Here is a 263,406-nt window from a genome sequence, read left to right as displayed (position 1 = left end):
GAATGCACTGGTGCACAACAGCTGCTTCATACAAGATACAAGTCCTGCAGTCCAAGTGGCTGATCGAAATGAATATTTAACAGAAAACAACACGTTCAAAGAGAGAATACATAACCAAAGGTCGTTACCTTAACTGAAGACTATTACAGTTAATAAACTTAAAAAGCAATGAGCTTGCTGCATATTTGATGGTAGAATTATCAAGTTGTTACATGTGCATTTAAAAAAAAAAGTGTTTGTAATGCATGGTATAATTCTCACCTTGCAGAAAGCATTTAAATTTTACATCCTTCGCTCAGGTTAATGTTCACTCGTTTTAATGAATATCAGACCCTTTCAATGAACAAAAATGGATTCCCACAAAACAAGCCACTTGCCCATAGGCTAGCCTTGGTCAGAATACAGTTGTAAAGCGTTAGTGTGTTCAGAACTTTAGTAGCCTGCAGAGTTTGATGATTGTTGCTATTTGCATGTGGATACAACATATACACAAAATACATGCCTGTACAAGTATGAAGAAAAAGCTCTGATTTTTTTTTTTAAGTAAAGGAAAATGAAATCAGCATTGTTTATACATTGTTTTAACTTGAAGTCTTTTCTGTGTAAGCACCATGTCTACCTGTCTTTCTGTCTGTCTAGCCACCTGACTTCATATCTCTGATCTGTAAAGGATACTGCAGATCAGAGATATTAGCAGCAGATGCCCAGCTGCTCACCCATCAGAAAGACTTCAGCTCTCCTGCAGACAGTGCAGTATGTGTTTGAATGATCCTGTATTCTTTTTGGCTCAGGCAGCACTTTCTTTATGACTCAGGTATGTGAAATTCTTGAATGCAGCCCTCAGCAATGCCCTTCTTCTTCTTCTTCTTCTTCTTCTTCTTCTTCTTCTTCTTCTTCTTCTTCTTCTTCTTCTTCTCCTCCTTTAAAGTGCCATTACATCATCCCTGAACCCCCGTCACATCCTAGCACCCCCACATCCACCCATGGGGACATTGTAGTTCCTGACAGGTGTTTTATTTTACAATAAAGAACTGTTTCCTATCCTCCCTAGTTTCCAATCTTTTCTTTTCTTGAACGAGGTTAGAAAATGTAACCCCTCAGGAATTTTAGATTTATTGTGCAGGATATTGCAAAATGCTTTAAGTCCAGGAGTACTGGACACCATTCAGTTTTAACACATTCTGGAACAAATTAACTGGAAAAAAAATGCTAACGTTATCAAAACTGGTAAGATTTTTAACGCTAACAATATCTGAATATCTGATATATTTCTTATGTATTTTAATATCTATTTTTTGATTTCATGGATTGCCAGCTATTACATATAAGTCAATGATTTTTCTGCAGTAAAGCAGAAGATTAAAAATGTTTTTGAAAATGTTGATTTCACCGTGACGGATAAGCACTAAACATCTCTGGTTCAGACTGCTGAAAAGCAGCAGTCCTGTGTGTTTGCTAGCTAGGAGTGTGGTATTCTGGGAAGCTGTCCATCTGGCCCCAACCTCCAAGGCTTCAGGAGTGTGGAAAACTGGAACGTTTCAATCCCAGCTCTGGGCTTTCCCCCCCAAGGTTCAGAGCACGGAGAGTGGAACGACCTCCTGAAGCATTTAAACTCCTTTTCAAGATGAACAGGTTTATATAGCAAGCCCAGAAATAGAGACTTGGCAGCATGATCATTTTAAACCATGAACATGACACATTGCTGGAAAATACCCATCCGCTGATTCTGTTGTGCTTCATAACTTCCTACATGATGCTGTAGCTATGAAATTCTTACTGCAGAACTTCTTGATACATTCCATTGCAACCCCTTGCTCAAGATGGTAATGATTTCTTCTTGTGTGGATTCCTGTAGAAACGCTCTACTGGGAGCAGGTTTGTCTGACCAGCACCATTGGGCTATTACAGTGGTTGTGGGCACACAACACACAGCACACATTGGACAGACTGAGCTAATCAGATGGCATCCTGAGCACATTTTGGAGAGTGAAACAACATATTTGTAAAGGGCATTGTAGATATGGGAGGTCTGCATTTCAATAGCCATTAGACCCTGGCAGCATAGTTATGGCGGGGGTCTGATTGGATACCACATAATGATCCGGTAAGATGCAGCCATGAATCCAGTCACTTCTGCTTTGTTATTAATCTGTGCCCTGAAGGGGAATCACACCAGGAGGTGTTTTTTTATTACAGATTTTTTCTTCTCAGCAGTGCTGTTTAAACAGATGTGTGCGATTGTTATGAATGACGTCTTCCATCTTGTTTGTTTTAATATCCTGATTAAAAGCTCATTTGAGAACTGATGATGAAGAATGTCTGGGCCTCCCAGGTGCCTCCATCTCTTCCCCCTTCAATTAGCACGGAAGCCCCACCATTAGCACGTCTCCTCCCTCTGTCATCACAGGTAACCACAGCATTCTTCATGGTTTCTGTCTGAAGCCTTCAGAGCCAATGACCTTCTCTTGAGGACACATGGCAGGAAGTCAAAATTATTTGTGTACACTTATATGCAGTTAATTGTACTGTATACGCGTGTGTGGGGGAGGTTTGTATCTGTAAGTCTGTTTGTGTTTATAGACAGACAAATCTTTCACTAGTTCATTTCATCTTCACCCCACTTACAGCGCTGCTTCAGAAAAGAAAACACAATATGAAACAGACAACCATGACAGGAAACAAGGTTCTCACCATGAAGATAGCTGACAGCAGAGAACTACATTCCTTTATCTGTTTGTTTTATTTCTATTGCGATAACGCCCCATACAGAGGGCACTTTCTTAAGAGAACATAAGTACTAAACTCGGCAGAAAATATTTCCTCAAATCAGATGTTTTAGTGGAGGTTCTGGATATGTACGCCAACACCACCTGCTGAACACTTAACACATTGCAGGGCAATGAAATTCATAAAAAGATGTAGTAGTGACACCTGAACAGCATTAATGGGTGCATTGTAAGCAGATGCTATTTAAAAAACAAACAAAGCTAAGCATTTGTCTTTCTCTGATGTTGACTAGCAGTAGTTTCTATCATGTTGCTTCCAGTGGTTTCTCACGCAGAGTGGGTTTAGAGTCCTCGCAGTGCAGTGGAAAGCTCATCTGGTTGCTGTGTGGCGTCTGTTGACAGGGTTCTATGTGCGGTTTGACAGATAAAAGATGGTTTCTCATTCCTGTTGGTTTCTTTCCTGTTTTGACCAGCAAAGATCTGATCTCATTCATTCCTTTTCCCTCCTGCTGGTACCATTATTTTTCACACTGTTGGGTCAGTTTGCACAAAGACATACAGCGCGTACCTGAAATCATTACTTTACTTATTTTAGAAATGCAGTTTTTTGTTCTGGTATGTAAAGTATAACCTCCCCCCATGGCGACTGGTATTAAAACTCAAGGGCAGTCTTTCCTTCCTCACATTTTTGGTGTAATTGTATACAGGACCAACATCAGTCTGTCTATTGATTTAATAAGACAGTTTAAAATCTCCAGGGCTTCTTATTTTCAAACAATTTACAATACAAGTGAGATCCAATATATTCAAGTGTTCACCTTTTACGACTTTTTTTATTTAAAAAAAAAAAAAAAAAAACATAGTGCGGTACACTGGCAAGACAACCATCAAGCAGACATAAGAACTGACATTTTCAGGAAAAGGAAAAAGTGTCTAAGGTCTACTGAGTTGTATGTTTAAAGTACCGCAAGGGCTTCTGTAAAAAAGGAGAGGTGGTTTAAAAAAATTAAATAATAATGTTAAAAATATATAAGACAATGACGTCACTGCCTGGAATGAAATGGCACACAAAGAGTTGAAATCAATTAAAACAGCTGATACACCTTTCTGCTGTGGCCCTTTACTTTCAAACACTTTAACCTTAATAAAACCTACATGTGACTGTTAATATCAGTTCACCATCTCCCTTTCCCGCTGAGCTGCATGATAAGGCTGGCTCTTGGTTCTGTCGCGGAGGTGCTTGCTTTCCTTTACCAAAATGCAGTGAGGTCAGCGGGCACCCACTGGGGCACATGGTTCACCATATTGTTCGCTATTCACTTGGATACAAAAACAACAGGCTTGTAACCCTGGCCTATCTAGCTGCCTTAGTAAGCACAGGACACCTGTGCTGGCTGATTAAACGCATGGTATTTCATTGTCAGGGGTGAGGCTAGTTCTGCAGCACTAATACCCAGCATTAGTGCCATTGTGCCACGGCAGCACAAAACTTGCTGAGCTCAGGCCAGTGCCGCTATGGTGGCACTAAAGATCGAAATCGAAGTGTTGTCTTTTGCACTACAGAAACACAATGAGGAAAAAGGGAACCTCTCTTTCTGATTTGCTTTCAGAGTTATAACCGAACTTGTTAAAGACACTTATCTCCTCCTCACATTCTGTGCTTATCTGTGGTGATTTTAAACAAACCCAGTGTTCAATAACTCAGGTCCTGGAGTTCTGCACTGTACACAGTGCCACCCCTTGGCCAGATCTAGTAATCGCAGTAATCTTTGAATGAGATTCTGGGTTGGCACACAGTGCCCCACGCTGAAAAGTTAACCTATATTTAAAAATAATAATAATTGATATTATATTTGATGACCCAGAATCTATTTTAATATTCCCAAAATCCCAGATCTGATTCTTTTTTTAGACATTCCCACAACTGTCATGAGGGTCTTTATGTCAGAAATGACCTCGAAATCCATGTCTGCATTTTTCTGCTTCAAATAGGACATTCTATTCTCCGCTTTTAGCTACAAAATAATATCTCCCACAAATTCCTTTGAAACACAAGAGACAATTTTACTATATCGTGAAGCCAGATATTTTTTCAGTCACGCACTTTTACAATTCTTAAGTTTATTAACTATATTGCTAGTTGCATATTTTCATTAGTGGTTAGTTATAGTAATCTTTTTTTTATAAACTAATAAAAACACTAGATATAACTGTTCTGCAAACATCAGATCAGAACGGGGGTACCTTTGTTCTAAGACACTTTTAAAGACGTTGCTACAGTAATCAGGTTTTAGTCATTTTTTTCCCTCCTGCTCAGTCAGTCCGATTAATAGTATCTGGAGGGCTGAGATTCAAGCTGAGGAATGTAAACAGGGTCGAAGGAAACCATCATTTAGAGAGAGAGCGACATAATCTCGCTCTGCCTTGTCAAAACAACCCTCCCAGCAGCCCAGACAACAACACACATACACACGCACACAGCAACTGCAACGCCTCTCCTGCTCTGAAAGAACCAGCTATAGAGACCCTTGTTATCATTATATTAGTATAGATGAACTATCCCTTCTCCTTACCAACAACTAAACGCCCATGGAAAGTAACTTCACAAAGTCTGTTTCTTTAGATTAACTGTCTTACGAACGCTAATACTAAATAATCAGACCAACCAAGAACCAAAGCCAAATTCAGCTCGGTTTCTGTTTTGATCTCAAATATTATTATTATTATTATTTATTTCTTAGCAGACGCCCTTATCCAGGGCGACTTACACTTGTTACAAGATATCACATTATTTTTACATACAATTACATTATTTTTTATTTATTTTTTTTACACATTATTTTTACATACAATTACCCATTTATACAGTTGTGTTTTTACTGGAGCAATCTAGGTAAAGTACCTTGCTCAAGGGTACAGCAGCAGTGTCCCCGATCAGGGATTGAACCAACGACCCTCCGGTCAAGAGTCCAGAGCTCTAACCACTACTCCACACTGCTGCCCCATCTGTTAAATCAAACCCATTTGGAAGACCCTGAAGTAAACATTGTGGATGAGACATTGCAGGTTGCTGGTGCAGACAGTTTATTTATTAAACTTTGCTGAAGAGGAAGTAAGGATTTGTGTGGGTGATATACTGTATCTCTCCGGATCTTGTTAATTTATTTAAACTGCAAGCCTTCACTGAGATTAAGTGCATAATAATTTACAAGACAAAATGATAGCCTCTGTATGTATCGACTCATCTTCCAAGACAGAATATGAAACAAGCATAAGGATTCGCACAGCACTCAAGATAACATTTATTACACCTTATATTTTCTATATAGGAGTGCTATATAGAAAATAGTTGTGTTGTGTGATACGCTGCTGTCACGGATTCTGTCCTGTCCTCCGTCGGTAGATGAGATGAGGTTAAAAGCTCTAAAACCACGAATGCAGATGAGCTTTTTTGCATTGTGGTTAAGACACCTGCTTGCAGTGCGAGAAGTCGCCAGTTCACTCACAGACTCCACCCGGTTACATTAACTAATACTTCAAATCGATTAGATTAGCTCTCAATGGACATATTTGTACTGGTCCCCATTTTTAGGTGCATTTTATCATTTCTCCAAAGATGATTTAAAACTGTGACCTGCCAGTCATGAAACACCTTAGATTTTCCCCTTTCATTGGTGATTAGGAGTGACAGTGGAAATCATCAAAAGAATGCATTCTCCAAAGGAGAAAGAACACAGCGAAATGAAAGCCTTGGTGTGATTACTATGCAGCCGGCTAGTTTGTTGCATAGTCTTGAAGGCTTACATCTGCTTCTGAAATCTTCATGGTCCTGTTTCCGGTTGCTGTCGCTGTGTTTGTAACTTGTCTTGTTTTAATCAGACTTGCACAGCTGAGTCCCATTAAACGTCCCTGTATTGGGGTACCCAAGCAGCTCCGAACTTCTTGGAGTGCTTTGATTTTCCACTGGATGGATTCAAGTTTTTTGGATGGACTTTTTTTTTTTGGAAAATGGAAAGACTGCCTTAAAACTGCTGTTTGTTTTAAAAAAAAAATATATATATATATATATCCTTCAAAGCTTTTGATAATGTTCCTTGAATATATTGTTTCTGTTTTACATTTACTTGAAATACAACAGTGGTTCAAGTGCAGTAGATTGTTTAAAGTAACCTGTGGGCCATCCAGCCAAGACCTCCAACTCTGCATGACGGAGATTTCTGATCACCCTCATTGTTTTTATTCCTTTGAGTAACCCAGCACACACACACACAGAGTAGTGCTTTTACCGAATAGTATTATGCATAGACAAGAATTATAAATAGTCTGGTTATTATCATACTTGTAACTGAATGTGCACAACGATACTGCTGATGTTTCCCAGGGATGTCTAAACATTTAGCTACATGCTTATCCCTGACCTCTAGTGACAAGAATACATGCATACGAGACACCGTACCTCTTATAAAAGTTTACCTTAGTGAAAGCATAGCTACGTGTAATAAGTGAAACCATGGTAAAGCATGGGTAAGCATCGTAAATGATAGCAAGGTATAGCAAAGAAAATGAATAAACATAGAAATCAAGGCAAACTATGGCAAATGCATAGTATAGCCATTGGGAAAAAAGCTGCAATAAAATTTATAAGGAACATGTACAGTTTAGTGGAGTTGATTTTTACAAGATGGATAACTTTCATTAGATTGTAAATCGATAATGTCGACAGCTGGGTCTATAGTCATAGACCTCAGTGAGACCATCAAGAAAAATAAGTTAAAAAAAAAGAAATAAAAAAGGGGGCTAGTAATGAGCCTGGGCCCAGTTAGAAAACAAGTTATCCTTGAAGCAGGTTAGATCCATGGGCTTATACAGTACGTGATGGACTGGTTTTTATGCTTTACTAGGATCAAGATCCAGCCTGTTCCATTTCAATGCCAAGAAGTGCTTTACAACATTCCTGTTTTAATATGCAATAAAGGAACTATGACTATCATATTTTCCAAATGTTTTTTTTTTTTTATTAAAATAATAAAACCATCAATTTCACATGCATTAAAATAATAGTCATAGCACAGAGGCCACCACTGCAGTTGCCAGCAAAGAGACAGTTTGACGGATGATTTGCTCATTGTATCAGTGAGTCAGGTTTTGGTCACTGGGGAGTTATGGACCTTCCCTCTAATAACTGCTCTTGTGACATGCCTGGGGTGTTGTGGAATTAGTGCCGTGCCCAGGAACAGTCAGGAACCACTGTTGTCCGCAAAGCTGTTCTTCATAGACCTTAGCGCCATACTGTGGGGGATATTTTTTCTATTAAAAATGGCATATCCATATGGGTCGCTCATAGTTTACTAACTAGAAGATGATTTAAATGGTTTTCAGAACTGCCCTCATCAAGGGATAGTTGGGTTGGATTTGTTTTAATATGAGGAGGCAGTGCGGTCTCATTAGAGCCAGAGGTTTGGTGGCAGGACACCTTTGATCTGAATCCCAGCTCAGCCGCTCGTCTCTTTCTTGCCTCCTGGTGCCGCGGTCCCACCCAGCTATAAAACTGGGTAAAGGGAGGACCGTGCCGGAAACCATATGTTCCATTTCATTTCTGATATCCTCTTTTTAACTCATGTTTAAAACTGTAAGACTAACACAAGTCAAGTGCTTGATCACTTTAAACAGCCCTGTTTTTGTTTTCACCATAGTTCAAATAGATGACATTCCTTTCAAAACCACAGTAATGTAACTCTTTTTGGACAGTCAAATGCGGATGCTTTCATTTTCATGTTAAAACTAGTACTGCAAGAACCCCATTAAATAAATAATACAAGTTCATGCAGGAACAACATGAAATCGTTCATTACGCTGCCTATATGCTTACTCGTTATTTTATGAATATAACCTGCATTACATGCATCAAGTAGATATTTACTGCATTTGCTAGAAATGGAAGCGATTGTTTTAAACTTGCTGAGTAAAAACTAAAAAGACTTATCACTTACATTGTAAGGATATAAGGATATAAAGCTCCAAAATGTTTATATATATATATATATATATATATATATATATATATATATATATATATATATAAACTATGCTAATGGTACAAGTTGGTTGTGTACCACTAATAATACACAATCAACCTGTGACCATTAAAATACCAGAACTGGATTAGTACATCAGGAATCTGCTTCCAGTAGTTACAGCTTGAAATGTACATGTTTCATGCTATTGCAGGGGCTCTAGTTAAAATATTTGCACGCACACACAATCAAAGAGGTTCCGGAGCTCTTTGACGGCTAACATTTCATTTAGAACAACCTGTGTGCTTCAATTCCTCCATGTGTTCCCAGTTAGCTGCTGAAAGCTTTGATTCATCACCGACAGATTCAGAACCTTTCTGGAAAGGGAGAGGCTGGGTTTAGGCAGTGCGTCAGCTCCCTTTAACATTGCCGGCTTCAATATTTCTCCTTCAAAGACTCTTGACATGCAACGCTTCACCTTTTCTCTTGTCCAATCCATAAATCAGATGAAGAAAGGCTCTTGTTTCTGTCTTTCAAAACAAGAGGGCTCTGGTCTGTGCTAGATTAACTGTATTGTTCACATTCAAATGGCTTTCCCTTTTCTTTCAGGTTTGAATTAGCTGTTTGTGGAGTTAATGTTAGGTTATTGGCTTTTGTAGCTGTCTGATATTTTGAGTCTTTACTTTGCAGACTTAAATACATGCTTATGTCGATTGATTGACAATATCTGTGGGTGATTAATTGGCACCAGAATACCAAGACACTGCCCATCAGATTATCATTATTATTTTTATTTTGCCACAAGACTATATTGAACCATAAAAATAAAATATAACTAACACTACTTCACAATTTACCTGAAGTTGTGCATCCAATTCTGGATTGCTGTCCTAAGTACATGTATTAAATACTGTAATAAAACAGAAGAGTCTGTTCTTTATCAGTTCTTTGAAGTCTATCCAGGATACTACTCAATATTGATTTAGAAAGGTATTAGCATCTCTCTACAACTATAAATACCTGAAGCGAAAATGCGAACATATCCTTAACCATTGACATTTTAACCTTTCCAAAAGAAACTAGTGATATCATGGAAACGATGGCTTTGACTAACAAGATCAACCCTATGCATTTCAGTCTCATTATCCTGACATAGATTCTGTCCCAGACGAGACACTATTTCCCTTGGCCTGGGTCCTAACCTTCTCATGTAGTGTTAATGACAGTGAAAGTCTGCACAAGTATTGTCTTACAGAGAACCCAAGCCATACCTCTCATATCCAGAAAAATCTTTCAGTTGCCGTTTATTCCAAGAAGATGCTATTGTATCCTGTTCCATTTCAGTGGTACTCAATCTTTGTTTCAGAGTTCTTCTTCAGTGTCAGGGCACAGCTATCCTTATTGGGATGGAGGGTTTGTAAGGTAACTGTAGCTTGTCATGTAAAAGCAGGTTGGCTGGCTTATGGGCCGAGTGACGGTTGTTTGATCCTTATGGCTCTCTCCTCTTCATAGTTTGAGATCTGGGACTTGAGTCTTGTTGAAGGACTTAAGTTTGTTCCAATAAGGATTTTCACTGTAGCACCAGCCAGCCCTCGTTGATAGGCTTTTGGAAATGCTCCTGTTCTCTTTTAGAAACAAGGACCTTGTTTCATCAATCGTGGGTCGGTTTTGACTTTGAGGTTTGTTTGCTTTCTGTAACCAAATTCCAGCAGTATTTTCTCTGAGACTAACTTACCTTGTGCCAGGTGAACTGGAGACCCATGCTGACAGGCAGAGAGCCACAGTCTTCAGATGATGGCTCTGATCAAGTTGTCAGAACTGCTCTGCAATTATGCCATATTGAATTTCACATCTTCTGTAATGCACAGTTAATTTATTTGTATATAATAGAAAAAAATGCATTAAAAAGGCATGTCATTTCTTGCCATACAAATAAAAATACAACCATGGAAATAAAATGTAAACCCTGAACCCTCAACATCATACAAGTCTTAAGAGAGCTAAGTTTAATTTTGCTTTGCCATCACTGACTTAGTTGGGTTTAGTGATAAGATTGGAGAATGGAACCAAGGTTTCCTGACATTGACTCCATGCCCATAACTCACCAAAAAACCCTTTCTGCGCCTGGTAAAAAGGAATATTTAAATAAATTAATTAAACTGTAATGAACCTAAAATAACGCTTCTTTAGGCATCTGGATGTGTTGGTTTAAATTAAATTTAAATAAATGGATTTCAAATTCCCTAAAAACTGAGTAGATTGGATTTGATATCTTTAACAGGAAGCCTCATATTGGAAACAATTTTTTTTTTTAAATTTTATTGAAAAAAGCAAAGTCTAGTGGAAGCTGCTGCCAGGACAGATTGAAATAGTCTCCCTTCTTACAGAACCTGGTGAGAGCCAAGCAGACACAGCTACAGCCCGTAAAAGCATGGGAAAAGTGTAGCAAAGCACAGTGAAGCACAGCCATTATATAACACAGAGAAGCACGGTATGGTAAAACATGGTAGTATGGTAAACTGCAACACCACTGTGGGAGAAGGCTACAGTCTAAACTGTGTCAAATCAGTGTTACAATAGCCATGGGTTTCAGACAGCTGCAGATGCCAACAGCAGTGCTTCTTCTTATGTGCTAGCTAGCCGTGGTAGTTTAGTAAACTAGTTCACAGATTAGAGTTCTGCTTTTTGGTGTCCATTCTGTGGCCATTGAAATGAAACCCTTGCTCACTGCAGTACATTATATAAGGCAGAACAACATAGCTGCTTTATTATTATTATTATTATTATTATTATTATTATTATTATTATTAGTAGTAGTAGTAGTAGTAGTAGTAGTAGTAGTAGTAGTAGTAGTAGTAGTAGTGGTAGTAGTTGTAGTTGTATAACACTTCACCTAGTGCAATGTACTGCAGCAAGCAAGCAGCACTTTTGCTGATATTGTGTGAGCCTCTTTCAGTTGCAGCTTTTTTCACAGTACAGTGCTATGTTTTGAGGGCTAGTGTTGTGCATTCTTACAGTGCGTGGCTACACAGTCCACAGTATTTCCTTCTGCTCTAATGGGACCCCCTCCCTGGTCCCTGTGGATAAGGGGTGCTGTGTTGGTTTTGTCCGGTCTCTCTGTGTTGCGGTGCTCATTAGCGCAGGCAGGGCCCAGCTTGGCAGTGCAGCTGGGTTTCCACAATGCCCAGTCCTGTTCCACCGCCCCACGCTGGCAGCACCCGCTGTTATTACAGATGTGAGGAGAGAGAGCAGGGTTTATGTGTTTTACCAACTGTACACTGGCATTGGCTTTCTGTTTAATGGTCTTGGGTCTGTGTCAGGCTGTTCAAAGTTTTTATTGAGGAGGTAGTTTTGGTTTTCTTCTAGATATCCTTCAAGTTAAGCAGCTAATAAAGAAATGCACTCTTGAAATGCACTGGTTACCCAAGACTGTTAAATTGAGAAGCTATGTACCATGTTGCTTTAACCTTGCTTTAACCTGTGGTACAGGATAATTCAGTTAGGAGGTAAGGCAACACTCATGGAAAGTGGTGGTAATTTGAATAAACACAGTGTTGATAAGGGGTTTGTGGAATTGTTCCCCATTCACTGTTATGTGTGTAAGCTTCTGTTCTCCTCAAGGCTTCTCTTCAGACTAATTGAACTGTTATTTGAACAGGACCCTTAAGGTCATGCAGTAATTGGCTCCACTGGTATTTGCACCTGAATCTACTGACTGCCACTTCCTGCATTCATCTATAACTTTTAAGCTACACTGTTTTTCATTTGAATTGCACTCTGGATTTCAAAACCAAGAAGATACATCAGTAAATTCAGTTTGGTATGTTAAAAATCTGACTGTAACAGACTCCTTGGTTCACTATTTTATTATATCATATGGATACACTGCAACCATTAATTTTACTATTGACTTTGGATTAGCTCCAGAAAGACTCTTAGTTACCAATGATGGACTTGCCTGCACCTTTTGTTTGTTTAACATTTAAACTGCATGGAACTGTAGGCGAAAGAGCCAAAAAAACACAGAACTACATTGTAAGGAAGGGTATGTACAATATTTTATGAATAATTGCTTTAAGAAAAGTTCAGAATCTGGCTATTGAAATGACTGTGAGCTGGCACTCCAGTGTAAAAGGCAAAACTATTAAAGCAATAGCCAGCAGAACTTCTAAGACGTCTGCTCGTTCTTGTCTTGGTTCTCGTCTACCAGTCGTGTTGTCATCCCAAAACAATGCTGGTAACAATTCCTGGCAGCATCCCATAGTTCCATCCATTTCTCAAACAGATCTCAACCAACAATCCATTCCCTGGGATTTTCAGCAGCTCCTGACCAGCTGGTGTGTTGAGAAAATGAATACTGATTTCTGGAGTTTACTGTCAGTGTATTTACTGCTTAATCAGCTCTTCTGTGGCTGTATAATCTAAATGTAAATATGCTTAACACTCTTTTCCAGCTGACAAAAACACCCACATTGCATTCCCAGCCTCTCTCCCTACCCAGGTACACATCTTGTTTAGCTTGTGAGAGGTGCAGGCAGTCGGCACATCAGATTGATATTGTCAGGTGTGAATAATATTGTGGAGCAGATTGGTAGACTGTGTGCAGACTCCAGTTGAAAGTATAGGCAGGTTTGGAAACCTTAGCAAGTGTAAGGGCTCCAATAAAGTGCTGAGAACATATTGAAAATATCCAGATGTATAAACAGATGTGACACCCAACCAGAGCGAGCATTTAGAAGTACTGTCATAGAAAGGGACTGATTTATAAGCTTTTGAGCCTCTGCAGTGATTGTACCATGGCTGTTTGCTGTTTGCAATAAACTCAACTAGAACAAAAACATGTCAGGTGCAGCTAGGTTGATTAATAGATTCACATGACTTAAAATAAATTGGTGCCCAACTTCATACTGGAGAAAAAGATTTGAAACACACAAAGTCGAGAAGAACAAAAACTTGAAAATGTCCCTGCTAAATCCCTTTGAACTTGTTGCGCAGCTTGCTGACAATTCATACATATAAATAAAGAAATAAATACATTAATAAAAGAATAAATTCATACATTTTAATATGTTGATAATGCAATTGGACTTTATAGCAGGAACATGACAGTCCTTTTTAAACAGGATGATAAAGACAGGGTGGCTCAACAGGGTGCGGAAACAGATGCCGGAGCTTGAAGTTTCCAGAGAGTTACATCATCGTGCAGTCCTGCCAGCAGAACAGTGACAGTCACGTCACTATGCCCCTGGATTCCAGCACAGTCCTCGTGGGTCTGGCATGGATAACTGCCCCTTGGCTAACACAACATCCAGCCACCCTTAATCAGTGTAAAGGGCAAAGAAAATTGGATTTATTAATGCAATCATGCATTTTGAAGATTAAAGCAACGTTGTTTAAAAGTCAGCATTTATCTGGATCATCAGAAATGTTCAGAGAAAAAAAAAGAGAAAGACAAAAAAAATAACGCAATAGCATTAGATTGTGGGTCTGAACCCTGTACCAAGTTTGCTCAGTTCTGTAACTGCTTGACTGTCTTTATAATGGGTAGCAAGTCTTAAATGGTTCAAGGAAAGCCTCCATGTCAGACATTGAGTTGCATGCTGTAATATTTGCTGGAGACAGAACACTGAAATAGGGGTTACTGTGTGGAACCTTATGTTTTATCGGTCATACACCATGATTGGGGAATGACCAAATAACTTCCATCTGGACCATGATGTTACAAAGTACAACCTTTACAAATTAGTCCATACTTGCTGTGCGTGCGCAAATCAGCATTCAGTACAAAATGTTACGGATAACTTTGATCCCAGCTAGATGAAAAACACAGGGACACCACTTGGGACCATGATGCCAGATGCTTTTGTTTCTCTGCATCAATAGCATTAACAAGCAGTCACAAGGGACAAACCTCATGGCTGTTATTTGAGTAATCATTCCTATCGCTATTTGTAGAGTTGAAGACAGAGCCTGGAAACTGTGGCCTTAGAGAGACTTTCCCTCGTGATTAATTGGGGCAACTTTTTGTAAGTCAATCATGCCATATTGTATCAACCACGTTTTGACCTATTCATAACTCCTTTGTAACACAGTTTCACAGATATTATTAAAAGCACCAGTGTCACATTACCACCCGCACACCACGCTCTCTACTAGTTACCAGAACTGAAGATCAATCTGTCTCTCAAACATGACACCCGGTACTTTATAAACATAACACATATGGTATTGCATTAGCTCTTTCTCCTCTTTGATGTCTTCTGGTATTTCCTGAAAATGCAACCATTAACTAGTTGTTACTACAGTCGACAGAAAACGTTTCTTGAAGGTTCTTTATGTTGCGTCGTCTTTGAAGCTGCAAGTCGATCTTCCTCGTGTGGTAAGAATCATCCCACAAAGGGGGGCTTAAATAATTAAATTACATACACGAGCCCTCACGCACTCAAGTGGGACAATCCACAGTTTGAATTTCTGCTATCAAAAGAAACAAATACAAATACAAAATAAATACCAAGTCTTGGGTTGTGGGGAGAACATGCATTGCTGTTTTATTTAATGAAAACGAACTGTAAACGAGCTGCAGCTATTGTGATACACATCGTTTTAATGAGGAGGCTGGGAGGAAATCCCACTGAGTGACGAATGCTGTGTTCCAGCAGTGCAAAACCATCCTTCCAGTCTTTAGTTCCTGTCCTTCGCTCTGCTGGTCACTGTTAATGCCTAATTAGTTTAATAGGTGCTGGTTCAGCGTAACTGCTGATCGGGGAATTCTTACAGCCAACCCTTAGCATCCTCTAAAAAGTATTAAAAAAAAAAAAAAAAGCAACGGAATGTGTCAGGATTTCCACTCAGGGATCTGGACAGCGATGGCATAGCTTACAGAAGTACAAATTCACCTGGTGAATGTAGCCCCTGCGTTCTCAAATGACAAAAACACCTGTTGTGAAAGTGCAGAGTGCTGTCGTTGAACTCCGCGAGGTGAGATTTGGAAGTGCTGAACCGTGGAATAAACATGAATAATCACAGCATGTATCATAAGTGTTCAGTATACAAGCTTATTGTTCGATTAAAGTTGAATTAATAATGTTTTTTTTTTTTTTAAGTTTTTATCAGTTATAATTGTAACTGCAAAACTTTAAGCTTCAATAGAAGTTAATATAATTTCTGAGTTCATATTGTGGGTACAGGTATTTTTATTTATTTTATTAAAAAATGATCTGAATGTGCTTTTAATCATCTTCTATTTGTGCCTCTGCTCTGAGTCTGAAAAAAATGACATTACATTATTTAAACCTCCAGTAGTCCAGTTGCCTTTTTCTCTTCTCAAGTTTCGGACACACTACTGTACTGGACTCAGACTTCAGAAGATTCAGCAGGAGCAGGAACAGGGATCAGAATAATTAGAAATCAGCAGAGCCAGACTTTCACGATAAACACAAACTCACCGAGGTGCCCCATGGCTCTTTAATGAGATGTGTATTCAGACTGGCTGTGTCACGTCGTAAGATTTTAGAGAAAGTAAACATCACTAAACACATAACACTGAACGTTATGAAGGCCACAATTCATCCCCAGCCTGTTAAACAGAGTTTTGAAAGCAAAGCTAAATATTTCCAAAGCCCGAACCCCAAGGATTTGCAAACCAGAGGAACATAAAACAGGTCCTGCGTTTAGGAGCCCCAAGGAATCGCAAAGCACTTTTTTTCAAAGAGTTTAAAGGCCCTCCCAAATCCTGTAATACTGTAATATTCTGTCCAGAAACATACCGTTAATAACAAAACATTGACATTATCACTTTTCATTGGACAGAATATGCCGCAGACATTGCAATTAAAACCACCAAAGGGCTAGATGGAGCTCTGGGTCCTACATTATCCAAGACCTAAACATATTCCTATCCAGGTTAGTAAGCTATATTATATGATACACATATATATTCTAATAGTTTTTGTACACAGAATGGCAGAACTAAAGTTTTAAAAAATTTTATTTTGAAGCCTTGAGGGTAAAAAAAAAAAAAGCAATGGTTATACTAATGATCAATATTTTTTCTGGTAACAATATTTTATTTTGCTGCCTGGTGTCACAGAACTAATTATAGCTTGTGCTGAGGTAAGGCAATGCAGTTTTGGCTGTGAGATTTTTTTCCCCTCGTAAATAATGTTGATTGTAATAAAAAGAACAGTAGCTGGAATGATGGACTGGAGAGGGCTATGTATGATTCTCATAAAAATGTACAGCCAGGTAATTTTAATGTATGTAGCTTCACGCTTGGATCACATCCATACAGAAAAAGATTAAGCTGCTTTTAAAAGGTCAGCTTCTTTTGCTTTTTGTTTTTGTGTCAAGAGACAATTCGATAGCCTATACTGGGGTTACATTATGACTCGATGTACACTCAGACAGTTTGGAACAGTTTGGGGCTTTTCAGCTCACACCCCAAATCTTTTTACAATGTGAAAAGGAGCCATAACATCATGGAAGTAATGCTTAAGCAGACACACAGCATAATATTTCGGGGAGGGCTGTTTCTCTTGTTTTGTTATAGAAAATAACTCATACTATGTCCCTTTCGCCACACACATGGTTTACAGCACTCAGATACCTTTGGGGAACAGTATTTTAGTTGGGACTGCTCCGACTGTAGAATTTCTTCCCTCGGCCGTAACAACGATTTCATCGGATCCTACCCAGTTTATTTCCCTTATTCCTGTACATCCCTTTACAGGCTGGCTACACTTTTATTACTCTAGTAACACAAAGAGTTCCCTCATAGTGGTCAAGGTCCACGGCACACCTCAGGTCATTGTAACTTCAGTCATCCATCGTCAGGTAATTGAACAGTTTGGGAGTGCTCCCTCATCACGGTGCATTGAGAACACACTCTCCATGGAATTCCTGCGCTAGCTAAGAGCTCCCGAACACTTGTGAAAACATTCAGTCCATTGAGAGGCACAGGGGAGCCGTATATCATCGTGCTGTCGCTGTTTCAAACATGCCATGGGAGGAATGCGCTAAAGTGGGCTACTTAATGAGGGAGGCATCAGGAGGGTCAGAGTATTAATAACAGTCCTGGGTAGCCAGTGGTTTGCTAAGTCGACCCCCACTAAGCATGTACAGCAAACAAACGTTTTGTCTAATGCCTTCATCAGTGCCATGGTTTTCATTTATATCCCTGACATGAATACCTGTGTGCAGTGTATATAGGACTCCTAGAGATAGACTGTTGCTGCGCTAGAATTCTTAACCCATGTAACCCTACCCATTGCGTGGCTGGGAACCCATTGCGTGGCTTCTCAATAACCTGATTCTAATACTGCCAGACTTGCCCTCATACTATACATCCTGCTCTCACTAACCACTCATTGCTACCTTTCCTTGGGGAAGGAGAACCCAAGATGCTTATGAAAACTGACCCTAATAAGACAATAAATCAGCTTGCCAAATAGGACTCTGTGCGCCTTGGCAGGGAGCATGTGGGTAGCTCTTTAGCTTCACCATTAACCCCTTACAGTTATTTACAATTCACACTACATGAGATTGTTCATTTCTTCCAATCACTCGTCCCATAGACCCATGTAGCACCTGTGTGTCCAGATTTAACAGAATTACAGCAAACACAAGATTGCAATCTATATCTACTCACTTTGTATACCCCATTTAAGCTGTAAAGATACAGGGATTCTCTGACGTGTATACAGAATTACCATATTGATAGGGCCATGCTTTATGAGCAGGGACTGGGTGTAGTGACTTTCATATGAAACAGCTCCTATAACGTCTGGACAATCCTGATTTCCCACCAAATTCCTAGAGTTCTCCAATACATGGAAACAAAATCGGACATTTTTCCAGGGAATTGCATCTCTCTCGTTCTCTCGCTCAGGGGTTTGTCCTTCACTAAGCTGCAGAGAAGCTGTAACCCTTATTTCAGACAAGTCTATTGTTTCACCTCTGCTGCTGCAATATGATCTGATGTGCAGACTGTCAGTGTGTTTGAGGGAGCCGCTTTGATTCATAGGCAGAGCACTGTGCATGGACGTCAAACAGAAGGTCAAATCAAATGATACATTTGTATACTTGGTACATGTGTTCAGAAGTAGAGAATATGATGGAAAGGTGTTTATTTTATATTCAAACTGGTTATGGTCTATTGAGTGTGTTTATAGTTTGGGTTGAGTTTTCCCGGTCACAGTGGTATTCACAGCAGTAATAAAACAGATTATTAAAGCCTTTCCACAAAGATTTCCAAGCAAATTTCTTAAATGCACATTAACAAAATCATAAGGTTTTTTTATGATTAAATTGTTTTATTGATTTTCTTTTTTTTTTACAACAAAAGAACCACAGGTTATGAATGAAGCATAATACATTGATTTGTGTCCATTTGAAAAGAAAAGTTTAAAAAAGCAATAGTAATTAAGAAGTAATAAAAAACGAATATTATTATATTTTCACAAAGAGGAACATCCTCACCCCTACATACACACTGTTAAGCATGTGCACATATACGCCTGTACTCATGCACATCATGTAGAAAACTTTTAAAAAGTATCAGAGTCTTAAATCTACTTCCCTGAGAAATTCCAGACGTCAATCATTAAAGTTGTTAAAGAATACAAGTTTATGTTTTTCAAGTATCGTAAGGATTTTTTTTATTATTCTTTCTTTTAATTAAAAAATCTACAGCCGCACTAACTAAAAAGAAGAAATGATTTGCGACAACCAAGTTCTTTCCAATTTCTGCCTTTCTGTAGATGAAAAAATAAATCAATAGATCAAATCTGACACTAAACACATGGTAAGAATGATTAAAATACGGCATTAATATGAGAACACAGGATTTGAGACGTATTAGTGGTCATTATGTCGTATTCTTGGATTCCCAGAGAAAACAGAGCTATTCAAGCATTGCCACAAAGCTGGCCTGTGCCAGCGTATGAGGTTACTGCAAATGCCAGTCAGGCTGCTTCTTTATTCTAAGCTTATACCCGCCAACAAGCACACTGTTTTCTACCATGTCAAACCATGTCAAACCCATTGTGCTCACCCAGATGCTAATTCCGAGCTGACTAATGAGCTTAAAGCATGGTCCTCCAGACCAGAAGAATGCTGCTTTCTCCTTTTTGCTATCCAATTTTGAAATGCCCCAATCTGAATGCAGTGTTACTGCTGCAGCTAAGTTGCAAATCAGGTCATGAGATCAATCTGCCTCAAGCCAATCAACTGTATTCTACCACCAAATCTAGACGATTTTCCTCTCAAACCCATGGGAACACAAGGGCCAATGCAAAATTCTATTGATGGCTGCTACCATTCATGATCATTCTTCTCCAGGTTTAATATGTGCAATTACCTGGATGGATATTTAATAGGATCAAAAACATAAAAATGTAGGACTTGGACTGCAATGTCTTTCTTAAAGTAACTCCAGACCAAAGAAAAATCCATTTAACGGGTAATTTATTGCACAACATAGCTAAATAATGACAGCCTTTAAGGGGCATATGATAACCTTTCTCATGAGGGAAACATTATTCAATTGGAATTACTCTGCCACAATGTATAATAATTGAAATCCCTAATATGAGGTTCCAAATATTTTTAAGCATATCTTAACCATAATTGGCATAGCGTTGTCCTGAACGTTCTTATTGCCAATTTAAAAAGATGTCAGGAACCCTTTAAAGCTGGAGCCCCCTGCCTCAGCTCCACCCTGACAATACAGTGTTTTGGGCTGCCCCCGTGACAGATTAAATCCCTGTTGGATGCATTTATTTTGCAAGAAGGAGGGCAGGGTTTCAGTTTAATGACCTACTTTATTCTGTGTACTGGCAACAACATTTCAAAAAGTCTTTGGCAGCAACCCGCTCTTCTTATTCTGGGCTCCAAATATGTTGAGCTCTGCAACTTGTGCAGTATTTATACTTCTCATTAATTAGCAAACAGTGGTCCAGCAAGAACAGGAAAGACTGAGAGCAATAGAGAGACAGACAGCTAGAACAAATACCTGCAGAGAAGGAATGTAATGTATCCTTCTCTTAAAGGTGGCGTTTTGTTTAATAACTTTTGATAATCTACAAAAGCTATGTGCAAAAAAACATGTTCTTTTTTCGTGGAATGAAACACTGCGATAAAGCAAGTTATATTTATAAAACGTACATCCGGCTTTGCTAAATCAAAGACGTCTGGCGTTCAATAAACATTTAATGAACACCAACCCAGTCTTGATGGATTACACAGAGCTTGATATTCAGATCTAATCGAGACTGTTTTGGGGTTCTACAGATTATGGCATGTAACCTGGTCACTTACACCACTCCTTGTTTGCAGCTTTGTACAGAATGTATCATGTGCTGTAATGTATGCGATTTGCAAAGTGTATTTGTGAAACAGGAAAGGAGTGAGGCTGGAGCATTTGTGAAACAAGAGTGGAAAAGCATCATTGCTGTGAGGGAAGCATGCATGAACTGCAGACCACACTGTCAACACAAGCAAATCAAGGACAATCACAAAGCCATATCAAGGAAGCTTTCCGTGCCGGCTTGACAAGAGAAACCCCACTGAACAGCACAGAGCCAGCAGAACGACTGGCAGCAAGCAGCCTTCGATCACAATGTGCTCACTGAACACTCCAGGGAAACTGTCCTTTTCTCTCAACCGCACTGCAGAAACCCCGCTTTCAAAGTGGTCCGTTTTATTTTGTTTGTTTGCCAGAAAATGATATTAAACAATGAAATGAAAAATTAAGAATTTGAATATGATATAAAGACTTTGGGATGGATGCCAAACCAGATGTTAAATAAAGTAAATACACGGATAAGGCATGTAGTGAGAACCATGAACATACAGACGTGTCGCCTTGTGTTCTTACTGCAGACCACAGTACAAGTGAAAGGCTTTTGAATGACTCTGTTTCTGTCCAGATATCACCTAGTCTGTTTGTTTTTCAGTGCTGGTATCCAATAAGTATCGGATTCACACAAGCTTGCTTTAAATACAATAAGGTGATGAGATACAGCACCCTTCCAAATGTGTCCTTTGAGTTTCTCATAATGATAATGATTTAATATTGAATTGGGAGCTTCACCGACCCGGTAGGTCACATGGAAATATTGTGTTGGTTTGTGATATTTATCAGAAAAGAGGGCAAAAATCTGACCTTTCAGCTGTTGTTATTTGAAGACTGGGAATTTATCAGTTTTATTTATTTCTTTATCATCCAAAGCTTCAAAAAGCTCAATCAGCATACTATTGGTGCCTTCTTCAGTCTGCTGATTAAGTACTGTATATGTGGCTATTGTTAATAAATGTTTGTGAGAGTGATAGCCCCTGCCTGTAGGACCTATGTGAGAACAGCATCCATCATCATTATTCAAACATAGTATTAAGTAACACAGTGTCTCTGCTTCAGTGCACATGGTATTATTCTACATTTCAAGAACTGACCCAACTTTAGTAGCCTGGAGCAATGGCTAAGCCGGACTCCTCTGTGTATAACATGAGACAGGCTAATTCAAACAGGTCTGGTTGCGGGGTCACTTCTAGAAAGAGCTGTGTTTGGCTCATTCCCGGGGAAGGTGCCGGCGCAGTGGTGTCGGATAGCCATCCCATGTGTGAAACTGTTTTCTTTTTGGAGGTATGTGCTTCTGACTGTTTGGGAGTGCAGTGGGAGAGAGTCCCGTTTGTTCCCCATTAGTGGGACTCTTGCACAGGCAGGAGCCACTGTCATGTGGGTCCCATTAACCACTACCAGGCAGGCAGGCTTCCTCTGCTTCTCATCTCTGTCACCTCATTCATCCTTCTCTCAACCACGCAGTCGGGTTGCAGAACCTCAATCAAAACAGCGGTCCCTCCAATTCAAGAACTACTGGAGGTTTTAGAAACAGTTAGCTTCAGACTTCTTGTTTACTTCTCTGTAATTGTGATGCAGCATGCTTGTTTGGCTTTGATTTCAAGCAAGAGCAATCCGCTCCGATTGGGACGATGGTGGAATGTGTCTAGTTAAATATTTCCTCAGCAGCAGGAAATGAAATCACCATCAATGCGGCTGTCTGAATTTCACTCTGAGACGCGTAAGGGCAGGCAATTGAACACAGGCCTACAGTTTGTAACTAAGGAGCCCCAGCTGCTGAGACTGCCCTCCGAGCCACACAGTATGCCTGACCGGTGTTCTTGGAGGCATTGGAGGGGTGTTTATAACCCTGTCAGTGACACCAGCCTATCCGTCTATGCAGTTTGCTAAACAGTCCTCAGTCAACAACACTGTCTTTAATCATTAATGAGCTGCAGTCCCACTGAAGAATAAGAAACTATCAAAAGAAAAATAAAGCTTTGTCGCGTAGCCAATCAGGTTTCAGCCAATCACGTACAAACCACCCTGACTCAATCCAGTGTACTTAAACATCGCTTGGAAGCCAAGCACGCTCTCCGATACTCAGCTCCAGTACTTCAATTTGGCCTCACTTGTGTCTAAAACTTTCAAAAAAGAGCATTGTATAGCCTGCTAGCTTTAGAAAGCATGAGTGTGGATTCATTGTGGTAGCTGTGCTCCTGTCTGCAGCCCGAGCTTTCACCACATCAATGGAAATCAGTAGAAATTGCTGAGTATGTAGCATGTCAAAACCAGCATATCAAATTATAACTATTATCAAGTTACAGAAAAAAAAGAAACCTGGACAAGGCAGATGCTCATTCAGTTGCTGACGTTGGGAAATTGCATTATTTCCCCCATTGTAACATCACAACCTCAGAAAGAAATATATATCCTCCAAGGTCCAGATTGGAATTAACTTCTTCCTAAATGCTACCATTTGCCAGAAAGTCGGACTGCCTTTCCACAGGAGTACCCGCTGAATCCTGGATCCGCTTCCCAGCTAGTGCTGGACTAACCTGACATTTCACTTTTGGTTCCACCCTTTTTTCTGAAAGGAAAAACTACGAATCACCTTAAATAGCTTTCATTTAGGTCACATTCTAGTTTAAGGACTATAAAGCATTACCCTTAAAAAACAGGGGTTTTTTTTGTTTGTTTGTTTCTTTACAATAATTCACGACCTGTATTGCTATTTCAGTAGTTTAGGACTAAACCCACAACACAGAAATTTGAGTTTAACTAAATGTTTTATTGATGATTATGTGACGTATGGAAGAAACCATTTGGCATCTGCTTGGTTTGAGGGTCCGCCACCTGGCCGTCAGGACGAGGCAGGAGACCCCCATAATAGATTGTACCTAGAGAAGCTACTGGGGCAGAGATGGGGGATGCAAATGAATCGAACGAAAGAGAGGGGTGAGTTACATCGGTATTTATATGTTTTTGATAGGCTACAATTAGACAACAAAGTGTGGTGGGGCTTTAATTTCTAAACTTCATGAACAACACGTTTCATAAGCAGCTCCTATTGTAAATCCACAGACTAAGGTGTGACCAAGTCATGCTGTGATGTGCCAGGTGCCTGCTTGTTCAAACTCCTGGTCATTTCAATAATACACCTAAACAGTTCTGAAACCCAGGACTCGGTTCAGGGCTAGTGCGAATTTCAAGCCCTGACAACACAATCAATACATTTTGTGCTTTTGAAAGACCTTGGAACGAACGACTGGGGTGATCATAAGAACCCGCTGTAAGCTTGATCAGACTCGGTCTTCTGTGTTGTCAGATTTGCAGACAGCGTTGAATGAACTCTTTGACCAGCGTAAACATGTGGGCTTCACAAGGCTTCCTTTCCATCTGTCACTCACACGGTCTCCATCAGCCGTCACCCGCACTTCAGCACAAAACCAAAGTAACGCATTTCCTGTTTTATTTTTTTATTTTTTTTAATACATTTGACGGCTGTCAAACTCGCTCTCCTGTTCCGATTTGTGGCTGCATGAAGAAACGCTCAAAAAATAGTTACTACTGTGCATACCTCTTCACAAAAGTTATTACTGAGCATACCTCTTCACAATAGTTATTACTGTGCATACCTCTTCACAATAGTTATTACTGTGCATACCTCTTTACAATAGTTATTACTGTGCATACCTCTTTACAATAGTTATTACTGTGCATACCTCTTCACAATAGTTATTACTGTGCATACCTCTTCACAATAGTTATTACTGTGCATACCTCTTCACAATAGTTATTACTGTGCATACCTCTTCACAATAGTTATTACTGTGCATACCTCTTCACAATAGTTATTACTGTGCATACCTCTTCACAATAGTTATTACTGTGCATACCTCTTCACAATAGTTATTACTGTGCATACCTCTTCACAATAGTTATTACTGTGCATACCTCTTCACAATAGTTATTACTGTGCATACCTCTTTACAATAGTTATTACTGTGCATACCTCTTCACAATAGTTATTACTGTGCATACCTCTTCACAATAGTTATTACTGTGCATACCTCTTCACAATAGTTATTACTGTGCATACCTCTTCACAATAGTTATTACTGTGCATACCTCTTCACAATAGTTATTACTGTGCATACCTCTTCACAATAGTTATTACTGTGCATACCTCTTCACAATAGTTATTACTGTGCATACCTCTTCACATTTAGCAAGAAATCTGTCACATTCAACGTGTGGCTTTCCTTAGCTGAAGATGTGTAAATCCTCTTCATCCTGTACTTGTTGTGCTGCAGCTGCGTGTGACCCCTTAGACATTGTTCTCTTCTCCCTTGTATCAAATTTGCTGTAACATTTTATTAATGTGTTTTATTTGTTTGTATTTCGTTAAACAATTTGTGTCTATCCGGTCTGCTCCTTATCTTACCATATTCCTCTGGAATCTATTAGCAGGACACATTTGCATCACATTTTTGCTCTCCACATTTTTTCATGAAGGTCTTTTCGTATGATCTTTTTTTTTTTTTTGGCTCCAGTTTAGACAGCGGTTCTGGGTTGTGTGAAACATGATGTGGAGTCAAGTTTCTGGAGAAACCTCAGTGATCCATCACAGGGGTCGTCTAGACCTCCACCCCTCAGTCATCCAGTACCAGAGAGTTCTGGTCTTGAATATGGAGGCTAGCCAGCATTTAAATGCCTACAACTAGAATTGTACTGGACGAAGCTGACCTTAATAAAGCATGATCTTAAAACAAGCTTAAAAACACCTTGGGGACTCGAAAAGGATTCTCACAAAAAATACATTTTGTCTGCTACTTATTCTCAGATTTAAAGTAGTTTTCCATCCACATTCAAGATAGAAACTGACTGCTGCATACGCAAGAGCTAAGGGGCCAGAAAGCAAACCACTATCCAATCCACCAGTGACATATATTCAAACTGCCGGGGGTAGAATTTATATACAAGACAGAGTACAAGGAGGTTAAGTGACTTGCTCAGGGTCACAGAGTGAGTGAGGCTGAATTTGAATCATGGACCTCCTGGTTACAAGCCCTTTTCCTTAGCCACTGGACCACACAGCCAAACTATTGGTTTGAATTACCCAGGTCTGCTCATCTCTATATGCCTCCCTTTCATTGAGTGCTGTACTTCATTAACACATGATTAGGCATATCATGTTTCTGCCTGAATCAATCAACATGCAATCTTCTGAAATTTGAATTGCAGTACAAACTAAAGACATGCATGGTAAGATTGAAAGCAGTTGTGTAAACAAGGGATGGCCCGTGAGCAATCAGAGAGTGCTGTGGTTATTCCATTAATGATGGCAGAAGTTGTGACAAGTGGGACCTCAGCAAAAACTCTGCATCTCAATGCAATCCCTGACACTTCACTGACAAAGAATTGTTAATCACAAATTACCAGTCATTATATAAAGACAGACTGCTCTGATGCCCACCTGATCCCCATTGCTCCACCAGCCCAGAGCAGAGGGAGGATGATACACTCTGATTTACTGTAGCACATATCCTCAAGCCAAGGAGAACAAGAGGGATGGTTCTGAATGAGACTGAGAAGAATGTGTAACTTCAGCAGACAAGAATTGAAATAATATTCCACATTAACTTAGAAAACAGTTGTACATTGTGTATGTTACTGGAGCATGACTGGAAAAGCAGCTCGATAGAATCGTTGATTCTGCCATATGAGCATAGTGGTACGCAGTATCATTCCCAGGAGTTTTCTTTTCTTTTTCAGATTGCATTTGCAGGTCCAAATACATCGCTAAGCTTCCAAAGCTTTTTTTTTTTGTGATGGTTTGTTTCCATGCAATAACTTTATTACCAAAGCGATATCGTCTGGCATCTATTAACAGGTATGGACATCTAATGCTTTGTTCTCAGGAGTCTGAATGCTATACTAAATTGTGTTTAGGAATTTATAACATAAACGTATGGAGAATGTCTTAAGCATGAGCTTCGGAAAACAGATGTCTGCTTTCTGAGTGTTAAATAAAAAGGAAACAGAATGCAGTTCTGAACTGTAAAATGAAATGCAGTTGTTTTTGGAGTGTCCGTTTTCACCCAGGCAGCCTAAGTAAACATTCTTAGGCCCGCTCTGTGGAGGCTCAGTGAATTTATCTAGCGGTCTAGTTTCACAGAACCAGCCTTGTCTCTACAGCTGGCGGGGGGCTGGGATCCATCCATTGACCCAGCCTTCATAACTAACCCTCTTAATTAGACATCATGATGGTCTGTTTAAAAAAATAAAAAATAAAAAAAATAAAAAGATGATTAATAGTCCAGTTTTGCCTTTTCATTCAAAATGTATTACGTCATAGAAGTTGGGTCTGGATCTTTTCCACAGGGTTCGGTACAAAAAAGCATACTGAAATGTATTATTGTAAAGCCTGCTGGAACACAGCCAGCTGTTAAGACTTAAATAAATTAATAAACACATCCTAAACCAGCTTTCTAACTTCAAACCTCAGCTTTACCCTACATAGCAGAGAGAGAACAACAGTGGACACACACAGAGCTTTTTATTTCATGCAAATTCTTTATTCAGAAAAGCATCAGTAACTCAAGTAAGAGACAGTAAAGTCATTGACTGGCTGTTTGTCAGCTTGGACAATATCCAGCCAGGATGAGACCACATGCAGTACCAAATGACTTTCAGAGGCAATGCATGGGTTCTGTACTAATGGACAACAGAAGAACAAGTTGTAGGAGCCAATGGTTGAATGGTACCATATTTTGGAATTCCACTTGAGTGCATAGCAGCAAAACACCAGGTCACCCTGAGTCTACTGCCTGGCTTAGATAACATGTAATAAATCAGCATTCGTCGATCGCAACCATTCTTAATGCTGGACAGGACTGGACTCTGCCCTTTCATTCCCTGTTCTCTGCCAACAGCAGCTTTTATTTCTGTATGCAGTCATGGTGTTATTTAATTGGACCACACACTACATCTAAACTGTACACTAAAAGCTTATTTCAAAAAAGCACACCATATTTTAAAAGTATATTTTTAGTTCGGCCAAATGTTAAACTTTCTTCCAATTTGATTGAAAAATAGTTTCCTTCATTTTGTCGCTGTTTGAAAGTGTACTGCTGTTTTCTGAATGCAACTGAACTGACTCAATATTGACCTCTTTATGCCTTCCCTCAAGTTGGATAGGAACACCAATGTATACTATATGAATATTTCTAGCACCTTGCCACCCACATTCTGACAAGTTGACCGTCTGAAAAATGAACAGTTTCAAGTGGTTTATATAACGTTCTGGGTTAGACGCTAAATGAAGGCCATAAAAATACAGGCGGTGATTTGGAAAAGCCTGATTTCTGTTACGTTGGGGTTAGGTCTCCAAAGTAAGTTTTTCCATGTAAATCTAGGTCAGGTCTTATATTTCAGTGTTTTTTCATCTTCCTTTTATGTACCCTTGGTAAACCGTAGCCACACCCTTGTTAAAAAAATGTCCATAAGATTAATTGCGTATGAAAAGGATGGCCTATTCCACTAACTGGAGTGCTAGTGTGCTGTATATCACTTGCAATATTTCATCTCCTGTCTTTTCTAACTTTCTGGGGAATCGTTATAATATCAGTCCTTTTATAATCAGTTCACCCATTGTGTATTGCCCAAGCATGCAGATTGAGTGAAGCTCAGATGTTTCAACGCTCTCACTGCCTCTTGTTAAATGGGCCCACATCTCTCAGGATTCCAATCCTCTTTCCCAGGAATCTAGGTCAGATTTGTGTTTATTAGGCAGTCCACATTTCTGAATAAAAAAAATAAACACACATCAATATGGAAAACATTTGCTGTTAACATGTAATTAAACTTACACAACAAGCCTTTAAAAACTGTAATGAATTAAAAGTTAAATTTAAATCAGATGCTAGAACTGGAAGTAAAAAAAAAAGGATAAAAAAGCAAAACCGACATATAAATGGATGCTAGAAATCAATGCCAGATTAATCTTTTATCACACAAAAGGCAGAGAATGCTTCTGACAGATGGAATGCATCGTTCAAGTTTCAAACCAGATTAAAAACAATACCAAACAATACAGCCAATACCAAATTAGAACTGTCTGAATCATAAAAAAGAGTTTTACAACGACCCGCAGCATGTGCAAAATGACATAAGAAAAGGATGCGCATGTTGTAGCATCATGAAAATGGGGCTGGCGAAAACGGGTGTGAATCTGCTGTTCACACTAAAACAAGAAGGAAGTGTTGGTCGGGCGGTGGGAATGTCACAGTACATACAGTAGGTAAGATAACACACCACAACATGCAGCCCCCCAGGGTTATGAAGATCACAAAACTACACGCCTCTCGACTGGAGCGTTTCAGACAAAGATAACTGTCTGCCTTGCTAGATATAAACATGAGATAATTCGGAGCTAACCCATGCCTCAGGGGGACTGAGATTTTCTGATAGCTTTTAAGTGGAAGAATAAATTAAATAAATAAAATGAGCGTCATGTTTTTTTGTTTTTTTTTGGTTGAATGTACCCAGATAAGGAAGTACACTTAACAAAGATCTGTTTTTTATTTCTGTATTCCATTATTCACAGCAGTTACATTTTTTTAACGAATGTAATCTCCTAAAAAAGTGATCACAGGAAGCTAAAAATGTAATACTTCAAGTACTGTTACTCTGTTAGATACTGAGCATCATGAGCATTGCAAAGGTGGCAGATGCGAAGAGCAGTGCAACACAGGAAAAGCACACTGGTGGAGCTCATCCTGGTCTAAGACTGCATTGTACAGTGTTCTCAAACATCGTAACCCTAGTGAACATCAGTGATATCTGCAGAAACAACCACATTCCCTAAGATTATACCGCCACCTGGTGGATGAAAATGTGAACTGCACTATGGATACTGTTGATATTCTGCAGTTTAAAATTTCAGAACAGCTGTACAGCTTTACAGTGCCATCTCATGGTTGTCAGTTTGTACTACAGTCTTACTTCTACAAACACAGTGGCTCATGCAGTCATACACAGTATAATACAGATACAAAGTATATATAATAACTGCTGTTCCCTTTCAAATAAATCAGACCAAAAAATAAAGTGTCCACATTTTCATATTTATTGATGCTCAGTTTATTTCATAGCAGAATATCAGCGTGACAAATAAAATGTTAACTAAAGTTATGAATTAATAAAAGGATTTTACATCAAGCTATTAGATGCCATTTCAACACAAAGCAGAAAGCTGGTGTTGTATACAGGTTACCATGACATACATGAATAGAGTGTATGGATGGGAAAAAAAAAAGGCTTCAAACCTGTGCTATCACAATTTTCCTTGTATTTATATTTACAGGTTTCCTGTTGTCTGGAATGAAGACTAGGACAACGAAAAAAAAAAAAACACTAGGAAAAGGAATTCCAGGAAACATGATAAAAGCAATGTTTTAAATGTAATATAAGGGTTGTGTACACATGCAGACAAGGTCTTTAACACTATACTGAATAAATAATTGTGGATAAGCATGCTGTAGATTTGCAGATCCTAAAACCTTAAGCTGTAACAAAGTGGTCCCCTTAAAACAGACACAGAAGTGTTAAGGGTGCTCCACCAGTACATTAGCAGAACGGGTAGAGCCGTCAGTCAAGGGCAATGAAGTACTGTAACAGCAGTGAGCTTGACAATCTCATGCTGTGCCCGAGGAGTCCTGAAGTTCTAGCGATCTGCCACTGCTCTTAGTGTTGCCTGCAGAGCTTTAGAAATTCATTTGGAAGTATCTGAATGTTATTTAAAAGGGCGCGGTGGGGGGGTAAAGATATTAAGATATTTGCAAAATCTTGGTTCATTTTTTCAAGGGCCAACATAGTACTTTACCAAAAACCTGAAAAGGAGGCGATTTGTTTCTATTGCCCCCCACCCGATTACAAAACTGCTGAAACAAGAAAGGCAGAGCGTCCAAAAACCAGCATTACTACCGACTGCTACATCTCAAATGCTGTCTTTTACAGTTTACTAAAAGATATCAATATACTATCGGACAATAGTATGTCTGAGAAAATGAAGGGTTAAAAGAAAACAATATATTGCCCCTTGCTGTTTACTCCATGCATCCACCATGCCAGCCACTAAAATACCCAGAGGGCAGACACTTAGGTTACCAGCAACCACAATGCAAGTACGGTATTTATATCTAGCCACAGAAAACATGTATTCTGGTTCCTGGGCAGACTTTGGCAATAAATTAAAAATATAAATTGCTTTTTAACCTAACCACCACATTCCATATGATCCTTTTTACAACGGTTCTATTTAAATTTTGCTTGCTGTTTTCAAACAAGAATTGAAGACTATGGGTACTTATTAAAGCTACATATTGTATTGCTTACAGTTCAACCTGTTTTATATGCAAACCATAAAAATCGCCTTTAAAAATAAACCACTTAAAAAAGCACCTCCCCAGAATTAGATAATTATGTGTTACCCTTTCTGTGTATTACTAAGTTTTAAGAAGCTTCATTAAGTAGTCATTATTTGTACATGTTGCCTGTGCATGAGTTCAATGCAACACACAAATTGTTTATATAAACAAAACCAGGTTTTGCCCTGTAACAAAGTGCATTCAGTTTGGTAGCCTTACTAACAATGCACTGCACTAGAGTTACACAGACATCAGAACTTTCATGCCCAACACAGACACTAAAATTAGCTCTGCAAAGTGTAGAATAAAAATCAGGGCTAAACTGTGAAGTATCAGAAATGACTCTGCAACTGTAATCCTATTGACTGTGTCCAATTACTTCAATATCACCAAGCTAAATGTCCAACGATATAAAATGTCAGACAATCTACAGATCAACTTGCAAATACAACCACCAACAGGTTTTCCTACAGTTGTTTTGGATAGTGTTTCACTGCTTTGAATAGAGGCTAGCTTACATTAAGAGACTGTGCAGTCTTTTTGTTACTGCAGTTTATTTTAAGGGTTATGAAGTGAAAATGCTTCTCTGAGGTCCTGGCTAGACCCCTGCTCCCAGCCCATTGTGAACAACCTCCAGTCTGCCTCTCGATGTCCCAGTTCAAGGTGCCAGTGGCCCCAGGCTCAGCTCCACATGGTGGGTCAGCCAGATGGGCTCGTTTCCCTGCTCCCCCTCTTCAGAGGGACGGATGGGCACCGCCAGGTTCCTGAAGTCATGTCGCATTTTAAAGGACAGGGTCACCTCTCCCTCCTCGCACTGCGGGGTCACCTTGATGAAAATGCCGATTTTGTTGGACTTCCTAAAGGCAACGACACTGGGAAGAGAAAGAACTGAAGGTGAATAAAAGCGTCTCTATTTCATACAAGATACAGTCCCTAGGTAAACACCTCACTTTAGGACTTTAAACACTGTTCTGAAGTTAAAAGTAGCCCTGTATTATGAGTTTCATTGTACTGTGGTTGCTTTTTACCTGTGCCTTCCTCTGGTATTTAAAATCACTATAAACTTGTGGTTTCATATTCAAGGCTGCTACTACTAAATAAACAGAATGCAAACACGGCTTATACAACTTTAAATAAAATAGCCAAAAGGCCACTGGATCTCTCTCACTCAAAATCTTTTAAAGTGTCTCAATTTGTATTACTAGGTATCCAAGAGGAAAACAAGGATAGTCACAAAATGCAATTTCCAGCAGAAGCCCTTACTCTGGGTCATCTTGGAAGTCTTGTGGTTCTGCCAGCTCATCATATTCTGCTGCAGCATCCTTACCAGCCAAGAGCAGCTCTTTAGGAGACACTGCAACCTGCAGGACAGGGCAGAAGTGGGCAATGAAACAGGGTAAAGGGGCACATATCAGTGGATTTAGTTCAGGGCATGCCATTTGAATAATGAATAGAGACTGATCTAAATTTAACAGGAGTAAAGAGCCCATCACAAAAGCAAGAGCTTCACAGGAGAGGAGTTTGGTCATCAAAGCGAGCAATGTGTTTCATGCATTTTTTTACGATCAAGCAATAAAATATGACCCCAGAGATCTGCTCATGCCATGTACAAAACATGTGCCAATGCATTTAATATATCAGTGTTTAAATAGTCTGCAGACTTTGTGGATAAAGGCTTGGTAAACACTTTTGCTCTCGTACCGTAGCAGTGCTGTTCAGATCATCCTGGTCTCCCTCCTCACATGGGCGCAAGGTCACATGCGTGATGTTCTCGACAGGGTTGGTCAAAGTCAGGAGAACCTGGCTCTCCTGTAGTGCACACAGGGAAATAAAGTAAGTGACCTGCAGTAAACCTCTTTAGCTACCACTCAGAATTGCATTTGTCTGAATATTTACCTTTATCTTTAATTTGTAAAACAATGGAAAAAAAAAAAAATCTACTATCCACTTAATAGCAAAAATAAAAAAACAAGCAAGAAAAAAAAAAGGAAACTTTACCTTCAAGTATCGCAGATTTGGAATAGACATGATTCTCACCTCAGGGATATAATTCCTTGTTAAAAAAAAAAAAAAAAAAAAACTGACTGATTTATTGCATCCTGACTGTTTTACAATGAGATGCCTACAGTTTGTTTCTGGGAGAGTATGGATGAAATGGTTTAGTTTCAAACAGCTCTGCACATTTCCTTCCTAACTTTGTATTACAATGAACAAAGTGATGACATATTTAAAAATAACTTAAAATGTTATTTGCTGAACACTGCATTTGGACGGAAAGGTTTGAAGGTCCTCCCTTGAAAAGTGTCTGCTCACAGGTCTAGTTTCTGTGAATGAAAAGGCAGTGGTGCTAAATGAGGTGGACAGCAAACCCTCCTATCAAGCTGAAAGGACAGTGAAAGCATGATAAGATCTGGATTCCATGTGCTGCACTTCAGGAAGAGGTACTTACAAAGCCACCAGCTGGATTTTGAATTTAATGGAAGTTGGGTTAAATTCCGGTTTACTCAAGTTGTGCTCGCATTTCTGGAATAAAAATTAATAAAATGAACACCTGACCTTGCATTATTTTTGGTCACTGGGTTACCGTTATTATATACGGCATATGTAGAATAAATAACATGAATTGTCAGCTTTATAGTTCACAGTCCTATTTAGTATGGGGTATATCGTTTTGTTGTGAGGTTACTATTAATGATGAATGTACTGTACGTTTTCTTTTAACTAACTGCAACACTAGGCCTAACTGTTTTTAAAGGCCAGGTTGAAAGAGGCTTGAACAGACATCAGCACACTGTGAACTAAGCCAGTCCTTACCCTGCAGCGCAGGGAACGCTTGATCAGTAGGTGCTTGTGTCTCGGGTACAGCTGGGAGGCACCGATTGGCTGGAAATCTGGCTGCAGAAGGCGCTGCCGGAGCGTGGTGACTGGTGAACAAAAGAGTATTTACTGAAGCATTTCAGCTCGTAGCTTGTTTTCTGTGTTTGCAGCCCAGCCATCACATGAGACTGAAGTCTCTAAATCTTAAAATCAAGATTCATTGGGAGGTGGTACAAAGAGAAAGGAACATTGTGTGATACACTGTTGCATATCTACCTCATGCAATACAATAAGATTCAATCACATTGCATGCTAAGATTCCCAAAAAACTGCAACTGATCTGACCACCTTCTAGAATAAATTACCTTCTGGCAGGTTAATGGGTCGTGTGTAGTAGTCCTCAGGTAAGGGCTCCACCTCCTCAAGTGCCTGTACTGGTTCAATCTTTATCTCCTTCTGATCCTCGCCCTCTTTCAGTCTATCAGGTAGGAAGAAGAAAATCATTAGAAATTAAAAGAGCATTCCTCACCATTTCTTTGACAAATAGCTGCAAAATTGTACTTACGAAAGTCCTGCAAGACCGCTTATAGGTGCTCCAGACCTCTGACGCTGAAGTCTTGTTCCCAGACCATATTTTTCCTTTAAATAAAATAGAGTTCAGTAAATCTTTTTTTTTTTTTTTTTTTACGAGTTTATACAAATGTGTTTCAAATACTTGAAATTCTTGCTTTATAAAGTGCGCCTATTTTCGACTGGAGGATCAAATCCAACTCAGTTTTTAAATATGTTAAGATTTTACTGGCTGCATTTACAACAAGCTAGCAACCACATGTGCGCAGATCATTACTACAGAAGCCAAAGTAGATACAAAAAAGATATGCATATTTAAAAAAATAACAATAATAAATCAGCATTAAGTGCTTAAATCAACTTGCAAGCAAATACCAAAGACAAATGTAAATCCCAAATGTCACCTTAGTAAATAAACAGAATCTTCCATGAAACCTTGACAAAAAATGCTGTGAAAACCATTTTGCTTTCAAAAACAGTATCTTTGCATTGCAAAAACAGTTTGTATTGTCAGCTGCTAGATGCTGGAAGTAGTTCATAAAACCTACATGTTTACTGTTTACAAAAGGGCAAGATTATGTTTTTTAAGTAAATTATGCATCACAGTTCAGTAAGTGATCCCACACACAAGGGAAAAAAAAGTTAAAGGAAGAACACACCTTTAGCCAAGCCAAACATTGCTTGGCAATTAAATTTGTGAAAAGTAACTCACCACCACATGAATTGTGTGTTGCTGGGGATTAAAACCAAAATAGCAGCGTGCATTAGCAAAGAGAAGGGAGGGAGGGAGAGAGAGAGAGAGAAAATCAACAAGGTGAAACGTAACTAAGTAAACTTAAGTGGGTGAAGTGCACTGCAGCAGTAACAGCAAGGGATATTTTCCTATATGTTACAGGAATTGGGGACGCAATAAATACAATTAAAAAAAAAAAAAAAACATATCTTCCAGGGAAAGCAAGACTTGAACATTCTCAACATTCCCCTAGGCAAGTGCAGTGCTAAGTGTGAGTAAGAACAGGCAGTGCTGCAGCTGGCAACAAAAGCGCAGTTTGAACTGTTGCAGCCCTAACAAACATTGTGGATGTACCACAGCATGTTCGAGCAGGTTTGTTTTTACAAATTTGCCGACGGATTCTTCAGAATTCCAAAGACATTGTACACTTATCGTCCACCCTTGCGTGATGAAGACAGAGAAAGAGGCTCACCGAATACGCCAGTGGCATGTAGGTGCGACGCCGCGCAAGCTTCTTGCGGTCCCGCTCCACCTTCTCTCTCTGAGCAAGCTGCTGGTAATACTCTATCAGCTTGTTAATCTGGAGGGGCAAATCAGAAACTCACAATAACCGACATCTTTAACACTTCCCTTCTCATTGGTGGCTCTTCAGGTTTCTTGATGGAAGCTCATTTCTAGTGATTTATAATGACATCAACATACCCCTTTCTACGTGCACAAAGTAATATGCAGAAAAGGCCAAGTGATAAACTCCCACCTAAATGTTTGGTTTTACTCACCCGTTGGGTGTGAGGGTTCTCAGGCTCCTGCCAACCTCCACTGGCTGAAACACAAAGACATTCGAAAAGCTGCTTTAGTTTAGTTGTCCCCTTTTAAAAATCAGATCACCGAGGCATGGGACATGGTGTCCTAAACAGGTCTCACTGTTGAGTAAAATCTCCTTGAAGCTTTGTGTTTCCCCAAAAAGCATAACACAACCGGAGAACAGCTGATCCCATCAAAGTACATAAACTATATAACCTCTAATCAAAGAGACTACGATAAGACTTGCTCATTCAAAGGTGTACCTACTGGAACTACACACTTCTCCAAAGTGTATGGTAGTCTCATGTTAAATCGGGTGTTCAGGTGATCACAGAAGGTTTCCTGCCGACAATGCCCACAGTACCAGATCAGCGACATTGTAAAAAGCTCTGGCTGACTGTAAAACACGTACCCACGGATTTGTCTGCCATCCCAACATCGCGCGAGGTCCAGCGGCAGAAGCCACAGGCCAGGTAGTAGGCTTTCTTCATGGTGGTCTGGGCAGGGTCATCAGGGAGGGGTGAAGGGATGTTGGTGGCACGTGTGGACAAGGTGTGCATGCAGCATGGGCAGTCGAAGCAGTTAGCACACCTGGGACAAACACACAGACTTCAGCAACAAGGTACTACACCAAGAAGAGATATCCAACAGTACAGATAATGCTGTTGCTAGTACACACAATATTGTGTGGGAATAGCACATTTAAAGGAACTGGATAAGATATACTACACTTAATAGCCTGAGACAGACAACCCACTTGTCTATTACACTATTACTGATGTACTTTTTAGACATCAAAATAGTATAAAAACATCAACACACATCTCAATACAAAATTCAGCATGACACCATACTTAATACTTTTAGAGGTGTCGTGAGTCAGCATTTACACATTCAGAAAACACTGGCCCTAGAGATGCATGCAATAGGACCTTTATGTCTGCAGTCTCAATTACTGTGATGTACATTGTCTGACCTGTTCTTTTTCAGCTTGGCCTCAGCTGATGGCATATTTTCTAAGCAGCTTGGACAGTAATGGGAATCGACCTAAAATAAAATTTTATAAAATACATACATTTCAAGCCATGTTCAACACTACGTGTAAGTATATTACGATATTTTCAGGCAAGGTGGTCAAAACTAACATATTCCAAAGATTGTTTAATACATTTATCCAAGAGCCATTTTTATTTTCACGTAAAAACAAATGAGACGATGATGCAGGCACCCGGGCACACAGGGTGTGGAGTATTTTTCTTAAACAAAACCTATGTCATTTCATTTTCAAGATGTAAACATTTTTGATACAACGTTGTAAACTTTGCACTGCAGTATAATTTAACGTACAGGGTGTTTTTGTTTTTTGGTTTTAAAAATTAATTTTCCAAGTTGTCTTTGTAATTATCAAGGTTTCTCTTGTGTTGGTCCAACCCACCACCACTTGCCTGTAAACCAATCAGAACGCTACACGGCCAACAGACTTAACCTGTAGCCAATTGCAAGTCTCCAACTCTGACAGAAACAACAAGTAACCAGTAACAAACTGTATCATAAATTTGACAACCGTGCACAGTAGCCAATCACATGAAACTAAAGGCGGACCGACAGAATTAGGTTAGATCCGTCTAATCTATCACAAACGGCCTGGTACTGTCCAGTAACGATGTTAGTGTTTATTTGTATTTATGTGTTAGGTATTATTTTGTTACCTCGTGGGAGACGCATTCCAGGGAGCGGAGCTCGCTGCAGTAACGGCAATAGTAAAGCTGCGACAACGGAGAGCGGATCTTTTTCTCCCCGCTAACGAGATATAGCACTCGGTCAGCCTGCAACAGAGACGCCATCGCTGGAACTGTCCTCTCCCTCCGCCCAAAACCCTAACATGTGACCTGAGACCAGACACGTAGTGTGGTGGCTTCATCATGTGACCCATAAAAAACGCAGCCGCGAGGGATTTGTAGTTTTCTGGGATTTGTAGTTTCTCTACAAATTAAAATTCTGTAAAATACAATAAAAACAAATCTGGCAATGTGTGTGTTTTGTATTGGCAGGGGGGCTACAGTACGTTGTTGTACTACAATATTTGGTTGTTTAGATGTAGTGAGGTTTAAATAATGCAAATATAACTAAATGGTTTATAAACCTCAATTTGTGCACCTCTTGCATTTGACACACATATTTAATACAAACACTGCATATATTTGTGTGTGTGTGTGTGTGTGTGTGTAGGTGCAGTTTATATACTTGTAATTGCTAAAACCAAAGTCATTGTATTTTATCTTGCTCTTGTATAAAAGTACTGTGATTCTTGAAATGTATTTTTGTTTACGACTGTAAGTCGCCCTGGATAGGGGAGGAGAGGGGAGGAGGGGAGGGGAGGGGAGGGGAGGAGAGGGGAGGGGAGGAGGGGAGGGGAGGGGAGGGGAGGAGGGGAGGGGAGGGGAGGAGGGGAGGGGAGGGGAGGGGAGGGAGGGAGGGGAGGGAGGAGAGAGAGGGGAGGGAGGAGAGAGAGGGAGGGGAGGGGAGGGGAGGGGAGGGGAGGGAGGAGATTGCTCACTCAGGAATAATACGATAATGCTGTGTGTTTGTAAGCTGAGTGCGTACTGCTGGTGCCTCGACTCATCAACTACTTCGCGTTTTAATCTTACCAACATCTGTTTTTTTGTTGTATTTTGGTTTTTTTTTTAAGGATGAAGGTTTAATCAGAGTAATCTTTATTGCGTAAATCGACAAAACTCAAAAAGTGCCTTCTTTAAATTGTTGCCGAGGATCGAGGATTAAACCTTTCTTCGTTGACGGGTCTGGAGGTTCCCCGAGTCTGTTGACAGTAGCAGAAGTTGGAGCTCACACTTTAGTGAGGTAATAACTTAACGAAACCGATATTGCTCTGGTGTTGTTGTGTGTGTGTTCCTGTTGTATGGATACAAGCACCAAAAACTACATTTGGCACCAGCTTGCCAAGTTTTGTCAGTAAACATTGATCCTTATGTGACTGCCATAAAAACATGTTAAATGCTTAGCAGCAACTATATTTAACCAAACATATCGTTGGTATAAATACTATATGAGTTATTTGCGTTGTCAAAATGAATTGAATTTGGTGTTTACGTAGTATATGAAATACGAGTAAAAACAATATATATTCATCTGGGTTTTAATGTGATATGTATCACTAACTAACGAACTAACTATCTAACTATCTAACTAACTAACACACACACAAACTGTCTGAACAACTGTATCCTATGCCTCGTTAGTATTACAGATGGTTTTCATTTCCTTATTATATAAAGCTGTCTTTCGCAACGAGCGGCGATTCATGTTTGAAACGTTACGGCAATTGATGACACGGTGCTACGAGCGCATTACATAGAAGTTTGGTATTTGGACGACTTAAACGTAGTACACATTTAAGCAAACGTTTATTTAATCCTTTAGGAATGTAACCTTTGTAGAACAGCGTGTTGTAAACATTATGCATCGGTGTTTACAATAACTGCGGTGCTTTCCCAGTGTGCATGCTTTCAAAATCTAGTCGTGTCAAATAAATCCTACATTACTTCTAATTCTCTTTTTGACGACAAGTATTGACGTACAAGATCAGTTCTTATGATAAACGCTCACAGTAATGCAGGGTTTTTTAATGCATGTGATAAACCAGAATATGCAATTACAAAGTTGTGCGTTTTCATAAGACATGTGTTTCACAGTACCGGTATGCAATTAGCAGGAATATAGGCAGTGCGGTTAAGTGACTCCAGGTTCTGTGTGCTACTTAAAGATGTTTCCATAGCATAATGTTTACATTTGACAGTGAGGCAGCAGCCATTTGTAGTCTTTCCAACTCATCCAGGGAAAGGTGGGCAAATCCAAGAAAATACTGGTGCGGGATGAAGGGGCGAGGAATAATACAAAGAGCCAGAACATGGCTCTGATTGCGCCTGATTAAAAACAGATGTCGTGTGCAAATAGTATCTAAAACGGGGTTTTATTGCAAGTCCATGGATCTGTACAAAGTGTATTCAGTATGTGTTGGAACAAAGCCTTGAACTGTTCGACCCGTTTAGGTGGGTATGTCCTTGGAATAGAGGCATCCTGCCTGGGGTTTATATCTTTACCTTTCAATAAACAGAGACAGGAAATGGGGATTTGAGGCTAGATTTACTGTGCTCAAATTAAAGCAAAAATTGCTTCACTCCCCACTCCCAAGCGAAAACAAAACAAAACTCGGAGGTACATATAAGCCCTGAAAAGAACATTGCGGCCTGCTTATTATTTCTAGTTATGGTATGTCAATACAGTAGATTTTATTACACTTAAAAAAAAAAAAAAAAAAAAAAACTTGGAGCAAGTAAACCTGGTAAACATATGGTCTTTTATTTAACCAACGAAAGCTTTGCTGTTTAAAGGGCATACCTTTTTTTTCCAGAGCAACCAAAAGACAAAACTTATACAGGCAATCCTTTTATAAGCACGGGACAGGTTGACACTGAACAGCCAGTGGCCTGGTTTTTATAAATGAAGTTTATTCAATGTCCAGACAGCTCAGTTAAAGCAGCCCTTGGATTGTGGGGTAAAGCACAGGCGTGCTTGCACTGCCTCGGAAGGTAACTTTGTTAATTGTTTTGAATTGTCGCTTTATTTAGTGCAAAGTAAGGCACTATGAATGAAGTGCTTCTATTCTTTCAGGGGCAGTAGTCTTTTGCACTCATACATAAATGTTCTGTATATATTGCAAGTTTCTTAGAACTGGACTCTCTCTTCCCTTTGAATAACGCCTTGCCAGAATTAGATAGGTATGTAGATACACTGTTGCTGTGGATACATGCTGTGGTTCAAAATGCATGCAAGCCCAGGCTGAGCCAGCTGTTTTGATTTTACCTTTTCATTTCAGCTGAAAGCCTAATTAGTTTGAACAGAGAACTAAGATAAATGCATTTTTATTTGGATTTTTAAAAACTTTTATCACACAGCAGTACTTCCCTCTCTGGAACGCACTTTTACTGCGGTTGTTGCAAATTACTTTTAACTTACACATTCCATATGGGATGCTTGGCATGAGAAGGTAATATGAGAACAAGGCGACAGTCTGCCTGCCTGTAATCTGTTTTCTAGCCTGCCAGGTGGTTGTAATTGAGGAATAATGGAAAATTCAGAGGGCAGAGCACAGACAGTAAATAGGCTATGCGGTCCACACTGCAGCGTTCCAGTAAACATGTGAATTTGAGATTAGAAATGCCGTTATGCCTTTTCCGCTTGAACCCAGAAAGAGCATTTCATGCTGAGCCAAAGATTAGATTAGTAATGTATTAGCCAATGGCTGTCACCTGATTTGATGTTTAATATTTTATAAATGTAGCTGCTGTAAAATCTGTTCTGGATTTTTAGAGTGACGGTAACAACCTGTTTCCCCTTTTCGTCCTGTTTTAATGATTTGCTGCAGTCGGCAATGCTCAGTGTTTCTCCTCTCACCTGTCACTTGTCCGCACAATGGCATCGTGATGCAGCTGCTGAAATTGCGGTTCTGGCAGGTTAGGTCTTGCAGACAGATCACTCTGACACAAACCTGACGCAGATTGGAGATGAGATCAGTGCCTGGGAGAGTTCTTCTCTGAATAATGTAATGCCTTTTATAAATCCACACTGCGCACCATGCACGCCGCTCTGTGTATTTGTGTGTCATTGTGAAACTATCAGTACATGCTGAGTGTGTGAGTGTGTAGTTTCCCTGTTGCTCGTGGTTTTACCAGTAGATATATAATCTGTTTTGTCATCGTAAATTCACTTTTCGTAAAACAGTTGGTTGACCTGCTATTCACTGACTCATACTGCACAGCATCGGGTATTGTAACTGCAGTCACAAAACATTTAAAGGAGCAGTTCAATTGTTATCGTGCTGTGCAGTTTGTTGTCATTTATTTTAGCATTAATCATTTTATTCATCCTTCAGAACTGATCCCTTTGCATTCATAACGGATTAATGGGGTATCAGAAGCGGAGCAAAAGAGTGAGAAAACATACATATATACAAGCACACACCTAAACATGTGTTAATTACAATCGTCAATAGGCCTGTTCTATTAGCCTAACCATTTCCCCTGCGACTCAATGATTTAGAGCAATGGAACACACTTGCGGCTTTCCACGCTCTCCACACTTCCTAAATAAGGTAGAGATCAACGAGTGTTGAAACCAATTGATTGCCATTCACAATCGCGTTTTTTAAGACGTGACGGTTGCCCACTGTTTTTAAGTAGTGCGCACAGGATAGTTCAGCCAATTCCATACCAGGACCAATTAAAGACCTGGTTGATGCTAGGCTCTGGACTGTTAATTCAGAGCATGGCTGGAACGTGGTCCTGTTGTGAAATGGACTGAATGAGCCACAGGTGAGGACCTCTGCAGCTGTGAGTATCCTTGCCTGCTGATTCTCAACAGATTTGTACAGCTGGGGGCTAAAAGTCCATCTGATATACACAGTCTGTTTAGTTTTAGTTTTTCTCCCCAAACAGAAGAGGATTTAGCCAACCCACAGCATCCTTACTCATTTAGGCTTGTGTAGTCAAAAACCTGACTCATCTGAACACTGTATTGTAAATGTATACAGCATAATCTCCTGTGTCATGACAGTTTTTCCATGGAAGCCGCAAAGGAAACCACACAGACTAGTTGAGTAAAGAAAGAATGCTTTTATACTTTGAGTAACCATGTTGTAAATCCTCTAGTGTATACTGGTACAATGAAACGCCCTTGTCATGGAATATCTGAAAGTGAATTGGTGTTACTGTGCTGGTTTACTGTATTGCTGGTTGTCTGAAAGGGTCTGGATCATTGATCATCCCTCACTAGAATGTCTCTCTTTGTTTCAAAGGTCTCGACAGGAGTGTGTCTTTGAAAGCCTAGGAGATGGCTGATCTGACAACCGCAGCGCCCCACCTTCCACACATCCTGGAAGTCTGGGCCATTGTCCTGGTCATTCTGGCAACCATCGTCATAATGACGTCTCTCTTGGTTTGCCCAGCGATGTCTGTCATAATCTACAGGGTACGGACTGGCCCAACCAGGAATGAGATTGTGTGACACGCCACAGCATGAGGACTGCTCCACGAAAGAAGGAGGAGGGGGGGTTGGATGATAACACAGTATACCGCATCAGAGCTGATCCGCTGAATCCAGAACGAGGTTGTGTGACAACGCATCCCTGTGAATGGACTCTCCCAGTCACCACATTGTGAACTGGGACTATGGCTAATCCAACGGCATTGAATCTACCCTAGTCGTTTATTTGATTTTGTTATATTCCCAGCGTGTACACCTTGCTGTCCTGGACTGAGATGTGATATTACACAATGCAAGGACCAATTCAACCTGGAACCAGACTTGAACAGAACAGTACCGAATACAGAGAAGGGATGGTGCGGTACTGTGGATTGATCCAGCCCCAGGGGACAGTATTGAACAGTGTAAGAATGACAGACACACACTGACAAAAACAGACAAAGCTGAAGGAAGCATAAATCATAACTCATAAAGCTGTGAATTAATATCAAATGTGTATTTAAAGACAAAATCTCATGTTCAATAAGCAGCAGCTGCTGCCCCATGTATTCTTTACAATCCAGTCTTTGCCCAGGTCAAGCCCACTAACATGTGTTAAACTGACAGTGTAAGTGAGGAAGCTTGTTTGTTCTTATGGATCGGTAAAATACTATAAAGCTCTGTCCCAGGAAGTCATGTGATTTTGGCCGTAATTATCCCCATTACAATGCATAATAATTCCTCTGGCTTCATAATAAAGGGCTAAAAAGTTGATGTAATAACATTGTAGCTGCTGTGTAGTTCTTGTAGCTGTAAAATACCGTCAGTGAAAAGAGGGAGCAACGGTTATGTTAAGTTTATTGTCCGGGCACACGCTATGTGCTAATAAGAGATCTCGCTCTCAGTATGTGTAGTAAATAAGTCAGGCTTACTGGCAACTACAGCTCTAAACAGGAAGCATGCGTTGTGTGACGTTATAAAAACAGACCCTAAAAAAACACAAACTCAAGTTCCTCCTCCCACAAAGGGCCTTGACGGCGTTTCTAATTTGGGAGTAGAAAACCACAGTCCCAGTGTCTCAGGATTACAGTTCGCAGAACCCAGGCCACAGGGAAAAGAACACTGTGCCAGTTCCAAAATCAATTTTCAATTCTAATTCCATTTCCAATTCTCTTTTAATCAGTTCCAACATATTCTGTTAAAATGTGCTTCTCACAGTGGCAACAAATTACTTCAATTGAAGTCACTCTTAGTCAGTTAAATTCAAATGAAAGCAATTGCAACAATTATTACGTCTCTAAAATGCCAATTCCAATTCCTTTGAAGGAACTGGAATTGGTTTTAAAAAGGCATTGGAAATGGAATTGATAAAAAGGAATTGTATATGGATAATTTATGTGTCCATCCCCTGGGGTTTTATGTTTCTCAAATATGCACTTAACTTGATGAGGCAATTTCTCACTGACGTGTAGCATCGCCTGGAAAAGCCACACCTAGTTTGAAGTTAGATTTCTAATAAAACCTGTAAAGCACGGTATCCCTTCCCAAACCCCAGTGCAAAAGCACACTGTTGGTTTTGTTACTATGGTGACACAGTGTATCTACTAATTAAGGCTTGTTTTGTGTTGCGCAAAAACATCTGGAATATAGAAGCCTGAATCTTTTTCTGTCTTTAATTCTAATTTGGGGTGTTATTCTTTTGTTTAGAGATTGTCTTAAAAGTATAACAGTGGACATAGTGACAGGATTGGCAGTATAATTGAGAAAGCATGCACTGTCCTGAAAAATGAAGCTAAGAATTCCCTGAGGGGAGGGGAGCTAGCTGCAGCTAAGGCAGCTTCCAATTGCCTGTGCCTGGAGTCAACTTGGAAGTTAAAATGTCTCTCAAGAGATTACTAAAAACCTTGTTGATACCAGGCTGCCAGGTTATTTCACTGCATATTGCATATTGATTTTTATATCAAACCACAAGCAACGTGCCAAGGCAATGGGAAATAATTGAGTGTTCGGCACTAACCGCAACACGACACCGAGAAGCCTGTCTGTGTTTGACGTGCCTGAGCTGCAGGCTCCATTACTCATTCCTGAGGCAGCGGGTTGATTTGGAGTTCATTCCAGAGCCCGGGAATCAGTTCCTGTGAGGCATAGGGGACAAACAGGGCTAGAGGACAGAACAAGACTGTCAGCAATGAAGCAAGACTGGGGTGCCCCAGCCTGGAGGGAGCAGCCTTGATGCTAAGACAGTGTTTCAGCAGCACACACCCCATTTGTGTCAAACCTCTTTTATTCAGATTTGCACATTTTGTGCTTGTTAATGGTGGAAGGGTGTTAAGAAAGAAAGAAATACTAGTCAGACAGCAATGTCTTGGTTGAAGTTGCAAATGGTTGGTGAATAATTAGGCGTTGAGATGAGAGTCTTATCACGATGCACTCTGTGAGCCTGAGAAACTCGCTTTCTGTTCAGTCCTTGGAGAGCTCAAGGGTCTTATCGGGCCCTTTGCTGTAATTCTGTTAATTTGTAACACAAGACTGATGTCACCAGATACTCATAGTAAGGGCTTTCTTATCACTGTTCTACTTTCCCACTCCATCCTCTGCTGGGTCATTTCCTGTTGACCTCACCCGTGGTTAGAACTTGCTGTTCCCAAATAAGAGTCTCAGTGACTGGCCAAAAAAAAAGAAAGTGATAAATATAGTATGAAGTCCTTTAATTTAATATACAGGGCTGGAATAAGAACATAAGAAAGTTTACAAACCAGAGGAGGCCATTTGGCCCATCTTGCTTGTTTGGTTGTAAGTAGCTTAGTGATCCCAGAATCTCATCAAGCAGCCTCATTTTTTTTTTTTTTTTTTTAAATAAATTTAGTCGTTGCCAATTATTCTTATTATTTTCTCCCAATTTAGAATGGCCAATTATTTTTTAAGCTCAACTCACTGCTACCACCCCTGCGCTGACTCGGGAGGGCAAAGACAAACACACACTGTCCTCCGAAGCGTGTGTCGTCAGCCAACCGCTTTTTTTCACACTGCGGACTCACCATGCAGCCACCCAAGAGCTACAGCGTAGGAGGACAACACAGCTCTCGGGCAGTTTACAGGCAAGCCTGCAGGCGCCCGGCCAGACTACAGGGGTCGCTGGTGCACGGTGAGCCGAGGACACCCTGGCCGCCCTAACCCTCCCTCCCCCCGGCGGCGCTCTGCCAATTGTGCGCCGCCCCCTGGGAGTTCCCGTCCACGGTCGGCTGTGGAATAGCCTGGACTCGAACTCGTGACGTCCAGACTATAGAGCGCATCCTGCACTCCACGTGGAGCGCCTTTACTGGATGCGCCACTCGAGAGCCCCCATCAAGCAGCTTCTTGAAGGATCCCAGGGTGTCAGCTTCAACAACATTACTGGGGAGTTGGTTCCACACTCCCACAATTCTCTGTAAAAAAGTGCCTCCTATTTTCTGTTCTGAAAGCCCCTTTATCTAATCTCCATGTGTGACCCCTGGTCCTTGTTTCTTTTTTTGAAAAAGTCCCTTAGGTCGACATTGTCAATACCTTACACATTAAATTTATGAAGTATTGTACAAGTGTTAGACAGTGCAGCTGTTTCCTTGTCCACTAGGTGGTGATCCAAGCATGGTTTATAAAATCCTTCTGCCCTGACCGAGTGTTGGCCATGCTCTGACTTTTGGTTAAAACGCCATTTACTAAATTTAGCTCTCAGATTATGCTAATGAAAATGTATGACAACGTGCTTGCTGTGGTGTATTTATTATGTAGCTAACTCACTGCAATTTAAACTTGTTTTTACTGAAAAATAAACAGTATGTAAATCATAAGAGCTGTCTGTGTTACATGCTGTCAAATCAGAACTTCACCAACACTGAGCATGCCAGCTGCAGCATGCTATTCCCTATATTACAACTGTACACAATTAAAGTTGCGGTCACCAATTCAATACACAACACTTGCAAAATATTTAAAATTATAAACATGCTGAGTTCATTGCAGTCATCAGCTGCACTGATTAACCATTCAGCAGAATGAGGCAACAAACAAGTTAGTACAGACACAACAAACCAGGCTGTAATGGGGCAGGTCTCGGTTTACAGCAGCAGTTTAAGGGTGCACATAGTTACTGGTCCACCTGGTGGTCCACCTGTTGGAAACACTGGTGCTTGAGAGGAAAAGGTTGAAAAGCACAGGTCTAAGCTGATTTCGCAATGAAACAGAGTATTGCGTGTCAGGCCGGATTTACCAATCTTGCTGTATTTTCTATTTCTTTTTTTAGTTTAAAGAAGATTTTTGTATAATAAGGTGTACTGCATCAGTAAGGAATTTGATAGGCCCAAGACAAGTTTTAAATATTGACACTGGGAAAAATAAGTGGAGCTCAATTGCCTTCTACACTCTTGCGTGCGTGTGCTGGAAAGGAAACAAACATCAGAAGATCCTTTTCCTCAGCCAAAAGTAAAATATCATGAACTGTAACAAAAATGACATCTCTGCTGGCTGTAGTACTTTTACAGGAAGGCATGGGAATACTTCAAGCTATAGAAAAATGTTATCATTTTTTTTAATGAATTGTATTTCTTCTAAAACTACAGATTATAGGTCAGTCATGTGATGTTCATTTTTTGTAAAGGGCTGAACGATTCTTGGTAATTCCTGCTGGAGTACATCTCCAAAAGTGACAGCTGCTGACACATATTCTTGGCAAGTGTGTGTGTGTAGGCTAGTTATAAAACAATTTACAGGAAAAGAAAAGTTTGAAATCAGCAAGTGCAACCCCAGGCAGCCCTGTCCATCCTGCCCCCCTGCCCCAGTCCCGTTCTTGAGGAGTCAGTGCTGGCTGCGGCCTGACCTGCTTTGTGATGGAAGTGGCCTGTCAGTATCTGTGTTTATCTGGGGCTTGCTACTGAGTGAGACTGATAAGAGAGCCAGGGACGAGGTCATCCTCAAGTACGTTTCATTTATTCAGTATTCAAAAAAACAACCTCCATGCCCAAGCTTTCTGAAGAGTCCTAATCTTAGAGCTCTGAAGTACGTATCTGTGTCTCAGCCAGCAGAGCTGAGCTGCCTGTCTGACAGGAGAGTGATCTTTTAACACCAACACAAGAAAAACAGCACATGGTCTGGATCAAACAGTGCAGCGCACAGGGATGGCAAAACTCACACTGAAAGCTTTTAGCTGTGAGTTAAAGGTTATGCACTCGATTCTACAAATACCGAAGCAGTACCTGGATCAATTATGATACCTGACGACAACCAGCCCACACAAATGTTGTGTGTCATGAATGTTCCAAAGTCTATTGTTAGGTGCCGTAGTGATTTTCTGAGGTGTAGAAGGGAAATGAACGAGATTAAAAGGGGTAGACATGGTCTGTCTGTTATTTATTTTTTTATTTGTATGTTTTGTGTCTGTCTGTGCAGCCTGGCTCTGCTCAGCGTAAGCAGAGTTAATGCAAGGGTGTCTACAATTCTGTCCTGTTTACTCAGTTGTGATTGGTTGAATGAGAGCCATGTGTGGTTTCCTGCCATTGTGAGGGAAGGTGTCAGTGAGGGATCGACAGACAGCAAGCTATAAAACATACTGAAACCCAGAGCCAGCCTCAGATCCTCCAGAGCTGGGGGGAGAGAGCATAGAGTCTCGCTGCAATGAGGGGGTGCACCAGCCGCTGGATCCTACCCCTGCTGCTTTTAGGTTTCCTACAGCCTCACCCTGGGACTGGAGACCTGCAGGTAAGGGCTTCATAGGTCTTACAGATAGATAGATAGATAGATAGATAGAGACATAGTGTTTTTTTTAAGAAATCTCAATCTATGCCACTGTAACAGTCAGAATCTGTGTGGTGTCGGCTTTATTTGGAGCATTGTGCTAAGTGTGTGTGAGAGTGTGTGTGTGTGTATGAGAGAGTGTATACGTGGTATAGTGTGTGTGCGTGTGTGTGTGTGTATGAGAGAGTGTATATGTGGTATAGTGTGCGTGTGTGTGTGTGTGAGAGAATATACGTGGTATAGTGTGCGTGTGTGTGTGTGGGTGTGTATGAGAGAGTGTATACGTGGTATAGTGTGCGTGTTTGTGTGTGTATGAGAGAGTGTATACGTGGTATAGTGTGTGTGTGTGTGTGTGTGAGAGAGAGACTATACATGGTATAGTGTTCGTGTGTGTGTGTGTGAGAGAGTGTATACGTGGTATAGTGTGAGTGTGTGTGTGTGTGTGTGTGAGAGAGTGTATACGTGGTATAGTGTGCGTGTGTGTGTGTGTCTGTGTCTGTGTCTGTGTGTGTGTGTGTGAGAGAGAGTGTATACGTGGTATAGTGTGTGTGTGTGTGTGGGTGTGTGTGTGCTGAGTGACTGTTCATAGAGAAAAATGTGTTTATTTATCGATGAACTTTAGCATTTTCAGTCAACAGGACAAAACACTTACATAACATGCATCCTGTATCAATGTCATTGAACTATTGGCTTAAACACACTGTGACACACAGGCATGTGTACCAAATCAGTGCTAAGATCTTTAAATACATTTACAAACAATTAATACAGCACATGTCCGCCATGCATAAGCTGTGTATTTAGTGCCCTTTACTATGATTCACTTCTCTAAAGTAACAGTTAAACACAGATGCACGCATTACTGAGATCTGATCAATTACCCATTACCCACAGCATATATACATCCCCCCGCCCGCTATTTTAAAGTCACTTTGTTAATATTTTTATTTCTGTGAATGCAAAGCAGCCAAACAGAACTTCAGCATGGGCATTTCCAATCAGCTGTTGAGTTTTAGGATCTAAAATACTGTTTAATGGATCAATGCACCCTCAGTGATCATGCCAATATCAGACAGCAATTCACGAACACTTGCTGTATTTTATGTAAAACAAAGGAAATTACAGCATCATCACTATAAATCTGACTTCAGTCATGAACGAGCGAGGCTGTGTTTATGATGAGCGGACTCTCTTAGTTACAAGAATATCCAGCCATCTCACGCGGGTGAGTTTTATGTGTCAAAAAAATCTGCAGCTCCTGGTAACCAGCTGGGGTGCCATAGAAACGGAACAATAAACCTAGGAAAAGTCACAGTGCCCTCAGAACACACTAATAGGCTTCAGCTTGTTTTAAGAAGTGCAGCTACATTAGATTGAAAATCAAAACAGAGTGGGTAATAGACTCCCCGAGGCCCTGAGAAAATAGAAAATAGATTCAAATCTGTACCCTCCCACACCTTCCCATGTCTTTTGAAGGCTTCCTGCAACAGCTCGACAGACGGCACTATCTATGATTATGGCGCCCTCACGCTGGATGGGAGTCGATACGTCTCGTTCAAAGAGTATGCAGGGAAGAACGTCCTCTTTGTCAATGTGGCAACCTACTGAGGACTCACCCTGCAGTACCTGGGTAAGAAGGGGGGGGGGGGGGGCGACTGTTTTTTTTTTTTTTTTGTTTAGTCAAGAATCAAAACTGGCACTGGCACTATATTTGTGAAATTTAAAACAAGGAATTTGGTGAATAGAACATGTTTTGATACGCTTACACAAGCTAGTTATTGTTCAGTTACATTGGCTAACAATACCATTGTGCAGGTGCTCCAGGGGTCTGTTAATTCCCTATAGAAGCTGAACAGATCTGAGATAACTGTGCTGAAGCTTAAGCTTAATAGATTTGTATTCTGCAGAGGCACATAGCCAGCTTCAGCACCCCCTAAGTCTTTGCTTAGGAGAGCAGTGGTCAATCCTCCCTGACATAATACAGCATGTATCTCGACATGTAAGCTGTCTGATTCTCTCTCCCACTCGGAGGACACAAACTAACCCTGAGTGATGCTTGATTTCTGTGGCCTCCTGTGTTTTTATTTAAAGATGCCCTTTCTCTTTCTTATCGGCAGAACTGAATGCACTACACGAGGAGCTGAGACCCTATGGTTTCGTCATCCTGGGGTTCCCCTCACACCAGTTTGGGTTGCAGGAGCCTGGGGATAAGAATGAAATTCTGCCCACTCTGAAGTGAGTATTAGAGCAGTTCCAGAAATGCAGATCTTGGCATGCGGAGTCCTAGTTCAAACAGTATGAAACTCATGAATTCTCTTCATATTACCTTTAGGTACGTCCGTCCAGGGGGTGGATTTGTTCCAAATTTCCAGCTTTTTCAAAAGGGGTATATAAACGGGCAGCATGAACAGAAAGTCTACACCTTCCTGAAGGTAAGGCACACATCCCTTATCAGCTGAGATGCTGCAGTTATCTACATAGCTTATAGGGGTAGTAATCAGAGAGGCAATGCATTGACCGAAGAATCAGCTCCATGTCTCGACTACTAAACACAAGCCAGACTAGATCATTTCATAAGACGGTATCACACTAGTCCATTCCATACAATGCCATTCTGTCATGGCTACCAGTACACAACACATTTATTGGCTATGCACCTTAATTGCAGTAAGCCTGCTTGGCACTCTCTACTCCTCCCTTGCTACTATAGTACAGCGATTATTTTCAGGGTCGATATTTTGCTGCGAGATCCCAGAGGATGAACCACACAGATAGATTGGCACTTCACTTTAGAAAGACCCGGGGTACGGTTCATTGGGGCAGTTTGGTTTGTGTTCAAACTCTCATACCTCTATACCGCACCCCTGCTCTTTTGTTCTTATAGAACAGCTGTCCTCCGGTTGGCGACAGCTTTGGTAATCCAACGAACCGGCTGTTCTGGGAGCCGCTGAGGGTGAACGATGTCAAGTGGAACTTCGAGAAGTTTCTGGTGGGTCCGGACGGAAAGCCGGTGAAGCGCTGGTACCCCCGAGTGAACGTGTCTGCTGTGAGGAAGGACATCCTTGAGTACCTGCGCAGTCAGGCCTCACAGAGGAGGCAAAGGCCACAGCTGCCTGTACTGGAACCCTGGATCAAATAAGCTTCAAACAAACACACTAAACACAATGGCACACTTTCCTTTTAAACCGTTCGTGCTTCTTTATTTTTGACCCTGAATAGAATCCATTCCCCACTAGCGAAAGGCAAAATTGAAGTATAAAAAAAAATAAAAATAAAAATAAAGTAAAATGCCTCAGATCTTATGGGTATGGGTAAATGATTATACACAATTTATCAGATCACTGTTCCTATAACCCACTCTCATTAAAACAGGTTATATGATTTCAGTATTGAAATGAGAGGCATGCCTGCTTACAGGTTTTTAGAAAGGGAGTACCAAATCTAGAACAGAGAAGTACTTTGCAGAGGCAGAGTACAAGCAGAAAGGAGAGCAATATGAACAAACTTTAGATGCAAAGCAAGAGGGTTGAAAATAATAAGAGTGGGCTGTATTCACAAAGACCAGGCAGTGCAATGGAATCCTACTCTGTTATACTTTAACTATATAGAGACAAAGAAATTAAAAAATATTAATATATATATATATTTTTTTGTTGTTGCTTACTGGCTTATGTATTGCTGGAGGCCTCAGCTAGGGGGTGCTGTGTGAAAGGGTGCGTGTCAGTGAAGGTAAGGCCCGAAAGCAGTGACCCTGTGGGGCCTGTCCCGAGACTCTGGGGGGTCAGGAGAGTTCTTTAGTGCATTCAGGCTCTCCTAGTATTCCCACAGAGCCACGCAACCTTTCCTAGAAGCTGCACCTCTAAAGCTGTGGCAGTACGGTTTTTATTAAGGCCCACTTTAATAAAGCATTAGAGTTGGATCTTTGTGTTTTGTTTTGTTTTCACTCACTTTAAAATAAAGAAGTTAAATGCCAGGGCTGATGCATTGTTTTCATGTGCATTCAACTTTTTTTGTTTGTTTTTTCTGTGGATTTTGGTGCAGGGAGTAAGAACGCTTGCCTTAAAGAACATTCATGCACTTGCAACATTCGCCACCAGGTGGAGGTGTGAGCAACACAGAAAATCCTCTCAGAAACCAGTTGCAATACGTAACCTGTGTTCTATGCAAAAAGCTATTTAAAAGTTTTAAACATGACTTGTGTCCTACGAAAAAAAGTCAACAACAAAGAAAACAGGGGAAGTTATGTCAACATTATTTTACAAATGCACCAATTGTTCCATAATATTATTATTAGTACTGTATACTGTATGCATTTTAGTCACTGCGTGCATCACTGTACCGCGTTAAGCTTCCTATCTATGTATCTATTTTATAATGCGTATCTGTTTCTTCAAAGTTTTGGCAGGGCAACTTCTCGAACTCCATGGAGTTCACACAAACCGTTAAAAAAAAAAAAAAAAAATCGAGACAGAAAGGGATGTGGTGAACGGATCAGTATAAACCCTTGATGAAAATTGAAATGTTGATGAAAACACAAGGCTTTTTTTTCCAGTTCAATGCATTTATCTCTGTGAGTCTAGAATTGAATAAACAGCCAGTAAGACCAGATCAGACTGCCACTCTGCACGTATTACATGTTACAGTGATGATGCATGTCTTCAGGGATTTGAACTCTTTAGTGACCTATAGTCGGGTAGAGCACTTTATTTATCAGGATGTTCCTCATCGTCCAAAACAATTAATGAATTTGCCAACACCTGAAACATTATAGATTTATTATAGGAGCAAGATACAGGAAACAGTATTAGCCAACATTAATCTGATGTTTTTGGAACAGCCCTATACTGCCAGACGTAGCAAGCTACATGAAATGCTGTTTGGATTAAATCAAAGGGTGTACTGGAAAGAGGCAAAGCTCCACTTGTGCCCAGCACAGCATGTATGCAACATGTCAAAGCTAGTGAAGAAGACACAGCCTCCAAGCATGATGGGAAACACCTTTTGGGCATCATAGGGTTACATCAGGGTTTAATTCCCAAATAAATAGAGATTATTTTCACAAGCTTACACGGTATACTATTCCCCCTTAACATAAATTGTTGTAGAAATTGAAAGTTGAAGTAAAACTACTCACAACTTCTACTGGGAAATACCCCAGATACAGTAAGTCATTAGTTTAATATATTTTCGATACCAAATTTCAAAACTGTGTAGGGCCAGGTTCAATTATCTTTAGCTGGGGAAAAAGCATTTCATGAAAATATAACATGTTACAGCAGTGCAAATGTGGAACAATTTTAATTTCGATTTGTTTAACACACAATCGACGATCAATCAAAATTACCATTGATGCTCATGCTCTCTTGTTAGGCTAGGATTTGTACAAGACGCTTTTCCCAGCTCAGAGTAAACTGGGACCTTAGTCAAGTCGTTATTAACGTTCTTCACCTTACCGCTAAAGGCAAGTAAAGATTTGTCAGAGATGAAATGGGGCAATGCACAGCACGTTACTATTCAAGTCTGTGTTTACAATATTGCATTGAAACCACAACTTTAAATACAAAAAGATGGTCATTATTTTAGATTAAAAAAAAAAAAGAAAACACACACACACACACATACACAACAGGATATACATTTTCTTAAATCTATACATTATAATCATAGGTTTAAAAAAAAAAAAAAACTTGCACAATGCAGTTTACAAAATATAAGCACAGATTATTTATCGAAATACAGGAATATATTTTTAAATCAAAACCAGTATTATTATTATTATTATTTATTTAACTATAGTTAATATTGCCCATAACTGCAGCACACGTTTCCATTTGCAGAGATGAAGAGTCACTTAGTGCTTTCCAGGGGCATTATTCTGTCGCTCACTCTTCCCTAAGCCAGGTGATTTAGGACCTGCAAAAAATAAACCAACAAGCATGTCAGTGACAAGACATTAAATAACAAAAGAGCAACATATGTAGATTACCATGGGCATGCAGACAGACGAGGAGAGACCTCCCACTTTACTACTTTACTATATAGCAGGCATTAATATACAGTACTCCAGAACGTCACCACATCACCTGCAAATCTAATTTGAAATCAATCCGCCTAAGTACTGGCTTTTTCATTTTGAAGTGCTGTATTTTTAAACTTAGCTAACATTTATTGGACAGTACTAAACAATTGGTCTAAATTCATTTTTTTTATCAACCAAAACCAATCAATCAATACTTTGCACTGACTAAAGCAACCAATCCTGTACCAATCACAGCCTGTCAGCTCGACTAGAGCTCAGACACAGCATCTTTCAGCAACAACAAACTGAGACACAAGCAAGAATCGTTACAAGTTCAAGGTAAATGTAGGTTTCAAAGTGTTTTGTTTTAGTTTTTTTTTTAAAGAAAATAATGAGAAAAAATCATTAGCGCCCTCACCTTCGGCTCGGGACGCATAACTCAAATCGTGGTCAGATCAACTAACACACGGTACAGCCTTCATCAACCCACACTACGGCTTAAATATATATATATATTATATATATATATATATATATATATATATATATATATATATTAGGGCTGTCAATTAATCTCAGCTAACTACTGCGTTTAACGTACATTAAATCGCACTCCTCTGTCTTGTGCCTCTTAGCATACTGTCATTTATTTCCTGCGGCACCATTTTAATAATCTCGAGTGCATGCCAGGATTGAAGGAGTGGAGTCATCGTTTGAATATATAATTAGTCACGGGACTGCATTATGTAGCAGAGCACTCAAACTGAAAGACTTCTGAATAGGAAGTTTATTTAAAAAAAAAAAAAAACGTTCTGACTGTTCACTGGATAGATGTATCTACTGTCAAAGTGAGTTCCCGTATCACAGCCATACATCTAGTCTGCTGTACCACCTGAGTGCCACTAAACATGCTTTCACTTCTCAAAATACACTTTCTAGTAGTTCTGATGCTACAGACCACAACAATACAACAACAAATGAAACCTGTCAGTTTCGACAGAGCACTCTTTTAGAAATTCAACATCGCTGCAAACCCATGAATCAAGCTGAGTACAATACTATAACCAGCATGTTGCAAAGTCAATAGCTACTGACGCAGACCTGTTAACACTGCAGCTTTGTTTTATTTCAATAACCACATTTATTTTAAACTATGTTATTTACAATTACGAAGGATATAACAGTTACTCTGTGAATGTTTTGTTTTATTTAAGCAATTTCAAGTTATTAATAAAAAGAGAAGTTGAAATTATTATTATTTAAACAGCACTGAAAAACATCAGTTTATGAGTAAAGGAAACTGATCATTGTAAATGCAGTAAGGCGAGTAATCAACTGACTCCATTGTGATTTAGCAGTTGGGTCAAACAATTTAACAACAAATGCTGGATTGTAAATAAATATAAAGCTATAAAGAGGGACTAACAAATAGGATCCAGATAATAATACTACTAGCATCAGTAATAAAACACACAAATGAGATGGATGCAGTAATTGTATCAAAATGTGCGATCTAAACCAAGATTAAGGTTCATTTTTGTAATCTCAATATTAATTGCTTGACAGCCCTAATATATGATTTTTTGGTGGGGATGTATATATATATATATATATATATATATAGACACCTATGTATATATGTATGTATGTATGTATGTATGTATGTATGTATGTATGTATTTAAAAAATAAATAATAAATACTAAAAGAAATATTACTATCAGCTATCCTTCCAATCAGAATGTTTCCATATACTGGTATAAAATTAAACTATATTATATTGGGAAGCAAGGGTTTTCTCCAAACTCATGCAAACCCAAGCACTTTGTCTCAACCCACTGTGAAACCGTCCCCCTGGCATTAGTAACACAGACCTGAAAGACACTAACTCAGCGCCCACATCATACCAGCACTGTGCTATCCTGTTCTGGCTGCTGCTGCTGCTTCTAGACTTGTATTAAGTGTGAGTTGTGCTGATCCCTTCTGTGTTTCCATTACAATTCCTCAGATGCACCCCCCAATCATATTTAACACCCACCCTGTCAAAAGACAAGTGGGCTTTAGCACCAATGTTTTAGTATTCTGCTTGGAACCTGCGTCCATTCAAGTTCTCATTTGAAAAGCCATACACAGTACTTGGGTTACTTGGGCCGTGTCACTTATGGGAAGTGGTAGTGTTTAAAGGGGTGCCGGGAGATGGAAAGCTGAACAGTGGAACCTGCCTGTGTTCTCTGGGGGAGGCCATGCTTTGTCTCCGTGGGCTCTGGGACTGTGTGGCTGAGGGAACGGTGCTGGCCAGGCAAACTCCATCTGAGAGAGACAACAAAAAGGGACAAGACAAGTTGTGAGCGACTCCTAGAAGAATGGATTTGTGCTGAGAGGCAAACCACAAGAAGGAAGCTATTCCTAGAAACCACTGCGCCTCCTAGCAAAGGCAGCAGTGCCATCAAACAGAATTAATAAAAACACATTTAAAAACACTGCTGTCAAAGTTACTCAGTAAGTCCCCCCCGTGTACTTGTTTATCACCACTAGTGTAGAGTTTACTACAGAATCCCACAAACGGGGAAATCAAAAAGAAAATCTACCCTAAACCCAAGCTCGGGAATACTCACTGGCTGGAACTGCTGGAAGTCTCTGGCGGGCTCAGAAGGTGCTGTCCTGGGTGGATAGTGAATAGGCCAGTCCTCGTAGCCCTGGTGCGCAGGATGGTGTATGGGCTGGACGAAGGGGTTTGGGTATGGGGGGCCAGCAGGAAGGTTAACCGCCCCAGACGTGTGGTCTGAAGCACGTCTCTCATGTTGACCCTAAAAAAAAAAAAGCGGCACCGATCTTCACCAACCAGAGCTCACGCACACACACAAAAATGTAAAAATAAAAGACACATCCAAGTGTAAGTCTGTTTGGCTGTGCTGGGACCGCACTCTTGTAACCAGTTTTCTGAGCCATAATCATACTGTGCATGTGATGTGAAGTACTGATAGAACATCTGTATGCGTATGACAAACCGCAACATAAAGCAGCCAGCAAGCACTTTTGGAGGATAACAAAACATGCATATCTCAAACAACCACTAAACTGTTGAAGTTTAAAAGTTTGGGGAACATATATTTTTTTAATTACCTCACAGAGGCCACAAGCATATCGTAATTAAATAATTACCGTGTCATTACACAAACTAGTCACTAGAGGGCATGGCAAAGAAAAAAAGATAGCTTCATCTTAATTCTTGTGCTTGTTTGTGCACAGCCCTGGGCTTGTTTGTGCACAGCCCTCTATATCTACATCTACATCTACATCTACATCTATATCGATAGATAGACATTCTAAAATGAAACTTTGCAGCAATTACTGTTTTAACAAGAAGTATTATCTTTTAACTAGAACAGGTTTGTCCCCCTAGTTTCTTTGGAGTCCTGTGAGTGCATCCTCAGTACCTGTTTGAGGTGCCTGTGTAGTCTCTCCAGCTTGTCCCTCTCTGCTTTCTCTCTCTGACAGTCGCTCTGAGCCTGGCGCAGCTGAGACACACACAGGAAGAGACAGGAGGAAAGAAAGAGCAACTTTACAAAAGCAAGAAATCACCGGAAAAAAACATTTAAAAAAAACACACACAGAGACAAAAACAAATGGCAAAGCAGACACAAAAGGAGAGTATTCTCAAGAAGAATCAATAGAGAGGGGTTTAGGATCATGTCATTTGCTTTGGAGATTGGAGAGCATTATTTAATGTTTTTAATTTACACTACTAGTAGCTGCAGCGCTGCTGCAATGCTAGAACGCTTTTGGAAATATCTTATGATGCACATTTTCCTCCGCTCAATGAGCAATGCAGAACAATGCCCTAGCCACGTCTCCTCTCAAGTGGAGAAGCGCTCCTCTGGACACCCAGCCGTGCGTGCCTTCCCTCTGGACACCCAGCCGTGTGCCTCCCCTCTGGACACCCAGCCGCCTGCCTCCCCTCTGGACACCCAGCCGCCTGCCTCCCCTCTAACCCCGTTGCTGGTGATGTGAAGACGTGACAGGCCTGCTTTAAAGATGCTTTGTATGAAATCCACACAGTTGTTGAAGAGGATTCCCCGGCTCCCTGCTCACCTGGTTGTTCAGCACCGTCACTTGGCCCTGCAGCCTCTCCAGTTTCTGACGCAGCTCCTCCTTCTCCTCGTTCATACGCTCTCTGTCACTCCTCTCTTTCTGGAAGTCCTCTTCAAAGATTTTCACCTTTAGAATGGGACACAAGTACTTAATACAAGAGCCACAGGCTGGGGCATGGCTTAGCGGTCAGGGTCGGAATATCCTAAATATTTTGAGCTGCTGTTGGAAGTGTCTCATGGGCAACATATACATATGGCATTAACTCACAAAATGTATTTAGTCTTGTTTGAATACCACTAGTATAAATTTCAAATTGGTCAACCCATAGTATTGTTGTCTGATTTAAAGAACTAGATTATTTTGCCTTACCTCACACTTACTAAAAATAAGAAATACATAGTGTAACAAGACAGGGAGCGGGGTAATATCCCCCCTGCCAGAAACGTATATTTGTTTATTTGTTTAATCATTGTTTAATTAGTATTTATTGTTTAATTATCACCTGCACCTGGCTATTATTGTAAATTAGAGCCAGGTGCAGGGTATTCTAGAGAGCAAGCAGTCTGCTTGAGGCTACTGCTGTGTGAAGGAGCCTGATTGATAAGTGTGCTCAATGGTACTATGTAAAACTGTGTGTTTTTGTTGTGTGTTTATTTTAACAGAAAAGCAGCTTAGCTGTCCTGTTGTATAGTTAGGTTCCTGTAACGTGTGTAGTAAGCACTCCAAAAAGAGTTAGGTTTTGTTTTTGTTTTCTTTCTTTTGTTTATTAAAAATAGCACATAAGCCCTTTGAAAATTCAAGTTCTGTGTCTGGATCTGCTTTTAATGGGGCAAACGAAGCGCAGAGACTGAGCCCGGTTTACAATAGATACTGGAGGCCTGTGCACACCTGTTCTTTCAGCACTGCAATCTGGGTGAGCAGTTCCTGCCGTCTCAGGTTCATTCCGTCATCGCCATGGTTACCAAACAGGGGGGCCTGGGGAGCTGTGGCTGAATGCAGCTTCAGAGCTTCTTCCAGGGCCTGCATTCAGAACAACACAAGAAAGAGCTTACAGGTTAGAATTAGACAGCTTGCATTCTTAGCACTGGAATCTAAATGCTCAAACAGTCCCCTGTCTGCTCTGTATTAGTGAAGCTGTGCTTACCCTGTTCAGACGATGGATCTCTTTCTCCTGGTACTCCCTCTGTTTGGATAGTGGAACCAGCTGGTCTTGCATGTATTTAGTCTTTTGTTTCAGTTCTGTCACCTCCGTCTTCAGCCTTTCTTTATCTGCCTGAAACAAAAAACAACATGACATTTAATATCTTTAACATTCCCCTCCTCTACCTCTGCTTAATTCAGGTTACCTTTGTATTTTCTCCATAGCTTATCTGCCATTATGACAGTAAACGAGACAGAAAAGAATACAATATTAAAAAAAACAAAAAAAAACACACCTGCCAAACGACACCTTTACGCAGACAGAATTAAACACGAACACCCACTCGTGAAAAAGACACAAGCTGGTATGTCCACACCTTAACTTCTAGTTCTACCCCTTATCATGCAAGTAATGGTCTGTAGAAAATCCTGGGCAGGCTATGTGCACAGCTGCTGAAAATGCAGACTGTGGGAGGGTAATTCCACTTCACAAAGCCAAAGCATTCTGCTTGCCAAAGATCAGCGCAGTGCAGGTTTGGGAAAGTACAATGAAAACTGTGGATTGTTCCAAGATGTTGGAGACCAGGGAACATTTTCAGAACATGAAGCGCTTATTCTGAAGACCCCTAGACAAAAAGTAACTAAACATATAGGCTGCACAGCGGCCCCCCCATGTTGCTCACCGAGCAAAAACACAACCTCGTTAAGTGCAGGTGCAGTGATGAGAGCGTGGTTTAAATCCAGGAAGCGCTGCCTTGGCCTTTGCATTAGTGCATGTGTGTCTGTGTCTGTGTCTGTGTGCTTAGCCTTTACCTCTTCATTCTCAATCTTGGATTTGGCCAGTAAAAGCTTGCGGTCATAATCTCGCTGCCTCTGCTCCCTCTCAGCCTCCAGCTCAGCCACTGCCTTCTGGGAATCTGCCAGTCTTTTTCTGAGTTCAGTGATCTGGAGAAGAAATAAATCACAGAAAAGGCATCAGAAAAAAAAAAAAAATGCAAAAGTGTCTGAAACCCACTGCTTTAAAAAATATGGTATATTAGGATGTCAGGTGCTGGGCTTTTGTTTTGTTTTTTTCTGTTGGGAACAAACAACACTTTAAGCCTTTAAAAAAAAAAAAAAAAAAATTAAGGTATGTGCTACAAAAGTAATGACGCGGCTCTGAACACATTCAGCTCTGTGGTTAGACCCTGCTGCAGTTTTCGGAAATTAACACTAGAGAGGAAACATTTGTGCCACGTAGCTGTGTCAACTCTGGCCAGCCCCAGGTGTACCACACAGGAAGACAGCGGGCATATGAGAGTTTAGGGGAATTCTATTCCGGCTGCTGCAGAGCCCTGTGGCGACCTCAATCTCACATCTTTCTATCAATTTCCTCCGCTTGCAACAGGGGTTACTCACGTCACAGGTGACCTTAGACTAGAACAAGCTGAAAGGTAGGTTCCCGCCCTTTCAGATATATTATAGGTCAACAGCTCTGACATCAACACCAGCACTGCTTAGCTTCTCTTATATATAAATAGATTTAAATGAGAGGGCATCAAAAGTCTGCAAGTACCTCCACTGTTTGTTTTCAAACACTTTCCCAAAGTGTAAGCACTAAGATCAAAGACAGTTGTGACTAATTTACTGTAGTAAGCAAGAAAGCAAGTGTGCGTCTCCATTTGTATTCCACACCTCAGCCCTGCAAGAACAAACTACTTTTATTTGTTTTATATACACACATGTAAATCTCGTCTTACCTTCTGTTCATACTGTTGCTTCATTGATCTGAAGTGCTGATCCCATTGCTTGTTCACGTCTACCAGCTGCAGCAACAAAAAACAAATTAAAAAACATGCACTAACATGTCCAGTTCCCATGAACCTCATTCCAACACTCAGTTCCCAATGGTGCCAATACTGTAAGCCCATAGAACTCACTCTTGCAGCCCACTGCAGTGAACCTGTGAAGGTGAATTTATTCATTTAAAAAGGACCAGGTCATGGACTGGATGAACTACAGGCGAGCTACTGTACACTTTTTTAAATAATCAAAGCAGATTTACTGGCTTTACAGTAAAGGGTGAATCAAGCAGAAGGCTACGCAATGCATTGTAACTGTAGTAACATTTAGGGATCCCACAGAATCCATAATAAACCCCCTCTCTCTCTTACCTCCCCTCGCTGCTGTTCCAGTGCTCTAATCTTCTTCTCATACACCTCTACATCTCGGCTCTTGGGCTGAGCTTTCTGCACTGCTTTGTCGCTCTGAAAGAAACAAACAACCTAATAAATACAAAAGGAAATAAAGTAGACAAAATCAGCTCTCGCTTGCGTAATTTGTGGGGAAGATGATTATATCACTCAGCAGTGAGAAGGGAACTGAGGGGGGGGGGGCTCCACTGCAAACTGCTTGCACAGTTTACCCTTTAACTCTATCCAAACCTGATCCCTTTATAGTCTGTAGAAAACAGGGCTGAAAAAAACAAACAGAGCCTAATCTACACAACTGAAGAAACTACCATGAGAAAATGAAAGTGCATTTGTTTTCATTGCCTCCTTCAAAAGGAATGCCCCGCACTGCACAGCACAGACATGCAGCTTTACAAGATGAATCTGGGTAGGACTTCACTGGGAAATAACCCTACCGATGCTGTCTCTACACTGAAACAATAAGGATGTGAGAGTCTTCAGGACTGCTCCACATTAGCAGAGTGCATTCTCAGCACCGCCCTTCAGTAAGGAGGGGGTGATTCATAGAGTCATTCAAGAAAGTCTAGAGGAGGTCCCCAATGCATAGATGGGATTTTATAGACTAACCCTTATGCATCAGAGGGTGTTTTTATATTGTAGTATAATTATATGCAAAGGGTATTTCATACAGATGTCACTAATACAAGAATATCTATCATACAGTATCATACATTGTACTACATTAAATAATTATCAATTAAAAAGGCTTTTCTTTTCAGAACCACCTTTTGTTTTTAAATATATATATATATATGTACTTGACCACCAGGTGGTGCTTTGGATGCAAAAGGTGAAGACACTTGAGCCACTAATATAGTAGAGACCAGACAGAATGAATGTACCTGTTGAGTGACGGCTGCTTCCATCCTCGTCCCCACTAGTTCCTGTTTCCCCAGAAGCTCAAGGTTGGTTCCACATCGAGGTCCTTCTTTGTTTTCTCCCCTGCTGGTCACTAGCTTTTTGAGCTCCTGGTTCTCCCGTCTGGGAAGCAGGACAATCAAACCATGAGTGAAACTGGCAAGGGCTCAGCACACATAAAAACACCTACCATCCCAGCGTGCACAACTCTCTGTGGGTGTGTGATGCTGCAGGGATATCCTGCTGGAAAGACCCTGATTCCAACTCATTTACTAAGTTCCAAAACTCCCCCCAAAGCCCTGAACTGCATTTACTCAGAGACGCCAGACCTTGCAGTCTGGTTGGAATCAAACGTTTGATCTACATCATTTATTAAGAATGATATTTTTACAGCTACAGCAGGTTCACCAATGACCAGTGTGTTGAATGGGTATACGTGTGACACAGAGTAGGAGGTGTTGAGAATTGCACAATTGATGATACTCTCTTTATAAAAGTTTCCCATAGTAAAAACACAGCAAAGTGTAACAAAGCATGGTAAAGCATAGGGAAGCATTGTAAAGCACATAGAGCTTTTTTATAAACATGGCAAACCAGGGTAAGCTATGGGCAGCAGTGTGGAGTAGTGGTTAGGGCTCTGGACTCTTGACCGGAGGGTTGTGGGTTCAATCCCCAGTGGGGGACACTGCTGTTGTACCCTTGAGCAAGGTACTTTACCTAGATTGCTCCAGTAAAAACCCAACTGTATAAATGGGTAACTGTATGTAAAAATAATGTGATATCTGTATAATGTGAAATAATGTATAATGTGATATCTTGTAACAATTGTAAGTCGCCCTGGATAAGGGCGTCTGCTAAGAAATAAATAATAATAATAATAATAAAGTAAATGCATAATATAACCATGCGGCAAACTTGGGAAAAGTGCAAAAACACTGTGATACAATAAATTTTTTCTAAGGGCCAACATGAGTATATGGTCTAAACAGACCTGAAAGTTAAAAACAAAAAGTGTCTTATCCCTGTAAACTGCCGTAAAAAATGTTTTAATATTGCAAGTGCCTTTAAATCGGCTATTCAACTTAAATGAAGGAGCATTTCCAACGCATCTTAATAAGGGAATGTGGAAAATCCAGCCAAAGGTATGTAATCATTTTGAAAAAAGAAGTGAAAGTAAAGAAACGCAAACTACGCAAATCAGAGCTCGTTCGCTATAATGAAACAAGAAGAGGCGCAAACACCCAAGTGTTATATCAGTAAAAATAAGACAACATGAAATGCTGGTCCAAGTGTGCGTGTAGTAGATATAACAAACAACAGCATGTAGTGCATGTTGCATAGTTAGGATAGTTTTACCCATGTAAAGTGTAGGTCACGGTAACTAAGCCAGGGAGCTGTAACTAGAATTTAACTGTTTAAATTATGGCTGGACAAAAATGATACACTAACATTTTATTGAAATATATTTACGCCCTTAAACCATATGGGTATTGTGTGGATCCTGATTAGTCTTTAAAAAAACAAAGCCGCAACATTCGTCTCGCCCTGCATGCAAATAACCTTATCTTCGGGGAACAGGGAACTAACTTGCTGAAGTTCAACATAACCTTTTGCGTTAATGACTGCCAGGCTTTGCAATTGTCAATTTAACATCTATTTTGGGAATAAAATAAATATTGGCTATATAATTTACTTCTATAAAAAAAACACACAGCAAATGTAAATACAAAAAGGGAAACTGGAAACTTTAACCACCTGGCCTCTTCTGCTGCATATACTGTTGCTGTCCACGGCCCAGTTCAATCTATGCCAGGTCTGTACTAAAACTAGCTAGGAATATATCAAACAACCCCCAACCTGAGCTGGTCCAGGTCCTGGTTCCCGTACTGCACATCAGCGTCCACCTTCTTGCAGAGATCTTCATTTTCTAAACGCAGCTGCTCACACAGCGTCTGCAAGGTTAAGGAGGAACGCTTCAGATGCAAAACACCAGACTCACAGTTGATGCAACTGTCAGGATGTGTCAACAGGCCAGTGAGTGGTATCTAGCAGTCCTGAGAGCTGTTTAGGTTCTGTCTTATGCACTGGATTCTTTGTAAAAGGTTAAGCTCAGCTTACGCAGGTTTTAAAAACAGCAAATCCAATGTGTATATTTACCTTTTTATTCTAAAAAAAAAAAAAAAAAAAAAAAAACCTGAAAAAGACTGGTTATGCCATCATAACCTACACTAACATTCCAATTATGTACTTCATATCAGTTTGACCAAGGTGCATCATTTCTGACCTGCAGAATGGCTGTTTTCTGTTCGTTCTTCTGCACCTTGACGGACAGTCTGTTGAACTCGAGCGCCATGCGCCCCAGGTGAGAGAACAGCTGGTTCTTATTGGACTCCTCTGCAAAGACACTCAGAGAGCTCTCTAGCCTCTGCAGTTGAGTGGCCAGGTCTGCATCCTCCTGAGGGACCGGAGGCTTCTGATCCTGGGGAGAGAAAAGCAGAACGTCAAGGAACAGTAAAGCTATCCCTTCTGATCAGCTCAATGATCAGATCAACACAAAGCCCACTCTGTCACATGGTAGTCAAAACAGAGGGATTCCTGTGTAGCAAGTGCATTTGCACGCCAGTCCAGAATTTATTCAGTAACATCTGAACAGAGCTCACTCATTAGTAAGAACCCCCACACAGTGGCACCTTCCAGTATCAGGATTAAAAGGATAAAAAACAATTAAACTAGAAATCTGTAACAGGACTGTTATCCATATTCAGCCACAATATAAACTAAAGATCCCCGAGCTAAAGAGAGCAGCAGCTCACCAAGTGCATTGTAACTTTAATAAGATCTTCTGTTTAGCTACAGTTGTCAGAAAAAAAATGTACACAGAGTATTTAGAATGCTTCATTTGTAGAAGCAGCCGCACCTGATCAATAATAGTAATCCAACTGCTACTACGACTACGAATAATAACTCAAAAGTGAAAAAAAAACAAAAACTTTAAAACATCCATCTCTCCATTCTTTACTAAAGACATAAGCAAGCTTGGAGCTGTCCAAACTGATCATGTCTTCAATACAGTATAGTTCACTTTTAGTGAATCCACTGCTAAAACTGAAAGCAGGAAAATATACTTAAAAGGTAACCTTGTGGATGTTGAAATGACATTCCTGGCATGCATAGTATGCAGAAACAATCAGGGCTTCTGTTGGCTTTCAACCAGTTTCCCCTGAAGTCATTCCCGCTGAAGCGCCCGCTCTCACTGACTCACTAAACTTTGCACGACTTCAGCTCTTATTTTGGGGAATTTCCCCCGGCCCACCACCATGCTGTGTCACGTATCACACATGCTGAGTCATCGAAAGAACAATTTCAAATAATGAGAAAAACCTACAGAAACCGCTGTGATGAACCTGTACCCGTGACCGAGAACCAACATCCTCTCTGAGCTGCTCCCATGGGGTTTCAAGCTTTTCATGAACTCGAGTACGGCAATAAAGAATACTTGATACAGAAAGGGATACCGTATAAATACAACTATGAAAGGAAATGACTTGTACCTTCTGAATGGTGTAAAAATACCGTAAATTAATGAACATTTGCATACAAGTTCCCCAATACCTCCGGACATTTACCAAACTGAAATGCTGTGATGTTTACAACTACTCTGCGTTTACTGCTGCATCATAAAACAATTCATATATGCCTTTGGGATGTACAGAGCAAATGTCAAACATTTTCTCAAGCAAATTAATGTTTAACTAGACTTGTAAACTAACCCTCACTCACATCTCCTCTACCGTCCAGTATAAAAGGAGTCTTTATGTTTTGAGCTCACACAAAAGGTAGGCTTACAAGAATAGAAAAACAAAGCATCCCTTAAGACTTCCATTAAAGAACAGTATTCAGGGTGAACTACAGTAATGTGTTAATTAGACACACTATTTTGTAAAGGCCACTTACAATGAGGGCTCACAGGGAAAGCTGGAGCTCCCATTGCCTACAAGTTTGAGACATTCCCAGTTTTCCTGAGAGTCTCGGTTGTACATGACCTGTACAAAAGGTGCATGTTCTGTCCAATTAGGTTCACTCTAAAAGCTAGAACGGCTAGCAACCAGTGTCTTAAATACCTTATCGAGTATACCCTGCAATGGAAGTGAGTAAGCACAGTCTTCTTCAAAACATTTATAATCTCTTCAAGGTGAAGTTAAATAGGTTCAGACTTGAAGAGGCTAATAGGCTTCAGAAAGCTCAGGCAGAGCTCTATATGAATTCTGAAAGTACACAGCTGTGCACAGCTGATTCGAGGTGGGTCTGAAACAGGGAGTGTTGAGGCAGAAAGCAGAAACTCTGAAAGGGATTGGAGCGCTTGGTATTACAACACAACATTTAAACTTGCCAAGCATTGCGATGTTTGGGCGTGTGCTTTTATGAAAGCTTGGGAGTTGTTTTAACAAAGCGTTCCTCTAAACCAGTGAAAAGGACCCACCCACTGGCTATTAACAGATCTATGAGCAAAATCACTTGTGAGCGCACAGTGGCGTCACTTGTCATGTTAGGCGAACACGCATCTAGTTAATTTATTCATCGGACATCTCAAAAACAGAATTAGACAGTAGTTTTTAGTCTAGTTTGAGGAACACCAGTCGTATGCTTTTTACTAGGAGGGGAACATCTTTACTATACTTTCTGAAGGCGTTTGCAGTAAACGGTTACGTCAGTCAAACCCACCAATACCTGCTGTTCATTATCCCAGCTGAGCGTTACTTCATTTCAGGATTACAGTTTAAAAAGTGAACCCATTTCGAAACCCACAATATGTGACTCACAGGCAAACACTTCCCAAATGACATGGTGGTTTAGTTTAATAGTTTGTTGGCTGGTTGGTTTGTTTTGTGTGTGCTTTTAAGAGACATACACTGTAGAACTGCTGACACCAGCTTCCCTTGTGATGACACCATGGCAATGCCATAACATCACAAGCCACCTGTGAACTCTGCATTGTGATCAGTGCCAGGTAACGTAATAAAAGGGTTCCTTGTGACTTTGTTCCGTGCTGCAGGCTCACAGTCAGCCTTTAAAGTTTTGATTATGACACCGGGGACCTGATTTTCCACTGTGCTCTGATGAAGAGTATGACTTATTTAATTTAGTAAAGTAAGTAAAGTAAAATCGCAGTTCCAGTTGTAATGAAACCTCTTTCGTATTTTAATTTCACTATTAAAAGTAACTTAATGCAGTTTAACAAGGGAGGGGAGAGTTGAAAAGACAACACTTCATAGATCATAACAGACTTCAGACCCTCTTTTGATTTGATTTGATTTGATTAACACATGACCAATGATGACTCAGAATGAAGAAAACCTATCTACATACTTTGTTGGTTTTGCTAAATTGTATTTTTCTGAAACCATTTTCCCCAGCTTTAATCTTCATTGAATTAAAAAAAAAAGCCAGCTTTACATAGCTTTGTTAAAACAGGATCCAATGTAACAAATCTCTTTTACAATACGGAAAAGCACTGCGTTACGAAAGATTACAAATGTTGCAATCTTCTAATCCCTGCACGCTGAAAACACTACAGCTGGATAACTGGCACTTACTTCTTTCTCGCCTTCATCTGAACTACTCCGTTCATCTAGGTTTACAACTTCAAACTCAGAGGAGCCTCCCTGAAATCAGAATAAAACAACTCAAATTAAGGAAGGTAAAAAAACAAAACAATGAACTGCTGTGTCCTCTATAAATGATCAAAATGAATTGGTGAGCAGCAGTAAATGAAGAGATGCACTCACACTAGAAAGGGGTCTCGGTACAGTGCTGGGTGGATGCTGTGGAGCTTCTTTCCCTCCAGTGTGGGGTTTTTCAGAAAGTCCATGACTCCTTTCTTCATCTGGAAGTAAAACCAAAAACCAACGCTACTTAGTAAAACCACAGGCCATGCTTCTTATTATAATAATAATAATAATAATAATAATAATAATAATAATAATAATAATAAATGCAAAAACAGAAAAGAGCAAATCTCTTACAGCTATTAACATTTATAGTTTACATTGCTTTAAAATGCCAACATAGATACCAGCCCTGCAGGAAACACGAAAGCCTGAATGATCTTAGAATGCTTGTGAAAGCCTGAATGATCTCAGAATGCTTGTGAAAGCCTGAATGATCTCAGAATGTGTGCCCTTGCTGCTGCTGCTGCTGCTGCTGTTCAGGTACCTTGAATTCCAGCCTGCAATGGAAGCTGAGTGCTCGGGGATGAAGATGTGAAGCTGGAGGACCTCAAGACCTCATTGTCCCGCACTAGAGCTTCCACTCTCTGGCGCAGTTTAGACGCCTCGGTCTGGGACTCTTCCAACAGGTCTCCTGGAAGTAAGAGAGAAAAGCATAAGCGACAACAAGGACCTCAACTGATCGTTAGTGTCCTTCCAGTTCACACTGACATTCCACTGAATGGCTTCAGTCTGCCTTTTTAGGAACATATGGGATGAGCCTACAACACATAACAAGGAAGCAGCACATTTCAAAATGCATACAGTCAGTTTGCAGGGACATGTATTCCAAACCACGCAGGTAAGCAATGTGCTTTGACCAAGCTGTAAATGCAGTCTTAAATAATGACAGTAGTTAATGTAGCCATGGTAATCTGTAATCACTCCATTGGCTGCGTTAGCTGCTGTGAAACATTGGAATTGCCCATCTTGGGGTTGGCTGCACTGACTCATAAGTTTTGTATTGCAAATTGCCTAAACGGTTTTCAATGTTACCCAATCCAGAAAGTACAGAATGATAATGCTAATAGAATCATTTAGGTGAACATGAAACAGTGAGTGAATGATGCAGTGAAGCACTCAAGTGCTGTGGTACCTAGGCTCTTGAGGCCCTTCATCCTCTCCCTCAGGCCCGCGTTCTCTTTCAGCAGTTCCTGGTAAGTCAAATCGTTTGCCCCATCGTTCATCCGCGGGTTACTCCCACCAGGGTCGTAAATCCGATAGGGTCCTCTCCCTTCCATTGATTCTTCTTTAAACGCATTTACACATCATACAGACGGAAAGCTGACTACAAGGAAGAAAGAGAGGGACAGAATTGTAAAACACCACCCAAACTGGCTATATATGTATATCCATGACTTTACAGTATATAAATGTTTGTAATTTATCGTAGACCCTGATGTACATTTGCAATATACTGTATGCCTTGATATGGATGCGATATACAGTAGCCATCTGAAATGTCTTAGAAACCAGACGGCTTGCATGGGATACTTTGGGTTTCGCAAGATACAAACTGATATTCACCCCACTCTGGGTGGATATCAGCGTGCATCGCACCACACTCTGTACTATTAGATTTTTTCATTAATTTAGAGAATCACAATCAGTTACAGCAGCAGCACAGTCAAAACAGTCAAACATACATTGATGAAATCATACAGCTGAACAGGTTATCTGCTTTTCAAACTCTTCATTCCGAGGGGCAATCAAATCTAAGCAAACGTTTCTGAACAAAATCAGGAAAATCATGTCATTTACTTTGTGTCTCACTGAGCGTATCCTAGAACAACCATGTCTAGAATACAGTGTTAGACAATGCTCACAATTGCGGTACAACCCCAGAACTGAGATTGTATCTAGTTCTGAGGGAAAGCAAGTCAAGCAAGTGTGTGAGTGTGTAGGAGCATGCAAGTGTGCATGGGCAACCTCTCATGAACTGCAGAGGTGTGCTTTTATGCCCCTGAAAACAGTTTGCTCTACAATGGAAACACTGATGTCTGTGGATAGCAAGCATAAGTTTTATGCAACCCTGCAAACTATGCAAACAATCAGACTTACAAAAATATTCTGAGTGGGTGTTAAACCGTACTGTAGGCGTAGTAACTCATAACAAATGTTATGTAGAGCAGACCAGTTCATCTGCAGAGATGCATTTACGCAGTTAGCTACCGAAACAGAACAATCTACCTACCTACTGTACCTAGCTACCTGTCCTCTATAAACATTTGGATACATTACTAGTAAACAACATTTAAATAGTCATACCGGCCATTCTTGTCGCACTGCTTCGCAACGTGCTCAGAAGAATATATATATATATTTTTTTTTTCCAAGATTTTGTTTGATCACCTAATTCACACTGTGAATGTCAACTTATCAACAGTGGAATGAAAATGTTAAAATATACATACCACACTTCACAAAACATTTCAGTGCCATTCAACATAAAAAAACAAAACCTCACAGCACTAGAATAAATATTTTGTTATAATGAAAATGTAGGATGCTCTTGCTGTGCTCTTTTGAAAACACAACCACAAAAAAGTAATCTAACAATTTAACACTATACAATAAACCTTGGTATTGGATAAGCACAGACGCCAACACGTGCCCTTTTACAAACTGCTGTTCACATGTTTTTTCGATTTAAGTAAGCTTTCAATGCAATTCTCGTTACTCAGTCAGTTTTACCGTATTTCCTGCTGTTAAGTGTGAACCATTCCGAGCTCCTCAGCTCTCAAAACTCTGTCCAGTGTAGTGACTGAACGGGTCTTCATTTCAATGAGATTTTATGGAGGGAGGCAGCCAGGCAGGTTGCAGGGACTCCCCTCTTTCACATTTCCAGTAAACTGAAACTGAAACTAAACACTGCAAGCCTCCGTAAGAGACCATGGTTACACCATCACTCTGTGTAACACAACCTGCAGTGGTAGAAGCAGCTCAGGCATGTTTATTCATTATGAACTTTCCCTAAATTACTGCATTATCAGTCTCCCTGAAACATGAGAGAGACAGACTCATGTGTGCATCTGGCTTTCAGTACAAAAAAACCTGAAAATCTTTATAAAGAGAGAATTTTATAGTGCTACTACAGAGGTGGTATGGTCATCATTGACCTTCGCTCTCTTTTAGCTACCACTTCATTGCTACAGGTATTTCAGATACAGTTGAATGAAAAATGCAATGACTGCACCCAACTCTACAGGATAGGTACAGTAAACATCCCATGGAAATAAATATTCTGTAAACACATTAAAGTCCATAAATTGTGACCAGTTTCCATTAGTTCATGATTTAAAATTCGAGTGACAGCAGATGGAAATTCTAAGAATAATCCATTCTAACAAGTCTCACTTTTTGCCCTCTTGGAAACTTTTTAGTGCTTGAAGCTCAACGAGTATGAGCAGGCATCAAAACATCACGTTTATGGGGAAAGTGCAGACACTTTAAGAGGCTGTACGGAGACCACGCATGCTTTTATGGCAGGTAAACAGCAATTAACCTCACAGAATGACTTCTGATATCGACAACATGTTATCGTAACAAATGCAGTCTCAAGTCCAAAATCTGTATTCAGGAACTTAATGTAGATGACTTCCAAATCGGTTATTTTTGTAAACCGCTAGTTTACAATAAAAAGAAATCTAACAGGTCAGCTCAATTTCAATAATTTGAATGTTATTTCATTATTTGCTATTTGAACCCGAGTCTTCCCTTGTGATGACACCACGGCAGTGCCATGACATCACAAGCCACCTGTCAACTCTGCATCGTGATCAGTGGCAGGGTATGTAACAAAAGTGACTTTGTTCTGTTCTACAGTCTCACAATCAGATTTGGGACCCAATTTTCCACATTGCTCTATTGAGGAGTATGACATGCCAATAAATAATATCCTTGGCTTATATCGCCACATTTGGACTAGCGGTTATGTGCTGTAGATTATTATTATTATTATTATTATTTATTTCTTAGCAGACGCCCTTATCCAGGGCGACTTACAATTGTTACAAGATATCACATTATACATTATTTCACATTATACAGATATCACATTATTTTTACATACAATTACCCATTTATACAGTTGGGTTTTTACTGGAGCAATCTAGGTAAAGTACCTTGCTCAAGGGTACAACAGCAGTGTCCCCCACTGGGGATTGAACCCACGACCCTCCAGTCAAGAGTCCAGAGCCCTAACCACTACTCCACACTGCTGCATATAGATACATATAGAAGTGTGACACACACAGGTATGGTGCTCCTAGACTATATTTTTCTTATTTTTTCACAGCAGCATTACAGTTACCAAATTATACAATAACATTAGTCCTGACCCATCTAGTGCTCTGTCCTTGTCTGACGGATATCCCTATCCTCAACTCTTCAACCCATTAGTACAGTACTTACTACACTGTTCAGTGGGCCCGCCACACAGTAGCATATATTAATGACTTTTCCAGTGAAATTGTTCTGTTAAAAAAAATAAAATAAAAAAAAATGCACATGTGAAACTACCAGGGATTTTTCTGGGGGGCTGCAAAGAACATGAGTAAATGGAAAAGTACTTCTAATTCTGAGTTTGAATTGAAATTGACAATGTATGTACATTTTCCTTTCTCCTGGTCATAGCAGTAACAGGAATCCACCGATTCACTGAGAAATCTACTGCATGGTTCTTTGTAATTTGGAGGACGGAGAACAGACACATCTGAAGCCGTTTAAAAGGGTGTTGAAAGATAAAGAGTGGCTGGGTCAAAAAAAAAAAAAAAAACATTTTTGCTTGCTCTTATTTGTCTACAGTACACCTGGTCCTGGGGCTACAAACGTGGTCCTATCACTCAGGGTCTCTCTTTTGGTACCTCTACAGGTAGCTTCCAGAGTGTGTGTTTTCATGCCAACCTTCGGTAGTCGATTACCATATCAAGGCTTGTCTGAAGCTCTTTATACGGTTGACACTTTTCCTCAGACAGAGTCTTTCATTTCCACCATGCTGTACAGGATAACCTGGATTCGAACACTCCCATTCCCACTTTAGCATCTCGGTACATTTAAATACAAATTTAAACTCATTTGAATTCCCCTGCTTTTGTCCTTGTTGTTTCGTAGCTTGAGAAACAGGTTTTCCTACAAGATTGTATCTCTAGAATTAATTTTTGGACCTGGGGGTAGGTAACAAGGGTCCACACATCAGAGAACGGCAGAGCATTTTGAATAATGTGGTTTCCTAGTACAGAGTTCTGTCATTTAAATACGATTTCCCATTTGCCATGATTTAATCAATGAAGCCCCCAATTAAACTGTAGTCTAAGGGGGGGGGGGGGGGTATGGGTTGCCAGTCCGTAGGCGTCTGAGTAGGGAGCTCCAAAAGACCCCCTCCCCCCTACTGTACCTCAAAGGTCGGGGGTAGCACAGAGGGGCACAGAGGGAGGCGTAGAGCAAAGCAATGGAAACACTCAGCACTCAGAGAGCATTATTTGTAATGCTGAACCTGTCACATACTGCAAGGTATACTTAAATGCAGATTGCTGTTGCCCAATACACCTTCTAGTGCCTGGTTCTTTGCAGAATGAATGGATGTTACAGTATCTACCAGTGTACCTTTGTCTGATCAGTCCTGGACCGATTACTGACAGATGCTTTTCTAACAGATCAAAGAGAGGTAAAAAACTAATTATAATAATAACCACTTGCCAGTGACATGTTCACATTGGATGTGTGGTAAATGTTAAGAATCCACCTTATCAGACAGCCCTGATATAATAACAAGCAGCCTCTGCATTGCCTCTGTTTCCCTCAGGCTTGTTTAGCTTTGTTCAGTGCAGTTACAGACTAAACAACACACAACTGCACGGTACTGGGAAAAAAAACACAGCTGCTTTAGCTACAGACAAGCACTATGCCTCGGTTTAAAAAATCTGTACCGACTTTTTAGTATGGAAACAACAGGAAGTAGGTTACGTAAATATAATGTATCAGCCTCCGTACAGTTACATTCAACACTGTTAAGACACAGTAATCTATCTGTCCAAGGTTTATTTTGCAATACAACTCTCATATTTACAGCATCAACATAGGCAAACTTACTACAGCAGTTAGCCAACAGCACTTAAGAAACGGTCCGCGCAAGGATAGACTGACACCACAGTTACACAGCACTTACATGAATGTAGGAGTATCTAAAAACATCAATATCTATGGATATTACAAGCACTGTTTCCAAAACAGTGCGCTGCACTGCGCGTACACAAAACCCTACTGACAATGTAGTTTTGGAAACAGACAGCTGTATAACTGTGAAACAGAAATCCTTTTCAACAAAACATAATCGTATAACGGTATACAAAAGAACGTTTCATACCTGTCTTCTACAGTTTTTAAATCTCCCGTCCGCTTACTGCAACCGGCCTAAAAGTTGCTACTAAAACTGAATACGGAAGCGAAGTTTCAGTTGTAATATGGGAATTTCCACAACAGCTGTAAACAGATATGACTGACAGCGACGGGAGCCAATAACAATGCGAAATGAAAGGAGAGGGGGCGGTACAGGCTCATTGGTTGGACACACACTGGACAAATCCGGATCTACTTCTGGTCGTGTAACTGGTTTGTAGTGGTGTAGCTGTTCGGGTGCAGCAATGTGATGCAGAGTAACGACAACTTGCACAATGGGACATGAGGTCAGAACCAATTCATAGACCCGAAATAAACAACGTGTTTCGAAGTTAAAAACCACACACAGTGTTTTAATTATTGACAGAGCTATTGCTCTACGTTGTGGAATGAGGTTTGGTCACTTTGTTCTGTGACCGGCAACACCCGACACGAAAGACACAAAAGAATTTGAGATGCATTAGGTGAGAAAAGTTCATGTTTAACAAAGCGCTGCCGCCAAAACTGTTTTAGATGTACATACAGTAATTATACACACACACACTCCCACACAGAATTGGGGTAGTGATTAGTGATCATGTGGCTTTAGTGACAAACCATGGCAGGGGATATCCAGACTTACAGAAAGCAAAACAGACAGTTTGGCACATACATGTATATAACAATGACCGTTTTGTTGTAATACACTCAGCTGATAAAAACGATTAAACAAATGTGACCATGCACACATATCTGAGTCGCAAAAGACAGCTAAATTAAGACAATAGTTCTCACTCCTCAAACATACAGATACAAAGTAACATTCTCCACCCAGCTGCCTGGAAAGAAGGAGTGTATCAAATACATGGTGCGGGGATCCCCTACTTCTGTTTTCTATTTCCTGCCTGAAACCTACAGAAACTGCCACACTTCCTCTGTGATATCTAATTATAGCCTCGCCACACCAGACCCTGAAAGTAGTCATCCTATCAAGGAAAAGGAACCCGGCCTTAAAGGGACTGTCCTGTCTCCCGTTGACCCTCAGGATGCCTGGTAGCAAGGGTCACAAAACCACCAACTGTTCCAAACTTGAAAAATTTGACTCCTTGCAACACGTGGACAATTGGTGGCACTGTGTGCTGTGCAAAGAAAAAAAAACCATCATTTTAGAAGGAAAGGTAAAAAAAAAAGTGTACAATAGAACTATTTTCTGTTTTTCTTTTTTCATTACTTGTCAATTTGGAGCCTATTTGTAGAATTCCTATTTCAAATAGCGCGCAGAACACGTCTCAGTAACCTTTTTATTGTCAGGTTCCTGTCTAGGTTGACAGTGAAGTTCCACGGCCACTTATTTTCTGTATGCTTGTTCTACTGTGTTATTTCTGTTCTGATAATAAGACAAATCTCCAAAGCAACACAAGTCACGTATTGTGATTTTGCAATCTTGGTAAAGTACACATCCGTAGTGAATACTGCAATGGCAGATTTGAACAGTAACAGGAACAGCAACACACTAGTAGAAATGCTGTGAAATCAAAGGTGTACAGAGCATGCAGGTGTCACTCCTTTGCAGGTATTAAAACAAAAAACACGTTTTTTACATCTTGGCAGCAACAGCGACGTCTAGTGTTAACTGAAACAATTGCATGTAGGAAAAAAAAATTATAAAATGGTTCAAGGTTATTTTCTTTATTATGTGGAAATTTCCATTACATCAAAAATATATACGAACAAAAGAAAACAGAACACTATTAAAAACCAGAGTTTCAATTACATGTGTTAGTGTATGATTTTTTTTTTAATACTACTAAGAAATTAAAAGCACTACAAAGGAATCGATTTCCGTTGTTTTCGTATATTTTGAAAACGCTGTTTCCTCCGTTACCTCGCTGTTTTTTTTTTCCTTGTTCGTCAATTTATTCTATAGTTTTGTATGGGTTGCTTGTCACATTCTATCACTTCCTTTTGCCTTTGGTGATAGCATACAAAAAGCAAGGGGAAGAAAATGCCTCTTATCTTCTGTATTTGCACAACGTGTTGTGTAAGTACCTTGATCCTGCCAATGCACAGCACTATTGAGTAAAAATGACTTCACCTCCACTGAATCCACAGTATCATTTACATGCTATAACTAAACCATACACATTTAGTGAGTACAATGTTACTGCCAGGAGGAAGACGCTATATCATATCATCCAGCACCTACTACTCATAACAAGTCTGTGAACTGATTCAATCAAAACGATGGCATCGCCAGATGAGTGTCGCCATGGTGACGGCGCCGTGACCATAGTGGAACATTTTTATATTACCATACACTTTAAAACTACAACACTTGCTAAAGTAATCTGACCGTTCCCGGGTTATTATTATTATTATTATTATTATTATTATTATTATTATTATTATTATTAAATACATTGATATATGCATTTAAGTCAGGCAGATCCTGATAACATTTTGTAAAACAAATGTATGGATGAGGTGCATCATTTTAGAATGTATTGTAACTATAAACATGAACTACAGCTCCAGTAACAGTTAAATTAATCAGTACGCGGCCATTATGTGAACTTGAAGTACAAATATTTATGTTATCTTATTGCTGCTTTCAAAATAATAGTTTTCTCAAACGATTCAGAACGATAGATCCCAACATGGAGCGTCACATTTCTAACAAACAGAGCGGAGCGCTCGTTATACAGATTTTTTTTTTTTTTTTTTTTTTTTGGTTGAGGCTTTTTTAATAGGATTATCTCTGAAATAGGTTTAAAAAGAGCTTTGAAGACCACAAAGCCAGCTTCTTCAGGTGAGAATGGGAAACCAATTGAATGTTATGAGTCATGTTAGCAGCCAACACCTCCATTTTACATAGCAGGGCCATTGTGCAATGCGTTGTCGTTAATGGAAGTCATATTAATAATCATACTTATTTTCACATTGCTTCTTAAAACCATAGTTGTTTTCTCCAATTTTTCAGAGAGTACAAACCCAACAGGAAATGAAAATGTATCATATGTACACAGTAGATGTTTTCTTGTTAACTTGATTATATTATGTTAATATGTGCCTAAATACTTAGAGAAGATCTACATTTAAACTATTTTGATTTATAGGTAAAGAAGGGCGCTGTATTTTCCATGAGACATATTTCAGACATTAAAAATATATAACAGTCATACACATACAGCAGAATTGTGTATGGAACCTCAATGACTGTTATTTGTCATGTGTAATTTATATATATATATATATATATATATATATATATATATATATATATATATATATATATATATATATATATATATATATTAAATAGGTATTCTTGGAAAAAACTACTTTGTTTATTCAGAAACATTATGATTTATAGGGATATTTTTTATTTCCTATTAGAATTTTAATTAAATTAATATTCTTTTTGTGTCCTGGTAAGTTGTATTGTGTAAGGATAACAAATGTAATTCTTTATCACCAGCCATTTAATCACAACAAAACAAAGGAGTCTTAAAACACGTTTGTGTCGATAGCAATACTATTTACATTCTCAGCAGACTGTTTTTCTTAAAATACATTTTGGGTTCCACAATTCTCCAGTTTAAGAAACTGAATCACACCACCTCACTGATGAAGTTAAAATCAAGATCACCAAATGAAACTGTTCAATTGCTCAAATATGTGCTAGACCAGTTGACAACACAAAGAAAATGCTCATATTGACATATAACAATGAGTCTTGAAGCTATTTGACTAATTAGTAGAGATGTGAGTTCACTATGAAGCTTCATAATGACTTGTCCTGCATTTAATCTCAGAAATGTTCTATAATCTCACACAAAATGGATGTTACATATATCTACAGTAGGTAAGGATCTCACTTACCCTGGCTGGTGTTTGCACAGTTCCACTCACAGCTGAGATGACAGTGTTAGCTATGCAGAATGGCAGCACAGAGGGAAGCTGCACTATCTTATTCTCTGTATGAAACAGACTAGGGGGAATTCCCATGTTGTGAGAGCACAGCCCGGATATTCCAGGTTGAACCAAACTGACCTGGTGCCTTTCCAAGTCTTTGTAGCATTTACCAAAACACATGTTACGAAATTGCTTGGGAAACGTACTATTTCTATTTAAAAAACGATTAGCACTTAAAAAGAAAAACAAACTAATAATAATAAACAAAAAAAAAGAAAAGTAATCCCCTGTACAAAACTTGCTATAAAATGCAACGAATGCAAATGATTGCAGTTCAATCCTTCGCTCCTGTGTACAATTCCCTCTCGAACGGTGATAGACCTGTACATTAGTCAGCAAAAAGGGGTTTGAATACAACTCATATTGCAATTGCTATGAAGGCATTGTTTTGTATTACATTACCTAGAAACAAAATGCAGCTATCCCTGTGTTTTATTTGAATCACTGTGTTCTTATAGTATCTACTAACACACATATTCAAAGATGCTAGGGTGTTGGGATGTGTCAGTCTCTGGCTTTGCCGTAGGAAGCGGAGCTCCATTGTCTCTCACAGCTGTCTTAGTGGGATTCTGCTTCCTCCATGCCTCGAAACAGGAAGCTGAGCTGGGAGGCCTGTCACTGGGATGGATTGTTCTGAATTGAGCTGCTTTGGGGGATTTCCTAACTGCAGCAGCAGCAGCAGAAACGACATAGACTGACATAGCTGCTGCTGGATAATGTGTAAAAACCACTGGGACAGTGCAGACCGGTTGCACCAGACAATGGGGGAGACTATTCTATGTGTAGAACTGTTTTAACGTTCTGCTTCAGATGAAAGTGCTCCTCAAGAGGTATGGCGACTATACTGAGCAATAATATCTGATGGATTCAGTGGCCCTGTTGCTGATGTCGTCACACAGTGCAATTCAGGTTTCCTTCTTGTGTTTTAGCTCCAGTACACATTTGTCCTGCTCACCCCTTCTGCTTTTTAAAGGCATTCGCCTCCTCACTCTTCCTGGACTGTTCACCCACATTGTACAATCGGGTAGCTGTGACCTTTTCAGTTCGACGGAAAGCTTACATTACATCATTTGCCATGTACTCCAAAACTCAGCACAAGACATTGCATTTCCCAAGGGTGACTAATTTGGATACAAAAATAAATCTTCTATGCAAATTCCACTTACAGGAATGTGTTGCTGATAACTGGATTTTTTTGGTCAAAAAGTTGAATCTTCAAGTCCCTCAAAACAAATACCGTAAACTCTCGCTAATCCAAACCATTTAGAAGAGACCCAGCTCTGATGAGTGAGTTTTGTTATGAATAGGCCACTGATGGGAATCTGTATGTAAAGTAGAAGGCAAAGCTAGTTGATGGTACCGTGTGCATTGACCACAGCGTGAATACAAATTAGATCTCACTATATTTCATCAATATCCAAGGAAAGAGTTGACTTGGTTAGTAGTCATCTCAGTCCACACATTTTACTAACAGATAGCACAGTTTCACAATATACGATCAGGTGAGAGAAAAGGGTAATGGGAGCTTGCTGTCTACCTGGCCAAGTTTCTCCTAGGTGAAATAAATAGCAAAGACTGCTTTCCACCATTTAATAACCCCCTTTAGGGAAACGTCATCTACAGTATCGGGGGGGGGGGGGGAATCAATAAAAACCCTTCGTTTTGCACCCCTGTCATTGAATTGCAATATTGATGTTTGTTTTCTGCAACTGCTCCAGTATGAGCAGCCATTTCATTATGATAGTGTGGATTTGATCATAGGTTATTCTGGATTACCGCGTTTTGATTATCTATATATCTATCTATCTATATATATATATATATATACAGTATATATATATATATATATATATATATATATATATATATATATATATATATATATATATATCAATAGGAGATTTTGGATCTAAACAATGTGCAGCCCACGTCGCTGTGACGGTTGTTCACAAAACTCACATAAAGAAACTGAGCGGTCTTGAGTTTCTTCACTGATAATGAAAACTGCCTAGTCTGAAAAGTAGCGTGTTTGGGCTGTTCAAGTTCCTCAAAGCCGAGCAGCAGTGTCTCTACGTTTTCTTTGTTCCTCCGGAATGGAGAAGTTCAAACTGTGCTGCACACAAATACCTCAAGTGTCCAAATCTATTGTTTCATGCTCACGTGGACTCATGATAATCCCAGAACATGGGTGTGGTTCACGACTTCTCTGTTGGAGGCTTTGCTTCTCTTCATTCCATTGGCTTTCTGTATGGGTGATTCAACAACGACCTGCTTTGGATGTTTGCCAGGTACAAACGATTTCCTTTGTTAGAGCCACCAGGATCTCTGCAGTGTCCAAACAAACATAACTGCACCTGTTTTTTTTTAAAAAAAAGTAAATTCGGCTTTACATGCTACTTTTTTTTAGAGAAAACTATGTCTTTGTGCATTTTGTGGAGAAAACTATAGCTATGTGCATTGCATTTGGATTGCATTGGGAGGTTGCAAGACCTGGGACCAAGATGGGATGGCCCTGGTGCTTGCTTGTAGGACCCCCTTGATTGTGCTGCTTCCTGTTTCACAGAGCTTCTCTCCAATAACACACTGCCTTCAGTGCCAGGCAGAGCTTGGAACTTACCCAACAGTGTGTGACACCACCTTCCCTCACTTTATTACTAAATAAAGCAGACTGATGATGAAATGGATATAGGAAGATACAGTTGTATTCCACCCCAGCCCATCAAGAAAAAGAAAGCAAAACAGAAGGGAAAAAAAATCCTCTGTAGATTGATCGACTTCTAGGTGTCACCTTTGAGATGTTTTGTAATTATTAGTAGTTTGACTGGTTAATCCAGTGCAACAAATGAGACCTTTGATTCGGAGGCTACAGGCCAGCTACAGATTTCATCAAGCAAACGTTAAAAGTTTTGCCACTGCTTATTTAATTAATTTTTTTTTTTACTCACACTGTGTTGTGTAAATAAAACAATCAAACACAGTGGGGTGTAACCTCTTCTGTTGTTTTACAGTATTACGCATTTTACAGCTTGTAAAAAAAAAAAAAAAAATTCCATATGGGTGTATGCTGGGTATTTCCAGACAAGTTAAATCAATGTAATTAGGATCAATTTGCTATGAAATGCCAGCTATGTGTTTGTTATTATAGACGTATTGCAGGCAGACTGCTTGGTTATAACTCACACAGTACTGCTTTGAAGATGAAAAAGCCTGTGTTTAAATTGATCGGGAACCATAATTACAGTACACTGCAGCTTTCATATGGGCTCAGCCACTGCATGCACAAATGATATGCCATCCTCTACATTTCTAATCCAGTCCAGTAAGGTGCTTGACAAGTAGATCTTTATAAAGTGAACCGCCTAATGCCCCAATTTCCTTTGCATAAAAGGGGTGCTATACAGTGGTTACTGTAGAGATTACTGTATGCTGCTTTATCAGTGCTGTTCCACAAATGAGGAATGGCAAAATAACTTCCCAAGATGCCCAGGATTACATGTATTAATGTCATTTGTTACATAATGATCGTGACATTGTATATTACGGTGGCTGAGAAGTGCAAAGAGCCAGCAGATCTTCACAGAGATGTGTCTGCATCCAGGGGACTGAAACAGGGTGGTGACGTCTACAAAACTGCAAGTGCAGAAAAACAAAGGCAGGCACATCGTTTGAAAGCGTCTGCTGGAAGTTACGTCTCTGTAGATTTGCTACCTCTATGCATTTCTTGTATTACTCAGCTGCCACGACTGATCCTCAAACCCCTTCTCTCTTGCATAATCCTGAATATCATATCTCCCCTATATTGAAGCATGATGTAAGCTTTGGAGATTATGTTGTATTGTATGCATTAGGGTAACTGGGTGTCTTGGACTGACCAGAGATGCGTATTATAACCATATTGCTTTATAGTATTAATGCTGTTAGTTTGCAAAGACTGCCTGATTATTGGTCTGTGTGATTATTCTTGAGCAACTGTTGTCTGGGTAGATGACAATCTGTAAGCCAGTACATGAACAAAGCACTGTAGGGGTTTATTTGATCTTGTGTCCTCCTGTATAGCGTCCGCTGATTCTACTGGAGAATAAAAGAAATGCAGGAACCTGACACACCACTATAACCACACTGCCGTTGATAAGGAGGGCTACATTGAGGAGGATGCATTGAAACTTCTGGGCTTCATTTTCCACCAAAGTTATTGAAGTAGTCCTGTATAAGAAATCAACCAGTGGCAGTTACACACTGGTCAGAATTCAAGTGCATCCAGATGTCAAAAGTTAGAAAGCACTTTTGATGTTTAATTGCATATCCTGCAGTGCAATCACATTGATTATTCTGGTTTATGATAAGTACTTGCGTTGTGCGCAGAATGACCCTTACTGTATATGAGAAGTAATTTCATGATTTCATACAGTTTGAACAGCTTAGCTTTGTAGCGCTCTCACCCAATCTGGGAGAGCTGCCCTACCCTACCAACAACATATTGCAGTTGTACAGCAGGTGAAGGACTGGGTATGAATGACTATCCAATAGGACAAGATGTCATAAATGTGCTCATGACATACAGCAGGGAAAACTGATGTTCTGATTGTATGAAAGCGCAACAGCATTCTAGAATAACACAGAATATATGTCAGTTCTGTGGCCTGCAGGCCTACAAGTACTAACATGTGCATAACAGCACGCACAACAGGACGCACAAACACACGCACGCACACACACACACACGCACTGTATTCTAAAGGTAAAATACTGTACAACTCCCACACAAAAAAAAAAGTTTTTTTTTTTTTAACTTCACCATTTAGTTGAACACTTTAAAATTGCACATTATCAGTGTAGGTTTCTGTGAAATAACAGAAATGTGAAAATGTTCACAATAATCATTCATGTTGTAATACAGCCACGGGAAGCTTGTCTTTAAACTTCACAGCATTGCAGCAAAGTATAGATTTCTACCAAAAATAAGGTCTGCCTTTTTCATATGCATTTCACTTTGAGGTACAGAAAACTAGCTGGTATCTAGCACAGAGGCAGCATGAGTGTAAGGCAAGTGTTGTTTTTTGGCAAAGCACTGAAGCTAGTAAAGAGCCATAATAAGTTTATCTCGTGTATCTTTATAGATCAACATAAAAAAAGATTATTATTATTATTATTATTATTATTATTATTATTATTATTATTATTATCCTGAAAATTGTAATTTACAGATTTCCACCAAATATGTATAAACTCTAAGATGATTTTGCTACACAGCTTGTGGGTGCATCTTGCAGTTCCTTCATGGTTTACTGTAAAGTAAAGGGGAATTGGTGCACAACTCTAATGATATTCTAGGTTATCAAAGGGTTCTGCTCTCTTGGTTTTAATCCTCTCCACCGCAGAGAGTCAGCAAGGCCTTGCGATAGTCACCTGACGTATCACCCTAGAAGAAAAAAAGAGAGAAAACTGTTAAAGGCCAAGTTAAACACAATTATAAAGAGCATCCTACTTTCTATACAGCAGTCAGTCAGCTGAGGGCTGTGCATATTGTTTTTTGAAAACAGAGAGAGCTCTTTATAATTCAACCAGTATCAATCTTAGCTGAATTGTCAACACTGACCAGATACTTGGAATACAGGGAGTGCATGCAAACGAGCCCCTTAAGGGGCCAACATGTGAAAGGAAAGTCTCAAAACAGGAAACCGAACACGCTTTCCTACCATACATGGAGCTAAAAATAAAACCATCCAATCAGAAAAGAGGTTTCTGTTGGGGGAATTCCTGGACAGCTGTGCTACACTGGTCCACGTCACTGAACTACAGAGCAGCGCCTGGCCCAGTTCAGCAGCCTCTGAAGCAGCTCAAAATAGCGTCAGGGACAAACGAAATACAAAATAAGAACAAGGGTCTGTGCCACACTCCCACGGTGGCTTGGTGCTTCTATTAAAAGCAGAAGGCTGGTCACAATAATAGCCTATGCCTGCCAGCTCATACTGTTTATGAACTCATTTACTATAGCATCAAGGTAGGGCTGCTTTTGTAATGTAAACTCTAATACTAAACCCAGACAAAGGTTTCAGCTCCTGTGTTTCCTGGGAATTGGGTTTGTGGATGTTTTAGTCATTGGTCTTTATCACACAGGTCTTCAGCACAAACAAGCAAACAAACAAAAACAACCCCAATCATGCTGAAACATAAAGCGTGCAATGACTGCTGTGTTTGCAGAATGGTGACAGAAAGGGCTATGTGAAGGAAAGACACACTTATACTTTTTCACCACTGCTGATTCCCATTGCCCACTGACCAGTCCTATATGGTTGGTTACCATGTCTCTCTCACTGTAGTGTATAAAAATATAACTAACACAGAGCGCTTCGACCTTGATGCTCTCGTGCAGGGACACATCGTGCAGCTCTTTGTATTCTCGTCGGATGTTGAACAGGTCGATCTCGCTTCGGGATACCAGGACTCTGATGAGGGTGCGGTCGTCAGTGCCTAGTCCCTGAGGAGGAAGAGTGCACCTGTCAGGGCGTTACACTGCACAGCGTTACATCCAATGTGCGTCACATAAAGTATCTGAGGCTAAAACCCAACTCTGATTCCAGTAAAGAGGTCATTACCTTCATAGACTTGTAGAGTCGGTCAGCAAAGTAGGAAGGCTTGTTCTTAATGCTTCGGACTGAAAGAAGGAAATCAGAAATCATGTATATATTTTGCACCCTGGCATCACTGGTAAGCTCTTATGTGTACTTCAATCAACTGATCACTGACTAATTAGTGACAATTATCATATTAGACAATACTGTGTATATGCAGGACAGAATGTATTTCAAGTAATTGTTTCTTAATGGTTTTTACTAGGAATACATCCTTAAGAAATGAAAGTGATTGCAGCTAACACAATAATTCAATACCTTCCTTTCGCTACAATCCCTTTAATAAGACCAGTGATGCCACTTCCACATGCATAGTCATTCCATTTCTAGAGGAGAGACAGGTCCTGCTTAACAAACCCTGGTGATAAGCCTGCAAGCATGCCACTCCACTATCCCGAGCAGCCCTGCAGACAGGAACCCACCGATAGCAATGAGCGCTGTCTTCAGATCGCCGGAAATCTCCTTCCTGATGACCTGCTCCACATCCTTGTTGGTGCAAGTTACAAACTCCTGGAACACTGAGAAGAAGCACACAAACAAAGCACTGAGCACATATTTCAGAATACAGTGCAGTCGAAGAAGATCACGCCACTATAGGGTTGATAGCTTAAGTAGTATGCAGTTTTCTAATATTTAATTCCAAATATTACACCAAAAAAATATGCTAAATTTGAGGAAATGCAATGCATTTAGCTATTTATACTTGTGGTAACCTATGTCAGATGGCATCACTCTTTTGTCCCCTCATAATTACACACATTACACCCAGGTATGTCTATTAATAGATAGAGAACCTCAAGCTCCCTTAACATTTATTAAAAATCAGAAATAGTTATTAAAATCTGAATCTATGCAAAACGGTGTGCTTTTAAAGAAGTACTGTTCTCCAGCTCATAACAGTGAGATCCTACAACATTGCTTAAAGAGAGATTGTGAAGTCTCAGTCTGGGACACACACACACTCTCTGTACCTTTGCGGAGGTGGGGGTAGCTCCTGGTACACAGGATACTCAGGAACTTGGTTTCCATGGAAGTGGACTCATCGTTGACTGCATCACCCAGTTCCTAAACAAGTTACACAATACAGGGCTTTTATTGTTCTGGATGCTGCTGTCTGTATTAGTTTCGACCCTTTAACTAAGAATGAGAGACAGGAGACTGTGCTTAAGCAATATAAAACCCAAATCAAAGGTCAGACAAAAAAATGAAAATCAGAACCACAGACTGAAAAAAGAAACATAAAAACAAGCGTTTCCATCTCTAGATCTGAAATGGTTTGAGATCACGTTTTTTTTTTTTTTTTGGACTGCTTTAGACGTGAAATAACAAAACACACACAACAAACAATATTGAGAAATGCTGCTGGCACTGATTCTAAGACGTTAGTTCTTATTAAATAGCCAGCTCCCCCTTCAAGCTGTTAAATATTGAAAGTGATATTTTAAAGCCCATACTTACCAATGCTTCACTTACAATCTGATTGCACAATGAAAAACAAGAAGGAAGCATTGGTGTTGCAAACAGCTTCGCAGGCTTTTATAAAAACAGCACACATAATCTAAAGCCCAGTTTTAAAACAGGCAACCGGGATGCTTGGAAGTTATCAGCACAAGTTCAGTCTCTTCAGAAGGGATTGAGCAATACCGAGATACACAGTAACCCAGCATCGTGATTAGGAGAACAACATTGAAATCTCTTCTGTGGAAAGGGTGTGTCCGACACATTACCAGGTTCCACTGGGTGCAGAAAGATCTAAGATAAAAAAGCCATGTTTCTGGGGGGGGGGAACAACACAGAGTTTGTAGACACATGTTTTATTTTGAAATGGCAATCTAATTGCCTGTGTAATTAAGGACTGATAGGCTGCCCAGCTGTGATTACCTTGGCATCCTCCTGGGCTCTTGCAAGATCAGCGGGCCCCTCCTCTCGACTACCCTGCAACGAGAAAACATGCAGTTCAGTTCACAGGGAAGCACTGCAGCAATAATCATTCGCAGTTTCTTTTGGATGTGTTGTTACATTTAGAGTAGCATAACTACCCCTGCTGGCCATTTAGGAAAAAAGTACAGCACAGAAAACTGGTAGCATTCAATCAATGTCTTGAAACAAGAGGGCAGGTGTGAATCATTATGAAATGATTAAATAACTGAAGCCAGAGAAATGGCTTGTAAAGTATGCAAACATTCCTGGCCAGTTTCCTAATTAACTGCATATGTTGGTATTGTTATATCAGTTAGAAAGGGGGTAGCCTCTCCTTGTGAGAGCAGAGAGTAGACAGGCAGCACCTGTGATTGTGATTAGTCTTTTAATGGTGGGTAGTCAGGAGTGGGGTGAGGGGAGGTACAGGAAGGTGAGGAAGGAGGGAGGGGTAGAAAGGGTGGTACATTTTACTGTAATGGATTTTCAACCTCCCCACTTCACTGTCTGTTACTAGGATTGTTCCTCTGACTGTGAAATGCTTGTGAATGAGCCGTTGAGGCATGCGTGTACCTGCACCAGTGAGACCAGCACCCTGCAGAAGTGGCCCGAGGTGTCTGAGGTGATGGAGTCCTCCAGGTTCTTGTGGTAGGCTGGGCAGTGGGGCAGGGTAAGGAGAAGGGAAAAAAAACAATTAGGAAGGAGGACAGAGGAGCGAGGCAGACTGTAATATTGTCGAGTGTGCTGTGCAAAGGCTCCCCCTGCAGGCCTACTGTGAGATGTCAACAGAAATATATGTGCTAATTCGTGAAAACCTAGATATGGGTTCTATTTTTTTTTTTTTTACAGTGTTCTGGTTAAATTGGTAACTGTTTATTCTGGCTTTGATTATACATATATCATATGCACACATATAATGGGATCCTGTTTTGTCATATCCTTTACAAATAGAATGTCCTTCAATATTAATTTTAACATATTGCAAATCCATTTGATACACTTAAAAAAATTTACGATAGCTACACAACATTTGTAAAGGGCGTAGCAAAACAGGATTCCACTCCATCCCTCCATCCAAAGAGAAAGCATGGTAAAGCATAGGGAAGCATAGTAAAGCACAGAGAGGTACGGTCAAGCATATACAAAAAAACATGGTAACTGCATAGTATAACCATGGGAAAAGCATGGTAAAGGTGCATAGATACCATGCACAATACTGTGGTAAACGTTTCTAAGGGATCTCCCTGTGTAATCCTGCGGTTACAGTCTTTCCTACCCTCCTTGTAAGCCTCGTTCATAGCCAGGATCTCCTGGTTGTTCCTCGTAGTTAAAATCTCGATCAAGGCCTTCTCGTCTGTGCCAGCGCCCTGCAACACAGGACAAGCACATTTGAACAAAGGGTGACAGGAAAACACACCTGGACCATGGGGACCCTGGAGGTATTGATGTGTGAGGGAAGCCACAGCATAGAGGTGAGATCCCATCACAGGTACAGTATGAAATCTGATTCCATTTCACATGGAAGACAGTGGAATGAGATAAGAAACCACTGCTAGTGTTTTCAGCACTCTGTAGACTTGTTTCTCCTAGGGTAAGTGGCTGTTACTCAAGGCAGCTAGAGCAATGCTGTGATCAATGTTCTGACTCCTTGTTTCAGGCAGGCACTGCTTCTTGATCTGCACACTGTTTTATTTATGTCAAAACATCTTGCTCTCACCTCCATGGCTTTCCTCATCATTTTGGCATCAAACTGGGCCGGAGTCATCATCAGCCCCAGGATCAGCCTGCACAAACTTCCTGACAGTTCGGATTTAAGGTCAGCCATCAAGTCCTGGAAACAAATCATACACACATATATACATCTTCACGGGCATCATCTGCAGCTTAATCACCAATGGCATTTTATAATGCTACCTACCCTGCCTAGAAGGGATTTGTATTTCTGTAGAATCTCCTGTCTCTGCGCGTTGCTCCTGTGGGTGACTATGTCTATAATGGTGTCTTCGTCAGTGCCTGAAACAACAAGGAGAGTCCTTGCTCAGCAGACCGGTAATGACCTGACGCCTCTCAGGTGTTTCCGGGTAAAAGGGAACTCACCGAATCCCTTCATGGCTTTCCGCAGGGCCTGAGCGTCACTGTCTGGATTGAAGTTTGCAGCTGGCTGAACCGTTCCCTTGAGCTGTAGTGAGAGCAACAACGCGGACGCTTGGGTTAAACGCGGGCAGGATAACAAGAGAAAAGAGAAAGCAGGGAGCTGTAAGCCAGCTCAGGGTGTGACAAAGCCAAGGGGATGCAGAGAGCAGGTTCAGCTTCAAGACTTGCTTTATTTATCTGTGTTTACTGGGGATATTCAATGAGGTTTTCCTATATATGTATACATTTAGATACACAAGGTCTTGCATCGTGTTTTGAGTCACGAGTGGGTCTTAAAGGGGCGGATACAGAGCAAATCCCCACCAAGCCAAAAGGCACCCTGCCATCTTTCTTAAAAGAAGACACAGAATAAGTCTGATTCTGAATTCAAACACAAGAGCATTGAGGCACTTCAGGTAAGAAGGGAGTTAGGGAAGAAAATAAATCACGCTGCAGTGTTTAGCCAGCTAAACAAAAAAAAAACAGGCAGAGCTCAGCACGCTGTGTTAATGAAGTTAAAGGGAGCTCATTGCAAGCCAACAAGCAGTGACAGGTCACAGCAACTTCTGCTGGGGCTAGAGAAAGCAAACCTCCACGCGGGTCATGGAGCTAACTTCCCACATCTTGTAGGCTAGCTGCGCTGCTTCAGGGAAGAACTCGCCAGCAAGGCTGAAACAAAATGTGCAAACAGACAATACCTCTGAACAGGGCTAGATCCCACTGCAGATCAAAATGATAGCATGTTCTTATACCGCAAGGTCACCAACCCACCAGCTACGAACTGCAGTAACAACATGAGCAAATGCTTGAGAAATAGTTAGAGTGGCATGTTTGACCAAATTCACGGATGTTTAATGTTGGCATTTTTAAATATGTGGCTGGCTAAAACTAAATCTGGGAATGTTAGGAGTTGTAAAGCGCGTTGCTGTAGCTGTAGATTCCATTGCGTGGCTGGTCTAGATCTGAGCCTCACTATCAACAGGCTCACCCTTTCAGGGGTACAGGGGAGTAAAAGGAACTTACTCATCGTCTCCTCCGCAGAGTTTCAGCAAACTCCTCTTGTACTCTCCAGAAGTGTCGTCCTGGAAACAAACACACACGCACACAGTATTATTATATTATACTGGACTCTTTGAACTGCGTTATTATTCTTTTATTCATGGCACTTTATTAGGGCATGTGCAGTAGTTTAAAAGTTTAAACAGTAGTAAAGTGATGCCTGAACCAGGTACTGTATATAAAGACGGTCTCACTGGCATTTTTCTCCCCACGGTAACCTTTGTTAGCATTGTGATGTGAAGTTCTGTGATATTTATCTTGTTTAGCCTTATTTGGCTTCAATATGACTCCAAACTGACTAAAAATCCTCATCATAATATTCATATTAAAACTAGGGAAGGTAGGGATCAAGGTTATATTGTTACTTACCTTGATCATGTTATAAAGGGATTTCTCATAACTCAGCCGGAAGAACTCTCGGATATCAAGCATGTCGATTTCCGCACGGGAGACCATAATGCGGATCAGGGTGTTATCAGCAGTGCCCAAGCCCTGGGGGAAAGAGCAAGTGAAAATGACACACATTATATTCAAGTACAAAGAACAGCATGCAGAAACTAGACTCTCGAATTACAACTTTTCAGATTCTTTATCACTTGTTTGTCAATAATGTGTGTATTTTAGGAATCCTGTATTTTGCCCAGATTAGTATTAACAATCTGATTGGTTTATAGAATGAAACCCATATAAACCAATCACCAGAGAGACTGAGGGGGGGCTGCTTATTCAAGGTGCCTGTATCATTCACTTACATTGGGAAAGCAAAACGACATTGGTTCTCTGTTTACTGGCTGGAAAGAGCAGGTGACTCTTTCACTCCTAACCAACCTGAAGCAAGTGCGAAGGCAGCAGCACAAAGACGACACACCATTTTCAACATCTGCTTACATTTCCATTAGAATCTCACCTTCATCGATTTGAAGAGCTGCTTTGCAAAATACATGGGGACGCTCCTGATGCACTGCACTGCAACACAGAACAAAGAAACGGGTTCAAGCACTGGGGTCACAGTCTGCCCCTGATACTGCGCTACATTAAAACACTGTCCATGCCTGACATTCCTTAGGATTGCATCACAAGAGTAAGACAAAGCACTCTCACCCACTGCCAGCATCAGCTTCTCAAAGTCCCCAGACAGTTCGCCCCTGATGCTGTCTTCTATTTCCTTATTTGCAATCTTTTCGTACTTGTCAAATACTGGAAAACAAATCGTAAAAAAGGTACACTGGTGATGTTGCAAAACTTAAAAGAGTTCAGAGATTGCATTCAAGGACAGCTGCAGAATGTATAGTGTTATTTTGTTCAGAGTGTAACTGTTGAGTCTACACTGCTGTTACAGATTCTGTCCTGTCTCCTGTCTGTGACATAAGATGAGGTTAAAAGCTTTAAAACCACAAATGCAGATGAGCCCGGCTCTTTTGCACTGTGGTTAAGACGCTCGCTTGTGGTGCGCGGGGTCGCTGGTTCACTCCCAGCCTCCGCCCCGTTACGAGAGGAAACCTCCCCATTCAACCTTCTATTCTGTTGCATCAATAAGGCCAATTGCAGTGCATGCTTGCTTGTAACATTTGGACAAGTTAGACTCAGATGTCGGGAGACTGTACTCCTTTACCAGAATACAAGAAAGCCCACGTGTGTAGTTTTAATGTGATCTGTTCGGAGTCAGGCTCAAGTCTGTGAGTATGTGATGAGGTACATACCCATCTGGAGGTGAGTGACACTCCTGTTTCCCAGGATAGTTATGAACTTGGCCTCATCTGTGCCCCACTGCACCTCACCAGCATCGAACAGGTCCTGAGGGGGACAGTGAGAGGAAACTGAATATGAGGAGGAGGAGAACCATAACATTTCCCATGCACAAAACATTAGAAAAAGGGACAGATGCTCTGAGATTTAGAACGGCACGTTTCCTGAAACATCAGCTTTATAAGAAAGCTTCAGCTTCACAACTCCTCGTGAGACTCAGACCTGGGCATCCTGCTCCACGAGGTCTTCACTCACAACGTCATCCTCCTCACGAGTGCCCTGTGGAAGGATCCCACAGTTAGTGCAGCACGTGGCATCAGACCACGAAGACCACAGGTAAAGCACAGCACAGGGCATCTGTCAAACAGACACCTTCTGGAACAGGCTCTGGAGTCATATGGAAACACATCACATACCTGAAGTAAAACCACTAACATCTTCTTGAAGTGGCCGGAGGTGTCTGACACAATATCTGCCTCCAGGTCTCTACCATATGCTGTGAGCAAGAGAAATAACACATACAAGACTTGGCAATAGCTAATTACACTTTCAAGCCACTTTGAAGGAGACATTTGTTCTTAGTTAAAAATGAGCTTCTGCCAAATAACTCAATCTGGTCTTAGTCTTGACAGTCACTATTGTTCCAGACAACATTGGTAGTAAATTGATAATGCTGTATTTTCATTATCTCTGCGATTGTGGGACGATTGCTCATTAAAATATTTATCACAGCATTTGAAGATGGGATAACTATCTATACAGTCAGGTAGTCAAGTTTCTTACCATCTTTATATGCATTCACCAGGTCATGAATCTGCTTGTTGTTCCTGGAGGCCAGGATTTCAATTAGGCACTTCTCATCTGTCCCGATACCCTGGGAAAGAAGACAATCCGTTAATAAGTCCATTATTCATGAATGGCTTTTCAAGTCTTTAATTGAGCAGTGGGCAGGATGTGACTCATGCTGCTACAGGACGTAAATGAACCAGGCAACATCATGTGCTCTCATTAAACAATCAACAAGAACGTGGGGCGCATTTATAAAACACGTGGATACACCCAGCTGGCAGCCAGTGCAATGCATGGACCCATGTTGATTTTAAAGAGACCTGTCTGTCTGTTCAGCACTAGACTCACCTCGATGGCGTCTTTGATTTCTTTGGCGTCGTGATAGGCAGTCGGTCTCATCAATCCGATGATCAGGCGCTCAAACTTTCCAGTCAGTTCGTACTTTAGGTCACCAATCAGGTCCTAGAGAATGGGTGTTGAAGTGACTCAGAACCCCTGTGTTACCTCAGAGCTAGCACAATGACAGACTTTTTAAAGTTACAGTAAGAACAACTTCTGTAAGAACAACTAAATCTGACTTTGCAGATTTTATTTTACAACATCCAGAGAATAATAGAAACCATATATATATATATATATATATATATATATATATATATATATATGCTGTAATTTCACCTTATATATTCCTTTTCCCCTACCTTCCCATACTGGGATTTGTATGCTGCGCAGATCTCCTGTCTCTGAGCATTGCTTCTGGAGGTGATGAGCTCTAGAATGGTCTCCTTGTCACTGCCTGCAGTGAAACACAGGGAATCTCTGAAACCCCTTCCCTAGTTATTCACAGTGATCGTTCTGGTGCTCTGGTATTAAAGCCCAACATAGAACCTCTAGTATCACATCCAGGTGTCCACTACGCATTCGTGTGGTCTTTGATTATACCCTTATAAAAGCTGACTGCAGTAAACAGTGGTAAAAGCATAGCATAGTGTAGTAAAATCATAGTGATGGCATGGTAAAGCGCAAGCAAGCATGGGCAATGATTGGGAACAATACATGGGTAGTATAGACATGGGAAAGCATCGTTAAATGCTAAATCACTGTGCAGCTAAACCATGCTAAACGTAAAGGGTAAAGCCAGGTGAAGTTACTCTACAGTGTCACAGGCAGAGCCATGTAGATGTTAAAACTCACACTGAGTCCGAGCCACATTCCGTTTACAATTGAGCAGAGCTGCGTTTTCAAAGCACAACTAACCATACACTGATATTTATCATAAACTAAACCCAAGGCATTTGCACTCAAGTGTACGTGAATGTCTGTGCCCAGCTCAGTTACAGAAGAAGCACCAACAGTCAACTACTCAAACTCCACAGTCCTGTCTGCAGGATTATTGCAAGGCTACAGCTCTGTACTCACCGAATCCCTTCATGGCATTGTACAGCACCTCTGCATCACTGGAGGGGTTGAAGTCTGGAAACTCCACCACTGTCCCTCTGTACTTGGAACCCTGTGCAGAGGGACAGTTAATATGATCATGATCAGCAGAGGTATGGATTTCCACTGATTTATCTACAATATCACAAAATGGGCTGTTCACATTCCATACCGGATTCTAATTGCTAATAAGTTTCTACATTTTGATCATGCCAGTGAAGTTACAAACGATTTGGGCTTTTCATTCATTCCAGAATCATTTTAATGACCATTTACGAAAGTAACTGACTAGCCTTTGATTGATGTGTTATTGAATTATATAAGTGATCCTGTGCTGACTCTCTAAAGAGAGTAACACATTGGTATGTTTATGGTCTGATTTTGGTTAGACCTCCCAACCTGCACACTTATAAAGCATCTGCTGGTGCAAAAAACATGCGCCCATTTCAAGTGGATGGCCCCTGGGTCCCCCCATGATTCCTGATTCCCTTCTACCCCATTGGCCAGCCCTGCCTGTGGAAGGACAGCATGTGACAGCTGTCACCTGTCAGGCTGGACGGCTGCTGGTTTATTCAGCAGCTCCCTTGTGTCTGTGTGGGGAGGGGGGGCGGAGGTGTCCTGTTACTCACAGCTGCTCTGGGATTCTATAGGGTTCATTTAACATCACAAGCCCCCTTCATCAGGACAGCATGTAACTCATCTTCAGTTGCACATCAGTACGGAGGATAAACACAACCGTTATCCATTATGCATTGTATCTGTATTTATCAACAGCATCGGTGGACAATGGGAGCTTTAGGGTTAAGAGTGTTTGGTTTCATGGAGCTCCGGTCAAGGTGGTACATTCCCAGGAAAACAATTAAAGCACATGACAGGGGTCAGTCTGTGTCAGTTTAACAAGAGGTCCAGTATGAGCAGCCTACACACAGCATACTGTACACAGTAATCCAGTAATCTAGACCCACCTCCTCTAGAAGAAGCAGAGAATATCATGTATGTATTTTCTCATTTGCCGCTCACAGCTCGTTCTCCGTGCCCCCCCCCCCTCTCTCTCTTTTTATTTGTTTATTTAGCAGTCGCCTTTATCCAAGGCGACTTACAGAGACTAGGGTGTGTGACTAGGGTGCAGAGTCACTTACAATTACGTCTCACCTGAAAGACGGAGCACAAGGAGGTTAAGTGACTTGCTCAGGGTCACACAATGACTCTCTCTCTCTCTCTCTCTCTCTCTCTCTCTCTCTCTCTCTCTCTCTCCAGAGCCTGCCTGCTGCCCTCTCCCACACAAACACAGAGCTGCAGCCACTCCTACCATTGATTTCCTCTGAGACCACTTTGCTTTTCATTAAAGCAGACTATTGCAGAGCTGTCACTGAACTCATGTGGTCCTGATAATATATATCTGAACATCACAGGAAGTCATGTAAAAAAATCCAAATGGGGCACACCTGTTCCGACTGCTACGGACTATAAATAAATATGTCCAGTACAGCCAGTCATTGTTAATAAGTTAATAAGTTAATAAGAGGATGAAGTAAAACATTAAAATGAAAACTAAAACTGGAAAATGAAAACTAATCCTGGCGTAGGAGACGTGCAGGAGAATAGCTACAATGATGTACAATGCATGGATGTCACAGCCTGTTCACATCCACCTTACATTACACAGGTTACATGAGAAGCACACTGACGCAGTCTGTCATCAATGTGATTGCTGATTATCTTGGAAGGCAAATTATTAAAACTCTTTGTTCTACCAATACAGATAGTCTTTGCCAATCCGTGGTGCTAAAAGAAAAACTAAATCTGATGGCCCCCCACCTCACCCCCAACACAAAAAGACATCTCCAAAACCTCACCCAACACAAAAAGACATCTCCAAAACCTCACCCCAACACAAAAAGAAATTTCCAAAACCTCACCCCAACACAAAGACATCTCCAAAACCTCACCCAACACAAAAAGACATCTCTAAAACCTCACCCCAACACAAAAAGACATCTCCAAAACCTCACCCAACACAAAAAGACATCTCTAAAACCTCACCCCAACACAAAAAGACATCTCCAAAACCTCACCCAACACAAAAAGACATCTCTAAAACCTCACCCCAACACAAAAAGACATCTCCAAAACCTCACCCAACACAAAAAGACATCTCCAAAACCTCACTCCAACACAAAAAGACATCTCCAAAACCTCACCCCAACATAAAAAGACATCTCCAAAACCTCACTCCAACACAAAAAGACATCTCCAAAACCTCACCCCAACACAAAAAGACATCTCCAAAACCTCACCCAACACAAAAAGACATCTCTAAAACAAAACACTTTCTTACCTTTCCTTTAGGTGCCATGGCGTCTGGTCGATTAAGAGACAATTCCGGTCAAACAGGAATTCTGCAAATTTGAAAATGTTTCATTAAAACCAGTGAAATTGAAATGACTTGAATATGTATTCTAATGATGGGCTGTGTGTGAGCTCTCTGTTTGTTCAGCTCTTTGCTCTGCTGCAGTGGCCAGACATCTGTACTGCATCAAGGGCAGATCAAGAGAATACTGCAGCGTCTCAAAGAAGAATGCAGACGGATACAAAACTAGACAGCTTCTGCTATGTGTGGGGTCCCTTTAAACTGAGAAAACAAAGCATGATGCAAAAAGGGACTTACAGTATGCTTACTTACAGTATGCTTACTTACAGTATGTTTCTGGTATACATTCCCAATAGTATCTATACTATCTGGCACTTTAGAAGTGAAAAGGTGACATGTTACCACTGTAAACCAGTGTAGCCTGAAACATCACAGTCAGGAATCATGAGAAATATCCTTCAGTTGAGAATGATACTAAGCAAGTCTTGCTACACCCTTACCAATGGTAACAATTATCAATAAAACTACTACTACTACTACTACTACTACTACTACTACTAATAATAATAATAATGTTTCTATTGTTTTAATTAATCAGTACTATCATTAAAAGTGTAAATACTTGGAAAATGTGAATAGCAAGCATGGAATTTGAAGGCAAAGTTCTGCATAATTTCGTCATTAAAAAAAAAAAAAAAAAAAAAAAGTGAATGCAGTGTTTAGGGTTTTCCTTATGCAGCCTGTTCCTCCCAGAAAGACACGTTGCTGGAAAATCTGACTGTGGCTCATTGCCCAGTCCAGATCCAATAACAAAAAAATAATGTTTTATTAAATGTAAAATAACAGTTCATACAACTGTGCTTTTAACATACAGCACTGAATAACACAATGCAGTTTTCTACAAACGCAATCAGTTTGGAGAAGAATAAATACAGCAGCTAAATTGTCAATTCGTGACAAGCTTACAGTATGTATGGGCTGCATGCCAAACCTTTACACTTGAAGCTGCTACAGCAGTTTCAGGCCTTTTTTGGATAAAAAAAAGGTGACTTGCTCAGTATTCCTAAGCTTAGCCTTTAAAAAACAAACAGGCTTTATGCTGGGCAATTACATTTTATGACATAAACCGAGACAAATATAAATCTGAAAATGTTTTGGGGTTTTCTTCCCTAACATTTTGGACCGTATTTTCAAAGCGTTTACTGGACAGGTAAACACGCCTGCTAATTTTACAAAACTAGAACCCAACGACTAAGGGATATAATTCAACTTCTCTTAACAAAGCTCTCTCCATGTGTTTAAGTTTCTCATTTTGTAAAACTAACATGATCGTTTCTCCTTTCACAGAACAGAAGTTCATTAAAGAAGGGAGGAAACACTTTGAAAATATGACCAAGTGTTTACACAAAGCACTGCTTGACTGCTGTTGTGTGGTATACTAGCTCCAATATCCACGATATCATCGTTTTATTATATATTCCAGATGCATGTTGATCGATGGCTTCAAATGGAAATATAATGGTCTAATGTTTATTTAATATAAATATATGTTAAAAAAAAACTGATAATAATTACCAATGGGTAACTGACATAACTGATCACAAGCAAATAGGTGTATTTTGAACTCTGTAGTCCGGTTTGCAGTTAATTTAGTCTGAACTCACTGGGGTGGGCATTCTGAAGACCCTGAAGTTTTCTACAATTGCAACCTTTCAGTATCAATAATGATATACAGGTGTGTGTTTTTATTTGCATTTGTTTGATTTATTATGAAGGTTAGTGAGGTAAAAGATGAAGACTATAATGTATTTCATGGTTTTAACCACACCCTATAGAATAACTATTAGCAGACCACAGAATGGGTGGCCAATGTTGATTGGTTTCGTTTTAATCAGCTTAGTTCTTAAAAATGTAGTTTCAAAATGTAGATAATATGCAAAGAAATACAATAAAAAATAAAAATAAATAAAAACATTTAAATAATGTTCTTAACTTTGCACGTTTCATCTTATTTTATTTATATATTTTGTAATTGAGTTTATATTTTGCAACTAAAATGATCCATACTCTGCCTTTGTCAAAAGAACAGAAAGCCGCTTTGAACAGTGTTGGTACAGTGCTATTGAGGCAGGGTTTTACTGCTGCCGTTGAATGCATGCTTTCAGTTATAATACTTGGCAGCAACACGGCACACATGACAAAAGGAACACACCAATGACATGGATCTCTTCTCTATTCCCAACTAATTCATAGAAAACGAATTCATATTTGAAACTATATATGTGACTACAGTAATCAAATATTGACAGCTGCATTATTCTTTATCAGTCAGGGTAGGTAAAATGATTGACAGTTGATCATGATTTTCATTAGGATTTTCGTCGTTTGCATCTTGCCAGCCAGGCTGTACCATTACACCCGTGACGCTACAAGCACTGCAATTGCTTGGCCGATTTTTACTCGGGTTATAGGAATAAGAAGAAGAATAAGAGTCACAGAAGAATACAAAAACGTTACAGGTACTTTTGTAACTCGCTACCCATGCTGTAAAAACATGTTCTACTCCTGTACCACATGCTTCTGCAGCAATGCAGCTGAGCTTCAAGGCATCCTCAGGCTGGAAGAAATGTAACGTGTACTTACAAGGTAGAAAGCGTTCCTTCGCTTGCTCTACAAAGCGATATTTCAGCAGTCCGTACCACACAGCCGCTCCCCAGAAGATTCGAAATGTCAAGACGCCGCAGAGCAGCCCCCCAGCTGTTCTCTTTTTGGTGCGGTATGACGTAACGAGTCAGCCTTGTAGCAGTCGCGCGCAGCAGTGGGGCCCTTCGATGCCAGCGAAATGCAGACACACCAAGTTGGATAGGACTCGAGTTACAGGGAGGGGTTTTGCACAGGACAAAATTGATGCCCTCTCTAGTATGTCATTTGCTCAATGAGTAAGGACATTTAGGAACAGCAGCCAAGCCACACCCATGCACATATGATTTCCCATCAACAAACTTAAAATATAGTCTGTACCCTGCTAGGAAAAATCAGTGTTTTCTGTGTATTTTGCTACACAGACTAAAGTGTACCAAATATTTATTTTATATTTATGGTGAACTATGAATTTACAATATTAGCTACAGTGCACAGGCCATATAGTATATTGGTAAAACAACTTTTTATTGTTTAAATAGCAAGTGGTCATTTAATCAAAGTATTGTGTATGTTACTACATATTGAATACTACTGTTAATGCTTGCAAATCTTTCATTAAATAACTCTGGTATTGCAGGTTACATGCATGATGTCCATTACCTGTTTACAGCTCTTTGCCAGGTTGTATAGTAGTATATGGTAATAATATGCTTGTTTATATATAATTTCAATCACATGAATTACAGGCACTTATTATAAAGTGTTACCATAAACTGCAAAGGAACGTGGGGGTTGGGCAATCCCAGCCTGCCTGCAGGACCTGGCCCATGATGCTCCTCTGCCCCCACCCTGGTGCTCGATAATTCTGTTCTATTTCTGTCCACTCTGACAGTCGCTTCCAGTAACCTGCTCTGGAATGTGAGAGGCTGGGAGAGAGAGACAGAGGAAGTGAGAGACAGAGGGAGGGAGGGATCCTCCTGCAGGCAGGAAGCTTTTTTTTTCTTACAGCCCCCTACCCCCACCCCCAGTGCCGCCCACAGGTGGGGGGGGGGGGCAACAAATAATTTTATCTTGCGCCCGTCTGGGGAATGACCCTGGCACTGCCCACCCCCACCCCCACCCCTGAGTAAATCCAGAAATGCAACAACTGGGTTAGTCAGCATTAAGGGAAGGGGTAGACTCATTTCAGTTGACTACATCAAGCCTCCTTATTTTTAATTTGATGGTTTTATACTAAATGAACACTAACTTTTAAAATGAAAGCCTATAGTATAGAAGTTGTCTGTGGCTTACTTCTTTACATAAGATTGCCTTGATCAGTTACAGGAATGGTAGACTGTGGAGTGTGCAGCAGAATTACAAGCAGCTGGGAAGTTTGGTTTGAAGGAAACGTTTTCAGCTGTACAGACGGAGCTGCAGTGAGACTGTTGTATAAGTCGCTGGGTGTTCCACAACACTATGTAAATAAACAGGGCAGTGCATCCCAAAGTCTCTCAGTGTTTGTGAGCCATTCATGTCAGGGGGGGACACAGGGTAAAGTACACAATGTCACCGTGGGGCCAAGGTAATCAGACATAGTAAATCTATATCCATCTTCAACTCCATGTATGTTCCAGAGAAAGCTGAAAGTCCTGTCACAAGTAGGGACTGGGGGTTTACATTGGAAGAGTGATGCTGACATGCTGGAAACTCATCAGAATGATATAGAGACGATTCCTTCTGAATCACTGACAGGTGGGCTTGCTGCATGATGAGTGATGGGTCTACACAGATATAGAGACGATTCCTTCTGAATCACTGACAGGTGGGCTTGCTGCATGATGAGTGATGGGTCTACACAGCTGGAGTTTGAGTGCTGTAAAACGTGTGTTGAATAGGCCATGCTGTAGAAACAGTGCAAGGCAGGGAGATTTCACTTCTTTACACATGTGCACTAGGTCATCCAGGGGTACAGAATTTAACCAGAATGCACTGAAAGGTCTCTAATCTCCAGCGCTCCAGATGAACTAATTGAGATGAGTAAAATAAATACCAGTCCCTGTGGAAAGACCAGTCTGTTAGCACAGTGCTCAACCCTTGCCTTTTACTGAGAGGCTCTAGCCTGACCTCTAGCGAAACATTCCAGATACTGCATCTCTTCGTTCTTACAGCGCTTCACACGAACGGCTCCCTTGAGACATTCTCATTGTGCATTGAAAGACTTCTACTCGAAAAAAAAAAAATGTACACTGCAGATATACCTCTTTTCAAACCTCGATAGATAGATAGATAGATAGCTAGATAGACAGATAGATAGATAGATAGATAGAGACAGACAGATAGATAGAAAGACACCGACAGAGAGACAAACAGATCCATGTGCCTGCTGATGTTTGGAATCCTTCACTTTTATAGAGCTTGTAAAAGAGGAATGCATCGCCCCCTGCTGTAATATGAGGTCATAGCAACCTCTCACAGCACTCAGCAGAATGGGTCCGACTTACACTCACTTAGTTCCATGAGATGGATTTGTAATTTACTGAGGGGAGCAGGAGGGAAGGTTCAAAAGTAAGTAAGTGAAACCTACAGTTGTTTATTTAACAGGGATCGCTCCATTACTTTGAGGTATCCCACCACATTGTTATACTGCAGTAGCAGTGTTGTTGTTTACCAACAAATCATTTTAACTTTGCTGCTTCCCAGAACCCCAAAGATGACCCCCTTCCTGTTAAAGTTCTTTCCTGTGAATACAATTTGCTTTACGGTACACAATTGAAAACATTGAAAAAACTCTTCTGGCTGAAGCATTTGTAAATGAATTTATTAAGTTGTTTTAGCATTTCAAAATATGAAATATAAATCAGTACTCTTTCTTTTTTCAACCCATTTTCAGATGTTCAAACAAGCAGTTCTGTCTTTTCTTTCCTTTTTTCTCAGAGCCCCCCTCTTTGCTGTGCTCCCTGCTACATTATTTCCCTTGCCCTTGCAGTGTAAATGGTCACATAACAATCCCACACACAGAAACCCATGCCCTAATTAAAGAGGACTGTGAAGGAAGGGGCACATGCCGTTCACATAAGCACTTTTTTAAATACCATACTTAAATATTTTTTCCCCTTACAATTAATTATATGAGACCTGTTTGAAATAATAAGCACATTCTGGTTTGATCTGGCTGCTGCTGTGAGAGCACTTGGATGCCAACCCCAGTGAGTGGGAAGGGATTGCAATTCAAGGGGCAGGGCTAACACATATTGTACTAAACGATCCACACAACTATAGAGTAAACAGAGCTTGAACTATTTACTGCACTGAATAGAATCCTGGACTCTGGATAAAGACATCTTAATTCCAAAATCTGCTGGCTTTCCTGTAAAGGTAAAATACATATATATATATATATATATATATATATATATATATATATATATATATATATATATATATATATAGATGTAAATATATTTCTGTTCGTTATCTAATGGAATTTGATTTAATATGTTGTATTTATTTTTGCTGTGAAATATTGTCATATTGTGTTGTTAAACTGTTATTTTTATCATAATTCAACCATAACCCGAGGATGCTGAATTGGTCACTTATGCCAGGTTTTTTTTTTTTATAACCAAAACAAAAAATATGTCATCTATATTTTTCATACATAAACTTTACTGGCTTTAATATTTGGCTGCAAATGTAGTACTTTGGGTGATGCAGCATTCTATGTGTACCAAATATGTGAGTTCCTGTGGTCTCGCAAAAATGTAGCTAGAGAGAATTTTCTATCAGAATTTCATTGTCAAAAATATAAAGTGTGAGGGTGGGAAGTCGACATTACAGAACCAGTAGGAAACAGGTGTGGGTAGGAGTCCTACAGCTTACATGATGGCTCATTTGAAGAGTCCTTTCTTGCGCTGGAGATTTTACCCACAATAGAAATCCTCACCCAATATTATTATTTTATTATTTATTTCTTAGCAGACACCCTTATCCAGGGCGACTTACAATTGTTACAAGATATCACATTATTTTTACATAGAATTACCCATTTATACAGTTGGGTTTTTACTGGAGCAATCTAGGTAAAGTACCTTGCTCAAGGGTACAGTAGCAGTGTCCCCGACCTGGGATTGAACCCACAACCCTCCAGTCAAGAGTTCAGAACCCTAACCACTACTCCACACTGCTGCTCCATATGTAATATGTAAGTCAACCTGTTACCGCGGTGCCAGTAATAGAAAAGAAGACACATTGTATAATAGGTATGTTTGGATCATTCTCTCCCTTATAAAAGTTTGCACTGTGTGTTTGCAAGTTTCCCCCATGCTTTCCCCATGGTTAGAGTATGGATTTACTAGAGTTTACCCTGGTTCGCTATGTTTATTAATATGCTTTAATGAAAAGATTTCACTGCGCCTTAAAAACAATGTCCAACAGGAAATACCTAACAGGTGCATCAGTCTCCATAAGTACACAGGTAGCATGCACCAGAACAGATCCGCACACCGGGGGAAAAAAGCATACCAACGCAGAATTCAATGAAAAACAACAAGCTGTATTTATTAATGACAGACTCGAACACAATGTGCATACTGTGCAAAAAGTGCAAAGTGCAGACGTTTCGGTCAAACATTGACCATCATCAGTGCTACCCATTAATATTCAATGATTACCTATTATTTTCAGTGTGTTTTATTATACTTTGCTATGCTTTTACTATGGGAAACTTTCGTAAAGGCTGCTTTGGAGGTTTGACAAAAAGGTCTATCCAATGTAACCTACAGATATAATCTTAAAATCAATTACAACTCATTTTTATCTTTGATCAAACCTATATATATATATATATATATATATATATATATATATATATATATATATATATATATGCAGTTGCACCAAAATGCTGTTAATTAAAAGTTGTTTTCATAATAAATATCAGCTTTCACAATGTACTACGGTCTGCATCCAATAAATCTAAGCTTGTGAAATTAATCACCTTGAAATGAATTTCAAAGCCAGGCCCTCCTTGTGAAAGCGGTGCAGCCGTGCCACGTAGGGCGCCACTACGGCGAGTTTGTTGAGGCCCCCAGTGAGAAAGATTAAAGTTTCAATGAAAATCCCTCTCTGGGCAGCCTGCTACCTCACAAAGAGCGAGTGTTTGCTGGTTTACTCAGCAGCAGCTAGAGCTAAAGCGACTTTATCACCACAATTTCATATGTGTGCTCTTGTTGTTAACCCATTGCGCAGTGAGTCCAGTGTAGTGCATTGAGATCTGTGCAGTGACTGTGCAGGGGATTGTCGATAGAGCCAGGTCAGGTTCCACAAGCACACATCCCTCCTGGGATGGTCTACAGACACCAGTACCAGGTGATCACACAGACTGCTGTAGCTGACTGGAAGGGAGAGGGGTAGACAGAAGGAAGTGGAGCTGCTTGATACTGTATGGTCCCAGAGACAGCAAGGTCTTGTTAAACACCAGATATTGTTGCTTGTCTGAGTTTGGATTCTGGTCTAAGCATGATAAGTCTAAAGATGAGGGAACATGAAGCCACTTTGTGGCTTGGAAATTGGTTTCAGTAGACTAGGTTTCAAGCATGGCACTCCAGGGGAGACTTGAGGTTTGACACAGCAAAGCTGCCTAAAAGTAGGTCTCCAGGTCTCCTGGAACCAGATTTTCAAGCCTTACTTGAAAGAGGGGCTTCATGTTCCCTCAGCTAAACGGTCCTTAGAAACCTCACAGGTCAGACCATGAAAAGCAGTCATTATCTCCAATAACACACTCTTCTGTAACTGCATGCAATGGCTAAACGGTCCTGAGGAACCTCACAGGTCAGACCATGGAGAGCTGTCGTTATCTCTAATAACACACTCTTCTGTAGCTGCACGCACTGGCCTTCACCTGCTGGATAACTGAACCTGACTTTTGACTCGATTGATAACCTGTCAAAGGATGATTATCTTATAGGAAGATATATTTCTTCCAGTTCCTAAGGGGTAAAAAGAAACAAAGCACCCCATATACTTGTACAGAAAAATACAAGGTTCAATCTCTTTTTTTTTGTATGATCACGTTACTGTAATGTGCGGTCAGGACACTAAAAACGTGCTACACAATAGCCAACTCCCCTATTATCAGTCAGCATAAACCCAGTGTGGAATGCTGATAACGCAGCAATCCAGGCACTACTGAAGCAGTATTATTATCCTTGACTCTGGGTTGAGCTTTTAAATGAGTTACACTTGGAGTCTTTTCCTGAGGTTTTTGTCTTTCGGTTGCATTTTGAAATGAGATGCTCACATGTACTAAGTGAATGTACATTTACTTCTGTGTTAATGGTTACAAAGCCACTACATCATTACAATTAAATGCAGAAACTGTTCTGGACCAGTGATCTCAAAGGGCAAGGTAGGAACACACTTTGGTTAATATACATGTTAAGTTAAGTGAGATTTTAGAGTTAAGTAGGACGTTTAATGTTTGTTCTAATGTAATTTAATTTGAAGTATCAATTTTATTTATTTATTTATTTATGTATTTATTTTATAAGAAAAGCCTATTCATGGCACAATATACTGTATTGCTCTGTAGTGGAAGAACAAACTAAAAGGCTGCTAAAGTGTGCAGAGCTCTTTTTTAGTAGCATGGACTTCCTAAATGTAACAGGTCCAATGAAAAAATGTGCTGTGCTTTTCAGAGATGTTAAAGTAAACAGAACAATGCCAGAGGAAGAGGAATACTGCAGGGAGAAGATCCAGAGGAACAGAGAGTATTAAGCCTAATCAGAGAAGCTAGGGTTTGGGAGAGCAGGTAAGTCGCACAGGATTTTCTTTTCATTCTAGCAGGACCCTATTTCAGCTAGCGGTAATCAGTGGTGGGGGTGGGGGTGTTAGAGCCAGTGTCATGCAGTAGAGTGGATTCACTAAACCCCTTTCACAGGCTGAATTGGAGTTGCTGGGAAGGCGATCAATGTGACAAGCACAGTAGTAATCCTATGGGGGTCCAGGTGCAATACCACACTGATCACAGCACTGAAGATTGTAGAGGTTTTTTTTGTGTGGACTTGGACTTGGACTTACGAGCCTAGAGATGCTGTAATGGTTGTAAAATTGGGAGTTCACAATTTACATTTTCATGAAAATGATTAGGTTAGGTTTTTATTGGCACAATGGTAATTGTTATTGCTGTACATGCAAAACTGTAAAGTACTGTATATTTTGACCTGTATGTTACACATATTTGCAACATCTAGTGAAGACAAACAGCATGGTTACCTACTTTCTTTCTAGTGAATGAGGGCTTTAAATGTTGAATTTACAGCATTGCCAGGGGATGGAAGTCACTGATATTATCTTGTTAAGAAGATAAGGAACTGTAGAACGATCCAAGAACCACGAAACACGTAATCACTGGACACAATCCCACCCTTTCGCTTCTTATCAGTTTGAACAATGTCCTTCCCATTACATTGTCATTGTAACATTGTAATGCACTTGACATTGAACTCTTAGCACCGTTATCAGCAACAAACTAAAATAAAAGAAGAAAGATACTAAGATATTACACAATGCGTGCCACCTTAATCAAAACACTTCATGTCAATAAATGGCAGAACCTGATATGATGATTTTGGTGATTTGCATGAAGAGTTGCCGACTGAACATAATGTATTAACCCTTTTGCGTGCATACAGGACTGTGTTTATTAATGGTTTGTTGAACAGAATTCTACAACGGAATGCTCCATTTACAGCAAGAAAAGTTCTTGTGCATTTGACTGATTACATGAAGCAACAAACACTGACAAGACTAATCTGGTGGAAGCTCCACAGTGCTGTAAAAAATATAACATTCAAAACTATTTCAACTTCTTAGCACACGGCAAGTCCAAAACAACATCTTTGCTGCTGTTGTTGTTTTTCTGAATGCTGTAAACAAGCACAGTCAAGATCTTAGGTGATCCTTATTGCACTGATGATGATGACAGATTGGTGTGCAACTGAGAGATGCTATTTTACATTGCAGGGTGTGTCCTGCCTATAAGCAGACTCCTTCCAGGATAGAACAGCAGCACAAACTGTTTTCGTGTTATCAAGGGCCATTTCATTATCTTAAAAAACCCCCAGATTATTCCATATATTGCACAATCTGTACTACGATAACAGAAAGTCACCAACGCCGACATATCTGAATGCAAATAAAGTTGTGAACTTTGCCGAGGAGTAATATAAAGAGATTTAAATGTAGTTCTTAGTCCTGCTGACTTCACTCTCCCGGGAGCAGCTCTGAGCAGGTTTACAGGACGGTTGTGGTGAGTAGACACACAGAGCGTGAAATGAGAGGGTGATCAGCATTAGCTAAATAGTTTCATCTCTGAAAACTATTGTGTTCATGGACGCAACCACAGCAAGGTTTAGTAAGGCTCGCAGGGCCATGGCGGCTGGCTGAGCTACTTATTTTTTTACATGGCCGATCATATCTTCAATTATTGAATAATGTTAGATTTTTTTGCATGTTTTATAAATTCTTTCAAGTTGACAAATGATTCTACAAAACGTGTACTAATGTCTACTGATTGACCTTTGAATTCTGATTGAGCGTTTTGAATTCATGGATTGTTTTCCGCTTTCATGACCTTGTTATTAATGAACTTTAATACCACTTTTTTTACAGCTGTGTTTCGATGGGTTTTGAAACTGAAGTCTAATGCTTTCTCTTCCCCCCAGACCATGAAGCCTTGCAAGAAGGTGCTGTCATTCGTGCACAGTCTCTCCCGCAGGAAGCCCCTGACTGCAGACGGAGAGACCAACCTCTGCCGCTGTCTGACCACCATTGACCTGGTGGCCCTGGGGGTGGGCAGCACACTGGGAGCCGGAGTCTACGTGCTGTCAGGAGAGGTGGCGAGGGCGACTGCAGGGCCCAGCATTATCATCTGCTTTCTGGTCGCAGCCATCGCCTCCATCTTCGCCGGGTTATGCTACGCAGAGTTTGGCTCCAGAGTACCCAAGACGGGGTCGGCTTATTTGTACAGCTATGTGACTGTTGGGGAATTGTGGGCATTCATCACAGGATGGAATTTAATACTTTCTTATGTCATAGGCAAGTATGAGCTTGGCGTTAGCTATTGGTACTTATCTGAACTTCAGTAACACAGTGCAATGTCAAATTTCACAGAGTAAGGCAGTATACATTCAACATCAGCAATACTGTACAAGAAGAGAACATGGAACAGTTGACATTCCAGCACACATGTTCTGGTTGTGTAGAATGTGACATGTAGCACCTTGCATGATTGATATGCTCAGGATCCAGTAGTAGAAGAAGTTAGGAGAGCCAATTAAACTGTAAGGATCCCTTCCAGAACACTACAGGGCTTAAACCCTACATTGTCTATGTTTTTGCCTTACCCTTCCAGGAACTTCAAGCGTTGCAAGAGCGTGGAGTGGCACTTTTGATGACCTGCTTGGCAATCAGATGGCTCGTTTTCTTGTCGAACACACTGGAATGGGGTTGCCAGGTTTGGCTCCCTATCCAGACTTCTTTGCCGCTGGTCTCATCATGCTGCTAGCAGGTCAGTGACTATTCAGATTTCAGGACACACGTGACTGAAGGTTATGAAAGGCAGACCTGGTTTTCAAGGAGGAACCCCCACTGCTAGGGATACATGTGAATGGAATGCTTGTGGTCTCCACTTCCCCCACTAAGAGGAAATGTCTTTTTTTCCCTCCAAGGTCTCCTTGCATTTGGAGTGAAGGAGTCGGCGATTGTGAACAAAGTCTTCACAGTGATCAACATCCTGGTCCTAGTGTTTGTTATTATCAGTGGGTTCATCAAAGGAGATCTCAAGAACTGGCAAATTGGTGAAGACAGCCTTCTGAACGCCACAATAGAGGCCAGGTATTTACGATTCCATTACTGTAACATACACACACAGCGTCCTTCCAAAGAAAACACAAGGGTTGCCTTATCCAGAAACCTTAGCCAGGTTCACCCATCTGGGCCCTCATTTTAATGAAATCATCCAATATGATGGTGTCATCTTGGTGCTCTTTAACCCAACCCTTGAACTGCATCAGTGGTACCTACCCATGTATTTTGGAGATAATGAACTGTGTCCACCATAATGTTATTCATATTAAAATCAACATATCAAAGCAGGAAAGATTCACTGTGCAACAATTCCAGAGATGTGCTGCCTCTGTCAATTGGAACACATGACTGTCTCTGTTAGCTAAAAGCAAGGGGGCTCTCGCCCTGTGAAAATCACTCTGTATTATCTGTGTGTGTTCCAGGAACCTGTCCTCCACTGTCAATGTCACCAGTGCGTTTGGTGTGGGAGGTTTTTTCCCATATGGTTTCGAAGGTACTCTGGCTGGAGCCGCTACCTGTTTCTACGCTTTTGTCGGGTTCGACTGCATTGCCACAACAGGTAACTGTATCTGTTAAATATTTGTGAACACTGCTGTAAATAAATTCTTCAGGAATATATTGGAATTTAAAAATAAAATCCCCTAAAAAAATGGCATTCAAGCCCCCTTCATGTGCCTACGTAATGCCTATGAATCCATTTCCTTCTTGCACGATCCTTCTTTAGGGGAAGAGGTGATTAACCCCCAGAAGTCCATCCCTATTGGGATTGTCGCCTCCCTGGTAATCTGCTTCCTGGCTTACTTTGGCGTCTCGGCCTCACTGACCCTCATGCAACCGTATTACCTGCTCAGCACGAACAGCCCGCTGCCTGTAGCCTTCGACTATATCGGATGGGGTCCGGCTAAGTATGTGGTGGCTGTGGGCTCTCTCTGTGCCCTGTCCACAAGGTGAGAGCTGCTGTTGCATGCTTCCAAGTTCACAGGAGGAATCTATCTAACATGTTCAGTTCTTCCATCAAAGGCATTCATTGCATTCCCTTTGGATCAGTATGAACCCTAGACTATGTGAAAATGAGGTCCTTTATTCAGTAATAGCTTCTAAACAGCGCGGATACCTGTCTAAATGAAATACTGATGGAGACTAGCTGCTGCATCCAGATATCATTTTCTTTTTACCCGCTGTTTATTTGGATTGCACCGGAGACTTGGTTGCCATTAAGTTTCAGAGATGTTAAATGCCCCTTCGCCTAATTTTCTTGATTTATTAATCAACAGAGTATTAAGGTACCTGAGTTCTCTTTTTGAACCCGAACCCTCTGCTCGTGTTTCTCTTTCTGCTGTAGCCTGCTGGGGTCCATGTTCCCGATGCCCAGGGTTCTCTTTGCCATGGCCAGGGATGGATTACTCTTCAAAGCCTTGGCTAGAGTCAGTTTACGCCAGAGTCCAGTTATAGCAACTCTCTCATCTGGAACAGTAGCTGGTAAATGGGATTTGAGCTATGGGGACTTTCCTTATGACATGTCTATAGATATAAATCTTGTATTTGCTGAGCCAGCACTTATTGTTGGTATAATTGGTTATCTGCTTCTGCTGACAAAATCTCTCCTTTATTAGGGTTTTTGTGGGCAGATGTTGCATAATTTAAGTTTTTAACATCTACTATATTATACCACTACTACTCTAATACTACTACTAGGGTTACCATATGACTCTGTGTACACTAGGACTGTTTGGGACAGCTTAGGCTTTTCAACTCACATTGCAATGCATTCTGGTATGTTTGACCTGTCTCAGGTACCTTTCACGGCAGGACTACACTTACCAGAATGCATTGGGGTGTGAGTTGAAAAGCCCTAACTACTACTACTACTACTACTACTACCACTACTACTACCACTACTACTACTACTACTAATAATAATAATAATAATAATAATAATAATAATAATAATAATAATAATAATACTTTTCAAATGATTCCCCAGCTATCATGGCTCTCCTGTTTGACCTAAAGGCCCTGGTCGATATCATGTCCATTGGAACTCTCTTTGCATATACATTGGTGGCCATTTGTGTCCTAATCCTCAGGTGGGTATCCTGGCGCCAGTGTCTTTCGCATGTAATCATCGAAGGGGGTGTCCCTTGTGTAGCCAACATTTGGTAGGGATATTGGTGTTTTATTAAACGTAACATTGGCCTATATTAAGCCTTAAAAAAATGTCATTGCACATTCACTTTTTTATTGTAATTTTAAAAATACTAGATTATATGTAGTATGTATTTATATCGATAGGTAGATAAATACGTAAATAGATTATTTACTTCTTTTCAATTTTTAGGTACCAGCCTGATTTCAGTAAAGATGATCCAGATGATCTGAAGAAAGAAGGGGGTGGGTCCAAACTTTGGTTCTTAAACCCCCCTCCATACCCAACTCATAAGACATCCACCCTGGTGTCTTACTTGACAGTACTGATAGGTAAGTGGGCTGCTACGTTCACATCAGATGGAGTTCATCACTTCCAGCTGTTAAATGATCATCTATTAGGCGGCAGCAGAACTGTTTTTGACAGAATCTGCTATTACTGCTTTGCAGCTGTCCTAATCACTGGCCTGAGCGTGGTGCTGACAAAGGCAATAAAGTCCCTACTGGATAAGGAAGTGTGGAGCATCATCTTTGTGACCGTTGTTCTTCTGCTACTCGTCCTCTGCGTCATAATCATCTGGAGACAGCCCCAGAGCCCGGTCAAAGCCTCCTTCATGGTAAGGATGCAGTCCAGAGCAGAGTCTATTGTAGACGCCACGAAAATAATGATGTCACTTCCTTTACAGACCCCTTGCCAAAGGGTGACAAATATTATCTTCACGGGCATCCTGTCTAGACGGGCCAAATATGGGTGCAACCACCAGGCTTGTGGGCAGAAACTTCACCCCCCACTGGGCTGTTTTGATATTTCTGATAATCTCCTCTAGAGCTCTGTTTTTCCAGCTGCCTGACATGCTGCTCTGAATACCACCCTGGAACGCTTCGGTTGTGTTTTGCACATCATACACTGTTATCTTCACTGTGTCGCCCTCCCAGGTCCCCTTCCTGCCGCTGCTTCCTGTTGTGAGCGTCTTTGTGAATGTGTATCTGATGGTGCAGCTCGGAGGTGACACGTGGATTCGATATGCTGTCTGGATGGCGATAGGTAAGGGCAATGAACTTTGACACCAAAATGTCAATGATTGGAAACTTTAAATGACATTCACTTGCTTCGTGTGCTTCATCTTGTTTGTCTTGATATTGTTTGTCTTAAACTTCGTATTAGTGAACAAATCCAATGTTCTGAACACTGGAATGTTTCCTGATTGCCAGGCTTTTCCACCTCATCCCATTAAAATTTCTAGATTTAAAAAAAAAAAAAAATGTTTTAAGGTAACATGAAGCAGGAATTGGTTTGTGGCTTATCTGTTCTTTCAATAAAATTGATGATATTGAAACTTAGTAGATCATTTACCTGTGAGTGAAACTGCAATCCTTATTCCCAGTCACTCATTTGTGGGTAACATGTAGACCCAAGAAAGAAAGTCTGGTGTTGGTGCAATCGTATTAGTTTAAGGGCCTAGTGTATAGGCTAGGCCTCTAGACCATAATATTGTTTAATTGAATGCAGCTGGTTCAGCACCACTAGCTGTGTCATTACTATTAATCACTGAAAGACACTTTCTCTTACCTTATATTCTTCCAGGATTCCTCATTTATTTCGGCTATGGGATTCGTCATAGTGAGTATAGAACAAAGCTTCCCCCAGTCCAGGACCGGGTCAAGATTGACACAATCGCATTGGACGGAGACGTAATCAAACAGCATCGCTTCTGAACATGAGAGATCTGAAGGAATTGAATCAGAGGAGTCGTAATCATACAGCATCGCTTCTGAACATGAGAGATCTGAAGGAATTGAATCAGAGGAGACGTTATGAAACAGCATCGCTTCTGAACATGAGAGATCCAGAGCGAATGGAATCAGAGACAAATTAGAGACTGTCCCTTTAAAAGAAATAATGGCATTCTGCAATTGCTAAGTGCCAAGTAAAAATCTTAGCACAGGTAGAGGTAAACTAAAAACACCTTAAAGGGGAAGCAGTTGTGAGCTCTCCACATTTGTAGGCCACAGTTTAGTCCAGTATCAAGCACCCCAGCAGGCTGCGAAGGACTTGTTCCTCCTTTCAGCTTGTCTGGCCTATGGTTGCAGTGTTATATAAAACACAGCATGTATTCATATCACAGGGAATGCACAGAGCTGAGTTCAGATCACACTGGTAAACAACAAGACCTCAGTGAAGAAAATCTTTGTACCAGGCCTTTAGTACCAAGGGATATTTATAAACCTATTAAGACACTAAAATGTTTTACTAGTTATGTGTATTATATTAATTCAGAATAATGTGGGGCATTCCTACAAAAACCAAACCAAACACTGTGGTCTCTTACTTTTAAAGGCAGTATTATAAAACCAAGCATTTGTTTTTGCACAGATGGTGAATGTGGTACATTTAGAGCAGAGATGTTTTACAGCTTGTGTTAAACAACCTAGAGGGTTAGTTAACAGGACGGTGAAAATGAATGGAGGCAGAAAGACAGATTTCAATGGAATACTTGACAATCCTCAGTGTGGGACCACAGCCCATACAAACCCATGATATTCTCTTTTAAAAGACTGATACAATTAAGCATGGTACCGTTTTCAAGTATCTCAGCTAGAGCCTGGGGAGAGGTGACCCAATCTTGAACACATAATATCAGGCCGGTAGGGTACTAGCCTCTACAGAATAACACAGGAGAATCAGGTGAACTATTTGTGGATAGTTACAGTGAAAGAATAATAAACCACTTACCTGGAGAACAGAAGTGCTGCTCATACCAGCATTGCATATGCCTGTATAGCTTTTACATACTGCATTAAGTGATCTGGGTTCCATTGCAACATACTGTACTGCATTCTTCTTAATCCAGGGCATTCTAGCAGGGATTCTAAAGGCATATTTATCATTGAGATGTGATACTGTAGGTATTCTGTTGTCCTTTATGATTAATAGTGCTGCAATCAGAGGCATGCAGTGAGGCATCATGAGGTCCCAAAGACCCCACATTAAAATTGTGAACCCCATTATTAGTGCAGTTTATAACAAGCGATCTAATGCCTTAATAATAAATAATATATTAGCATATGAGATGTGTGACAGAGTGGATACAGGTGCAGGAGTGATGCAGTGCATGAATGAAGCAGACAGAGAATTGTAATCCGGTTTGGAAAAGGTTTTATTTATAATTTCCAGGTCTGGCGACCAAACAGTAATCCCCTGGCAGTACACAACAATGTGTACCGCACGTGGTATATAACAAGGGGATTGCAGTCCCAAATAATAAACAATAATATCCGCCCGCAATAATCCAGACACGGTCACCAGTCCTGGGTGCGTGCAGTAGTGCTCGTGGTGGGTCATACAAGTTTATTGTCGTGACAATGGTGAAGTGATGTTCCGGTTTAGTGCTGGAACCTTGGGGACAGCTCCGGAACTGTGTTAGCTGTCTAGTAACGTACAAGACAAGACAATTACAAACAAACAAAACACAACACTCACCATACACCTTTTGCAATACAGGTCTCTCACAGTCCTTCTCGGTTCTAGCAATTCAAACCAAATGCGAAGGAACAGATTACAGTTCTCCGTCCCCTTTTATGCTGGCACACATGACCCCTTGGTAAACGAGTGCACGGGCGGCGACCACACATTCCAAACATCCATGCAACACTATTGGTTGGAACTGTTAAATGTAAAACATGTAAAATGTAGTATATACTTAATGTAACTAATGTAATCTAACTAAATTCAAATGAAAAGTGCTCACAGTATTTGTATTCCAATCATGTAAAATTAATAATGTATCTGTGTAACTCAATATATGAATTTCGTTTTGGATGTCCTTGCTTACAGGGCATTCAATATCTGTTTCTTCTTTTGTTTAATACACTGTGTGTATTCTGGCACTGCTGCATGTGTTGCATTGTACATTACAGGGCATTACATTGAAAGCATCAACGTTCGTGCAGTTAACACATTTGACCTGAGGTGGCACTGTGTGCTATGTAAAACCGAAAACCATTAAAGTGTAAAAGAGGAATACTATCAATCACAATATTCCGTTTTTATTGACTGCCCCTAGAAACATTAGTAGCATCAGGGTTAAAAATGACAAATCCAATAATTATCTAAAGTCGTGTTTTATATGCAGAGTTAGAAAAATATACCAGCAGACTGCATACTGTTTAGATGTGAATAGCACACTTCTCTTTCAGAAATGAAAAGGTTATATTTTTATAACACTGTTAAAAGGACACAAATTCTTTAGCCAAGGAAAGCACCGGTACAGGCAAACACAAGCTCAGATTGAAATTACTTCCATGCTGAGGTTCAGGGGTGCAGACAATGTGCTCATTCACAGGTCCTTACCTCAGTCTTCTTAATCACAGCTCAGCCCAGTTAATCCAAAGGAATTCAGTGCAAAGCACAAACAGAACTGACTCAAGCAGCAGCACAGTCAAACCCTTATGCTATGGAACATATAGGGTAACGGCAACACGTTTCCAGTCACTGATTATCCATGTTACATAATGATCACAGTCACATTTTACTGTGACAGATAATGCATTGAGTCTCTATATAGAAATGCAAAACTGGTTTACTCCTACATTTTTTTTTTGTTCCTGAACAATGTGTAGTAAATAGTTTTGCGAAATGAATCTTTTTAATGACACTGACACTGTACTGTGCTGTATATCTATTGCAGCGCTGATGTGCAAAAGACTCATAGATTGCATGTGCTGTTCCGATGCACTCGACCTTGATTCTTATCTAAAGTCCTGCAATCTTAATTCACAAGCAGTGAATCACACCTACTTCATACTAGTAGACAGTGCAAACCTAGATACTATAGGTAATGTGATGCCATCGCTCAGCTGACTGAAGCAACCTCCTCTCTCTCCTCCCAGCTCGTTTCCTCTGCAATTCACAGGCTTGAATGGTCTCATTGACTGGAGCCAGAGGAATGTGGTGTTTGTGGCACGCTGCTGTGAAAATGAATTTGGTTTAAACTGGAACACAGCAAAGTGTTTGGGTTTTTCCTCTCTACCCTGTCTCCTAAAGATCTGTGGGCTGCTGTGTAGTTGTGTCATCTTTCACAGCAGTTCTAAGTTAACTTTTGAACGCAGTGATCCTCTTGAGGAGGCAAACAGTGGCAGTGAGTGAAACTAGTGTGCAGTAAACCGCTCACTCAGCCATGAGGGTCAGGCTGCTTTTCATCCTGGTGGTTGCTACAGTTTTCCTGCTGGACTTTGGTGAGTTCTGCTTGTTAACCATGCACACATATGTATGCAATGCAATTGTATTATATTGTTTTGCTTTTTGGAAGAGCAACATGCTTTGCTGCATTTAATGTTTGCTTGCTGCATAGATTTAAATAAACTTTTCAAGTTGTTTTTTCTTCAATAATTTAGGACTTTGATGTATTTGGTGCATATTGTTTAGCCAGTCGAATAAGGTAGAGGGCATTAACTTGGGACTGTAAATGGGAGCCTAAATATTGAAGGTGATGGCTGTGTGTCATTCTTTTTAAAAGCATTTAAATGTTGAGTTTCTTGGTCAGTTAAATCTTCGTTACTTCCAATTCAATTTCAGCACTCACTCACATTCTCTCAGTTTGTATTTTTCTATGGGAAGAGTATCTTTTTATCGGGGTCCTCAGAGACACTGCTGCTGGGCAGACTCAGTTTAGTTTTTCTTGGTCTGCCGTTTTCAATCAATGTCTTATTCCACAGCTCAGTGCCAGAAAAAGGAAAAAGAGGAACCAAGGCCGGCAACAGAGAAAAGGCAAAAGGAGAAAGCCAAACCGCCTGGCGCTAAAACAGCAAAGCCTGTAGTGAAGAAGACCAAAGCCACTCCCAAGCCGACCCCACCCCCAACCCCACCCCCCCCTCCTCCCCCGCCGGTCCTGACCCAGGTGCTGGAGCGGGGGAAGTTCCAGAAGGTGGGAGACTCGCTGACCGTGCAGGCGGGGGACACCCTCGAGCTGCGCTGCAAGGGCAAGCCTGTGGAGTGGGCTTTCCCAGACTACCTGGAGGAGGAGGATGAAGGCAGGCTCAGGTATCTGGAGATGCTTTCCACTCAGGCAGGGGATTTGCAAACTGTAGGTCTTAACAGGATATATATAACACTGTTTTATTCACTCTGAAGTGTATATACCTAATTTTTCTAAATGAGAAAAACAGCTCTTGGCTACACAATACGTTACATGCTGTATGATCTACTATCCTTAGTAATGCTACTAAGTAATGGTACCAGTTGCTCCACTAAGGTTCATAAGCGCCACAGCATAGTAAATGATCCTGCTTCTGTTTTTCCTGGTCAGGGTTATACAGCATCTGAAGTACAGCTCTCTGGTCCTAGTGAACTCAACCGGGGCAGACACAGGAGAGTATATCTGCTACCCAATGTACTGTGAGGACAGTGACTGCAGAAGGGAGTACGACAGAGCAGCCAAAACCTTCATCTTCTTTTCAGGTAAGGCCCTGCTGTCTTCACAGACGTACTCGTTTCAGAGATACAGGCGCGTCGCTGTGCTGTTCGCTCCCTTATCCTTGTGGCGTATCAGGGAGAGTTTGAAGGCTACAATAAATCTGTTGATATCTGAACCCATGAAAACATAGCATTTGTAAATTCTTTGACTTCAGATTATAACTGAATGTCGTTGTTTTAGGCTAGACTGACCTCTAGTGGTGCTCGGAAATGTTTCTATATCTATAGATTGATTTTATATACTGAAGCAGTTTGATGAATTGCATTGGTTTTGGGATAGCAGGAGCTAGTTTGGAGATGGGCTGACTACCGTTATATTTGGGGCTCAGACCCGCAGGAGCTGTTCGTCCCATCGGCGGAGTACTATGAGGTGGTGCAGCTGCGCACCAACAGGCCTGCCACGCTGCCGTGTCAGGTGACCTCGCCCGATGCCATGGTGACGCTGCACCGCGAGTTCCCCCCGGAGGAGGTGAAGGTGGACGGGGTGGAGATCTCCTTCAACCTGAAGAAGGGCTTCACCATCCACCGGCCCAAAGCACACCACGCCGGCTCGCTCTTCTGCATGGCCAGCTACCGGGACCTGCGCCAGATATCCACCAAGTACATGCTCATTTACGTCAACTGTAAGTCCAGCTGGAGCAGTGCAGAACATAGAATATGACACCGCCTTACATGTTCTAGCAACTTAACATATTTCAATATCTACACACAGCTTGCACTGGGCTATTTTTTTTTTTGTTTGTTTTGTTTTGCGTCATTGTGTTTTTCCATGGCTTGGTCTAAAACTCTTTATCTGCTAGATAAAACCTTAAAAGAATCCAATTGTTGAAAAGATACCTCCAAAAAAGATTGAAAGCTGGATATCATGAACAAAGCATCTAACATATCCAGTATATTTGATATTGTTTTCTTTTCTACCCCCCCCCCCCCGATTAGATCCAGTTGCTCCCCCTTCTCCTACAATCAGCGCCTCTCTGCATTCGGTTCATGCTGGTCAGAATCTGCAGGTGACCTGCACAGTGCTTGGAGAGTCGGAGGTGGTCATTGATTTCACCTGGGAGTACCCAGGACAAAAGGTAGAGCACAAACTCCCTGACGCACAATCTAATTAACGTTCTTTATGTCCTCCACCCAGGCTACTATGGTCTTGCATGTTAAATATTTTGGTGCCAGTGCAACATCTTCAGCATTTCAAAATGATCTTGACCGCTTCAAGACGGCATCGCTGCATGTATCCGTTTTTCTTTTGGTAGATCGGCAGGCCGCCCTACACCCAGGACAGCACCTGGACGTTGCGCTCGGGGGGGCAGACGCGGCAGCAGTCCGAGACAGTTCTCATGGTGGACGGGGTGAGGGCCGTGGACCAGGGCACCTACACCTGCACTGCCAGCAACCTGGCCGGCTCCACCAGCGTGTCCACCACCGTCACGGTGCTGCCGGCACGGACAGCCAGGTCCAGACACCACTGACCACAGCCTGCTGGGGAGCACTGCGATGTAGAGATGAGAGAAAGAGACAGAAGATCCTAAGATCAGGAAATAGATTTCACAGCACTGACACTGTGAGGCTCTGTCTCAGGTGCTGGCATACAGTATAAGTGACTGAACTGCCTTGAATAGTACAGGTTATTAGTTATCGACAGTGGCAGCTACAATCCCCACAATGTTACAATGCTGTTCTTCTTTCTGCTGGGATCTGTCTATTGGCCACACGTTATTAAAGCCATGAAGCTGGTTCATTTACGAATGCATTTTATTTACAAACCCAGCTAGGACTGGATCAGATGTGATGTTTTCCAACACTACCCCTTTAAATCGACTGGGTGCTAAGCATCAAACAGCCCAGTTCTCAACCCCAAGCCAGTCTGAGTTGACCTGTTATGTTAAGTTTTGTTACACAGAGAAGGACGCAAGAAGAGCAAGCAAGCTAGATTTCAAAATATATATGTAAACTTTTTTTTTTTTAAATAGACGAGAATAAAGGCATATGCTCTGTTTCCAAATCAGCCACCTAGTTTGTTTGGCGAATGACCTCTTAAAAGGAAAACAGATCCAGGTCATTTTGTTTGTGTTTCCTCATAGGTATGTGCAGCATCTTCATTAAAGCTAAACATGTATTTAAAGTGTTTTTTTTTTTTTTTTAATAAACACTTCCAGCATTCCTTTTTTATGATTCTGTTCACAATAACAGTCTCTACATAATGAAGTGTGTGGTCTCACATTGGAAAGCAGGTTTGATGCAAAGTGTAATCACAGACATACATTTTCTTAAAATTACAATTCTCACACGGTTACTACTCCCTTACACAGCCAATTAAAGCAGTGGTAATACTTTCCACACTGTGATCCTCACTCATGTCCTGGGAGGATCGAGTTCAGAACACTAAGCTCAATTGCTTTGAATTTTAACAGCACTCACCAGTGCAGTTCTGCAAGAGGTTTACTCATTCTGAAACACAACTGAAAAGGAACAACTGAAAAAACTGGTTCTGCAAAAATAAACACGTTCACCCTTTGACAATGATGTGAGGTAAATTCAAATACATACATGGAAAAAAAAAGGTCAGACAAGACCTGAGGCAGAACTCATTTAACATTACAGGTACCTTCCCATTTGAACAGGTGGCTGGTGAACAATAATAAACAAAAGATTGTAATTGCTGAGCCGATAGCAATGGCAACAGCAAGATTAGACATTTTAAAACACTATGCATTGTAAAATAGTGGCATAGATAGAAAACTTAACATGGTACAATTATGCACGCAGTGACTGATGGGGATATATATTGATCGGTTTGATTACTAAGTAAATTTCCAAATGCAACACGGCTTGTTCATAAAATCTTAAAACAGTGTCAATGTAGCTCTATTCATATTCCTTGCAAAACGTTCAGAAACGGCCTTGTTGCACCCCCAATTTCCACTGCCAATAAAACAACGACCCTCCCCAGAAAATGTCAGCAATCATAGTTAACACTCACACTCAAAGCATTCTATTACATGCATCCATTAAGTCAAATCTGTACTTTTCACAGAAGTCAGTCAATGGTGACTATTTTAAAATAAAAAAAAATAAAAAATCTAAAACTTTTGGCTCACATCACAATTTTTTTGTCCTGAAAAACTCCCTTATTCTGCGAGGTATTTGCTACACCAATCGCACCACCAAATAAAAAGCACAACACATTAATATGCATATGCACCTTTTTATCCCAAATATATCGAAAGCCCGTCCTTCGGACGAGAGGTAAAACCGAGGTACTATTGTAAGTGGTTGAAGAATAGTTCACCCCCAAGTCTCTGTAAGTCGCTTTGGATAAAAGCATCTGCTAAATGACTAAATAATAATAATAATAAAATAAAAAGTCTCATTAAATAAAAACAAATAAATTAAATCCACTCAAAAAAAAAAAATGGAATAAAAAGTGCACGTGTGCATTTGAATACCATTCACTACTAAAGATTGCCTAATGCACATGGTTCCATTGTAAGTGCTTTTCGTTTCTTGTCAGTCTTTTCTGGGAATGATGTGGATGGGAATTCCAGGGACAGGCTGGAACACAGGGTGGGAACAAAGCAGCTGTGGAGATGCATCAAAAACAAGCCATGTGGGACAACAATGAAATCCCACGACGAAAAAAAAATAGGACGGGTCTTACCAGCGTTTACCTAACCGCTCTTCCTGGAATTTAAACAGCCTGATCTGAGTGAAGAACACAAGCTATTAGAAATACAATCACATACTCCCAAGCCTGTACTGCCAGGGTCCTCCCTCCTGCCCAGCGAGACGCAGTCACAAGGTAAAGTTTCAAATAAAATCATGCCCCAATAAAAGACATAGTGGGGCTGGAACTGTGCAGCTAAAAGCAGCCTGGGCCCCTCTGTGAACACCTGTTCCGAATGGTGATGTCACCCCAGCTGTGCACTGCATTACATCACCAACAGCAGTGATTTCACACTTTATATTAGCGCTAACAGTGATCCATTCCCAGGAATGGAGACAGACATTCAAGGAGGGCCACATTCACTTAGCATTTACTCCACTCTACATCAGTTCATCATAAAAAAAGGAAACACACACTAGTTATATTACATATAAAAAGGCTTGTGTAGTAGATGTATACTGTACCGTATGCAATTAAAAAGCAAATGCCTTGCGAATCTGTCCCAGCGCTCTGTGCAACCACTGTGGGTCCTTGTTCCAAAATAAAACATAACCAAAAAAAAAACATTTGAAATAGAGGATATTCTAATTACACGGCAAAACAAAACAAACAACAAAAACACTCCAAGCATTCATGTGGAGGGGGTTGGTTTGCCTTCAGGACGGGACACAGATTGGCTAGAAAACCCGGGATATGTTCTGTTGTAAAGTGGTTAGTAGCGTGGATATTGGGAACTTCACACTGTTAATGGATGCACACCCACCTCCACTGGTTAAGAAGAGGGTACAACCAAAAACTGGAAAGACCTGTGATATGCAGCACAAACTTCTTTTTAAATAGGCTGTGGCGGACATTGCCTATTACTGTGTATGCAAATGAATATATTGTGGAAGCTTGGTTGGCAGGTGCTTCCTTTTTTAAAGACTGTACAGATTACTGATGTCTCACAAAGGGCCATTCTAGGGGCCAGGCTTTGCAGCAGGTTCCCACATCCCACTCTATCCAGCTAGAATCACGGAGGATGAAATCATCGACGAATGGCCACATGCAGTAACCCCCAAGAACAAATAAACAAGACCAGTGTGGTATAGTGGTGCAGCTTGCATACTGCATGTCTCGCCTACATCTTCAGATGCAACTAGACAGCCAATCATTCTAATTGGGATGAAACTTCTTCACTGAAAAAGAAAACTGCATCTCTAACATAGCATCTGCCTTGGCACTTGTCATCTACATATCTTTGGTACTTTTCACCTGGATTTGATCAACATTTGCATGGACATGTTTTTAATAGTAACAGTCCATGTAGATAACACCACAGCAGACAAGCATGCAGGGTCAATGTTCTTTACGCTGGGATATGTATAAGCATACTGTAACTGCTTCACAGTTTAGGACCCCTGCTTTGCTCCCAGTCCAGCTGTCATGATAACAGCAGGAAAGGACCTGTCAAAATGTCCATAACATAATAGTTGCTCAATGCTGCAGTTAGGTAGAACCCATCTGAAACATGCACCACTGACTTTAAACAGTTGACTGTTTAGGAAGAACATCTAAAAAAGAGCAACAATATCCTAGAAAAATATCCTGCGGTGATGCAACTGCGTGTAGATCTTCCAGTTTGATTCAGAGAATTTGAGTACAGGGGCAGTCTGAGGAATCTACAGGTCAGAGACTTCCGAAGAGCACCCCCCTGTGGTCACCTGGGGGAGAGCTCGGGTGTGAGGGGAGGCGGGGCCTTGCCGGACAGGTGGAAGGTGGGCGAGGAGTTCCCATTGATCATCCTGTATACAAGCTCTTCCTTCTCACGGTGCAGCTTCTGGCTCAGGTTGGTCTCCTTCTCTAGCGATTCCTGTAGCAAAGTGTGCTCCCGGGACAGCTGCCTAGAGAGCAAGAGACAGCCAAGATGATTAGAGTATGGCACATATAAGCAAGGTTTATTAAGCTTCTGCAAAAAGCTAGAGGGTGCATAAAGGATGCCTCATCACTCCAATCATTGATCAAAGGGTTAACAGAAGGGGCAGTTCATACTTAATGAAAGCCTGGTGGTTCTCCAAGCGGACCTTCAAGTCCTCGTTCTGTTGAAGGAGATTCTTCACCCTGTCCTCCAGCGAGAGGTTCTTCTCAGCCTGAAGACACAAAGAACACTGTGATCTCAAGGGAACTCCTTCCTCATCACTGTATGGAGTGGGGTGGGGACTGTCTGTTCTACATGGATAGGTTGGCAGGAGCTGAAAACCTACCAGAGTCTCCATGTGGAGCAGCTTCTTGCCTTGTTCCTGGATTCGCTCACACTTCATTTCAATCACAAACAGCAAGCTCTCCAGCTCCTGCTCCCAGAAAGGGCCAGGACTCCCGTGGGCCTGAGGAGAAAGAAACAAGCTGTGTTCAGCAAGAGATGGCACAATATCCAGATGGACTGGGCTTGTGCTCCACTGAGATCTTTGCACTAGATGTCACAATGTCCAGACAGATTGGGCTTTTGCTCCACTGAGGTCTTTGCACTAGATGGCACAATGTCCAGAGGACTGGGCCTGTGCTCCACTGAGATCTTTGCACTGGATGTCACAATGTCCAGACAGATTGGGCTTTTGCTCCACTGAGGTCTTTGCAAGTTTTTTTTTTATTTATTTCTAAAGCAGGCAAGAAAAAAGACAAAACAACAACATCAGCCTTACTTCTTTCAACTTGACGCTTATCTGCCACCCAGTGTTGCAAGGATTAATTCAAGTGTAACTTTGCAGTTGGATTGTGTACCCATATGTAATGTTTGTGTTTGTTGTTTGTTGTTTGTGATGTAACGCATTGAAATCCCTGAATTTGTAATTGTCATCTACAAACGTTAAAAACAAACAAACAAACAAACAAAAAAACTGCTCAATCAGAATTCTAAGATAAATTTATAAGAAACAAACGCTGCCTGCCTGGATATTTCTGTGTAGGTCTCTCTTCAGGACCGACTCCTCCACTCTCCTCTTCAACTCGTTGAACACCTGCAGATCTGCAGACAGCTCATCAATCTTGCTCTGCAGATTCAAACAGAGAAACGGTAACTCAGTGCAGCTGCAAAACCGCAACAGGATCCTGCAGGGAGCACTTGCATCCAATTAACACTAGATGGTGGTATTGACATTATTTAAATACAGCAAACAGGGTCACTATGTCAAAGTGAACTGCAGCTGAGGAAATAAAATAACTCTCCTAGAAAGCCCCATACTGACAGCAGCTATAATTATATATAATTATAAGTGTAGAAGCTATATATATATATATATATATATATATATATATATATATATATATATATATATATATATCCAGCTTCTACACTTATTCACTTGACAGTTTGACAGTTACTGGGTATACCTGTAAAGATGTCCGAGTTGTCTCAAAGGACTCTGTCAAAGAGTTCTTCTCAAGGTCATGCGATTGCTGGAGCTCTGAAGAAAACAAAACAGACATTAGCGTGTCCAGAATAATTTTCTTACCATGTGGTCACAAATACATTATTATTCTGTATTTATTTACTAAAAGCTATACTGGATTTAAAAAAAGAAGACAGCTCCCCCCCCCCCCTTGTTCCTAAAGAGGACAGAAGCTGATCTATACAGAGAGCTTAGCTATTGGATCCATTCCTTCTTTAAATATCTTACCTATAAAAAGGAAGACATGTGCTTCCATTCTGTCAGTCACAGGCCTTTCATAAGCACTACATACATAGTATTTATAGCCTTGATATGTAAATTAGGGTTCTTTGCGATACACTACATTACACATCCGCCATAGAGCTGTATCGAACCTGGAATCCTGAGGAGTGGATTTAAACATGGAAGAATGCAATCACATCTACAGTGCATGGTACAGAGTAAGAGGGGTCTGGAGCATTCGTGGTAAGACTTACCTGCTACTGTGTTCACGTGCTCAGCTTTGAGAGACTGAACCTGCTCAGAAAAGACTGCTTCCAGCTCTCCAGTCTTCTCCTTTTCAACCTAAACATTAACAGCAAGACTTTTATCAGCGATAGCCGCAGACATGCACTGAAGAAACTGCAGAGAGCGAAGGAGCTGCCTGCCTGCAGTCCTGTCTCTTATTAACTCCCTACCCATAGACGCCCCAACTTAGGTGCCACCTAGAAAGCAGCTTCTCATGGGAAAGTAGAAGCTCCAATTAAACAAAAACTGACAATCCCCAAACAGGGCAACACTGCCCTCTGCCTCAAGTTAGGGTCACCCCTAGTTAGGCTGCTCCATTTCTCAAGCTGCTGTCCCCTGTCTCTCCTATTCACACTGCCTGTGATGTGTGTTTACGTAATGGAACACAGCTGCCAAATCATAGACTATCACGAATGACCTAAAATGTGTCATCGCATAGGCTTTCAATAAGGGCATGAATCACATCCTGACAGTTACACTGTCAGATCAGTTCTCTCTCCTGTTTATTCTTTTGATTTATAAACTACAGTGAGAATGGGTCTATGGCTTGATTCATCTTCCACCTGGAATGAGAAATTAAACGTTGACTGCTGCTGGTACACTCCCAGAACATTTGAAAATTACATTTGAAAAAAGTACGCTGGGCTTGTTTCTTTGAGATTTCCACAAATTGTTTCCTAGAAAAGTGGATCCCGGGAGGCAGACAGGCTGGGGCAACGGACACTCCTTCCTGCATGTGCAGACGCATTGGAAACCAGAAAAACAAACATTACAAAACAATTTCGCAAGACAAAGTACATGTTGCTCACAAAACTGCAGCGACCAACAAAGGAACGTACAAAAGTGAGCAATGAATTCCAGGTTAAGTGTCTGCTGTAGCAGAACTGCAGCAGCAACACAAAAGTATATCCCAAAAACATATAGTAGTACTAAAGCAATTGAAAAACGACAGACAAACATAATATATATATATATATTAAAGCTGTTGTTCTTGGATACAAAAAAATTATGTCCTTAAATACTGGAAGGAGAAAAACGTTGAACTTTCACAGAATGGAAACACCTAATGCTATATGAATTACAGCTGGAGAGGCTACACCAGACAGATCAAGGAAAAGCTGCTATTAAAATCAGTGCAATCTAATCTTGCAATTGAAATACTACGACAATGTCCAACACTGGGGAGGGACTGGCAACTGTTGCTGAGCAGGAGCCGAGACAGATTCTTGTAAGGTCACATCTGCTTGTGTTGCGCAGTGGAAAGTTAAACATGACCTTTAGATTGATTTCAAGCTTTAGAAATGCAAATGTGATTAAACAAAGGAGTCAGGACCATCCCTAAACCTGTAAACGAGAGCTGTCGCCTGCATGACTCTCTGGAGCTGTTACCTTTGAAGTGAGCTCCTGTGTGACTCTCTGGAGCCGTTACTTTTGCAGTGAGCTCCTGTGTGACTCTCTGGAGCTGTTACCTTTGAAGTGAGCTCCTGTGTGACTCTCTGGAGCTGTTACCTTTGCCTTTGCAGGTAGCTCCTGTGTGACTCTCTGTAGCTGTTACTTTTGCAGTGAGTTCCTGCGTGACTCTCTGGAGCTGTTACCTTTACAGGTAGCTCCTGTGTGACTCTCTGTAGCTGTTACCTTTACAGGTAGCTCCTGTGTGACTCTCTGGAGCCGTTACTTTTGCAGTGAGCTCCTGCGTGACTCTCTGGAGCTGTTACCTTTGCAGTGACCTCCTGTATGACTCTCTGGAGCCGTTACTTTTGCAGTGAGCTCCTGTGTGACTCTCTGGAGCTGTTACCTTTGCAGTGACCTCCTGCATGACTCTCTGGAGCTCCTCTCGGTGAGTCTGCAGCAGCTCCTCTCTTTCCTTGATCCCCGCGGCAGTCAGGGTCTCCTGGAGGCTCCTCAGCTCCCACTCGTGCTGCTCGGGCTGCACGGACACTCTTGCCTTCTCCGGCCCCCGACCCTCCAGCTGAGGCTTACCTGGGACACCGGAATCAGACAGCAACCATTAACGATGCATACACAGATATCTAATTGGAAAAGGCCATTGTATACACAGATCACCTTCAATCGCACCAGTTCCACTGTTTGTTTACTTGACTTTGTTTCTTCTAGTTTTACCTAATTCTGTTGGAGTGTTTTGCGGTCATGTTAAAGGCTTGGGACTGAGAATGTTCAAAGCTCTCTATAGGCCACCACCCTGAACAGGCTATCACAGTAAATACATGCATTCAACCTACGACTGGTTTCACAGACCCAGATCAGCACTAATCTTGGACTGCCTTACCTTAATTAAATTAGGTAATCCAAGACGAGTGCTAATCGGAGTCTGTGAAACTTGCCAATAGTGTATTAAAAATATTCTGGCAGCAACCCGGACAATAATCAGTAAATATTGTTTCATCCTATTGTAATATAACTATGCCCCATTGGGACCATGAATTGGATTCAAGTCAAAATGAAGGAGGGAGCAACCTATTTTAAGTATCATTTTTAAAATGCTGTTTCTTACATCCATCATGTAGTGTGTTCAGCTCCCGGGATAAGCTCCCACGCTCTTTGGCTGCATCTTTTCTCTGTAAGAAACACAGTAACTTAGTGATGATTTACTCCATTCTATTAGTGCGCGTTCTGCTTTTAAACAACAGATTTATCAAAAGATTCATAAAAAAAAATGCATTCTCTTTGTATTGTAAAATTTGAATGAATGATCGCGCCTTTATTTATAACACATGGGTATACCAAACAGATTAAAACAAGTCTGGCTGGTTGTTTCTTATGCTTTGGGTCACAGAGACACTGAAATATACATATTCATTCCCCATTTTAAAATGACGTTGAATTCAGATACCAAGTATGAAAAGCCATACAGACAGACAGCGCACAGAGCAGCCTGTCTACAACACTTTATTAAGGCTTGTCCTGTATTGTTGTTAAAACTGAGAAGTTTAAAAGGACAGTGCTGTAGTTTTTCCTGTTGTGTATTTAGTCTTGCTATTTTCCAGTGGGGCTGGTAAGATGTTTAGTGTCGTATAATGCAGGTTTTTGAAGTTCCTCGTCACCAGCTGACAGCCAAGGTTTTACTCCATTTCAAGACATTTGCTTTTGCACTAGCCGGTGCTTTATGCAGTTTATGCTCATTTGGCCAACTGTGGCGAAGTTTCCGATTTAAACAGCTTTACTCAAAAAGCACAGAAAGCATCCGGTGAATTCGGTTACAAAGCTCTTCTTTGTCGGAAGCTACTTCCTGTTTTCATGTTCAGAACCTTAAAGACTGCGGACGTGAGGAAATGCGATGGTTTGACACAACAAATCAGAGAGTTCCCCGTTTTAAACGCTACACAGGAAATGACTGCTTTTGCTGCCCGTCTTGTTTTGGTCCGGGACCTTGTGCAATTAGAACAGGCCTATCCACACACAGGTGAACTGAAGTGCAGTGACTTGCATGGCTGGCCTCATACTATGATGAACAGCATCATTAAAATGAAAAACCTGTATCTGGCTGTGCATTGAGAGCTGTGGAATCCACTTGCATGACAATATTTTTGCATGACAAGTATGCTGGGGATAAGCTATGGAAAATATCATGGTTTTTTTCCCTCTTTATTGCTTGCAGGTTTTACTAAGAAATCATGCGCTAGCTAGTACGGTACTGTAGAACAGATGCATTCAATGATTAATACCTTAGTCCAATCCTTGAATCAGGCAAGTCAGTAGAGAACCAGTTCTCACTTTTAATAGCTTAGCAATATCTTAAAACAAAGCAAAAAGCCAGGGCACTTGTCTTCACAGCACAAACCCACGTCTCACCTTGCACTGAACCCCCCCTTGCAATCTGATAAGAGAGGGTGTGAGGAGAATGTGAGAGCGGAGAAGGCTGGCGCTGTGCCACGGTGCACTGTACCAGAACTGCAGCCCCCTTTGAGGTTGATCCCACACCTGTTACAGCCACTAAACCCATTAACTCACCAATAAAAGATGACCTTTTATACAGCACTCTTCAGCCAACTGTAAAATACAGTCCTGAGTGAAAACATCAGGGAAAACAGTGAGAGGGGGTGTAACCAAATAAAGTGTTGGCTTTTAGTATCACTACATATTCTATCATTATAGTTTAGAAGTGTTCATTTTTATCCTGCTTATTTACTCTCCTAAAGCACTGCTTTCGCATGTTAAGTGCAGATATTATTAAGAAGACTGGATTCATCTCTTAAAATCAGTAAAAGCTCATCTTGAATAAACTCCCACCCCAGGAGCGGCTGCAGTAGAAAACGGAGCACCAGGGATTCAGACTCCCATCCACTGGGAAGCAAAAGTGTCTCACAGAGCTTCATGAAGCACCAGCTCCTAAAAGACTCCCGATTAAATTCAATGAGATTACTCAGCTAACATCCTGAACCAGGCTGGTTCATAACACAGTCGTGTGTCCCTCATGGAGGATCATTCCTAGTCTCTCGTGTTGCAGTCTGCATTTGTCTCAATGATTGCTGGTCGGGCCGTACATCCCTCTCCCTTCAACTTGGACATAGAGCTGTTTTTGAATTCTCTGTGCTCTATATACAATAGACAGATAGATAGATAGATAGATAGATAGATAGATAGACAGATAGATGCTCCTGTGATGGAAGGTGGATTTACAGTTTGGGGTTAGATTTAGGGACTAGTGGTTAGCTAGAAGATTCTCCTGATTGACCACTGTGCTATTACAGTTCCTTATTAGGGTACTTTTGTTACACTGATAAATCATGCATATCAGACCAAAGCCTAAGGCCAGCCCAAGATAACATTACTAGCATACAAAGAAGATCATAAAGTCTAGAACTGGCTGCAGTCTCATATTCCAATGTGCACTCCATGTTCACTGAATGCATTACTGCAGCCAGGCAGGTGGACTTATTTTCTTGTATGGTCTGTGCTAACAGTATATCATGCAAGATGCGGATCTACAGTACATAATCGGTCATTCACAACACTAGTTTGAGGAGGTGACGCTTTCCACAGTATCAACAAACTAAACAGTACAGTACAAGTTATCAGTTTCAATACTAACTGCGTGTATGTTTGCAAATGAATCACAATTAACTGGAGGCTGTTTGTTGTAACTACGGTACTGATACAGCACTTAGGTGATATAATGAAAAGAAAAACAATTCATATATGTAATAACAACGAAGTGACACGGACAGCGTTAAAGGCGGGCTAGTGAGCCTGGTTAAAAAATGTCACATCTGTTACGTATTAAACTACGACATGCAAAGACAGTCAAACGAAAAACAGTCAAAGCTATAACTCGCGGTGTACCTTAAAAATACAGCTATATTTAACTCAAAAAGCACATTGATACAATACCCAAACTTGGTCGTGCAATTAAGTTCGATCAGAAAAGACCACCATTCTATAAAGAAACCTTTCGGTACTTTTAAAAAGTAGTCAACACCAAATCCTCGAACAAGACGTGGAACTATAATACGGTTCATTTCCTGTAGTAGCCCACACTCTTTTAAAGTTCCTAATTATTTTAAAATGTTCACAAAAAAATAGTTCAAGTACCCTTCTCCTCCGGACCTTGCTACAGCAAGCTCGGCTGAGGCTGCAGCCCATGCCTGACCCCTGCCTCTTCCTCTTGTCTCTGGGTGAAACTCGCCAGACCGACTCCTCTGCTCCCGTGTTTATGATAACGCACCATACCCCATGCAGCACCCCCACTATCATTCACATTACCAAGCGCTAGGGACCTGCAACTAATCTTCAGGCTATGTTTTGTAATACCGTATTCTGTGGACAATTGGTACCTTAAAATGTTTTACAGTCAACACAGAACCGTGTGTATATATTATTAACGTAATTACTTATGTATGTATGTATGTATGTATGTATGCATGTATTTTTAAAATGTGTTTATTGCATATATTGCAATATTCAGTACATATTTAACAGTTTAAACATTTTGATAAATGCAAATTATGTTTTCAGAAAATTATTTATACTTTTTTTTGTATCTTTAAATATTTTTTGCGACATTTATGAAAGACAACTTCAATTTGAAAAAAAAAAAAAAAAACCAACAGAAAAAACAGTTCCTGCTGTCTTCCCCCGTGCACGCTACAATATTTTTCTGCACAGCTTGTAATAAAACGTTGTCTGTTGATACACAAGCAAAAGACTGCAAATTGTCTAAGGTGAATCCTAACACCTTGAAGCCAGGGAAGTCATTACATCATAAATCGCGTTGCCCTGCTTTCAGTGAAGTTGCTCATGCTGTGACACGATTGGGGAACAGGTGTCAGTGTTGTCTTTGTGAGGTCAAGGTGTGGCGGTGACACCTTTAGGAGGGATCAAACCAGGACAGATGGTGAGTGGCTCAGGTGCTAAGCAAACTTTAATAGCATTCACACGGGAAGGGGGAGAGCTTTCCCATGATTTCATTTAGCATGCTCTATGTTCAAAAGTTGAATAATTTTGTGAAGCAGGCTACTGTGTGTTGTATAATTTATCACTACTGTTCAGCAGCTCAAGGTGTTGTGGAATACATAATAATAATAATAATAATAATAATAATAATAATAATAATAATAATAATAATAATAAAACAAATCTTTAAAGGAGATTTAAAAATGTCCACTGCCGCTGTCTCTACAATAAAAGTGAACCAACGCAAGCAAATCCATCCTGGGCTTCACTGATTGGGAGAGCCCCCTACGGTTCTTAGTCTCGCCTTGTCTGCGTACTACGGTAGTGTAGATCCCCTCCACTCTTTGTACAGTGTATAGCTGGGAAGCGTGAGCGGCTCTGTTTATCGCTCGCTGCACTCTGTTGTGGTTACCAACTTATATTACAGCACATGTTTGTCATGAAATATTACCTAGCTATTAGGTTACATTGCAAAGCAGGGTCTGGACAGGCTTGTTAAAACCACACTGAACAGTTCAAACAGGGACAGGGAAAATCGCATTTCTTTTTTTTTTGTTTGTACTGTATTCACATTTTTATTCCGTTACAGAGCATCGCATTTAATTTGAATAAATCTTTACTGCTAAAAAGTCCGCCAATGTATGTATACTAACACATTTAGAGCAATATTTACTAAGTTTGGGTCTTTACTCCCCGGCAGAGCCACAGCCCCACCCCCAAGGTTGGAAAGCATGTGCTGTTTTGTACGTGTTAATTAAGTTTACAGCGCTACAGTGATGATAATACCCTGAAGGTCATTTCACAGCACTCTCCATTCACCACAGCCTCAGACACATGGTGTAGAATCCGAGGACCGCGGAATTAGGTGACTACGGGACAGACCACGAATATGCAGCATTCTAGCAAGCGCAACACTGCCGTTATAACGTGCCAGACCAAACCGTTAGGGGTACTGTAGTAAAAGACTCTACATTGCTGTTAATAAAAGTGTCCTTAAAGCTAGGGTTTACTGTTCAGGGCTGTAAACATGACATGTGGGTCTCAGGATGTTGTTTAATACAATATAATAATAGGATTATTATTATTCGTAGTATTGATAATAATAATAATAATAATAATAATAATAATAATAATAATAATAATAATAATAATAATAATAAACCTCAATAATGTTGCAGGGTAAAGTGCATCTGAAACTAAATGCATGTTAAGTACATGTATGTATATGTATTCTCCTCCCCATGGGAATGGGATCCTCTCGTTTTAGACTAAGATGAGTCTGTGAAAGCATGCTATTTATAGGCGAGTGTTAAGCCCTGATAAAACACTGATAATCACAGTTGTTCCCCGGAGTCGGGTGCGAACAGAACAAGTTTCCATGTCGCCTGGAGGAGCAGCTGCAGAGTACTTCAGTTACCAAAACTCGTAACCCCTCACGACCTCGCTGTGGCTTGGTCTCTTCTCAGCGATGAAGGCAGCGAGTTTCAAGGTTCCAATGTGGTTCTGACAAACTGGGCCCGCCTGCCTGCAGTTACTGCCCAAACCAACTCAACACAGCACGCTGTGTGCCGGTTTGGAGGTCTCCACAAAGAAGGGCATCAGGCTGACCTTCGACTGCTGCTAAGTTTAGAATGTGTATTCCACAGCTAGCGTTTGCATTCAAGCATCTGAGCCAAAGAGCCAACTTAAACAATATACAGTACAGTAAGTGGTGAGGGTTAAGATTGGGACTGGATGTTACCTGGGTTCAGTGGGACGTCAGCAGGTTTACTCTTGTTTGATTGTCTCTTTCCTTAATAACCTTTTGTTCTCCTTTACATTTGTCTCCAATAGCCAGCTTTAGCAGGATAAACAGTGCAGAACGTTTGGCTTTAGGGGCGCTGGTAGCGCAGGTTCCAGCACAATTCAACTTTGACAAGACAAAAAGGGGCCTGCGTTAAAAATAGAGAGATCAGGGCCTGTCTTAGGTCAGGCTGGGAGGGAATGGTGTTTGTCAGCCCACAAGCCCTTCAAAATGCCCCCCCACCAATCCGAGATAACATTCCTTCCATAACCTCACAGAAGTGTTTTTATATAACTGTTTAAAATCCACCAATCAGCAGACAGTTCTGTGTATGTAACCCCCCGCCTTGATTCAGCAGCACCACGACCGCTTCAAAACCCTTTATATTTACTGACTTATTTATTTACGGACTGCAAATTAATGTATTGTACAAACAGTGAAAGACATATGATTATAATCAGTTTGACCAGAAAGCTATTCTTTTAAATAGTATTATTTGAAGCATTAAGACCCCAGACAACAGTTAGGAGATATGAGATGATTTCCATTTGATTTATTTAATACACAAGTACATTAAACTCTTTTTGGTTTCTAATCAGGAGGCATGAGATTAAACTGCAAATAACCCATTCTAAGGAACTACAGTAGCGACATTTCTCCACCAGGGAGCGCCAATGCCTTGGTATGATCAGGCTTGTATCTTATGTGGCTTTCACTGCAATGGTGGTACTGAAACAGGCAATCTGCTCTGCGCCACTGGATGCCTTGATCTGCAGCCAGTACTCTCCGTCGGCAAGGAAAGCAGGTAGCTGAACCTTTGGAATATCTAGGGTAATCGTCGGTATATTGATCTCAGCCTGTTCGGGGGAAAAAAATAAGAACAGTTATTGATACATTGCACATGATCTATAAAGCATGTAAACATTTTGCAGTTGGCTTACAATGGTGATAACATGAAAGACCAGGTGTGTTGCATGAAGGTATCTTATAAACACACACTGGCCAGACTTCGCAGTGGCTATAATATGTTTTAAAGAATTGCCTATCAGCGGTCTCTCATGGGAATTAGACATTGCCTTTCACGTACATTAAAAACGAACATTGCTGAGGTGTCCTGGCTGGTGATCGTCAATGTAGGTTTATTGGTATGAATAAAAAAGAGAAATCGTTTTCTTTACCGGTGCGACTGGACAGTGACAGGGAACATTATGGGATTGTAGGGTGGAGGGACAGGTTTTCTCCGGGAACATTTTATCCAGCATTTCACAGACGTTGTTGTAGGTGCAGCTGCCGTAATTATCCTCACAGGGCAACTTAAACCAAATGCCCCAAACCTTCTTCTTGATTTCAACTTCCAGCTGGCAAAAAAATTAAATCAGCATTTTTATAAAAGCACGCTATATAGAACTGAGCACACAGTATGGGCTTGATTCTTAAAGCTATTTACTCTAAAAAACACCAATTACATCTCAAATACAATTCCAATTACTTACAATTCCTACAACTGAATGTGTGAGTTTGTTTTTTTTATGGTTTTGTAACAGATGTGTGTGTTTTTCATTTCTCAACATATGATTGTCTGAAGTAAAAAAAGTTTTTAGATTCAAGCCCTGTGTCCAGAAGCAGTGGATCCCATCTCCTGAGGGAACAATACCCCCTCCAGGGATGTGTTAACCAGGGCCACGCTATTCATTTAAAATGTGCCCTGCTAGCTGCGTCTCCTACCTTCAGCGGTGCATGGACTGGCACTTTGAGAGTCCCTGACAGCCCAATAGTGAGGGGTCCAGGGATCCTGATAAGACTAGAGATGGAGAGACTGTTCACAACAAAGGGGTCGTTCACACCGCAGTTAGACCAATCAGAGGCACTAAACTCATCCAGCTGAAACAAACACAACACCAAGCACAATAAACAGCTTTCACATTGTTCCACACCCTGAGCGAATCTTAATGGTTTTACATCTGTACAACAACAAACAAGTAACTTTTCACATTGTCATAGCACACCCTTATAAAGGGCTGTGTGGTACTTCGATGCATCACATCTATAGTAAAACTAAGAAAGAAACCCAATTATGAAATTACACAGGACACTTCTTTTTTTTTATCCAACTTCTGGTTTCCTTTTGTATCCACACTTTTCCTAAGGCAAAGCTTTTCAGCCAAATAGAGCTCTCAATTAGTCTGCATTTACTTACCACAGCCATGTTTTTTTCCAACAGGGTGCTGCCCCCCGCAGTCAGAAGGCAGCAGAGAATGCTCAGGGCAGAAGAGAAGTGCAGGAGAGCCATGATCAGTCTTGATGCTTCAAGCAAGGGTACTGAGAACCAGAACCCTGTGTCTTATATACCCCTCTCTTTATACAAAGCACACAACGTTATTTACACTCACATATCATTTCTATTGATAAGACCACGTTTGTTCAAACAAAGAGCACTTCGTCTGATAAGAGGAGAAGAAAACTTTGTTGCCGGTATGATTTTGCATTTTTACTGCTGATAGCACAGTGAATTAAGCTGTTATACAATGTGAATACACAATGTGTTAAGTGGTTGGGTGTAAAGTGATTTATCTAACAGAGAGAACAGAGGACACGCAGTTATCAAATGATTGAATTAGGGATGAAAAGAGAGGCAACACTTTGCAATACGGCATGGAATTGAGTTTCCTGGAGTATTTATCTATTGGCATTCAAAATGCATATGAAAATGTTGACTTTAATTCAAAGCTGGATGGTAAACACAATTTGTTACACAGATTGGCAAAGTACTGTATCAAACCCCAAAGGGCATTAGAGAGTTAATCAATGTTTGAGTGGATGTCAGGCCTTGTAGATATCTCAATCATATTATAGGGCTCGTACTGCATGTAGATATCTACATCTTGAACACCCCTGTTCTGCACCTAGGTGTAACGAAGACAACAATAGGCAACAGCACACTCAAGTTTTGTCCTAAAATGTTTCCTGCTCAATAAAAGTTGCAATACGATGCTGGAAAAAACGGGTGCTGCTAATTACTTTTCAGGTTTGTTGCAAACACAGAGCACTGCTTGTTGTAACAATAAAAAGTAACTCGTGTAGCCTATTGTCTTGGAAAGGAGGTGCTTTCATTTCATATACAGCGGTAGGCTTTAAATTGTGTTTCCCCTCTCACGAGTTCTCTATCGACATGCTGGAGACTGCTCTTGTTCTTGAGACTGTAGTTTTATTCTTCAAACCCCCTATTTGTTTTAGCTCATGTTGTAATTGCATGGTGGAGTTTATGCATAGTATATAAACGAATCATTTATTTGTATTACTCCAGGTTTTTTTTTCCTGGTCTTTCGTGTTAAAATGTTTTTTTTGTTTGTTTTTTTTAATCTTTTGTTATTCACAGTTCTCTTTTTTATGAGTTTACTTTTGATAACCAATCTCTATTCTTTTGAATGCAAAACTATCAATGAAATTTTAAAAAACACTTGATAACATACTGGCGTGTGAAGGAGTATTAACTTTATCATTGGTTTCCAAGAGTCTTTCCATATTTATCTAACGTGATACCTAGCACAGAGGACACGGTGCTGTGGGACTTGACCGTGGAACCAGCTTACACCCCCCCCCAACACCACTGCACAGCTTTCAAGAGGAGATAACAGATCTCAATGTAATAGCAATACAGTGTTGCACTTGAAACAACAGAAACTTCATGCACACTTTTGAGTCTTAACTGGTTGCCGGTCACTAGTTTTCTAAAGAAACAGAATTAAAAAAAAAAAAAAAAAAACAAGAGTAAGATTGCATTGAAATCTTCTTTTTCAGATAGTAATAATGAGAAGTAGCCTGGGCCTCATTACTTCATCTCAGAAGTTAAGAGCACACGGGCGCTGACGCACTGTCTTGGGTGCTGGGGTACCATGGCAAGCCCTGGCAGGCTCTTTAATTTCACAACTGCCTTTCTGAGATCAAGACAGATGGGAGCGCCTTAATGGTTGCTTTATGCTATTCTGCAGGTTTAACCATTAGGATTAATTTGAAAAATAATACAATGAAATCGTACCAGTGATGCAATAGTGTTTTACATAACCGTGCACACAATCTGCCTATGTGTCCAGTACACCAGGTTTGCAAAGCACTGTAGAATACCTCCCAAAGTGCAAAGAACAATGTCTCTTCTGATGTGATACAATTCAGCAAAGAACATTTCCCTTGCTTAACCAATCTGCAGCTCAACAAACGGGCTGCCTGTAACTCTTTATTGAGCTGCTCTAATGTGGTGATGGGTGGAACACGTTATCAGTAACAGACTGACATATTTTATGGACAGATAACATCAGTAAAATAAAGACTACAATGTCAACAATAGAAATGGCACTACACCAACACAGGGAAATATTTTATTGAAACCGTTGCACAATTTAGGTAAATATTAGTACAAACAATAATAATTCTAAAAAAAATTACATAAATGCAAACTGTTAATGAGAAATGAACACAAAACGAATTGCAGCACTGCAATATGATTCATACAGATGTTTACATCAATTGCTTACAACACCAAAAAAGAATTGGTTCCCTTGTGACTATCCACAGCAGAATTAGCTTAACTAATCAAATGACTGTAAGAAGTGAATAAATGCTGTGTCTTGAGAGCACTGAACTACCCAAAATAAAAATGCTCTCAAGAACACGCAATACAGAGTGGTCCATATTTCTTCAGTCGCTAAATCCAAAAGGACAACGCTTATATACTGTAGCAATTCTATACAGAGCCCCTCACCTTGGCTTCTACTGGCACAATATAATGATACTGCCTTGGTTTTAGAACTGTGTTTCAAACAGCTCAGCATATACAAAGGGCACATTGAATACATACAATGAAATACAATTTCTGAATGGAAAATAAAGATGCAAGTTGTTGGTACACACCCTTGTGTTGTAAACAGCACAGTAAATCTGTCATATCAGGCTGACAAGGATTATTATGAAGTTATTCTGTGACTTTATTTGTACCTAGTTGGTCCACTTATTTATGTGGTTATTCTGCTTTTAATGTGACAGAAGCTTGAGGGTCGAACAACCAAAACACAACATTATTTACAGCAGTAAAAAAAAAAAAAATGATATGTTTTAGGCTAGATTATGCAGTGCTGTGACCCTGGTTTCGTTCAAAGAGAAATGATTTTGATTCAGGTTAAGATTTGCATTACAGCAAGTGCAAGATTGGTTCTCTTCTGCCTCAAGCACCAAGGATTAGGCGGAGTGGAGGGAGAAGATGAGTTTAAGGCAGCCCAGCTCCTGTCCTGCACTGCCCAGAACCCCTACCACTTTATAATTCCCGTTCGTCAGCCAGTAGGGCAGATCCACATTAGGCAGGTAGAAATCTGAATCAGGCAGGGAGTAATCACCCTGAGGGTGGAAAAAATGAATTAAATATTACTCATTTGTTATACAACGTCAAACTCAAACACTGTAGGAGCAATGAGGATCGAAAAACCATTGAATCTAACTGCGGTCATTATATTAACTCACTGAGGTGAAAAAACAGAATCCCACACTGCTGCTCTGTGTTAAAACTTTTCTGCACAGTGTAAGGGCACCAGCCACTGGATCAGCACAGAGCGCATCACTATTAACAGCAGGGAGAGACACAGAGATATCTGCGGTATTTTAAACTCACCGCCTTGAAGGGGCAGCGGCAGGGGATGCCGTAGGTGTGGAGTGGCTCAGGACAGTCCTGCCCGGGGGGGGTCAGGGTGTCCAGTATCTGGCACGCATCGCTGTAGTGGCAGCTCCCAAGCTCATCCACACAGGGGACCTTCACCCAGAACCCAGCCACCTCCTTTTCCAGAGTCACATTCACCTGAGAGGGAAAGCCAGACCGAACAAGGGTGAGAAAAGATGCACAAAACGCTGTGGGACGTTCTTTTAGAGCGCACAGCACACCGCGGAGGAAGGCACTGGCACGCAATGTTTGCCTGCCTTCTAGTTCTGAATTCTGATTAGGAGTTATGGCTCATTCCAGCGTGTCTACTCCAGTCTTTAATTAAAGTTGATCTTTTGAAAGGAGCTAGAAGATTTCTTTACAGAAACCAGACAACCAAGTAATAGAATTCAAGGTCTCTTAAGTCATCAAGTTTTTTTTTTAAAATTTTTTAAAAATGTTTGTCAGTTATGTAACACCAACATGGAGAGATAAAGACTGTAGTAAATATGTTGAAATGTGTTTCCTTACACAGATGGTGTGTCATGTGATAGAAGTCTGATTCCTGTTCTCTCTTCCTTTTTCTTTTTTTGCACAGTTTTCAGTTCTGTTAAAAATCATGGGACTTTTCTCAGGTGATCAAAACAACAAGAGCTGTGAAGTGAACTCAAACAGACTCTTGGTAAAGTGCTGTAATAAAAAGGATCCTGAGTTGGTCACCTCACTGTTATAGCACGGACTCAGAAACCTGTACAGAGTACGCAGTAATGACTGGTGAGGATCATGTGATTTCAGACTTGTGATGTGACCACTCATTCACCACAAGATAAGAACTGTACTGGAGCCAGACACCCTGCAAGGTATTACAGCCACTGTGTTCAACACAGAACTGAATAACACAGGCAGCCAGCTAAAAATACACGTTTTTCAAATGCAAAACTATCACTCAATCTGTTATTTAACACAAAACAAAAACCTCCCAAGGTTAGGCTGTGGTGTTAGGGGACAGGAGAGGTACTGTAAACAACATAAACCTTGCTCACTTATCCTTTGAAATAAACCCTCCATATTTTTCCTATAGATATTTCTATAATTTGTTTGTAGATTTCTATATATATATATATCTCTATATTTCTATAGGATTTTTTAATGATGGAATCTTGTTATTTATGAATGCTCCCTGCCTTGTAACACAGCCATGCTCGTGTTCATAACTTACTTCCACAGCCTAGCTTTCGGTGGACACTATCACAACACAGTCTGTCGACTTTCCAGTTTGTTTATATTCGCGGACGCTTCTTGAATGGTTTGCTCCTGGCACACTGTGAACTAAACCAGCAGGCTTGTGCAAAGAAAACGACTTTCAGCAGCAGCACGGATGTTATGCACGTCTTCTATATTATTATCTCAGGGATTCCAAACAGAAATGTGAACACCGGCCTTAGTGATGAGAATGGAACGTCGCCACCTACACTATAGTAAGGTACTTACAGAGAGTGGCGAGGTGAACGCGACGCTCGTGGAGCCAGCGGCGTTTGCTTTCAGGTCACCAGGGATACTAATAGGATCCGGTGACAAGGAGAGAGCCTTCATCACGGCTGGGTCCTTCGCGCTTCCACAGTTCTCCCACGAGAAACCGAGAACCTGCAACAACATTTGCATCCATTGTTATAGTCCGTTTGTTGTGCAATCACTCATGCCCAGTGTACTGATCATGTAGGTTAAAACAATATTTAAGCGAAATACTGCAATTCCTTGTTGTTTACTTGGTGCAGGCTCAGTATTGTTAATATGTGTTATAAAGGCAATCCAATGGCAATTGACTCACCTTTGTGGATTTCAGAGGTCCTTTCTGAAAATCGCAATTTCCCCGCGGAGAACAAAAACTCAAAACACACAATGTGGCTGCAAATAAAATATTCTTGTTCTGCATTTTTAGTTTTTTTTTGCAAAACGAACTTGTATTAATGTACTTCCCTGTCCAGATGTTATACTGCAGTAAACTTTGTTTTGGTGATTGTGCAGTAATAAACAGCTCGCCGATCGACTTTAGATCCCTGTAGCTAACCTGCGACACAAACACTGTACGCAATATTTATTAGACACTAACTACGTTGCAACCCTGCTTCCTGGTTTTTGATTGCCATTGCAACACGGAAGAGGGTAAACTTCAGCACTGTCAGAACAAAAACACTGACAATGGAGCAGAGGAACCACACACGACTCAAGCGGAGAGCGCCTGCTGCGTGATGAGGAAGCGCAGAGACCTCTTTTGGAAGGAGGACCGTTTTAACCCCGCACCGCGGGAGGCTTCCCCGGTTAGAATTCACAGCACTGGTATTATTACACTGACCAGAGCTGCTGCTGCTGCTGCTGCTGCTAGCTTTCAGCAAGTCACGCTGGTTAAAAAGACTGCACTAATGAGCTGTGCTGATTAAAGAAAAGAAACACGGGCCCAATGTATGCAGAATTCCAAAGTAAAGCAGTATTTATCCCCATTCAGAAAATAAGTTGCGCGCCTAGCGTTTTAAAAGCTTTACTCATCAGTCTCGTTGTTGAACCTCCTTATCCTGTCCCCACCATTGTTCCATTCCAGGCTAATTCTTCAGGCACCGCTTCCTTACAGTTGGGGTACTGTTTTGGTATGTCGTTCAAGTGAACACACAGTAACACACCAGTACAGTACCAGGCTGGGGACAAATGTATATATTTTCAATCTGTAACGTTGTCAAGTGCCACCAGATGGCGCCCTTGTGTTTTTAATGAGGTGAATGCACTGATTAAACGAGCACTTTGCTCCAGTCTGCACAGTAATATGAAGCGTTTAATGTAGCTTCTCATGGAATGTTTTGTATTTGTTGTGCTGATTGCGTTCATTTGTTACAGATTCACTCCTGTCTCTCTTAGGAACTGTTATCTGTGTGGAGTAGTGGTTAGGGCTCTGGACTCTTGACCGGAGGGTCGTGGGTTCAATCCCCAGTGGGGGACACTGCTGCTGTACCCCTGCGCAAGGTACTTTACCTAGATTGCTCCAGTAAAAACCGTATAAATGGGTAATTGTTTGTAAAAATAATGTGACATCTTGTAACAATTGTAAGTTGCCCTGGATAAGGCTAAGAAATAAATAATAATAATATTCTCTATCAGATTAGGCTTTTAACAGGTCTCAGAATCTATATCGGTTAATCTAAATCTCACCCACAGAAAACAATACAGATCTTAAAATCTTTGCTTCACATTTGAAAGGATACCTACTGTATTGTAAGCTTCTGGAAGAATATGTTTGGAATGTGGGATTCAAATGTATAATTTGAATTATTTTAAGGCACAAAGCAATATAATAATAACAATATTGTTTGGTATATTCTAATGGGGTTCATATGCATCACATCCCTTCTACAGTGCACCAGGGTACATTTGCAGTGTAATGTTGCAGTTAACCGTAGTGCATAATGCATTACCAGGTACTTCCCTTGCCTGTCCTTGCTTTCACCATTCGCTCACTATGTCCTTACTCTGCATTACACTTTGCTATGCTTTTACAACCGGTTTACTACTAAATGTCCCTACGTGTGGTAAAGGGTGCAAATACAGTGGACTCCAGTGCTTCTATGCATAGCAAGCATGCAGCAATATACAGGTACACCAAAAGGTTTGCAGTGGTGTATTTTGAATAACTATGTACGGTTGCCTTCAATCTGTATCCTTAGTGCATTGCTGGTTATCCACTTGCTGGCTTCTGTCTCCAAGAACATCTCAATTGCACTGCTGATTACCTGAGGACAATGGAACCTGTTTATTGGTTAAGTATAAGCTTCTGTGCTGGCAGTGACAGATCACTGTAATTCCACGGAAATCTCTGCACTCTGACAGCCAACAGGTTCCTTTAATTACGTGATGTCATTACTTTTTAATTAATTACAACCTTTTATACACCAAACCCCCCCTTCAGCAATGCAATTCCGTTCTGAGGAGAACGCAGTCCGTATTGACACATGATAAGAGCAGCCTGAGTTTGAAGGAAAGGGCTGTGAACCGGTTTGTACCTGACAGGCTCCTTGTGCAGCAACGGCACGATCAAGTTTGTGCGTTAAGTCAAGTTACTTCAGTTCAGAAAGGGTATTACAGCCCGTGGGGTGTTCTGATCAAATGAAAGCGGGTGGTTTACTTTGCTAAGTCTCTTGCTGTTCATTAAATAATTAAATTACACAACCCCCCCCCCCTCCCCAAAAATAACTTGTTCCAACAACTGATGAAAGAGAATCCTTTTTAAAAATCTCCTTTGGGGCATTAAGTGTTAAAACCCTGGTTTGATTGTTACCTCCCAACCCCCCCTCAGGATTGCAATTATTCTGTCTGGGAGCTAACTATCTAAATGTCTTGCACCAGGGAAAATCTTACTTTAACACTTATTTCACCTACAAAGCTCCTCTTGCCTTTGTGTGGTATTTAGCAATCATTCTACGTGGTTATTGTTGCAACTGCTCCAATGCAGCGTTTTTGTATTGTTTCATCATAACTTATCAATGAAGGCTTAATCTTAAACAACGCAGTCTTAGGTAGAGCAGTCTGAAGAGCTGACACAATGGAGCCAGCTGCTGCTGCTTCTCTTAGTGGCTCACCTGTCACAGAAACACAGAACCAAGAGATTTTGCCTGCTGAGGAGCGCGCAGCTTGAGGAGCTGGTGGTGGGGTATAGCCAACACATACATACATACAGTACACAAGCTAAAACTGTACCTGAAACAATAGGGTTTCTTCAATGTATTACATCCTTCAGATGCCTGTTATACAAGTAGTCCGCTGACCAATGTCTGCGTTCATGGGCGTATTATTTTGTGTTCCTTTCTCACGGAGTGGTAAGTCAAAGGTCAATGACAACAAAAGACTAGGCTCAAATTGAAAAACGATGGAAAAAAAAGGCAAACATATACATTAGATTTGCACACTGAGAAGGAATACGAAATGAGAACGACAGACGTACTTTCAGACAATGGTAATGGTTACTTCTCCTGCTTTCTTGGTTTCATTATTTTTTTTGCTTGCTGGGCTACAGAGCTGTGGAGACAGGATACCTAGACAAATCATTGCGCTTCAGCCAAATCTTTACAGTTTGAACATTGTGGGCTGAGATTCTGCTCAAAGCACGGTGTGACTGAACCATGAGAAAGGTGCTGAGTATCTGAATTGCAGTGAGTGGTGTTTCAGGATGTCTTGCCAAGACTGTTATTCAATAAAGCTGAGGTTTGTGCCAATGAGTAATACTACACAGTACCAGACTTTACTGTCTTTCCCTTCCAGAGAAGCAATCGTAAAATATCATTAGAATAAGCAAACTGAAAGCCTCATTATTACTGGGATTTTTTTGCAGAGCTCAGTGAGTGCAAAATACCGGGTGTATTTAAGCACAACAAAAGCATGTTCAGGCATTCAAGCATGGGAAGAATAGCGAAACATGGGCAGGCGTAATTTACGAGAGCAAGCTGAAGTCTGCTGTTTGAACATTTAACTTCCCAAAGCGACTGACAAATGTAAAATAAACTCCTAATTAAGGACATATTAAATCAAATTAAAAATGAACAGTAGCTGACAGCATGTGATTTTTTTTTCTTCTCGTTGAAGTCACCTGTAAACTAAAATCTTATGTCTCTCTGGAATTCCATTCTCCTCATCAAAGGGGATAACGTGCTGACCAGAAGAGATATAACATACTGTAGATGTACAGTCTGACATGAGACAGTCACTGTACTGTATATCGCTGCAAGTCCTAGAGGCGTATTGCATATTCATCATACTTGACATATTAACTTTCAAAACAGGTTGAAACCCTTTCGAAAAACCGGGGCGCATTTCTTATGTCTGTCGAATTTTTCCCAACTGGCGTAGAAAGACAAATTATGAAGAAATGAATGCTCATATTAATCCAAACCCCAAGTTGACATAAACAAATGAAAACATCAGGAAGCGCCTCATTTGAAATTTGTGCATGTAATTATCATTGTATAACATATCCGGTTACAGTACTTTATTGTTCTATGAAAGTCCATGTGCTTATAGATATTGCTAATCAAGACTCCTGCATGTTTTACCCCTGAGATCTTGTGCTGGTTGCTGTATGTGCTACAATCACACTTTTAAGCCTAAGTTTACTGTATACACCCGCCCCACCTGCTGAACACTAAAAACAATCCAGAGCCCTGAAATAAGGACAGTTTCTGGGTGGCTGATATGAATGTTCCCAGTGCATTTCGCAGATTGCTTTGTTGAACTTTGCTTTAATTTTAAATAGCAGGACACAGCCTTTAAAAGGGGTTGAAAGGTCAAGCTGCAGATGTAAAGCTACACAATACTGTGCGGATGAGGGGGCGTATACAAACTTCCATTATGTACAGTACCTGTAGCTATGCAGCCCACGTGTTGTACCCTGATAATGCATTGCTTAATAACCCGCTGTTCCTTGTCCAGTTCTGCAGTAATCTTGTCATACATCATACTTGATTGCATGAAGACACTGCCAGTAGTTTGAATTCACAACACTGAGATAACATCAGGAGACAGATACCCTTTTTGGCCAACAGCCTCTTTGTTTTCCCTTCAAGTTGATGTTTTTTTTTGTTTGTTTGTTTTTTTCAAACTGTGCCAGTTTTATTCTGTTGTTATACACAAGCCGCCAGTAGCAATGCACACAGACCTGCTAGTTATGTGTACACACCACACTCCAACATGAGATAAACGCACAGCACCTTCTGCCCATTTTACCCCATGCAGGCCCTTTGCTTACAAAACATCTCGCTATCCCTGAATAGATGACTGTGTCTTTTTCATTATCTGGAAAGAATACCTGCAGGTAAACAGGAAACATACATGGTAATGCATCAGAGCTGGCATTGCTTCAGAAGTAATTACACAAGCTGGTCATTGATTAGTATTTGGCATTAAAACCACATCTGAGCTTCTTATATCATATTTGTTTTTGTTGCTAGCAGGGTTTGTATAAACTAATGTAATAGCAGGGTTCAATCTGGTTGTGTTCAAGTTATTAAATGCATTAAGTAACCTGTTTCTGTTGCACCACAAGACCACAGTGGCTATACTGTTGGCAATGCTGGGATTTTGGACAGGTTTAGGGCTAATTCTCAGACTAAATTACAAATGTTTAGAGGTGTTTTCGGGTCATCTTGAGGTATTGTAATGTTGCTGCTTCCAAACTACACAGCTTTCAAATGCACAGGGTCATTTCTTATGATTAATGCATGCATAGGGTACTGTACACATGTCAGAACTGAACATGCTAGTAAGGTCAATTAAAAACCTGTCAAGGGGAGAGTGGGGAGTGGAAATAAAGAATTCCAAATTGTCTTCTCACAGGCCCTAAGGGAATAGAAACTGGAGCCCTTACAAAACATGTTTCTTCAAAAGAGTTTTCTCTCTTATTCCCTTTGCTAAAGCACAGGGGAGCAACATCACTGTATTCATTGCTAAAGCACAGAGGAGCAGCATCCCTGTATTTATTACATTCATTACATTAGAAGCTGTATTTCTCAGAGCGAATGCCCAAGAAACCTTGGAGGGAGACCTCCCAGTGTTGAAGGGAAAAAAATCCCTCCTGATACTACTGATATGAATGCACTAGGTCATTAAAAAAACAAATACTTATTTATTCACCACTACGTTTGTTACTTGGCCTGTTTGTCTAAAACTGATTGTGCCGCAACTAACAGTGTTAGCGCTGGCGTTCACATAATTACACTTTATACAGGTATATATAAAAAATAAAGAAAAACAAAGCAAGGATATTTCTTTGATTTTCCTTGTGGCAAATTTGAAGATTAGCAAAGCACATTATTACAAACCTGCGGTGTGTCTGAACACACAAACTCACACTTTGCAGCACAAAGGGGTTTAATTCCTCTCTTCAAAGAGGTGTGCCTACCTGTCCAGCCGAATGGGTTTGGCCTCAGGAGGCAGAGAGGTTCAGCAGTGACCTGACGAGCAAAGACACGACCATTATTCTCTCTTGTGAGTCAGTCCCCTGAAGGAATACAGGAGGACTGTAGTTAGCCTGACATGTCAAGAGAAAGTTTCATTTTCAAACTAACCAATTCCACTGGAACTGTGTGCTTAAAATATTCTGTTTGTCAAGAGAGTATGCTGTTTTTTCTACCTATCTCTCTATCTCTATCTCTATATCTATCTCTAACTCTATCTATCTATCTAGCAATTCTGCAAGCGTAACTGTAACATGTGATTTGGCATTTAAAGATGCACTTCCAGGTAACAATTATGAATGTTTGAAGGATGTTTCACTCACAATTTAACCTTCCGGGTAAGGTTACTCACTGTTTCTTGTGCAGACATGATAAATTCATTTGTTATTCATGTCCATGAAATGCAACTTGCCATCAAATCTATCTATCTATCTATCTATCTATCTATCTATCTATCTATCTATCTATCTATCTATCTATCTATCTATCTATCTATCTATCTATCTACTGTATCTATCTATCTGTCTGTGTCTGTCTGTTGTATGTTTCTGTCGTATCTTTTTTTTTTTGTATTTTTTTTTCTCTCACTAGAATAAGCATAAAGACACCAAGAAGGTACATCTAAAAACACTTCAGCACCATTATTTGACAACCTAGATGAGTCAGGTAATATAATTGCAGGGTTTCGCAAGCAGTTCTGTCATATAGTCAATGAGATGCCAGGCTTCTTTCAACTCCTTGAGCAAATTATTCTTCCTCCACTGTCCTTTAACACTGTAGAAGCAATCCCTGAGTTCAAGGGCTTCACTGATCTCCTCACTTAAGTATCTGTAACATTTTCAACATTTTATTTTTACAAGCGTAGGCAATTACAGACAATTACAGAAAAACCCTTAGAACTATTCCAAAGACAAGAAGGTGTGTTATTTCAATAACTGTGGTTACATTTCAATTTATGATCACCCTCCCCCCCCCCATTATGTAACGCACTGATTTCAATTCCTTGGACAACAGAAATCGTGGCAGGACACCCCTGAAAGAGATGCTGCAGCTCAATGACTCCTGCATACGACTGCTACTAATAATATCTCCAGTGCTCCTCCCCTGTCCCTGTTGGGCTTTCTTTCACCCCTGTGGAACAGGATGCTGGCCCTTTGGATCTGTTCATCTGCTCTTTTGTAAAGCAGCCAAGTGTACAGACAAGCAGTTTGTTTCCTTGTTCAAAATGCATGTTTTATTTTATTAATCTTCTTTTATTCTACGCCCCGCCCGCCACTACACCCCCGCCCAACGCTGTTGAGCAACAGCAAACTCACTCTGCGCATGCATGCTGCAACATGTACGGGCAAAACCCTTTTTTAAGCACATTTCACATAATAGTAGTTGCTGAGTGAATGAACTCTCTGGTATGCTGCAACCTGTGCAATCCTGCTCCACAGGCCAGTTTAAATGCAGGGGGTGGGGGAGGGTGTGCATCTTTTTTTTGGAAGGGGATGGGTCAGGAAAAGCGATTAACCCCAATTAGAAAAACAATCTAAAATTGAAATAATCACACCCTCAAGCAGTCTGATTCCACGGCACGCTGCCATAAGACACTGCTCTGGTGGTGCAACACCACATGGCAAACAAGGGTGGCAAAATACAAGACCTAAAACAGAAGACAAATGCACATGCATATCTTCATTGATATGACTGCGATGGTACCTCCCACATGGAGACGATCGATTTATAAAGTGATTTCACGTAACTGACCCAAACTGATCTGTGTTGTCTGTTCATTCGCCCTGTAGCCGGGTTTGAATTCCACAAAAGCATCTTCAACTAAACCTGCAGACCACCCACACCAATCCTCACAGTATCAACAGGATTCAGTGATTGGTCTTCCCTAATGCTTACTGCAGTAATATTCCAATGTAAAAGCATGGCAAAGCCCACCTGAAATATTACTGTGAAAGCACAGACAAGTTCAGCAAAGCATGGTAAAACCATGGTACAGTGTATAATCAAAGGGAAGCAAGGTGAACAACAAAACTGCACATATACTATGGCAAACTGATGAATCTGCAACTAATTCATTTATAATCTACACCCTTTTTGTTTGCTTTGCTGTGCATGTTGCTACAAAGAGTCTCTCTTAACTGCTCTGCCCTTGTAAATGTGCATTGGTGGGCAGCATTCTAGGCAATCTCCTTTCTTCACAAAAGATCCTTTGGAATTTTATGCATTTTATCACATCTTGTCCTTTAGAGAAACACGTTACTCTCAGCCAAGTTCAGCGCTTCAGCGCCTCAGCATTCCAGCTTTTGATATAGGAGAAGATTTGGACACTCCCGCTGCAGATCTGTGACAAAATGTTCTTGTTGGACTTAGACAGGTGTGCGTTTGCTCTGGGGGATGCGTGGCCTTCAGCAGCCCTGATTGGCAGAGCAATTACTGCTTTCAACAGAATGTCAGGCCTGCGTCAGTGCACGGTAGGCACAAGAAGAGAAGCTCTGCATTCCACACCTTTGATTTGAATTTAGAGTAATAAACAGTGTGGGTGAATAGAACCGATCAATAGGGGAACATTTTAAAAATTGAACTTTCTTATCTAACCTCATGATCTGATCCCTGGTCAGAAACGAAACATTATTATTATTATTTATTTCTTAGCAGACGCCCTTATCCAGGGCGACTTACAATTGCTACAAGATATCACATTATTTTTACATAATTCATTCGGAAGACTTACATTCGGAAGACTTATCAGCACAATCAGTAGTGGGGATGTGTGAAAACACAGCCTAGTTGTCGCCACGGCAATAATGCAAACCCATATAGAAAATCATTATCAAGATAAATGCTGCATAGGGGTTGGGGGGGTACAGTATGTACATGATGGGTGTACTTACTTTACAATGACAAAATCACAACTTTTACAATAAAAACTTACCCTCGAAACTTAATCTAGAACAAATGCTGCTGTACTTTCAGGTGAAGGTTTATTCTTAGCAATATGGGTGAATGTGATACAATCAAAAAGGAAAAGGTTTGAAATCTGAAGTAACTATTTTATCAGGACAAACAGGAGGTATAACATAAACCTTATCAGGACAGAAATGGGTTGATTTATTTACTTTGTATTGCCATGTTGACAATATTTGCCATTACCCCCACATAGACTTTTCCCATAATACAAGCATAGCAAAGTGCAATACAGCACAGTGAAAGCATGGCAAAGCATAGGTAAGCACTGTAAAGCACAGAGAAGAACGGTAAAGCATATTAAAAAAACATGTCAAACCAGGGTAAACTATGGTAAATGAATAGTACACTGTGGCAAAGTGATTAACTGTGTGCAGGTGCATGAATGCAGCAGTGATTAATGAACAGACAGACAACGATAATCCAGGTGCAATGTTTGTTTTATTTTTATATCCAGTTTGTCTGATGACACAAAGCACAGTAAATAATAATAGTGATAAGCAATACTGTGGTGGGTATTGCTTTATTTGTAATCCACGGGTTGGTCCCGAAATAATAATAGTCCCGTTCTTAAACACCCACACGTAACACAAAACACAAACACAAGTCCACTGTGCGTGCTAAAGTGCTTGTGGTGTAAATACCGTTTATCATGATACAGGTGCAATGATGTCCGGGTTAGTGCTGGCCTCTGGCGACAGCTCCGGACTGTGTTAGCCGTCTACTAATAATAACCACAGTAACAATTAGTGACAAACAAACAAAACACTCACGGTACGATAAACACGAATACGGGTCCTTCCGGGTCTTTCTTAACCATCAACAAAGGAACAGGTTATGTCGCGTCATCCCCTTTTTGTACCGTCACACATGACCCCTTGGTAAATGATTGCAGCTGCTCCTCCATGCCACATCATTTCCCTTCCGGGTCGATGAGTTAGTGCACCGAAGCTCCACCCCCTTTCCTTTTAACCCTGGGAATGAAGTGTCAGGCCAAACAGTCCAGGGTACTCTGTTCCCGTTACTTAGCGCCCTCACAGGTCGGGAGGGAGATTTACCACCAAGAATCATTCTATTTCTGTCACATTTTGAAATAAAGAATATTTATCCAGGGATGTAAGTGGAGCGAGATTATGTTCTGTAAATCCAAGATGAGCCTGAGAAGAAACAAACAATAAACCTTTCGTCAGCTGAGCAAACACAGACAAATGTGTCCTGTCCACCTACTCAGCCCAGCTGCGGATCTACTTCAAAGCCATTATATCAGTGGGATAAATATTGCATTCGTAATGAAAGCCATCACCACCTTTGGACCACCTTATACCATACAAGCTTATGAAGTATCTCACGACCATGGAGTGTCCTCTAAAAGCTTTGTTTTATTATCCATTATTTAGAGCCAAATGAAAACGTTGGTATGCCCTTCGAAAACCTGTAAACGCAAACAGCAGCGGGTCTGCAGGGAGTTTGATTAAGCTTCCTGTGTCTGCTGAGCTGTGCTGGACTCTCGCACTGAGCCTCCTCTCGACTCTCCATCTGTCCTGACCATTCTTTGCATTTTGTTAAACAGGCCCTGTGCCACACTGCCAGTCCCTCCTATAGTGAACTGCAGCTCAGAAATCTCAGGGCTTGAAAGGGAAAGAAAAACAAGAATTAAATTATCTAAGAAGTAACGGCAGAATGTAACCTCACCTCCGCTGCTTTCCAAGTAAAGAGCATTGTCCTTTTGGGTTTTTTTTTTCGAGAGCTGCATATTTTTAAAGATTGAGATAAGGCCAGTGAGGAATGGGAGTTCAGCTCCACCTGCAGCTATTGCAACGGGCCGTGCAGTTCATACATTCATGGAGTATCAGGGATCACCCTTTTCAAAAAGCTTTAAATAGCGTGAAGCACACTGTAGGGGACCCCAGTGCCTCACCTGATAAAGGTCCTGCCATGCGTTGTACTAATGGGTTTGAATGCAGGTCACATCAAGTTTCCAATGTTGGCTGGGGGCTTCAGGGGAATCTGCAGTCCCATAGACAAGAGAAAATCATCTGGGGCTGTTTTTTCACCCCTTGCCACAGTGACACCTAAAGCGCCAAAAACCTTTAGGTTGTCCTTCTGGAACTGAATACATTAAATGATAATAATAGTAATCAAAAAAGAAAGATCACATATTTAACTGACCCAAGCTTTCCGAGTATTCCTTTATCTTTCAATAAGCTGTAAAGGAAGATTTATTTTTGCATTTCAGAGACATTCTTTCCAGTAAATGATGTTTGAGTTTTTTAAGTAGCCAGCAGGTGTCCAATGGGCTTCATACTGAGTAACAAAAGAGACTTTCCCCTGAGGCTATGTAAGTAGTGACTGTTAGCACCTCTGACCTCAGGTTACTTGTTTTACAGCCTCATAGTCGACTGACAAAGAAACAGAGATGCTAGCTGTGTGCAGAGGGGAATGCAAAGACCATACTGGTGCAGAGCTGAACACTCACTGACGACACTGTCCCATGCCTTTTGGCTTCATTATAAGTTAGCAGGAGCAGAATAATCTTGTCTGCTTAAACCCTGCCTCTCTCAGATGATTTCTAGTGTATCTAACAGCATTTAGCCTGATGGGCATTGGCAATAATTCAGGAAGACTTTTTTTGTTTTGTTATTTACACAAAGAACAGGAGCAAACCACAGGAGGAGCAGCATCTGGGGGAAGCTGTGTAAAGATTTGCTTTCCCTGCGATTTTTACATTTGCTTTAATTAACCTTTCAGCACGCAACTGAGAACTTGATCCACAACAATAAGGGTATTTTCTTGTCACCCAATGTGCCCTCCAGGAGCAGCAGCTGTGTGTATTGTATGTGCGCACCTGTAAAAGTATGGAAACGTTAATTACAGATTAATATAAACGCTGAGGTTTGACAAAATGTCAAAATAGAGCACCACAGAGCATTCAGGCTGGAATCTACATTTAAGGATAATATTGCAATTATACAATGTATTCAAAGGCCAGTAAGAGAAAAGAAAAACAAGAATAATATACTATCTTTATCCTACAAATCCTGTACCTGAACCCACTGGAGGTTACTGTTGATGTAGTTATAGCAGAATATAGCATTGCTTTTGTCTTGTTTGTCTTCTTGCAGACTGGTGAAAACAGCTGGTCCCAATTACAACTAAGAGGGAACATGCTTTTAGCCACAACAAACACCTGTTTATTTGTTTATTTATTTAGTTGTTTATTTATTTATTTAAATGGGATAGAACCCATTTCAATGGGGTGCTGACAAGAGAAACAACATTATAAAATCAATAGCAAAAAAGAGACAAATCATTTAAACAGGACAAAAACACTTAAAACAGTCACAAAAACAATATTAAAAAATAAAAGCATTAAAAAAATAGAACAATTCCAATGTACATGATCCTGGTAATAATCAGTACAGGATTTGCAAAAAAAAAGGCCCCATTCTGCGCCTGAAGCTTGACATCTCTCATCATCCACACCCCCACTCTTTCCCATCCCATTTCGACCTACCCATTTGTATTATCCTATCCCCTTTTTACTCTTTAATATGTTTTTCTTTCACACAAACTAGCAATTAAACAAGTGTGTGAATTCAATTAAATGGCACTGTGATTTCAGGCTTGCCCAGTGTAGCAGCCTACAGACCGGTTTGTCTTTGAAGGTGTGTTGATGTCTCACAACAACCAGAATGACGTCATATGGCTTTGAAACACCTCCTCTCTTAATCTTATCCCACAAAACAGAGTCTCCATTTGTTTATTACAGCAACAACTTTCAAGCAGTTTGATATAGATTGGCCCACCAAACCTATATACATCACATCAATGAGCAACAGGTACAAATGCTAAGGAGCGGCTGCATGGTTGAATAGTATTGCTGTTTTGATTTGTTTCAATTGAAAACATGAATAGCTAATAAACTTATAAATACCTACTGCAGCTGACCATGGTAAAAGAAGGTTAAATGGGGTTCTTATATACTACTGTATAAAGCCAATACCCTTGCTGGAAATGAGCCTCACATTACATTGTAGATCAAGCCATTCCAGGCTATAGACTATAAACCTGAGCATTATTTATTGTTTAAAAAGGGAGACATCCACTTTGATTTTTTCAAGGGAGTCTTGCCAAGCATCAACCCTGTGATTTCACAATCTTTCAACCAAGCAGAACAGATTGCATTCCTGGACAAGGCTTTAGTTTATACAAACAAGAGATAAAATATATTTTCAATGCATTCTATTGTCAGCTTTCTCTCCTACTCTAGCTGTGTTATATCAAATGCTCAACTTGAAGGTCCCTCTCAAATGGAATAAACTCAGCACTATTTGATTCATTTGACTTGTGCACAGTTCCATAACCATGACGATAAAAAAAGGACTAGGAGAGAAATATCCTGTTTCCACTTTTACCAGCAGATGTTGTATTCGTTAATAATAAAAACAATGTAGGCCATAGGCATCGCTATCTCAGCAGAGCAAGTTAGAAAGGTGTTTTGGAGACTTACCAGTAATTCCTTTGTATGCCAGCAAAAATCACAATGAATGGCTGTTAGGTGTATCAGTCATCGAGGGAAGCAGCAAGTCATAACAACTTAAACGACAGAGCAAAGGACAAAGAATAGGCAATTGGGAAGGTTTTGGGTGAGCCAAATCAGAAACAGAGCTGATTTATTACCTAGTAACTTTCAGGTCAGATGTACACTTTTCCTGTCTGTCTCAGAAGCAGGTGGTACCTGTCAACAATCCCCCTGTCAACCACCAGGTACCAAACCACTGAAATCAAACAATCCCCCTGTCAACCACCAGGTACCAAACCACTGAAATCAAACGATCCCCCTGTGAACCACCAGGTACCCAACCACTGAAATCAAACAATCCCCCCGTGAACCACCAGGTACCCAACCACTGAAATCAAACAATCCCCCTGTGAACCACCAGGTACCCAACCACTGAAATCAAACAATCCCCCTGTCAACCACCAGGTACCCAACCACTGAAATCAAACAATCCCCCTGTGAACCACCAGGTACCCAACCACTGAAATCAAACAATCCCCCTGTGAACCACCAGGTACCCAACCACTGAAATCAAACAATCCCCCTGTCAACCACCAGGTACCCAACCACTGAAATCAAACAATCCCCCTGTGAACCACCAGGTACCCAACCACTGAAATCAAACAATCCCCCTGTGAACCACCAGGTACCCAACCACTGAAATCCAGCAGCGCAATACATTCTGCTGTGAGTTTATTCTTGTACTCAAGTTCAGACTATTCTAAAGCCAGGCTTTTTTTTCAACTGTTTCCTTCAAACTTTCACTCAGCTCTTCACTATCGATTGCGACTTTAAACTCGGTGATGTTCATAGGTGTTTGCTATGCATGCAAAATGAATACCTTTGGGGAGAGTGTCTGCCTTTTTAGAACACAATTTAATTGAGCAGTTACTCCTATCAGTATTATTGTCACTGCAAGTGAAGTCACTCAAGTTTGGTGAGTTTATAACCACATGCTTGAGAAACAAAGGATGGTTATGTGGATTAGCAAGGCAGGGATGGAAATGCCATTCTGGGTCAATTGCAACAGCTTAATTTAGGCATGCACCAAAGAACCCCTGACAACATTACAAGTGTTTTTTTATTATTTTAACCAGGCTCTTAATTTCATTTCCATTTGCTTTGCAGTCAAAGTTATGCAGAGTAATCACTGCAATCGAAGGCTGTATAAACTCCCAGATACTGTCTCTGTGGGATGTCTTTCACACGCACTGGAGCACAATGCACTTTTAAAACTGTAGTTGAACTCTCAGGGGTTCCTATGGGCTGAGTTGATTAAAACCACTGTCTTGGTTATAACCGAAGGTCTAGTATAACCCCAGTTACAATATCATGTTTGTCTATATTAAATCTTTTGTTGCAGAGATTCTTTTTCATTATTCTTTTTTTTAAACCAACACACTTTTGAGTTTAATTTAGACTAAAGGACATTAAAGATGTTTATAGGTTATGCATTTATATTATTTAGCAAATTCACAAAACTTTAGCTTCAAATGAAACCAGTAACTGTGTAGAACAAGATTCAATTCTGATATATTTGGAGGAGAGGAATGCATGATATTTATTCTGAATGGAACATTTACATTTCTGACAGACTGAAAATATTCATGATATTATTTTGACTTCCTACATCGACCCCCCAATTAAACCTTTACCAGGTGAGGTACAATAAAGAGCACACTGATGGTAGGCCTGGTGTCTTCAGAGATAAACCAGTCTAACTGGAATGTTTCCAATAACCCCCCCAGGTTTGAATTAGCCTAATTAGTTGCATCTGATCGTGGTTAAGACCAGAGCTCAGGCAAGCTATAAACTAGAGGAGTTCTAGCTGCCAGGCAATTGGCATCTTATTTCCATCCCAGCTACTGGACACTTCAAGCTCTCCAGCGGCAGTTGTAAAGTTTGAATGCAGAATATCATGATGCAAGCAGAGGGACAGGTAGCACAAGCCCTGGGTTCCCAGCTCTGGCCCTTGAAGTTTGATCCAGTACAGAACTTTGTTCCAGTCATGTCCTAAATGACCCCTAGCCTGTTCATATCTGGTTGGTCAGAATGTCTATACTGGAATGGACCTCGAGAGCCACTGGCCTAGAAAATGGCATGGCAAAAAATTATTGGCAAGCCTTGATATCATAAGAACATAAAAAAAAAAAAATTACAAAATTAAATTTTTTTTTTTTTTTACAAACATTTGCTGTAACTTTACACACTTTATTGTTGTTTACTTACATGCAAAACTTTACCTTTTCCTGCTCGTAGTCGGACTGGTATTTACTCTTCAAAGGAGACACCTATACTGATAATCTGGCACTTTTCACAAAGCACTAAGTGCTAGTGCAAGAAGCAAACAAAAAACAAACAACCGCTCCCAAGGCTACTCCATCTCTCAAATAAAGTGTGTGTGGACAGCCTTGCACTTTGTCGATACCTTGCTCTTCTATCAAAGCCTAATTGAGGGCATCATGCACCACATTCATTAAGCTCATTTGTACTAGCGATCTGAGGGGAAAGTAAATGATAGTTCTTGCGGAACACACTCTGAATGAGCAGTGTCTGGCCCTAGCCCAAATGTGTGATCCGGCTCTCCTCCTACACCTCCTCCCGGGTGCAGGAAAGGGGGGGGGAGGAGGAGGGGAAGAGTGTCAGGAGGATCAGGGAGGGGATGGCTTTCCTGAGGGGATGAGGTGGCTGCAGAACTCTCCCAGCAGAAACTCTGCTCTCCTCCACCAGCAGCAAAGCTCGGCCTTGCTCACTCTTCCACTGAGGCACCCACGCTTGGGAATTAATGAAGTATGGTGCCACATGAGGTGCCAGCATGCACTGAAGGGATTGTACTATCGAGAGCACCGTGAAGAAGGAAACTGGAAAGAAGCGTTTTCAGGAGAGTAGGCTCACAAGGTAGGGTTACTGTCACTTTGTTTTTGTGAAGTTGGAAAGCTGGGGAGTTAATGAATTTGTAGTTCTCATTATTTTTTTGATTTTTAAGTTGGTTACTTTTTGGTGAGGGGAGGGAGGGTAGAGGTGTTTCATTTGTTGTATTTTCCACATGAATCTGTGCATCCATGAAACTTTTCATCGTGTGGTATATTGTTTTTACAAGCTGAAAGTGACTGTTTTTCTAACTGCTAACTTTCCTTTGAAGTCTTTATTTTATATTCCAATCCTTGAGGTTTGCATCGATGGCTCAGTCATCTACTGTACTTCTGCTGTTAGTTTGATAAGGTTATTTGATATGTTAATTAATTTCAAACTCACTCAAATCTGGGCAGAATTAACAAGCCGTTTTTAAGTTTAAAACCTGTTTTTCCTTAACGCTTTAATTGTAAATAGTTAATTGTAAATATTGTTTGTATCAATACAGCGAGAATGTATGCATTGATTTTTCAGACCGCATTTCTGTGTGGTAGCTGATTGAAGACACAGGCTAAGTTACTAAAAGCTTATAAAGCATGCTTGCAGGAGGTTTAGTACAGAATCTCCAGGATCAGGGCACTGTTGATTGAATCCTCTTTGCTTTGCATCCATTGTCAGATAGTACGGCACATTGTTTTCTGTATCAGTCTTAAGACAAGGGCTCGTCTTAGAAGGCTGTGGAGTTGCTTGGGAGAGTAAATTCTCGATAGCATGTAAAAGTGTGTGCTGCTTCTGACAGGTTCACCAATAGACATTTTGCACCTGTGTACCAGTATAGAATAACATTGTATAATGGGACAAATTCAGTTAAAGATAGCAATATATAACATTACTTCATCAAAGAAATTCTCATACATTTCTGAATTTCTTAGGAACTCTTCCCTTGAATCTTTAAAAAAAAAATGTAGGAGACAAAAATCAGCTCCCAGTAATGATAATCTTATCATCAACCTTAGCCTCTGAAAGTGGTTTATATTACTAAAGTCCCAGCCCTTCCTTTATAATCCACATTAACGCTGTAAATTTTACCATGGGATACATCTGTAAACTTTTATAAGGGTTGTAGTCAGGATGGTATCTTAGAATCAGTGGATGAAAAGCTACATTCCCCATCTTGACCATACAAGTCAGGAGGGCAGCTATTCCCAGTTATTAACCTGCTGCAGGGTGTGGAAGAAAATAAGTGAATTGCTGATCCCACTCCTCTGTTAATCACCAAGCTAAATGCTGCCTGGAACCTTCATGAGCGAGCAATTAAGATGTCAGCTTGAGTGTGCGTGTGAGATGCAATAATAGATTATTCTTCTTCTTCTTCTTCTTCTTCTTCTTCTTCTTCTTCTTCTTCTTCTTCTTCTTCTTAATTAATTTGGCAGACACCTTTATCCAAGGTGATTTACTGATTTACAGGTGTTACAGGGCAGTATTGTACAGGGTTGCAATGCAAGATTAATATTTAAATACAGTATCGTTTACTGTAAGTGCAAATAATACTACAAAAATACAATATGAAATAGGATGCAACAAGTTAGGATCACAAAAAGTGTTATATACAACGGCATATTATAAATGCAAATAGCTTCCTTAGACATAAGCATAGATGTTTGTTGCTTTGTGTTTTAAAGCTGCAAACTATACATCACAATGTAATTAATTCACATGTTTTCTATCTACATCCTGCAATAGCTTAGCCTATTGTGCTCACGACCATGCTGAGCCTTTTGTTTACTGATTGCTTGTTTGCGATGCCCTGAAGGTATCGCCCCCAACTGAACCCTGCTGGCCTTGATGTCACTCATTTGTGATTCAATCTGATGGAGGCTACTGTACTTGCAGCAGTATATAATAAAATCCTCAAGCTCCTTTTTTTTTCTTTACTGTAGATTAGGAAGCAAAGTGGGGATTTACAAAGGGGTATTGTTTTCTATTAAAATGTTAGACTTGATATTTGAAGTGCATAAAGTAACAACCCTTATAAAAGTTTCCCATAGTAAAAGCATAGCAAAGTTTAATAAAGCATTGTGAAAGCATGGTAAATTACAGTTAAGCATTGTCAAGAATAGCGAAGTATGGAAAACCTTATTTATAAACATGGCAAACCAGGGTAAACTATGGTAAATGTCTAGTGTAACGATCGGAAAAGCATGGGGGGGACTGCAAAAATACTGTAAGCTTTTATAAGGAAACCTTATAAAGTTTAGCAGGTTATATATATATACAGTGCTCATCTGTTATAACGCACCCTGTTATAGTGCGGAATCGGTTATAACACGGTAGGGTCATGGCTGCCATTTGTTCCATAATGCCATTACAGTAGCCCTTTTATACTTGTTATAAGGCGGAACACAAATAGCATGGTCTTGTAACTATGGCTCCCCACTATCCCCACTATAGCGTTATAAAAGGTGAGCACTGTATATACAGTATATATATATATATATATATATATATATATATATATATATATATATATATATATATATATATATATAAGACATATTTTGAATATATAAATAATGTTAATTAACACAAATGTTTTATGCAGATGTAATCTGAGTATACTGTAGATGTTCGGGTAGTTTTTTCTATTTTTTAATAACACAGAATTGTCTTAGATTGTTGCTAAAGAAGCCAACAATGTCGTGTTAAAAAACTTTCAGTCTGAGTAATATCTGAAAATACAATCATATTGGCAGTTATAAATTCCCACCGTGACAAAAAAAAGAAAAGGGGTTCCTGTATTACCAGCTATTCTGTGGTCACATTTGCATAAAAACCTACCCCCCCCCCCCCCCCCCCCCCCCCATCCATGGAACAATGATAGCATTTGCTTTATTTCGAAATGAGCATAAATACTCAGCAAGTATTACAATCTTTTGAAGAATAGATCCGGACTGTGTAAGGGTATGAACTAGACTCATCTAAAATAATAAAAATAATCACAGAACACGTTGCTTCTCCAAATTCTTTTGATTTGTGGTGCTCTCTGCTGTGTGGGGTGCCTCAGGCTCTCTGTCAATGCACAGTTGTTGTTTTTGCATATCATGTTTTATACATTTCAGTGAATTTAGGGAAAGAAAGAAAGAAAAAAGAACAACAAGGCATATTCTTTAAATCCCCCTAAAAATCCCCCTTAAATACCCTTAAAGAAAGATAAGAGAAATTAATTTGTAATGTGAGCTGCGTTGTCGTTCTGAAGCTCAGCTGAACGTGTGGCTACAGGTCTGGGTGATTGCGAGTTTAGAGAGGAGGAAACTGAGAAGAGCTGAAAGCACTTTCAAATGGGTGTCGCACGGAGCCAAATTAACTCTTAATGCTGCAAAAGATATTCTGTGTTTCCCTGTCAGGGTTTCGGGGACATGACTAAATAAAAATGCCAACAAAGTACATTTATCTGTGTTAAAGAAGGCCGAAATCTAATTAGCAATTTAGAAATACATCCCCGGGGTGCATTAGCCAATTATCCCCTTGGCAATAACCTACTGTTTTATTCAACATTTGAAAAACAAGGGGTGATATATGCAGTTGAATTGCATAAAGAAATAATTAATAATAATTAAATAATAAATCCGGCCACAAACAAATGTAAATGCTTTGACAAGTTTGTTAATTATTTAATGTCCCAGTTATTGTGATAATTCTTCAATGTGGGCCAATGCCCAGAGGCTGAGACGAGCGCAGCTCAGGAGAATGCATGCAGTGTTCACCACACGGTCAAATTTCCATTGCACCACCCAGGCACCAGTTTAAATCTCTGCTATATTTTCAGCTCACTGAAAGTAAAAAGTATTTTACCTTCTTTCACGTCGTTTTCTTTACGATCCATTGCCCACTGATCATCATCATCATTTACAAACCTTTCTACAATTAGGTCTGTGTGGGCCATGAAGAGCTGTAAATCTCTGGCTTAGATAAAATCCTGCCTTTGCATTTAAACATTCTTTCCTTATCTCATTCAGTGCATGCTTAGTACAAATTGTATTATTTACTAGTCTTTATTCCAACTCAAGTTACAGGTTTTGTATGCTTATGCCAAACAGTGCTAAATAGTTATTTATGCAATACAAACCAACGGGCATCAAAGAGAGAACATTTTCTACTTGGTCATCGCTTTGTGTTGTATGATACTTTCTTTAAACACAAGCAGCATTATTAAGTACTGTCATTTTAGAATAAAATTAAAGTTTATTTTTAACAGAATTACTATACGCCCCAGCAACATAAACTGCCACACATGCACACACTTTTGAAACCAAAGTTACACCACTGTGAAGGTCACATTGACAACCTGTTGCCATAATACCCTTTGCTAATGGAAGAGTACCTGCCACCTTCTACTGATGTTTGTGAGTTGGTACTAAGACTCAGGGCCACCATTACATGCTGAGAGATCATGAACCTCAGGTGAAAGAAATAAGCACTGGACACAGTCTGTTTTAATGATCTAAATAACAGTGGAACTGGCGATTTTGGTGTTGGTGTCTAAACAAGAGACTCCCCTATCAGCCAGAGCTCAAGCAATGTATGTCAAGAGGGGGCTAGTGCATTGTTGGAGGTACAGTACCACTATTATAAACATGTTGTAATTAAACATCAAAGTAAATATAGTATTTTAAAGCGTATTTAAAATATTCAACAACTTGTAGAATGAATTCATTGATTGATTCATTCCTTCATAACCAATTGAAAGCAGGAATTAAAAAAAATTAAACATGTGATTTCCCTCAGGCCTCAGCGAGGTAGGCCTGCAGATCATCAGCTGTGACCTAAACAGTAGCATCAATACACTTGGAAACCAGAAGCAAAACTTCCAGACTGCCAGAATTATTGCCTTCAAGAAGCACAGGAAACACAGAGGGTGGTTTACTTGGAGTGTCGAAAATGACATTAAAATTAGGAGCCTCCGAAAGACATTTTGACACAAGCATCTGATATGGCTGAGACTGAGGCTGTCAAAGTATTTCTTTCAAAGTGCTGCTTGACGCATTTAGAAACGCAGAATAGCTTGTATTTCTCTCTTTAACACTGTACTGACAGTTTCTGCTTGTGAACACGCAATAAAAATAATTTCACATTAAATCTTATTCAACCATGCCAGAGGACTATGAATCTATATTAAAATAAAGCGATTCAATAGTGCCCAGAAAACTTCACCTTACTAGTGCAATCAAATCAAAGTATAATTTACAGTGCATAATAGAAATAAATATAAAGGTAATCATCATGCAGTAAACCTCTTAGGCTTTGCAATACCCAACACTGCATACAGGTTCAGAAACACGCACACAAAAAAGAACGTTATTTCATTATATTTAGAATCCTTAAGGTATACTGCTTATATGACAATATATCCAGCGTGGAACAGGAACGAAACATCAGTAAAATGAAAATAACAAGAACAGTTACCTTAAGAAACCCTTTCTAAATAAACACAACAGATTATACAGCTTGAGAAGTTGAAAAAAATATTTGGTAATTGTAATAATGGAACCAGAAAAGCCTGTTCAGAAACAATAAACAATAACCAGGGGTTGTATGTGTCACCTTGAAAGTTTTGTTTTACTTTCCCACGGCTGCAAAGAGCCCTTTTGAGATACAGACCGTGTTAATTGCCTTTGTCTCAGCATGTGGGTACAGATGATGGGATATTAAAACAGCTCTAATAGAAGTGATTTCAATGCTTTACGTTCTTCAGTTTCAGAGGCTACGTTGACAGAAACAATGAAGTTTACAATATAGAATGTGTCTTTGTTTCACAGATATGGGGGCTTGCTGAAGAATAAACAAAAAATATAATAATAATGGTTAGAGATTTGAAACTCATCGAACCTCCAGTCATTGCTCACCCGAGGACTCAAACTTTGTGTTTTGTCTGCGAACTTTAGCAGTTGTTTCTTTTGCAATTTTCAAGCAGACAACAGTAAAATACACTAGTTTTCTGAGATTCGATTTTAATGATGTCCTTCTCCTTATTTAGCAAATAATAAAAACTATGATACCTGCACAAATAATTAACAATCCCCAACAGCATTTTTTGGTTTTTGCTTTTACCTCTTTAAATTTGTTAATTAAACTTTTAGAATTTACAACTGTTTAAAAGAACTGTATGTGTGACAAGAATGGCTCTCCCAAGCAGAAAGCACACATACATACATACATACATACATACATACATATATACATATATATATATATATATATAAGCATACTGCATGTACAATTATGATCAAAGGGGATACATATATAGATATTACTAATATACTAACTATAAATATGTATTTTTGCATCTTTTACTCAGAGTTGAAGATCCATGAAGATCCATTGAAGGCACCATGGGTGTCACTAGAGTGACTGAAGGATTGCTGGCAGTCCTAGCAGTATTTATGCATGCAGCCATCTGCAATGGGAGTCCAGAAAAAGGCTATTCACCTTTGAGCTTCACGCATCACCTTTACAATGCTACAATATATGAGAATACTGCCCCTAAGACCTACATTGAGAGTAGCATCAAAATGGGTATCTACATTACAGATCCTCTCTGGAGCATAAAATACAAACTGGTCTCTGGGGACGACGACAGCCTGTTCAAGATTGAGGATTACACAGTCGGGGATTTCTCCTTTCTGAGGATAAGGACTCGGAGTGGGAATACAGCCTCACTGAACAGGGAGGTGAGGGACAGCTACACGCTGACCATTCAGAGCAGTGAGAGCACCTATGAGTATGAAGCCAGGACTAAGGTTGTGATTCGTGTATTGGATGCAAATGACCTGAAACCCCTTTTCTCCCCTGCTTCGTACAGTGTCACTGTTGGGGAAGACACTCCCTTGAAATCCAGTGTGGTGAAGGTTCGTGCCACTGACGCTGATTTGGGCAGCAATGCTCAGTTCTACTACTCCTTTACTAGAAGATCCCAGACGTTTGTTGTGAATCCTTCCACTGGAGAAATTGCACTGGCAAAAAAACTCAATCACACACAAGCCTCAAAATACGAGTTGGTGGTTCTAGCTGAGGACCGAGTGAAGAAAATAGCTGGGATCCGTGGATACGGGAATGTTGCCAGGGTTGTAGTCAACGTGGAAAAGGTTACCCCACTGCCACCAGTCATTAAATCAGTTGAAGTCGCAACACCTGGAGAGGATAGGGACCTTTTGTATGCCACTGTCATAACCGAGGCAGGTAGGCAAGGACTGCAAGTTGAATCTGTGGCTGTTGTAGCTGGAGATCCATTAAATTACTTCAAAGTCATGCCATCCCCTCTGCAAAGTCAGGTCTACCAAGTGGTCACAGCCAAAAAGGTCAACTGGCTGAGCTACCCCTTTGGTTTTAATCTTTCTCTTCAAGCTAAAGACAAAAGCAACCCACCGTTATCTTCTCTCATAAAGAACATCCACATACCTTCTCCAAAGTCTGCAGTCTTGAAGTTTGAGAAAGAAGTCTACCACGTAATGTTAAGTGAGTTTTCTCCTCCTAAGAGCCCTGTTGTACAAATTAAGGTGACTCCAAACCATGCAAACACAAGCTATCATCTTGCTTCGAACCAGGACAATTCCAAATTTAAGATCAACCCCCGAAGTGGCCTGATTGTGACCACAGAGAATATGGATTATGAAAAGAAGTCTCGATTTGAATTAGATGTGATGACCGCCCACGGGGAGGCCAAAGCCAGAGTGGTTGTTGATATCATTGACGAAAATGATAACGCTCCAAAATTCAGTCAATCCTCCTATAAAGGAACAGTCTCTGAGAATGAACCCATTGGCACTAGCATATTGAGAGTCACCGCTGTAGACAGTGACAGAGGGGAAAATGGCTTTATAACCTATGCCATTGCCAATAGAGGTCCCCTGCCCTTCACAATTCACCCATTTACAGGAGTCATCTCCACCTCTGAAAAACTAGATTACGAAATGATGCAAAGGTGGTACCATCTTCGTATCTGGGCGTCAGACAGTGGCACACCTTTTAGCCATGTGACAGAATCGTCAGTTTCCATTATCATGAACAATGTAAATGATAATATCCCGATGTTTGAGAAGGTGGGATGCAATGTCACCATCCCACAAAGCCTATCTCCTGGTGATCGCTTCGGCATTATGTCTGCGGTTGATTTGGATGAGCTGCAGCAAGTGAGATATGAGATTGTGTCCGGCAATGAACTTGGGCTGTTTGAGCTCAATTCAGTCTCTGGGATGCTCCTGCTGAAGAAAAGCATCCCGTTGGCTTACCCTGCTGATGTGATGCCCTTGTATAACCTTAAAATAACCGCTACTGATGGAGAGAACTATGCTCAGCCGACAGACATTAACATCACTGTCATTGACAACAATGAGCCGGCCAGCATGAACTGTGAGGATACTGGGGTTTTCAAAAAGCTGGCTGAAAAGCTCATTCAGTCCATCAAGCCCAAATTGCCTTCGCAAGAGGAGGATACCTTTTCAGACATCCACATTATTAACCATCATTCCCCAAAGTTTGATGCAGCACTCCCAAGATCTCTTGACATTAAAGAAGACACGGCCGTTAATTCAACAATTCTGCAGTTCAAAGCTTCAGACCAAGACAGTGGATTTAATGGGAAGCTGGTGTATGTCATCTTCGACGGGAGTGAAGATGGTACTTTCATTGTTGACATGGATACTGGTGACCTGAAGGTCCACGCTCCTTTAGATAGGGAAACAACAGGTTTCTACATTCTTAATATCACTGTCTATGATTTAGGGACACCTCAGAAGTCATCTTGGAAGCTCTTAGCCGTGAATATAATAGACGCCAATGACAACCCACCAAGGTTCGATCAATCCAGTTATTTTTTAACAGTTCCAGAAGACGCAGCAGTGGAAACAAGCATCTTTCAGGTCAAAGCTACCGATATTGACTTGGAAGATAATGGAAGAGTACAATATTCCTTCTTAACATCCACGAATAGATTTTCAATCAATGAGCTAACAGGGGTAGTAAGGGTAACTAGACCACTTGATAGAGAGACCTGCCCAACATATAAGCTAAAGATTGAGGCCAGGGATCAGGCCAGTGCAGACCCTCAGTTGTTCTCAACTGCAGACCTCCTGGTGGCTGTACAAGACGTCAATGACAATCCTCCTAGCTTTGTTCCAAAGATCTACAAGATGCAGGTTCCTGAGGATTTGCCAATAGGAACTCTGGTTTTATGGGTGGAAGGTATTGACCCAGATCTTGGTCCAGCAGGAGAGATTATTTACAATTTGGTGAACAATGAGAACAGAGCATTTCAGCTGGAGACCTCCACAGGAGCTCTCAGCGTGGAGAAGGAGCTGGACTTTGAAAAGAAGCCCTTTTACAATCTTACAGTCCGTGCAGTGGACCACGGAAGGCCACGGGCTCTGTCTTCATCCTGCTATGTTGAGGTGGAAGTCTTGGATGTGAATGAGAACCTGCACACACCACGCTTCTCTTCATTCGTCTTTAAAGGAGCAGTAAGTGAAGATGCTTCTGTTGGAACTTCTGTGATTGCCCTGACTGCCTTGGATGAGGATTCTGGGAGAGATGGGGAGGTGCGGTACTTCATTAAAGATGGCAGTGGACTAGGAGTCTTCAGCATAGAGGCGGAAACAGGTACAGGGACAAAGAAAAAATACACGCACACACATAGTACTGAGGGTGCATTGGATTTCAAACCTGAAAAAGAAATGCTTGCTCAGTATGACACACACTAATTATCAGGCCATACGGTCATGCATGAGTTTAAGCCCTACCTAAAGATACACAATCTGTCCAGGAACGTACCCGTCCAATGTGCTGTCTCAGAAGACATCCACATCTGCTGTGTGGAATTTAAACATCTCATGGCACTAATAAAATAACTGCTTGCTAGTACTGGCCAAGGTTTTGTTTCTGAACCAAGAAGCATATTTCCCTCCTGAGCATGGGGTTGGGATGTCTTATAAAAACATGCTGTTGAAGTGTCGGCAGATCTGACTTTGACAAAACTGACTGAGGGTATTCATTTGGCCTTAAGGCTTACATTTCATCTTCTCAAAGAAATTGGTATTTGCTGCAGCTTGGTAGAATCAGTGTAATGTTGTAAATTAGCATTACCATTACCTGAATAGCAGAGGCATGCTTTAAGTGTCCTGAGACCAATTGTTTCTGTTGGTCATGTAGTTGGCCTACTTAAGAGCCCCTAACTGCCGGGTCAGAAACGGTCATACTAACGTTTAGTCTGAAAGGAGACCCTGAGGGATGATACTGCTTTAATTCACTCTAAATCATTGATTTTTTAACTCCTCCTGCTTTGCAGGGATAATCCGGATTGCGGACACCTTGGACCGGGAGTCCACCCTTCACTATTGGCTTACAGTTTATGCGACAGACCTGGGTTCTGTGCCTCTGGTCTCCTGGACTGAGGTTTTCATTGAAGTAATGGACGTCAACGATAACCCTCCAGTGCTATCGTTGCCTGTTTACTATGCCTCCGTCCTGGAGAACTCCCCCAAGGACATGTCCATTCTGCGAGTTGAGGCCAGCGACCCCGATTTCAGCTCTGAGGGAAAACTTTCTTTTCGCATCACAGATACCCAGCGTGCGTTTTTCACAATAAACCCCAAGACAGGTAAGACAAAAAAAGAAACTTTGAATGGATTTTAATGTGGTTTTATATCTGTTACAGTGTTGTTAGTCAAGTGTTACTCTGTTTTTTTTCAACATATCTGACATGTAATGTCTTTTAGTACTTACAGGGCCAGTAACTATCTTTCAAACATCCCGTCCCCTCCTCCACCCTTGAATTTCTCTTTAGTTCAGGGTGGAATATAGTTGCCTTTACCAATACACCAGAAATCGTGAATACAAAAGAAACTACTGGGGGGAAAAAAATAGACAAAGAAACAAATAATGAAAAACCTACCTGATCACTTGTAAAGAATACAAACAGATGAGGACTGTTTTAAACAGCCATGACAAAGCTGCTTTCACGCTTCTTGCACTTTAAATGGCTTGGCTATGTTCACTGAATGTATGGTGTTGCCCTCTGTGAACAGAACAAGAGTAATTTAGATTAATGACACAAAGGTGGAGTCGGCACAGGTAGATTTAGTAAGGCTCTCCTTTTTCTGGATCACACAGCCAAGCTCTTATAGTGACTCACTTCCTTCAGCCTCGTCTGTAGAAAGGAACGGGAATATCTCATGAGTGAAACTATGAGTTAACTATTAGATATGGGAATTATCTGGGAAAAAATAATCTGTATACAATTTGGGAAGGCATTCGTAATATAATCGCAACATCATTTTTATTCTACATTCTTATTTGTTTGTTTGAATTATTTTTTTTCACATCAGGAGATGACTTGCTGTTCACAAAAGAATCCAACAACACTAATCTGCGTGAATTTTGACCTTAGATTAAGTCTAGTATTACATTCTGTTTTGCTTGTTTAGGGGACTTTCTTGCTAACTGAAAACCTGAAGTGGGTATCTTTCTTGGGTTAACGGAACTAATATGTGATAATTTGGAAACTACAAGGAAATGGTCCGAGAACAATTATCACTGAAGAAACTGAAGATCAAAAAGTTATTACTGGCAACATAGAGAGAGCTAACCAGCACTCCTGTACTTTAGTGGCTGCTGGTTCAGCCTGCCGAATCAATGCTGCATTAAGCAATACTGCAGGTCTAAACCTGTTCATCTCTGAGCCTACACAGTTTCTTTAAGACTTTGGTTATTTTAACAGCTCCACCCAGGCCAACACTGGACGAAACTGTGTTTCGCTCAGCAGTAGACAGTACGTGATGCAAAATCCTCCTTTGTGTGTGTGTGTGTGTGTGTGCGTGGTTCAAAGGAAGTTTATAAAGTTGTTGAACAAGACTTGTAAGTTGTTGTGGGGGAAGAAATATCAAGTTTTGTTGTGGTTATTCAAAGAGATGATCAGTGACTGGCTGTTGTAGTGTGGCTCCTGCAGCTTTTATTCACATTTGAGCAAGACAAAATAATGAAGACTCTTTCTAACAGATCTTCAATGCAGTGGTGGTAAAACGGCATGGAAGTGGCTCTTACAAAGGGTCTCACAGTCCATGCGGCATGTGGTGTGCTTTCTGCAAGGGTTTCTTTACAGCAATTTTGTGTTATTATAATGGCGTTCCCTAAAAGTATTTTGCTGCAAGGGAAGACAATGTTATTTTGGTTCATAGCTTTACAGGGTCTATGCTCTGACAGCCTCCCCTGTGTTCAGCTTGCCCCGGGTGTTCTTTGAGATCTGCTAATGCAGGGCTGATTTCACTACCTTTCCCAGGGTATTTGAACAACCTCAGTTTAAATCTAGATTAAAATGTACCTGACATCTGGATTTTATATCAGATGTTATTTGGTCCTCAAGTAAAGTGCCCTGAGATAGGTTTGCATGAAAGGCATGAAAGTTATTGTTGATGGTTAGAGTGAAAACAATTATGCAACAAGCCATAAAAAATGCAATTAACTCAGACAAGTTACCATAATCCACCCTGAGGTTTACAAACAGATTCCTTTAATTAATTTGCAAAGAATACTATTTATTGTTTAATACTTAGCAGAATGATGCATTCTGTATTATCAAACTCTTGCATTCTTGTAGAGTCAACCAAGTTAAATTCTAGTAATGTTTTCTAGAATGAAGCTGCATCCCCAGATGGAGACAAACTCTAGAAATGGTTTCTAGAAAAAGAATCTGGGAAAATACAAAAAACAATGTGACATTAGCTAATTAATGCTGATACATGTTGAAATTGAAAATCTCTGAAACATCTCATTGTAGGCATATGTTTTAACAACCAAAGAACACTACAATACTGTACACATATTCACCTATGTGTCTAGCCAAGTTCTCTAGAACCATTTGTCTCTGTTCTGTCAAACCCTACTGAGGTAGAAAAAGATTTGCAAACAAGTTCACTGTAAAGTACCACCATAAAAGAAAACAAGGCTTTGCAAAAGCATGACCTCCCATCAGCCTGGTAAAGAACATAACCTTGTGCAGAATCGGTGCACGGTAATGGATGCAGGTAGACAGTAAACCACTTGTGTACAGAGCTGAGCTCTGATTAAAAGCTTTGATTAGATCATTACCAATAGTATCTGTAGCTGCATGACCGTGAGATTATCATTCTCATTATTATTTGTTATCTATTCGGTTTGCATGCTATGTGTCTTGGCCTCTATCCTGTATGACCTTATCAGTTCCTTTGCCCAGAAAAAGTTTAATGAACTGGGGCCCTTTGTCTGCTGGCTCTGTCTCAGAACACCTCCCACGCGGTGGGGACTTCCATCACCATAGTTCCTGCTTGTCACGTCTTATTGCTTAATTAATCCCGGGCTGTTGACCTGTGCGCTCGTGACGGATGGGCTTGTGTTTTTCTTGTGTCTCTGCAGGTGTGATCAGCAGCACGGCACTCCTGCTGGATCGGGAAGAGCGAGAAGAGCACATCCTGGAGGTGTGAGCTGCAGCTTCTTTTGTTTAACCAAAAAAAAAAAAGCTCTGAAAGAAAGAATAGCCTTTACTCTGTGACCAACCTTAGAAATGAGGCGAGCAAGTGCAGACACATCAGCAAAATATCTTACATTCTTTGTAAAATAAAATAAAGAGCTACAAAATGATTGCAGATCTGTTGTACATGAAACTTTGCATAATATGCCAAAGTATTTAATATAGTATTCTCATAAAGGAATCCAGGAATTTTAGTTGATGTTATTATATAGTATATCATCACAGTCCTCTTTTAAAAGTAAAAATCCCACAATGCTGTATTTAAATTAGTCTGTCCTCTAAGGATGCTATTCCCCTGTGGTCTTAACAACTGTTGCAGTCCCTTTTCTAAACCTTTTTTTTAATAGGTTGTTAGGTCAAACATTTAATAAACACGTCAATGAGCTGCAGAATTGCCTGCCATGCTATCCAGTGAATACCTTCTGTTCCTATCCAGGTTGTAGTAGATGACAATGGCAGCCCTCCATTGCAGTCGACCGCCACTGTCGTCATCCAGGTGCTGGATGTGAACGATCAGACCCCCCGCTTCACCCACAAGCTCTCCACCGTGAGGCTGCCGGAGCGCCATGGAGTCACGGAGCCAGAAGCGCTGTACAGGATGATCGCCCAAGACCAGGACCAGGGTCCGAATGCTGAGATCACCTACAGCCTGGAGGAAGACAGCGAGAAAACAAAATTCACAATCCACCCTGGCTCCGGCACGGTGTGGTCCAGGAGCGATTTCTCACCCGGGAAATACAGCATCCTAACGGTACAGAACTATCCCGTTCGGTTAGTTTGTTAGTGTCCTTTCAATGCAATACAGTATGGATTGACACTTACAGAATGTACCACTGAGTACCATATGTGTTATAAACAACATTAAAGGATGTTTTGGATCATTCTGCATGGTAGTAATATTATTTGTAAGGTTGCTTTTAGTAATTAAATCCGTAAGCCATAACTACCATCTTCTTACCATTAAAAATACTATTCTTTACCGTGACTTCCTATTGATTACATGACACTGGTTGCCATTACATTTTACCATAACAATTAATTCCTTATAAATAATCTCCAATCAGATAAAAGCCACTGATGGTGGAAGCCCAGCCAAGTCCTCAACTGCCCGGCTTCACATCGAATGGGTTCCTAAGCCAGCCCCTTCCTCAGAGCCATTGGCTTTTGATGAGCCCCATTTTAACTTCGCTGTGATGGAAACAGACCCTGTGACTCACATGGTGGGGATAATCAGCACAGATATCTCACAGAGCCTGCTCTGGTTCGATATTACAGGTAACAAAAATGAATGTATTTATGCTTAAGCGTGCAGGCTTGTTCGTGCATGGCTGTCAAAACAGTGGATGAGAAAAGATAATAATAAAGCCTTTCTGTTGACTTACAAGCAGTCGATAACATAAGCTTTCAGTGTGCAACAATGGGTCCTATTCACAAAGCTTAAACTTGTGAGTTATTTAAAGTCTGCTTTTATGAAGAAAATCTAGTTTAATATTCTCTAAACTGTTCTTTACAAACAGTCCAGAAAAGAATTATGAATATCAAACACAGAAAAAAAACACACACATAAAGAAGAAAAAATAAAGCATTTAATAAAGTTACCAAACCACGAAGAAACAGTTTGGACATTCAATGTAGGCACATTTAGGTACTGGTAAGCTGATTTGTACTTGTTTTAGACTTTTTCATTTCAGGCAAACATGTGCTAATGAAGATTTGGAGTAATTAACTTTGAGAATCTGTCCTACATTCTTGAGAGAGCTCACGAGTTAAATCTTTGTAAATAATACCCTTATGATGTTGAATACATGGGGTACCACATTTTCAAGGTGATAGGTCAAGCCAGTACATAATGGCGTGGAAACGATCAATGAGAGATAAGCAGCTATCAAGACTTAGGACCATGCTTCAGTATGCTTTTCCCGTGCAGGTAACCTGATCTGAAAGTTGAGAGAACCAACTTTTAGAAGCTAAAATCTGCTTAACTGATACGGCAGTGAAAACACACAATGTAAAGTTCTTTGGAGGAACTGCTACTCTTTCTACACCTTCACACACAGGCCGGGGGAGGGGGGCTGAAGGTGAAGGTGTGGAATCTGCCGAAGGCTGAACATAACATATTTCAGCCAGTGACAACCCAATGGTGCAAAAAAAGGGTCCTGTCACAAAAGACAAGAGAGCAAGGTCTTGTTTTCTCTCAGCATTTAACGATCCCATAGTGCTTGTCAAACAACAGCAGAAGGGTTATTTAGGGGTTCTGGCTGAACCTGCTTTTACTAAGCTTAGCTAAATTCTGATTAGTGTAGGCATTGCTCATTTTGCATCTCATTATCTCTCTCACTCCTTAATCTGCTGTTTAAGGAGTGACATGATAAATAAGTACTGTAAGTACCATGCTCCTTCATGAATATACTCGCTTCTCACCATGATTTTAAAGGAAAGCAAACTGTGAAGTTACAAACCTAGTAAGAAGAAATAACTGCATTGGGGCTTGGCTTTCCAAAAGTTTACTCTGGAGTAAATTTACTTTCTTGCTTTAAAGTTTAGCTTCAACTTCAACCTAAGGATTTAGGTTTTTTTATCACAGTAAAACAATCATGTGGTCAATTATAGGAAAACAGAACACTTGAGACTCATCATTGTAACCACTTATTCATGATCTATCTGCTGTTATTACCACTTGAAGTTGTTTTCCTGATATGGGTCAAGTGCCCCAGATTTGTCACTTACTAAGGCTGCCAGTTACATATTTCTACGGAAAAGAAAAAAAAATCACAGTTTAATTTTCTATCGCCAGTCTGAAAAGGGGGGTGGGGGGGGTTCTTCTTTAAAACAAAAAGCAAAAGGCATCAGGAGCTGATCTCTTAATGAACACCATCTGGTGGAGGAAGCGTGACATCATCCCCCACAGTGAGCAACGTCTGTTCGGATTACTGCGCCGCCAAATGTCTCCCCTGAAACGATTGTGCTTTCCTGTGGCTCAGTAACAAGCAGGGAGTCTTTTAGCTGAGACCTTGCGAATCTCATTAACATATGTAGGGCAAGCTGCAATGAAAAACACTTCTGTAGTTTAAAAAAAAATACATTAAATAATGGCGCCATTTTCAGGTATGTAGAGAGTAGTATACCGTACAAATGTTTTTTCAAAACATTCTGAGCCCAACACTAAAGCATAACCCTTTAGGCTGGTTTCACAGACCCCGAGTCCGTGAACCCAGCCGTTTACGTTCCGTACCCTCGGGTACGCTGGTTCTCACTGGCAGACTAGGAGACTGGTCTTTATGTCTCACTGAGAGTTGAAGGCATTGTGCTCTTGACTGAGACACAATAAATGATCTTATCCCTGGCTTAGCTCTGCTTCCGAATTATCAGCGTCTGTATCCATGTTTTCATCACTGACGCTGGTTCTGCATGTGTAAAATGTGAGCTTGTTCAGTGTTACCAGCTTTGTTTTAATCCTCGTGGATTTTATCCTGAACTGTGAATGGTTGCTTTATTGGAATTTCATAGGATCTGAACATAGTTCATATGACATAAAACTTGAATTTATCACACTTATTTTCACCAATATTAATAAGAAACATTTCATTTTAAACCAGGTTTCAATGTAAAACAATATATATTTTAATGATCTAAACAGTGGCCAAGCTAAATGCTAGCACCCACAAACTTTAGATTAACCCCACTGCTGTTGGAAAGACGTTCACCATTGCGATGTGTTTAATAAATCCAATGTTATGTAGATCATTAAAGAAGCACTTAATTTATGTTTTGTTTCCATGGGAGCAAAACAATATATTTTCATTCATTTTTATGGTTATTTAAATTTAGCTGGTAAAAAAAAAAAGTATTACATTTTTTAAGCTTAAAGAAAGCTTTGAAACAGAAAGAACTCAGGAAGAACTCAACAAATATGTTTTGATGTTTTATCTGTGGGAGATTTCCTTCACGGAAAAGTCACAATATGTCATGCAAGTTAATCAACCTTCACAAAGCGTGATGGCAGATCGACATCGGGTCTCAGCGACGCTGACAGAGACAGAATGGGCCTGTGAGATACCCACGTGTGGCTGGTCTCCACGGAGACACGGCGAGGTGTGAGAAAGGCAATAAGGGATACAGCTTTAACCAGCCTCCTCTTTTTGTAGGTGGTGACAGCGAGCAGGAGTTTGACATTGAGAAAAACAGCGGGAGCATTGTTATTGCCAGACCCCTGAATGCAGGAAGGAGGTCAAACTACAATCTAACTGTGAGAGCTACAGATGGAACCAAAGCTATTAAAACCCAGGTAACCTACCACAGGAAAACATAGATCCACTGCCTACTGTAAAATGGAATATACAGCATGCTGCCACAGTTCTTATAGAAAGGTATCTTTCAGAATACAAAAATTAGTTGAGTGTTTGCAAATCCCACTAGTAATTCTGTGCTATTGTGTATGCAATGTTTGTGTCACATAAAACTCCTTAGGTTGTTTTACCAATTGATCAGGAGTTTAGTCACACATTATATGATGAAGTAGCTTCCTATGTGTGCACAGTAACAAGAAATATGAACTGCTGTCCATCCACACTGCACTGTGTCCTTTAGAAAGGTTTCAGTAGCAGAAACCCACATTATCTTTGTGTTGGCAGGCGTATATTCGTGTAGTGGACATCAATGAGCACCGTCCTCAGTTCCTTAAGAACCAATACGAGGTGAGGGTTCCGGAAGACACGCCCCCTTGGAAGGAGATCCTACAGATGAGTGCGACAGACGCGGACGGGAGCAACAGGCTGGTCTACACCATACACAGCAGTGTGGACCCAGCCAGCCTGAAGCTCTTTCAGCTGAATCCCAGCAGTGGAACCCTGGTTACCACAGCAACACTGGACTATGAGACCCTGTCTGTTCACACTCTTACCGTGATGGTAGGTTCCTTTTTTGGCGCAAATTCATTTTAATGGGAGGCCTAGCGAGGAGACAGCTTTGGTATTCATGAGCATTTATAATGAAGATGTTTTATTGAGGTTAAATTAAAGACAGGGGGGTTATAATGGAACTTCAGATCCCATTCATTCCAACAAGCTTTTCAGATGAGAGGGAGAAAAATTACAGTGCTGTACCAGTAATGAGTAATACAAATAAATGTATATTAAACTTCTACAAGGGATGACCAGTGAATGCAAACAGAAAAAAAACCCAAAACTGAATTGAACCCGTATCTCACATTTAAAACTGATGCTCTTCCCACTTCCTTTAAGGCAAAAAGTCATCATTTAAATGGCCTCTATTGGCATGTTTCTGTTAAGCAATTGTTTGCCGAACACATTTTACTGTCCCTGTATCATTTTTCTAAGCCTGTTTCTCGTTGTGTTTCTTTTTGTTTAGGGAAGAGGTGGAAATGGCTCTTAGCATGACTGCTTTTCTTTTTTTTTCCAGGTGAGAGACCAGGAGGTCCCTGTTAAAAGGAACTTTGTGAAGGTTATTGTTTATGTGGAAGACTGCAACGACCACCCTCCCAGCTTCATGAGCTCTCGGTATGAAGGGAGTGTGCTCAATTTAGCTGCCGTTGGCATAGAAGTTGTACAAGTTAAGGCTATGGATAAGGACAAAGGAAACAATGCAGAAATGATCTACACTTTTCACTCAGGTAAGACAGACCATTTAGCAAAGAGGTCAAGCAGACCGTATAATCCGGGCCACTTACAGTAAAGGGACAGCCCTTTGCAAATACTTAAAAACTTCACTCCCAAACACAACACATTAATCTATGCTCAAACCATTACATCAGTGAATTAGACTTTAAATGAAACCACAGAAACGCAAACATTAACACAGAAGAAACATCAATTGGCAGGCTATGCCTTTGGGGAATTATGAAGTTATTTAAACGGCAAGATATGGTGTGGTAGCCCTTTTTTGAAAAGATTGCATGCAATCACTGAGTGACTTTCTTCTGTACAGCAGAGGTCTGGATTGCTGTCTCTTGCATCAAAATAAATCCAATCCGACTTCCATCTATTCCATTCAGGGAATGAGCATATGGGATAAACACCTTTTGTTTGCTCAATTTAAATTGTACATTCTTACCTGCTTACTTTTTTTTTCTTTTGATTGATGTTCTATTTGTAGAATGCAACTTTGCCATTTGAAGGATATTTAACAGATGGTGTGACAATTCCTGTTCCACTGAGTAGACAGAATATGTGCATACCTGTTGTGTTCAGAGGGTAGCCTGCAGAGTATTCAGAGGGAGACGGGATTAGGTTTAGTGATTATGACATGTAATGATTAAGACAACTGATACTGTGTTTTGCTTGATATTAACATATTGGGTCACAATTACTAATATAAAATTACTTTTATTTCTATTGTAGGAAATACAGAGAGTGCTTTCAGCATTGACCCAGAGTCTGGAAAAATAACTGTAGCTAAACCACTAGATCAACTCTCACAAGAACGTTACCACCTTACAGTGAAGGCAACCGACCAGGGCTTTCCTCAACTTAGTGACCTCACCACTGTTAACATTCAGGTTAAACTCTCTGACTACACGCCTCCCAAGTTCTCAATGATGGAATATTTTGCAGAAATCAGCGAAGCCGCCCATGTGGGTTCACCCGTTATCACGCTCTCAGCCACCAGCCCCACAACAGTCAGTTACGAAATTAAAGACGGAAACCCCAATGGGACTTTTCAAGTCAACTACTATTCTGGTGTCCTCACTGTCCAAAAGCCTCTGGATTTTGAGAACGTCTTTTCTTACCGGCTCCGCGTAAGAGCGGCCAGCCTTGCAGGATCCTTTGCAGAGGCTGTTGTGTTTGTGTACGTTATTGATGAGAATGATAACGCACCTGCTTTTCTCCAGTCTGAGTTTACCGGTCAAATCAGTGAGTCTGTTCACTTGAACAGCATGGTGATGGGTAAGAAAAACACGCCGCTGGTCATTAAAGCTACTGATGCAGACAAGGAATCCAGTGCTCTTCTGGTCTATAAGATCCTTGAACCAGAGGCACAGAAGTATTTTAGAATAGAACCCAGCACAGGGACCCTTGCTACTGCAGCCAGTATAGACTTTGAAGTGATTCCAGTGTTTCATTTCACTGTGCAAGTTCATGATTCTGGGACACCCTCACTGTATGCAGACAAACCGGCGCGGGTCACCGTCCATGTTCTTAATGTTAACGACTGTCCTCCCAAATTTGCAGAACACCTTTATGATTCATCTCTCCATCTACCTGCTTTCTTCGGAATGGAAGTTATAAAAGTAACAGCAGTAGATGCAGATTCAGATGTGACATACAGTATCAATGAAGGCAATCTGCACAGCTCCTTCACTATAAATCCAACCACTGGCCTCGTCTCAGTAAACAACGCTTCCAACCTGAGACCAAACTATCAGCTGACGGTCAAGGCTTCTGACGGCTTGTACAAAGACACAGCCCTTGTTAAGATTAATGTCACCAATATCACAACAAGAGGTCTTGGGTTTGAACAAAAAGCCTACACAGCCTCTGTTTTGGAGAACAGCACAGCGATTCAAACTTTAGCTGTAGTCAGAGCATCAGGGAATTATCTGAATGAACCTTTGTTCTACTCAGTATTAAACCCCGCTGGGAGGTTCCGGATTGTCCAGACTTCTGGGGTTCTACAGACAACAGGAGTTCCATTTGACAGGGAGCAGAAAGATTTGTATGATGTGGTTGTTCAAGTGAGGGACACCAGAAGACCTCCAAGAGTAGCACACACCCATGTGAACGTATACATAGAGGACATCAATGACAACGCACCAGAATTTGTGAATTTACCTTACTCCATGGCTGTCCAGGATGATGCAGAACCAGGTGACGTACTCTTCCAAGTCACAGCAGTCGACAAAGACCTAGGGGACAATAACGCAGTTGTTTATTCACTAGCTGATGACTTTGCATTATTCAGGATTGACCCTTACCTTGGGGATGTATCCCTTAGGAGGTCATTTGACTTTGAGACCTTGAATGTGTATGAGCTTGCAGTGATAGCCACGGATAAAGGCGAACACCCACTGATCTCCGAGGCAGAGCTGGTTATAACTGTGCGGAACAAGTCCAATCCAATATTCCAGAGTCTTCATTATGGTTTGAAAGTACCCGAAAATATCTCACCTTACACAGCACTTTTGCACATCCAGGCAAGGAATCCAGAAGGTTTTCGAGTGATCTACAATCTGGTCGAAGAAAATGCATCTAGAACCTTTAACATAGACTTTAAGAGTGGCATCCTCAGCGTCACAGACTACTTGGACTATGAGACTCAGACCCAGCATGTCTTGACAGTAAGAGCTACAGATGCCGTGATGGGAACCTTCTCAGAGGCCACAGTAGAGATAGAAGTAGAAGATATCAACGATAACCCTCCACTGTTTCAGAAAACGGTTTACACTGCTGAAGTATTTGAAGGATCACCTATTGGCACTTCGGTCTTTCAGGTACACGCTTCAGATAAAGACTCAGGAAGAAATAAAGACATTACTTATGAAATAAACAGCAAGGAATTCTTTGATATAGATGCTCTTAGCGGCCAGATTGTGACAACACAGGAGCTGGATTATGAGACCATCCACCAGTTCCACTTGAAAGTCAAAGCCTTGGATAACGGTGTGCCTCCAATGACCAGTGAAGCTTTGGTTATTGTGAATGTTTCTGATGTGAATGATAACCCTCCCGAATTCACCCAGCCTCAGTACGAAGCTACACTCAGTGAAATGGCTACATGTGGCCAAATTGTCATCAAGGTCCAGGCCTCAGATCCAGATGCTGTAGATGCCAACAACCTGGAGTATGTTATATTTTCCGGCAATGACGACAGGCATTTTGCCATAAATAAGACCTCTGGAATAATCTCCTTTTCCAATGTGTGCAAGAGAAGCCTGGATCCTTTCTACAACCTCACGGTCTCTGTTTCAGATGGGGTGTTTAAGAAATCTGCTCCGGTAAACATAGACATGATGACTGCTAACAAGCACAGTCCATACTTTGACCAAAGTATATATGAGGCTGAGTTGGCTGAGAATGCTGAGGTGGGGACCCAAGTTATTAGGCTTGCTGCCATAGACCCCGATGCTGGGCCTTATGGCAGTGTTGATTACACAATTATCAACATGCTTGCTGAAGAAAAGTTTTCAATAGACAACAAAGGTCAGATAGTGACATCCCACACACTGGACAGGGAAAATCCTACAGAGAGGGTCATTGCAATTAAGGTTATGGCAAAGGATGGAGGTGGGAAAGTAGCTTTTTGCACTGTTAAAATTATACTGACTGATGAGAATGACAACGCACCCCAGTTTAAAGCTTCAGAGTATCACGTCTCCATTCAGTCGAACGTAAGCAAGGGCTCCCCAGTCATTCAGATAATGGCTTACGATGCAGATGAAGGCACGAATGCAGACGTCACTTACTTTGTTGATGAAGCGGAGGAAGTTACAGAAGAGATTATTGAAATCAATCCTTTCACCGGGTTGGTTACTATCAAGGAAAGCCTTGTCGGTCTAGAAAACAAGATCTTTAATTTCAAGGTGAAAGCTCGAGACGGGGGATCTCCCCATTATAACACCAGCGTGCCAGTTCAAGTCCAGGTTGTCCCTTCAGAGGTACCTTTGCCACGGTTCTCTGAGCCTTTGTACACCTTCTCAGCAGCTGAAGATCTCCCCACTGGCTCAGAGATAGGGTCAGTGAGGGCTGATGCTAACGAGCCAGTGATTTACAGCTTGGTGGAAGGGAACACTGTGGAAAGCAATAAAGAGAGGGTCTTTGCCCTGGACAAAGAAAGTGGTGCTCTAGTGGTGCAGAAGAACATTGACCACGAGAAGACCAAGTGGTACCAAGTTGATGTGATGGCCCACTGCAACCATAATGGCACTGACTTAGCTTCCCTGGTGTCGGTGAGTATCCAAGTTCAAGATGTCAATGACAACCAACCGGTGTTTGAAGCTAACCCCTACAAGGCCTTCCTGGTGGAGAACATGCCGGCTGGAACCACCGTCATTCAGGTCACTGCCATCGACCCCGACACTGAAACCAACGGAGAGGTGACGTACAGGCTGGAACCCGAAACTGACGACTTCAGCGAGGTGTTCACCATCGACAGCGAGAGCGGGTGGATCACCTCCTTGAAAGAAACTGACTGCGAGTCGAGGGGACGCTACAGCTTCTATGTGGTTGCCACAGACCATGGTGGGAAGGTGAAGCTGTCCTCCTCAGCTCTGGTGGAAGTTACCATCACTGACGAGAATGATAACCCTCCGCAGTTTACTGAAGACGTCTACAAGGGAGTTGTGGTTGAAAACAGCCAGCCTGGTCAAGTCATTACCGCGCTGAGCACGAGGGATGCAGACGTGTCAGAGGACAACAGGCAGACCACATGTTACATTACAGGTGAGCCGAATTATATGGTCCATATATCCTACATGGCCAGTTTGGCATAATAGACATACTTATACGGTAACTGTATTAATTGACCACATGCCATGTCATTAAGGGCTATTATATGTTTTCACTTCTAAACAGCTTTAGAAACCTGGAATTCAGTTCTGGTAATTTGCATACTGCATAGAAACTCTGTCTTTAAGAATAAGATTTTATCTTCACATGAAAAATACAACCTTAAAGGAATACTGATGTTATCAGTCACATATGCTTTGCTACGCTTCACCAGATTTCGTTAAAAAGTGTTACAATTACATTAGGAATACCCAAGGCTTTTGAAGCATTATGCTATAAAAATCACAATAAAAATCATATGCGTGAGAGTATATCAAAAATAACTACAGGATTTGAAGTGCATTTACTTTGAGAAATACAGTACTTGGTTTTATAACACAGCATGCTTCTTCCTATATATATATATATATATATATATATATTATATAAGTATACGTTCATATACTGTACGGTGGCAGTAACTGCATAAGAAGCTTTATGGTAAAAGTGATGTGTCAATAGTAGAAAATGATTTATTTTGATCAAAGTGCTGCTTATAAATAACTTAAAAAAAATAAGCTTCTACTAAAATATGATCACAAACATGTCCGGTAATGCATATCGTGCATACAAATTGCAGCCTACACAATGTACTGCACATGTCTTCCAGGTTGTTCTACACAGTCTATTTCGTTTCTGTATTTAGATGGAGACCCTCTGGGGCAGTTCTCGGTTGAGCAGGTGGACGGAGAGTGGAGGGTGACTCTGCAAGGGGAGATTGACAGAGAAGAGAAAGAGAAGTATCTTCTGAGGGTCACGGCCACCGACGGCAGGTTTCAGGTGACGACCGCGGTGGAGATTCATGTCCTGGACATCAACGACAACAGCCCTCTCTGCCAGCAGGTCAGCTGGGCTGCTTTTTTCAAAACTTAGATTTCATTCATTTGTTCATTTTTCTACTCATTCAGTTACTAATGAAGAAGAATTACATGTTTTTTTATTTATAATAACAGTTTACAGTTCGCTCCACAATTTGTATTTAATTCGCTGTGGACAATAAAATAAGGAATAAAGTAGGTCAAACTGTACATGACAAGACTGTTATTGTATAAGGGCTGCAGGTGCCATTATAAAACACAAGAGTACCTTATTTATTATAATTATTTGTAAGTGGTATGATGAATGTCTCTGGTTTCTCTATTTTGTCAGGGATAGGTTTGTTGTTCATTCTTGTATTGATCAAAGTTATTTTTCTTCCCTTGTTGCATCATTCCTTGTTGTTGAATATAATTCATGTGTTTAAATTAGACTTTTGGACATTATTCTGATAGATTTTTTTTAAAATTTTTGCTTTATAGTTTTTTCAGCTGTTCTGTGGCACGCTGATGAAGACATATGTGTTTTTATTCCTACAAGAGACATGTGCCGTATTTATCACATGACAGAAGTTAACGCTAATTATAACCATTTATTTCTTCAGAGCTATTCACTTTTATTTAGATTAAATGGCTTGTTCAGTCCTTGAGCAACATGTTGAGAGAAACTGTTTTATACTTTTAAAAGTAAAAGTCCAAGAAGATATTTATTGAAAGACTGGAGAATGTTTATCTGAACCAAGATACCTGTAATTTCCTAATCAACGCTTTTCTCTGCATATCTCGCTGCAGGTGCTATACACAGAGACAGTCTCTGAAGATGCACCAGCAGGTTTCTTCATCCTAAAAGTGTCCGCCAAGGACCCTGATCATGGCACCAACGGGCAGGTCACCTACACTCTTCACGGGCCCAGAGCGGACAAGTTTCGTCTCGAGACCCAGACAGGTCAGGACTTCCCTATCTGTTCAAGCCTCTGTATGCTCAGTTCAGTTAGATCGAGGTGAAGATAACATCTGTCTTCCTGATCATTCGTGTTTGAACACACACATTTCAAAATTTGTTCCCACAACATATATATTTTTTTTATGGTTGATCACATCAGTCTTTGACTCACACAGTACTTTGATTTCCATTCTGTTTTGTTGGAACTAAAACAGTCAAGAGTACACATGTAGAGCCCTGGGTTTTGTTGTCTTTAATTAATGGTGTGTATAGAAAGAAAATACAGTATATATATATATATATATATATATATATATATATATATATATATATATATATATATATATATCATGCTTCTATCATGTATTATGCACTTTCCACTGTATTTAATGTATTATGCATTCCCCCCCCCCCCCCCCCCCGTATAGCATGTATTATGCATTTCTCTGTATTTAAAGTATTATGGATTTTCTTGTTGTTACTACATCTTGTAAAGCGCTTTGTGATGGTGGTCCACTATGAAAGACGCTATATAAAATAAAGATTGAGATATATATATATATATATATATATATATATATATATATATATATATATATATATATATATACTGTATATCCTGCATTACACTGTGTATATACATCTACAAAATCTACAGGATTAGAAGAAACATTAACAATTGCATTACAATAGCATTATTATTGAAAGCGTAGTAACTTTTGAGCAGTAACAGCATATGCAATATATTTGATTTGTTTTAGAGGGTATGTAAGGTGCGGTAGGGAGTCTGGCCACACACAAGCACACTAAAGAAAGGGGGGTTTGGTTGTGAAAAGCTGCAGCACTAATCTTTATGAAGATTTCCTCAACAATGGGTATTAAGACACCTTAGTGACAGAAGCAGTTAGTGGCTTGTTTAAACCTGTGTCAGTTTAGGCAGACTTAAGACAGATTTAATGGAAAGTGAAATATCAACTTAGAACGAACACCTGGGATTTAAAAGTAAAAACAGAAATAATCTTTCAGACATCCGAAAAACACTTTTAATAGTTTCAAAATGGCGGTGTAATGTTTGGACACCAGCCATACGCGATATACAAATGATATTAAAAGGACATGCAAACACCTTGAAGGGGAAGTCCATTTAGCTGTTATATTTAGACCACAAAAGGTTCCAATCTTTCATTTAAAATCTTTTTTTTAATGCCACAGGAGGGCTGTATACATTGGCCGCCTTGGATCGTGAACAGGAAATGGAATATGACCTGGTTGTTAAGGCAACAGATGGGGGCGGACGGTCCTGCCAGACAGACATTCTTTTGGCCATCAAAGATGTGAATGACAACCCCCCAAAATTCTCTAGCAATCACTACGTGGTCACTGTTTTTGACAACACAACAGTGAAAACCCCCATTGCTGTTGTCCATGCTAAAGACCCAGATTCTGGTAAGTGAAAATTGATTCTTCTTACGATGTAATGGACCAGATTTATCAAGATCCAACAACACATGAAGCAGTTTTGAGCCTTTATGAGTTCTGTAACAATAACACTTATCATTTTACTTTCACACTAAATTGGAGAAGTTGTATTTTGTTCTCAAGATATATACCCAATGTTATTTATTTAGGTGTCTGACAAATCGATCTGCTACCCCCGTGCATTATATTCAGAGGAATATACAGTATACTTTACATTGATACCACAGGCAAAGGTCTAACTACTTACATGAAGTTGCATTCTGGGTAATGATTTGGTAACCTTGGGGTGATCCTACAGTTAGCTTGCATGACTTACAATGAGCTGGCCATGATGTAGTTGGTATCAGTTAGTCATAAAAAAAAAAAAATAATAATAAATACATTTTTAAATGATTTATTTAGCAGTTAGTCATCTGTTTTATTGAGCAAAATCAACACACCAAAGCTCTCTACACTGAAATAAAAAATGTGCTCTACTTGTTACAACAAGATCATGCCTAAATAGTGCAATTTGTCAATGTTGTGTAATATTTACTTGCAACGTAAACTGTAAAAACTATTTCACAGCTATTATATTCTCATTACGATTGTAGTCTGTCAGAATGAAATCACTTAGAAACGGACCAGTCATTCACAGGCCATGTAGGTTTACAGAAGCTTCTGTTTTTTTGTTGTTGTTTTTGTTTCTTGTAAGTGGTTCCTTCCAGCAAGTCTATGCAAGTCCTGAGCACTGACGTATATATTCAGAAGGAGCGGCTGAAATATGTGAATCCAAAAGACGTAGCAAAATTAAACATTCCCTAAGCCAGGTCATGCTCTGACTGCAAGGGGCCTCTTTCACTACTTAAGACAACATTCACTTCACTGGCTACATTGATTGATATCATTTCACTAATTGGTGCTCTTAAAGACCTCAGAACACTTTGCAGTCGTGCCTGAGATAATGTGGTTTTCTTGTGGATGTGTGTTTGCGAGTGTCTATGTGGCCAACAGGAACACAATATTTGTTTAAGAATCCCCGGAAAACGCCCCAACCTGGATGGATGGTTTGTGTGTGTGTGTGTGTGTGAATTTGCTAAGAAGAGTCCTACAAAACTCACTCTGGGCAATGTTATTAGTAAATCTTAATGGCAATCGGAAGGAAACACTAGTGTAAAAATGCAAAGCAATCCATCAAATCTGACTGCCTGTGGCTGACAAGAGTTAATTTTATTATGATTCTTTTTAAACTTTTCAGGTTTAAATATTTCCTTGAGGATAACTAGGACATCATCCCACCTTGTAGCATGCGGGGGGCGTGGTATTACTACAAGTGCGATCTGTACCAGGGTTCTCCCCAGGGCTTTTCAGCCGGGTGGGGCCCCCGGAGAAGAAGCTGTCGCCGCCCGGCTGAAAAAACCTGATCCACCCGTCTTGCAGATGCTACTGTGTCTTTAATTATTATTATTATTATTATTTATTTCTTAGCAGACGCCCTTATCCAGGGCGACTTACAATTGTTACAAGATATCACATTATTTTTACTAACAATTACCCATTTATACAGTTGGGTTTTTACTGGAGCAATCTAGGTAAAGTACCTTGCTCAAGGGTACAGCAGCAGTGTCCCCTACCAGGGATTGAACCCACGACCCTCCGGTCAAGAGTCCAGAGCCCTAACCACTACTCCACACTGCTGCCCTGCCTTTAATAACAAGGATTGATTGTGCTTCTAGCAAACTAGATCACTTGCGCTTTGCTGTGCCTTGTTCATGTTTTACATATCTAATTGTATCATGTAAGCAACAGCAGTAAAGTAGAGTTTCTAATTCTTGTTCTTCCAGGTATAAACTCGGAGGTGATGTATTCCCTCATAGACTCTGCTGGAGACTACTTCTCGGTCGATGAATTCTCAGGGATCCTTCGGCTGGAGAAGACCCTGTCTGATGAACCCCAGTCCATCTTTGAGCTGAAGGTGAAAGCCAACGACCTGGGCCTGCCCCGTTACCTGACCTCCGTCGCCACGGTGACTGTGAATGTAGTGGACTTGAGTGACTACCTCCCGGTGTTCCTGCACAGTGAATACACCACAGCCATCCCAGAAGGGTCTGCCCTGGGTGCGGAGGTGCTGAGCGTCTCTGCGCTGACCCGGGACGGAGCGCAGAACGTGGTGATCCTTTATGACATCATCTCTGGGAATGAGCACGGCAAATTCTCCATCGATTACAAAACAGGTAAGTGTATAATACCTCTTTTGCACTGTCCAACCAAGCCAGCCCAGCACAGCAGCCTGGTTGTGTTTCCTCTGCAGAGCCCGAGCACTGCAGCATGCACACGTGTAGATGATGCTGTATTAAGAGGAGCTGTATTTGAGTTGAGAATGGCGAATCCAGAGGGTATAGTTGTGTTTATCTTCGTTTTCCTTCTTCCTATAATACTGAATACAACTGAAATGCAACAACAGGCTGATTACAAGGTCTCTCTGAATGTTCTGCTGTCAGCTGTGTGTACCATGTGATAGTGCCCTGAAATAGAGCTTTTTGATTGGTGGATGGCGGTTCTACGGTTTCTAGTGCAGTTTAAGCATTATCCCTTTGAAATCACAAACAGAAAATCCCAATCAAACCTGCTTCTAGGGTGACAGCAAATCACATTTTAAAGATCTTGTATTGTTTTTAGTGACACAAGTTGAAAAGCAGGAATAACCCTCAATGAAATGACAAGCTTACTGGTGTGATTCTGCCAGTGAGTGTGTGCTGGTGTCAGTCTAGCAGATTTTGAGCCATGTTCTTTGTAATAAAAATAAATCCTATAAAAACACACACACATATATCTATATCTATATCTATATATCTATATCTATCTATCTATATATATATATATATATATATATATATATATATATATAGATAGATAGATAGATAGATAGATAGATAGATAGATAGATAGATAGATAGATAGATAGATAGATAGATGTGTATGTGTGTATGTTATTTTTTTCATATAATTTGGTATGCACTGCAGATGTTGTTTTTATGATGGTATATATTTTTTTGGCTGTTACACAAATCTGTTATTTTGCATCAATAACAAGTTGAAGTAGAAGTGAAAATAACTGAAAACAAGCCCAAAAAAAAGAACGCTTACAAAAAATCTCCAAAAGCAAAAGGGGAGGTTCAAAGAAAAACACAAAAAATGCATTTGAAGACATTTGCTCTTTGATTTTTTTTTTTCCACTTCGTGAACAGAAAAGGGAAACGTTAATGACTTTGATCTGAGTCTCTCCAGTAATCTCCCCATGTGAGAAAAGAAAAGAACAATTACTTTTGTTTTTTCTCAGCTCAGCTATTTGAACACTAGACATGCTGTTGCTTGCTCTGTAAGGGAGAATGGAAGGAGTATTCAGTCAGCTAACATTTAAAGGGAGATTGGTGTGGATTATGTAGGTAGTGGAAGATTATTTTAATGCTGGTACTTAGTACTCCTCTCTTCAAACTTATCTCAATCGGAGCTGATTTCCAGAAAAAAAATTATAACTTTACTGCTTTATAGTTAACTCAGTGGGGCAAGGTAAAGCCTTAACAACCTTATTATTCCTGGATATTACAGTTTTGCATATCATTTTATGATATAACAGCATTGCAAATCATTATACTTGTGTTAGATTAAGCCAGGATTGGGCAGAAAGTGATTGGAACAGGAAAGTGAAAGTTTTTGTTTTGTTTAACTTAAATACGTTAGTAATGTACTTTACTTTAGCTTAGGTATTGTATTCATTTCTGTCAATTTATATGATTGATTAACCTATTAAGTTTGACCTGTTGACCTGTTCACCCGTGACTTGGATATTCTTATATTCCTCCTGAGCTGTACAGCACTGCTGTACTGCAGAGTGTTATCTGTATCAGTTGTGGCCTGAGGGGTTGTACTGAAGAAGGTTGCTGTTTTTAAGTTTAGCCTTGTTTTATTTATAGCGACATGTACAAGAGAGACTGGCTGGCAGCCCAAAGAACACAGATAAAAAGACTTGCTTACCTTAAATGCATTTTTAAACACCTCTGTTTCGAGTTTTGTTTTTAGTTTGTTCTCAAGCATTTAGTGCGCGTGGTGATAACTCTGCTTCACGGAGTAGTTATGGTTTCTAAAGAACACGGCTGTGGAAGGCAGATGATTCAGTGCTTGAGGTCTAACAGGCTCTGCTGTCATGCAATTCATCACAACTTTACCTGTGTCTTTTAAAGCAGAGCAATGAGTTACAGCAATGTTTTGACTAAACTGTCAATAGGTTCAGATATCCAAATCTTCCAGTTGATCGAGTACCATAACCTCCAGTACTACTGAGCGCTCTTAGCACCCAGAACCCTCCTGACAACCGGAAGTGAATTGCTGCATCTTCGCTGGACTGCAATGTGAATGAAATGGAAGCTTCCCAGTGTAAAGCACCTGCAGCTGTTAGAGTGGCACATACAACAGAAACAATGCTGCCATTGTAGCACACCTTATTCTGCTGGATTACTCTTTGTTATCCCTGTCTTCCACAATCCTTGACAATGTTTCCTTTGTACACACAGCAGGTGATGCATGTGCATTTTGGCTGATTTATGACTAGCTGGCAGAGTTCCTATTTTTAAAAGATTTCAAATAACCTAGCAATTTAAAGAACTGGAATCACTTTTACTGGCTCAAGTCCGCGAGTAGCAAGGCAATCACAATTGCAATATTATGTTTTAGACACTATATAAGAGCTGGTAAATGTTGTATCATTATACTAGGATGGCTGCTCACTGAGCACCACTTTTATTGTCTTCACTTTGCTTATTGGGATTGCAAAAAAAAGTTCAATGTTCACTCTCTTTTTTTACCATTGAAAATTTTGACTGTACAATGGTGCAAATTAACTGCACAAAATTTCTGACAGCAATTGTTTATAGTAGTACTGCAGAAAATGAGAACATCTTATCATTGGTCGTAGACTGCAGAAGAATACAAATAATAATAATAATAATAATAATAATAATAATAATAATAATAATAATAATAATAATAATACTGTATTGCCATGTGTTTTGTATATTATTATTATTATTTATTTCTTAGCAGACGCCCTTATCCAGGGCGACTTACAATTGTTACAAGATGTCACATTATTCTTTACATACAATTACCCATTTATACAGTTGGGTTTTTACTGGAGCAATCTAGGTAAAGTACCTTGCTCAAGGGTACAGCAGCAGTGTCCTCTACCAGGGATTGAACCCACGACCCTCCGGTCAAGAGTCCAGAGACCTAACCACTACTCCACACTGATCTTTGACTCTTTCCTCGCAGGTCTCTTGTCTGTGAACGGGACTCTGGACTTTGAACAGTGTAACGAGTACTACCTGTCAGTGGAGGGTGTGAGAGGGGGGTCGTCCTCTCTCAGTGACATCACAATGGTGATCATTAACATCACTGACATCAATGACAACCTGCCTCGATTCAGCCACGCAGTCTACAGCACTGAGGTGGCCGAGGACATTTCTCTGGGAAGCGCTGTCATCGTGGTAGGTTATGGGGGTTCGTTACTCAGAGCTCTATCTGAAATGTAATTGATGAGTCAGGGATGATATTTCTGACTGTTACAATCATCTTTCTTATAGATTGTTGACTTGTTAGATTCTTCGGCTGGGGGGGTTGGGATGAAGGGTGGGATTGGGAGGGGGGAGTATATGTTTTGTAAGTGTCTTTCTCGGCTTTTGTTGATTTGTTTGTTTATATGTAAAATAAATAAATAAATAACAAATAGCAAATAATTGCACACAGTATTTAGTACTTTCTAAAAGCCGCTATAATGACATCATAATTCAGATTGAGTCCAAGGGTAGTAATCATTCCCTACTTGGGGCAGTTCCAAAAAGAAGTCCATTGCATTCCCTTCTGAATGTAGCTGTGACCTGCCTGCCCTGATTATTTCAGGTTTCAGCTGACGACCTTGATGGGCCGCTCAACAATCAGATCCGCTATTCCATTGAGAGTGGGGACCCACAGCAGCACTTCAGCATCGACCCAGAAAGTGGAGAGATCCGGCTCTCGCGACACCTCGACAGGGAGGAGGTGAGAACACGAATGGAAAACTACTGCAGTCAGCAAGAGACTTGAGCCTTTTCTTACTAAATGGTATTGTTTCACAGCAAGAGTAAATGGTAAAGGGTCACAGAGTGACTGTATTTCATATTACACTGGAATACATGTGGTGGTGTACAGGATACTAAAAATAACTGCGTCAGTGTAACTTGGTGGTGCCATGCATGTTACAAATAGAGCAATCTGAATAGACTACAAGGAAATGCCATTGGTAGCACTTTAGATAACATGGTGTACCAATGTTATAACATTGTAATAACTGGGTAACTACCATCTGGGTAACTTTCCTGCTCTTACATGGTAACTACATGTGGAATAAGTGTGTAATTACTGTACATGGTAATGTCCCCTACACTATAAAGTGCCACTGTGCCATTTCTGTCCGAACTGCATTACCTTGTGGTGAGTGGCAGTGAACATGTCTTCTCTCTACAGCTCTCCAGCTTCACTCTGAAGGTGCGAGCTGAAGATAACGGAGCCCCCCCTCAGTTCAGCATCGCCACGGTGACTGTGAAGGTTTCGGATGTTAATGACAATCCACCAGTCTTTTTCCACCTCAACTACAGCCTGCTTATCCAGGTAAGGAATAAACTCAGCAGTGCTCTAGTCACGAAGAACATGGGTCAACTGGAAAAGGACAGCAGCACAGCATGGACTCTCTTGACCCTTGACCCTTGCAATTTGATCCAAGGGGACTGAGATCTAGAAACTGGCAGGCTAAGTTTGAGCGAGTATTGCACCTAAATAATGTAACTTGGTGGTGATGGCAGGTATGGCATCTTTACAGAACATTCACTCAGGGACTTTGTTTGATATTATTCCTGAGCAAAAACATGTATGAAAAGAGCAAAAGAAAAAAAAAAGATGACATCCTTATAACGACACCAGTTCAGCTGCTTCCATACCTTGCCTCTTCTTGAAGCCTGTGTCTATCCTTGTACATTCATCTCAATGAACTAGGAATTACTGTTGATCAAGATTTGCTATTGAAATGTTTCTACATTTAAGTTGTTTGACTGGAGATATAAAAAAACATTACACATCGGCTATTTAAACAGATAAACATGATTAGGATTCTTGTAGACATTTCAGATCGCTGCTGGCAGGTAAATGTGCTGATGATTATGCCAACCTCATGCTGCATTTAATTAGGCTGTGTATCTATATAAAACATTTAAGCTGAATGGAGCTATAGCAGCACATTGCATTTATAACAGGTTTTTTTTTTTTTGCTAGAATCCGCTACTTGATACTTTTAGTGCCAGTTATTAGAATTACTCTAAGTTACAATATTTCCCCATACAATGCATTGACCTTTCTCTGACATGATTTATACTGTTTCATTGCATTCACATTGTATTCATTGCATTCGTCTGGGATGCAGCAGGGGTGTATTTAATACATAGCACCAGCTGCAACTCTAGGGTAATGCGTGTGAAGCGATCAAGCATAAAGAATCTCGCAGGGGATTGGTAATTGGACACTAGCAGCTAACCTGTGCCTTGCTGTTCCGGTACAGGAGGGATCCCCTGTGGGCAGCAGTGTGCTGAAGCTCATGGTGACCGATAGAGACACTCCCCAAAACGGTCCCCCGTTCTCCTTTCGCATCACTGCTGGGGACAGTGGGAAGGAGTTCCAGATTGACAGCGAGGGGCTCCTGACGAGCGTGGCAATCCTGAGGAGGAGAACAAAGGAGGAGTACCTGCTGCAGGTGCAGGTGAGCTTTACCGGCAACACGCTGCTTCCAAAACAGCACGCAGTGGGATGCCAAATGGTCAAGACAAGTGACTCCCACAAACACCTATCCAATGGAATTAAGGGGGACATACAGTACCCCTCAACTGCTTCATTGTAAGCAACTCCTGGGGAGCCACAGTCACAGTCACACTGCCTCCCTGTCCTCCCTGTTATGTAACTGTAGAACATGCCATTATGATCAGTAATCCTCTATCAACACCCACATTATTGCTTGGAAACTGCTCAGTGCAATCATTATCTGCAGTCATTAGTAGCTTTACTGCTGGCTTTGAGGACATTGTGATTCCTCTTTGGAATAAAGTTCAAATTATTATTCAGATGATTTTTCAAAAGAAAAAAAACAGAGCTGCAAATGGCAATTCATCATTTAGATGATGCAAACTTTACCAATGCTGGAATGTTGTCAAGAATTCACATTTTTCTTTATTCCAGAATTACTTTTAAAATTCCAAAACAGTTCCAAACAAAAGCTTCTATGAATGCAGTTTCCTGATCTTCTTCTCCCTGTATTCCCTTCAGGTGACAGACAGTGGCTACCCCCCTCTCTCCTCCTCCACTTTCATAAAGATTAGCATCATTGAGCAGAGCCAGTACCCGCCTTCTGCGGTGCCTCTGGAAATCTTCATCACCACTGCCAATGAAGTCTTTTCAGGCAGAGTCCTCGGGAAAATCCATGCTACCGACCAAGACCTCCATGACGTGCTCTCGTACAAACTGCTTTCGGAATCGCCGCCCAGCCACAGTTTCACGGTCAGCGCTGCGGACGGCAAGATCATTGCCAGGGACCTCCTGGAACCAGGCCAGTACACCCTGAATGTGAGCGTGACGGACGGGAAGTTCACAACCCCAGCCGCGGTTCACATCTCCGTGTGGGGAGCCACGCAGCACGCGCTGGAACAGGGAGTCACGCTGAAGCTTGTGGGGATGACGCCGGAGGAGTTTATCGCAGATCACTGGCGGAACCTGCAGAGGTACCTGGGAAACACCCTGGGGGTCCAGAGGCAAGGCGTGCACATCGCCAGCCTGCAGCAGGAGCCATACTCACTGGTCCTGGACGTGCTTCTGGTGCTGAAGCAGCTGGACAGTCCTGCAGCCAAAGCCCACCTCCTGACCTCGATGCTCCCAAGCTCAGTCCAGGAGATCGAGGAATTGCTCGGCACGCAGATCACAAAGATGAAGCACGGTTTTTGCAAGGGGCCAAGCTGCCCACCGGCAGGCTGTAAGTCCACGGTTCAGATGGATGCAGAGAGCATCTCTACCTACACCACGGCGAGGATAAGCTTCATCACCCCTCAGCATGTCTGGGAAGTGGTCTGTTCTTGTAATGGTACGTGCTTATGTTTTTTTTTATACTTGTTCATAAAACAGGAACGATTAATAATACAAGTGCATTAAATACAGGTTATATGATACTATTCATTACATGTGTCTAACATAGGACTCTTAGATACTGTATAAGGTGAATTGTGGAAAAGAAATGACATCATTAATCCAGTTTTTCAAACAAACAAACAATGCCTACAAGCGCTCTAGCACAACCTCTGATTGAAGGTTTGTAAATGTCTTGGTTTTTTTTTTCATTTCAGAGTCAGCTATCAGATTCTCCGGTAACAGTTATCTCCAATACCAGTACCTGAACACATTGAAAAACAACCACCTCAGGCTGTCCCTGCGTCTAAAAACACACCAACTGCAGGGCATGGTCATGGCCACCAACGGGACTGATACGGGGACGCTGGAGGTGAGGATCTGCTGGGTTATTGGAATAGAAGAGCACACATGTAAACGGGTCTACCGTGGTCCTATTCCCAGCATATTTATAGCCAGCTACCAGCACTAAACCTTCTTTGGTCTGATCTTACCTTCCTCTCTCTATACCACAATTCCATTTTTCTCGACACACCTAGGGGTCCTCGTGGATCTGATTTTTGAACTTTTTTATTTATGGCCTCCATTGGCAACTTAAGACCATAGCGGCTTTTATGCAAAGCCGTTTTTTCACCATGTGCTCTCCCTTATTATAAAGCCTTTATCGTCTATGGCCTAAATCTTTGCAGTCTCCTATTATATCATTATATGCTACATTACTCACCTATTTAACTTGTTTGCATGACAGCATCCCTTGTAGCCACCAGAAAGATAACAAAATGCTGACTTTGATTGCAGAAATTAGAGTAGTTGCCTGCTTTCTCTACAACCAGCAGGCTGTATGCAAGCACCCAGGCCTGAATCCCAGCCAACCAGACACGTAGCCTCCAAGCAAGTTCAGGAGTTTAATTGGCAAGGGCATGTTGAAACAGAAAAAAATATATATTGAAAAAACATAATAATGATGAAGGAAGCAATGGGTATCTCACTGTATTTTGAGCCCCATTCAACCAGAGTTTAATATCCACTAAACTAATTATAATTTGAAATTTTAAATGCATGACATCATTGATTAATGTGCTGTACCACATCTAGAGACTTTTATTCAAGAGCCAGAAGTTCTGCATTCAATATATCTGTGTCTGTGTGATTAATTATCTCTCAAAGACACCCACGTGACACACAGCATGCATAAACTTGTGCTGCAAATAGAAAGTTAATCAGGAGTTCAAGCAAAAGTACCTTTTTGCGATCACTTTTAGCATCAAAATATATCTTTTTTTAGTTTATTTTTGTTGAGAACTGTGAATAAATATGTAAACAGTGATGGTCCCTGTCCTAACTTGCTTTTCTGTTTGTTTGCTAAGTAGTGTAGTCTTGCAGACTTGAAAGAAGCCGCACATCACGATACAGCAACGTGATCAGGATTTAGCAAGGCTAGAACAGCAGCTGATGTTGCCAACTTTGCAACAGTGCCCGCCAGCATTGCACGGCATTTGAACAGCCAGGAAAGCGTGGAAATGCTGATCCAAGCACAGCCTGATAAAGAGTGAATCCCAGAGTTATTTATATCAGAAAACATCAAGGTTGCCATATGAATAGATCGCGTGTTCTACTGATTTAGATTTTCTTAGTTTAGATGTGTATGTAACAGGGCTGGGCACGAACTGGAGACCCCTCGCAGTGCAAACGAACATCTTGATCACAATGCAAAATAGCCGCTCTCATCTGCATTTGTGGTTTAAGAGCTTTTAACCTCATCTCATCTCACCGGCAGGGGACAGGACAGAATCCATAACGGCAGTGTATCACACAACACTGCCCTGTTACACATACCTGGTCTTTTTAAGACACTTGTTCATAATGCTTTAATTTCACCAAGCCCCACTGTGGTGCTGTGCAGGGTGATAGAAAAATGAATCAAACTTACCAATCACCAGAATCGTTCCATGTGTCCGAAACATCGCTGTCTGCTGATAGATCGTATAAATTTGAGGACAATTTGAACTGTATCTGGACAATAAATACGAGAAACCCATATCCAAGATTGACAGCAAGGGGCATCTGTATTGCTAATGGGTTGATGTGGATTGAGTAATCTGGTTAGGAGATAGGCTGGTTGTGTTTTTAATGAACTATTATCACATGCTTTTGGAGACAGGGATAATGCGGTCCAAGAAGATGGCTTTCTGAGTGCACTGGCAACAGGGGGAACAGTATTTTATTATGGAGGCATTTAATGTCCCTGCCAAATAAGATCTCAATGCGTGCTGGATGAAATGTTCAACACATAATATGAGGATGCCCTGAAGAAAAATCTTGAATTACAAAACAAAGCAGCATAGATCAGTCTGAAAGGCTTGGATTCCTGATACTCATCTGGCTTCTTTACCGTTACATGTCTGCAGCAATCCTCATGCTCCACACCGGTTGCCAAAAACAGCACTTTTTTTTTTTCTTTTTCTCAGAAACCTTTTTTTTTGTGTTTATTATTTGAGATCACAATCATCTTAAATTTCAAGGCACTGACATTATCTGCGTACCAGGGTGATGGCGCTATATTCAGTGGTGACATCAATAAAAAGATCATTGTAGCTACACTTATTAGCTTAGGTTTGTTTGTTTCTTTGGTAACACTTTACATTAAGTGCCTCTAATTACTGTGTATTCACATAGTAGTTACTTAGTAAATACATGTGTACTTACATGTAATTATAATGTTATTATGCATAGTTACAACACACTTAATACGTTAATCTTTTTGCGTGACATAACCCTAACTCGAACCCTTTTCTGATATACTTGTGTACTTACATATATCATGCAAAACAATATGAACATTAAGTATCTTGTAGCTATTGTGAAGGGTTTTAGTCCTTCGGGTTCTTTTTCAGCACTTTAAATGACCCAGCCACACACAAAACTTGATTTTTAAAAGCGCTGTTGCGCTATTTTTTTAATAGTCACAAAAACCAAAATAAACAAAACAAACACTTAGCTCTTTTACGAGCACTAACACACAGGTACACCCTGACTACAAGTGGGACAGCTAGGCTGTTTCCCCACCAAACAGTAAATAAAACCACACAGGTTTAATACAACACACTTTACCTCACAACTGCTAGAAGCAGAGCACCTCTTTCTGCATCCTTCTACTCAGCAGCCTAGAGCAGACTGACTGCTCTCCTTATAAACCCTGCACCTGGCTCTGAAATATCACATTGAATTAGATTTTCCTTTTACAGCTGTCCACATTCCAGTAATTCCTTGGATTCTCAGGAAACTGAACCAGCCCTGTCCTATTGCCTTTCTAAATGTATCAACCCCAAAAATATGAACGCACTTTCTATTCTAGACCCTGGACCACACACAAGTACATTTACAAAAAGAATAGGCAGAATGGAAAATGAGTGCTGAGGGTGATCGACTCGATCAATAGCACATGTTAATATGCACTTATTTCTTGTGACATGATGCAAACCAATCTCCATGTAACGAAAGCAGCAGGGCCAGGTTAACAGAAATATGCAGTCTGCAAGTTCTCCTGCTCACATACAGTCTTCTTCTCTGTTGAACCCTGAGATTGACTAAATCCACATGATAGCAACTCTCTGCCTTCCACGCATGCACAAACACACTGCACTGAACAAGTTGCTGCTTCTTTGGAAATGTTTTTGATCTGCTCTGTGATAGACTTTCTCCTCTCCTGTCCAGACTCGTAATCATTGTGCGTTAGTCGTTGAAATAGCTTAGTGCAACTACACCAATTATTCCACATTGATAGACTGTTACAATTTGGCACTAATGTGAAAACCGCCAGGCTGTAATTCTACCTAGTCAATGGGCAGGTAGTCACAAACTAAAACCTGCTATTATTGACAATCTAGCAGCTCTGTTTGCTGTCGCTGCTAATGATGTCGGGTTTCTTAATGTCACTGTGAAGGTCATTTTGCATGCATTGATAGAGATGATATCGTAAAAGTGTGATCACTTTGAGGGTGTTTTAAAAGCCTTTTCACCATTGTTTGCAGGTTATCAATGGTGAGCTCAAGTTTGAATACAGCTGTGGGAGAACCCCCCCTAAAACCTTGGGGGTGCGGAATGTGACTGTGTCCGACGGGCGCTGGCACCGGGTTCTCCTGGAGGTGAACGGGACTGTCCTGAGACTGAGCCTCAACAAGATCCATTCCACCTCGATCACGCTGGCAGCACCCTGTCGACTTCTCCAGTCCCAGGGCTCGCTGGTGTTTGGGGGGCTCGTTCAGGTGCCCCCCGCTGACAGGAGCTGGCAGGTTCAGGTCCAGCGGGGGTTCAGGGGCTGTCTGGATGCACTCGAGCTCAATGGAGAAGCCATAAACAGCACAGCGAAAGCAGGGGTGCAAATGCCTGGAGAGAGAAAGGTCTCTGGGATTTATCAGTGCTGCTCCCAGTCAGAAAGCTGTACCAGTGACCCGTGCCAGAATGGAGGGACATGCCAGGATACTTCTACTGGAGGTAAGATCATAGGAAACCAACAATAAAGAGCTTTGCCTATAGCAGGCTCATGTAGAGCAATTTAAAGGCAAGGGGGAATCTATTCCGGTTGACATTAGGCAGATTGAAGCATTGGATTCTTTTTAGTCTGAATTGAAAACTTTAGCTTTTTTAATGTGCTTTTATATAATTGGTTGTGGCTGGAGTGTGTTGCACCTATGAGCTCTCTTGTTTTCTCAGCTTTCTGGGTTGCCATGCCATGAAGGGCGCTATATAGAAATGTATTTGGGTTGTATTTGTATTGCATATTGTGAAAGATGTGAAAAACAGAAAGTGTTCCAGTGTTTACTGGCTGGTTATCACAGGCACCTGTAAAGACAGGTTTTACTGCCTACTGTATACATCGACCTGGAGGTGGTAATTAGCTGTTTTACTCCATGTTCAGCTTGTTCAATCATAGTTTTTATTTGAGGTTGCAAACCAGCTGTTCTTCTACCACAGGCATCTTTACAAAACAATGAAGTCTCTTTTTCAAAATCAAAGCCGTCCATCGCACTGAATGCTGATTAGTTGAGTAATTGCCAGAAAGGACAGGAACAATGAGTTGTGCTGGTTTGTTTTCAGAGTTCCTGTGTAGCTGCGCTCCACAATACTTTGGCTCTCGCTGTGAGATAGCCAACAACCCATGCCTGTCTAATCCCTGCCTGCTTGGAAGGCAGTGTGTGCCAAACAGCAAAGGATACCTCTGCAACTGTCCACAGCCAGACACTAGAAACAGGTACAGTTCCAGCTACTGTTTGCACCCATTGTTAACCCATTGCACCATTGGAAATTATTGTTTTTGGAAAATATTTATACTGTATTTCTAGGAAAAATGGATTGGATTTGAAGTGTGACGTAGTGTAAATTACTCTTGGCTTTAGTTTAAAATGCATGAGCTATAAAATAATATAATATATATATATATATATATATTGTTTTTGACAGGTGTGAGGATTATGTTGACGTGTGTCACTCAAGCCCCTGTCCCAGTGGTTTTGATTGCAAGACGTCTAACACCACCTACCACTGCACTGAAACACTGAAGATAGAAATATCGAGCGACAGTCAGTTTGGTGCGAGGGAGATTATCGAGATCTTCGCGGTCGTCCTGGGAGTACTCATCCTCGTTGGCGTGTTTGTTTTCTCACGCAAACGTTACCTCCGGCAGAAAAAGCACAAGCCTATCGACATGCACGACCCTGACAGCTTATTCCAGCCCAATGTAGCCAAGAGCATGGACTGGAATGATCAGGAGCTGCCCCCCATTGAAATGAATGCGATGCCTGAGCCCCGGAACAACCTTGACCAAGAAACCGCCTTGACTCTGAAAGCCCGTGGGCAGCCTGACTTCACCCTAGGAGGGGGACAGAGCCAGAAACAACGAGGCACAGTGGTGTGCAGCGTGGCTCCGAACCTCCCTCCCCGGCCGCCCTCCAGCTCTGATAACGAATCCATCCTGAAAAACAACTGGGAGCTGGAGTACGATGGTGAGCTCGGTGCCTTCTCTTCATTAGGAATTGTTAAATGTACTGTGCAGCTCCAATTACTGTGCATTCCTTTAATGTTATAAATATAATAGCCAGCCTGCGAGTTCCTATCCAAGATCGTTTTCCTTGTGTGTCTGTTAGATCTTGACTGTGTCTCTCTTTCCCCTGCAGTATATCCTGGGGACCCAGACTACTATTGCCCTCCTGTCATCAGGGAGTATGAGATTGTGGAGGAGCCCTACCCTCCGTCGCCCCCTGTCGACCCTCACCAGGTCGTTCAGTTTGCTGGCTTCCCCTTCCCCCTGGAGCACTACGATAGACGGGCGCCTCTGCCACCCCGCTACAGCAACCAGAACCTGGACGACTTCCTGGGGCCCAATGGGCTCTCCCTGGCGGCCCCCCACTGCCCCAACGAGTACACTGCCATCAGCTACTACCCCACTGAGCGCTCGGAGGGGCTTGACAACCTAGCCGAGACAGGTTACCGTAGACTCAGCATGCGACTCAGCGTGGCGCAGCCCTCCTATGCAGACTGTGGCACCTCCCCGCAGAACGTGGCCCCTATGCGCACACCCCGCAGCTACGAGGGCTCAGACATGGTGGAGAGCGACTACGGCAGCTGTGAGGAGGTCATGTTTTAACCCGCACCTTCCTTGGGTAAACCAGAATCTTGACTCCTGGTTAAAGATTGTATTAAATAAACAGAAGCACTGAAGGCACATGGCACTGAAGTCCACAAGACAAGTTCTTCCTCATCTTCTGAAGACTCAGCCACACAGCTGGTAGCTCTTTGTGGTTCTAAGGGACACACTTTTCATTCACAAGCAAGCAAGAAGTTCCCCTGACAGAGATTGATCCTACAAACTCATTGTCCTGTTTACAAGGACTCCTGATCATGATGACACACATATATATATGTGTGTGTGTGTTGGCTATATGTGTGCTGCCTGTCTTGTATTTCACTCTCGTTGTTTTATCAATGTTCTAAATGAGTATGATAGCCTAGGTAACAGTCTCTGATTAGTATCAGCAGCCCTGAGACGTTCTGTCCCGTCCTTTATCTGCACTCTATCAGTGTTCTAGAGCTCTGCACACTATCATCCATTGCCTCCTATCAATCTATCTGAGTCCAAGTGGTGTACGGGTTGGAGCTGAAACTTTGTCATTCACCTGTGAATGATAGATTTGTGGTATGCTTAAAGAAACGACTGGCTGCATTGTGTTTCCTAGATGGTACCAGGTTTTGAACATGGCAGGCCATGGCATAGTAAAATGACATGTTTGTAATGTGTACCACTTTGCATTGTCTTTATGTGCTGTTGTTTTTTTGTCCTTTTGGTCTGGATTAAGGGTCTGTGTATCCACTGATCTTATGTGCTTGTTTTTGTAGTTAAGAAATAATTTGATGTAAAAAGTTAACAAACTAAAACACATGTCGACTTTTATAAACACAGCCCTTTTAGTGCGTAAACATTTACCCAAAACATGTGAATATTTGTTCGGAACATCAAGATATACTTGATAAGAAACTCATTTTAAGATAGCAGTGGCTTTTTCAAGCACTATGTTGCAAAAGAAAGCTGACAAATAACATGTGCAGTCAGGGACGCTGGAACTAGGGGTGCTGGGGGTGCTCCCTCGTTATTTCATGATTCCATAACATTTTATTTTGGTTATGTCATACTAAACAGATTCTATTCTCATCAAATTTTTGTTTTTCATAAAACATCATAAAAAATCAATTTTCTGTTTTTCTTTCATGCAATCCATTTTGAACGTGAAATATTTGATATCATCCAATTTGAATACAAAAGCTGTTTTGAATGAATGATTTATTAACATCAAACCTCAGCCCCAGAACTGACATGACAGTTATGTTATTTGTAAGGCTCCTGGGCGCATAGTATTAGAAGTTAGTGTGTGTTTCTAAAAGCCTGGCGGTTTTTAGCACCAGTGGACTCCCAAAAAGATTTATGCTCAAACAGAAAATAGATTAAAAAAATGGAGCCCATTGAAAAACTTAACCCACGTTAAGATTTAAGAATATGACTTTTGAGCTCCCAACATGACATATTTTCTGTATTTTTATCCAATGGTTCACTATAGCTAAATATAACTTGCAATGCCTGCTGCTTGATGCTTGGAAGACATGATGTCATGATGTCAATGTGAATCAATTAAAGCACTGAATGTATCTCAATGGGGTAAAATAAGCCTTTGCATGTTTCCTTCTACCTTGTATCTCTTGTATTTCTAACCATGGTATTTAGTCTCATGCATGGCTACTTGCCAATAAGTACCACGGCTACAGAATACAGAGAAAATCATTGCAGATTTCAATTGGACGCTTTTGTGGCAAGCCAGACTTTTTTGTTTCTTGGGAGTATGAGATGGAGCAACTGTTAATGAAAAAAATAAATAAAGATTGTCCGCTGAGTTTTTCTGAATGCAAATGTTTTATTGTGTTTGTATCTTAATATGGGTTTGCCATGTTTATATTTTTGTTTCTCTGTAAGAGAATTGTATGATTAAAAAAAAATATATATATATATATATATATATAATAAAGTCTAGTTTTGTTTTATTACAAGCCACAGCATTGTTATGTTTTCTGGCAGGGACCCTGTCGATGCAGACGAGTTCCACCAGAGGGCGACAAAGGATCTGATTTCAGTAGGTATACGCGTTGAATCAATTTTGCTTGGCGCGCACCTTGGTTGATTTATTACAATGTGAATATTTATGAAATGAACTGCATTCAGACTTACAGATGGTGAAGACTGAAACAATATTGCTGCCAGAATCAAAGTATTAAATATGCAAGCACGACACGTGTCTCCAGGCTACAGTAACAGGACTGATTTATTGCAGGCTGGAATGCTATTTTGTCGTGTTCTTTTCTCTGTTCTGAAGTTCTGTGAATAACCTTTCAAGAGATTAGCTTGCTCAGCGTTAGATGCGAAATGTCCTTTCATTCTCTCACGCACTCCTGCCATCACAGGGCCGCAGTCAACGTGCGAGTCCTCGTCGTCTTCCCCAGGGAATCTGCACCCGCAATGTATTAGACGTTCGGGGCTGTTTCGCGTCCCAGTTCACTGAGCTCAGAGCTACATCCAGCAGGAGACTTCTTTAGGGAAAGTAAATGAATTGCTTGCACACACAAACTCCATCCACTGAGAAGTTCACGTCAGACCTGATCCATAAGGGTATGTGCACGGGCATGCAGTTTTGCATTAAAGGAATAGTAAGCATGAAGAAAATGTTTGAACATCTCACAAATTACTTTGCTGACCGTTTCAGTTCCCATTTCCATGCGCATTTCCACTTAACAATGACTATTATATATATATATATATATATATATATATATATATATATATATATATATATATATATATATATATATATATATAGTAGCGATCTCGGTTAACGCAGACAGGCGCATCACACAGAATGACGTGCTAAGGAGTAGTAACAGCAACGGTAGCGTAGTGTTAGACCTTAAAACAAAGCACCAGCTGTGTAACGTAGTGTTAAACAAACTGTAAAACACAAGTAAAGCACACTGTCAGCCGTGAACGCGTCGGAATAAATTGTAGTCAAACTGTATCCACTAGCTCGCTAATCCCCGATCTACCTCGCGTCTATCCCCGGCTCACTCCTCTATGCCCTCGCCCAATCCAAGCTTCTCAGCACATTACCCACCAATGCCAAGCATGCATGACGTGCCGCCCCGCTCCCCATGGCTGTAAAGTCCCGGTTTTTGTTTTTATAATGGGAGTCCCTAGTTCTGCAAGCTCAGCTCATGACTGTTGGATCTCTCGCTCCTGGAGCTGGTGAACACCTGTATATTAATAAGTAACTTGGCTCTGGGTCAAAGAGCATCGCAGAACCCTGTAAACACATTGTAACAGACAGACATACAACCACGTCCTGTTGTAGCAGCAAAGGACAGCCCCCGCTCTTTACAATATATACACACTTTTACTTTATCGCATTGGATTAACAACATATCCATCATTACATAAAACACATGCATTGGGAACATCCCTCCTGACACAACATGTTTAATGTTTTATAGCTGATGATAAACTATTCACGATATTCACGAGGAACAATATTCAACATGTGACAGAGCGTGTCTAGACGCAGCTGCGTGTGAAGTGTAAGTCTCCAATGCACTAGCCCGAGGAATGAATCAAGTAAACCAATAGGATTGCTTTTGTCACTGCCATCACCCACATGAGAGTATATCAGTAACATTTAATGCAATGGGTTTCATGCCTGTGGCACCATTGGCACCCAGTCCCCTCCCCTCCCACATACTGTACTGTGTGTACGATTAATCTATTGTAAACATGCCAGTATATTGTATTACACCCAAAGGCTCTGAGCGCACACACCCCGCTGAAGACGATTTCCTTGTTGTTTTGAATCCATTGCTTTCTAAGAGTTCTGGATTTGAACTTTGGCTGCGCACTGTATTAACAGGACAGCTTCTTGAAAGAAACATTCCAACACACCATTCCAATTCCAACACACCGATGAAAGCACAAAGAGGCAACGCGGTCTCCTGGACGCTCGACGCGGTCTCCTGGACGCTTGACGCGGTCTCCTGGACTCTCAACGCGGTCTCCTGGACGCTCGACGCGGTCTCCTGGACGCGGTGCCCTGGACGCGGTCTCCTGGACGCGGTGCCCTGGACGCGGTCTGCTGGACTAACATGTTTTCATTCACGCTTTATTCAGCAATTCTTTTTAAATTTAAGAGCCTGTTGTTGTGTTCCTGGCTAGTTAATATAAACAGTGCTCCCAAAAAATCTTGGAAATAATGCATTTGTGAAAGACCCTTATACAGAACCTCTACACTGTATCGTGCCTGCTCCGTGCTTGGGGCCATGCTTCAGTACAATACACCGCACTAAACTATTCTCCTCAGATAATCAAGTGTATTTTTTAAATGCATTTCTATTACAATCAATTGTGTAAGAATTTTACGATAATTTAGTCATTTGCATTGAAATGAATTCTTAGCAAATATACACCTCCAATGAAAATTCAGTTTGCATCACAATGTTTTCAAGATGAAGGGAATGCATTCGGATGTTTGTTTTACCTGCTAAAAAAAGAAGCTCAAATGATTGCTAATGTTTCGCCTGTTAATTGGATTTCCAACACGCAATTGATTTTATTCAGTTACAGTTTACCTTCTATTGCCTTGCTTGTATCCCAAGTGTGTCGAAAGGTCCATATCATTCTATTTTCAAGTCAATCACAGAGCAAGCGTTTTTACACATACTGTACAAGTTTTTTTTGTATTTAATATGGTAAAGACAGGTTTATGTGTAAGTCTCTAGAAGACAGAATATATACAGATACTGCAGATACTCTCTGGTCTTTAAGACTATATGATGACAGAACACTGAACAAAACCACCATTACTACTAAAATTCTAACAGTACTGACCAGGAAACTGGAGTTTTTCCACATCACAGAGTATGTGACAGGGAGTGCATTGGTGAAACCACTAAACCAGTCCTGTGATAGACAGAACTTATATCTGACATGGGCTTTTCTTTTTTTGACCTAAACCCTAACCCCTCATTAAAGATTAGTGGGGTGGACATGAATTGTTCCGTGAGAGCGTTCCTAACAAGCCGCGATGTCAGTACTCGATTGAGGTGTGCCTAGGGCCTGTTGTGTTTACAGGATTGCATGTGAAGGCCAGAGGGGAGCTCAGATGGGGCTCCATAAGCTACTGCAGGACAATCAGAATTCATTTTTGATCCAGTGTATCCATTCTAGAACTGTAGAGTTGGCAGAACACCTGGAGCAGTGGAGCAGCGGAGCAGCAGGCAGAGAGAACAGGGAGACCACCCTCTTAGAGGCTTTGATTAATAATGCATTGGATCAAAGCAAGCCACATGGCTGGAAATGACCTTCCGCAGGAGCCACCACAGCCACTAAGGGCAGTTGCTTGGAACCGTGTTAGGTGTAATCTCCATGCCCTTGAAACATCTCCAACCACAGGGAGAATCATTGCACAGCTATGGCCAAAGGTTTTGCATCAGCTAGAATTGCATAGTTGCAATTTGATTTCCAATGAGATACTCCAGCAAAGAAAAGCGTTTGTAATTTAAACAATGTCAGGAACAGTTATTGGTAAGTGCCAGTGGATCCATAGCATTGATGCCAAACTTTTGGCCACAGCTGCTGTAAATGAGACCATCCCTAATTAGAGATGCTGCATCTTAATGATGCTGTCCTTCTGTCCCGGGACAAATACTGGATCTGTACATATCACAAATACACTAAGCGATCTTTCAACAGATAACTGTTGACGCCTGAATCAAAATAAATACATAAATACACATTTGCTGTGTTGTGTTTACAAATAGGGAATTAAAAAGTCAAATCCGATTCAAACCGTATCTGGTCACATACATGTGGGCATGGATCCAAACCACGGCGGTGAAGCGATATTAAACCTGCTGAGCCTTGCTGTGTCGGAATAGGTTCCTTACTGACTGATAGGGGAAAAAAACAAAAAAAACATCCAGATCATGACTGCTTTGAGAATGGTAATCCTTAGACTGCATCGAGTGCATTCTAAAGGGGAAAACTAACCCGTATTAATGTTATCATTATTATCATTGCTAATACTGGACTTAGACATGTTAAAAAAAACAAAAAAATTCTTAAACTATCAGACTATTCACTTCAATCCAAGTACTTAAAAGAGTTGTTTTAAAGTATGAAATATTACATTTACTGAAACAAGTGGTTTAAGTTGGTTAGATGTTAATATATTATTTATATTGTGTATATTATTTAATAATATTGGTTACAAATATTGAACTGTAATTCAATATTTAGAATATTGAATTACAGTTAGAATATAACAATTTCTGGCAATGAAGTACATTTGTTTGATTAAAAAGAGAAGAGGAGACTGGTGGTGTAACTCAACGGATCCCGGACTGTTTATAAACCTAGTGCAAACCAGCAAAGGAATAAAGATATACGGTATGTATTTTTGCGGTATGGTATGAATGTGTTAATTTGTGATTTCGTGAACAAAGGCAGCACGAGTGAATTCAAATGTGCTTATATATATATATATATATATATATATATATATATATATATATATATATATATATATATATATATATATATATATATATATCTAAGCTGGCCAAATGGACGCCGCGGTCAAAACGCACGGGAATCATTCTGTTGGGTTTCAGGTGATGAGTTCAGAGTGAGCATTGAGGGGTTGGACTGACGGTGCGGTGTGAGGCAGAAGTATCCTGTTGGATGAAGAGGGATTGCAGAATGGAGAGAATCAGACCCAAGCGAAACCAGCGCAGAACGAGGTGAATAAGTGCTCTACCCCCCGTGAAGCACAGAAAAAGAAGCGTGATTGAATGAAAATTAACAAGAACGAAAGTGCTGCACTAATTACCTCATGTAAGGAGGGAAAAAAGTTATATTGTGAGGGGGAAACATAATTTGAATGACCTTTTAAAGAAAACTCTTATCTGTACTTGTTTGGGCAGCGCTCTGACTGGAGACGATTACGCACACTGTTTCAAATCAATGAATGCACGGATTCAAGAGGAATAGGCGAATGGAACAAATAAATAAATAAATAAATAAATAAATAAATAAAACATGGACAAGATTTGTGAATGGAGTTAACCAGATGCTAGCTTACACACTGCGTTTTCAGAACTTGACCAGTAAAGCCTGTCTCTAGACTAGAAATGCAATACAATGTTTTTTAGCTGTTGTTTCAGGTCCTGACTTGTCTATCTACTTATTGTAATTCGTTTATTATTATTATTATTATTATTATTATTATTATTATTATTATTATTATTATTATTATTATTATTATTATTATTATTATATTTCGTTTTTTGATCATGTTGCTGAGATCTGAAACAACAACAGAAATGATATATTGAATATTAAAACAAACAGGCAGAAGCAGAAGTGTCTTTCTTTTGATTTTTACTTGGTCCGCACATTTTGAATGCGAAGTTCATGCAGCGCATTTTATTACTGTACGAAAAATAAAGCTCGTGCACTAATCGAAAGGTGGAATGCTGATTTTTTGAATTTTGCTGGTTTGAGGCGCTGCTCCTAACCCCGGCTCGTGCAAGATCAACTGACATGGCTGAAGGTAGCAGTACAGCCCTGCTGAAAAACATTTCATCTGGATATCAGGACGAGGATGGACTCCGGATTCCCTGGGTGGTAACTTTGCTGGCTACGGTTCTTATCACAACCATCGTGGTAGACATATTAGGCAACCTGTTGGTCATAGTCTCGGTCTTCAGGAACAAGAAACTCAGGAAAGCAGGTAAAAAAAAACAAAAAACTTTTTTGGCTATCTTTTTCTTTCTTTCTTTCTTTCTTTCTTTCTTTCTTTCTTTCTTTCTTTCTTTCTTTCTTAGTTCTACACTTAGTTTAACCCATGTTATTAGCCAGCTGAAAATGTATAACTACAGTAGTTCCTGACTTAAAGAAATACTTTTTTTTTAACAAGCAGCAAATCCGGATAGTCATTTGATGAATTGCCCAGTCATTACACATATTTAATGCAAATCCATTGATGTAGAACAACTGCTGCCCTCTGAGGACAGAGATGAAAGGGTAATGCATTAATCTGTCTTGCCTTTGTCTGATCTTCTGATCAGGGGTTATAGGGTTTAGTTAGAATCCTCAGACACTTACCCTAACTTCCACTGATATACAGGCTCTTGAGTCCTATATGAATCACCACAATAAAGATATTTTGAATTATCTGCTTTAAGGGTGTTAATGGGTTCAGAAAGACTGGACAGCCTGCAGTCTTAGGCAGAAGCAGGTACAATAACAAAGGCAGCATGTTGATGTACACTAACACCACAGCTTCAGCAGAACATTACTGAAGATGTGATGTCTTAGTGTAGCTGCTGCTATACAGTCAGCCTGTAGAACACCCTCTTTGGGTGTCTCTTTAAGGACTGTCTTATAACTACTATGGCACTTTTAGCAGAAAAGTCTGGACAGCTCTGCTCTCTACTGCATAAACAACAATACGGACATTACATTTTTACTGTGCATCTCATTGCTAGCTTTTCCAAGACTCTGTACAATGTACAGGTATGGCCAAAAGTTTTGCATCACCTAGAATTTTATTAGGATTGAGATTTAAAAAAAAACAAACAGACAAAAAAAAAACAACTATATAACATAATTTAGATCTTTTATTTAACAGCATGTAATCAAAGAAAATACAAAATGATATTGGAAAAGTCTACCGGAAGCCATAATAGTAGTACAGTATTTAGATTTTGAAATGTCACATTTTTCAATTTGGGTCAATTTTTTGTTAAGTATATGTAAAACTACAAAGTGGTATGTAATTCAATATGTTATTATTTGCTTCCTGAAGCAAAATCTGTTAATTCTATAGGGTGATGTAAAACTTTTGGCCATAGCTGTATATGCTGTGCACTATGGTAAAGTCGTAGCTGACTGTACCCACTAAAATGCTTTAGTGATGCCACCGTTCCATAATGATAACATGTGCTTTGTTCTCTCAAGCTCCATTTCTATCAGCTCTGTAATCCGTCAGTCATTAGTTCCTTTGAAAGCTCAACAAAAGGAGAGACAACAAAAAAAGATTGATGTATGATGGCCTTTTCAGATAGTTAACAGCGAATGGCTATGGCTCCTGTGCAGGTACCTCTGAAAAAGATCTTACCTTTTTGTGCAACTAACAATCCTCCTATCTTTACTGCAATTACAGCAATGTAGAACAGAGAAAATAAAAAAAAAAGTTTTAATTGAGCAGTCAACCAATAATCCTTTTTTTCTGTCTACAAAGGAAACACATGAGATAACGACGAGATGACAGTATAAACAAAGACTGGGAACACCACAACCCTGTCACATGGATCAAAATGAAACACTCGGGACAGTTAAGGGCACTGCTAAGTGGCCATGGAAATGTAATGCTTTTAGGAAAGAATGAATAGCAGCCTCCTGCAGGGGTGTCAGGATCTAGGACAGTGTGTGCACCAGGACTGGGTAGGGAGCATGCCTGACGGAATATAATGAACTCGGCAGACAATCCCTTCAAGTCATCCAGCTCGGTAGTTGTTAAGTGAGACTGCGATCCTCAAAGCACTTGTGAGGTAATGGCTTGAGTCGAAAACCAGAGAAGTGTGGGTGCTTGCCTAATTGAATTAGTCCTCCTTGGCTGAAAGCCAGAAGGATACATTAAATGATTTTATGTCTTCAGAACAAGGTTGATTTGATTTTGTCCCCCAGTAAAATCCCTGCAGTTTGAGCATGGTTTGAATCCCACTGACACCAACTTTCCAATTGAGACGATGATGTTATTGTGTTTTGTGTTTTGACTGAAGGTCACGCGAGATTCTAATGAGAGGGGGAGAGAGAGAAAACACTTTGTAAGCGTAGGTGCACATCCCTACCCAGCTAACACTGAGGTGTACTGACAGGTTTCACATTATCACATTAATAACAGTCCCACTGGAACGTGCAGATGCCAGAGTACTGTACACAGACTCTACAGCTGTATTCCCACGGTATTATCTTTATGCCTGTGTTCATTAATAAGCCTTTGTAACTTTACCTTTCAGTCTGAGTGGATTTGTTCATAAAAGACCCGCTTCTTGACATTTTGGTACCATTTAACAGCATGCTTCCTTTTGGCATGTTTGTTCACACAGGTGGCTTGTATACTACTGTATAGTATATAAAACAAAAGCACGAATGTGTACAATATAGAACATACATCACATCTTTTCAATGATGAACAACCTGTATTTTAAACACAGTAATTATCCTAATAAGGTTAAAAAGGATATGCGTCACTTTCCTAACATTATGTCTGGAAGTCTGATTGAGTAGCACCACAGAATATAATTAAAGTACTGTAGAATCTTAGTTATACAAACACCAAACTTACAAACTGACCAGTCAACCCAACACCCCACCTTAGCCAAATGTATGCAATCGCTCCACCGTTTGCACAATGCAACCAGATAGGCACTCCTACGAAGAAGGAATCATTACTGTACAAACAAATTCATCCAGACAAAGGTGAGGCAGATTTCAAAGCAAGTTGGGTCAATTTTACTAGGAACATTTTACTGTAGTTTTAAACAAAGCTAAGGTTTTGTTCCCACCAAGACAAAGGAGGTGGAAGGAGTGAGGAAAGTATTCATTTTGTTTAAAATAAAATTAAAATAAACACTACCTTAACCCACGTTTTTCGTTGACGATTCATTTTTGATAGTTACAGTTTCAATGTTAAGTAAAATTTGAGCCTTTTCTCACATGTAGTACTGTACAATTTGAAAGCCTTTCAAACTATAATAATATGAATATTGCATTACTGAGTTGTGTCCTTGTATTATTCACCAGTGTTGATAACAGGTGTACACATTTATTAAAACCGTGATAAATGGCCATTTCAGAGTTAGGAATAGCCCTCATTCCCATGGTGTTTGTGACACAGGTTCTGCTGTAATCCACTGCAACATCGTCCAGAACAGACAACTATATAGTTGTCTCCAAGAAAAGCTGAACACGTACATGTCAGCTGTGCTGTATATTTCAATGAACAGAAAGGCTGATCTGTTTAATAGGCCTTTACAACTGCCCTAGTTCTGTACAATGTGAAAGGTGTTAGCTTCTCAGCTTGTATGCAATCAGACAGTACTGTCAGAGGATTGCCGCTTCTTGTTGGCAATTGATTCAAGCCGTGAACACAGCCCAGCTCCTGACGCCCCTTAGCTGCCTTGTCGGGGGAAATTAGCTCATTTTAAGTGACGTCTTGACATAACCAATCAGATAACCCAGCCAAAGATGGACAAAAGCTAAAAAAAATAATAATAACGCGATACAGCATTTCATTGTTATGCGGATTATATTTATCTCAGCTGAAAATATTCCGACTACCTGTCTTGCTGACATTAAGCAATGAATGCCAAAAAACTGATAAAACACAGAATCAACTAAATAATATGAATCCATCTGATTTCACATTTGGTAGTTTCTCCTCTGAGCTGAAGGGTGAAATGAGAAATTTGGGTGTCATTTTTGATACAGATCTTTCATTCGAGCCACACATCAGGAATGCAGCTAACGTGTCTTTTTTAATTTAGGAAATCTTGCTAAACTAAGACATTCTCTTTCGCTGCAGGATGCTAGAGAGACTGATGCATGCATCTAGGATTGATTATTGCAATGCTCTTTTCTCTGGTATTTCAAGTTGCGTTTTATCTCAATTGAAGCTTGTGCAAAATGCTGCTGCTGCCAGAGTTTTAACAAGAACAAAGACGACTGATTGATGGACTGAAAGCAATAATTCACTACCGCTGAGTATATTACCCTTTTACCTCCTAACATTTGAAATTTGAGCAAGTTAGTGGCGCTCCAGTACTTCAACATTCCCGGGGGAATATGAAGGTTGATTCACAAAATATGAAGGTTGAGACAGATGTGTTATTAATAAAGTTGAACATCAGCCAGAAAGAGCCATCTTCACTTCAGTGTAACCTGTAAAAAATAACCACTGGAGAATGGAGCATGGCTATTCCTATGTGTTGTTATTTCAGCGTTAGTCTTGCACAACAAGGAGCCTGTTTTTAATGACCACTGGGCTAGGCAAGTCAATGCAGTATGAACAAGAAAGACAAAAATAAGTCGGTCTTCAAGGGTTAAAATAAACTGGGCATGGTCTTTTTAATCTTTAAAGGATTTAATGCAGTGACAACGTCACCGAATGCACAGTGTTCGTGAGCGCACTGTGAATATGTTTTTTTTTTCTTCTTATTGACGGTTAGTTACTGCAACATGAGAGAGCAGGCAGAAATCCCTTGAGAAATCAGGGAACAAAGTGAAGTTCGACCAGTGCGGAATTGAAAGACCTTTTCATTAAGCCAATTGACAGGGGCTAAGTGGCAGCATCCACAATTACCAGGCCCGGCTCATTTCTTCCTCAATGGTTGTGACACTGCAAGCAAAGCTCTTAAGTGGTGTGAACAGTCCTGGAGGTCTGGAGGTTTTTGTTTTTGGAACATCGATGACAACCAAAAATGACTTAATTAAAATAATTAAGTCATTTAGTGACTGTTGTGTGCTGTGCCTGTGGTGTAAGGCAAGTGACGGGAACATCTCAGCTCAGCTGAGATGAGCCTCTCACTTGCTAATCCTTAACATGTCATTCTTAAACCAGCATAAAATAACTGTATGTGCTGTTATTATTAACCTATAACTCAGCCCTGCCATGCCAGCATTTTAGTCTATAATCCATGAGATGGTACTCTTCCAAAAGCAGCTCTCTGCATGACTCAAAGTCCTTCTGCTCCTGTAGTGGTGATATAGATTATACTTTTGATACAGATACATTAACTGCATGCAGTTACACTGTAGTTACCATTTACCAGTAATTACTATATGCACATACTGATGGCAAGAATGTAACTTTCCTGTAAGGGTAAGAGTAAGTACAGAGTGTCCAATAGTTCTATCCATTTCTAGTAACTCTTTCTTCCAACAATGAATTGTATTCAGCTTGTGTTAGGTGCCTCTTAATTACACTTAACTAGATTGTAATAAAACAGTAATTACATATATTGTTCATCAGTTGCAATTTAACTTTAAGTTAATTTCAAAATGAACACGTTAGACAGTTGCTGTATTTCGTAATGAAACTGTTTGAACATGGGGTTGAGTATGTACACTGTAATTACCATGTAACCACATATGCAATTACAGTGTAATTACAGTGTACTTACTGCATAGTTAGTGACACTTTATGTAAAATATGAATGGTTTTCGTAACTATAAAATAACACTACTGAGCAGGAAGATGGCCCGCCTGAGTTTCCTAGTAAGTGGACTGTGTCCAGCTAACTTAGAATGGGGGTCTCTAAATGGTGTTCAATAACATGCAAACAAGAATAGCTTTCTAGCACATTTGGAGTGTTTTAATGTGACAAAAATACATTAGAAATAAAGACAGAGTAGCAAAGAAAACTATAATGAAGCACTTATTGTACCACACAATAATTTTACATGTACATAACTAAAGAATCCAAACCAACTCTGTAAGTCTTGACGGTATATGGTTATATAATACATATTTTGCTTGGAGCACGTTGCAAGTGCAGCACATCTCTGCTGCTCCTGCCATGTGTGAAATTGAGAATGGGGAAAGAACTTAATGTCAAGTGCTGTTTCTTGTCACTTTCCCTTTCTAAAGCATTAAGCTGATTGCAGCGCTGACCTGTTATGTAATTTCACTGAGGCACTGTGCAGCAATTGTATCATTCTTTCCTTTTTTGTTTAAAAAATGAATACATAATTATTATATGTGTGTTAAATGAACCCTCCGGTGTACCGAGCAGCTCATTAAGAGTATGATTAACTCTCGAAACCTTGCCTGCTTTACACTTCTTTGAAAGGCTGTCTTCTAATCTGCTACACCTTTGTTATCCCTGCAGGACATGCCTTTGTGGTTAGTCTGGCTGTAGCAGACCTGGTGGTAGCCATCTATCCGTACCCTCTGGTTCTCTCTGCCATTTTCCATGACGGCTGGAGCCTGGGCTACATCCACTGTCAGATCAGTGGTTTCCTGATGGGGCTGAGCGTTATCGGCTCCATCTTCAACATCACGAGCATCGCCATCAACCGCTACTGCTATATCTGCCACAGCCTCAAGTACGACAAGCTCTTCTCTAACAAGAACACCGTCTGCTACGTGATCCTGGTATGGGTCCTCACCATCCTGGCCATCGTGCCGAACTGGTTCGTGGAGTCCCTGCAGTACGACCCCCGCGTCTACTCCTGCACCTTCGCGCAGTCCGTCAGCTCGCTGTACACAATCACTGTGGTGGTGGTCCACTTCATCCTGCCCATTAGCATCGTGACTTACTGCTACCTGCGGATCTGGATCCTGGTCATCCAGGTGAGGCGACGCGTCAAGCCGGACAACCGCCTCAAAATCAAGCCCCACGACATCCGGAACTTCCTGACCATGTTTGTGGTGTTCGTGCTCTTCGCCGTGTGTTGGGCACCACTCAATTTCATCGGGCTGGCGGTGGCCGTGAACCCAGGTCTGGGCCTCGCCATCCCAGAGTGGCTTTTCACGGCCAGTTACTTCATGGCTTACTTCAACAGTTGTCTCAACGCTGTCGTGTACGGGGTTCTGAACCACAACTTCCGAAAGGAATACAAGAGAATCGTAATGTCCATTATTAAGCTGCCTTGCTAAAAACAAAAGTGGAGAAAAACTAACCTGCAATTTTGTGGTCAGGAAACATTGAAGAGTAACATTGAGTGTAATTATGTAAGACGATCATAGTTAAGAGCATGCTGAAACAAAAAAACAAAATGTAGATAAGAAAATGCAGTATTTATGTCATGTTTTATTGTATCTTTCACATGGTGTCAGTGCATTATGGGAACTTGAACATTTATTCAGTGCATTATGGGAACTTCGAACAACTTGTTTATTATTCGGTCACTTGGCTGTTTTATGGTTGATATAAATAAACAGATAATCCTAAGTGTAAGGCCTATCAAGGCTTAAAATTGCATTGACGTTTATATTCACCAAAAGCAGCCCCGCCCCCCTCCTCCCCCTCCCCTTACAACATGCTTCTACAGGCATCATGGAAGAACGGGTTAGGAAGTAAGAATGTTGACTACAAACTCCATTTCAACTCACAAACCACAACAGAAATTACCTTATATATGTATTGGTATAGTGCCAAAAGACATTCATTAGTACAACAATAAAAAAGAAAGAGAAAAACGCTAAAATTAGATGTTTAATCAACCATCTGAATTATTTTAAAACCACACTGAAATGGCTTAAGTGCTGCCCTTGGTCCAATCAGCAAAAGGCAACTCCAGGCTCAATGAAACCAAAGTCTGATAGGGGATTCAGAAGTGATTAACTCTCTTTTGAAAGCTAAATCCCTCCAGTATCTTTATCCCAACACATGCACTACACACGTTTCTGTGGTCTGCCTTGTTGTTCTACCAAATGCAGAACTCCAGATAATGGGGATGCAATTCATTTCCGATTCATGGTTTAGCACCTTGAATTTGTAAGGATAAAACCATTCATACTCTAAGCTTTTTATAGCATTAAAACATTAGATTTAACATACAATTGTTGTAGACATCTCCGTACCGGCAATACATCTTTTAGTAGTATTTTTTAACATGCTTTTCCAGAGGTTATACTATGCATTTACCGTAGTTTACCATGTTTTTTTTATATGCTTTACCAGACCTCTCTGTGCTTTACAATGCTTCCCTATGCTTTACCTTTGCTTTCTGACCCTTTGCTATGAGTAGTACAATAAAAAATAAAATAAAGTCAGCCCAGCCTCCCAATCATGCAAATACAAAAATCATTTTTTTTATTGGCAAATGACATATCTTTAACTGGCAAGCTAAAGCTCTGAGTGTGTGCCCCCACAGCTATCGGCATGTTCAGAGGAGGCACTTAAAGCTTGATGACTATGGCTTCTAATATCCAAGGGAATAAAAAAAGGCCCTTTGACAGCGGATGCAGCAAAACATCCTAACTGATCCGAAGGATGCCATCCATCTACAAGTGTGAGAAACCGTGCATACTTATCTTGTTACCTTGACTTTGAAAAACTTCATTGAGTCTGCAGGCATCAGCTGCAAAGCCCTGAAAGAAACCATAACAAAATGAACTAGTCTGTGAATTGCATTTTAACACAGCAGCATTGGAAAGTGACTTACAGGGTCGTTTCCCTACCCTACATTTCATAGCGTGACAATCAGTGTTTGAGAAGTGGATGCCTGTGTCAACCAGCAGACAGCCATAAAGGTTGGGCCATTTAAAACAGTAGAGGGTGGATCTGAGTGCATGACCCCTGAGTGCTTAGATTGTATTTGACAATTATTCTGTGCAAAGTTACAATGCAGATTGTATAAATGACTGAAAGCTGGTTAGATTAAAAACCTGGACTGCTAAAGGCTCTTGGGCACAATCCAATAATGCATTTAGAAGTTCCCATAATGCACCATTCTGTAAATTGGTTCTACAAAGGCCGCCACTTGCCGAGTTTTGATTAGTTCACCTGTCTACCATTTCTGCAAAGATCCTTGAAATTATTTTGCTGAAATATGTAATTTAGTTTTTTCAACACTGGGCTTGCCATCTGTACTATACTGCGATAATCAACTGTATACATCAAAGCAGTGTCATCATCTACTGCACTTATATCCACTTCAAACACTCAATTCAGAAACTCTTTTGATCATCCTGTACCCTATAGGAATAACGCATAGATGTATTTGAGCAGCAATCCCAGGATGAGCACAGATAGGGGATTGATGCAACCCATTGCTGTCAGATGCTCCAATAAAACATACAGCTGTGGCTTATGTCAGCAGGGGAATAGGCTGATTAAATAAACTCTTAAGTCAAGTAGACAAGCCATTTTGGCTAATGCTTTGATATTGAAAAATTAAGATAAGCCAATAAAAACCCTGATATTGCAGGTCGCCCTGGGCGGAGTTTGGAACATTGTTGGAACCATTGTATCAATGCTAAGAATGTTCATATTTACAATATTAAAAAATAAAAGAGCTAGAAGGTAACCACCAGATTTAAATGTTACACATTTATGTTAAATTAGTCATATTTTTAACTGCCTGTATCAGACTAAAAGCTGTGACCCAGGCCTCTTTGTAACATAACATTTTATCACAGCACACACACAGGGACAAGACCTTAATTACTAATGTTCACCATGTTACTGTTTATCATTAAACGAATCATTAAAAAAAAGTACATTGAATGTAAATATTCTAGTCACACAAGGGCATAACTTAGTTCTTTGACTTCCTTCTCAGGAACACTGAATAGCAATATTCTTTAATGGTACCATTCCCAACACCACCATCTGGTCTCATTGTATGCTCATTTTCAGTCAAAATAGTCTTTGCAATTCACCCTGAGTAAAATTAACCAAATAAGCTAAGGCAAGGAAAGGAATACATTTCGATGTCTTACTGCAGACACACACAGAGTATATAAAAAAAACTAATAACAAGCAGTGAAGTCTTTAAATTAGCCATACAAGTTGTTTTACAAATTGCATCTTAGTGTAAAAACCTTGAGAAAGATGACCCATGAGGGGATCAAAATAATATCACTCAAGATATGTTAAGCACTCTCATGTTGTTGGTTTCTCATTTTGTAACATGGAATTGTGTCCCTTTCACTTACAGAATTTTATTTTACTGCATAATGTTCTTCTATTTCCTGAGGGGGAAAAACACCTGTTAATAACAACTGATTCATTGTTTTGTTTTGGTTTTGTAACTTTAACATAGTTATTTTCCCTTTTCAAAAAAAAAAAATTAAAAACAGAATAAATGATAGACTTGCGTAAACGTAACAGGCCCTGCTAGTGGTACAAATGTTTACTGTAGAGCCCACAAGCACAAAGACAGGCACACACACACACACTCTCTGCTAGAACTTTTGCAGTGGTGTTTACCTTCCCAGGAGGATGTGTGTTATGTTCAAAGTGTGGAAACTACTCTGTGGTTTTACATCAGTGGGACAGCACGCTGACTAGTTCTGCAGACTGTTCTGAAACAAACGAAAGTTTAAACTGTAATTCCCTCTGCGCTTGAGCTGTGAAAAAACACTTCTTTATAAATAATCATCTTACAAATGAAAGGAAGGAAGAGAAGCAAAAATCCTGTTTTCTATTGCCTTTTCATTTTAAGGTTTTTACAATGGAAGATTGTGATGAACAGTTATAAATGAAGACCAGGCTGCATGTTGTCTGAAGACTTAAACAACAGCTTCAATAATCTGAAGATATAACATAAGTATATTAGGGGAGCCATGAAAGTACAATTGCCTGCTTGTCTTGACCTAAAATGTTTGGTTTTGAATGGAGCATTATGGGATTGAATACTTACAAACTGCTACAAATAAACCCATCTTGCACTTGTGTTAATCAAAACTCAACAGTGACGTCATTAGAAGATTCATTCAGTCAAGGAAGACCACACTGTGACATTAAAGATCTGAAGTTGATGCAGACTTGTATTTGTAGTCCACTTAGGCCATGGACATTACATTTTAGCATCATTACACTCTTCCTTTTTTTCAGGTTAATATTTGCAGCAGCGCCCTGTGGTACACTTGCTCATCCAGAAAATGTGCTTTATACTGTACAGGCAAATCAAGAGGAAAGCAATGTGTGGTTGTCTTCATTAAGCCGTATACCCTTCAGAGACTACCATCACAGAAACGCTTGCAGTGTCATGACAACAAGGCGTCTTTGCTCTGTGTTTCTCTTTGGTTTTATTTCTAATGATACCCTAATAAACACCAGCACTGTAAACAATGTGGTTTTGATTCGTGCAGACACACAGTAAGGGAATGTCTAATGGGCGGCTTTTGTATTGACATTCAGCCATTTTAAAAGTAGAGGAGCGAGAGCACAGAGCTACTGCAGCTGGGCAGAAGCCTTGCTTTTTTTTTAAGTGTGTTGCTGAAAGGGCTGGGTGATTTAGACATCCCCAGCAGTTCTAAACTACCTTGGATCAATCTGTCATTCCTAGGAAGCAGAACGGAGAGAGACAGGCTGTCACCGTGAACCTCAATAACCAGGGAAGCACTCACATAAACGATTAGACCTATGAGCAGTGTGTAGGGATCACAGAAAAGCCAAGTCCATTGCAGTTAACTCAAATCGTTTAAGCCTACCATCTCAGGAAGCGATTACTTAATCGTGCCTGAGCTATGAAAAACCTCAAAAACAGAAACAAGGCAGATACAATGTTTAACTTAATGATAAACAGTGACCCAATGTGAGTTATTCATCACTGGAGTCTGATGACAAGATACACAGCACTGATCTGTTGTGGTCACGATTATATTAAGATCTTAGATAAAGCCATTTGAATAACAAGGGACAGAGCATGCGTTACTTTCTATTGTCAAAGTATATTGATGTAACCTATGATGCAAACTGAGAAGAAGGTAAGCAGCAAGAGGTGGGTAAATGTGATGCTGGAGGGATGCTTTGTGGAAAGGGAGACTGGGTGAGGTTATTGATTCCACATGTTTGTGTGTAGGTCTTCCTTCGAGTCCTGGACGTGCAATATTTTGAAAAAAATAAAATAAAAATGGACAAATCAAAATGTGATTTGATCAGCTTTTGCTGGGAATCCACCATTAATTGGTGTTGGAAGATTATTAAATAGTAATTGAGTTCCAGTCAAAGTAACTGCCCACTAACTCCCAATATCTCCATCCTGGTGTAGATTCGGCTTAACCATACTACTATATTACAAACTCGAAAAACAACTTCACTTGATACAGCCCTCCCTTTCCTAAATAAAACTGACATCGCGCATACAAACGATGCATTGAGCTTATTTTCAGAGACAGTAATTGGTGTTCGGCAGGAAGCGCATCCCAGTTTAGCACTGAGCAGCGGCAAGTCTTTGCCTTTGTAAAGAGTGTCGTTCTGTTTTATTTATTTGAAGGCGTTTGCACAGGGTAGCTCAGAGCACTGCTGATTTCCACAGGGGCTTTGCTAGAGAGATGCCGGCGAGGGGGAGCTAAGCTTCTTATTGTGTCAAATCATTCTGCTGTGCACTCTCATTGCCAGGTTGTTTGAAGCTGGATTATTTCGATGTGATGTGAAACCTGAGGAAGTGCTGAGCAGGGACCTTCACGGAATCCTACCAGCTCTGCTTTGCAACGCATACGAACTGTATCAAAATCATCAGAATGCATTTTTATGCTGGCTAGAAAGTAGAAAGCAGCCCTCTAAAAGCCTAATCCCCTGATCTGTCTTAGTTTAACACTTAATATGCACTTAATGGGGCTGTTATAACCATTATTAATTGCCAAGGAACATAAATAATGCCCTTTAGAAAATTTTCCTGGGCAGAGGAAAGCGAAGCAAAACCAGGCTGTGGAATACAACCAGAGATTCCATGCAGAATCATGATATTTTAAATTACATGCAATAAATGTTTTGTTGCTGGGTTATTTTTTTGGTAAACAAATGTCATATTTGTAAGTCCTTGGGTGCTCATTGGTGGAACTACAGCACCCTATAATCATTCAGGGTGTAGCCTCTATATATTCAGTATAATGCTGCCAAGAACAGAGGCATTGCCCGGACTCGAGTGACCTGCCCACATCAATGCACTAAAAGCATCCCTCTTCATAATAACATGTTCATGAGCATGAAACAGAAGGAACGTGTAATGGCTTGGGTATCCATCTGTTGGTATCTGAAACTGACAAAAGCAAAAACCCACACAGCGAGGAAAAAATAAATAATACACATGTTTATTAGAACTGATAACAATAGAAAACTAGACGCTTGGCTTTCATTTGGCTTTCATTTTGCAGGCACAATGATTATCACTGCCATCAAAAAGCATTCTGATTCTTGTCAATGAAAGACGCGTATCATGCTGTTTGATATCTTAGGATTTGTACTGGAGGTTTAGAAATAACAACCCAATCTGTAGCTTCTCCTAATACCACCCCCCTGTCAAGACCGATTGATTAGGGCTTGGCACCATTTGTTTTTCATGTTGGTGTTATGAGTTCCTGCTCACTGTGACAGGATAGCATCACAGCCAAGGCTGTTAATAGAGGAGGGAGACTCAGAGACAGAGAGCTGCAGTTTAAAGTGCTGTTTGCACAATTTTATTAACAAAAAAAACAAACAAATATACAAGGCACAGGGACACAAAATAAAAGGTTTCAACAAAACAATACAAATACGCCACTTACAGTTTCTGGCTGGGCAGTTGCCTTCACTAAAACACCTCTAAACTCCTTCTCCCAAACAAAGGATTTGGCTTCCGTTTTACACCATGTGACTGGGACTTGATTTATGATCATTCAATCAAGACCTAGCCACATTCCACACATGGATTTGGCGGGGATGGAATTAACCCCATCCCTGCTAAACTTCAATTAAAAATAATGAATCTTTATTTACAATCTATACACACAGGCTTCTGTCCTGTCACACTCACCGGTACAGTTAGATGTATTTACTGATACCAAGCAGTGTTGTAATCGAGTCACAAAAAATGCATGTGTGTGCCAAACACATAGTGAGTATTTTGTTTAGTGCTACAGCAAAGCCAATCCAAAATACAGACTCGTTGTTTTGTAAGGGGTCCACAAAACTAAATCTAAAATACTGTCTGAACAACAGCTGGGTATAATGGGCAGTGCCTGTGCTTTCATAACACTGGGTTTTGCAACAGCTACTCCTCTCTTTGTTGAAATTATTTTTCCTCATGACAGATCCATTTGTTAGTTTTCATCCTTCCTTCCCTGTTTGTTTAAACCATTTCCCCTGGAGAAACTCATTTAGATTACCAGTTTGTTTGATTTGTTTTTCCCTGGGAGATCTCAAACTCAGTAACAGCAAGTCACAATTAAATCATAAAATTCTGTGTTAACGAGACATTTTCTCCAGCTCATTACTGACCAAAACTGTTCTGTAATCTGCGGTAATTTATCTCTGCAGGGTATTACTGAATAATGAATTTGTTGGATAATGGCATTGATTGATTGTTGCTCCTGGTTGCTGGGTGTCATTGCCACAAAAAGGTAGGTTGAAGAATGACTGCTACCCACACCACTGTGCCAGGAGTCTGTATCCGTTCAAGGGACACATGCTATTAAAAGACATGTCTCTCGGTTATTTGCAAGCTTTATAGTATTATCACTGACTCAATGGTAAATATAAACAGATGAATCCTGCTTGTCATTGTAATGGTATGTAGTGCTATGTCAAAGATCCAACTCTACCAACAGCATCTTGAAACCTACAGTACAAACCCTAAGATATCAAACAGCATAATACGCGTCTTTCATTGACAAGAATCGGAGTGCCTTTTGATGGCAGTGATAATGCTTGTAAATGCATCCTCCTTTTGCTGCTTTAACTTTGTGACTGCAAAATGAAAGGCAAGCGGCAGGTCTCCAGTGAAAGCAGGACAGAAGTTTTTTCCTCACACAGCAGTTACAGCAGTTACTTTAGCTTTGGATTTTCCCATGCATGTGAGAAAACTTATTTGATTGATCTTAGTGTTCAGCAAAGACACTGTTTTGATTCGTGCATGCAATAGTATTTTAAGAGTAATGAACAAGATCCATTAACAGAGCGATAGAACCATTAAGAAACTGGCTGTATAACCAATGTGATGAAGTCTCCACCCAGAGCAATAACCCTTTCGAAAAACAACTCCTCAAATTCAACATTAGTGGTTGTCTTGGGATTATGGGGCCTATAAGGACATTTCCTTCTCTCCAGCCGTCAGGGTTAGGGTTAGAGTTGATTAAAACATTCAGTAGAATTTGATATTGAAAATGATAGCACACTCCTGATAGTGGCATGGATAGGAGCAAAGGTACACACTGTCAAGACACCTGCACAGCAGAATGGACTCGTTCCTGACACTCTGCAAGCAGCTGACCCAGGTGGGCTCTGTGAGAGCAGAGCTGCAGCCTGACAGCCGGAGGATCACTCTGCCCATCAGTGCAGCCTCTCTGGCTGGCTGCTAAGGAGCTCCTGGCTTTTCTGTGATCCCTTCTATGACTGGACATTCAGCATTGCTGTTCCGATCAGGAACTGTTTGTTAAACATTAATGCCGTAAAACAATTGACTGTGTTAAAAACAAAACCATAGAATAAAATATACAACAGAGTTATAGAGTTGAAACAACACCCACCCCCAAGCTTATAAAGTATACATCCCATAACTGTGCAAGATGTAATACTTTTTATCCAACATCTATCTTGCATTTTACCATCATATTTGTTTCTTACATGTTTTGTCTCTTCAATAAGAAGATGGATTCATTTTTCACTGCCTATTTATCCTAGTCTAGTAAACAATTTAGAAGTTGTCAATATTGACTAAATAACACTATATCATGTCAGATATTAAATGCTATGGTACCTCACACAAACATACAAGCTTGTACTGGGAGGTCAGCTGGAGAAACACAAAACAAGGCCAGGCGCTTGGTCAGCTGTTTGAGATAAATGGATGCTTAATCTTGGCTTGAATTTCTTTTCAACGTGCTATTAACTGACAGGTTATTTAAGGAAAATACTGAAGTAAGCAGTTTTTTTCTTTCTAATGATCCATTTTGCAGTGTATATGCAGTAATTGAATGACTTTGACTTTGAAAGGCAAGGCAAGGCAAGGGTACGTCTTTGAAAAATCAGGATGCTGGGACTTATTTTTTAAATGCTGTTTACAACCTTACAACACAAGCAGCACGAAATTGATTTCCTTTCTCCAGCACTGTTTCTAACAGGGAAAATATTGCTCAGGAAAAAGAGCAATCATGTGAACAAATTGTCTCAAAATGACACCATTTGGTAAGCTTTATTCATTTTTAAACACCTTCATCAACTATAGCACTGCACATTGTACAGTATTGCTTTCATTATTATTATTATTATTATTATTATTATTATTATTATTATTATTATTATTATTATTATTATTATTCTGTCATTTATAGTATACTACATTAATTTATGGTATACTGAATGAAAACGGATTATTAATGAGCTTAAATAAAATCCATTTCAATTCCTATATAACATTGACAAATAAGAATGAGTGAGGAAAGCCTTATACAATAGTCAGCAATTACTTGGTAAGACTGTGGAATGCATAAACTAGAATGCAAGCCTAAATAAACAGTCCTCTCACAGCATTCCTGAACAGAATGTGTTTTTCTTCTTCCTGTCACATAAAAGTAGTCTCTTATGGATAAATATAAAAAAATAAACAAGGAAAAATCATTCATTAATACAGCATTGAGTCCAGATACACATTCTAACACTCGCAGGCACACCTATTTTCTGTCTAGATGTTGTTATAACTAATAAAGGGGTTACTGTCTCAAGTTCTGTTCAAGTGGACACTAAACCCTACAGTGATGATGTAAGAAACACTGCAATTTATACAGTGTGTGAAGAAATGTCATTACAGAGACTGCCGAAACTCCCAGGTTAATAGGTTATGAGCTTGAAAATAATAACTACAAGAAAAACCACTCAACTATAGAGGATCAATCCTTTTGTACAGTGGTTTAAAAGCTTTCTTGCATGTAGCAATACAACCGCTTAATTATAGAGAGTGGGAGTCACTGTAAATAAAAGTGTATTGGTGTTTATATATTCAGAAAACTTCTGGCTGTGAAGGGCATGTGAAACTCATTTGAGCTCTCAGTCCAAGTGCAATGTCATCAGGAGTTAAAGCCTCAAAGGTAAAAAATGATTAAAACAGGAGTTTTCATGTGGCGAGGATTCAAATGCCTCCCAGCAGTATTGATGGCACTGCAATCGATTCTTGCTCAGTCTCATTTGGTTCTGAAAAAGCACAGTTATCTTGTGTAATGTTTAGTAACTGGAGTGAAGGCCGCTGGGCATGAACTGGAGAACGCGCACACCTAACCAGAGCGTCTTTACCACAACGCAAAAGAGCCAGGATCGTCTGCATTTGTGGTATTAGAGCTTTTATTCTCATCTCATCTCACCAACCTGTGTTAGAATCAGTAAGGGCAGTGATTCACACAATACTGCCCGTTACATTCTTCCTTCCTTTGATTCTTTGAAGCGATGGGCTGCAGCCAGTGTATTAGATCCGGCTCACGGCACCAGTGTAACAGAGGCTGGGTGCAAACCAGCAACCTCACACTGCCAGCGATTACTTAATTACTGCAAATGAGCCGGGCTCGTCTGCATTAGTGGATGCAGAGCTTTAAACCTCATCTGATCTTACCGACAGGGGGCAGAATCCTAACAGCAGTGCATCAAAAGTATTCTTCTTCGTATTCAGGTTCACTTTGTAGATCTATGCTTTTTTTTTTCTTTTGAAGGTGCCGATATACGCTGTGTTCGTTTTCCAGGATGTGCTCAAGATCCCTGGGGCACAGAGATATTCTGTCCATTTTTTTAATGAAATCCTACCTTTTTTTTTAATGAAATCCTACCCCCCCCCCCCCCCCCTCCCCATCAGAAAGCCTTGCCCTGCTTGCTGTTATTGTACATACACTCTCATGTAAATTAGTGGTTAGGGTTTTGATGGCAAGTAGAAGGCTGTCATTAAGTCTCAGATTCTGGCTTCTTTTCCCATTGCTAATACAAACAACAGAGCAGCTTCTATTTGTAAGCCTCCAGCATGTCCTCAGCAGATCAGCAAATGACAAAGCGCCCTCCCACACGTTTCAGTCTGACGCCAGCCCTTCACAGTTCTTTCTGAAAGAACAAGAAGAGAAAAGGCATTTGCTCTTTTGTTTTCGTATTCAGATACAGTCAATGAAGCCCTGGCCTTTCATTTCTTTCACTGACAATTTCATTAAAGCAGCTTCTTTTACTTCCACACAAGGGGAAATAGGACTATGCTTGTGCTATTGTGCTCAAGACATGGGATTCACGCAGTAGCCCCATTACTTCATATCAACCAGCATTTCCTCTCAAAGATTAGAAGAGGAGGCGCCAGTAACTGGGTCAAGACAATCTACACATGACCTCTCCGGTTACAAAAAGTAAGGTTAGCTGTGAAGGAAAGCACATTAGTACAGCCAAATCCATTCTCAGACCAATTTCAGTGAATTGTTCCTTCATTTTGTGTGGCTGGTTGCGTTAGTTGGCAATTCAGTTGTCTAGCTTTGTATTAGCAGTGGACTGTTGAATGTTTGATACAGGTCAGATAGTACGAGGCCTATCTTCTCACTGTCTCCCCAGCAGCCATCGAGCAGAAACATAATTTCTCATTAAAACAAAGGAGGATGGCATGAATTTACACATGAATCATATTGTAATTCATTTTAATATTGCAATTCAAAAAACAAACCCAAAATCTGGCTTTGTGCACACCCTTGCAACCAACCGATTCTCAGCCATTTGAAAAGGTCAGAGAGCCCATTGAGCACCGAGCACATCAGACACTAAAAGAAGAAACTGGAGGACAACCTTGTGGAAGAGCAGCACATACAAAACCGTAATGTTTTTAATACTTTGTTGGAGCTTTACATGGGATTTTTGCCCATGCATGGTAAATGTAGGAGGAGGGTACATTACATATCATATTAACACAAAATGCAGAATACATATTCAACATTATATTTATATATATATATATATATATATATATATATATATATATATATATATATAATTTCTTTATTTGCTACTGTGTACAATTGTAGGCTCCATTAATATTTGTTTGACAGTTCTTTATAATGCGAGTCATCCTATTCACTTACTTCCTTATATTTTCTTTCTACCACGTGCACAGAGCGCATCCCTGTTAATCTATACCCTGCCCCTGAATGACTGCTGTGTGGCGATGCATCCCTCAGTGCTGAGTGCCAATACGATGTTGAGAAGCACGGCTCAAACCAGCCCACTGGGACTGCTAACTGTTCATTTGAGTGGCTTCTTCTTTAAACGCAGTCACAAAAATAACATGGTTTGTTTCTGCTCACATATCATCCCCACCAAATGTTAGCTCTTAAAAAAGAATAACTAATCAGACAGAAGCAGCAGATACAAAACCAAAAAATGGAACAGTGGGTAACAAAACACCACCTTGTAGTCATATTTTGTATTCTTGTTAATGGTATTGTTAATGGTACAAGGTGAGAAATGACTAACTGCAAGTGCTCAGAAGCTATTGCAGTTGTTCGGTTCTAGGTTTGAAAAATAATAGACATTTTTGGCCTTTTGAGAGGCAGGAATAAATTACTGGCAAATAAGGATCACCGTGGAAACAACAGTAGAGAAAAATACAGAACACACATGTAGATGATACAGGTTCAGAGTGCTGTAGTTCTTCCACAAATTAATATAGCCGAATAACGACTACACCCAAGAAGCAAATAACCACAGCACTTGGAAATTAAACTATGTTTAAACCTATATTTAACAGACTTTCCTTAGTCAAGCTCCATAGTTGCTTAGCAACACAGTGTAATTGAAAACAGCGCGTTTTGCTCCATTGGTCTGTCGTTGAATTTGAATGAACGCAAGATGGGTTCCATAATGAGAAAAAAAAAATTAGATTAAAAAAATAAACTCCTGGAGTCCATCCTTCCTGATCAGTGTAGTGTTTACTGCGCATATTATCTTTAGTTATTGTGTTGCACGTCTCAGTGTCTTAAAACATGCAGCTTAAGGTCCCAGTGATATCATTCCAAAGAGCAGTTCAGTTTTAATAATGCCCACCTCAGACATGGCTCAGAAAAAAGCCTGGGGTGGCAATGCCTGTGGCAGCTCGGTAGAAAATGAATTGGATAGTTAACTGGGGAGTCACATGAATGTTTTTAATACAGGGTTGAAAAACTTTATATAAAACTTTCATAGACGTCCTTTTAACCCAGATGTGCGTACAGTTTCTGCAATAAAATCATTCCTTCGCAATCCCACTGGCCTCATTAAAATCTCCTGCCCATGGGAGTGAAGGTAGGTTTAATTTGAACTATGATCACAATCACATTTGATTAGTAATTTGTCACTAGATGGCATGGAAGCAAGCTTGAAAACGTGTTCCTGTCTCTGGCTTTGCAGGCAATGAGCTATTACAGACGGTTATACATTCGTTTGTTGGACCTTGAGGTTCCAATCATGGTCGAGTGGGAGGTCGGTTAGTGATCCCGGTTATCCCAGAGATGAACACTCAAAATGTCAGCCTCATCACAAGCAGGATTGGACTCCATTAGAATAAATAAGCTATCAAAGACAGGAAGCATTTCCAAAGCAATGGTCCTTATGGCAGAACAAATATTCTCTTTGAAACCAAGAGTTACAGCACAGCACATGAAGCACATTTTAAGCAGTGAATGTCCCCAAACTGACCCAGGGTATTGCTCTGGACAGTTTCGCTCATTTCTCTCACTTCGCATGAAGCAGATACAATTACAGCAGTATCGAGGTCGATGATATTACTGCTCATCCAAATCAAAAGGAGCATGGGAAGGAATAAAATTAGGTTATTTCCCTTTGAGAACTGTTTTTCATTTTATCACTCAACATTAGCATGCCTAAACGTCACGGACACTTCCATTCTGTGAAGATAGTTCCTACTACTCAGCAACTTAGTCGACACTCGACGGTTCTGCCTGCCGCTGTGGGAGGCGTATTGGGAGTAAGTAATCCGCTAGTGGATTTTATTATTTATTTCTTAGCATTTTCAGAAAGTTTTCATATTCTCCCACATTTAAACAGTGCAGTATTAAAAATCTTAAACACGGTACATTAAAGTCGCTAAGATCCTGTGGAAAAACTAATAATAACCAAATCTTTCCTTTTGTCAAGAAGTATTGTGTGTCCCTGTGAAAGTGCTGCATTCTGTGATTCTGCACTTCTTAAAAGGCATCTTGCTGGGAAAGCTAGAACTGTTCTTAAAAGCTTCAGACATTGCGTCCTCTATGAACCACGACTGAGGTCCTAAAACTTTGTGGCTGCTCTTCTGATGCCTCCACTTGTCAGGTTTCATTACTCCAGTCTTTCCACAACTGCAGCACAAAATGACAAAGTGATTTTATAACCAGTTAAATTAAAGAACTAAAATGGAAACACATACCCAAGGCTCACTGGTTAAGCAAGAATCTAGTACAGCATGCTTTATCAGATCATCTTAAAACAATACAAGGAAGATGTATTTTACATGACCTGATGACATAGTGAAGTACAGTAAAGAACACAATTAAGTACATATTGTATTGGATATATTGCTAAATTAATATATAAATCAAATAAAACAAGCAATTAGTGAACTCCGTCTTCCATTGCACAGTGGGGATTTCAGCATTACAAATAGAAAAATAACACATAAAACGAACAAAAAACTCAAAATACTGTCTTCACAAATGCTCATATTTAATTATTTTGTAAACAAAAATACAGAACTCAAACTTATCTTCCAAGTACAATGTTTTTTTAAATCTTAAAATGCTTTGTGAAAGGGTTTTAACAACCAGACTAAAAAAAAAGCCCTGTGAAATGTCCTTTTTTTCAAGATTAACCATCATGATTAATAAAACACAAATGCAGAAATTATATTAAACTGTTTCATAGATCTTTTTTACAGTTTCTAATTAATAATAACAGACCTCTTGAATGAAAATATCACATAACAGTACTGGGGGGTGGAGAGAAACCTTCGTCAAAAAAGTCTTGAAGTTTCTTAAGAGTTTTAAAATGTAACTAGGCATGCACTGCTGGAAATCAAAGGGTTAATAAGAAATGGTACAGCCAAGCAAGCCAGGCACTTAGGCTACTTACAATCCCTCCCTGGTCCTCAACGGTGTAATGTTCTTACAGGTGTACTGGACTCAGAAAGGATTCCAAATACACTGCCCTCCTCCCTGCCCCTCCCCCAACCCGTCCAGGGCACCTCTAGTAGCTCAGTTCCAAATACACTGCCCTCCTCCCTGCCCCTCCCCCAACCCGTCCAGGGCACCTCTAGTAGCTCAGTTCCTCCCCACAGAGATTACAACAAGTAAACAAGGCAATGTGCACAGTAAACTATAGAAAAGAACCAGAAAGCCAAGCAGTCATAATGAAAAGCAAGGTCTTCAGTGCACAGTATTATACATCTTGTATTACTTTCTATTTCCCCACTATATAGGACGTGTGTACAAATTGACAAGTAGTTATGTATTTGTTATGTACTTACAACGGCAAAATACAATGAAATAAAATTAAATGAATTGCATTAAATAAGTCAATGCAAAAAATATTAAACAGACAGACCGACCATGACCTCCATGATCACAAGTGGACCTTTCTTACAATGTACAAATGTAGGAGGTTCTCCAATGTAAGCCCCTTGCCAGGGATATGCACCCCCTGCCCCTAACGATGCCCACTAGCAGTATAAGAGACAGACCCAGCAGGTCACTTCAGTGATTTCAATGGAAAATACGACACGCTGCTTGGCCACAGTACCTGATGAGTAGACCAGCACATGTTAGTAGGTCAATAGCTAGCAATTGATCAACTAAATGTTTATAGTCTTACTGAAACCCCTGCAACTCAAATGAAACCGTTCCTCTGCAACAAGAAGAAATATACATTTACATGCTAACAAAAATAAATAAATGTCCAACTGGACCCCAGGATCCTCAGCTCTAACTTGTGCGATGCAGAATTAAAACAGTGTTTTCTGTAAAACCTATATTGCAATTCCCTTTATCATGAAGAACAGTGATGGTTCATCTTTACAGAAGAAACACAAAAACAGACACGTTGGCATAATTGACATCAAAAAACTAGAGCATCTTCCTAAAAAAACAACAAGGAATGCAAATACACAGAAGTTCACTTTAGTGTGCGATCAAAACACAACACAATGACAACACTGCGGTACATTTGGCATGCGATAGTGTTTGATGAAGAGATGAGCATGGCACCTCCTGATCTACAGCAAGGCAGTATTAATATTGCGTCCTCTGAGTTTCAGGCACTTTCCTCCTGCCCGTATGATTTAGCTTTCTTGAAGGATATACAATCACAAATCTCGTTGTCTAAAGCTTACTCACAGAAGTATCAGTCTGGCTTATCTTATAAGATACTGGCCTGATGTGTCGTTTTCAATTTGATTTCAAAAGAACTTAATATTATATTGCACTTTGAAGTCAAAACTTTTTGAAATTATATTAAAGCTGATTTTTATAGACAATGATTAGTTCAAACAGGGAGATCATTTCAATAAAAACGTTCAGGTCAGTAAATAAAAAAAATAAAAAACTTAAAAAAAACATTAAAAAAAAAAAAAAAAAAAAAAGAAGATGAATGATGTTTCCTTGACACGGCATTTTAAATCTACAACGATAACCTTTTGAGAGGTGGAGGGCGAGACGCTTTGAGATAGAACTCATCAGGTCTAATCCAGAGGGAGCTTTAAAACCTGACGCTGCCGGATTAGTGCACTCCAGACAGAGTTCCGTTGAGCGCGTCTCTGGCAGAATTCCTGAGGACGATTTGCTCGATGGAGACGTAGGTCCCGGCCACGAAGCCCACCAGGCCGATGACGCTGATGAGGAAGTTCTTGCAAATGACCCACCAGGGCAGCCCCTCGCTGTGGAAGGTCAGGATCTCCAGGATGGGAGGGAAGATGAGAGCCAGGGCACTGCTGCTGACAGAGCCCACCAGAGAGATGACGAGATCAAGCTCTGGAACCAGGATAGCTATGACACCTGAAGAGTGAAGCACACACACACACACACACAGTTACTGGAGAATAACACAGCCAGCGGATTGCTCTTTATTTCCTTTCTAGTACAGTACGGCATATCACAAACCCAGTGCTGTACAAACTACAACCCTCTCAGATCTGTTTCAACGTACTGCAACAGCACGGTGTGATACTGCTTTGCAGTCGCAGTGTATCTAGACCTTTAAGGCAAAGTATCTTGCAGCTACGTGCTACTGCAGATTAACTACAGTTTAGAACAGACTTAAACAAGTGGAAGAGAACAGACAACAGCAATCTTGCATTAGAGGATGAAATGGGGAACAGACTGGGTGAGAGAGAGATACCAACTCTGTCACATTCTCAGTGAAACATTAATAAGACTACAAAGACAGACAAGCGGAAAGGACTGGAGGACAAGAGCAGTGTAATGTTAAAATAAAAAAGGCAGCATAAGACAGTGAAACTTAAGATCGTTCATATTATCCAGCAACCCTGCTTTTATCCTAAAACAATTAAGCCCGAAAAAAAAGCCAGAAATTATTTTAAATAAATAAACAGGAAGCTCAAGGACTTCTGTGATAAACGTAATGTCATGTGTAAGGAAAGATACACTTCTTTGGTCTTGGGTCTAAGAAAATGCTCAATGCTGTGGAGCCAATTAAAACATGAAAGAAATAAAAAGCAACAAGGGTTCAAGAATATTAAAATTAATACATACATGCATATATGATCTTTGAGCTCAATATATATATATATATATATATATATATATATATATATATATATATATATATATATTTTTTTTTTTTTTAATTTGGCATTTTTGAAAAGGGGGGTTGGCATACAACTTCTGCGTGCAGAAGTTGCAAAAACAATTCTGCTTCACATATATGCATGCAGGACGGATTATACATACTAAAATAATATGTCATTAGTGTGAAATTAAATATATCAGTCATCTGATAAATCCCTTGACTGTAGAGAAAAAACACGCTTTCTGACCATATGATGTTAGAGCTCGTGTGTGTGTCCACGTGTTTCAGGATCACAAGAAATGATAGAGAAGGAGTATATATTTATGAATCATTCTTGCAGGGGATGTAACTCTGAACATTCTCGATAGACTTTATAAACTACGGCAATCAAACAAAACAAATACAAAATAAAAGTGAATAGAGCACTGCTGATTGTGGAGGATTGCTTTGCCCCACTTGAAACAATGCTTTCTATATCGCAAATGGAAAAGTACAAAGGATTTAAAAAAAATAATAACTAATTAAATAAATAAATTACAAAATCTTCCCAGAACAGCCACACATCTACAGTTCAAGTGGAGCGTCCTTTGAAAAGGTTTAACAAGCTCATGTTTTAAAGCAGAAAGTGTTTGGAAATTACACTGCGCCATTTGAAATGCTCTTTTATTTTTTAAATAACAAATGCATTCAAATTTTAAGAGAACATTTATGCAGGTATATCACGCATGCCTGCAATATTGTGCCCTTGGAGCTTTCTGCAGGGCACAGAAACACGTTCTCACTCCATTCTGCTCTTTAAATCTCAGTTTCAGAGTGTCACAAGACGGGCAGCAAATTAGGACATGCTCACAATCAAGGTTCAATCAGTCAGGGTATCTTTTACATCCCTGTGATGGGGTGCAGCCTATTTTGTGGTGGTTTTGTGTTTTTTGTATTGTTTAGAGTGAGTTTGGGGTGTGGTTCGGTGAGTTTGTGTGAGGAATGTGTGGAATGTGCCTGGGCTAATGAGGTGCGAATTGCCCAATTAGCCCAGGCACCTGTATAAAAGGGAGTGGTTGGGTATGTTAGTTGGTGAGTGTTTGGGAGAGTGAGTGGTTATTTTTGGTATAGTTTGTTTAGAGCCTGTTTTTGTGTTTGTCGTTTTGGTTGGCCATTGTGCCTTTTGTTTTGTGTATTTTGTTTAATTAAAAGTCTTTTATTTTCCCTGCACATCCTGACTCTGAGTCTCCTTACCCCGGTCAGCCTGTCACAATCCCTTTTAGAGGTCTTGTTTTGAATGCTTAATAATGAGCGTCAAAAGCATAAATGGAACAAGCATTTCAAAAGCATGACACAGTTGTTATTTAATCTTTTATTCTTTGTAAGCATTACTGTGGTATTTGAACAGCGTAACGATCACAACTGCATGGCACAGCCTGGGTGGCAGGGTCACAATGATTCCACAGCAAGGTTAACTAAACAGGCTTATCACTGGGTATGTAAGCATTTGTATTGGAAGCGTGTTGTAACATTTTATTTGTAGAAATGATTCTTCTTAAGAAGAGCCCCTTGGGGAGACGGTCCTGAAATCAATTAAATGATCTGCAGGTACTTGTCTTTAAAAACTCAACAATTCATTTATGCAAGGATGACACAGAAGTTCCATTAGCAGCGCCAGTGCGTCTGCTATGCATAGTGCATGCTGCCTGAAATGGTTGCCTTGCTCCATCAGAAAAACACAGTTAAACATTTTCAACATTAAGACAGACATTCCCTCTAGCTAACAAGGAGCCTGGTTTTGAAAGTGCCTGCTTGCCTGTTGCCTAGAAAAAAACATTAATCAGACCTTACCATGGGGGTGGCACAAAGTTTCAACAATCCTTTTCCTACCGAGAAAGAAACTTTAGAAGTCAAGTCTGGAACTGCAAAAACTCAATAGTAGCTTGATGTTCAGGAGATGCTTCTAAACAAAGTAACTTTGAAATCTATGACAAACAAGTGGATCTCCATTCTGCAGAGAATTTGGGCATGCCTCGACTTTATTGCTGCAAGTTAAACAAGTGTATGCTTCCTGACATAACAATTTGACTGCACGTTATATGATCAAATATTATGTTTTCTACATACTAAACATCATACGGGGTTTTGCAGAACCAAAAACCTTCAATATGCACACCAACACTTTATTGGCACGGTTTACACAAAGAATATGATTTGAGATTTATTTTGACAGTGAATTTGGACTGACACTTGCAAGGTGCAAGTTCTCTTAGTTGTTAATGAAGGTAAAACATTGTTTTTAGTGAAGTAGACACACATTTTTCTTGGGCCTTCACCAGTGTTACTTGAATTAATTCAACATCAGGGCATGTAGCAATCAATCCCCTGCAAGGGAAGTTATGCTCATGTTGTTAATGGGGCACGCTAGGCTTGTGAAAAGAAACAGTGTGAAATACTCTAATGTGCACAGTGTGTGTGCCGGTAACACACAGCGGTGCTCTGTTGTGCAATCAAAGGGCAGGCCATTCACTTTCTGCATGAAGCAACTCAAAAGAAAGACCATCTAGAACAGCTGACCACCTATCTAACAGACTTTAATCAGATGCTACTCTGAGTAATGTAACAAGGATGTTTCAGGATGTTGTGTTTGTTTGTTTTGTTTTGTTTGTTTGTGATTTTCTTTTGTTCCATCAAAAGCCAAATAAATAAATAAATAAATAAATAAATAAATAAATAAATAAATAAAAGATTAAAATTGAAATAGCATGACATGTGCCTTTTGCCTACAAAGTTTAATTCCTCGATATGTGTAAATAAATAAACAAATCTAAGAATGGATTCTATCTGACAGTTCATCGAGCCACGCTACAGTTTGTGAAGGCCCACCAGCAGGTATTTCTGGCTTCAAAGATACCGTACAGTTTGATTGATGGAAACCTCATTTATATTTACTGCGCTGTTAACTTCTGTTAACTTGTAAAGGAAAGCCGGTATGAAGAGACAGCTGTCTGCTATAAACAGCATTGCAGTCCAAACAGTTCAGCATTGCCAATTTTAAAGCTACATGGGTCTGTGTCCGACCAGGATTTGGAATAGAGTCCTCCCAGCAAAAGCAGATGCACCAGTATTGGCGTTGGCAGCCCAGCATGCTGTGACTGGATACAGTGCTGTTCAGGAATCCAATCTCCCTTTTAGACATTAAAAAATGCCAAGCCATTTTAAGAAGAGCTGCTTTAATCCCACAGCCCCAGTTAAATGACAGGTCAGCGACTTTGGCTTTAATCTCTGCCCTGCTGCTCTGGCAAACTACATTCAAAGCATTCCATTTCTCCATACCCCATATATAGGGACTGGTTGTATTTCAGTGGATTTCCTTGTGGCTGGCATCATGGGAAAGTGAAACAATGAGAAGCAGGGCAACGGTAAGGGCTACAACGGTGATGCTTCTTTTAGTGACCTACCAATCAGCCCTGTCTGCATCTCCATGGCCAGTTTAATGCATACAGTTGCCCAATTTAAAACCGAACAGGATTTCAAAACAGAGAATCAAGCATGCCACCCCCCACCCCTAAGGGGGAGAGAAGCCACCTTAATCAGGAGCCGCTCTCGTCAATTCTCAACTATGCGAGGAGCCGTCGGCGATTAAAGCCTCAGAGCCAAGTTCAATCATCTGTCACAAACGCTTTCAATCCCACCACACAAGGTCCGACAAAGCTTGAGGATAACCGAGTCCCCAGATCTCTGACAGTGCTGGGTAAACAAGGGGAGGTCAGTCTAAATCACATTGCTGCAACACATCCGAGCATCAGGCATAGACAGCTAATCCAGCCTGCACCGGGCCAAAGGAAAAGGAGCTCTGCCTCGATCATACTGTACCCTCCTATCCACGCCACTTGTAAAAGCTGATCAAAATACAAATAAACAGTAATGATTTACCAATAGAATCTATTTGTATTCAATCAAATGCGTCTCAGATTAATGTATCTTTAATTTACCTAAAGAGGCGCAACCCAAATAAAATCAATCACGTTGCATAACAAACACCCACTACACACTTCAAAGCTCAGGAAAAAAAAAAAAAATTAAAAGGCAACTGATTTTGTGCCAGAGATTAAACCTGGTTTGTTTGTTTATTGTGGATTGTAAAAGAAAAGTCATGTGTGTTGGTTCAAAAGAACAGCCACAGAGCTCTCCATAGGAAATTAACCCTTTCAGTCCTGCCTTATCTTGGCGCTTCATGTTAACAGATGTTGTTGCAAATCATGCTGTTAAAAGGAATTTTAATAAACCAGATAACTTTCCTAAGCTGTCAGTATCTAAATCTTTGATAGGGTGAAACTTTATTTTTTATTTGTTTTATCAGAAGGACCTGGCCATCTAAGATGAGCTGCTGTATGTAAAAGGAGAGGATAATTATCCCAAACCACTTGTTCTACAGGTCAAAACAATGTCACTACACCCTCAGAAAGATCTTTTACTGAGGACTGCATTCCCTATTCTCCAAATTAAGGTTTAGAATCTCGTTCTTCTCTGATCTGGCCACGGCACCTTGCAGCTTAGAAATTTCTCTTGTAGTGGAAGCCTTTCAAGTGCTGTCCCAGTATGTTTGCAGATCCTGAATATTGCTTTAGGCGTGTTTTCCGCTGATGCTGCAATGTCCTTCCCTTCCACTGGCTCTTCGTCTGCCTGTCTGTGAAGTCCTCAGCTTCTGACATGGCATGGATTGTAAATACTACTGCCACTCTACAGTTTGGTTGATGGGTGAAACAGACGACACTAAATTCAGGTCAAAGTTTACCACATGGGTGCATGGTCACCCTAACTTTTAGTATTCAAAAGAGTTTTCTATCTAATTGCATCTCAGCAGGAGTAGGAGTAACTATAGTCTTTTGCACTGCCAGCTTGAGCTAGCCCTCTCATCTGGGTTTTCATTAAGCAGGATTTGATTGGACCCTCTCTGTTTATGCCTGGTTCTGGTTCTCTCTCTCACACTGTGCTGAAGAGGTTGATCATGGCAGATAAACGGTTAGGGAGGATATGTGACGGGTGGATACGTGAAGGACCACTGTACTGACAAACTGCATAACGGATGCAACTGGGAATTCTCACATTGTTGAACACAGAGCCCTCTACTAATCCAGGCCACAGAGTGTCTTCTATTCAATTCACCTAAACGGTGGTGGGTAGAATCTAAAAAAAAAAAATCCTACAGCATACGTTTAAAATAGGTAACCTTTGAGTAAAAATGCAAAACTTCAAATCTGCTTTCTTCTTGTATTTGCATTTAAACTATCATCCCTGTAGTTTAAGGCAGCATAGCAATAACAATACATTGACCTGGAAGTTTCCTTGACAAATGTCTAAGCTTCTCTGAAAGGACGAAGCAGTCCCATTTTTCAATGTGCCTCTGCGCGTGTGAGAAAATGTAATTTGCAAAATCTAAATTCAAGTAGAAAATAGCACTATTGCCAACAAATTGGTTTGACAACTAGTCTTCGCTGCTGCTCTGTATTCCATCTGGAAGATCGTCCTTTGGAAAGATTTCTGCTTGCCCTGGTCTTGCTCCATCAGTCTGGATTAAAGGCATATGTTACACTCCCTGTTTACACTACTGCCATTGCAGTAGTTAAAGTAATCATGTAACTCCGATCCCTCAGCTCAGGATATGTGTTGCTTTAGCTGATGTTTAACAGCCCCATTTGACACCCTTAACAAATGAAAGAATAATATGTGCATAGCACACAGCAGAACATGTGACATGCAGTAGGATTAGATTCTGGAAGCTTTTTACTCTACTTCGTCAATAGCACATTCTCCTCAGGGAGAAGAAAAAGAAAGAAAAAAACAGAACCAAACAATTTATCAAACTAGAAATAATAAAACACAGAGTTTTTCAGTAGCTTGTAAATCAGCCTGTAATTGTTTCATTAGTTTAAGAATTTTAGAAGATGTCTGGTGAATCTAACACTACAGGCTGAATTATTTCTCACACAGATCCATTTATATTTTAAAAAGCACATTCAAGGATGTTCTGCCCCTGTATGCTATGGCTCCCTCCGAGGTATCATGAGGCCATCCGGTACAGCAACATATGAGATTACAGCCAGGATACTAGAGCAGCTAAGCCTGCTCCGCTTGAAAAACTGCTGGGGAGTCCTTTACATCCGAAAAGCAGACTGGAGCACAGTGGTATGTTTTAACAGAAAGAGAACACTTTCAAAAGCACACCACTCTGTCATGCTGGGGAGTCATTTCACAGAGACAGAGCCATTGCTTTAGAGGCTGCTCCTTGGGAGTGATCTCTGCAGTCATGGCTGTGGCACACCTGCCCACTGAGTGCCTGAAGCCAGTCTTTAGATCTGCTGTCTTATCAATCGTGACTGAGACTGACTTGCAACAGGGAGAGGCAGTTTATATGTACTGCAGATTCATTCGGGTAACTCATTATTTGTGACGGGACATCCCATGTACAAAAACAAGTGTGTTTTTCAGAACAATACGGAATGCCTTTAGAACTCTGCATGTAAGTGCAAAAGAATGCTTTAGAAGGCAAGACCTAGTTACCCTTTTGGAGTTCATAGGGTATAGCTTACCATTTTATTACAATTATATTAAACATTGAACAAAAAAACAAAAAATATGAATCCTAAAAGGGTTGCATGTCACATATCAACGGTTTGTGACATCTTTAAATACCTAATCATCGCAGTAAATGAAAAGAAAGCCAGCAATCTCAGCCCTGCACGAAGGTAGATACTTTGCCTTGAAGCAGTGTGCTTATAAGGATTTTTTAATAAAGGCTTTGATCAGAAACAGATTCGTCACACACCTGTCACTAGAACAGCCTGGCACAGCTGTAGCTTGCTGATAGAGGATTACTTCACACAAAATGCCATTTAAAAACAAATGCAAAATTTGAGAAAACTTGACCTCAAGAAAAAAAATAACAAAAAAACCCCAGAAAGCTCCATTTAAAAGACTTCCAAGAGTATGCTCTACTCTCAAAAAAAACATCTGCTGATTGTCTCCTGCGTAACCCAATATTCTCATCTCAGATATTAATTATAAATGAAAGACTTTCTTCATAGCCAGCAGCCATATTCTAACAATGTCCTCTGGGTCTCGAGTTCTGCATAGACTTACTAATAGACCGACATTCCAGGCTACAGCAGATCATTTTGAAAATGCAGCCAAAAAAAGAAAAAAACAAAATCTGCACTTGAGTAAATCAAGTTTTCAGCGTGCCTCTGCCTGATCAATAAATAACTAACGCAAGTTAATGGACATAAACTGCCACTTTATCAGGACCATCAGGGTTTGTCCGGTTCCTAATAGCTGGTTTGTCTCTGAACTTTGTAAAGTTGTGCCTTAAAGGCTCCCAATAGTTCAGCATCAACAACAAGGCTTGGCAACTGATTCCATACCGATGGTCCACTTTCCATTTCATTCCAACCCATTTGATGCGTACCAACAAATCAAGTAATTCATTTACGCACGGATGATAAATTTAGGTCCAGGAGTGCTTTAGCTGTCTTGTTGACCCGTTCAGATTTTTTTTTTTTTTTTTAAAGCAAACTTCAACTTGGCACCTAATTGCCCACACATGGGTTCCAGAGCTCACTAATAGAAAACATCTTTCTGAAACAGCTATTTGCATTTCCATAAATAATCTATGCTGGTTTTCCATATCAAAGTGGCTTAATATTCAAGCCTGTTCGCTTCTTATAGCAAGCATCTTCCTCTACAGAATATTTAGGGTAACAGGAGCCTTTGCCTCTGGAGAGTCTGCTTTGTCAATCGATCACCTCTACCTCTTCCAGAAGACTTCTGCTCTGTGGGGTTTTGGTGTGATGTCAGTTGCTATGGTGAGGGCTACACACTGTCATTTGGCCCTGCAGCCATCTCTTCTGAGAATACCTTCAGCAAGCCTCCGAAATACAGCCATAATGTCTTAGTGTCTCACTCTCTCAACGGACACAACAGGCAGGGACCTTGGGACACATTCTCAATGCACTCATCCAACTCAAAGCTTGGTAACTAAAGGCAAAATGTGTATTCTTATAGAACTAAAAAAAAGAGAGATGGATAGAAAGAATTATCCCGCCAAGATTTCAAAATCCATCTGCTAAAAACAAGTCCTGTTCACAGTTGGTAGGATGTGTAATGGCCTAAGCACAGTCTCATGCGAATGCTTTAGAAACTGGACTATTCCTGGTAAGGATTAGGACCAGATGGACTCCAGATGAACTATATTGCCATCACCTACCTGCTATTTGAAGAGGATCTCAACGGTGGCAGATCTAAATTGTTTTTGAGGTAAAACTTTAAGAAACTGATGGCGGCACTGGCCCAAATACTAGAGTTCTGATTGAGCATTCGGAAGTTATGGATGAATTGTCTTCAGTCATGTTAAGGGAAGCAGTATACAGATATCTACGCCTTTGAAAGTCTTAAAATAAGATTTAGCTCAAAACAGGCTCAGACACCAGTCCAAATGTAAAACAATGACTGCATCAGGAATGGAGAAAGGAAGCATCGCCCAGGTATTCAAATCATTTGAAAAATAATGACAATATTAAAATGGAATATTTTGAATTGGTCGTTTTAGTTATTTTCTCTGTCCTCTGGGGCTCAATGAATAAAAACGACAGTTGTAGCAGATTACACAGCAGGGAATATTTATTTTGCATAAGCTTCCCTGTGTGATCTGTCAGGGGCATTAGTTCCATTAGCAGCTCCTGTATACCTGCCACATATTAAAAACGCTCTGTAAATATTGAAGATCCCTCAGTAATCTTCCACGCTCTCAAAGAGATATAAATTATTTCTTGTTATCGCCAAACAGCATCCCAGTGTTCTCAAGGGAAGGTGTCAGCACATGCACTCAGACGCACGCACAGTGAACCAGATGGGAATCAGAGTGCTTGAAAAGTAATGTACAGGCAAAGGTTCCATCTACAACATTACCACACAATGGAAGAAGTCAAATCACTTCTGTGCTTTACAGGGGGGGGGGGGGGGTAATGAAATGCCATGGTCTATAGAGTTCACTTGACCATGTCCTCTTCGTATTTTCCTGGACTGGATTAATAGCCTCCCATTTGACAGCAATTCATGTTTTCTTTAGGCACAGCTATCTTATTATTTCTACTTTTCAGAAGCAGAATACCCGGCAGTGGGGGCTAATCATCCTGTTTGACTCATGCATTAGGGCTATCTGACCTTCATCAGGGTATGCTAATCTTGCTACAGCTTTTCCAGTCTTCCTTAGCTGGCCATGTATAAAAAAAGTCATGGTTTCCTAAATGCTTTCCATTTGGACCAATATTTATTTGGATTGAGGCAAAAGGTGGGAGCTTTCTATAAACATTCTTATTAATTGATATACTGTGAATAAAAGGTTGTTTTTGGGGTCAAAAGTTTTTACTGTGCCCTCAAAGCAAGAGGGCGGTGAAAAAGAAGGGGTTCCCCATCCTCACCCACTAAACACAGGGACAGATATGTGCGTCCCAAAACATCCAGCTTCACCTGTCTGCTCAATTCCCAATATCCCAACATGTCATTTCAGATCAGGCTGTAGCACACACACACACACACACACACACACACACACACTATATTATTTTTATTGTTCAGAAAATAAGACCCATTGCTCTGAAAACTGGCTAATCGTTTCAGAATAAGCCTCTTATGATTGTACCTGCAAACTTCACATGGGGGGAAAAAAACAAAAAACACAATCCTCTCTGGTTCTTCACTCGCTTGGTTATGTATTTTTGGTACAAAAAGGGTCTTAATTTTAACCAATGGAAGCAGCAAAGCCCTTGCAAGATGTTAAGAGTATTTTTGTGTTTGATGTTGTATGTGGTGTGTTATTGTTGGTGTGGATATAGTGTTGCACGAATGATTTAAAATGTATATTTGTATTTAGGCACAGGGATTGCACAATCACTTCACATGCAGATAAAATCTGTAATATTATGTGAGCACGAGGTTGCATATAATGAGTTCACGTGCTGGGATTCAAGTGAATAATTAATTAGTAGCTGTATACATAGATGCACAAATCACTCATTCGGAGTTGTGTGTTCGGTGAGTGGAGAATGGTAGGAGAGAGATAAAAGATAACAATTGCTACTCGTGCTAGAAGCACCAGCACCATACTTCTTGTTTTGTGTCTGTTTTGTTTGTCTATTTACTTTTGCCAATGCGCCATTTTGTTTTTTGTTTTGTGAAAGTATTTTGTTTGTTTAAAATCTTTCGTTTAATAAAAAGGTGAGCCCCATAGCTTCTCAGTTTCACCTGCAGTTGCCTTGTGTGCTGTGGATTCATTTCCTGGCTCGACGTCACCAGCAGTCATCCTGTTCACAACGAGGCACTGAGCTCACTGAAACTAGACCATGTATGTAACATGCACTTATCCCCCGCAAAGCTATACAGATCTAACTACAAAAGCAGGCTAACCTCAATACTTTCTTCCGGTCATGCACTAGAGCCTTATTGAAACGGTGTTATTGAACCAAATCTGCTACACACAAAAATAGTCTTCTCAATAATACTTGTCAACTAGACTCTTTAATGATATTTAACCATTCTGGGCTTGAGAAAGTGGCATATACTTTTTTACCTGACATTACTGACAGAAAGATTACTGGTACTTTTCCAAAGAAGAAAATCAGCTACAAATCAATAGCTCAGCACATTAATTATAGGAACTCCTACATACACATTAGTTGGTTCTTGCTATTCCTTTCTTTTAGAAAGAAAAGGCAGAGTGGGGTAAATGCTTTGCAAACAGGGCTTTTACTCAAATAACTTAGGCTGTACGTTAAAGATTGTCCTGTTTTCAATGAGTTACCATTATTATTGTCCATGGCAGAAGTAAAACATGCTGTCCATTCTTCGCTGGATCAGCAAATTGCTTTAGCAATTTCTTGAATCCAAGTGTTCTCATGGCACACTTTTTCTTTTTCAAGGTTAATCAGAAATGTCATTATACTGCAATAAGTCTTACTAGAATGTATTAGCAATACTCATAACAACACTAAAGGATTTTGTTTTCTATTAGAAAAATGGGTCAGGGTAAATGTGCATGAAAGCAACTGATTAGAAAACAGTAGGGATTTCATTCAAACTCTCAATACCAGTGTGTTCAACACATTTACAGAAAGTGATGAATCCAAACCTGTAGTATAAAAAATAAAGTATGCAGCAAAATAACTATCTGCAAAAATACATTTTAAAAACCCTCCAATGCCCAAGACAAAGCAACAGCGAATGGATACGCAGAGTAAAACATGATTTAAAGTCCATCAATCACAGTTATTTTTACTTTCTTTTGAAAAATAAACCCGGAGCATTGTTATAACCACAATAACACCCTGTATCTGCAGTATAACACTCACCCCTCAGAACATACCTGGGGGCAGGCGTTACCCCAGCACAAAACACAGCCTTGTGCGTGTTATTTCTTAAATAACATGGAACGCAGGACATGCCAGTTACTTTGCAATGAAGACAGGACGATACGCTGTAGCTCTGGAGGTGTGACGCTCTGCAATCTCGCACCCTGTTAGCACTGTATTATCACCCTGTTGTGGAAATCATTCCTGCTGAGCACGCTGTTCCAGGGACTCTTACACCCTCCCTCTGCAACGGCGGTACAGAGCTGGAACAGACCCACCAAGAGGAAGACCACAATTGTAACCACAATCACTTGGATTTTAAATCTGAACAGGGCTGCAAATCCTGTAAATACTGACTATGACCAGAATCAGGTACATTGTTAATGCTTTTATTTTGTAGTACTGTTTTTATGATTGCTTTAAGTGTTTTTTGTCCTGTATGAATGATCTGCCTCTTTTTGACACTGATTTTATGATGTTATTTCTTGCCGCCTTCTCTTGCCAGGACCCCCTTGAAAATTAAATGATACCTCTCTACACAGACCTGTTACCATGTAATGCACCTGATCTAAAGCAGGGGAATGCTGTAAATCAAAAGACTTTTGATTGCTCCGGAATGCGTGAGTTTGACTCACACTTGTGACGCAATTTAGAGGAATTCTGTTTAAAGCAAAAAACAAACGTATTTCTGTATTTAGCACTCAGCAGCAGCCACACGAGTTACCCTGGATTTCAAAGAGTATTCTAACCCCTAATCCCCTTAAGAGATGCTTAAAAGGCTTAAAATAAAGGATTCTTCAGCTCACTGTGTACATTAAACATCATTTGATCTGAGAGCCATTTCCACTCAATAAGCAATGCGTCTCGCATCTAACATCAATCAGAGCTGTGGATGCAGCAGCAATGACTCCTGCCATTTCATCTCACTGTGCTTATCCTCGTGGTCAAGCTTTGAGTGGACACGCCAGGTCATTTCATTACATAAACTCTACTCTGTCTTCAATCTGATGTTAGAGGCATACCTTACAACATTTACATTTCCCTACTATTTCACTTCTTACCTGTTTAATATTGTATTCTGTGCGTTTGTAGTTCCTTCATCGATCTTGGTCTCTGGGCTGCGCCAGCCAATGACCTTATCTATGTCATGACTGAAATGAGCTGCTGTGAGTTCAGCTGTTTCAGCCATTGCTAGGTAGTACTGGCAGCATTTTTGCTTTAGATGAACATATTGGTGTACACATATATAGACTCTTGTTGTTTATTGTTGATTTTCATACATTACTTACAGGTCAAGGTGACTAGCGCTGCACGGACGGCAAGGTCGACTGCCCACGCCCATCGTTCCTCCAACCGGGCAACTACTCGTGGGATCAAGATTTCAGCAGGCACGTAGAACTGCAGGGCATAGGTGATGAAAATCCCAAAGCAGTAGAGGATTTTTACAGCCTGATACAGCCTAGAAACAGACACATTTACAAACAGACTTAGTATTTTTAACAACCTGCTTTATTAACTGTAATGAAAGGCAATGCCACAAGTAACAGGCAAGGTAAATATTTCTATATCTGTTTTATTTCCATGCCGACTGTCTCTTCTGTGTCTCCGCCTACATGGTTCTTGAGGTTCCCTGCTGTAAAACAACTAACTGATGCTTTCCATTATCTTCTTTTGCTTAATCACTGATCCACAGGAATATGTTCACAGTATAATGAATAACCTCCACAACAACGTGATGACTGGTTCTCTACCTGTACATGCATCACCACCAGAGAAATAACCTGCCTGCTACTACAAGTGCGGCATGTCAAATCAATGAGCTCGCTGTATTCAAATATGCTGTAACTGCATGAATGATCAGTTTCAACTGTGCTAACATTCAATAAAGACACAACCAGGCTCCTGGGTAGAAACCCAAATCTTTCATCTACCTGTGCTTCTCCAATTACATATATTTAATTAGAAAAAGAGAAGACAGCAGCCTGTCCCCTTCAAGGCTGAAGAGAGGACCCTTTGAAGCCAAAGACAATTTATTTAATATGAAATTGCAATGTTTACACGTCAGAGGCGAGCAGTTTGAAGAAATTAAGAAAAAAAAAAAAAGTATTTTAATATGCCATCGTCCTGGTGTGCAATTAAAAGCCAACAGCAGGCTTGGATTAAATTGAATCCTTAATGAGTCTTTCCGTAAAGATTGGAGACAGTGTTAGTATTGCCAGAGATGAATTCTCACAGCAGTAGGTACAGCGTCTCTGATTGGATTTCTGTTTTCATGTAAAAAAATCCCAGAGATGTCCTTTAAAATCTAATGGCTCTTCTCAACACTGATCACATCAACTATTTTACTGCTTTTGTATTGTCTGCATGTTTCAGTGTCCCTATGTCCTTTGTCACGTGGTATGGAGTTAACTTAACTAATGTATTCTTTTTGTCACAGAGGACACACGGTTACACCAGAATAATGCTTATGCTCTGGTGTACCAGATATACTTGGAGGTCCCACACCATCCTCTGAGCTCTACTGTGGCCATAGAGGTGCTAAGACTTGAGATGATATTTCACAACCGCACCAACACGCTGTGCCTTGTGAAAGAGACGGCATATAAAAACAAGCTTTTAAAATTTAAAATGGAAAGAAAGTGGTCTTTCGTATGAGAGAAAGAGACTAGAGATAACACTGACCAGCAGTTTGGCAGGTTTAACGTGATGCTCGCTCCGATGCTGTCTCCAAAGCAGAGGTATCCCAGGGTTCCCAAGCTGATATACAGGCAGGTTACAATCGCCATGCCCAAGTACAGAACCTTGTGGAACGATCGAGGCGTCTTCATCTGATTTTCAAGAGGGAGCACCTGAAAATCAAAGGACAGTAACCGGCAGGATGAATACTGGGAAATACTTTCGTTTTGACGCGATAAGCAAATAGGTTATAAATAAACTCCTCTTTTTATCTTTATGGAATAGCTTTTAAGTCCCAAGCGTCCTTCATGACCACTCTGTGATTTCAATTTGTTTTTTTTTTAAATTACAAAACCATGAATGACTTACCACTCCAATGCCTTCAAATGAAAATATGGCCGTACCAAAGAATAGAGGGTAGTTCTTCAATTCGCCCAAATATGGCAATGCAACAGGAAATGGGATATTCTGAAAGGGACAAAGGTTGATAAGAACAAGTACAGTACATCAGTGAAATACATCCCTCGCCACAGCCGTCCATGCAGAAATAGAGCAAATCAGTAAAAAAAAAAAAAATAAATACTAACTAACTAACACACCCAGGTCACCAGTGAAGCTGCCGAGTTTCATGTATTTAACTGGGGAAGGTATGAAAGCCATGCCATTTTAAAGCCGCAGCCAGTCTTTGTTACAAGAGTACCACTGTTTTAACTGAAGATGCTTGTGGTTTGTGGATTGGATCAAGGGCAGCAGTGTGGAGTAGTGGTTAGGGCTCTGGACTCTTGACCGGAGGGTTGTGGGTTCAATCCCCGGTGGGGACACTGCTGTTGTACCCTTGAGCAAGGTACTTTACCTAGATTTCTCCAGTAAAAACCCAACTGTATAAATGGGTAATTGTATGTAAAAGTAATGTGATAACTTGTAACAATTGTAAGTCGCCCTGGATAAGGGCGTCAGCTAAGAAATAAATAATAATTGGATGGCCTTCATGAACCAGTGTGAACAAAATACACCCACTGTAGCTATGTCCGCTTCATGGACAGTTAAAAAGCGCATACCAAGGACATATTAACTGACACTGAAGTTGCAATAAGGAAGAGGTAACAGGTCTCTAATAGCTACACCATAAGAGAAGTGGCACCACTTGGTTTGTACTACGCAAGTGAAAGTGAATCACTGCAATGCAGAATCAGAGCTCAGCGGCTGTAGCAAGTTATCACATCTCACTTGTTGAGGTCTGGAAACATTGATTCTTGCACATTTCATAGGGACAAAATGCATAGGCAACATGTTCATGGATACCCACCCATACGATGTAGTTAAAAATCATGCCCAGACTGATAATCATGGCAAGGTTTGCAAGCATCGAGAAAGGGGCCAGGTACTTGAGGTTTCGGATGAACACCAGCAGAATAATAAATGGCAAAAAACACAGCATGTAGAGCCGGGAGTCAATGGTGCTGGTCATTATAACCGTCTGGTTTAAATGACAGTCAGTGGTCGTTCCATTTGCTGATTCTATGACCTTAAAAGAAATATAGATAGAGCCATCAGCTAACAAGGTTTGCAGTGCACTTTTCAATTACAATAATTAAGACACAGGTATCAGCTAATGTCCTCATCACTGTTATACACCAACTAGTATTTAATAAACAAATACATACTGGTTGTCTTTCAAATAACTGAAATAATAAGGTTAGTAGAAGACATAATTAGGGTCAGGCCCCTGTACAGATTATAAATAAATACAGAGTCCTTTTTTTACAATATGATGGGAGCTAGGCAGGCCGAGAGAATTGCTGACCACAGGAACTATACCCAAACTGTCTGGGAGGACTGTGTTCATCAGAAACACAGCAGCAGAGGCCAAGGTATGACACAGCAAACTGTGCAAGCTCACGCTACAGGTCTGTCTTACTGATAGCTTTCAGTAATGCTTTCATACTGAAAGAAAACAAAGGCGATATATAGCCTTTTCACTTCACTCCCATCATTGTGAAGATCATCTGAATATTTAGAGGTTAAGGGCTGTCAAAGTTTTCTCAAGAAAGTGAAGCAGAGAAAATATATTATGGATGTGCAGTTATACTCCCCTGCCACGCAGAGACACGTGTGAATATAGTAGAGAGAAAAAGGAATTGCTGAGATTTACATTGAAGAACACAGAATGTGTGGATATACTGTACTTTCTTAAAGGAAAAAACACCAATCAAAATTCTAAATTGAATAAGAAATAAAGTGTTTATGAACACCTTTATTAAATGCTTATTCTGTGGTTTATTTCTGGTTTGGTAACATAATCAGAGCCGTACTCCTTTCTGAAAGACGTGAGCTACTTGGAGTAAAGAGCTTTAAGAATCTAGCCCCATGTGTTTTAAAACTAAGGAAATCCATTAAAAAAATAAAATGATAAAAAAAAAGCAACACGTGTGTATAGAGGAGGAAAAATAAATCTTACCTGTTTGATATTGTCAGAGAGAAAGACAAAATACACACAGCAAAAGCCCAACTGAGTGACCATCAAAAAGGCATTAACCACTCGCCTGGAGACAGAAAGAGGGTAGAAGATGAACAATACATCACTCCGTCATTCAGAAGTGCTTGCTGTGGTGTTTGCTGGTGCGTTTGTTTTATATGGAGTACGACTGGACGCTGCACAGAAACATTTTTAAAGCTTGAAGTCTTTACAGGAGAAAGAAAGCAAGCCAAAGCAAGAATGTCTTGCACAGCGCTACGCGAGTTATAAAGATTACAACGTCCTCCGCATACAGATTCATCTCATGTATTCAGTTTGGTTTTTTTTTTAAGTTTCTTTTCACACAAAATTCTTAGTAACAGCCTTTCGCCCAAACAGGTTCTTAACAGCTGCTTTTGATGTCTGAATAAAGGTAAGTGATTGGTTGTTTGTGTTGTTTTGAATAGCTGTTCATGTTCTGCCATAACAACTCCTGCATACATACATATTCAGGCACCCCCACCCCCTTCCATCCCATATCTCACCTTCCCCAGATTGCATGCCTCTGCAGCAAGGGTACTGGCCCCACCTCCAAGCCATACTGCATACAATTACCATAGTCCAGGAAAGGCTTTCTCATCCTAATAAAGAAAGAAGAGAAATGAAGAAGAAGAATATGAAAAGGAAGAAGACGATGATGAAGAAAGGGGGGGGGAAGAAATAAGGGAAATTACCTTTTTATTTTTACAAAAAAATAAATAAAAATATTAGATAGATAGATAGATAGATAGATAGATAGATAGATAGATAGATAGACAATAAACAGTTGAATGGATAGTTCATAATATGCTCTGGAATGTCTGGTAGAAAGTTCCTTGCATTTCTTGAAAAGCTGTACTACATATGTTTTTTTTGATGATGAAAGGGTGACACCTAGTGGAAGCAATAAACACTATCTCCAAAAAAAATAAAAATTGGGGAAATCCTTACAACCTCCCAACTAGATTGTTATGCACATGGACACTATACTATATACCTACATCACAGATTACCATATAGAAGTGGCATCACACTGTTAAGATAAAGAAAACTAAAAACATTAAAAAATATTATGAATAGTATCCTGGACAACATTCTGCAACAATAAAGAACCATACTTGGAAGCTGAGATCAAATGCTAGAGTTTTTCATTTGGAAATAGAATATAAATGTATAGAATCAATAGATTTGCATTGTATAAGAGATGTAAAACTGTTGCACAACTGGAGACGCTGGGGGATATAAACCTCCTCTGTGAAACTGAAAGTGCAGACTAAGTCGTTTGAACGCGTGTGATGTGGCTCAACTCAGCCAGCCAGCACGGGACTGTACAGTGCAGAAAAACCACTGTAAATGAAGAACAGCAGCCAATACAAGAACAGAAACAGAAGGACATGTGCAGCATCTGTGCCTGTGGGCAGCAGCAGAAACACAAGCACTCACCTGTCACTGAGATAATGAGAACATTTCACCAGAATGTCCATACAGTGAACTGCAATGCCGCCCATTAGGAACAGGCTTATAGGTCCCAACTATGAGAAAAAAAACAAAAAAAAAACAATTACAATTGCAACAAAGCAGTGCTTTTAAAGGGTTTTCTTTTTAAGCTGCAGTGTGGATATGTATAAGGAATTGCACAGCCCGTGTGAGGAATCACCCTGGTCTAACCAGGGCATACTGCCTCTCTTCCTTTGAATGTTCTGGTGGACTCACAGAGGTCTAAAGTCTGTGCTCTGAGGAACGCTTTGCAAATATGTACTTTTTGTTGCCAAATATTCATGGGACTACAGGATGCACAAGTGCACAAATAAGAAATCCACATTCAAATGCAAGCATGTTAAAGATCAGAGGTAGTTTGGGCATACTAAATAATAAAGGAACAATCATATGGACTTCTTATTCCGAATGGACAGGTCATTGTTTTTTGTATATGGCAGCATCAGCCCTCCAGTCACGTCCACAATGAGGGGAGATGGCAGTGAAAAGGGGCCCCAATCCTTTGCTGCCATGGGGTTTTGAAACGGGATCTCTAGAAGGTTTGGAGAGCAGTGAAACACAGCGCCTCTGCCACAGATCTCTTACCACAAGCCCTGCATTCTTCACAGCCAGAGGAAGTCCCAGCAGACCTGTGCCAATGTTGCCTTTCAGCAAGTGGATCAGGGTTTGAATGAAACTGAAATGAAAACCAGGTGATCAGCACTGACAATGTAAAAGCAACAGCAACCCTCCCTGACCTACTACATTTCCTCTGCTTACGTTATTCTTACCAATGCATTAGGCAGCACAGATAGCTTCTTGTAATGAATGTCCACGAGACGCATTTTAATCAAATTTAGTCATGTGGTTCTCAAGATGTCGTATTTCTAGGTAATGGTTTAAAGCAGGGGTAGCCAAAGCTGGCTCTTCCACTCCTGGTTTTTGTTCCAACCCTGGTCTAAATGATTTAATTAAACCTCCATCCAGACCCTGAAGTAGTTTATTATCTCATTTCACCTGTTAAACCTGGAGTGGAATAGCCCTCCAGGACCGTGATTGGACACCCCCGGTTCAAAGTTTAAATGTTTAAACGTTGTTCAAGTGTTTAACATTTAGAATTTTTGCCTCAATGTTTAAGCACTGTCAAACATATCCACGTATTGTTTATACAGTGGGAGGTTTGTTTAAAGTCTTGTCCATACAGCACACATATAGTCTCCTCAACACCAGTGTTGTGGTGTATCATAAAAAAGTAACAGCAATCTTCTCATAGTGCCTTTTTTTGACTGGTTACAAACATCCACACAATTTGTTGAAACATGTTCAATCCTGAAGTTAAAACGTTTAGGGAATTGAACTGAATACAACATCCCTATTTCTAGGTGACCTAATCAAGTATCAGCAAGCTGTATACAGAACACCAGCTGGAATAACTTCATGCAAAACATCTAATTCAGGGAGTGCATTTGAAGATACAGTGCAGCTTTTAATAGCTCAGCTACTCAGGTGTCAGGAGCCCTACAACCTACATAAATAATAAGTGGAAAAAAGTCTTGACACAAACGCTAAAGATTTGAGAATATTGCCAGCATTACCCAACTAACCATAAGCAAGAACTCAAGAAAAAATGCACCAGGTTGCATTTTTTGCATTACACAATAGAAGATATATATATATATATCTGATTCTAGCTTTAGTATGCTACTGCAGTAGTCAAATACTGGATCGGCTTTTCAAGCCAGTTATCCCAGAGACAGCAATCAGGCAAATAGGAGTGTTCAAGATCCAGATAAATTACCCAGACACAATTTAATAACCAATGCAATTCGACACAGCATGACTGCATGCTGTGAAAGGGTAGTGTCACGGTGCAGGCTGGTTACCCTCTGGAAGCAGAAACAGGAGCTGTGCAGTATAAGCGCAAGAGCGTCAATTTATTAACAAAAACAAAACAGGTTAAACAAACAAAAAGAAACATGCAACCGTTATTCCAGTGCTTTAGCTGTGAGCACACACCCCTGCTACCTCCAGCTAACCAAGGATTTCTCCTGCTTTTATACCATGTAGGTGAGACTTGATTGATGGTCAATCATTCAGTCAAGACCCAGCCTCTTCCACAGGTGTATTCTGCAGGGATGGAATTAACCCCATCCCTGCCAAACAAAATAAAAACACACCCACACTATTTACCTGTGCAGACTTCCAGCCTGCCACACAAGCAACCGCACAGCCCTGCAAAGATAATTCAGTTCTGTCCCTCAAGTGTGTACTGTAAACTCGTGGACGCTTTGCTTTATTTTTCTGCAGGTCTCGTCATGTAATCAAGTACGTGAAGCTATAATTAAATAACAATGACAAACAGCAGGACAAGCCCCATAAACACCAGCTGCCTGCATAATGCTAATCTGAGAAACAGGATTGCAACAATGTTTATCGCAAGGAACCTTTCTGAAAAATATTTCACCACCAAGATCCTTGAATGACCATTGATTTTGCAATTACTGAATACAACACAATCTTGAACAGGCAGACTCCAATCTTGAGTCTTAAAATTGATTTTTATTTTTATTTTTATTTTTTTTAGAAACAAATTACTTGTTGGTCTAGTTTGTTGCTTGACAAATTCTATACAATAAAATAAAATAAAGTGGGTTAACCAGTCACTCACTTTGGTCCACAAGTTTAATAGTATTACTCAAGCCTAATATTTTGACTTCTAATTACTTCAATGATTAATCTATTCGAGATAAAATCAATTCATTTAACTCTTCATAACTGACAGTTTCAAAAAATAATATAAAAAACACGAGACAGTACCTACAGGATTTGCTTTTCTTTTCCGTCTGCATCCTGCCTCGTTGTTCCCAATCTTAACTCTGGTATGGCTTCAATGTCTCAATCTACCTGATAAAATACTGCCAACCCTCTATTGGACTAGGAAGGTTGAAATCACCAGTAACCCTTTCTTAACCAAAGTGTGCGTGCATTAGAAATGTCACAGACCTATATTAGCACTAATCTAATCCTAATGTTAGTTTCAGTAAAATAATCCAAGATTAGTTCTGATCAGGGTCTATGAAACCAGCCGTGCAAGAATGAATGAAGCTCTAACCTGACATTCAATCCAGTTAAAGTCAATGAATAATAATCCAGAGATCTGCATCTCACTTGTGTCCTTCTTATTCTAAAACATGTAAAACACAGTGCAGCGGACAGACACTGTGGAAACACACCCTCTGAGCTCAGACGGCACACTTGGTTAGTGCATTAGCAATGCATGTGCCTATTTCTGTACTAGACGCGGTAATGGTTGTTTACTTTAATGCTTGTTTGTTTGTTCTATGTTCGCTCCTGGTTTGGGTATACAGTACTCCTGACTTTACACAGTTAAGGTCAGAAGCTAAATGCATAAATGAAAACAATACTGACATTTGTTGATTTGGGTGTAACGATCTCTACACCGCAAAACCACCAGCTGTATTTTAGGCACAAATGTGAACTGTGTAAAAAAGAAGCAGAAAAACAATCAGATCTACGGGTGAAACGGGAAAGAGGCTGCCAGTTAATCAGAGCTGCAGCATGTGGAGACAGTGAACCAGCCTAAATCAGAACCCTTTCTCTTCCATGCTCCATCAGCCTCCTTACGTTGTTCCCGTCTTCTCTCCCAGCTTCGTATACTCATCTTGGGGTGCATCTGGGCCTGGAGACTGGTCCGGGGTGAGAGAGGTCTCCTCCGTAGGGCTGTTCACTCGGCTGCTATTAGACATTGTGACTGAAAGAAAGAAAGAAAGAAAGAAAGAAAGAAAGAAAGAAAGAAAGAAAAACACACTTACCCTTTGTGAACGTACAGACTACACAATGATCGCTATACATTTAGTTCCATGGATGGCAGTGCACCATAGGGTGTACATGCTGAAACCAAAATGATTTAATTATAATAAAGCAAAAGTTATGACATTTTTAATGGCCAGACTCAACTGCTAGGTGCAATAAAAAGAGATTACCGGTAATATTGTCTGAAGGCTTACTTAGCCTAGAAGGCTCCTCTCGCTAAGTGTCTTCTGCAGTCCTATACAAGCTCCCACATAGAGTAAATGAGTCTGTAACAGGCAGAAGTCAGAAAACATTGCCATTATTGATATGCAGAGCACCAAACATTTAACAGTGTGTAGAAGAAATTGTCATGTTCTTGATTCAATAAGGACCAATCCCTGTCCTCCTTCAACAATCTATAATATGTCAAGCAGACATTTCCACCTCATAATTCATGATGGAGTGTTCCAGGTTACAGCTCCTAGCACTGCAGGATCTGTTGAATCAACAGACGTTAAGATTTTCAGAGTGGTCACAACCTTGTGCCTACATAAATGTAATAGGGAGGTGCAGAAAATGCAAACAGAGCGGTGCTGTTTGCTTACGTAAAATCCTATTCAAAGAAGCACAAGTACAGTGTATAGAACAGTGATCAGTTTTATAATACAGTGATCTCTTATAGAAGGGTCATGGTTAGGACTGAAGTCAATGTATTTTATATCTTGCTCTTAATTGTAATTCTTGATATGTAAGTCGTCCTGGGTAAGGGCGTCTGCTGAGAAATAAATAATAATAATAATAATAATAATAATAATAATAATAATAATAATAATAATAATAATAATAATAATAATAATGTGTCTTTTTTGGAAAGTCGTACAGCCTTTTCTCATGCGTCTGTGACCTGTAATCGCATGAGGTCTGATGATGGTGAAAAACGTCCACATTTGCTGCCTGGTCGAAGTGAAGCTGCACAGCTTTTACAGCTGTCTGCACCTGACGTATCGCATTCACCTGCGACAGAAGCATGAAGCAGCCCTTAAGCTGTAGCTATTGCAACACACACACCCATGATTCTGTATGTGTTTTCTTTTTATTTGTTCATTATTTGTTCATATTCCACTCAATTTGCAGATTGAGTACTTGTACCGCACAGTATATTACTTAAATGATCAGTTTAAAAAAAGTACAAACTTTTTTCTTCAGCAAACAAGCAGTGCATTCAAATACATACATACATATATTATTTAAATGACTAAAGTATGCATTTCATAGCTGTGCTTGGGTTAAAGATCTGGTTAGCTGCATTGTCCAGCCTCTCACTGGCACCACACAGGCTCACAAATTGATTGCTTTGGTGCTTCTGGAAATTGTCAAAAGGACAAGGAACAAGGCGCTGCAGTAGACCGATTGCGGTTCGGCATGTTGATGAATAAACTGATAATTACACCTGTAACACAAGCAAAGTATCTATAAATATTCATCAAATGATGATGGGTTTTTAAATATCACAGGACTGCATGGTTTAATTTACTGTAAATTAATATTTCTAGTATACAGTATCGGCTTAAGTTGAATACCAAGTTGTATACATGATCGTAGTAGTAGCTTTTTGGTTTTATGTATTTATTTATGTATGTTTATAAATTCAATCCAGGTAGGTTAAATACTTTTTTTTTTTTTTTTGAACTCCAGCATTTATTGGGACAATAGAAACGCATTTCCCCACAATGCACCGTGTGCTCATACTGGCGGTACTAATGCATGTCTGAAAATGAAAGGTGTTTGTGATTGCGGAAATAAACCGCTCTCGTTCAAGTCGCAATGTCTTCCAACACACCGATAATATAAACTGTCTAGTAATGTATCTGTGCACCAAACACCCAAACCAACACACCGACACGCACATGCATGTGTAACCACTCACACAGGATTACCGCTGCACTGTGTGTAGCTCAGTGATATAGCATACATTATCATACCAGTTATACAGTCACAGTGACAACCCGAGGCACCGGCATTCTGCTTGTGTGCTTCCTCCGATGCTCTGTAGCCAGATCGCATATGTAAAAACGTGTGTAATTTACAGCGTTGCCTTGACCACTTAAAAAAGAGACAATTACCTATTTCTTCTTACTGACACCGTTCGTCACACCGTATCATTGCTGTGAAATGTCCACGGCGGATCTGTGGTGTCAACGGATTCTGAAGATGCGCTGCAGCTGAATTAGACAGCTGCCCTTCCTATAGATCACATGATCTCCACCTCCAAGGTTGTGTTTTCATGATAACCCGTTTGTTTGCATCACAGTGCCCCTGGCGGAGGTAAAGGGGACAGAACCACGAAGTGAAATTCAACCATTCGATTACCAGCGACACCCAGTGGCGGAAAAGCGCAGTGCAACCATTATCTGGAGGCGAGTCAGAGTAACGCGAGAGGGTACGGGACTCACACACACACACACACACACACAATATATATATATATATGTTTACTTATTTTTTCTCAGAGGAATTGCGTTTGGTTTTGGAGAGATAGTTCGCTTAATCAGTTATTATAGTATTTAGAAACTATCTGGCCACTGTGTATATATTTAAATAATAAACTCTGTAGAACTGAGCACATTTCGTGTAGAAATTATTCTGGAATTGATAGATTGTCCCTTAAATATAATCTGTGGAGTTGCTGCAGAAATACTTTTTTTTTACTGGGAGAAGACAACTCGTCACGCAGAGTGAACTGGGCATTTGACACTACATTTTAAAACATGACTGTAAGTATAATAAATAAACAAATTATGAGATTTTCATAACAATTTTGCAGATTACAATTAATATGTTATATATTAATAACGCGCTTGTGGACTCTCATATTCCACGTCTATATATGACGTGTTCCAGTGTGCAAAAATCGGTACAATAAAACGAAACTGCACTCCTTTGGAATCCCGGAACAATTGTAGTTTATATTCTTTTTAATGTGGGAACACTGTTTATTGCTATTAATTTCATAAACGCTAATAATGCCTGGACTAGCCGGTTAACTGCTTTTAGCCACAGAACCGGAAATGACTATTTTTTCAATGCAAGTAAATTAATGAGGCGCCCAGTCGAGAACAGGCAGCCTTAGTGCATTACTGTTGTCTCATTTCACATTTTTACCAAATGTACTGCATGTTTTTTTTTTTTTTTTTTTTTTACAGAAACACGAGTTCTCTGTTGATATGACCTGTGAAGGCTGCTCCGGTGCTGTAACCCGCGTCCTTAATAAGCTCGGGGGTGAGTTCTGCACAGCATGCTGCATTGAATTATTTTAGATTAACATATATATTACCGATGGACACCTACAGCAGTGGAACGGATTGTTCTTGAGAATCTGCATTGCAAATCTGCATGCATTTTAACTATTCGAGGGTCAATATTTAAATAAGTGTACAAACAGTTACAGTTCACCTTTAAATAGCAATACCCTGTGTTTTGACTTGTTTACAGTACTTTAAACAAAATTGAAAGTGTTCAAACGTTTGCTTGTATTTTCTTACACTGTTCTAAAGTAAAAAACTGTTCTGAAGCTGCACATTCTTGAACCACATAACCTCTGAAACTCTTCTCTTTTGGGGGGGGAGGGCAGGGTGGTGGTGAGCTACCCCTCTGGCATGACAATTCCCCACTACTGTAAAATCAAAGGGTTTTAACCTTCCAGTCACTGAACTGGGGCTGTTCCGTCCTTGCCAATAAGGATATAGCTGACTGTCACAAGACTAGGCTGCTAGGAGCTAGGGTGGAGATCGCAGGAGGGAGCTGATAATTCAAATCATGTGACTGGTAAGAATCTAGATTACTGTGTAATGAGCCCTGGAGTATTCTGTGCACAGAATGCTAAAAGCTGAGTTTATTAATCAGAGTGTTACAGGGGGTTCCCAATGCTTGACCTGTCACCACTTGGGGTGCAGGGTGAGTCATGCAAGCGTGATTTGAGTCCCGTTCTCGTAGAGTTCAGGGATGGAAGTAAGACTCCTATGGCAGAGCAGTTTCACCCGTTCCAGGTTTTGATACGAGCTTGATCAGCCCCAGTGTATAGGTAACAAGCGGAGGTGTGTCAGAGTAAAACCAGGAATGGATCAAACTGCTGTGCAATGGGGGTCTTATTTCCATCCCTGGAGTTGCCGATCTTGGCTGCCTTGGTCTTATATAATTATTTTCTTGTACACCCGTATGGAATAAAATGCAATACCAAAACATGTGTTACAGGATGTGTATTCTTCCCCCTGTGGTTTGCAGCAGATGGACAGTAATTATGTTCGCACCTTAATAAGAAGCAGCGTTCTTCTTGAAGAGCCATATTCTAACACTGTATCTCTCTGCAGGTGTCCAGTTCGACATTGACCTGCCCAACAAGAAGGTTTTTATTGAGTCGGAGCACAGCGTGGACCTGCTTCTGGAAACACTGAAGAAGACTGGGAAAAATGCCACGTATGTCGGTGTTAAGTAGAAAACCTGCCATCAAAGAAGGTAAAAAACAATGGAGTGGAGTAGTTTACTCTGATGACCTTGTAATGAAAGCAGCTGTTTTTATTTATTTTGGATTATTTAATGTAGAAGCCACATGAGCTGCAGGCGTCTTGTTCACCAGGGTGTCCCAGGGGCGACCGTCACATACAAGCATACAGCAAGCACACAGTTTCACAATCCGTGTAATATTGTATTTGACTTCCCATCCAGTGCAATCACAAGGCAGGTTCAAATGATCAGATAACAATCAGAGTCATTCAGGGGGTGAGGAAAGGAAACGCTTTCCCTTGCAATATTACTTTGCACTGTAGGCTGTTAAGATTATCTGTATAGTCGGAGCCCCTCAAGTTCTGATACCGAGCCTGTGTTTCCTCTTTAGGGCACATCAGCGTAGAAGGTTGGTTCAGTTATCAAGCAACTGTCACAGGTACGGAGCCTAAAAGCTATTATGAACCAAGAAAACATTGTGGTGTGTTTTTTTTTTTTTTTTTTTTAAATCCTGTATACTACACTGGTAACAGTTGTCTTTATTCACCCCACCCAGGTATGCGACTCCGTTGGGAACTGAAGGAACATGAGCAGTAACATCAAATCAAACCTTCAAACACTGTTGAAATCATGGGGGCCTCTTCTGTTCTCTTCTGTCATTTTCTGTGCTTTGGGGATCCATTTGAATTTTTTATTTTTGGAAGTGTAAAAAAAGCTGTATTATTTAACTTCATCAGCCTTTAATATAATATCTCTATACCGTGTATACGTCTATGTTCCGATTCAATTAAACTGTGTACCATTGCATTGCGTACTGAAATGAAAGAAGTCCTCTCTCTGTTAAAACTATACAATTCATTTATATAATCAAAGGGAAAACGTTTCTTAGGTTCTACCAATCCGAGATCTTCCAAACAATACCCTTTTAATAAGTTTGGTATTAACCCATTAAGTGCCATTGTCCTCATTTGATGACAGGCTACTTTGTAATTTTTTGGGTCATTTTTCACCTTTCCAAATTGCCATATTTTTCAATCCCATTATTGTCAGAGGTACTTTTTTTCCCCCTCAACTCCTAAAATAACCACCAGAGGGCACTCCAGTTCTTCATCTTTTTTTTTTTTTTTTTTTAATTAAATCTGTTCGGTCTTCTGCATTACTCAAAACACCGTACGTGTGAGATGATGACGATGAGGTTTTAAAATAGGTGCCTGTCGATCCCTAACAGTAAAGTGCTGCCAGCCTGCCTGCTGCTTTTCTTCATCCTGCTCAAATGGCTAATGGAAATACAGATGTCTATTGCTCTCTTCTCTTCCAGTTTGGTTGCTTCACAGCAGCACCATTACTGACTCGTTGACTCATTGCTCGCTGATAAATCCCAGGTTTGGATTCTTACTAAGCCAGCTCTGGATTAACTTTATCTACAGCAGAGCCGTTGTGTTTTAGTTCAAACCGTCTGTATTTGAATTGCAGTAAATTGGGGCTAATGGCATCCAAGTGTAGTTGATTTAGTTTAAAGCAGTTCTCAATTGTCTCTAAAAGCAGCACACACCATGACTCTTGTTTAAGATCATGATTCTACAGTTAAATTGTGTTTGTTTTTCATAGAGAAAACACTCTCATCTTTAAAAACGCCTCAGGGAAAATAAAAACAAGAATGTGATTTGTTGGAAATCCTGAGGCTAGTTAAAAAATACTGAAATATGGTGCTGAAGTGTTTGAGTTTTTTGGTAAGCTTTGTCTTGGAAGTAGTGTGGCATGTATTATGTGGCAGGCTGCTGATGTAATAGTATGAATGGGACACTGCAGTATGGGAGAGGTGGTTAGAAGAATGCCTGTCTCTCTCTTTCTTTACATCCCACAGCTAGTAGGAAACCAAGAACACGCCCTGTATAAGTGGGAGGAATGTCTATCAAGCAGAGTCTTGCTGCAGTTAGTTTAAATCTGTGGACAACCAAAGAACAACTCAGATTAAAGGAAGCTCCCGAAATACTTTAAAATACAGACTGTAATGTAGTATTTAAAGTATATTAGAGAGCAGGGGTGGCCAGTCCTGGCCCTGGAGAGCCGCAGGGTCTTCTGGTTTTCATTCCATCTGAGTTCTCAATTACCTAATTGAACCAATTATATTCTTAATTGAACCAATTGTTTTCTTAATTGGTCAGCACCAACATGTTTCCTAGGTCTTTGGCCATTGATGATTTAAAGAGACTCAGAAAACCTGCAGGATTGTGGCTCTGTAGGACCAGGATTGGCCACACCTCTTATAGGAAATTCGTTGCAAAACGGCTCTATTTAAAGCAGTTAGTAGTATCTAGGACTGTTCTTGATACAGAAATTAATGATGTGTCACAGACTACCAGGATAACATAAATGTGACTTAACTGTCTAATAGACAAAGAAAAGGAGATGTGTTATATTTTATTGGACTGACTAAACAAAAATGAATCACAAGCTTTCAAGACCTCAAAGGTCTTTTATTCAGGTGAAAATAAGAAAAAAAATCTCCTTCTCTTTGTCTATCATCTCTGGATTAATACGGCTACCATTTCATCTGTCAATGTTTTAACTGTCTAAAATCCATAAAACATTTCTGTTTTTTTTCCTTTGTTAATTTGTTTGTTTTGAAGAATATGGGTGTGTCAGCAACATTCTGACCTTTCACTTTGAGAATGACTTTGAATGGGTAGATTTGAAGATACAAAACATCTATATATGTATGATATGTGCAAGAAATGATAACCATTTAAACAGAAC

At 40.4% G+C, this 263,406-nt stretch overlaps 13 protein-coding genes and 2 long non-coding RNA genes across 25 annotated transcripts; 7 read left to right on the top strand and 8 right to left on the bottom strand.

Moving 5' to 3' along the window:
* Positions 1-30,184: 30,184 nt before the first annotated feature.
* LOC117431646 (dynactin subunit 4-like) lies at positions 30,185-38,326 on the bottom strand. Of its 2 annotated transcripts, XM_034052828.3 has the most exons (14): positions 38,141-38,326; positions 37,408-37,478; positions 36,844-37,022; positions 36,407-36,450; positions 36,100-36,207; positions 35,607-35,627; positions 34,890-34,963; positions 34,690-34,802; positions 34,322-34,431; positions 33,957-34,030; positions 33,506-33,560; positions 33,209-33,316; positions 32,771-32,868; positions 30,185-32,379 (listed from the first exon to the last, which is right to left on the bottom strand). In XM_034052828.3, the coding sequence occupies exons 1-14, from the start codon at positions 38,273-38,275 to the stop codon at positions 32,166-32,168; spliced, it is 1,404 nt and encodes a 467-aa protein (XP_033908719.2). In that variant the 5' UTR covers positions 38,276-38,326; the 3' UTR covers positions 30,185-32,165. The 2 variants fall into 2 exon arrangements, with proteins under 2 accessions (XP_033908719.2, XP_033908720.2); XM_034052829.3 differs by lacking the exon at positions 35,607-35,627.
* A 655-nt stretch (positions 38,327-38,981) lies between these two features.
* On the top strand, positions 38,982-47,296 carry LOC117431337 (uncharacterized). Its single transcript, XR_004664093.2, has 2 exons — positions 38,982-39,290; positions 43,303-47,296. It is a non-coding gene; the product is annotated as an uncharacterized LOC117431337 (long non-coding RNA).
* A 1,750-nt stretch (positions 47,297-49,046) lies between these two features.
* LOC117431336 (glutathione peroxidase 3-like) lies at positions 49,047-53,154 on the top strand. Its single transcript, XM_034052154.3, has 5 exons — positions 49,047-49,199; positions 50,712-50,865; positions 51,353-51,470; positions 51,568-51,667; positions 52,120-53,154. Exons 1-5 carry the CDS (start codon positions 49,116-49,118, stop codon positions 52,372-52,374), a joined length of 711 nt encoding a protein of 236 aa, XP_033908045.1. The 5' UTR covers positions 49,047-49,115; the 3' UTR covers positions 52,375-53,154.
* An 839-nt stretch (positions 53,155-53,993) lies between these two features.
* Positions 53,994-79,742, bottom strand: LOC117431335 (TNFAIP3-interacting protein 1-like). 3 transcript variants are annotated; one of them, XM_058996409.1, is made up of 18 exons: positions 79,597-79,742; positions 70,436-70,627; positions 69,788-69,934; positions 69,361-69,458; positions 69,169-69,237; positions 65,859-66,053; positions 65,432-65,526; positions 63,559-63,697; positions 62,639-62,731; positions 62,225-62,290; positions 61,299-61,430; positions 60,490-60,618; positions 60,234-60,365; positions 59,346-59,471; positions 58,691-58,771; positions 57,869-58,060; positions 57,476-57,563; positions 53,994-55,148 (listed from the first exon to the last, which is right to left on the bottom strand). In XM_058996409.1, exons 2-18 carry the CDS (start codon positions 70,578-70,580, stop codon positions 55,087-55,089), a joined length of 1,989 nt encoding a protein of 662 aa, XP_058852392.1. In that variant the 5' UTR covers positions 70,581-70,627; positions 79,597-79,742; the 3' UTR covers positions 53,994-55,086. The 3 variants fall into 3 exon arrangements, with proteins under 3 accessions (XP_058852392.1, XP_034783062.1, XP_058852393.1); XM_034927171.2 differs by lacking the exon at positions 79,597-79,742 and adding an exon at positions 75,704-75,845; XM_058996410.1 differs by lacking the exons at positions 58,691-58,771; positions 79,597-79,742 and adding an exon at positions 75,704-75,845.
* A 4,814-nt stretch (positions 79,743-84,556) lies between these two features.
* On the bottom strand, positions 84,557-100,586 carry LOC131699487 (annexin A6-like). 5 transcript variants are annotated; one of them, XM_058996406.1, is made up of 26 exons: positions 100,417-100,579; positions 97,741-97,801; positions 95,385-95,475; positions 94,667-94,761; positions 94,314-94,427; positions 93,960-94,050; positions 93,593-93,672; positions 93,399-93,455; positions 93,131-93,224; positions 92,532-92,627; positions 92,338-92,396; positions 91,800-91,922; positions 91,395-91,453; positions 90,962-91,040; positions 90,336-90,417; positions 90,157-90,251; positions 89,956-90,069; positions 89,515-89,605; positions 88,812-88,891; positions 88,203-88,256; positions 87,780-87,797; positions 87,293-87,386; positions 86,744-86,839; positions 86,286-86,344; positions 86,045-86,167; positions 84,557-85,108 (listed from the first exon to the last, which is right to left on the bottom strand). In XM_058996406.1, exons 2-26 carry the CDS (start codon positions 97,756-97,758, stop codon positions 85,049-85,051), a joined length of 2,022 nt encoding a protein of 673 aa, XP_058852389.1. In that variant the 5' UTR covers positions 97,759-97,801; positions 100,417-100,579; the 3' UTR covers positions 84,557-85,048. The 5 variants fall into 5 exon arrangements, 4 of the variants coding, with proteins under 4 accessions (XP_058852389.1, XP_058852388.1, XP_058852391.1 ...); XM_058996405.1 differs by having other exon boundaries at positions 86,030-86,167; positions 100,417-100,578; XM_058996408.1 differs by lacking the exon at positions 87,780-87,797 and having other exon boundaries at positions 100,417-100,578.
* Positions 100,587-103,645: 3,059 nt separating this feature from the next.
* On the top strand, positions 103,646-117,785 carry LOC131699486 (cationic amino acid transporter 2-like). Its single transcript, XM_058996403.1, has 13 exons — positions 103,646-103,773; positions 107,094-107,206; positions 109,122-109,494; positions 109,811-109,966; positions 110,127-110,292; positions 110,688-110,824; positions 110,990-111,212; positions 111,608-111,744; positions 112,250-112,352; positions 112,604-112,743; positions 112,861-113,027; positions 113,347-113,455; positions 113,996-117,785. The coding sequence occupies exons 3-13, from the start codon at positions 109,125-109,127 to the stop codon at positions 114,124-114,126; spliced, it is 1,839 nt and encodes a 612-aa protein (XP_058852386.1). The 5' UTR covers positions 103,646-103,773; positions 107,094-107,206; positions 109,122-109,124; the 3' UTR covers positions 114,127-117,785.
* On the top strand, positions 117,507-121,683 carry LOC117431432 (platelet-derived growth factor receptor-like protein). The gene is made up of 6 exons (XM_034052319.3): positions 117,507-117,645; positions 118,126-118,450; positions 118,716-118,867; positions 119,212-119,505; positions 119,819-119,958; positions 120,136-121,683. The coding sequence occupies exons 1-6, from the start codon at positions 117,588-117,590 to the stop codon at positions 120,349-120,351; spliced, it is 1,185 nt and encodes a 394-aa protein (XP_033908210.3). The 5' UTR covers positions 117,507-117,587; the 3' UTR covers positions 120,352-121,683.
* Positions 120,810-132,232, bottom strand: LOC117431433 (coiled-coil domain-containing protein 69-like). Its single transcript, XM_058996404.1, has 9 exons — positions 132,029-132,232; positions 128,991-129,054; positions 128,274-128,458; positions 126,448-126,535; positions 125,913-125,986; positions 125,471-125,572; positions 124,790-124,909; positions 124,578-124,675; positions 120,810-124,429 (listed from the first exon to the last, which is right to left on the bottom strand). Exons 1-9 carry the CDS (start codon positions 132,188-132,190, stop codon positions 124,246-124,248), a joined length of 1,077 nt encoding a protein of 358 aa, XP_058852387.1. The 5' UTR covers positions 132,191-132,232; the 3' UTR covers positions 120,810-124,245.
* A 2,978-nt stretch (positions 132,233-135,210) lies between these two features.
* LOC117431747 (ganglioside GM2 activator-like) lies at positions 135,211-137,009 on the bottom strand. Its single transcript, XM_034926680.2, has 4 exons — positions 136,870-137,009; positions 136,398-136,553; positions 135,851-136,030; positions 135,211-135,529 (listed from the first exon to the last, which is right to left on the bottom strand). Exons 1-4 carry the CDS (start codon positions 136,960-136,962, stop codon positions 135,374-135,376), a joined length of 585 nt encoding a protein of 194 aa, XP_034782571.2. The 5' UTR covers positions 136,963-137,009; the 3' UTR covers positions 135,211-135,373.
* Positions 137,010-139,013: 2,004 nt separating this feature from the next.
* On the bottom strand, positions 139,014-142,607 carry LOC117431300 (ganglioside GM2 activator-like). Its single transcript, XM_034052095.3, has 4 exons — positions 142,181-142,607; positions 141,844-141,996; positions 140,329-140,511; positions 139,014-140,057 (listed from the first exon to the last, which is right to left on the bottom strand). Exons 1-4 carry the CDS (start codon positions 142,283-142,285, stop codon positions 139,902-139,904), a joined length of 597 nt encoding a protein of 198 aa, XP_033907986.1. The 5' UTR covers positions 142,286-142,607; the 3' UTR covers positions 139,014-139,901.
* Positions 142,608-151,726: 9,119 nt separating this feature from the next.
* Positions 151,727-156,801, bottom strand: LOC131699485 (uncharacterized). The gene is made up of 2 exons (XR_009308171.1): positions 155,815-156,801; positions 151,727-152,461 (listed from the first exon to the last, which is right to left on the bottom strand). It is a non-coding gene; the product is annotated as an uncharacterized LOC131699485 (long non-coding RNA).
* A 1,751-nt stretch (positions 156,802-158,552) lies between these two features.
* LOC117431447 (protocadherin Fat 2-like) lies at positions 158,553-203,683 on the top strand. The gene is made up of 24 exons (XM_058996401.1): positions 158,553-158,763; positions 165,074-168,369; positions 169,055-169,366; positions 172,156-172,217; positions 172,707-173,021; positions 173,335-173,545; positions 176,416-176,555; positions 176,902-177,177; positions 177,689-177,899; positions 178,627-182,664; positions 183,416-183,612; positions 184,377-184,530; positions 185,740-185,973; positions 187,830-188,219; positions 191,314-191,528; positions 191,941-192,078; positions 192,544-192,687; positions 193,628-193,825; positions 194,386-195,193; positions 195,453-195,607; positions 199,266-199,728; positions 200,332-200,485; positions 200,695-201,236; positions 201,408-203,683. The coding sequence occupies exons 2-24, from the start codon at positions 165,108-165,110 to the stop codon at positions 201,875-201,877; spliced, it is 13,089 nt and encodes a 4,362-aa protein (XP_058852384.1). The 5' UTR covers positions 158,553-158,763; positions 165,074-165,107; the 3' UTR covers positions 201,878-203,683.
* A 5,546-nt stretch (positions 203,684-209,229) lies between these two features.
* Positions 209,230-220,656, top strand: LOC117431742 (melatonin receptor type 1A-like). The gene is made up of 2 exons (XM_034927180.2): positions 209,230-209,606; positions 215,770-220,656. The coding sequence occupies exons 1-2, from the start codon at positions 209,417-209,419 to the stop codon at positions 216,537-216,539; spliced, it is 960 nt and encodes a 319-aa protein (XP_034783071.1). The 5' UTR covers positions 209,230-209,416; the 3' UTR covers positions 216,540-220,656.
* A 10,553-nt stretch (positions 220,657-231,209) lies between these two features.
* LOC117413057 (proton-coupled amino acid transporter 1-like) lies at positions 231,210-258,425 on the bottom strand. 3 transcript variants are annotated; one of them, XM_034021786.3, is made up of 12 exons: positions 258,273-258,425; positions 256,341-256,436; positions 255,982-256,108; positions 252,943-253,033; positions 252,304-252,392; positions 251,367-251,462; positions 250,825-250,909; positions 249,673-249,891; positions 248,736-248,834; positions 248,373-248,539; positions 246,980-247,149; positions 231,210-233,552 (listed from the first exon to the last, which is right to left on the bottom strand). In XM_034021786.3, the coding sequence occupies exons 3-12, from the start codon at positions 256,101-256,103 to the stop codon at positions 233,278-233,280; spliced, it is 1,413 nt and encodes a 470-aa protein (XP_033877677.3). In that variant the 5' UTR covers positions 256,104-256,108; positions 256,341-256,436; positions 258,273-258,425; the 3' UTR covers positions 231,210-233,277. The 3 variants fall into 3 exon arrangements, with proteins under 3 accessions (XP_033877677.3, XP_058852383.1, XP_058852382.1); XM_058996400.1 differs by having other exon boundaries at positions 256,365-256,436; XM_058996399.1 differs by lacking the exon at positions 258,273-258,425 and adding an exon at positions 258,132-258,242.
* A 166-nt stretch (positions 258,426-258,591) lies between these two features.
* On the top strand, positions 258,592-261,463 carry LOC117431251 (copper transport protein ATOX1-like). Of its 2 annotated transcripts, XR_004664099.2 has the most exons (5): positions 258,595-258,923; positions 259,353-259,428; positions 260,517-260,661; positions 261,041-261,088; positions 261,206-261,463. XR_004664099.2 is itself a non-coding variant. In XM_034926663.2 (4 exons), exons 1-3 carry the CDS (start codon positions 258,918-258,920, stop codon positions 260,639-260,641), a joined length of 207 nt encoding a protein of 68 aa, XP_034782554.1. In that variant the 5' UTR covers positions 258,592-258,917; the 3' UTR covers positions 260,642-260,661; positions 261,206-261,463. The 2 variants fall into 2 exon arrangements, 1 of the variants encoding a protein (XP_034782554.1); XM_034926663.2 differs by lacking the exon at positions 261,041-261,088 and having other exon boundaries at positions 258,592-258,923.
* Positions 261,464-263,406: the final 1,943 nt, after the last annotated feature.

Source organism: Acipenser ruthenus, chromosome 22 (genome assembly GCF_902713425.1).
Source record: "Acipenser ruthenus chromosome 22, fAciRut3.2 maternal haplotype, whole genome shotgun sequence".
Lineage (NCBI taxonomy): Eukaryota > Metazoa > Chordata > Actinopteri > Acipenseriformes > Acipenseridae > Acipenser > Acipenser ruthenus.
The sequence above is the reverse complement of the archived record's forward strand: the minus strand, read 5'-3'. Positions and strand labels throughout refer to the sequence as shown.

Bases quoted from the DNA above. Each gene is read 5' to 3' on its own strand.
- LOC117431300 (XM_034052095.3), bottom strand. From the start codon at position 142,285: ATGCAGAACAAGAATATTTTATTTGCAGCCACATTGTGTGTTTTGAGT. The intron at 140,512-141,843 runs GTAAGTACCTTA...TTTCCCTCTCAG, and splicing joins CGTTCACCTCGCCACTCTCT to GTGAATGTGACTCTGGAAAA. The intron at 140,058-140,328 runs GTGAGTTTAAAA...TTCCACCCTCAG, and splicing joins GCCGCTGCCCCTTCAAGGCG to GGTGATTACTCCCTGCCTGA.
- LOC117413057 (XM_034021786.3), bottom strand. From the start codon at position 256,103: ATGTCTAATAGCAGCCGAGTGAACAGCCCTACGGAGGAGACCTCTCTC. The intron at 249,892-250,824 runs GTAAGATTTATT...ATTTCTTTTAAG, and splicing joins TCTCTGACAATATCAAACAG to GTCATAGAATCAGCAAATGG. The intron at 248,540-248,735 runs GTAAGTCATTCA...TTTGATTTTCAG, and splicing joins CATTTGAAGGCATTGGAGTG to GTGCTCCCTCTTGAAAATCA.
- LOC117431742 (XM_034927180.2), top strand. From the start codon at position 209,417: ATGGCTGAAGGTAGCAGTACAGCCCTGCTGAAAAACATTTCATCTGGA. The intron at 209,607-215,769 runs GTAAAAAAAAAC...TTATCCCTGCAG, and splicing joins CAAGAAACTCAGGAAAGCAG to GACATGCCTTTGTGGTTAGT.
- LOC117431646 (XM_034052828.3), bottom strand. From the start codon at position 38,275: ATGGCGTCTCTGTTGCAGGCTGACCGAGTGCTATATCTCGTTAGCGGG. The intron at 37,479-38,140 runs GTAACAAAATAA...ATTTTATTTTAG, and splicing joins TGGAATGCGTCTCCCACGAG to GTCGATTCCCATTACTGTCC. The intron at 37,023-37,407 runs GTCAGACAATGT...TGTTTGTCCCAG, and splicing joins GCCAAGCTGAAAAAGAACAG to GTGTGCTAACTGCTTCGACT.
- LOC131699486 (XM_058996403.1), top strand. From the start codon at position 109,125: ATGAAGCCTTGCAAGAAGGTGCTGTCATTCGTGCACAGTCTCTCCCGC. The intron at 110,293-110,687 runs GTATTTACGATT...TGTGTGTTCCAG, and splicing joins AACGCCACAATAGAGGCCAG to GAACCTGTCCTCCACTGTCA. The intron at 112,744-112,860 runs GTAAGTGGGCTG...ACTGCTTTGCAG, and splicing joins TTACTTGACAGTACTGATAG to CTGTCCTAATCACTGGCCTG.
- LOC117431432 (XM_034052319.3), top strand. From the start codon at position 117,588: ATGAGGGTCAGGCTGCTTTTCATCCTGGTGGTTGCTACAGTTTTCCTG. The intron at 117,646-118,125 runs GTGAGTTCTGCT...CTTATTCCACAG, and splicing joins AGTTTTCCTGCTGGACTTTG to CTCAGTGCCAGAAAAAGGAA. The intron at 118,451-118,715 runs GTATCTGGAGAT...TTTCCTGGTCAG, and splicing joins GAGGATGAAGGCAGGCTCAG to GGTTATACAGCATCTGAAGT.
- LOC117431433 (XM_058996404.1), bottom strand. From the start codon at position 132,190: ATGATAGTGGGGGTGCTGCATGGGGTATGGTGCGTTATCATAAACACG. The intron at 124,910-125,470 runs GCAGGCAGCGTT...CTTTCTCCTCAG, and splicing joins ACCTACACAGAAATATCCAG to GCCCACGGGAGTCCTGGCCC. The intron at 124,676-124,789 runs GTAGGTTTTCAG...TTGTGTCTTCAG, and splicing joins TGCTCCACATGGAGACTCTG to GCTGAGAAGAACCTCTCGCT.
- LOC117431447 (XM_058996401.1), top strand. From the start codon at position 165,108: ATGGGTGTCACTAGAGTGACTGAAGGATTGCTGGCAGTCCTAGCAGTA. The intron at 192,079-192,543 runs GTGAGAACACGA...TTCTCTCTACAG, and splicing joins GACACCTCGACAGGGAGGAG to CTCTCCAGCTTCACTCTGAA. The intron at 193,826-194,385 runs GTGAGCTTTACC...TATTCCCTTCAG, and splicing joins AGTACCTGCTGCAGGTGCAG to GTGACAGACAGTGGCTACCC.
- LOC117431251 (XM_034926663.2), top strand. The intron at 259,429-260,516 runs GTGAGTTCTGCA...ATCTCTCTGCAG, and splicing joins CGTCCTTAATAAGCTCGGGG to GTGTCCAGTTCGACATTGAC.
- LOC131699487 (XM_058996405.1), bottom strand. The intron at 93,456-93,592 runs GTATGTGATGTG...ATCCTTCCACAG, and splicing joins TGTTAGTGGTTTTACTTCAG to GGCACTCGTGAGGAGGATGA. The intron at 90,418-90,961 runs GTTTGCTTTCTC...CTCTCACTACAG, and splicing joins GCTCCATGACCCGCGTGGAG to CTCAAGGGAACGGTTCAGCC.
- LOC117431747 (XM_034926680.2), bottom strand. From the start codon at position 136,962: ATGGCTCTCCTGCACTTCTCTTCTGCCCTGAGCATTCTCTGCTGCCTT. The intron at 136,554-136,869 runs GTAAGTAAATGC...TGTTTGTTTCAG, and splicing joins TGGAAAAAAACATGGCTGTG to CTGGATGAGTTTAGTGCCTC. The intron at 136,031-136,397 runs GTAGGAGACGCA...TTTTTTTGCCAG, and splicing joins CAGTCCATGCACCGCTGAAG to CTGGAAGTTGAAATCAAGAA.
- LOC117431335 (XM_058996409.1), bottom strand. From the start codon at position 70,580: ATGGAAGGGAGAGGACCCTATCGGATTTACGACCCTGGTGGGAGTAAC. The intron at 62,291-62,638 runs GTAAGAGAGAGA...TTGTTGCTGCAG, and splicing joins TGGAACAGCAGCGAGGGGAG to CTGGTAGACGTGAACAAGCA. The intron at 61,431-62,224 runs GTAAGACGAGAT...TTTCTTCTCCAG, and splicing joins AGCAACAGTATGAACAGAAG to ATCACTGAACTCAGAAAAAG.